Here is a 228,510-nt window from a genome sequence, read left to right as displayed (position 1 = left end):
TATTACAGCCAATCTAAGCCTAATAAACTTATCAAAAAGAGCCAGCACATATGCCACCACAAACTAGCTATATCACCTATAAAAGTAGTTTTGCATTGCAGGGTGGGTACATTTCCACAGCATATGCCTGTAAAATCTCAAATCCTTTGTTCTGGTCACCGTCACACACACAAAGGGTCATTTTTTCACAGCCGTGTTCTCCTATTAGGAAAAGCACGAGTGTTACTATGAACGTTAGCGATGGCTCTGCTCTATTCGAGCATCCTGTAAACTGTGAGTGTGAGTCAGCACAGCGGCATGACCCCGAAACTGAAGCAGTCGTCAGTAATTTCAACAGTTCTACCTGTGCTTTTTCTTTTTCTGTGAGTGATGCATGATATACATTAAACACATACACAAAATAGAGAAACGGTCAGTTCGCCTCAAAGATGAGTAGAGAGAGAGCTTTTTCCTGGAAATAATACTTTTATTGTTGCCATTGACATTTACAGTGTTTCTTTAAACCAGCAGTGTCACAGAATACTGAAAATATTAATTATGATTTTTGTTTATATTTGATAATCATACATTATAAGGGATTTGGATCGGTGAAGAGAAGAGTTGTCGAAGATACGAGCCGTGGAGATGATCTTCCTCTGAAGCGCTTCTTTAGAGTCAGGGTGAGGAGCTCTGTCATTCTGGAAGTACTCTGAGCACAGCCGCTACTCCTCCACATCTAAAGGAGCCTGCTGAGGTGGATCGGTCATCTGAATATGATGCCTCCTAGGTTAAATGTTTTGGACATGTCCTACCAAGAGCAAACCTTGGGTTTGACCCAGAGTATGCTGGAGAAATTAAATCATTATATCCCTCTTTCTCTGGTTTGGGAATGTCTCAGTCTCTCCCTCAGAAGACCTGCAGGAGGTGGATGCATGCATGTATGGAAATGGCCTAAAACTAGTAACTCAAACCATCGCAGAAGACGATTTAATGTAAATGTTTTTAGATTAACAGACTCTTTAGATTGTTACTGTATATGTCCTGCTAACAGCTGTTCACACAGCGCTGTCTTTGCTGGCGTGCTGAGCATCAAGCCCCCTGTGATGGGCCATCTGCCCTGCTGATGTGTTCATGGGTAAAACTCTGCAGATAAATTTGACCTCTGCCCCTCATGCGAGTAACAAATAATAAATAAAAATAAACGATCACAACGCTGAAGGCTCAGACTTTCTGTTTGTATCATAGTGAGTTCACAGTGACGCCGTCCTGTGAACGTCTTTATTTGGAGTCTGTAAACAGCAAAGAGAGCTCAGGATTTTAAAATCTCATCTCTCCAGCTCTCCCGGTCCCGCCTTTGTCGCTTTCGGGCTAGTTCTGGGAAGTATGCGCTGTTGTAAGGCCTCTCCCTCTCGCTCACTTCCCTCCCAGGCTCCTTTCCTTTGCCGCTCCTCTGCTCCAGAAGTGCCTGGGCTCTCCTCCTTTCCTCAGCCTCCCTCTGTAAACGCTCAGCACGTAACCTTTCTATCGAGCTGGAAGAGACCAGACAGACATTTTGTTACCGACCTGCTTTGATATTCACCACAAGATCGCTTTAATTTGACTTGAGCCCCAGTAAAATACTAAGGGGGATAAAACTTCCAGACAATCAATACTGGTATTCTTACCTCTCGCCGCTGCTCCTCTTTTCCCCTTTGTCTCTTTTTTCCTTTTTCTTGCTCTTGTGCTCCTTTCTGTCTTTCTCTCCGAGAGCTTTCTTCATATCTTTCAAAGGATCCAAACTATCCTTCAGTCTACGATCCTTCTTCTCTCTCTCCTCTTCACTTATCCCTTTTCTCTTTTCTTTTTCTTTGCTCTCCTCTTTGTCTTTGCTGCTTTTCAGATACCACGGCGTGACCTCAGACCCCGGCTGGGGTCCCAATGACACCAGTAAGCCAATGGCTCTTTCCTGCTTCTCCTAGAAACCCCCCCCCCCCACAAAAACAACAACAGAAAACAAATATTTTGTGTTATTTTTTTCATTACTGTAGCACACTTTTTGTTTATACATGTGTTTGTTTTGTTTATACAATGCCCAACAGATAGGAGAATGTAAATATCTGAGTAGCTAGACGGGACATTAACCTGTCTTTAACCTTCCACGAGCTCCATAGTACTTGTTCCTAAGTGCAAATAGCAGAGCTAACTGTCTGAGGCATCATGTGTGCCGCATGCTGTGTGCTATTTGAGCAGCTCCCTCACATAAAACCAGCAGTGGGAAGATGTCAAAAGCAAACTATTTCTTGTTGTGTGATAAAGGAAAACAGTGGGAAAAAATGCGACCTGATACTCTCGACCGTATTCCAAGCTAAAGTCGAAAAGGTCTAGAAGAGCAGATGAACTGCTTTTTGATTGGTCTCTATCTTAGCTTCATATTGTTAAAACAGGAAGTTGTTGATGGGGTAGGAAAGTTTGAAAGGTACGAAACTGGTAAAAGTTTTTGTATTTTGTAGGTTTGGCCTGTGGGTGTGGGAAAAATAGTTTCTGGTGCTACATATAAAAAAAACAATAACAAGTTTCACTTACATGTATGAAATTCTGTAGCCTGACTTAAACCTGCAATATTTAGAAAAAAAGCCTCTTGGGGACATGCTCTAAACCCAACAGGAAGTCCAGTGTTTTAAATGTAAAATGCTTTTTTTCAGGCAGTACACTTTATCAAACTCCTCTTAGAGAACTTTAATCTAAAGACCTTGGCAATGCCAAACTAAGAAGTTTTTGAGTTTGTGTTGTCTGGTGCGTCCATGTCAGCTCAGCAAATTTTGATTAGTTGCCACAAAAAGCTCTTATAACTCAAATGTACACTGTCCACTCTGTCCTGAGCTTGACGTCCTGGAAGCGAGTCTGGAGACATCTACACAAAGTCAGCGCGACAGCTAGTGGCAACAGGAAATCAGCATTAGGTGATAAATCGTGGCTGACAATATCCCTTTTGAAATCCAAACACTCAATACAGCAACGTGACATACAATTAGTAGGTGTTCTTGAAAGAAAGAAAGTGCTTATACAAAGTGTTTGGAAGTAGTGCATATACACATATGTATATACATGAAAGGTTACCAAGGAAACCAGAAATGTTTTTGAGAGCGTTTTCAAAATGCTGCGTTTTCCATCAGCAAAAACGCTGTCTCAGTGTGGACAGGAGGCCGAAACAGAGAGAAAACAATGCGTTTTCAAACGACAACGCATTAGTGTGGACGTAGCCTGAGTGTAGCGTATCTCATTATGCACCAAGGTGTTTCCCACCACACCACTTCAAAAATTCTACTTCCTGTTGAGTTCTGAATTTACTGAAGCAAAAAATTTTAATTAACTAAAACACAACAACTGTTATGGATATTCTCTGCTATTAAAACAGGACACACAATAAACTAATATACTTCAGCAAATCATTAAATAAATGTAAATGGTACTAAAGTGCCTCTGCTTTGCCATCAGCAGCATTTTGGCATTTTCTGACCTGTGATTGGAAAGCCTTGATCACATCCACGGGCTTTAACTTGTATTTATATTGTCTGTCTGAATTAATTTCCCACCCGTCTCATGCTGCATCTATTTACGCTGCATGCATACATACTGGCACTGGGCTGCAGAATAGAATAGCAGGTATGATGACAACAAGACAAAAATTTAAACTGATTGCATTGCTTTTTAAAGTGTGGTGATAACAAACCACTCAAATGACATCTGAGAAAACTACACCCACTAATGATGAGATTAGATAAGAATCATCTTTTCTCTGGCAACATTTCAAAAACATACAAAGCATTTAGCATTTTTGTGACTGAGCTGAAAAGCAAGATTTTGCAGATCCACTCCTAACTACTAAAGGTTTTTAATGGAAAAAATGAAAATGTAAATGGTATTCAGCACTGGACCTGCAACCACAGACCATGCAGGACACTGAACCCAGATGTGGTACCAAACTTGCAAAAGCTTTGCTATCATTCAGCTGCTACGTCAGAGCAAAAGAAAAGCATGAAAGAGAAGATTGACAGAAGCAGCAGCACGGACACCTTTTCTTCTTTCTTTTCCCTGAGATACTCCTCATTCCCCTTCTTCTCCGAGGACTCCTCCAGGGGGAAAAGATTGAGATGCTCCAGAGCTCCACTTCCTCCACCCTGTTCCTCATCACCATCATCTCTGCTTCCTCCTGTTGGCTGAAGAGCAGCTCGGGCTTTCCTTCTCAGATACTCTGTACGTGCCTGTAAACAATGAACAACAATTAAAGGACATTCATGGGCACGGCAAAGCTTATTTAACCTTCATAATAAAAAACTAAACTCAAATCATAAATACTTAAGTTTTCTACTGGTGCCAATTTAGAGACGTACAGTACATTTACAGCAATCTGAATAGTAACACACAGGAAATGTTAGCATTGATTTCCAGGTGTTGTTTTTTTTTTTTTTAAATATTAACAAAAGACAGCATACAACAGTAAATGTGTTGTTTTTTACAATTGTAGAGGATAGGCGTGCACTAGTGAGAGATCTATTAGGGATGCAGTGATTGCAAAACTCTGGACCAATACTGATGTTTAAAATAACAACTTGTTTGTTTTTTAATTAGTATATTACATATTTTTACCATTAACTATCCACCCTTTTTTGGCAGGGGAAATAAAGAAAAGATCACTACACCGTTTGAACATTTAGTCAGCACAAAAGTTAGCTGACACATCAGAGAAACAATGCTAATCAGCAGTCAACAAGGACAGTATCTGATGCTTACACTCTACCTATTATAATGCATACGTGGTTGCTAATATTTAGTCTGCTTTCACTCTGTTGTTTCATAAAAACAGGGTGTTTCCTGTCTCAGTGTGGGCCTTTTAAGGGGTTCTGGACATCTGGGTTACTTAACGTATCAAAGGTCTATATGTTTTCCAATACATTTTGTCTATTTGATCAACAAAAATTTATTTTAAGCTTTAATAAGTTAAATAAAATGGTTAAAAATATTTTTAGTGACAGTGGATGGCAAAAAAAACCCTCACTGATGGGCTCAAAGCTTCTTTAAATACAGTAAAACCCTAATAATCTCTGCAATGCAACACATAAGTGTAGCAGAGAACAATCTGTTCTCGCATGATAACATTTTATTCCGGCTCTGCACGGCCCACTACATTTTACCCCCTGTGATACTGAGCTACTTCAATGTCATCTCACAGGACGTTTCCTGTCCTTTACTTTAATGTACAGTACTGACATTATTGTTTTTGGGTAACTTTTCTGTAATACATTTGATTTCAAAATAATTCTGCCTTTTTAATATATTTATTTTTTAGATTTCCATCCCATTATAAAAAGCTTTAATATTCTACATATTTATTTATTGTGCAAAATGTAGATTAAAAAGAGAATGCCTTAATTTGCATTTTGCAATTTTTATTCACAACTGTTATTGTTGTTTATAACCAATGTTTTAAATGATTTTGTTGGCAGCAACAGATCTCAAAAAGTTGGGACAGTGGTAACAAAAGGCTGGAAAAGTAAGCTTAACTAAAAGGAAACAGCTAGAGGAATATTTTGCAACTAAGTTAACTGCCAACCGCTCAGTAACATGACTGGATATGCAAAAACTGTGTCTACAAGTTGTGTACCAATTTCAGCATAAAGCTCCTAAATGTAAAGTTACAAAGACTTTGAATATCAATACTAGATGCCTGTGATTTTTGGCAACACAGGAAACAGTGCAGTAAAAATAGGCAGGATTCTGTCATGGAGTCACTGCATGGGTTCAGGAACACTTTCAGAAATTACTGTTACACTTCAAAGTAGCCATATGTGAACATGATACAAAAACGCTGCCTTCTCTGGGCCAAAGCCTATTCAAAATGGACTGAGGCACAGTAGAAACTGTTTCTCAAGGTACAACGTGTGCATTAGTGCCTATGGAACTGGCAGCTTGCAAATCTGGAAAGGTACCATCAGTGCTTCAAGGTATATTTAGGTTTACTTAATTTAAAAATCCTCACTGTTTTCAGCAACACTTTACACAGTATTCTAACTTTTTTGTAACTAGGGTTGGACTAAGAGCATCTCAGGTAGGCCCTACTGAAAAAGGACATTTACTGTATACTTTTATTATAAATGAGTACTTTTTTTTATGTTGTTCAAGTTAGTAACCTTGCTTCTGATCATATCTGGTTTGAATTTGAGGTATCCTGCTCAAACTACATGGGAAACAGAGCAAAAAGTATGTACAGTAACAGCACGCCACGGTCATCCACCCGGAGTCACCTCTTGCTCCGCGCGTTCCACGCGACGCTTGGCCTCGCGCTCCTCCTCTGCTGCCTGGGCCTCGTCCCTCCGCACTCGAGCGACGTTGTCTTTGTTGCGGACATGCCAGCTCTTCTTCGGAAGGATGTTCATTGTTCCCTTGGCGACTGTTACTACTATAGGTTAGCAGTCGGCTAGCAGCGGCAAAAGTGGAAGGAAAACGTGAATAAGTTCCCCCAAATAAAGCCGCTAGTTGTGGAAGGAAATGCGTCAATGCCCCAAAGCGGAAAATAGAATAAAAATATATAAATATACAAAAACAAACTTTATATTTGCAGCTTTGACCTCCCAAGAGGCAGAGCTAACGAGATAATGTTAGCCGATGTTTGCTACTTTCCACATCTACTTTACCTTAAGGACTCAGCACCACGCATAGATATCACATTTCCGCCAATTTAGCAATATTTTTTTAACATTTTACTCTCTAAAACAGGGCCCAGGCACTGTCACCAACTTGTTGAGTGAAGAATTGTTCTTGTTGGACAGGTAGCAGGACCTCACAGGAACAGGCAGACCCAAACAGGAAGTAAACAGTAGCTCCATGTTGAAGCAATAACACAATGGCGACAGCAGAGGGGGCTGTTATGTTTCTCATTTTATTTTATTATGTAAAGAAAAGAATATCTGCTTTGAAGGACAGACAGAAAAGGCACTAATCTATTTACATAGTGGAAATGTTATACTCTAATAACGATAAAGTTTTAATTCTCCGTCTTTATGTATTCCTTTAAAAAAAATCACAACTTTTAATACAGTTATCTTCGTGCAGACGTGTGTGGTAAAACCTAGCCTGCATTAAATTATAAACATAAAAACAAGTCTTATTATGTTGTTTTCAAGACGGTAGATCCTTGCCCATATGTCGTGTTCAATCTTGTACTCCTGCATGATGTGTCGGTATATGAGCTTGCCGATTCAGGCTCTCAATCTGCTTGATCAGGAACTGTTTGTCACGGCTCTCCTGTAAACCAAAAACTCATAAGTCCATGTGAGAATCAGGAAACCATTTAACTTACTGTTTCAAAGTGAAGCCTAATGACGTATATAAAAGATCACCATTTAATTTCGGGACTGTAGGGTCATTATAAACTGTAAGGTAATTAACGCAGATAGGTTTGTATATTTGGACTGGACTGTGTGTAGTTGTTGTAAAGTGCCTGTGAATGCATCCTCTTTGAATTCCAAGATTTTACCTATCAACACATGATATTAATCCTCGGCAGGTTTTAAAATGAAGTTAATGTAAATACACACAAGCAGAAAGTTATTATATATTAGACTGTTTCATTTTGTAACAAATACTGAAACATGATGCAGAAGCAGTTGTAGAAAACTGACAGTACAGTTTAAAAAGACTGGCTCGTTTGGAAAGGTTGCCAGGAGAAAGCCTATTTACTGTAAATCATGGCAACACAGCTTAAGTCTAAACAAACCTTAAGACTTCTGAAACAATGTCCTTTGTTCAGTTTAGACCAAAGTGGCGATCCTTGACCATAATGTGTAGCATCATGTTTGGTGAAAACCAGGCACAGCATATCAGCACAAACATTTCAAACCAACTGTCCAGCACGGTGCTGGAGGGGTAATGATTTGTGCTTGTTATTTGCACCCACTGGACCTGAGCACTTTGCAGTGATTGAGTCAACCTTAAACTCCTCTGTATACCAAAGTATTCTAGAGTCAACTATGAGACCATCTGTCTGACAGCTAAAGCTTGGCTGAATTTGGGTCATGCAGCAGGACAGTGATCCCAAGAACAGCAGCAAATCTATAACTGAATGGTTGACAAAGAAAAGAGTCAAGGTGCTGCAATTGTCCAGTCAAATTCCTAACCATAAACATATTGAAAAGCTGTGGTGGGCCAAAATTCCTTCATAACAATGTGAGAGACTAATAAAGTCATACAGTTCTAACAGCTACTGAATCAGGAAGTGTACCTAGTTGTACCTAGTTTGTCACACAGCGCTTCTGCATTTTGGCATAATTTTTGTTAAGTAATCACATGGTGTAATACATCATGTTAGAGTCTGATAAGGACCAGATGATTTTTTTTGTTACTATGTCCTGAACAATTGAAAGAGGGTGTATTTACTTTCCTTCTTTGGCTTTTTCCTTAAGTACATGACTTTATCTAATAATAATAATAGTAATAATAATAAAGCAGTTTACCAGTTTAAGCTGAGCTTTTAGCAGTGCAATGCTTCTCCCATAGACAGTTGCTAAAGCTACGACATAGCACATCACCACACTGCCAGGGAGAAGAGAGACATAATATTACTCCATGAAATGCACAGTAAGGACTATTTAATATGCAGGTCATCATTACACAAATAGCATACTGAGAGTTCACGCACATTGCTAATGCAAAAAGAGGGATGGAGAACGCCTGGGAGCCGACGAAGAAGAGAAACTCCTGTGTGACGTTAGAGAGATTGTTGAATGAGTCTGGAACAGTTGACCACATGGTACTGGATGAGTGGAAAGGACCACAACCGTAAGAGGGACGGATCCTGTTTGAGGAAGAGGGACACACTTGTCCTCAGCAATGTTAAATAACATGAAAAATGTTTTCATGCAAAGTTTATAGCAAGTATAGCAAGACAGCAAGTTTTCTTACAGTGATGCAGAAAAAGCAGTTGTGTTGCACAACTGTTACAGGTAAGTATGAAACACTCACTCAGAAAGACTGTAAATCAAGACAACTGTTGCCAAACCCCATCCAAACAGGAGCACCACCAGAAAAAAGAAGGTGGAGGTGGTAGAACGAAACGTCCTCAGCGCTGGCCGACAGTTTTGGAAGAGTGTTATCTGCGGGGGGAAAGTGGCAATTTAATAGTGGATTAGGGACACAATCACCAAGCAATGTGTGACGTGTTGGCGGTGTTAAAGCTAGAGCCTCACCTTCTTGCAGTAAAACAGGATGACAAACTTCAAGGTGTTGATGGCGGGCAGCAGAGGGCAAAAAAGAGCTCCCACCCAGACCACAGTCTGACCATAAACCAGGCCAAGCACATTGGAGGGAACCACAAACTCCTGCCGCCCCACCCACTGAACAGGCTTACAGGAACAGTTATCCACCACAAGCCTACCACATACACAAAAAAACACTACATAGCTGAACACAAGACTGATTGACCAGTATTCAAATATACAGCATGCATTTGCATGATGTGCATTAATACGACTCATATCTTTATGCTATAAAAAGTACCTGCGTGGAAATTCAACCAGCAGAAAAACAGCAACGGTGATGAGGAGGTCAAACATTGTGAGCTTGTACATTTCCTGCCCCACACGTGTTTCCCAGCACTACCAATAAGAAAAGATAAGATTGTCTTTCAGTGTGGACATGCTGAATATATTCAAAGCTGATGTTACTGTTGTGTTAACCTCTTTGTCTGCACACACAGGCTGTTATAGCAGCTGTTAAAGAGCGCGTTTTGTATTTTACTCAAGCCTCCGTCAGCGGAACGAGGCAGTCGCAGAGCTGCTACTGTTCTCCCCAAGAGATCAAAAAATATTTACTGAAAAACCTGACATGCTTTACCATTATTGTTTATGACTTTTTAAAATACAAACGGAGTGTAAATGAGTTTCCAGTTCAATTATTCTGTCAGTTTTTCTTTTGCACGTCGAAGCCTTCAAGGGATCCTGTTTAATTTACCCAGCAAAGTCTTGATCCAGCAACAAACTGAAAGCACTGCTTTTTCTCATGACAGACAACTTAAACACAAACAACAGAAGGTCTGTCATATAGGACCCCCTCCGCGCTGTTACACTCTGAAAATGAAGATCAGTAATATAATTACTTGGAATTCTTTGTAGTTGTACCCGCACAGTGTACAGTTTCCTTTGAGCTCGTTAGGGTAGCAGGTGATCTGACTCCACAGGGTGTAGAGGAGGACGCCCAGACTCACCAGACGCAGAAACACTGCCCTGGGTGTGGAAGAGAAATGGGTCATTTTCATTCATCTAATTTTAATTTCACACTAATCTTACTTGATAACTCAACACAGATAAGGATACACTACCATATTTACAAGTTTGTTACATAAAACTAATGACCAGGTTTAAAGCAGGGAAGGTTTTAAGCTGTTTTTTGTGTTTATTTTACCTTAAGGGCCCCATGAACAACGTTTTAGCTGATGTAAGTTGTGTGGGAGCCAGGGTGAGCTAGTATTTTTTTTAAAACTGAAGGACGTGCCACACGAAGTAACCTGAGCTGAAATTGAATTGTAGAACAGGTAAGGTGGTGATTGCAGCATAATTTCCTTCGTATTGCACACTATATTGGAGAATCATGGCAAAAGCATTATAGCAGCTTGTGTATAGCCATAGTGGCCAGATAATAAAACATGTGGGTTAGATCATATTTATCATCAGGCATTTAACATTTTGCTGTTTGTTTGATCCATGGCTTGTGACTAGACCCATTATTGTCTGCTCTGTTAGAGCCAGTCGTTAAGGATGAACCTGGCAAGCTAGGCAGTCTTGATAATTATGGGCCTAGTTATAGTACTATGATTAAAGTGAGTAAAATATTTATTGTGTTTAATATTCTGGTCAATTTTTAAAATAGGTGCAGCAGCATCATTATTATCAATAGTTGTTATAGTGTTATAATTCTGCATTTACTCTCTTATTTACAATAAAAATTTCCACATTTGCTGGAGTTTGTCATATCTCATTGTGTATTTGTGATAAGAAGATATGGGCTTGGAGCGACTGATCAGATTTTTTTTTTTCAAGCATTACAAACACAAACAAATTAAATGCATGTGACATAATCTCTTTCTCACAAACCTTAAGAGAGCCAATATGATAGTAGTGCTGGGGGAGTATTGCTCTACTAAGGCGATCTTGTCACACAGCAGAGGCACCACAAAGTTTCCAGCAGTGATGACCATGGACGGGAGATACTGAATAATAAAGCCAAGGATCCCTTGCTCATCAGCCCTATTCTGTTTAGCAGAAATGGGAGATGGTCACCCAGAGCTTCAAGAAGATCATGTTGGCATCATTATTTTTACATCGTTTACCTGGCTGAACTGTGTGGTCACATAGATGCCGTAGAAAGCTCCTCCAATGAACCCAAGTGAAAGAAAAGTCATTAAAACACGCAGAGAGTATAAAATCACTTTTTTTGATGTTGACAGATCAGCCTTGTGTCTCTTTCGACTCTCCTCCTCCAGATCCACCTGGCCGAGGGAGAGAAGAGAAATGAGGGGTCACCTGAAGGCACATCGTGTATACGAAACTGTGGAGCAAAGCTGCCACGTGTGGGTCACGTTTCTCTTTTCCAGCACTTCATCCTGTTAAGTAGGATAGATCCCTTCTGACCTGTAGCTGGTAGAGGATGTTTTTCTGCTTCAGTTTGGTAGCTCTGTCTCCCAGGCAACTATAGTCCCATCCGGTGAACATGATCATGCTGTAACTGCTTACTCCAGTGCTGCTTCCCGTTGCCACAGCAACTCGAGCTGCAGTCCCCATCCTGTGTGTGAACAGCCAGTGAAAAGGATACAGACAGAAGTCAGGCTGACTGAACTCAGGACTCTAAGCTAAACATGCAAACACACAGCCTTTATTTACATAATGCATCCGTTTAACACGAACTATAGTGTCTCCAGACCCCAGGAATTCAGTAAAACAAACCCAATTTTGCTGTCTAAGCAAGAACCTGGCCGTTACAGTCGTGGGACTGACCGTGTTATCATGCAGATGAGACAAAAGGCAAAGTAGAAGACAGCAGTGAGGATGTAGGCAAGAGGGATGTTGTAGAAGAAGTCCCTGTTCGGCATCTCTGTGATGTTGTAGTAGCCATAAAACAGGTATGAATACTCCATAAAACCCTGTAAAGGAGAGAAGAATATCCAGCTCAAGATGCAATTACATTTTGCCGGCTGAGAATAAAAGCAGGAGAATTGTGCAATTTCTTCACTACAATATATCGCTAGATTTATTATTTAGGCCTATATTGTAGGCTTCAGCTCCAACGTGAAGCCTAAAAGCATAAATGAACCAGTGTCATTCACATAAAACACTTTGACAAGGTGCAGCAGAAAAGCACAGGTGTAAAGCCTGAAATGAGTCACAGCTCATTCAAACTAGCTGCTTTAGTTTCAGTGTTGTGGTTCTGCGTGTGCTGCCTTACTTTCATACTCATGCCAACATAGTGTCAGTAACACCCGTGACTTTCTATTTTCAAACCACCACACACAAAAAGACATTATTACTCCAGCTGTACCTTATATGTGTTCTCGGTGTCACCTTTTTGCAGAATGAAAGTGGAATGACAATTCTATGAAAGTCTAAAGTGCCTCAAACTAAAGTGCAGGTCTATATACATTCTGCAAGTCTCTCAACGTCTCACCGTTCCCGAAAGGAAGTCGAGCAGGTACTGATAGATCTCCGTTGTGCTCTTAACTTCATACACCTTGCATTTAGCTGGATTTGAAAAAATAAAACACAGTAAACAAAAAGCTTCCTCTGAACATAAAGGTCATGCTGTTGCCTCAAGAATTTATGATATTTGTAAATAAATTAAATACACAGAAAGAGACCGGGAGATTCAATGCAGCTGCAGTGGAAACTATTTAACGTCTAAATAAGATCTGTTTCTTATGTGGCTTTAAAATAATCAAAGGATTTGGAAAAGTCATACATCATCCTGTAAAGCTATTTCAGGTCTGGAGATGATAAATTATATTAGGGATAAACTCATTTTTGTATATATTTGAATGTCACAGATGTGGAATTTTGTATAAATATTCTGCTCATCCACAGGTGAGCAGCCCACATTTTATTTCTGAAGGGAAAACAGAAGGGGTACCACTCTCTCTACTCTTACTCCTACAAATGCAGGGCTGTTGCCTGGAAACTGTTGCAGCAAAGTGCAAGAAGGCTTCCTGTTGTAATTACGAAGAAATGTGATAAAAGATGAGTAACAAGGAAAAAAGGAGGAAATGAAGAAACAGGACGCACCGGTGCAATTTGTTTCACTCAAGTTATTGCTAACAGTGAGGATATCTGTGCTGTTGGTGGTTGGTTGGTGGTGGTTGGTGGATCTGAAGACAACACTGGGAATGAGGACAAACCCAGCAATCAGAAAGAAGGACACAAAATTCAGAACCACCAAGAAGCGAAGGAACACGAAGTAAGACTGGACACCACCTCCAAAGTTCCCTGTGAGGGCAAAGAAACATGGTTTGTTTCAAATGTAAACTTAACGCGTGGGACTGAGCTGCTTCCTTTATTGTCCTTTTATATTAATTTACTGCATGTGTACCTCCAATCATTTGCACTGACTTCCTCCACAATGAGAAAAAGTAAAGAAATTCTTTGCATTTGTTTCTGAGTTTACGCAGCATCTGTCTCCCTCTCCAGGACACATCTCTGGAAAACGCGGGCGACCGCATTTGCTGCACTTCCCTGTGAAGGACAAATAATAAAGAAATTATATTACAACAACTCAAAATTCCCTCACAATTACCAAGTAATTTAAAATAAACTATATATAGGAGAATTATTAAATAAACATGAATTAGATAGCACTTACACAGTATATACATACATTAACAAGCAGTTTTTGTCATTCTGCCTCTGCACATCACCACAGAGGATTTTAAATCAATCAAGATGTGACTGAAGTGCAGGCTTTCAGCTTTAGGGGCTGTATCAAAAATGTTTTCATTGACAGTTTGTGAATTTAAAGCCATTTTGATAAATAGAGACGTATTTTCAGAGACGTATTGCATAATCATAATTTTAAATGTAAGTATCGCTTTTTAATTCTCCTTTAAATCCTTTACAGTCAACGACTGCGTGAAGTGTATTTGGACATCACCAAATGCTGTGTTTCTTCCCTTGAGGAGTCACATCAGGATCCCCTTCAATTTGCTTACCAGCCCCGTCTCGGAACTGATGACGCCATCATCTCTCTGCTCAATCATGTCTACACCCACCTGGACCAGCCGGCGAGCACTGTGAGGGTCATGTTTTTTGACTTTTCCAGTGCTTTCAACACCATCAGGCCGACCCTCCTGGGTGATAAGCTAACAGTGATGCAGGTGGATGCTTCTCTGGTGTCCTGGATTGTTGATTACCTAACAGGAAGACCACAAGGTAATCAGCAATACAGGGGCACCACAAGGAACTGTCTTCTCCCTCTTCCTCTTCACCCTCTACACCACAGACTTCAGCCACTGCACAGAGACCTGCCATCTTCAGAAGTTTTCTGATGACTCTGTGGTGGTTGGATGCATCGGCAGGGATGATAAGACAGAGTACCGGGCTGTGGTTAACCGATTTGTCACGTGGTATGAGCAGAATCATCTGAGGCTCAACCTGGCAAAGACCGAAGACTATAAATACCTCGGAGTATACATTGACAATAAACTGAACTGGGCTAAAAACACCACAGCACTTTACAGGAAAGGCCAGAGCCGACTCTATTTTCTGAGGCGGCTGAGGTCCTTCAACATCTGTCGGACAATGCTCCGAATTTTCTATGAGTCTGTTGTGGCCAGTGCAATCCTCTACGCGGTTGCATGCTGGGGCAGTAGGTTGAGGGTTGCTGATGCTATATAATAATAAAGTGATCCGCAAGGCCAGTAATGTTGTGGGGATGGAGCTGGGCTCTCTTAGGGTGGTGATGGAGAGGCGAATGTTGTCCAGGATAAAGACAATGTTGGATAACTCCTCCCACCCACTCCATGCTAGCTAGCCACAGGAGCACGTTCAGCGAAAGACTGAGATTACCAAAAAGCACCACTGAACGACACATGAAATCATTCCTGCCTGTTGCCATCTCCCTGTACAACTCATCCACCTGATACACTGTGTACTGCAATAGCTACACCCTTTTTGCTCTTCTGCTCTTCTTTCTTATTCAGATATTTATTAGTAAGTGACTTATATATATATATATATATATATATATATGTATATATTGTACATATTGTGCTATTTCTTACTTTTTGTATTGCCTGATTTTGTTATTGTTTGTACTGGAGCGCTGTAACCAACATAATTTCCCCAAGGGATCAATAAAGTATTTTGATTCTGATTGCCAGGCTTTTACTGCAGCCTCCTCCAGCTGCTGCTGGTTTGAGGGGTTTTTCTCAATCCACTTTGTCTTTAGTATCTGAAAAGCTGATCTGTTGGGTTGAGATCAGCCCATTGAAGGGCTGATCTCAACCCAACAGAAGGATATCCAATTTCTCTGCCTTGAGAAAACCTTTGGGTACTTTTACAGTTTGCTTTGGAGGATTATCCTTTTGTTCTGTGAAACACAGTCTGATCAGTTTTGCAGTACTTTGTTGAATTTGAGCAGAGAGTACAGTTTTGTACTTCACAGTTGGTCCTGCTACTTTCTATCTGAGGTCCCATCATAAATAAACACCAGTGAACTGGTTCCACTGGCAGCAATACCTGTGCATGCTACATTTCCTCCACCATGTGTGACAGATAATGTGGTTTGTCTCCAAACATGACCTGTTTTTCTCCTTCTCCAAACCTTTTTCTTCCCATCATTCTGATACGTCTCAGTTTCATCTGTCCAAACAGTTTTTTCCCATAGATGGCCACCGCCTTCTTCTTCCTTGTGACCAGTGGTGTGAACCCTGTAGTAAACCCTGTGCATTTACACTCATGAAGAAGTTTCACGATTGTGGACTTTGACAATGATACACCTCCTCAAAAGTTGTTTTTACTAGAGCTGATATTATAAAGGTGTTTTCTTCTTAACCACAATAATAAAAGCTGGCCTATATTTTCTTTCAGGCCTTTTTGGTTTTACTGAGCTGCTCAATGCAATCCTTCTTTTTAGGAATGAACCAGTTTACTGACTTCTAAAGTATATTTCATTTTTCTGAAAGGTTATTTTGAATTTTCAGCCTAATTATTGCCTCCTTCGCCTGTATCAACATCTCTTAGAACATTATATATATTCAATTAAAAGACTACTGAATACAAGGTGAACACTGGAAATCAACTCTAACTATCATTCATCTGCTTAATTTGTAATCAAACAGTGAGTGAACAGGCCTCACCTGGCCATGAAACTGCTCATCAATCAACTGTGCAATTACTGTGACTGTGTATACAAATGGCTGTAATTACTAAACAGTTAGTGCAACTCTTTTGTTAAGTCCACTTGATTAAAGCTGGAAGTCTGCACTTCAATCATGTCTTGATTGTTTGATTTGAAATCACTGTGAGGGTGTAGAAACCTATGAAACCTACACAAACTGTGTCCATGTCCTTAGGTTTCTAGATGTAACTGTAGGCAGACACGTACAGTTTAATATACATGAACAACCAGCTGTCTATAACAACTAGCTAATGAAATTGATTGGGTTTAAATGAAGCTATGCGTTGAATGATTTTTCTTCCAGAAATCTACTTGGAAATTATGTTGTGTGTGTTTTGCAGATCCACATTATCCCAGCTCCATTACAAGACTCATGTTATTTAGATGACTTAAGTTTTTATCATATACTGCTAAAAGTTAAAACCCAAGCACAAGTGAAGTTATAAAGTCCAATATATACTATTGTAACAGAACACAGTGAGATAAGTCACAGTGTATGATGAAGGGTGATTATGTTTTTCATTTGTAAGAGGATGAATGTTCTGCTTCATATCGGCCACATACTCATTCTTTAAGACCGCGTTTAAATTTGGGAACATGCTATCATTTACGAGCAATACACTGCTGACTCCCTGACCTTTAAACTCTAGTCATTAATTTACTCGCATTAATTTAGTCCATGACCTCAAATCTGGGCTCTCCATTAACTTTCTCTTTATTTCTCTGTTTTTCCACTGAATTACTGAAACGTCACCACCAAACATTCAGTAGAAAGTTTCATACCTTATAGTTCTTCTCAGGTGCATGGGCAGGGGAATACACCTGATGTCCCGTTTGGGTCCACCATCGCTGTCTTCATCTTCATCCTCGGGGGTTGAGTCCCAGTTGAAGTGAGGATAACTCTGATCAGGAGCTGGAGACGAAACCTGCCGACGCCTGAGTGACTGCTGCTCACCGTCATAACCATTTCCTGTGAGCGAAAGGCATTCAGACATCGTCTAAGAGTTTAAAACAAAACAACAAATACGAGCAGGTAAATCTGATCACCTCCAATGTAATTGTAAATATGAGAGTTTTGTCTCTGTATTTCACCAGCCATCTCTCTGACGAATGTTAACAGTTTTCCTCTACGATCACATCTAATAGCTGACCGACAACAAATCCAGACTCAAACAAATAAGTGAAACACTTCCTTGTGAGGATAATCTGCGTATCCATGACCTGCTTCCTTGTTGTCCCCTTTCACGGACTTTACTCCCTTTGTAAATGACTGCACATACACTTCCTTATTGGTTTCAACCTAATGAGTTAGCTTTACCCAGCCAGAAGGGAAAAGCACACTGAAAACAAGGATGTCAGATATTTTGTCTTGAAGTGCGAAAATCATAAATGTCTTTGACTTTACAGGAGAGGGGAGGAAATTAATGCATTTTAACAGCGGACAGGGATGCCAGGAAATGAAATACAACACGCTGCTGTGTACAACAAAAGCAACAAAAGGTTTTTAATAACAGGATGTCGTTAACAAACATTTACCTAGAGAAAGCACTGCGTCCCAATGCTTTGCAGAGGCTTTAATATGACCTTTATAACAAACTAAATCTTCACAGAGGAAATGCTGAAATGTATTGCACTTTCAACACTGTTACAAATCAGGGAACGTTACAGCCGGCGCAAAAACAAAAAACCCCCACAAATAATAACCTCAAGACCATACAGTGCGAACTAACAGTGAGGGAATGGCAATAACTCAATAACATCATGTATTAACTTTCTGCTGAAGTGCACTGAGGAGATCAAACAGTTTTACATTAATGTTACAGAAATGTTTGTATCACAAAAAATGAAAATATGGCCTCTCTAAAACATCATCGCTGCCTTAAAGAGAATTAACAGTTGAGACATGCTCAGGGTGTTCCCCACCTCTTGCAGTCAGCTGAGATTGGCTCCTGAATTTATTTTAGGAGCTTTATTGACAATATCCCCCAATCCTAGCTGTGCTGTTTTCAATGACAAACACTGGCAGCTTATAGAAAATTGTAAGTCTTCACATTAAATGTTTGGTCCCTACCCAGAATGTTACACGATGGCAGTACAGACATTTTGGCAGTGAACGGACTATTGTTATCATTTACATGGCACACCTTTCCCTGGATACAACAGCATGCAGTGGAGATGCTCCTGATATGATCTAAACTGCTTACATCTATAAGCAGAACAGTGAGGGGAACTAATGCAAAAAAGATAAAAGAAAAAAAAGGAATTTAGAGGATTAAAATTTAGGACACAGTAATGTTTGGCATACAAAAATAACAGAACATACAGTGTGTGCATGTGTGTGTATATAACATATATATACACATAACAGGAATACAAAAGGTCAATTCTTATCAAACAGACCAAAATAGCTGAACTAATGACACACTCATTAGGTTATCTCCATCATAAAACTAGTCATTCATCATTCTAATATAGGCTGTAGCCAGGATCTCAACATGACATGCACCTCGTTTGATTAGAAATACAATTCAAGACTGCTTATACCTCATGAAATACTATCAAGACCACCATACAGGTGACAGGAGTGGATTACTAGTGCAGCAGGTAATGGTAAGAATCTTTCAGATGTGAATACAAGCACTGAAATCTGGGTGTTTGCTCCTTTTAGTGCCCTTAACTTAAAAAAACCCCATGCACCACTGGTATTATCCATCACTTCCAGGTGAGGAAACGGCCGTCTTTTTTTCTTTTTCTTTTTAAAACCACACATTTTCAACATTTTACTTGAAAGATAATTGCAGTAACACACTTATAACAACAACATATGGATACTAAGGGGACTGAAACCACTCCCATGTCTTACAGACACAGTTAGTAAGTATGAATATTTACCTACGTTAGTTTTGCTACATACAGAAACAGATTTAGTCAATCATCTGTGTCCGAGGTACTCGTTGCTCTTATAGTAATAGGTTTAACTGCAAGAGGTAAAGGTAACCTTGTAAGCATTTCACGTTTAGATCTGGAATCGTAGATGGATGCATCTATGCTCAGTATCTTGTCAACGTGTGGACTGGAGGAGCTGGAGATCGAGTCTCCAGACATTTCTAATACTAGACGACCTACTTTACACCTGGCCCAGCCAGGGTCGTGGACTCATAGATGGTGGTTGTGTAAGTGAGGAGTGCAAGGAGTCCACCCAGAATCTACCTCTACTGCAATCCTATACACCTGTTGGTACAATATTTTGAAGAACAAGAAAAACAAAGGATGTATGGTACAAATTGTGGTTTGGTTGCATCAGAAAGGCAACCCGGTATAAAAAAAACAAAACACCAATCAGACACCTGCTGTGGTGACCTCTCACGAATAAGGGAGTAGCCAAAAGTAGCTTTCCTTATATGATACTACTACTGGGATCCTGCACTTTCAAAGTCGAGTTCTACGCCAGCAAAAAGGGTTTCTCAGATTGATTTCATGTCAAAAAATAATGTTGAAACTGCTAACAGGCTTTATCAAAAGAGAAACAGAAGGAGTTTGTGAAGTTTAGGCGTTTGTATCCACGTGTGAAAGATTCCTCAGTAATGTTAAGATATCTGCTGCACTGTAACCGTTTACAGACCAGCTGCCACTCACACTCTAAAAGCCTTCACGGCGCTCGAGGATTCCTCTTCCGCTGTTCACAGCATTTGTATGAATATGTTTATATGAAATGCACTTTTATTTTTGTTTTTTAACTAAACAAGATTTGAACTTTTCTCTTGGACCTGTGTGAGCTTTCTTGTTAGGAAGATAAGTGTTGGTGAAACCAGCGTTTGAAATTCTGCTCTTGCAGCAACCTCCTCCTCCTCTCCCAAAAATGATCTAACCAGTTTTTATTTCCTTGCACCTCCTTTCAGTCTGTTTTTTCTCCACTTTTGTTTTTATCATTATCTATCTTCTCGCCCTCTCTTTTCTCTTCTTTGTCCCCTCTCCTCCCTTCCTTCTTCCCTCCCTTTAAGACCCTGCCCACTAGTATACAGCAAACAGCAATGACATGCATGATGAAGTAGATCGACATCCAGTAGTTGATGGTGTCAGTGGCGTTCAGCAACACGAAGCCCATGCACATGTAGTCGTAGGCCCTCATTTTCAAGAACCAGTGAACCCAGTCGAAGATGTTCTGCCCACGTGGACCCAGTTTAGCTCGGACAGAAGCCTCCATGGCAGACTCTGCTGCGATGCAAAGGGGGATGGTGAGGAAAGAGAGGTAGTAGCCAGGGTGCAGTCCGTGCCAGTAAGCACTGATGAACATGGTCCAGCCAGCCCTGAGAGGTACAGACACAGGAGAGAGGCACACCAAACACGAGGTGAGTTTCTGTCCTCAGTTGTTAGAGGTGTTAAGATCGTGAGGCGGGATAAGGGTGGTTTAAGTGCAAAAAAGGAAGAATTGTAAAAGGTTTGACCCACACATTTACATAAATGGGATATTTAAAGTCTGCGGTAAGTGTATTTGTAAGAAAACAAAACACAAACCTGCTTTTTTTTTTTTTTTTTTACCCACATTATTAATATGCATCAGAATATTCATGATTCTGTGTGCTATAAACTTCCACAAAAACATGTGAGCTGCGTCGTGGCACTGGCTGACATGTTCTTTTATCACAATGAACACTGTGTACTCTCTTTGTAGCAGGCAGTGTAGTTTATTTTTGACACACACACACACACACACACACACACACACACACACACACACACACACACACACACACACACACACACACACACACGGAGAACAGAACGCTTTGCTGAGAAGAGGCTATTTAAATAAATAAATAAATAAAAAGAATCCACTACTGAGTGAGTCATGTTTGCTACAAACTGAAGTGTCAAGCTTTTCTTTTCTGTTATGTCTCATCATTGTGCAAATGAGACACATTTTTTTTAAAAATGTGCATGTGCGGCAGCGACAGAGACACTTGGAAACATAAGCCAGTTAAGAAAGAAGATAGTAAGAGAAAAGATGGGACATTTGTTATTAATAATAAAATGGGGGGGGGAGACACTCAATCATCTTTTGGACGACGTTTAGCTTTCATATTTTCATGCATGTACGTGATGTCATAACATTTATGATTTCCAGACAAAGTTGCATCAACTTTTCACCAACATCTTGTTTTGATGATAAGAGACTCAGACTCACTCCCATGAGTGGAAATGAAGCCTCATGCTCCCTTAAACACTCTTTCACATTTGAGCCTGATCGGGTCACCTGACCTCATTGTTTCTGGCCACCTAATGTTGCTGAGCCTAGATCTGGCTTACTGAAGCAACCCCAGATCATAACACTGCCCTCACGGGGTTGCACAGTACATAATAGGCATGATAGGTGCATCGCTTCATTCACCTCACCCCGATGCTTTCATCACTCTGGAGCAGGTTAAATCTGCACTTGGACCACATGATCTTTTTCCATCACCCCAGAATCCAATCTTGGATGCTCCTTACTAAACATTTCCTTCCCAATTAGCCTCACTCATAAATGAAAAGAGGAAAAAAAAAAGTGTTTTTTTTTATTCTTTCCTCCATAAAGACAACATTTGACAGTCTCCCTAGCACACTTATTGACAGGTTTTGACACCTCAGTACATATAAATAAACATGTGTTTTGGCACCAGTTAAAACTGGTTCTGGGATTTTACTAATCTGTACACCCAGCTATTTTTTTATATAAGCATGTCTGAAATATGACCTATGACTCAGTTGAGCTTTGAGGGTTACCCCTAGTCAGTTTTCAGTGGGTAAAGCTTTTGGGTAAAAAGTTTAAGTGGTTTCTGACCACATTTCCTCTTTGAGGAAGATGAGACACCACTTTCCTTCCAGGTTTCACTAATGCGTTGGACAGTTTTTAATAGTTTCAGTAATCTCCTTAGTAGTTTTCTTTGCTTGATGCCGGCCAATAATTTGACACCTCTGTAAATGAATAATATCATTTACACAGCATGAGATATGTCTTCTGATGTGGTTGTTTAAAAAAAAAAAAAAAAAAAGAGAGAGAGAGAGAAGCTACTCATGTCGTCAGTTAGGTTTCAATACCCTGAAGCAGTTATTCAGTGCATGGCTGTTACTTATTTGCTTATTTAAATCCAGGTAGTTACGTTTTTCCCCACGTACTGAGTTTGGAATTTTACTGTTGCCTTGTAATGTTTATTAGCCAACAACAGCACTGCATTTAGGACTTATTACTTCTGTATAAGATATGAAGCTTCACTGGCATCCCTGCTGAATATAAACAGAATATTAAAGAAGACTGCTGCCACCTCTCACATGTACCTCCTAACATTAGAACTTATTGCACAGGTCCCATATACACCACACAGGGATCTCTTACTGTAGAATAAGTAGAACCTGCTTCACATACCTGAGTGTGTAGGCTTTGAAGGGGGCGTTGGGGTAGATGTAGTGATGCAGCCACCACTGCACTGTCATATTCCAGTAACGCATGCCATGTCGGACCTTCACACAGAAGTCAGTGTTGTAACAGTCGATGTTCTGGATGGTTTTGAAGTCATATTTCTCCTCCGTGGTGGGATCAGGACTGGAGAGAAGGAAAAGAAACCAGCATTTAACACCAAAAATATGAAACCCCTACACTTTTAGAATATTCGTTTATGTACACAGATGCATCCTCTTTTTATATGCTTGCTATTCCTGTGATTATGTACCTGTAGTCGACAGTAGGTCCTCCTCCAGGTTTAGAAAGAGCCTTTTCTGGATAGCAGCCCAGGCCAGCACTGATACAGCCAGCCTCAGCGCCGCACCACGCTGAATAGAAACGCATTCTAAATACGAAGAATATCGCTACCATGTAGAACATCCTGAGGATGAAAGCAAAGACAAAGTGTATCATGCACCTTTGTCCTAAGAAACAAATAAGATGTGACAAATCTATTCAGTGCCCTTTACTGAAGAGTTAATTACGTTTTGATATATATACAGTTACTTTATTAAGTACACCTGTTCAGCTGCTTGTTAATATCAAATCAGACAATCACACGGTGGCAACTCATTGCATTTAAACCCGTAGACATGATCAAGACGACCTGCTCAAGTTCAAACAGAGCATCAGAATGAGGAAGAACAGTGGTCCAAGTGACTCTTGGACAAACTTCACAAACTTCTGATCTGTTGGCATTTTCTCCACACACCCTTCTCCAGAGTTTACAGAGAATGGTCTGAAGAAGAGAAAATATCAAGCAAGCATCAGTTCTCTGTGTGAAAATGGCCAATTCAATTTGAGCTGATAGGAAGTCAACAGTAACTCAAATAACCATTGTTACAAGCAAGGTATGCACAAGGGCATCGCTAAACACACAACACATTTAACTTCGAAGCAGATGGGCTACAGCAGTGGAAGACCACACTGGGTGCCACTGGTTTCAGACTGGCAGGGGTGGTGTAATGGTGTGGCACACGTTGGGCCCTTTAGTACCAACAGAGCATCATTTAAAAATCACCGTCTACCAGAGTATTGTTCCTGACCATGTGTATCCCTTCATGACAACAGTGTACCCATTTTCTGATGGCTGCTTCCACCACGTCAAAAAGCTAAAATCAACTGAAACTGGTGTCTTGAACATGACGACTTCACGATACACTGTAGATGTACCTAATAAAGTGGCAACTGAGTATAAATGTTATTTTTGAGTAAAATCATTCTAATGAATTCTTCTAATAGAATTTTTTAAAAATTGCTTTGTTTACAGTTGTCTTACTTTAGTCTACTTTTAATCACTGATAAAAAAAAAACTTAAACAACTCTCCAGTGATAATATGACAAAATATAATTAATCTATAACTCCTATTAATTTCCAAAAGCGTATTGCTGTTGTGCTGATTCTTTGTCACAATACCTATAGAAAACGTTTTGATCCAAGAAGTCCTCGGTACGAACGTAGGCCAGCGGAAAGACAGAGTTGACAGCCAGGAACAGAGCGCCATACACAGGAACCGGCTTCAAGCGCTGCAGGCATGGCGTCAAACCGGGGAGGGCCAGCGGGCTCGGCTGCCTCACCCAGTCAATGTATGTTTGGAAGCGGAAGAAAGGGCCTTTAAGGACATGAAGAGATGAGACAGAGGGATAAATGCAGGATTGAGAAGACAGTGACAGACAAAAATTGGGCAATCAGGATGATGCAAGGTATAGAGAGGAACATTAGAGGGCAGTGTGGTTCAAAAAAAACAAAACAACACAGGGTGCAGTTGAGTAGGAAAAGGAAGTGAGAGAACAAAAATAGAGTAGAGATTTATGAAAACTGTTAGAAATAGAAATAATACTAAAAAAAAAGCATGGACTCACAATATTGGACAAGTAGCAGAAAGCGAGACAAAGAGAGACAACAGTTAAAATTCATGCAAAAGCAAATGAACACCAACACTTAATTACAATTTACAGCTAAAAACAGTTCATGTAAGATCAGAATTTCCTTTTTTCTGAACATTTAAGACAAGTTATTTACCCGTCATTATACCGACATAACAGTAACTATATGACAAAATGTCGTAGATGGAAGGCTCCTGCGACAGACCGCCAACGACGGGGGACTTTGCAAAGGAGCTCACGTCTTTCTTCTTCTCCACGTGGAAGCTGCGCACCTCATTGGCCAGACTCACCATCTACATAAACAGTAAGATAAGGATGCATGAATTTGAAATACACTGCAGTATAATTTTAAACTGATTTCTCCACTTGAGTGTTTTTAACTTTCCATACCTTGAGCGTGAGAAGTAGCTGGACGGCGTTGGCGAAAGGTGTTGGTGATGGCAGACCAAACTTAGTGACCAGGCGGAAGAAGAGGAGGTAGAGAAAGGTCCAGCTGAGGCTCAGCGCTGGGGCGTGCCTTGTAAACAGACATATATAGTTAGGAGTGAGACTACATGTACATGGAGTCCTGTTGCATGCTGTGATCTTCACTTTCTGGCTGAAATTAAAGCTTACAGGTTTTTATTTCTATTTATTTTTTTAACCATTTCTACACTCTAGATCAGCTGCTATATTTGAGAAATTTACAGGTGAATTCACAGACAACAGTTTGTGTGATACAAAGTAAAATAAGTCTGAAATGCATGGATGTTCGTTCCTCACCTCCAACTGCTCTTGATAATAATCCATGTTCCGATCACGGTCACCAGGGAGTGGAGTGTGTGGATGTGGCAGGTGGCGATAGTGATGGACAGGCCGAGAAGAAGAGCTGCACCCTGCTTCACAGGTGGACCTGAAGTGACAGAAAAATTGCAGAGTGGAAGCCACCTACAAGTGTCTACCGTGGGGCAGGAAAAGTGCCTGACACAGCAGGAAAAATATAATGTTATATAAGTCTGTTGATTCCCACCCACTGCTGTCAGCCCCCGTTGATAAAAGGTGGAGAAATGTAATTTTTTTTATGCAAATTGAAAATAAAAATAAAATCATCAGTTAATTAGTGAAAACCTTTAAAGAGAAAGCCATGCAAAATATAAACATGAGCATTTTTTGTGATTTCCATGTGTTTATCCTGAATATGTGGTCGTCCTTTCACATATTCAAGCTAAGGTAAAGATTGCCTTTGGGGCAAACATCATTTATTGATTCCAGGAGACGTGAAAGTCCCTTCACTTTATTATTCAACTTATACTGATTGATCAATATCCTTGCTGATAAACGGTCTACAAATTTAACTGATCACACACCAGCAGTGTAAAGCAGACTCTGCAGCAGAATACAACCAAAAATAAAATCATTAAAATGTTTTCTGCAGCACCAGCTGAATGCATACGATTTCCTGTTACAAAGTGTCACACACTTCTGTGCTGCTGTAACTTCAGTGCTGTTTGTTAACATGGACTTTTGGTGTGACTTTGAATCCAGTCTTCAAAGGACTGACTCCCCCCCCCACTAACTGTTGTTATGTTGTTTTGTTTCCAATGAATTGCACAATGTGCATCACTGAAGATTTTTAGCTTCATGATTTTATTCATCAAGATCCGATGTGCCAGTATTTTTTCCCCGAGCACTTACAGAGCACTGAAAATCAACATAATTCGTCCCATTTTAACCCTTTACTAACCAAGTATCGTGTATGCAATCTGGACTTATTTGAATAATCACAACTCTCAAAATAAGACTTTTTTTCCCCTTTTGCATTTAAATAGTAAATTATGGTTGTGTCAGTTTTTCATCTCATAGTATAACAATCACCAGCAAACAGCATTAGATAAAAATAAATATATAAATTATGTATGAATGTGTTCATAATTTGATCGAAATACTCACTGAGGTACCGGAAGAGGAATCCAACAGGGATGGAAGCAGCAAGGACTCCCAGGTACACCAGCTCATCAGGAGACATTGCTCTGCTGACACACACACACACACACACACACACACACACACACACACACACACTTTTATAATGCAACCCACATGCAAAGTAAAGCATGAGAGAAACACTCCATGCAAATACTCAGAAATAAAGTTTGTGTGCTGAGAGTGAGGGATATTTCTAAGGGCCGCCACAGTGCAGTGAATTACACAAACAGACCACTGAGGCCAGAGTGGCTAGCAACAGGAAGTCTAAACAAGTGTTGTTTAGCTGTAGATGCAGGTGTAGGAAAGGAGCCTAAAGTACACAAGAAATACTACAACCTCCTCTAAACACCATTTGAAGGACAGATTTATTTTCTGCATTTTAGTAACAACAAATCACTTGTGCTTGTGTAAAATTATCTCGCCAGCAATTATTAGGTTTGCTGAATTTGAACTTCAGCGGTTGTGGTGCCATATGCACTGGTATACTTTGCGTCAGCTCAAAATGTAATCCTAACAGCCCTTCTAGTCTCCCATAGTTTATATCGAAATTCAGCACAGTAATAGTTTATCCATTTGAATAAAAATGAATAGTTACAAACATTGAGCCCACACTTATCCAGCCTGAATGCCTGAATCTTTATATCCCAGCTTTTTCATTTTTTATATACTTTTTATATTCTCCACAAATGTGCTGCACAGGAACACACTAGGGTCTAAAATAATAATAACGATAAAAAGCCATTTTAACATCATCTGTACACATCCGCGAACCCTTGTGAGAACACAGAGTCGTCTGTAACACCCCTCACATGGTTAGAAAAAACCAAAGAAAATCTGCTCTACGTGAAGGAGAAATTATCCATGTTAAGGTAACTTCCGGTGACAAGACAAGAAGAGCCCCTTGTGCAAGAGCACACTTCTCTTTTTATTAGTGTGGAAACCACTGTCGATTATATTCCGGGGTTAAAACGTGGCTGCTGTCAGTTACCATCAGTATGCACACCTTCAACAAGATAGGTGCAGTGTTGTAGTGAGTAGTAACAGCACTGTGTGTGCGGTGCTGCTTGACTGAATAAACTGGGTTAAAAACACAAGATTACGCATAAAACCCACGTAACAGGAGTTTAAGCCACGGCTCCACAACCGTTAACAGGCAGGAAGGAGACAGAAAGCAAAACTATCAGTCCACATTAATGTTTCATATTGGATTGAACACCGTTAGAGCAGTAGACACTGTTACTTACATTTATACAGCGGGATACCTGTCCGTTTGAAGACTGGTAACACACCTAACTAGCCATTCACACTTTAACACCGGATCAGTTTTCACTTCCTGGTTGACGAGCGATGCGTCAGAGATAGATTATACCATTTTTTTAAATTATATTTTAAATTATATTATTTTATTAGCGACAGAAATGAAAATGGAAGAAGACGGGGAATAAACAGCCTCGACTGGGGACTCGAACCTGCACCTTTACAGTCAGCCTTTTCAACAACTGAGCTAAACAAGCGCTCGGATTGTACCATTATCACTTTAACGGCAGGGGTGCGGATTGGATGTCAGTCTAAAACGATTCATTTCCATATTATCTGCATTTAACGCTGTGGCTCACTGTATTTTACTGAAAACTGTCGAGCAATGGACGTGAACCTTGAAATGCATATTTTTATACCCCAGTTAATGGTTGTCATTTCCAAATTGTCCAAATAGACTTTGAAACATTAAAAGAAGCTTTAGAGTATTTTTTTTCAGAAATTAAAAGTACAGTAATTACAGTATGCAGTGTAGTACGGTGTGTGCGATATTGAAAATAAAAACAAACCCACAGCTTTGTGTCATTCAGTTACAATAACTCATACTGCGTACTAGCTAGCATGACGGAGTTTCTATACAGCTGGGTAGGTGCTATGAAGTTACTGATAGTGAACTTTTATTTTATTCACAAGGTTAGTTAGTAGAGAAAAACGGAATCGTCTCGTATTCAGAGAAAATATTACTCAATATTTGGTATTGAGCTGAATATGAATACAGTTTGTCCCGGACTTCAGCTACAATGAAAAAGACACAAAGCTGGAGTTTTTCTGTGTCTTTACGGTGCACAGCTGCCTCTTCTTCTCTCATTCTCTCTCCCTCCCTCTCCTGTTGCTACTTCAATCATGAAACTGATCAATGATCAGCTGATCGGCTTTTCTCTCTCGTTTGTTTATCGCCCACTTTGCGCCAGAAAGAAGAAACCAGCGGATGTCGCGTTAAACAACAGCATCACGTTTAAGCTTGATCAGCTGTTGTTAGAATGTATTTAATATTATTTTCTTTACGGTGGCCCCTAGAGACAAAGCATGTACAAACTCCAAAACACATGCAAATTCCAAAACACATGCAAATTCCAAAACACGTACAAATTCCAAAACACTTGCAAAATCCAAAACACTTGCAAAATCCAAAACACGTACAAATTCCAAAACACTTGCAAAATCCAAAACACGTACAAATTCCAAAACACTTGCAAAATCCAAAACACGTACAAATTCCAAAACACTTGCAAAATCCAAAACACTTGCAAACTGCCAACATAACAATCAAAGAAAGGATTTGTTGCCCGGACACTGAACTGTGTGCTGTTGGACTCAGGCCGTATTATTTACCCAGGGAATTCTCTCACGTCATCTTGGTGGCTGTTTATGTTCCCCCCTCTGCTAACCCCACAGCTGCATGTGACACTATCCACTCTGCCATAGCTCGGCTACAGACTCAGCACCCGAGTGCCTTTATTGTGATCTCGGGTGACTTCAACCATGTATCACTGGACAATACACTACCAACATTCAAACAATATGTGGACTGTCCCACCAGGGGAGTGAAAACTTTAGACTTACTGTATGCTAACGTCAAGGATGCATACAGCTCCTCCTCCCTCCCCCCACTTGGTAGGTCAGATCATAACCTGATTCACCTCACCCCCCGCTATGTGCCAATTGTGAGGAGGGAACCTGTGACCACCAGGACTGTTAGGAGGTGGTCAGAGGAGGCAATAGCGGAACTACAGGGCTGTTTCGAGGTGACCGACTGGGAAACACTCTGTGAGCCTCACGCCGAGGACATCAATGGGCTTACTGAGTGTATCACAGACTACATAACTTTCTGCACCGACTCCATTGTTCCAGCTCAGACTGTTCATTGTTACACAAATAACAAGCCGTGGGTGACTAAGGACATCAAAGCCCTCCTCAACAACAAGAAGAGGGCTTTCAGAGGGGGCAACAAAGAGGAGGTGAGGAAGGTCCAGGTGTTACTAAAGGACAAGATCAGAGAGGCTAAGGACAATTACAGGAGGAAGCTGGAGTGGAAACTCCAGCAGAACAGCATGAGAGAGGTGTGGAGGGGCATGAAGACCATCACTGGATTCAGGCCAACCAACAGCAGGGGAGCTGAGGGAGGTGAGAATAGAGCCGACGAGTTGAATCTGTTTTTCAATAGATTCGACACCACAGTGTCTGCTCCCACCCCCACAACCTCACCTGTAGTCAGCCTGGAATCCAGAGCCACACCACTGTGCCAGCCTCTCTCTTCACATGTTGCCTCCTGTGAGATTCCTGACACCCCTCCCCCGCCCATCACCTTCACTCAATACCAGGTTGAGATGCAAATGAGGAGACTTCACTCAGGCAAGTCTGCTGGACCAGACGGAGTGAGTCCCCTTGTCCTCAAGGCCTGTGCCCCCCAGCTGTGTGGAGTCTTTCATAAACTGTTTATGCTGAGTCTGAGTCTGCAGAGGGTCCCGGTGATGTGGAAGACATCATGCCTCGTCCCTGTACCAAAAACGCCTCGTCCCAGTGGCCCCCAGGATTACAGGCCCGTGGCACTGACCTCCCACATCATGAAGACCCTGGAAAGGCTCATCCTGGACCAGCTGCGACCCATAGTAAGACCACATCTGGATCCCCTTCAGTTCGCTTATCAGCCTCGTCTCGGAACAGAGGACGCCATCATCTACCTGCTCAATCGTGTCTACACCCATCTGGACCAGCCGGCGAGCACTGTGAGGGTCATGTTTTTTGACTTTTCCAGTGCTTTCAACACCATCAGGCCGACCCTCCTGGGTGATAAGTTAGCAGCGATGCAGGTGGATGCTTCTCTGGTGTCCTGGATTGTTGATTACCTGACAGGAAGACCACAATATGTACGTCTCCCACAGTGTGTGTCTGACAAGGTGATTAGCAACACAGGGGCACCACAGGGGACTGTCCTCTCCCCCTTCCTCTTCACCCTCTACACCACAGACTTCAGCCACTGCACAGAGACCTGCCATCTTCAGAAGTTTTCTGATGACTCTGCGGTGGTTGGATGCATCAGCAGGGATGATGAGACAGAGTACCGGGCTGTGGTCGACTCCTTTGTCACGTGGTGTGAGCAGAATCATCTGCAGCTCAACGTGGCAAAGACCAAGGAACTGATCGTGGACTTCAGGAAGACCAGGAAACACTTGACCCCTGTTTCAATCCAGGGGGTCAGTGTTGACATTGTGGAGGACTATAAATACCTTGGAGTACACATTGACAATAAACTGGACTGGGCTAAAAACACCACAGCACTTTACAGGAAGGGCCAGAGTCGTCTCTATTTTTTGAGGCGACTGAGGTCCTTCAACATCTGCCAGAAAATGCTGAGGATTTTCTATGAGTCTGTGGTGGCCAGTGCGATCCTCTATGCTGTTGCATGCTGGGGGAGCAGGCTGAGGGTCGCAGATGCCAACAGACTTAATAAACTGATCCGTAAGGCCAGCAATGTTGTGGGGATGGAGCTGGACTCCCTCAAGGTGGTGTCGGAGAGGCGGATGCTGTCCAAGATAAAGACAATGTTGGATAACACCTCCCACCCACTCCATGACATGTTGGTCAGTCACAGGAGCTCGTTCAGTGAGAGACTGAGATTACCGAAAAGCACCACTGAACGACACAGGAAATCATTCCTGCCTGTGGCCATCTCCCTGTACAACGCATCCACTTAACACACTGTTTGCTGCTACAACTACATATGTTTCTTTTCCAACTATTTATTTATGAGTGACTTATGTATGTATGTATGTATATATATGTATATATTGTACTATTCTTAGTTAGCGTATTGTCTGTCTTGTCTTAATGTTGGTTTAAAATGGAGCACTGTAACAAAAAATAATTTCCCCCAGGGATCAATAAAGTATTCTGATTCTGATTCTGAAACTAAAAAACACATGCAAATTCCAAAACACGTACAAATTCCAAAACACTTGCAAAATCCAAAACACGTACAAATTCCAAAACACTTGCAAAATCCAAAACACGTACAAATTCCAAAACACTTGCAAACTCAAAAACACATGCAAATTCCAAAACACAACGGAAGTGCTCCAGGACGCTAGGGGCAGTGTTGAGCTTTTGTTACCTAGTAACTACACAAGCCAGGAAGTACCAATGACCGGATTTGGGGTTTGCAGCCTTAAAGGCCGCATTTTAAGGCCGATTACGTCACAGCGACAAGAGAAGGCTTTCCCAATTCAAAGGCTGCTCGAAATGCGGCCCTCAAATGCGTCCATAATTTCCCTGAATTTTAAGGATGGGTCGGTGTAGCCTTCATGGCCCAACATATCCCAGACTTCATAGTGCGGTGGTGGTGTGGATAATTTTGCCGAAAAAAAACGGTGGAAGCGGAGCGGAGGAAGTGTAAACTTTCAGAAGTAAGTACTGAATATTATGTCACTTATTTATGCGCAAATATTTTTTTAATGAAGAACATTAAACCATTATTGTTGGCCACATGTCGGGAAAGTTATGTGACATTAGTCATGTCTGTACTTTCAGAATTAACTTGGTTTTAAAGCCTTTACTTTAAAAATATATATATAGTCGACCTTAATCTTACAGAGATTGTGATGATTTTGTGGATAATTAAAGTCAGTCATATATCCACAAACACAACAAGCTGAAAGTCAGTGATGCTGCTCGGTTTGCAGTCCTGAATATCACAGCACAAGCAGGATTCACTGCACTGTTAATGTTAGCTGTGTTATATTGCTGCCTCTGTTCGGTGGTGTCGAGCCAAACGGACTTTAACGTGTGTTTGAACGAGCTGAAGGTTCACTCGTTAAGCTGAAAGAAAGATGCTTTAATCACAGGAGTCACACATGTGTGTCCACTGTACCATCTGGGAACTCCTCTTGTTTCGTAATAACACAAACACTAAATCCTCCTTCTTTTGTGCTGTTTTGTAGCAGTGTATACACCTGAGACTGTCACCTGTCTGTCTGTCCTGCACTCTCTCTGTTTCTTTCTCTCTGATTGTGTAATAAAAATATGAACATGTGTTTATAAGTCACACTTGTGTTTGAATCCTGCAGCTTATCACACATTTGATTTCCATGTGTGACGACTGCAAGTGTCCAGAGTGAGGACAGACTGAGGGACCCACTGCTGCACATCATCTGTGAGGCTTTGCACCCCTGATGATCCACCAGGACAAACTCAACAGTGTGTGAGGAAGAGGAGGAGGAAGAGCCAGCAGCAGCTGACAGATGGAGAGAATAGACAGACTGTTCCCTGTTTGTGAAGGACTGCTAGAAAAGTTTAAAATAACTAATTGTCTGTCCTGAATCAGTCTTATTAGGTAATGTTCAAATAATTTTATCATTCCAGTGTTTTCAGTGTGGGAGAAAGTACTCAGGGCCTTCAAGTTACACACTATGAAAGGCAGCAACAAGTGTAATATTCAGAAACCTAAAGTATGTATCAGCAGCAGAATGGAGCTAAAAACAAATGTTTGTTTCAGTTCTATGAAGCTTTGAGTATTTTGGATTAGTAGCACTGCTGTGTTTGTTGCATCATATTGCTGTAATTGTTTAAATGCTTTATATATTCTGAGCTAAGTTGATCTATAGTGTTACATCATATTCTGTAAGGATGTTATGTGTTTGTTTACTTTCTGCCCAGTTTGACCCATTTAGCAGAAGCCAGCCTGTTTAAGGCTCTGATATCTATTCTGTATGACTTAAAGCAGTTATGACATGGTCTGATTTTCTCACCCAATAAAGGAATATTTCATATATCAGTCTACTCTTCATTTTATCAGAAACAGTTATCACAGCTTGTACATTTTCTTTTTATAAATATATGTAAGCAATGAGCCAAATTTAGTAATGCCAGCATGAAGGAACAACATTTGTCTCTTATATATGATACACCTATATATGCACTGTCAAAGATACTTGTCTTTGAGTGAAGATTTAAGGTGATAAGACATATAAATAACTGCAACTTGAATCTGTACTGAAGCTCAGTATTTGACACAGAGTTCATGTTCACTGCTGTAATAGCTAATAATGATTAATATAATAACTAGAATATTGGCCATATTATATTTACATTACCAAAGTGATATGACTTTAGTCTCATGAACAACATCAGCTAATTCTTATTTACTAATTAATCTTGAAATGACTGTTCAGTACAGAAATGAAGCCCAAAAATCATGTTTTACTGTCCTGTGGTCTCAGCCTCAGATACTTATCAAATCACACAAAGCTCATGTAGAAACAAACAAACAAATGAACAAAATATGTTCTCCCTCATTTCTGTCAAACCAAGTTGTATGACACGTTTCCAGCGGTTAGTATCACGGTTGCTAGGCAACCTGGGAAGCGCGACGGAGACTAGACCGTCCCATACAGACAAACTTGCCGTTTATTTTGCAAATCGAGCTCAACACTGCCCCTAGCGTCCTGGAGCACTTCCGTTGTGTTTTGGAATTTGCATGTGTTTTTGAGTTTGCAAGTGTTTTGGAATTTGTACGTGTTTTGGAATTTGTACGTGTTTTGGATTTTGCAAGTGTTTTGGAGTTTGTACGTGTTTTGAGTTTGCAAGTGTTTTGGAATTTGTACGTGTTTTGGAATTTGTACGTGTTTTGGAATTTGTACGTGTTTTGGATTTTGCAAGTGTTTTGGAGTTTGTACGTGTTTTGGGTTTTGCAAGTGTTTTGGAGTTTGTACGTGTTTTGGAGTTTGTACGTGTTTTGGAATTTGCATGTGTTTTTTAGTTTGCAAGTGTTTTGGATTTTGTACGTGTTTTGGAATTTGCATGTGTTTTTTAGTTTGCAAGTGTTTTGGAATTTGCATGTGTTTTTTAGTTTGCAAGTGTTTTGGAGTTTGTACGTGTTTTGGAATTTGCATGTGTTTTTTAGTTTGCAAGTGTTTTGGAATTTGTACGTGTTTTGGAATTTGCATGTGTTTTGGAATTTGTACGTGTTTTGGAATTTGTACGTGTTTTGGATTTTGCAAGTGTTTTGGAGTTTGTACGTGTTTTGGAATTTGTACGTGTTTTGGAATTTGTACGTGTTTTGGATTTTGCAAGTGTTTTGGAATTTGTACGTGTTTTGGAATTTGTATGTGTTTTGGAATTTGTACGTGTTTTGGATTTTGCAAGTGTTTTGGAGTTTGTACGTGTTTTGGGTTTTGCAAGTGTTTTGGAGTTTGTACGTGTTTTGGAGTTTGTACGTGTTTTGGAGTTTGTACGTGTTTTGGAATTTGCATGTGTTTTTTAGTTTGCAAGTGTTTTGGATTTTGTACGTGTTTTGGAATTTGCATGTGTTTTTTAGTTTGCAAGTGTTTTGGAATTTGCATGTGTTTTTTAGTTTGCAAGTGTTTTGGAGTTTGTACGTGTTTTGGAATTTGCATGTGTTTTTTAGTTTGCAAGTGTTTTGGAATTTGTACGTGTTTTGGAATTTGCATGTGTTTTTTAGTTTGCAAGTGTTTTGGGTTTTGCAAGTGTTTTGGAGTTTGTACGTGTTTTGGAATTTGCAAGTGTTTTGGAGTTTGTACGTGTTTTGGGTTTTGCAAGTGTTTTGGAGTTTGTACGTGTTTTGGAGTTTGTACGTGTTTTGGAATTTGCATGTGTTTTTTAGTTTGCAAGTGTTTTGGATTTTGTACGTGTTTTGGAATTTGCATGTGTTTTTTAGTTTGCAAGTGTTTTGGAATTTGCATGTGTTTTTTAGTTTGCAAGTGTTTTGGAGTTTGTACGTGTTTTGGAATTTGCATGTGTTTTTTAGTTTGCAAGTGTTTTGGATTTTGCAAGTGTTTTGGAATTTGTACGTGTTTTGGAATTTGCATGTGTTTTTTAGTTTGCAAGTGTTTTGGGTTTTGCAAGTGTTTTGGAGTTTGTACGTGTTTTGGGTTTTGCAAGTGTTTTGGATTTTGCAAGTGTTTTGGAGTTTGTACGTGTTTTGGAGTTTGCGTGTGTTCTTTAGTTTGCAAGTGTTTTGGATTTTGCATGTGTTTTGGAATTTGCATGTGTTTTGGAGTTTGTACGTGCTTTGTCTCTAGGGGCCACCGTACATCAGTCACATGATCACATTTAACCAATGATCGCCCTTGACGGCAGAACGCGCTGGTTACGAGCCGGGAACGAGCTCACAAAGAGCACGCGCATTTTTTGCGGTCCGGAGCTGCAGGAGAAACACAAGTTAACTCAGAGACACAGACTTACTATATTTCTTCCATACAGACTGATGCCACAAAACCAGTAAGTAGGTGTACAGCGTACACTGTAGTGTGTAGCACCCAGGAGTATTATCTTATTACGTACACGTTGGTAAGCTGTCTTGTTGCAACTGACAAACGAGCGTGCTGTGTGTGCAACAGCGCGACAAACATTACCTGTCCTTTTATTAACTGCACAAGTAGTGCTGGTCATAGCTGCTGGCTACCTGTGTAAGGCTGTCATGGGTCTGTAGCTCTGTCACCGTTTTAGGGAACATATTTAGTTTTAAAGTATTTAGAACATATTTAGTTTTAAAGTAAGTTTCCGGGCTTTTCCTGCCTTTCTGGAGGGATTATATTTCACTAAAAAACGATCTAATATTCATGTCCACATAATAATTATTATAATTATAATATATTAAAAAACACACGCTGTATTTTAAAGAACATACATTAAGAAGCAGATTATATTAGATTTATATTTTAAATAAGACAAAAGTTGGATTTTACAGCAGTAAAATGATTGTATCTCTACAGTTTAAAAATGTAATAAGCTTTGCCCTGCACAGAGTGGATAGTGAAACAAATGGAATCATCATAAATACATTATTTTATATTTATTACTCCCCCTCCTCTTTGCTTTATTATTGTAGCTCTAGTAATAAATAATAATGTAAGGATTCTGGATCAGCACCATAGTATATACAGTATTCTGAAGAAGGTCTAAAATGTCACTTTGTGTGTGTGCATGTGTGTGTTTTATTTAGATGGATTTTTAAAAAAAATATTACTCATGATATAACATTGTCCAGACATGCCTGGTAAGGACATGAGGAGGAAACAGAGCTGTGTGAGGCTACTAAAGGCAGTGCTATAACATTTTTCTCTCATCATTTTATTGTAGATTAAGTGCTGGAGTTGTTAGGTGTGGATGATTAAATTATAGTTTATTGCAATAGCAAGTTGTGCCTTGTTCTCACATAGCAAGTGGAGAGTGATATATGAAAAGATGGGATGGAAGGAAGAAGAGAAGCAAAGAGTGATTCACAGGCAGAGCCTAAGCGCTGTCACCAATCTTTGCATTTAGTTATTATCTCATGACACTTGTTTAATCAGCTACCATCTCTCCTATGGACTTTTTAATGTCTACAGTCTCAGATCAACACAGCCCTGCCCTCCAGCACTATCCACAGCAACCCCTCAACAGCAACATTGTACCCATCAGGTAAAACATCGGCTACATTTGCTTTGCCTTGTTGCCCATATTAGATTCTTGATGAATGTGTGTTGTTGTTATTCAGCCTGGCTCAATGTGCCCCTTTTTAGCTTTAAGCACCCGCCCCTTTAAACCTCTCTGCACGGCCCTGGCTCAGAGCACTGGGCTGTGCAGTTCGGGATCGCTGTCCCGATGTCTCTTCTTTTTCTTTTTCTTCTTCATTTCCGCAGCTCTGTCTGAATCTCCGTCAGAACTTCTACGGGATGACAGAGAACCAATCACATTGTTTAACAAAACCAAGATCTCAAGCTTTACGGCCAGCCTAAGACAGAAAAAGTGACCCATTATCAATAAAATGATGAAAATTCTTTCCGTTTTTAAGAAAATATTAATACTGATAGTGAGCTTTAACCCCATATTATTTTCAAAAAAAATCTAGCTTAAAACAAACAAACACATTTCCTTCTGTTTTCATTAAAGGATCGAGAGAAAGATGGCAATACTCACCCACTCTCACGGTGTCTGTCTTTATCCTTTGATTTCTTCTTTTTCTTACTCTTTTTGTGTTTTTTAGTGTGGCGGGCCTCAGAGCTGTCGTCCCTGTCTTTGCTGAGAGTCCTCTTGCGATTTTGAACCTCTTTGTCTGGAGAGGAAAGGCGAGCTCTTGAACTTGTTTGTTTCTGGTGCTGTAGAAGGTGAGAAATTTCCTTCCTTTGAGGAGTAATTTTCTCTCTCTTTGCCATTACTCTTATCCTCAATTGTCCAGGAGTCTTTACTATCCTGCAACCACCTCCGACTGCCACGAGACTCCTCTCGGTGGGAGTAACCATATCCCCTTCGCTCATGGTCAATGTCCTCTCTTGACCGGTAGCGGTAGTAATGGTTAGAGCATTTTTTTTTTTTTTTTTTTTTTTTTTAAAAATAAATAGGACAGGGGGAGTGAATGAGAGAAAGAGGGGGAGAGAAAGAAAGAAACCCAAAGGGGAGAAGAGACGGTGAGAAGGGGGGGGAAGAGAGAGAGAAAAAAAAAAAAAGAACTCCTGGGTCACCTGTATGGAGAAAAAGAAAAAAAACAAACAAACAAAAAAAACAAACAGAGGAGACAGCAAACAACAAAGAGCAACATAATAATAGAGAAAACAAAGCACCATCACAATAAACTAGCTAGTCATAGATATCAATATTTACTAAATAATAAACGATATTGTGCAGCACGCAAGATAGACAGCGCACAGTGTGCTTTGAGGCAGCAGCCAAGAAAGCTTTAGTCCGCGTCTGTGAATACCCATGTGTGCATACCTGTGTGGATCAGCATGCTTGCATTCCAAAGGTTTCTCCATGTAATGATCTGCTAGGGAGTGTGGGGGGGCCACAGCCCCGTCCTCCAGGGTGTGAAGCGGGTATGGAGGAGATCAAAACTCCAGACATCCAGAGGCCCCCAGAACACAAGAGACCATGGAAGACCAACAGATGACAAAGGATGAACTGAAGCTCTGCCATCACGTAATGTCGCATACTGCTGTTTCTGATGTCATTTAAAAAAAAAAAAAAGTATGGTTAGAGCACCTGTCGCGATCACGCTCCCGAGGGTGCTGGAAGGTTCGCTCCCGGTGACGATCGGCCTCCCATTCCCTGTAGTAACGTCCAGAAAGGGGGAAACAATCCCTGTACTGGCGGTGGTGACTGTCTTTGTAGTCCCGTCTGTACCGGTGACGATCAACGTCGCTTTCTCGTTCGTGACTCCTATCCCTGTAGTGTTTTTCTCTATCTCTGCCAGAGCTAGAGTACAGTCTTTTCCTGTCTCGGGAAGATCGTTTTTCATTGCAACTAGAACTAGGCTTGGACTGATACTTGGACTGATACTGCTCCTTTAGTATTTAGTCCTTCAGTCCCTGTTGTTGCACATTTTGCGACAACACTGCCTTTTTGTCCAGCTTCTTTCTCTGTCTGGAATATGAGCATAGGCAACACAACCAAATACTTTCATATGGCTAATGTCTGGGTTTTTTTTCATACCATCTCTGATAGGGTGTTTCGTTCTTTAAAGCAGATGTTGGGAGCTTATTCTGTATGTAAGCTGCAGTAGCAACAGCTTCTGCCCAGAATGTGTTTGGCAACTTTGCATGTGACAGCATGCTTCTAGCTGATTCCACTAGAGTTCTGTTTTTTCTCTCTGCAACACCATTTTGCTGTGGTGTGTGTGGTACAGTCATTTCATGGTGGATGCCTTGAGCTTTCAAATATTCTTGAAACTCTTTAGATGTGTATTCCCCACCATTGTCAGTTCTGAGTCTTATTACTCCCTGTCCACATTCATTTGAGAAGGTTCTTTCAAGCTCTTTGAACTTGCTCAGGACTTCTGTTTTTTCTCTTATGAAATACACTTTACAACATCTGGAGTAGTCATCAATGAAAGTCACAAAGTACTTTTTTCCTCCTACCCAGATAGCAAGGAAACATTGAAACAATGTTGAGTCAATATCAGGTGATGTCATTGAATCAACGTTGAAGTGTGACGTTGACCTAACGTCACTCTTGCACCCTTTTTTAACGTTGAAACGTCAGGTTTTGATGTTGAATCAATGTTGAAACCTGACATTGATTCAACGTTATATTTTCTAATACTGTTGACATTGAAACAATGTCAGATTCTGATATTGAAACACTGTTGAGCTATGGTGTTGATTTTCCACCTCTTTCGCACAGTTGCTTTTTATTAAAACAACAGTTAAATCATGACTGGAAATCTACCTCTCTTTATAGGTATTTTAACCAATACTAAACTACTGCATGTTTCCATCAATACTTAAACCACCTAAACACATAATTGTACTTATTCCTCAAATTGGACACCCTTTTAAAAAAAAAAAAAAAAAACCAAATGTCTCACAATGTATCATGTCAATATTAATATCCTAAAATAAGAAAGCATTGCATGTGATGTAACAGAGAAAAAACTAAACAAAAAAAGGTCAATAGGCATGTTTCGTTTGCTAAATACTTTATTAAAAGACAGTTTCCTATTTACATTTATATGTTTCACAGAAGTTTGTAATTTTTTACTCTGGGATGGGGATGCATGATGTGCGTCCTGCACCACCCAAACGATCTGGGGCGTATCGGAGCCATTTCTGCACTGCTTGTGCAAAGACAAACTCGGACATAGAGTTTGCCCCTAACTGCTGCGTCAGGCCATCTAGGACAAAAATACACACACACACACACACACACACACACACACACACACACACACACACACAAACAAAAAAAGTGAATTAGAGCACATGAATAAGCTCTTGTTAACTGTCTTTAAAACAAAATAAACATGGGGTCCTCGGGCTGTACAAACTACAACCCGAGGACTAAACAAGCCAAAGACCAAAGACTCCATCTCCAGATTAACCGGACATGAAAGTCTTGTTATTAAGAAGGACAAAGTAATATAGCAAAAAAACAGTAAAACTTACCAAATATGCATTTGCAGAGCGCTGTATCTTTAAATGCCCTTTTTTGCTTTGTCTGGTCCTTGGTTTTTTTCCCTGCCCAGTTTAGTACCGAGGCCAGCTCGTTTGTAATGGCATAAGCCATTACACGGCGGACTCGCACCTCCAGTGTGGTCCCTCCAATCAAGGTAAAGCGTCTCACCTATAGACACATTTTAAGAGATGGAATTAGCGTGTCTCATGTCTTTAATGTGTATGCAAGTGCTTGTGTGTTTAATCAACAGGCCGTTGTTTTGTATTTAAATCACATCTGACAGCTATTACACTTTATAGTTACAAAGTGTACATAACCTTTATATACTTACCATTGCCTTATTTGCCTCTTGTGATTGAAGAGGTGCCTCTGCATTGTTTAGCTCCTCAATGTTGTGCAAGGGCAAATCCAGAGGCAGTACCCCAGCATCTACCGATTCATTGCAGCCGGTATTGCGGATGGCTCTGACCTCCTCACGGAGTTCGTTAACAGCTCTTGTCAGGTCTGACAGAAAAAGATAATTTTTTTTAAGTATTTAAGAATACAGACAACTTGTCAAAAGTTTCCTTGTGTCACACACAGATATGTACAAAGACACCAGACAGTATTTTATTACCTGGTATTGTCACTCGAGGCGCCTGGGGAAACCGTTTTTTTGTGGGCTGCTCATCCTCTGAGTCACTATATGTGTACAGGGGATTTGGTCTAAAGAAAAAAAGTTGAAAACGGTCATAAGTAATTACAAATGTGCTTTTGGAATATTAATTCCTAAAGTTACAGTTTGATTTATAACAACACACACAGGAAACGGAGATGTGCAAGAAGGTACAGTATACAAGGAATTTTTGAAGTGCACAAGTGTACACGGCTTTGCATCTATAAAAAGTTTACAAGCTTCCACTTTTTGGACTATATTATGTGGTGATATTGCAGTAAGGAAGCACCACAGATATGTATAAAAGACAAGATCATAAATTCTTAGCAATCAAAGATATGTTTGTGAAATAAAAAAAGTTTTACTTGTGCTTTCTTTTATGACTGGCCTGAGTTTCAGCTTCGGACTGAAGGTCAGACGTATCACAGTGTTCACTTAGATATTTCTGAAGACTGCGTTCTGCTTCGTGAAATGTGTCTGGAAGTACAAACACAATGTATGGCCAGACATAAATTAGGACACGAAAAACTTGTTATTGTTACATTTATACAACACCAATCCAGATGATACCCACCATGGCTTATTAGAAGTCGGACTGGTGCATAGGTGAGCCATGTTGCACCAGGATGAACTCTCCTCTTTACTGTGGCGTGGATCCTGAATGTGTCTCACGAGGATATGGAGGCTATGACAATTTCTCCCCATTTATCCATGAACTAGGGACTATTTCTGTACCACCAGTGCTGAACTGCACAATGCACCAGTCTTTCATTTTTATCTTTTTTTAAAATTTGGAGTCCTTTTTTGCCCTGTCTAGGATAAACAGGAAACAGATAATTACAATATATTTCATAGTCACTACAAAACTTGATCTATTGATTGAACTAAATAATAAATAATAGCTTAAAATGTATATAGGCAACAATTACAAGCAAACCCGATAAGACAAACTTTTTTTTTTTTTAAACATACAACTGCGTGTGTATATGTAAGCATTTAAACACTGAAGATAATAAAATTAACAGTATTTTGTCTAAGTCTGCCATTGTAGGAATTCATGGCACCGAGACAAAAACTTGGCGCACAGTGTGGCATCAAAATAGGCGCACACCTTTGACGCTGCGTTTTCTCAGTCTTCCTTTGTCCACACGTAAATGCTAAAACGGAGTTTTCGAAAATATCCGCCCTGGCAGGCATCTTTAAAAAAATCTCAGTTTTCAGTTGATGAAAACGCAGTTTACGTGTGGACAAAAGGTGCAAACGCAAGGTAGGTGAGCGTGCAGCGTAGAGTTTGAATTGAGTGCGAATCGAAGTGGGTGCTCTCCAATCATTAAAAGTAACAAAGTCATTGAACACATTTATACAGTTACTTTTACGTTTATCAATCATATATCACAGATTTACAATTTTTTGTAGTACTATTCTAAAAAGCAACTACAGAGCGAAAGTCTGGGTCAAGCGCCGAGGCGACGGCAAGAACAAAGGAACCCTCGAAGCGTTAAAGCTAGCTTTGTAAGGGAATATAACGGAAAAGTATGAAACGAAAATGTTTTCTTTGTTGATAGACTTTGTTTGCAGTGCAATTTATTTGTTGCCGGATTGTAAGCTGAAAGTAGACAAAATTTCGGGCTCCCACATTTTATCCGAAACTTTACATTAACAAGTTTGTTTGTTTGTTTTTTACTGTTATTCAAATGCAACCATGGAAATAACGAATAGAACAAAAGTCATTCATTCTTACCTTATACTAATCGTGGTGCAGGCCAGTGCAGTGCATGAACTGATGCCTTCTCCGGTCAATTCCGCTGAGAGTAAATCTAATGTCCCGCTCTACTGTACAAGACAATGGTTACCTGGAGGGACGTACCAATGTGATAGGGGTGCTGCGGAATAGTCCAAGTGGTAGCAGCTTTAATTTCCCGCTCAACCATAAATTGATGATTTTTCAACGTGATTGTTGTCACCTTGTCAACTATAAATAGATCAACAATCAACGATGACAGAACAACAGTGAATCAATGTTATTTCAATGTCAGTGTCAGGTTTCATCAGTATTTCAAATCAAATCAAATCAAATCACTTTTATTGTCACATCACATGTGCAGGCACACTGGCACAGCACATGCGAGTGAAATTCTTGTGTGCGAGCCCCACAAGCAACAGAGATGTGCAAACACAACAACACAAACGAGCAAAATACAAGAATGGCTAATCTGAAACTAATAAATATATGTACAATATATAATAGTGTATGCATTTCTGGATGTGTATACTAAATATTTTCCTACGTGTGTGTGTGTGTGTATACACATTTTTACAAATTAAATAGTAAAAAAAAAATATATATATATATATATATATATATAAAATATACAGAGGTTTGTAGTTGGATATTGTGCAAAACAAGTGGCATTTATATACAGTATGTAGTGCATAATGTTGAAGTTCCAGTAGTGAAGCTGAGGTGTCTATGAAGTGTTCAGCAGTCTGATGGCCTGGTGGAAAAAGCTGTCTCTCAGTCTGCTGGTACGGGACCGGATGCTGCAGAACCTCCTTCCTGATGGAAGCAGTCTGAACAGTTTATGGCTGGGGTGACTGGAGTCCTTGATGATCCTCCCCGCTTTCCTCAGGCAGCGCTTCCTGTAGATGTCTTGGAGGGAGGGAAGCTCACCTCCAATTATCCGTTCAGAGCACCGCACTACTCGCTGGAGAGCTTTGCAGTTGTAGGCGGTGCTGTTGCCATACCAGGTGGTGATGCATCCAGTGAGGATGCTCTCAATGGCACAGTGATAGAAGGTCCTGAGGATGCGGGGGCTCATGCCGAATCTTTTCAGTCTCCTGAGAAAGAAGAGGCGCTGCTGCGCCTTCTTCACTGTTTTGTTTGTGTGTACTGACCACGTAAGATCCTCAGCCAGATGTACTCCAAGGAACCGGAAGCTGCTCACTCTCTCCACAGCAGCGCCGTTGATGGTGATGGGGGTGTGTACTTCTCTGCACCTCCGGAAGTCCACTATCAACTCCTTTGTCTTTGCGACGTTGAGGGTGAGATGGTTGTCTTGACACCAGTGGGTCAGGGCGCTGACCTCCTCCCTGTAAGCCGTCTCATCACCGTTGGTGATAAGACCCACCACTGTAGTGTCATCCGCAAACTTCACAATGATGTTGGAGTTGCTAGTGGCTGTGCAGTCGTAGGTGTAGAGTGAGTACAGGAGAGGGCTCAGTACACACCCCGGTGGAGCACCAGTGTTCAGTGTGATGGGGGATGAGGTGATGCTGCCCAGTCTGACCACCTGGCGTCTGTCAGACAGGAAGCTAAGGATCCAGCTGCAGAGGGAGCTGCTCAGTCCTAGATCCTGCAGTTTCCTGTCCAGCTTCGAGGGAACGATGGTGTTGAATGCTGAGCTGTAATCTACAAACAGCATTCTCACATACGTGTCTCTCTTCTCCAGGTGTGACAGGGCAGTATGTAGTGTCAGGGCTATGGCATCATCAGTGGACCTGTTGTGGTGGTATGCGAACTGTAGAGGGTCCAGTGAGTCTGGTAGTGCAGAGCAGATGAAGTCCCTGACCAGCTTCTCGAAGCATTTGCTCACGATGGGGGTCAGGGCTACAGGTCGCCAGTCGTTCAATGAGGAGATGGTGGAGGATTTGGGTACAGGGACGATGGTGGCCATTTTGAAGCAGGCTGGGACTACAGACAGAGAGAGGGAAAGGTTGAAGATGTGTGTGAACACTCCAGCCAGCTGAGCCGCGCATGACTTGAGGACGCGGCCGGGAATCCCGTCCGGACCAGTAGCTTTGCGCGCGTTCACCTTCCTGAAGCACTTCCGCACATCCTCCTCAGACACAGTGTGCACACTGACGTCATCCGCGGTGCGCACACTGTCCGGTCTCATGGTGTTTGCTGTGTCGAATCTAGCGTAGAATACGTTTTCAATGTTGTTTCAACATTGGTTTTGTGTTGATATTTCAATCCTGACGATTCTGATGGTTCAGATGGAAAATCAACATCTGTTCAATGTCTCCTTGCTATCTGGGTAGTGACTCAGTTTAAAAACGACCACAAACGTCACTATGCACTAATTGCAACTTGCGTTTTGTTCGTATTTCTCCCACTGATTTGTAAGGTTTTCTTGATAATTTGCCCTCAACACAAGCTTCACAAAAAATGTCCTCCTCTTCATTTGTAAGGCTAACTCCTTTTACCAAGTTTTTTACTCTTTTCAGATTTGTAGTGTGACCTAGGCGCTGATGCCACATACTTGCTGGAACTGAAGCAGTTGACGCTCCATGACAGGTTGTGCAGTTTCCCTCAATATCCAGCTGATACAAGCCGTCAGATCTTTGTGTTCCCATTCTATGGAGAGCTCCATTCTTTCCTCTTATGTAGCAATGAGTCCTTTTGAACTTCACTGTGTTTCCCTTCTTGGCAGCAGCTCCCACTGAGAAAAGGTTCATTGATAACTTGGGAACATACAGCACATCATACATTGTGGCATCTTTTCCATTACTAACTCTGAATGACATTTTCATTGTTATGTTGCCCAGACCTAAAGCCTCAACTACTCTGCCATCACTGAGTTTTACTGTTTGTGGTTCTGAAAACTCTTGGTAGTTCTGTAGAGCTTCTTTATTCCATGTCATGTGTTTTGACACTCCTGAATCAATTAACCATTCTTCTTGTTGTGCATCACTTTTACATGACTCATTTACAACAAAAGCTCCCTCAAATGAGTCCTCTTTGTCCTTATACACCACGCTTTTAGCCTTGTGGGCCTTGTATTTCTTTTTAATGCTTGGACAATCACGCTTGATATGTCCTTCCTTCCCATATTTGTAACATCTCCATGAGTCGGAGCTGTTTGCTCCCACTGTTTTTGATCCACTCTGTTCATTTCTATGCATCTGAGATGATATCGCTGATACACTACTGGACACAGTGGTGTTGTCAGTAAGCACTCGCTTTTGTTCCTCATTTATCAAGGCTTGTTGAACAAACTGTAGTGTCAGACTGTCCATCTTTGTCTCCAAAGCAGTAACAACAGTTGCATAGCTGGGTGGCAAACTACCTAGTAGTGATGGGTCGTTCGCGAACGAAATGGCTCTTAGAGCCGGCTCTTTGACGTGAACGACGCGAGCCGGCTCCTTATCGCGAGCCGTCACGTGGGTTTTTTTTTTTTTTTTCTTTCTCTCAGCCTCTCTCTCGCACTTTTTTTCCCGCTTCACTCTGCACGCGAGCCTTGTGCTTTACGCTGGGCAGAGGGGGGAGGGGCGGTAGTTACACTCAGTAGCACAGGAACAGAGCCAGAGAGAGAGAAAGAGAGGCAGGGACAACAACATTAGAAAGGTATAGTAATCATCCACAACTATTTTCGGTTGCAGATGATAAAGGATTGAGAAAGTTTATTCATGCAGGTCCATATGACAGAGAATATGCATGTTCTTTTAGTTTTCATATTATAATTTATATTTAATTGTGTTGTGGTTTGCAGTGTTTTGTGTTCTTTTCACTTTAAATTTGTGAAAGGAAAAAGCTGAAAATTTAAATAGTTAAAACTTGAAATGTGAATAGTTGATTTTTGTATTATATGATTTATTTATTACATTTTATGTGGAGTGAATAAATAAAAGTATATTTACGGTGGCCCCTAGAGACAAAGCACATACAAACTTCAAATCACGTACGAACTCTGAAGTAGAGCAGGGCGATATGGCCAAAAATATTTATCACGATATATATTTGAAAATTTGCGATAACGATATAATTGATGCGAGACAAAATACAACTCCACAACATTACTAGCGCAAAAAGACAACCTTACATTTATATTCACTTAAACAAGAAGCTGGTTTTTATGTACATTAAAGCTTTATAAAAATGTAACAGTACAAATGCAAATTCCTTGCTGAAAGTTTAACCAAAAGGCATTTCCACTAGAAATGGGCTGACATGTCCTGAGCATAACCATGTATAATATCCACTTAAGTTAAAAAGAGGTGCTTTGCAACATTAAACTGCAGTGTGCAGTACGCATTTTTCGGACCATAAGGTGCACGGGATTATAAGGCACATTAAGCGAAACAAAGCAGTCAGATAAATCAAACTTTATTAAACTCATTCTTCTTGCTTCCTCCATTTCTGTACCATTGATTCCTTAATGTTGAATTCTCTGGCAGCTGCTCTATTCCCATGTTGTTGCAGTATATTAATGACTAACCTCGTATTGTGGATGGATTATCTCAGTTGTTCTCCTGACTGAAGTTTGGTCCGTTTACAGCATCCTGCCATGCGATTGCATTTGTCTCTAACCATGAAGAACCTTCACGTTAACTTTTATAAGTGGAAAAGTGTTAGTGTTCGTCCTCCAGCTTCACTGTTTATGTTATGCTAACATAGCTGTGTCGCTAGCGATCACGTAGCACATCATTATATACCAGCTAGCCCAACTTCAGTAGCCCTACAAACGTCACTGCTGTTTAGTTTCCTGTCTTCATTTATGTTGCAAGTGATAGCAGAGGTGTACGTTTGATTTTTTTCAGAAATCTCTCAGTCAGAACATGCAATATCATGCTTAGGTAACTAGCGAAACTAGCGAGCTAACTTCCGCTAGCTTCCTGCTAACTTCTAACTCCGTTAAATGTAATAACTTTTGTTTTCATGGATGCCTGGAAGTTAAACTTCATAGTTACACCTGGTAAAGCAGCAATGCTGATCGTTTTATTAAAGATGAAAGAATTTAGACAGTTTTTAACTCTAAGTGATGCTGCAGTGTTGTTTGACCTGAAGAATACGGAGTTTAGGACCCAGATTACTCCCAGATTTAAGAGCATCTTAGTCCGACAAATACGACAATAACAACGGCCGCTTGCATGTTCTGCAAAAAAATGTGCTTTGTTGTGTATCTGACGGACAAACACCAAGCCAGTTCCACATCACGGAAGTTGCACCATTTTTACAAACCAATTCTGGATCATCTGTTTCACTCAACAATCGGCCATGTGTGTATGAAAACAAAGGCACTGCGCATGCGCGTTTTACTCCCATTCTATCGCGATATTTCATTTTCCTATCGTTGCCTAACATTATACCGGTATTACCGTGAACGGTATAATATGGCCCAGCCCTACTCTGAAGCATGTACAAACTCCAAAACACGTAAAAACACGTACAAACTCCAAAACACGTAAAAACTCCAAAACACGTAAAAACACGTACAAACTCCGAAGCACGTAAAAACTCAGAAGCATATAAAAACTCAGAAGCACATAAAAACTCAAAACACGTACAAAAGACAACAGAAGTGCTCCAGGATGCTGGGCGCAGTGTTGAGCCTTTGTTATCTTGTGGCTACACAAGCCAGCAAGTACCAACGACCGGATTTGGTGTGTGGTAATAACAGGTAAATTAACTTTTTTTTAAATTATTTGAATATATATATGAGTGCCTGTGTATAAATACACAAACAATACACACATGCTTTCAATTGTGTAATTTAAGTGATCTAGTAGCTCTGCTTTGGAAGTTCAGTTCATGCTAGAAATGTGTTTTGGAGTTTGTACGTGTTTTGTCTCTAGGGGCCACCGCATATATTTATATATAAACATATATATAAATAAAACCACTTTTTACGTTAGTAATTCCTTTTGTGCATAATTTTATATTATTGTTAATAATAAATTAATTAAAGCAACAAAACAACCTGAAGAGCCGGTTCGGAGCCGAAAGAGCCGGCTCTTTTTAGTGAGCCGAACCGAAAGAGCCGGATCTCTAAAAAGAGCCGGAAATCCCATCACTACTACCTAGAAGGGTGACAATTAGGGCTGGGACAACGCGTCGACGTAATCGATTACGTCGACGCAAAAAATACGTCGACGTAAAAAAATCTGCGTCGATGCGTCGTCACTTTCAAAAAAAGACATGGCGGCAGCGAGTAGCGGAATCATGAGTGAGGCAGTTGCAGTCAACTTAAATCACTCCACCCGAACACGCAGTTCTACAGTATGGGGATATTTTAACAGAAAAGGAAGTGATTCAGTCGTTTGCCGGCTTTGTGAGGTGGAAATGGCCTATCATAAAAGCACGACGGCTATGCACCAGCACCTCAAACGACGGCATCCAGGAGCAGCTTCTGCAAAGGACAAACCACCGTAAGTTTTCAACTTTTTTACTAACGCTAGTTTTTACCCGTTAATTCATCCAGACCCCCCCCCCCCCCCGTAGACGTACACTCACTCATACACACAGATAAACACCCAACCTCCGTAAATGCAAAACTCATTTAAGCTGCTGAGCAGTAACATATAGCAGCTGCTGTTGTTATTGGTTTTTTTTTTTGTGGCCCATGCTGGCAAAATGAGTCTGAATGCACGCAGGCTGATTATCAGAATCGGCGAAAGACAAAAATGTGAGACAGCGAATTGGCCGCAGGAGAAATGTTAACAAGGATAATGCACCACCTGCTAAACGTAGCCGTCGTGGACACTGTTACAACATTGTTAAAGTGCTTGAAAAAGCAAAATGACAATGAACTCTTGATTTGTCAAATTTAATGTGTTTCATCCTATTTGAATGCTGTTTTTATACATTATGCTTCTCCAGCTTGATCTTATAAGTCAAAGTTATGCCATCTAATGACTAGAAAGCAGTGCACCAGTAAAGGTGCCATCAGCTATGGCTGTTTAAACATTATCTTTTCCAGCCATCATGATTACTGCATATCATATGTTCAACATTGGGGATTATTATTAACCTCTTACTGTTATGCTATGAAAGCACATGGCATAACAGTGTGTGTGTATCTATCTATCTAGCTCAACCAGATCCTTATCAAATTATTTTGATATTATGCTTTCCATATAATTATTTTGTAATTATTCGAATTCATCTGTGTGCTGTGTGTGATTTATGATTTCAGGAATAAACAGAAAAGTCTGGAGGACTACTGTCAGAGAAGAAGTACACCATGCACCCCCCAGGAGGTGGCTGTACTTACTGAGAGCGTCTTAGCTATGATTTTAAAAGACAAGAGACCACTTGCTGTGGGTGAGGGATTCAAAGAAATGCTGACCACTTTCCAACCAGGTTACACTCTGCCGTCTAGGCGTCATTTTACAAGCATGATGGAGAGAAAGTATGAAACTTCAGTGGAGAAACTAAGGAATGAACTAAAAAAAGCCACATCCAAAATCTCCCTTACCACTGATGCTTGGACAAGTCTGGTCACAGAGTCCTACTTAGGGGAAACTTGTCATTTCATTATTTGTTCAAAGATGCCATTGCTGCTGTTTGTATATTATAAATTTTTTGCTATGATTTCCTTTGTTATATTTGTTTTGCAAAACATTTAATTTTTTGTTAAAAACAGAAGATTGTAGTACAATGTTATTGTGGATTTTGTTTTGTGAAGGAAGAGCACTTTTTGGCAGAAAGCAAAGTGAATATTACATTTTGTTTGTTTAAAGACACCATTGTTGCTATTTATTTGAAATGTTTTGTTAACTTTTCCTTAATTTTATATATGTTTGCACATTTCATTTCTTGTTAAATGCTATCTCTATTGTATTGATTGTATGACCTCTACAACTTTATTTTGCAATTTTTTAATTTTTTATTAAAAGGTCTTCAAATGAATAGATTTGTGTTTTTCATTTATATACATAAATTAATAAATGTGAAATTGCTATACAAGTCAAATAATGGGGAAAAAAATCGTTAATCGAATCGAATCGGATTGAAAAATGAATCGTTAGATTAATCGATGCATCGAAAAATTAATCGCTAGATTCATCGATTAGGAAAATAATCGTTTTGCCCAGCCCTAGTGACAATTTGATCTTCCTCTTCAATTACAGAACCTATTGCCCCTAGCTGATCAGTAAGTTCCTTCATCCTCTTTAAATGATCATTGAGATGTTCTCCTTCCTTCATTTCACACCGGAAGTACTTCTTCAGAAATAGCTTGTTAGCAACAGTATCTCTTTCAAACTGTGCTTTTAGCATCTCCCATGCTTCTTTGGGGGTCTTACAGTTTGTTATCAAGTACAATTGGGGTGTACTTACATTCAGTACCAGCACTGAAAATGCCTTTTCTTTCTTCCGTTCAAATTCAGCTCGTGCTTGGGCATTAGCATCCGCAGCTAACTGCTCCGTCTCCTGTACCATACCCCACAGTCCTTTTGCCTTCAACAGGTGCTCCAGTTGAAATTTCCACGTTGCCCAATTCTCCGGTCCGCTCAGCTTGTCAATAAACAGTCTATCTTCCATTGTGAATCCCACAATTCTGTTTATGACTCCCAAAAGAAACGTGTTAGCAGCTTCCCTTGGCGACCTCTGGGCCCATAACCTGATGTTTTTAACGAACACCTTTTGAGTGTAATGCACAGACACACCAACAGAGGGCAGTAATATCCCTTCAACATACATTGTAAAATTACTATTACAACACATTTATCTTGTGGTAGATCCTTGGCTTCATCCTTGCTTACGCTAACTTTCTGTCGAGCTGCAGAGGCCCCACTGGTGCTTTGAGAGCAGCCCGGCTGAGGGGGTAAGGCTGCAGGGTTGCCATCTTGCCCAGAAGAAGAATGAGCGGAAGCAGATTCTTTAGCTGCAACAGAAGGGGTAGTTGTAGCAGTAGCTGAGGGTGAAGCGCTAACGGCAGAGGATTCTGTACAGTGAGGCAGGGGTTCAGATGGAGTTTTACCCCTTGTGACAGGAGTGGAGAAATCCTGGCTTTCATTAGCAGCAGGATGAATGCTCTGAGAAGAACTAGCCTGGGATGAGGCATCTTTGCTGGAAAAATAAAATACAAAAGCAATATGAGCAATGCTTTGTCACACTGGCAGAGAGGAAAGTCTGCACAGTTTTAAGATCACTCCTCTAAACTTAAAAATTTAAATGCATAAAATGGACAGCAGAGCAATAATTTTTTTTTAGTTCAGTGTTAGGCTTACTTTGGTTGGCTATGGTCATTGCCTATTCCATTAGCAACAGGAGCCGTAGACGTCAAACTGCCATGATTACTGCCAGAGATCTGATGTGGCCAAAATAAATAAAAGAAATATTAATATAATATAATATTAACCATGACAAAGCATCAACATTATAACATTAGGTTATAATAATACATTTTCTACAAGAAAAGTGGGAATAAACATGTCTACATTATTAAATAATGATGGGAAAAGTTCTACTGAAGGAATAAGCCTAGAATGTTTAAAAATACCGATGTTTACTCACTTGATGTAGAAGAGGACATATGCCTGCTGGTTGAGAACGGTCCTAATGTCACTGACTGACACGGACGAGTCATTCATCTGAAACCACTGCAAATTGCTGGCCTGTGAGACAGAATGAGAGAGATGTGACACAGCAGATTCAGTTTCTGAATTGAATTTGAGCTAAAAAGAAGAATCTTATGGTTATATAGGGGTCTTTTTTTTTTTTTTCTTTCTTTCAATGCATACAAAGTATTTTTCTCTGTTTGCATTCAGTTTTCTGCTTAAATGTGTTGTTTATGGTGTGTGTTTGTTTGTACTAAGCAACAGCAGCATTCAAACAGATTCGGGCACAGCCAGTACCTTAATATAGCAGAAATAGTGTCCAGCATGACAACTCAATCCAGAGTGAACCAGCACAGCATACAGCCTGTAGAGCTGGGGCTCCCCGTGGGACTGAGACATGAAGGGCCGCAGATCCAGATGCTCCAAATACTTCACATCCTGATGACCACCACACAAAGAATTTCAAACATTACATGCAAATATCCTGTTTTATAATAAAACAAAGCATCTGTCATGTATCTTTATGACTTAAGCAGACACTATTGGCCATTTGACTTTGTGATTTTGCCTCCACTGAAGTCTGCAAAGCGTTTGAGTGAGAGGGTGAGCACATTGGCGCTGCGATGGATTGTGAATCTTTTTGAGGCCGTTACCATTTTTTTGCACCTGAAGGAAACAAACATTCATCATGGTTTGGCATCTCTTTGACTTACTTGGTGCATTTGTAAGCATTTTCGCCATCCAGCTGTTCTGGCTTGACAAACTGCTTCAGAGCTTTGGAGACATTTGGAGCAGTCTATATGAACAGAGAGAGAGAGGAAAAACCTCACACTCCATAATGCAGAGAATACATAGTAGCAACGTCACTTTGAATGTTGTCCAATTACCTTAATTTCCAGAGTGATATCCAGAAAAGGGTCAAATGTATCTGAGACAGCTTTGCAGTTTAAACGTTTAACAGAAACAGAAATCAGTGCTATGAGTATCACACAAGCTGTAAGACATAAAAAGACAAATAAAAGAAAAATAAATCAAACCTTAAAAAACAGTGACTTACCTCTGGATCTTAGGTACCCGCCAAACACTTGATGGATGAAAGAGGTTGCCTGCGTTTGCCTGTCCAATCTATAATAAAAAGATAAAGCACAAAAGTTAACTAATAAGGACAGTGCAACAATTAACTGATTGACCATTTATTTTTTAGCATTTTGGAACCAGACGATCACTTTACAGTATTCAAGTAGCAGAAAAGACAATAGGAGGAATTGGAGCACGATTAATTACTTAAGAGGCCATCTGCTGCTACACGGGAAGAATTGATTTGATGAGAATTGACACTTTAGGTTCTTAAAAAAATAAATTAATTAATAAATTATTTTTAGGAGTCTAACAAGAAGCACAACACTCAGCCCAGTGCATCTGTTAAACGTGTAGTTTTGGTTAAATGTGCACATAGACTTCGAAGCTCTATAGTAACACATAGAAAAACCTGGATTTTCTGAATTTTGCTGCTGCAATAATAGCACGAATGCCATTAGGGTGAATAAGAGATGACCTGAGGGGTTGAGTGCTCCTGCTCAAACTGCTTACCCTGTTGGCTCAGAAGAAATCTATCTGATTGTTAAGTAATGACGTGACGAGTCCTACTTCCGGGCCTAAAGTAGTCTGCGTTTAATATGGCTTTTGTATTGTTAACATGTTTAATGTTTTGTATTTTCTTCTATTTGATCTCAAAAAGCTCCTAAAACAGTCAGTGATCCCCGTTGACCTCCCTCGGCTTTTATTACCGCTAATCATTTATTTAAGCTCAGTTTTTAAAACCTTAGGATGTAACTACAGCCCAGCCCATGCAGCAGTATATGAATGACTAACCTCGTATTGTGGATGGATTATCTCAGTTGTTCTCCTGGCTGAAGTTTGGTCCTTTTACAGCATCCTGCCATGCGATTACATTTGTTCCTGACCACCGAGAACACTCACGTTAACTTTTATCGAGTGGAAAAAAAGTTAGCTTGTTTATATTATGCTAACATAGCTGTGTCGCTAGCGGTCACGTAGCACATCATTATATACCAGCTAGCCCAACTTCAGTAACCCTACAAACGTCACTGCTGTTTAGTTTTCTGTCTTCATTTATGTTGGAAGTGATAGCAGAGCTGTACGTTTTAATTTGTTTCCAAAACCAAATTTGTGTTTTGGAATTTGCATGTGTTTTTTAGTTTGCAAGTGTTTTGGATTTTGCAAGTGTTTTGGAATTTGTACGTGTTTTGGAGTTTGTACGTGTTTTTTAGTTTGCAAGTGTTTTGGATTTTGCAAGTGTTTTGGAGTCTGTACGTGTTTTGGAGTTTGCATGTGTTTTTTAGTTTGCAAGTGTTTTGGATTTTGCAAGTGTTTTGGAGTCTGTACGTGTTTTGGAGTTTGCATGTGTTTTTTAGTTTGCAAGTGTTTTGGATTTTGCATGTGTTTTGGAGTTTGTACGTGTTTTGGAGTTTGCATGTGTTTTTTAGTTTGCAAGTGTTTTGGAGTTTGCATGTGTTTTGGAATTTGCAAGTGTTTTGGAGTTTGCAAGTGTTTTGGAGTTTGTACGTGCTTTGTCTCTAGGGGCCACCGTACTTTCTAGTATCAGCTGATGTTTGAAACATGAAGATGAAACCAGGAGATGTCCTTACTGAATCATCAGAGCTGAACAGATGATGGAGAAACAGGTTTACCTTTTAGGTGACATGAATGAGTTGAAGGGAAGTTATGAACTGTTTCTGAGAGACAAATAACACCAGGATCCTTTTCTACAGCTGACAGCTGGCAACTGTGCAGGGGCGGGTCTAGCAAAACTTTGTCAGGGGGGCCAGGTAGGGCATTAACAGGGAATCTTACAACCAAAGTTTTCATCTGATGTAAAATGTATAGAAATCATACATATACTAACAAGACAGTGTACATCACTGTTACAACAGCGTTTGTTTTCATTCAAAGGCTTTATGGCTTTTCCTATAATACCTGGCCAATTTTATGTTTCTTTAAGCAAGTTCTTCATGACTGAGCCAAGTGTCCTCTTTTTTGGAAATCAAAATATGGTCACCCTACTTTAGATGCCACTAAAAGCGAAAACATTTAAAGCAGGGGTCCCCAATCCCAGTCCACAAGGGCCGGTGTCCCTGCAGGTTTTAGATCTCACCCTGGGTCAACACACCTGAATCACATTGATTAGTTCATTACCAGGCCTCTGGAGAACTTCAAGAGGTCATTTAGCCATTTACATCAGCTGTGATGGATCAAGCACACATCTAAAACCTGCAGGGACACCGGCCCTTGCGGACTGGGATTGGGGACCCCGATTTAAAGTGTCGGCTTTTTAAAAATGAAACCTTAATAAAATATATGAGAGACATGGTGCCCGAACATATAGTTTGAACCTCGATAAGCTAGTTTTCTTTATCACAATATCATTCTGTGACATTATTGTGGAGAAATTTTGATCCACTCTTCTACACTCCACAATATTGCTTCAGTTCACCAAGGACCTGTACAGTTTGAGATGTAGACATCAGGTGTTTTGCCGTTTTTTCTGAACATTGCACCATTTGGCGTTGGGATAAATTTGCTGGGAAATCCTCTCCTGAGAGGTGTAGCATTTTGTTAACACACACCTGAGTGCTCTATGCTGACGCTCAGTCATATATCAGGCCCGGGATAAAGACAACATATGTTCTGTTTTTAATTATTAGTCTCTTCTAAGTCTAAAAAGGGAAACCCTTCTTAAACAGGAAGAGTAGTGGAGGTACCAAGGAAATATAAAATATAGGGTTCTAAAATATAATTTATTTCACATAAAAACCGTCGAGCTGCTCAGTCCCTCCCGACATAGTCCTTAAGTCTGTGACGTACCGCCGCTGCCACCTGACGTCTCTCCCCAAAGCGTTTCTCCCCATCCACAAATCCACAAATCAGTGGAAGTGTGGGAGGTGTTCTAACAAAAGTTTTCTGAGACGTGACCAGAGGGAAGAAAACTATTTAGAAATTGTGGAAAAGTTTGAAGTCAGTATGTATGTATGTATGACCCATGGCTATTGAGCGCTGAAAATCAGAAGCCTTTGTCACATAAGCAAGAATGAAAAAGAAACACTGAAAGTAGTAAGAAGGGTGAGGAACAAGTCCACTGTATGTGATCTGTTTCAGCGAGGGAGTTCATGTTAACATTTAACATGCTAACTGAGCAAGAGGAACTGACCTGAAAGATAGGATCATCGCCAACCTGGAAACTTGGACCCTCGGTAGCCGGTTACCAAGATTATGTGAAGTAATCTTGTAGAAGTAACCACCACCCTCTGAGGGTCTACTAGAGGAGGTCAATACAGCACTACAGACAATCGAGGAATCCAGTATGGAGGCACTAATCATGGCAACACAGAAACAAGCTCTAAGGACAAGATCCACAGAGGCTGGGGTCTATCACACCAGGCAAGACCCCAGGTGCAGGCTGTGTTAAGATGCCTCTGAGACAATCCAGCACATAACAGGAGGGTGTAAGATGCTAGCAGGCAGGGCATACATGTAAAGCTATAACCAAGTGGTCAGCGTAGTACACAGGACCATCTGTGGAGTGTATGGCCTGGAAGTCCTGAGGTCAAAATGGGTGGTCAAGAATGACTGAGCTAAGATTCTGTGGGACTCCTAGATACAGACGGACAAAATGTTGGTGGCTAACCAATCGGACATAGTGGTGGTAGACAAGCGAAGAAGAGCCCAGGAACAACACCTGAGATCTCTGTCCAGAAGACTGCAGTCCTAGGAACAGCTAAGATTCTGTGCAGGACCCGTAAGCTCCTGAGCTTGAAGGATAGATCGAATATATATTTAAAACTTGGTATATAAGGCTTTGATAGATGTCTTATTGAGACGTTGGATGTCTACAAGACTGAGTCAACTGCTTTTAAAATAAAGTTGTGTTTTTACTGTATTACCTGTACTGTGTTTCTGAAATCTGGCCCCTGACATATTCCCTTCATGAAATAATAATTAATAAAATCTAAAACTAATAGAAACTGAACTAAAACGAAACATTTTCAAAAAAAAAGAAAAAAGAAGCTAAACTGAAATGAGAAAACTCACTCTAAAAACTAACTGAAACTAAACTCAATAAAAGCGAGTCTAGAGAAAATAAAAACAAATTTATTACAAATACAGACGTCCTGTATAAGAAGGGCCAGAGTCGACCCCACCTGCTGAGGAGACTGAGGTCCTTCGGAGTCTGCTGGACTCTGTTAAGACCATTCTATGATACTCTGGTAGCATCTGCCTTTTTCTTTGCAGTGGCCTGCTGAGGGAGCGGATGCACGGACAGGGACAGGAGCAGGATTGACAAACTGGTGCAGAGGTCTAGCTCTGTGCTGGGATGTGCTCTGGAGTCTGTGGAGGTGGCGAGAGGAGGATGTTAGTAAAGCTGACATCCATCATGAACAACCCACATCACCCTCTGCATGAATCTGTGAGTGTGCTGAGCAGTTCCTTTAGTGAGAGACTGAAATACCCTTGCTGCAGGAAGGAGCGCTTTCACAGATCATTCATCCCAACAGCAACTCCTCAATCACAATGTCATGAGTCACTGGACATTGTTGACATCCACGGTCACACTTCATGCATGTGTATCATCCATATGTATATTTATTGTGTACATGTGTGTGTGCGTGTACATGTTTATACTTTTAGATATCTATTACTTACATAGTAATAGTAACAACTCTCTATCCATAATCACGTACAGTGTATGCTACTGTTGGATATAGTGTTTACTTATTTTGTATTTTTTGTACTTTTCTTCTGCCATCTGTACCTGAGCTGAGGTAACACAAATTTCCTCACCGTAGGATCATTAAAGTCTTATGTTAAGATTACAAAACTATAAGACCTAAGACCTTGAGCTTGTCATCCACAGGCCTAGTTTGAGTTTTCAATCCTATGGAGATGACACAAGCTTTACAGCTCTTTAACCTCAGTAACAATCTTAAACTCAACTTCCTGTGTTTCTATGTTGCTAAATATGAATAAGAGTGACGTAATAGTTGTCAGCTTAATCTGGCATCTAGCACACTCACAGCTACATACCTGAGCTCTATGTCTATAAAGCTGTATAGTTTTAAAAACCTCAGTATAAATAAGCATGTCAGTTCAGGTGTCAAGTTTTGTTTCACACAGTTAAAGAGACTTAGTAAAATTAACTCAAACGAAAAGAAATCTAGAGTCAGTACATACTATTGAATCTCATACACCATCTTGATTGAAAAATCCAGCAGCCACACATAGTAACATTGTGTGGTTTTTCTAAAATGTTTTGTTATATTAATTATGTTTCTCTTTCTTTGAGTTACCTGGGTTTGGGCGGTGGCTGTTTCCTGTCTGGGCAAAAGGCGTGGCTGAGGACTCTGGGGACAAAATGCCTGCTCAGCAGGACCAACCATGGGCTTACCAGGAGCAGGGGTGTTTAGGGTTTAGTTAGGTTATTCTGTGCTTAGTGTGTGTTTTTGTTTTCCCCCCTATTGTGTTCAAATGGTTTGGCCAAATCATTATAAAAGCTACCCTCATTAGGTCAGTTTGTGAGTTAAGTTGTGTCTCACTTTGTTTTTTAAGTTTTTGGAAATTACTTTTTGTAGAGTTATATTTAGTTGACCTGTTTTATGGGCCTGCTAAGTATGGTTTTGAATTTTGTTAATTTTGGACTTTTTGAGGGTTAAAATAAAGAAAACCCTTTTTGAAGATATTTTTTTGCCTGTGTCCTCTTTGCTTTGGCAGGGTACAGGGTACACTATATCACTGCCTGTGGAAATGTGAAGAGATCCAAAAATTTTGGAGCTCTGTGTTAAAATATATCTCTCAGATCACAACTTCTCCTGTACCTAGGGTTGCCAACTCCCTGAAAAATAAATAAGGGACACCTCGTGGCCAGGGCCGGGCGACCCAGTTGTCTTCACCCTTCCCAGTGTGGTGAATTTTCTAGCTCTTTTTTTGTGTGTGAAATTATTTTTTTAACCATTTGACTTGAAGTTGATTTAAGTAGATGCATATTCTTTGTGATATGAACACATGTGAAACAAATGATCATTTAGCCATTTATTTTTAGCTCAAAATGACAACATTAACACAGTAAAACAGGTCTCTTTCTTAAACAGAAGCCTGTCATGCTTAACTTTTGAGAATATAAGTAAATCTTTCTTTAAAAGCACTCTGTCCTGCTTAACTTAAAATAATAGAAAACAATAGAAAGAAAAATATTCTTGTAACAGTGCACATTTAGTGCATTTAGTACAATTGGCTTCAGTTGAGGTATTATTTCAGCTTTTCTAATGCTAATCAGCTGCTCCTGTTTGTAAACCCGCTTGTTCCCATGATTACGCATCATAACTCATCATCATTATTCATCTATGTATTACTTTTATGTATTAGTCATCAATTTGTTGTAATCATCTATCCTTGCAGTTGTTTATTACACAAAATAAATTATATTATCACACTTCTGGCCACATAGCGCTGATATTCACTGCACATGCCCATATTAACTTTTTCCAGCCAGGTGTTTTCCTTTTCCCATTCTTCCCTTTCTCTGAGGGGAACAAACATTGCTGCTCTAATGCTGGGCTCACACTGTGCGATTTTTGGCCCATTTTGAGCCGATTTTTGAGTGATCGGACCGATTTTGGCCTTCATCGTGCGTCGTGTAGTATACGTGGGGTAACGAGAAGTGATTAACACCTCACGACCAGCTCCCGATCATCAATCGCTCGTGAGCCGCTCACACTGCTCGCGCGCAAACGTAAACGTTGGTGAAAAAGATGGAGCAGCACGGCTGTGCAGCGTGTGATCTGGACACAAGCGATGGAGGCACAACTTGTAGAACTTTGGAAAGCTCATCCGAGCCTTTTCGATGTGGCATCACAAAATTATCACGACCACAACAACCGTGAAAATAGTTGGATTTACACTACTGCTCAATCACAGCTGCCTGATCAATGTTTTTCATTAGCAATTTAGCAAAGTTGATGGTAGTGGTGGTGTGTCTGTGTGAGTGAAAGACAGAGAGAGAGAGCGACAGATTTTCTGTTATAACCTTCATGTTATGGAGGCACAGTGTGAGCACTCAGGTCGCATCAGAGCATCGGGCGGTATAGTGTGAGAGTACATCGTGACCTACCAACTTCTAACCCCTGCGAGTCAATCGTGCAGTTTGAGCAGGAGCTGAATAACGTGACTGAAAAAAATCGCACAGTGTTTGCCCAGCTTTAGGTGTACTGTCATCCGAGACTTGCACCGCAGAGTCGGCGTTTGTTCCCCTGTTGGCCATGCTTCTTGTTGTGGTCATCTGTTGTCTTCCGGTATTTTCTCCGCAAGCGACCTTTCCTCGACCAATGAGATGAGCGGTAATCTGAATTGTCATACTCGAATTGTCATAAGTGTGCTGTCAGCTCATTGGTCACAAAGCAGGAGAGGGGCTGGGAATTATGTTTTCAAACAAAGTGTTAATTCCATAAACATTTATAGACTACTTTTGATTCTCACTGTATTACGGGACAAAGTGCGTCCCTTATTAGCTCAATACGGGACGTGTACTTTTGTTTCGAAATACGGGACAATTCCGTATTTTAAGGGACGGTTGGCAACCCTACCTGTACCGCTTTGCCCCAAGTTATGCATTTTAGGCTTGTATCCAGATGACTGTACCCTGTCTTGTGAGGAAAGAAAAATGGTCGATCTTTGTTTGTTACAGGCCAAACGCTGTATCGCCTTATGCTGGAAGAATGTTGGTTGCCCCTCTTTTAACCACTGGTTAAATAACTTAACATCGAGTTTAGCTCTTGAGAAACTGACCTATATTGTTAGAAAGAAGGCTTCTGAATTTTACAACATCTGGAAGATATTTTTGGATCTACTGAGGAGTGGGGATGTGGGGGGGGGGGGGGGGGGGGCGTGGGGATGTGGGGGCGGTGAGTGAATAAGACAACTAGATAATGGATAATGTCTGACTTGCTGTTGGGAATATACTATGTAACCTATATTATGATTTTTTTTTTTTTTTTAAATTGTATTTATTTGTATGGTTTAATTTATTTAACTATGCATTTATTTGGAACCTTTTAGGATTAACACTTCAATTATCGTTATTACTATTATTATTATTATTAGTGTTGTTATTATTATTTTAATGACTGCCATACGTTCATTTTATGTTGGTGTTGATACTGTTGAAAAAACAAAAACATACGTTTAAAAAAAAAAAACAAAAAAAAAAACTGCATAGAGTCAGCTACTTTTTTTTTGGATAAACCAAACATTTTATTGAGAATTGTCACAACGGGAAGTATCAAGAAACACTCCTGTACAACATCCTTCTTAATCCTCCTCCTCATCGTCAGCTCCTCCAGCTCCACCCTGGCCCTTCTTGGCGTTCTTTCTCTTGACGCGGCCTGGGCGTCCACCGCCGTACGGAGACCTAAGGGAAAAGTCGATGTGCTTCTGGCTGTCCAGGCGAACCACAAAAGAGGGGATATTCACCACCTGCTTGCGCACACTGCCAAGACAGACAATAAAGGGAGGACTTTAGAAAATGTTGATGCATCTTCCAGCTGCACTTAAGAGTTGTCTTTGCAGTTTAAAAGCTGAAAAAGCTTTCAGGGTGGGAAAAGTGTGAATCTTTAATATTTTACATGTATAATTTACTGCAGGCTTCATTGACGAGGAATTCTTGACACCACAGGAAATCTGAACTTATGACTTAAATCATCAGCCTGAGTACTTCATATCCAATGCTGTAGTGAATACTACAATTGCCCGAGGTGCAATCCCCCATACCTTACCTGACGGCCACAACACCGTGGCACTGTCTGCGCCCTCGGCGGCAGGATTGGCTCTGGGCAATGTCTACTGACAAGGTATACGGTTTTGATACCGAATTGACCTTGATGAAAATCTTAACTGTTGTCAACAGGGTGTGTTACAGGTTGGTGGTCCTCTGATGGAAGAGGAAGCATCGACAGGTTCTCATGAGTCCATCAAAAAAACCAAAACAAAACAAAAAAAACCCCACTGAGCCCGTTATGTGTTGCTTTGAGCTTACCGAATGTGCCTCTGGCGGATAAGGACACGAGCGTGGTGGATGCTCTTGGCAAGTCCAAGCTTGAAGACCTGTGTCTGAAGCCTCCTCTCCAAGAAATCCTCGACCTTCAGGCCCAGGATATAATCGAGCTTCATCTTACCCTCATCGAGCACACCGATTCTCACCAGACGCCTGAGCAAAGCGTTACCTGGAAAACCACACGTATACACAAAACGTCATTTAAACATACAACCACAGAGACGTACTCAAAAATCTATGCAGAGCAGAAATATTGGCCTCATTGACGAGGAATTCGTGACACCATGGTGAAGTCTGACACTTTATATATTTAAATCATCGGCCAACACAAACCAGCTTCAACTCATCCTACCCACCTTCAAACAGACGCTTTGGGTCCTTCTCATCCAGAGTGAGCAGCTCTCTGGCAGCCTTGCGGATCTTGGCAAGGGTGAACTTGACCCTCCACACCTCACGCTTGTTCCTCAGCCCATACTCGCCTTAAAGGGAGATGAAACGCCGTAATCAGTTTAGTATACCTCATTAAAGGGTATGCCTTGAAATATATATATGGACGGAAGTTATGAAAATGAAAACATACCAATGAGTTTCAACTCCTGGTCGAGACGGGACTTCTCGAAGGGGCGGCGGGGGGTGACATATGTCTTACGACAAACCCAGCTTCTGGCAACGGGCATGATGGCTTATAAGTGCCTGCAAAACCAAGAAATTACAATGAGGGGGACGCTACATATAAGATTTATACCATTTTACACTTTTAATAGGTTATTCAAGGTTGACATGTTATTTGAATCTTGTGCACAGAAGACATTTTAAAGGCAAACATTATGCACGTTCAGCAATAACTCGTTACAATTTACAACTAAGACAATCAAGTCAACCTCAAAAAGTAGAGTCAGTTTAATTAAGCCAAATAGGCTCTCCATCTGTCAGTCTAGTTCCGTTTTTCAAAGCGTTTACTGAATAATTAAAAAAAAAGACATTAACTTTTTACCAGGCTAAAGGGACCTACAACCGTCACTATTACTTCCATGCTTCAACTGTATCGGTCAGATTTGCCACACGATCGTACGGTTTATGAAGACAAGGGTAATGTGTAAGGACCGAATTGACTAGAAACACTGATACATCGGATGCGCTTCATTAAATGTTTCTGAAACTACAATAAATCGCGTATAAACGTTTAACAGACCGGGCATCCGTAAGACTAGGCCGCAGCTACACCGCACCACGTTGTTTAATGTTAGCAGCTAGCATTAGCTTAAGCGCTTTTCGTTTAAAAACGCTTTAAAAAAAACATGCAGGTCTTCAATCGGCACAGGCATAAGTTTAGTTTCATGTCCTATGACTGTTTTTCAACGTGGAGGTCCAAATACACTCGGTTTGTATTGCTGGTAAGGATGAGGATGGTAACCGTACCTGTCTCGCTCAGGCTCGCGCAGTAAAGAGGAAGTTAAAGGAAGTCCATAATCATTTATAGGGCCTGCGAGCACACTACATATCCCATGATGCCTCTCACCGCCCAAACGGAAGTCGGGCCCGCTGGGTTTGTCGCTCTCTGTTGGTCAAAGCGAAGAGCACAACCTGAACACATGGAAGAAGTTAAGATGAAGTTTGTTTATGCGCTTGAATCACGAACAGGCCTCATGTTATTACATAGATGGTATAACACACAGCTTCAATGTGCACAGAGAGGCGGGAAAGGCCTGCTTCTTTCACTCTGCACAGAGGTTTGACTGAGTGGTCACAGATCTCCTCTTACAAAGTGAGAGTGAGGGAGGTAAGGTGGTAAACTCAGAGAGAAGGACATGGGTGACTATTTATATAACTCTGAAATGGGACCCTGACCATGTGTTTCTGTCTGTCAGGCTGCATGATCAACTGATGGACACACAGAAGCTCACTGGCTTTCTCTTTCACTGCTCTAAATCCCATCTTTTCCGGGTGTTTTGGGGGTTTCCCTTGTGTTTTCTTGCTTGACTTCATTTTCGAGGTGAAGCAAAAGTCTTAAGCGTGGTCTTTTTTTCCCACCTCCCTCACTTTCTTGGAGTTTCTGTTTCCTTCATTTGGGATTTTTCCTCCCTTTTTAAAAAAAAATTCCAGCCTGATCGCCTGCTCTTCTGTGTGTACATCAACCCTTCCTTTCCCCCTGCTCTCCTTTTCCTCCCATTTTCCTCCGTTCCTCATCTCCTCGTGTGTCGTTTTTGGGCTATGCTCTCCTCACCCACTGTGATCCTCCAGCCTTATGGACTCCCCGTCTACCCACAGGCAACCACATGCTACCCCAGCATAGTTCAGGTAAACTTCTTGATTTACACTGTGGCCAGACATTATCACATAAATACTGAGATTTTCCCCCCTAGGGAACATCCCTGAAATCATCTACTGGGGAACTATAACTTTATGCAACAAAATAATATTATTTATTATTACAATTCTTAATCTCAATGTCAGTTATTTTGCATTTCTAGAGCTCTGGTTGTTATTTATTCTTTTATTCACCCAAATACTCACATTAAGAAATATAATCAAATAATTGGACATTTAAATCAGCACCTTTGTATGATTTTGCTTAATGATTAAACTAAAAAGATCTTATTCCTATTACCAGACAAAATCCCTGTATTTTGTAAAACTTAAAACATTTTCCAGTGAGCAGAAGAAGCCAAAAGGCCCTAAGTCACAGTTTAATCTAATTCAGTCTATCGATGCATTGCTTAATATGCAACAGGATCTGTGTGAAGTGTGCTAGTTGTGAAATGTCTTATTTATTCACTAGTAAGGACATATTAGTGGTTATCTTTAGTCCACCAGCAAGTGTCCCTGACATGCCACTAATGCCACAGCTCATTTAGTATCTCTCTACCTTGTCTCTGTGCTTCACACCAGCTGTATTTTTAGCCCTCCTCTCCTGAGCAGATAATCACAGGAAGAGGGTCTGTCACCTGTCTTTTGTCCTGTAGTGAGCTGTGCTTAAGATAAATGTGTGAAACCAGCCTGTTGTGCATTTAAATGTTGAATATTAGGCTCCTCCGGGGTAACCTTGACTTATTTCATAAGATTCAGAGAGCTGTTTATGGAAAACAGATGCAGAGAGAATTGTTATTTGAAGGTGACTGGCACTGAAGTAAATAGTCTGAAGCCCCAGCTAGATCTTCCAAGATTCAAGAACTTTATTGTCAGTGCAACAATATACACAGTATACAGCGTACCGAAATGCTCGAATCCTTCACTTCAATCCAGCAATTGTTCCCTTTTTAAAAGTGTCATATTTCCAAGTGCTGGGGAAATTCCTTTATGACTGATGTGGAGCATCTGTTTTAACACAACATTTGGCAGCTTGTAAAACTCCTCTCTCCTCATTATCAGCAATCTTTTCTTCTTCTTTTTTTTTTTATCAGCAATATAAACAAAAAGGCTGTCGTGTCGCTCAATAGGAGGAACCGGGATGTGCAGAATGTGCAGATGGATGGATGAAAAAAAGGAATATTGTGTTACACTTTAATAAGCTACATGTTGCTAACATTTGTAACTCAGCCAGCACCAAAAGGCCACATCTGCAGTCAGCTTCGTCTTGTGTAAATCCCATGGCAACTGTCCCAGCAAGCACCTGGCTCCGAGCCGTCGACCTCTGACCGGAAGCCAGCAGCTGAGGAAGGAGACGAGCGAGAGAGGGGGAACAAATGGCAATGATAATAAAAAACAAGCCCGTGAGGAGTCTCATGTTGAGACTGTGGTGCTGAATCAGACACAGTGGCTGGTTAGTTAGTTAGTCTGTAAGGTGGGGGGAGAGTTGACAGTGATATCTAACAGATGCATTTTCTTCGCTCAACATCGCTTTTATATCTCGGAGGAGGGTCGGAGCAGCTAGATCGTCGTTTCTTCTGATAAGTAGGACAGAGTGCAGGTGCAAGTTGTGTCAACATATTTGGAAACATGTTCCAGCTCCAGTGCGAGAGTTAAGAACGGCCTCAGAGTTGGACGGCGCCTCAATACCTATCTTTCAGCTCTGGTTCAAACTTAAATATTTCTCTTGAATAATGAGTAAGAGCTGCAGATGAATCATCTCCATCAACTTTTCCTCATTCAGTAATTATCAGGGTGAAGCCTGCTTGAATGTCAAATCTGGTTTGTTGAGAGTGCACACTTTATTAAAAATCCTCCTCCAAACCAACAGAGAGTGGTCAAATGAAATCCTCCAAGCCAACAAGAGTCTGCCTGACAACCATTTCCTTGCTTATACAACCAGTTTAACAGCCAGCAGAGCTATGCCAGCCATTATGAGCTGGCGTGGGATAGAGTTTTTTTTAATCGTGACTCCTTTAAATCCTGAAGGCAGCTGACACACTTGTGGCATTTTGCTTGTAAGGTAACTCAGGGTATCCTCTGATCCAGTGATTAAGTGAAAGTATCAGTGCTCTAATAGAAATATTCCCAGTTACTGTGGGGGAATCCTCACAAATGTGAGGATTTTCCAGGATTGTCTTCCAGAATAAATGTTCTTAGATTTGTGAAGTCGTATCCGGAAGCCAAGACAAAATAATTTCATCTGAACATTGTGCTGCAGCATTATTGTACATCTTTAAATGAGGACTGTCCACCATCAGAATGAACATACGGGCTCTATACATTATCTTCATGATCAGCACAAACCTTCATGTGGTTGAAACATATCATGTCACATGTGTCTGAAGTATTAAGATGGAAAAGTTTAGAGTACGAACAGCTCCAATAGTAAGAATCTGCCACTCAGTGTTACTGTTGCGATGAAGTCCTTGGAAAGTTTTCCCTCCTGTAAGAACTCCCTGTCTCCTGAAAGTCTGAGAAGGCCCGTCACAGATATCTCATCTGTTTATACAAGAACTGTTGTGTTAAATGCTTCAGCTGGAAGTCCTAACACAAGATATAAAGCAATAAATCAGAAAGTTTAAATACACATATAACAGTACAGAAGGCGGCATATATACAACATATATGTAGACAGTCAGTGTGAAGAGGTGAGGCTGCACAGACTGTGTTTCTTAGTCTCCTGGTGTGTGACACGTGGACTCATATCTCCTGCCAGACGTTGTCAGGGAGTGCAGACTGTCATGTTGATGTGGTGGGATCTTTAACACTATTGAATCACTGATGCATCTCGGCCTTCCTGAAGCATGGCTGGGTCCAAAACGAGGCGGCGGTAGGTTTATAGTATAAAGCAAGCTCAACATCAGAAATTCAAGTGTAAGCAGTATAAGTATGCTGTAGTCTGACAGCTGGGTAAATGTGTTCACTTTGTTGTTTTTTCTGTTGTGTGGTCATGTTGTAGTAAGATCAGCGAAGCACTTCACTCGCACCCAACCCAAACATTGATGTCATTATTGTGCTTGTGAAGTCCTCTGTTTCTTAAAAGGCAACTGAGCCACTCCACACAACACAAAGAGAAGTAGATGTTCATGAAAATGTCTCTGAGGTAATAAAACCGTGTCTGTCAGGGCCGATATTCTCGGAGGCGACATTTAGCACGATGCACCCTCAGCAGGAGCACACACATTCATAAATACTTAATCCTGGGGGGGAAGCTCCGTACGCTTTCTGTGTTCATGAGTAGGTTAGAGGGGCCCTCTGGGCTCTTTGTGGGAGCAACAAGGTGACTGAAAGTTACAGATGTCCACAGCTGGTGTGGAACACCTCCCCCACCCACAGCCACCCCCCACCCCCGGTCACTTTTCCTCTAGCAATCATTTGATGATTGGTGGATGGGTAGAACTTATGGTGCGGTGGGCGGGTGGTCAGCTGGCATTAAAAATGCGGCAGTTGTTAGACAATGCATCAGAGATCGAGGAATGCAGTAAGGGGGTAAGACCGCTTTTATTTCTCTGCTTTTTACCTCACTTGAATGGAAACTGCGCAGGAGTTTCCTCCAAACCACTGCTTACACTTGGTTTGGAGGAGGTCCTGTTTTCCTGTTTAATCTTGTTTTTCTCATTAAAGGTAGTTTGTTACGCATTTAAAAAAAAAAAAAGTTTTTAAGTAAACAGTTGTTTAATTAAAATGGATATTAGAGATTCTAAAGTCTATGAGACTTAAAACATACCTGTGGCTGTTGAATCTGATGAGATTCCAATAATTTTACATGACATTGTACTACATAAAGTCAACATTTTGGACATAAATATTGTTTTCAAGTGCCAAATCTGTCATTTGTAATGGGAAAAACAGAAAGAGTTAAATTTAACAATGAGCTCCACGTTTGGCATTAAGAATGAATCAGTTATTACAATTGTGAGAAATGTCTTAATATTAGAGATGTTTTTAATTATATCTATACTTGGATGTTGCTTTGGATAAGCAAAAAGAAATGTAGTGTTTAGGACTGGTCATCAGATGTATTTTTCAAGGATAATTTACTATTTCTTTATTACCACACACAAAAAACAAACTCACAAAAGGCAGTTATTTAAAAAAGAATAGGTAAATATATAAGGTAATTTATAGTGACCTCTTCCAAACACTGCAACCTACCAGTAAGCTTATTTAGCTTTGTATTTTGTCTTACTATTACTGTTAAAAACATCTTTTGCTATGGTTATTATTATCAGATTATTTAAGAGATTTCACAGCATTTTACTCCTTCTGACAGTTAAACTGATGTGTAAAATTGGGTGGAACAATCATTTATTGTGGTATTTGTGTATCTGTCATCTTCATTAAAGATCACAGTGTCACTGCAGCGTGTTTATGCAGTTTGTTTTATTGTAAAAACAGAAGATCAACAACAACATCTTGTGTTTCGTTTGTTTACATCTACGCTGTCATATTCTGGCATGAGTGGCTCATTCGTCTCCCTCTTCCTCTTTTCCTCAGGGGGCCCCCACTCAGGAGGCTGCCCCAGGCAGCGCAGACCCTGCCCTGCCTCAGGTCTATGCCCCGCCTCCCTCTTACCCCCCACCAGGTCAAGGTCCCCCAACATCCGCCAGCAGACTGGCAACTCTCGACTTTAGCTCTGCACATCCGAGCTCAGAGTACCAGGAACATCCCCAGCTCAGAGTCTATCAGGGCCCTCAGCACGATGGGGGCGACTCTCTGACATCTGGCAACACGGTAAGAGCGGTCTGTGACAAATGTTGATGTTCCAGGCCAATAAAACATGATCGTCAGTAAGTCGACAGGTAGCACTTTCACATGTTCTGCAGAGCAACAGGCCCAGATAGGGTTTCCTTCTATATTTAGAGCCCCATGTCCACCGCGGTGTCCTTGTATGGAAATGCCTGTCACCCTCTGTGGAGCAAAATGTCGAGGCAGCTGATAAGGGATTTATTGATGAAAATAAATGCCCACTTTTCCTTTCTCCCTCCCCCAGGTCTCATTTAAGTGTCAATAAAACTGATCACCTTTCCAGATCGCCGCTCGAACTTTGTGCTGATACTTACAGTTTACAGTTTAAGCTATCTGAAGGATGTTTATAAAGTCCATGTCAGGCTTTTGTGATTTGTCTGATGAAATCATTTCTGGTACAGGATAAACAATGATTACATCTTTAAAAATGTATCAACAAATGGTTTTTGAAACTAAAGAGAATTTTTAATAGATAATTTGTGTCTTCATTCTGCTACTGCGATAAGATTATTTCAACCTGTTTACCATCAAATTTGCTTTACATATTCTTTTAAAAACCAAATTAATCTTTTATTAAATCAACGGAAGAAACCTGCATTATAATTTTATCCTCAGTTGAATCTAAAGTCATTGCTCTGCAGCTGTTCCTGGCTGGTTGCGTAGATAACCCTCGTGTTTATTACCTCAAATGTTTCAGTGTAATCTTGCCGGTGGTGTGGCAGCAGTGTCCTTTACTCATACTGGCAGTTACCACACTGATGAATTTCACTGACACCCTGTGGTCTCTGGTTGCTGCTGATCTCTTTCTGTGTGTGGCCTGCACCACTTCAGCATCGGTGCACTGTGGGAGCGTCTTTAATTTCCATTTATATTGTAAGATAAAGACCCTACAATAACAGAGAACACATTAATGCACAAACAGGTCACACTGGCCTCAGTCTTTATGAGCTGCCTGATGTTTCCTCTTGATTTTGAATGAAATAACTTGATAAAACGATGAGGAATTGTTGTTACAACAGGCTACTAATCTGCTGGAATCTTATGGAAATTGTAATAAACTATATTATACAATTACACAGTTCAGAACTTGAGGGACTCTCTAGAATTTCCATCTTGTGCTGCCATCAGGTTAAAATCAAAGTGATTTTTTTGTTAGCCTACTTGCAGAATAATGACCACCAGTAAGCTGTAGGCTACTTGCATTATTCCTAATTAGCAATTTGAATTCAATTTCAAGCTCATTTACAATAACAAATTCACAATAACAGTTGCCTCAAGGGCCTTAATACTGTAAGCTAAAAACCCTGCAATATGAGAGGGAAAAAACCTTTTTAGCAGGAAGAGACAGCCAGCAGAACCAGGCTTTACAGTTTAAAAGCAAAATTTACCATGCCACTCTCACTGAATTGATTAAAAAAACAGCAACACACACGAGAGAAAGTTTGTCTTTTTTAAATAATGTAATATTTTGACTCACACTGCCTGCAGAGACCTATTGTCACTTCCCAGGTCTGTAATTGAAAAAAACGTATTTATTATTTTATTTTGAAAAAACTTATCTTAACCATGTAAAGCCTGAAATAAATATTACCCTTAAAATTAGAAGCCATCTATGTCCACTGTAAGCGACCATCTTTGAACAGGGGCAATGGTTTACGACACCATCTATAATCCAGTTTTGAGTTCCCTCCCCAGAAGCCTTAGCGCCCACTCACACCCTGGGCCATCTGACCTCAGGAAATCGCATGATAAGGTGGGGCCAGGTTTCACAATGAGCTCACCTGAAACTCTGGCTGATTGGGACCCACACCCGTTTTCACACCTTGGTTCATGTGATTAGAGGATCATCAGGGGGTCCTTTTGTCCCTCTTTGGGGGTCACTCCCACTGGGTTTAAATCTGGGACTCTCCACCATTTGACCTTAGAACTGAAGAAGCTTCTCGGATGAGAGGTGAAACGTCTTCAAGCAACTTAAAGAAGTCCAGACGCTTTTCTTTGCAAGCTCCTTTGACTACCCTTAAAATTCTATTTTCTAAAAACTGGATTGTTTAGTAAACATCCTGACAAAATATAAAAAATATATTTTATTTTTTTAGTGCATCAGTGTTTGATTCATCGGGCTGTGATTGCAGCCATTCCCCAACTCTGTGAATGGTACTCATGACCATTGATCATTCGTCCTTGATCAGTGGTTGTTGATCAATGACAATTTGCATATTAATGCTCAAGGAACTGACATCACAGCCCACTGTTTATTCAGTGGTGCTAGTTTCAGTCATTATACAAATGTACTGTTTATAAGGTTGGGGAAACCTGCAGTCAGCTGAGACTGAAGAAGTCACCTGGATGAGTGACGAAACGTTTCTCCCACTGAAAACGGTTCATCCAGATGAACAGAACCAACCTTTTGGGACCTTGCAGAAGTGGTTACTTGAAGATGTGATTTCACCTTGGAACAGGTTTAAATATTCTTAACGGATTAGCAGATTTTTTTTTTCTTATTCATGAAGACATGAGTTATGTGGTCAGAGATGTGTGTGACTGTTTTGTTTTTGCAGTGCAGAAGTCTCCTTCAGACATGGAAACATCTACTCTGACACACGCAGAGCCGTCTGATCTGTGTGGCAGGTCAGCTCTGTGTCCTGCTTCTCCCTTCCTCCTCTCATAAATGGTGTTTTATGGCCCCGTTTATATATTTTATCACTAGAGTCCCAGACATACTCGGGTCCGTGATGATTTTCGGGGAAAGTTGAGACGTCGCCACGGAGGGAGGGGGTCAAAAAGGGGGGGGCGGGGTGAGGCTGACCGGATGATTCCCCCCCCTTTCCCCCGTCTGAAATATCGCTCAGGTCCAGAACTCAATCCTGCATCGTGACAATGACACCACCACCCAACTCAACCCTCTGTACCTCTGTCCCCCCCCCCCTCCACTCTGGCCTGTATGTGCGTGTGTGTGGGTCTGCTGTCTACAGTTGAAGCCACATCGAGCCAGTGTAGTGTACACCAGTAGTAGCCTGTGTGCATTTATATGTCTGTATGAATGTGTTTCTGTACCTCTCTCTGTCTGTCTCCTTCTTATTAATGATGCCCCCTGACGAACGACTTTAACCTTTGGCAAAAAAGCAGCACCGTGACCCCCCACCCCACCCGTCCCCCACTGACCCTTCAGTTTTAAACTCTGTCCCCTTTCTGTGCACCTTCTTTGCCTTGTTTACTGAAGCCTTTTTCACTCCTTATCTGCCTCGTGGTACTAGACTGCTAATACTCAGGGCTTGGGAGTGTAATCTTATTTCCATTAGAGTAGCACATCTCCCAGTAATTTTTCTTTTTCGCGTTAATTTTTGTGCTCCCTGCTCCTCCTCTTCCTTTTGTTTCTTGCTGCTGAAGCTCACTGGTTTTAGTTTGTTGCCCTTTTTTGCAGATTTTCTTTCAAATCTATATATTTTTAACCACTTTTCTTGCAATGGTTGAACAATGCTGGTTGGCCAACACACCTGCACACACATATATATATATATGCACATACATGCACACACACTAGCATCGTGGTGCATTGTGGGATAGTGAATGTTTTGGTTTTGGCACATTAGTTCTTGAATTTTTCTGCATGGGGCAGTTTATATAAGTTAATCTAGCACAGGTATGTCTTTAATACTAAGGTAAAACAAGTAGTTGTTAGAGCCACTGTGGGAAACTTTGAGTTAGAGTCTGAAAACAGCTTAAAACAACTTCTCACTCTTCACGACGGCTGGAATGAGCAGTTTTAATACCAGACATTTGGCGTTTATTGTTAGCGTCACTGTCCTAATCTCCTACAGGCATGTATTCAACGACGCCTCACTAAACTGGAGCCCCTTCCACGCCTCCTTACATTTGCTTGAGAAGGTTCACTGGTTGCTGAATGCTGGTTGAACTTGGTTTGGTTCACTTGATCTCATGAAAGTGATCTTTGAGCTTTAATGCCATGTGATGCTTACGCAACTGGAGTTTTTACCTAAACATGAAATTCTCTGGAACATGTTGAATTTGTTGAATTTACTTTGTTGTTTGTTTGTTTTTCTCTTTTCCTTCTTTGCTTTTCTACTGATGCCCTCTCCCAATTTTTCTTCACATCTGTCCCACCTCATTCACACCCTCTCCATCTTTTGTTTTCCATCTTTTTTTGTTCTTCCCGTCCATTCTTCCTCTATCCACTTGCTTGCCTCCTCCTCTTCCTCTGCCTCCTTGTCCTGTTTCGTGCTTTCTCACTGTCAGGAGGACTCTTTGGTCCCCGTGACCTCTGACCCCCAGTCTCTCAGTGTGTCCGTGTCATCGGGGGGCGGGGCAGGAAGCGGTAGCGAGGAAGAGGGGTCAGGTAAAACCCAACCGAAACGCCTCCATGTCTCGAACATCCCCTTTCGCTTTAGAGACCCAGACCTCCGCCAGATGTTTGGGGTATGACAGTCACCTCGTTTCTGAGCTTCACACATACACAGAGCCCATGTTTTCATGTTGAATCCAACAATTTCCACTCTGTGAAAATTGCTCTGACACTTTCAGCAATTTGGCAAGATCCTCGATGTAGAGATTATCTTCAATGAGAGGGGGTCAAAGGTGAGCAGCTCAGAAATATGATCAGTGCTTTTAAACCAACGTGGGAATCATTCATCAGTAAACATATAACCGTGCAAACACACAGGGCTTTGGATTCGTCACTTTCGAGAATGCTACCGAGGCTGACAGAGCAAGAGAAAAGCTGAACGGGACAATTGTGGAAGGGAGGAAGATCGAGGTAAAGCGAGATTTCCCCATTTCTTTTTTAAAACTAGAAAACAAACATGCAGTTTTGTTTTACCCAGAGAGAGAAAAAAAATGGCCACCTCACTATAAATGTATTTATGACCCTGTAACTTCCCTTGGACATTATACCTAAGTGATATTTATTGATCACATGGCTGGAAATCACGCAGCTTTTGTGTTGTAGGTTTAACTTTCTGATTCCATGATTATCCTTATTATTTTATCCCCAGGTTAATAATGCCACTGCACGAGTAGTTACCAAGAAACCCCAAGCGCCTCTCGTGAACGGTGAAATCTCAAGTAAGAAACTTCTCATTAATATTTGGGTCCTGACTAATCTTTGGAGCTTGTTTTTAATAGAGGCCTTGTTTTTGCAGCTTCCGGTTGGAAGATCAACCCAGTCATGGGGGCCATGTACGCACCTGAGCTCTATACAGGTAACTAAAGGTTTCCCTCTTTCATGCTGACATATTGCTCTGAAGAGATGATCAGCACTGCCATTTCACTCCTCCTGCTACTTTTTTTCCTCTCCTCTATTTTAGTTGCCAGTTTTCCGTACCCTGTAGCGACTCCTACGCTGGCCTACCGCGGTTCAGCGCTGCGTGGTCGGGGTCGAGCTGTCTACAACACAATTCGCTCCACTGCAACCACACCTGCTGCTGTCCCCACCTACCCTGGGTAAGACTCTGAGCACCGGTGTCGGCTTTATATCCAATTACTTTCATTTTGATAATGTTTTATTCTTTTTTTTTCAGGGTTGTGTATCAGGATGGACTGTATGGAGCAGAAGTCTATGTACGCAGCTGAACTCTACTCATATCTTTACTTTTTTAATCAGTCAATCAGTTGCTGCTGCTTTATTGTTGCTTCATCTTTCCCATGCAGGGCGGATACCCTGCAGCATACAGAGTGGCTCAGTCAGCATCTGCTGCCACAGCGACCTACAGTGATGGGTAAACAGACAAACAATGTACACAAAGATGAATGTTCTTGCTCATTCTGATGCTGTGTTTGAGCTTCAGCAGTACCACTGAGCAGCTGTGTGCCTAATAGTATATACCGCTTTTACCTGAGCAGAAACACAAAACCTATTTGGAGCATTTCGGCTATTCCCATGAAAATGTCTTCCTACCTACACAGAGCTCACTCTTTGAACTCAAACTTGGCTTTTGTAACTTTTATCAAGATAAACACAGCTTTTGAAAATATTCTGCCTTGTGCCAGGAAGTAAAGATCTGGATTTTCTCAAACAGTCAGGAATTTATCTTGTAACATTTACTGTGAGTGGACACAGTATGTAAAATAAAAAACCTCATTTTTTTGTTCCTGTGTAGCTCAAAGATCCCACCTGAGATTACGTTCTTGTTTTTATCTCAAGGATTTTATGGGCCTGGTTAAGCAGCTTTAAATTAACCAATAACACACAAACTGCTAGTAGAAGAAGAAGCTTTCAACTGCTCCCTTAGTCACAAGGGGTCGTCACAGTGGGCAGATCCACATGTTTGTTTTGGCAGATTTTTATGCCGGATGGCCTTCCAAACACAACCTCAAAGGGATGTGTGGCTCTTCCAAGGATAACAATATCATAATAACACCCAAAGTACTGTTTTTGTAAGATACTTCAGATATTATTCAGTACCAAATGTGCTTTTGATTGGTTTCCATCACATAACTTATTACAGTGCTGGATGCTCACATTAATCATGGCAGAATATTCACATAATGTAAAAAAATTCACATATATGCCTGACTTCAGTTGGCTTTCATTAATCATAAAGAATTTGCAGAATTTCATTTGCAGATAAATTAATAAGAAACAAAGTTTAATTGGAGTCGTGATATTATTATTTTTTTAAACAGATATGGACGGGTTTACGCTCCAGAGGCCTATCACCACTCAGTCGGACCAACAACGTATGGGGTCGGTACAATGGTGAGCAGCTATCAGAGTAAACAGAGCTTAATCTGAGAAATACATCACGGTGGTTAACTTGCACCTTTCACCCTACTACTGTCAACAGGCCAGTTTGTACAGAGGAGGATACAACCGCTTCACCCCCTACTGAGGCCCGGTGAAGGGCGGGGTCGTCGGGCATCTCTGTTGAACTTTGGGACACTGCAGGGCAGATTACAATAATCCTTAAAAACAACCTCGGAAATGTGGCACACGTGGTGTCACCTCCTGTCTCCATCACAACCTCTCTTCGGGAGACTAAACAGACTGAAGGTTAAAATACTGTAGGACCCACTTACCATCCGCTCTGCTGGAGAATACGTAGGAGACGCTGTCGCTTGAAACCTTTTAATGCTTTGCTTTTTTTTTTTTTTTTGGATAAGTGGTTAAAAAAATACTGTGAGATTCTTGTGTTTAATAATTTGGGATTTTTTTTTCAGGGGTCAAACTGTGCAAAAAACATTTTGTACAATTTTAAATGATTTATTTTTGTTGGCATTTATCTACTGAGTGTGTGTGTGTGTGTGTGTGTGTGTGTGTGTGTGTGTGTGTGTGTGTGTGTGTGTGTGCGGGAATGTCTGTGAGTTTCAACATCAAGAGAGCGATTTGGCTGCGACACTGATATTGCAACTAAAAGCACAGAAATAATGTTTATCAGCTGGACTTATTTTTATTTCTAACAATCTACCTCTAAATCTACATGTTTAGCTTTTCATACAGCCGTTACATTTAATCCTTGTTTGCAGTTTCTTGAGTCCTTTCCTACCTTTCTGTTCATAAATACTAACACAGTGTAGTTTCTGTTTTCTGGCTTCACTCCTTGCTACCTTGCTTGAGCTTTGATGACCGGAGGGTCACTGTCCTGTATTTTCTCCCTCTTTTCTCCTTCATTACTGCTAAATGACTTCTTTTCTTGTATCAGTTAGTTCTTCTTGGCTTTGTTTTACTCTATTCTGCTTTGTTTGATGTTTACCTCTGAATAAATCAGACTTTTTTCTCCTCTATCTCTTCTGTTCTTTATTCTGCTTCTCCTCACTCCCTGGGTTTCTGGTTTTTCTTCTGTGGCAACGCAACATTACATCGACAAGGCTATAGAAAAAAAAACCCCAAACAAACCCTTCTTTTATTTTCTTTGTGTGATTTCACTGCTTACTGTTTAGTTGCATCATTCTCATATTTTTCCCTCCTCCTTCTAACACTCAGTGCCAGTATTCATGCTCTACATGTATGAAAACCATCCTGGGCCTGTTTTCTATTTTCTGCACATTCTAAACTTCCAGATTATTGGCCTTTGTTTCATTTCCTTTGTAAGTTTCACCTCATGTGATAGATCAGCAATGCATTTTAATCTTTTCTTATTAAGTCTTATAAGTGTTTTATGCAACAACTTCTTTACTCCACGTTTGTTTCCTCGTGTGAATTTCTTCTGTACCGTTTCGCTGCTCTGCTTCTGCCTTTTTTCTTCTTAGTAGTATTTCTTTTAGCGTTTAGTCTTTTTCGTTTGCCAGCTTTCTTGCTATTTTTAAACTGAACTGTCCTTTGCCATTATATGCCTTTTGCTGTTTGCATGACAAAATGATTTTTTTTCCTGCTGCACTTTCTACATCTTTAACCTTCCACACTAACTTTTTTCCAGCTGCTCTCAAGGATTTTTAATCTGTGTTGGTTAAAGTAAAAACTATCACCATATGAATGAACATTAAACCATCGTGCTTCGTCTGCTAGCTGATCTGCTTTATCACAGATGCCATCATTCAACATCTTCATAATAAACTGTTTGCAAGCAACTCTGTGCTCCACTGAACTGCTAGATTTCAATCAACTCCAGCAAAAACAAAAGACAGTATGTGCTCTCTGTATTTTTTTTTTTTTTATTAGAAGTCTTTCCAAAAGATATGTACACAATATTTACAAAATGGCAGTTTATCCTATCAGATCTATGTAGCCATGGGAATGAGGGATAGGGAGGGCACATTACAGATAGACCTTCAGCTTCAGTTGTTAAAGTGCTGCAACACAAACTATTAAAAGCACTGCAGACAGGATACAATACTTACTAGTGAGAGTTGCACACGGCAGTCACAAACATACCCAACATAAGAGGAAAAAAAAGGGTAAGAATGACAAAAGAGAAATACTGGTTAGAGAGTCAGGGGAGAGGAGAGAGGTTGAAACATCATGCAGGGAGGAGTGAAGAAGAGAAAGTGAGAAGATTCTACAAAAAACTAGTTAAAAAAAGAAAAAAAAAAGAAAAAGAAATGAACAAAGGTGGAGGGAAAGAGGGAGATGGGAGTTCTTCAAGGGTCAAAAAAGCAGTTACAAAGACTGATGGAGGTATACACCAACATAGGAGCAAAATACACAAAAATTGGGAGGGGTGGGGTATTAAATGAAAATGTGTACATTAGTTATCTGGATGATTTTTCTATGTAAAGACAAACATCCTGGGCTGTTTCAGTGCTGAAAATCTGAGACATCAGATGTATAGAATACAAGCCTGCATTAAATTAAAAAAAAAAAAAAAATTCTTACATCATTTCAGAAGAGTCACTGCTTAGCATGTGAACACAAACCTATAAACTTTATACTTGAAAAAAAAAAAGAAAAGGTGTTGGTGAGTTTTAGGTCACTATGTTCTGCATGTCCAGACATTTTATTCAATGCCAATTCAACTCTCAAGCAGCCTGCCAGTATAACAAACAAAAGCTAAAACATTTCTAATCAGTGGAGAGAAAAAAAATCCAACCTAACTAAATATGAAAAGTCTTATCAACAAACAACTATGCAAATGCATCTGGACACGCAGAACCCCACAGCACAAGGAAAACACGACTCGAGAGCTTTGTTTTTAAAAACTAGAACAGGTACGATGTTGCACACAAAACCATTTTAAATAAGGGCTAGCAGCAAATCCCATTAGCAGCATTTCAACATTTTCAACTTTTCATTATGCGATGCTCCCCTGTGTTTTATGAGCTGTATGGCTTCAACTCAGGCGGGTCAAACCGAGACAGTGCTCACAATTCACTCTCTCCGGCAGGCATCTGGAGGAGTTTCGCCCACTTATCCCTCCGTGTGCTCCTGCAATGCAGCAGCCTTGCAAGCTGAAGGACGAGAAGTCTGGCGGCATGTGGGAGGAGGGTTTAAGGAGTGAGGGGAGGGGGGGCAGTAAGGAGGATAGGGGAGTAAGGTAAATGAAGGGAGGGGGGGGGGGGAAGAAAGGAAACATGTTGAGATCTTTGTCATTACAAAACATATGCTGAAATCAAAGGTCAACAACGAACACATCTAAAATATATATATGATCCAGGGTCACACGTGATTCATCGACATGATTGGTCAGGAGGCAAGGTTTTAGCCACATTGGTCTGATTTGTCACTGAATATATACGAAACCAGCAGGAACCAATCAGAGAGCACAAAACAGGAAAATGTGGCACAAAACCTAAAGGGAAAAATTTCAACAACTTATTTTTCCTTCTTTTTTGGACCAATGGAGTCTGAGCATCGAGCCAAAATTGGATTTGACAACCTGTGCAACTGTGTTCAGGCTGCACTTGGAAACAGCGCTAACTGACATTTCTCCGATATAGCCACACTGAGATCACTGCATACAATCAAATTCTACTTTTTTTTTTTTTTTAACATATTCACAAATTTGTTCAATAGTTGTATGAACAAAGAAAAAACAAACAAAAAACATTCACACTTACCCATGTGTGAACAAAAAACAAAAACAAAAAACCTACACGGTGTACTAAAAAGAAATCACATCAATTATCATACAGTATTTACAAAGTATACTCTGTTAATAAGTAAACGTGGAGGTTTTACATTAAGCCTGAATCCATTCCTGTTCTTATCAATCAAAACAGGATTAAATACTCAATGTCAGACTCAATGTTCCTACAGCGGTTAATACTGATATTAATTTAGAAGAAAAAAAAAAGAAAAGAAAAAAAAAAAAGGAGGAACAATGTTGACCACCTACACGTTTTCAGCACAACTCAATTAGGACCAGATGCTTTGCTGGTGAAAAGCAACACATGGATTATTTTCCTCACACTTAGGAGCTGATCAATCACCATTTTCAGCGTAACTGAATTTCCCCACTCATTGTCTAAAGGGTTGTTAATATACCATCAATATTACTAAACTGGGTCCTAAAAAGCACAAAGTACAGAGAATCAACTCCACGGCCACTTAGAGAGCTTGTTTTTATCTTGTTTTGTTTTTTTAAATACTAAACTGAGGCTCCCATTTCAAACCTTTTGTTAAAAATTTCATATCTTCTGGGGAAAAAAATGGACATAAAAGCACTTCTCTGGACTCAAACTACTTCTTTATTTCACTGCTGTCTGTACCACTTTAAATTCATGTTTTGATTGCAATACTCAGAGACAGCAGCTTCCATCTGTGTAGTAAAAATTCTGGGATTTTAGGATATTGTTTAATTTTTTAATGACACGTGGACTGTCCAAAAATCATTACGAAGTATATAATTTAAAAAATAAAATTCTGATTCCACCGCCATAATTTTTTTTCCTTTTGCACAAGAGAATGCCAAATACTGATAAGTGATAAACCCACAAGATGTAAAACAAGTTGGGAAAAAACAAAAAAACAAACAAAAACTTGAGGCAACATCTCTGTTGTGCGGTCATCCACCTCCTTCCAGAAGAGTCCCTTTCTCTTACCAGCCTTGCGTGTAGTATACAAACCACTTTTTAAGCCTTCCTGAAGAAGCTGCAGGTCTTCCTTTGATGCTCCACCTCAAAAAAAAAAAACCCAACTAACTTTCAGCTACATCCAAGGTGTCAGCTGTGACGTCACCATTATTTTCTGAGGAACAGCTGGTGAGGATACAGAGGTGCACTGCTGCATTTGACAGGGTGAGCTGGACACCAGGTGCTGGTAGGAACTTCTACCTGAGGGTGATGGAAGCAGAACTGCACTCTGCCTGGGGCTACTCTGGAACATGAAGCTCAGCTTCCAGGTCATGGAACTTGATCTTGATGAGGAACACTTATCCGTTACAAAGTCAATGCGTATCCGAGACTTGTTTAAGTGCTGATCGACCAATTCATAAACATGAGCAGTGGATGAATAATACTAAATCAGGAACGGGACTTTAGACTTCAGTTTCTTTCACAGACCTTGTAGAGACAAATGGGAGGAACAGCCAGCTGTAGATTTGAGGAGGAAACTAGATGCGGGAAGGGCATACAAACCACCTCTTCTTTCAGGTAAATTGCTGGCATCTCTGAGTCTGTAAGAATAAAGCTAGACTTGACTTGATTTTGCAGGTCTGACTTCAGACAGTGAAGAGCTGGATGCATGACTTGAAAAGCCGTTTCCCTTTTGGTAAAAGTTGAATCTTCTGGTCTTTGAGCTGCTGACTTGGGAAGGAAAAGACATAACAACACTGTTAGCGTTGAAATCTGAAGGTGGTAACGGAACAGGAACCGTGATCTGGTTCTGTGACTTCTCAGTCACTAAGACTACTTGATCTCAGGTCTAATCTGTTCCCTCACTTATGTGGCATCATAAATGTAATGAGATGGGCTAAACTTAGAATATGTGAGTGACAGTATGTGCAGTTCTGTGCATTTTCAGAACAGTTCTTAGTGTCAGAAAAACAGATCTGCATTTTTTGGCCTGACAGAGTAATACACTAGCCAGCATCTTTCTATATGGGTGTTAGTCTGCCACTGCTCTTATCTGAACTCGCTGTGGTATCTGAAGTGCAGTGCATTGAATATGTAAGGATCCATGATGGTCCCTTAGCCACTCCTTTCACTGTGCTACCCTTCCACCCCTCTCAGGAGGCAGCCAAAGAGGCTGTGCTGGTTTTGCAGTCTATTTTTTGGGGATCAGAAGGCGTGAATGTGACTCCTAGCCCGGTTAAAAAGGCCATACAGGAGTCTAAACAAGAGAAGGCTAAGGTGGACTGCACACACTGCACTGGCAAGTCGGGTCTGAACCTGTGGACAGAGAAAATAGGCAAACGGGTCAGGAAACTGGTCAGCAATGAAGCAGCTAAAATTTACAATTAGCATGTTACTGGAGCATAACTTACGTTTTGACCATGGCCCTAAGTGCTGCCTTTCTTTCACGCTCTACAAACTTGTCAATGAGATATGAAGCCATACGCGGGGCTTCCAGGTAGAGCTTAAAGAACCGGTGATAGTTTCCTAATGCCCAAGCTGCACGAAGTGAGAGGGCATGAGCCACACAATCATCTGCCCGTAGTGCTGCGGTCAAATACACCAACTCAGTGGTTAGATCTGCAGGGGGAAGATGAATAAATGGCCAGTGTCAGAAACTGAGACAGAGAAACTTGTAAATATAGTTAAAACAAAACAACAACAAAAAAAATCCCACAATGTTCAGTGCAGTGGTGAAGACTTCCAAAAAGATCTGAGCATACCTCCAGAGTTTTTAGTAAAGATGTAATACAGCAATCTATATGCTGTAAATTCTCCAATGTTCTCTGAGGGATTGTCCTTATACAGGGCCTTCAGCTGGGTCTGGCACTGGTTGAACTCTTCATGGTCTCCCTAAAATAAATAAATAAACAGATAAGCATTCAACCAGTTTAAAACAAAAACACTTTATTACTTTTAAGTAGTCTGTAATTACTGAGGAACAACAGATTCACCTTTTCTAGAGCTATCCGTGCATGACACTCGTACACTTCCACTGTGAATTCAGTACGAATTCCTTGAACCTAGGTGCAGGTAAGAGGAATAAAATCAATGAATGAACGAATAAAATAACAAAGACATCAATTAACTTTGAAAAAATAAATAGCATTTCAGGACAACCAACCGTTAGGTCCTGTCGTATGGACTTCATCTGCTCACAGGCATATGTATAGTCCTGGTTTGTTTTCCAGTGGGCTTTCACAGCCTGCAAAGATTTTCTCAGCACCTAGAATGACAGTTAAACCATTTAAAGCCTGAATCTTGATGCCCTGTGATGCAGGGATTTAGGAGTATGTACATGTAGTGCACAGATTCAGTTCCCCTTCCTCTGTCCTTGGGAGATTTTCCTTCAATATTGTAAGAAAAAAAAATCCTTATTCAAGAATATATTTCAAAAGAATTCCTTGTTCTCTTGACAAAATGATTTTATAATGCAAGTGGACATTGTATCTGAATTTAAAAGCAAAATGCACAAGTAGAATGAGATTAAAAAAAAACCAAAAAAAAAAAACCTTGACACTTACATGCACTGGGCGCACAGTGGAGGGGTCAGGGGCACAGGTGAGCCTCAGGTAGTGCTTGGTGATGTCCTGACATGTTCCCACAATGGGGCAGTCCTCCCAACTAAGGCCCTCTTGTGTTCCATCAGGCAGGTCCAGGGCATTGATGGAGAGAACCAGAGGCTCTGAGCGAAGCTGTTTTTGGAAACGGGCTGCTCGGCTCTGCTTCTTAGCTTCTCTGTTGGGATCGTGGAAATCCAAACCAGCACTGCCACCTTTCCTCTTCTTTCCAACAGCTGAATCCTCCATGTTTCTGGGGAAAAGGTGGTATACTAACTATCAGCACCATAAAGCAACTTAAAAAGACAAAACAAAAATGTTTTCTTTCTGCTAAACAACGATACAAGACTTTATAAATTTACCGTCTTCCTCTTCCTTTTCCACCTCTTCCTCGTCCTCTCTCACCACCTCCACGCCCTCTATCCCGATCATTGCCACGACCACGCCCTCCTTTCTGACCTCGCCTTGAAAGCTGAGGTCGGAGGTCACTGCAGATGCTGCTATCTGACTGCGAGTCAGAATCACTGGCAGGAAACAAACAGGAGAACATTTGAGCTGGGAGCATGCAGGAAAACTACAATAACCAAAGAGAGGAGGAGAAATGGTTCCATACCTGCGTCTGTGCCTTTGGTTGCTGCGGTCCCTGTGCCGGCTGTGCGAAGGTGATGGTGAGCGGGAGGAGGAATTGGATGAACTAGAAGTTGGACTCCTTTGAGAAAAGATATTCCTGTAGTTGCCCAATCTGTGTCCAATACCTCTGCCTCTTGAAGCTCCAGCCACTGTGCTTCCACCACAGCCAACTGAGGTATCGGTTGTCCTCTGAGGTGCAATGCTTTCCCAACGAGACTGCTTAACCTTTAACCTAAAAAAGGAGAAGAGAAAGATGAATACAGTTTGAATGCAAAACAAAAAACAAAAGCAGAACTCCAATGCCTAAAGTAGTTACAACCACAACCTACTACTGAACTCACTCTGGCAGTGGCTCACGGGTCCAATCAATGGTGTAAGCAGAGCCATCTTTTAAGCGGTCCTGTAGAACTTCTTTCAGCACCTTCTCCGTACGATCTTTGTCTTCCTCTGTCTCACAAGCTGTGAAACAACGCTGCACATATTCCTTCATGGCTTGCGGCCAGTCCTGCGGTCTGGAGGAGAAGCATTTACATTTAAAGTCATCAAGTCATTCCCACATCAAGAATTACTGTAGACAGAGCAGTTTTCTCACCGTGCCTGAGGACCTCCAGGTGCAGCACTGGCAGTAGCAGGAGATGAAGGTGCTGGATTCAACCCCGGGGGCTGTTCGCCTGGAGGGAAAGCCTGATTGGAAACTGGGGATACCTGATAGGTCCTCTTGGGAATATTGAACTTCACAGAAGTTGTGCCAGGTGCCTCTACAAGATGTAAAAATCATAGAATTGTAACTGAAACTCACTCTCATAATAGCAATAGCAACTTATTCCTTTACATATTTTTGAATTTGGATGAACACTGCTAGACTGATCACCACAAACACTTAGTCTCCTACTCTATTTCTGCATTTAATGGCCTAACAAGTTTTTAACTTGTTTGAATATGGTGCATCTACACACTGCACTTGAATACAATGAAAAGAGGGGGATAGAATGAAAACAAAAGCAGCAACACATCCATTAAACTCTGTAATAAATCAATAAAGTTAACATTAGGAATGTAAGCTTCCCAGCAAGACAATAAACCTTACGTTTCATGCGGTGCCAGAGTTGCTGTCCTTGCTTCTGGTTTTTGTTCTTGTTGGCTTCTCCTCTGCCCAGTCCAGCTGCATACTGAGCAGGCTGTTGTTGCTGCTGGGAATTATTCTGAGATGCCTGATAGGCATTCTGAGCCTGGAAGTTTTGTCCATAGTTAGGCCTTCCCTGTGAATGATTGTAGACTTGCATCTGGTTGGGGTCTCCAGGTGGGTATGTCATACTGTTGTTGGTATTGTAAGAAGTTTGTGATGGGGGAGGGGGGTACTGGGAGTTGGGTGGTGGGGGAATGGGAGGGGGTGGTGGAGGAGGGGGGTTTTCTGAGGTGGTTGGGCTCTGGGGTGGTTGAGGAGTAGCAGGGGGAGGTGGTTGAGGTTGAGTTGGGGAGGTGTAGCTGGGGGACTGATCTTCCATTCCAGGCACTGGGGGAGGCTGTAAAAAGACAGAAAAACCTGTTTCAGCACTACAACAAAAATGAAACTTTGCAAGCATAAGCAAGCTACACATGCATCTGGAGAATAAACGCAATACTTCAAAAAAACCATATAACCTGTAACACTACTACAGCTTCAGTGGTGCCTGAATATGTGCTTATTTTTCAGGTTTCTTAATCCCAGATAAGTATCATGAATCATATTAATCATTTCTACATATAAATATTCTGCTTTACTAAGAAAATGTAGATTTTGTACCTGTCCATTAGACGTAGGAGTTCCTGGGTAAGGCCCTGGGGGTACACCATACTGATTTGGAGGATAGGCACCACCATACTGGAAATTCAGAAAAGGACATTTTATAATATTTCTCACTTTAAATTCAGTTTTTGTAAAAAGTGTAACTGTACAAAACTTCTCCAAATGAAAGCAGCAGTGCTCATATCTTTACTTACTGGCCCCATGGGGTAGTAGTAGTTATAAGAGTATGTATATCCAGGATAGTGTTGCTGAGTTTGCTGGTACCACGGATAGTACTGCTGCTGCTGCATAGCAGCAGAGTCAGTTGCTGCTGGTTGGAATTGGCCAGCCTGAAATAACAGACAAACGCAACATAGCTTCAGTGTTACCACCAGGAACTGAGAAAACATAGTCCAACACAGACAGCAATTATAGTGCAGTGTGAACATAAAACTTCACCTTTGTGAAACCAATAAAACAGTTGATAAGACACTTTAAAAAGGTTAATACCTGGGGTCTGTACTACAAGAAAGCTTCATCATACATAAGACATCTTTATGTTGTCTAGTTTTAATAAGACCATTATTCAAGTAGGATTGTGCTACTGGATGAATACTGTGGCCATTACTGTTTCTAGGGAGCAATATTTTTATTTAATTTTGGGAATTTAACAGCCTGCATCTTTGAGAATTCTTTCTGTAAATAATTAATCCGAAGAGCAATAAAAGAAGGTACTAAAAGGAACTGGCAGCAGGAGTTGAGCCAGCTATGATTTTGTTAGTTGGTGCAGTCAAGCCCCAAGGAAAGCTGTAAAACATCTGCAAATGCAGAAGCCAACAATATATTCTAATATATCATTAACAACACATAAGTCAGACTAGAACTACAATCTAGTATTGCTTATCTCATGTTTTTGCTATGTGTAGAAAGTATTTCTATATATACACACAACATAAACACAAACTCACAGTTAAATCTGATTAGGTCAGTAAGTAGGAGGTTTCAGTGCTTTAACTGCTGTGAACAATATAATTAGGTCATTATCAGTGATCACCACTGTAACCCTAAAAACCTAGGACATCCTTGCTAGTATTCAAGCTAATCCCCCATTCTTCTTCACAGAATCCCCCCCCCCCCCCTTCAATTGGCACTCTAGACTTACTTTTCAATCATTTTATTTACACAAGGATTGTCCTGCATATGAAGAAAAAACCCCCAAAAAAAACAAAAAAAAAAAAACATGGAAGGTTTTGGCCTCCCCCCAATGGAGGATCAATAAGACTGACAAAAACTAAAATGCTAAAATGGATTTTACTTTACTCATCCTTACATACATTTCTGGTTTTTGAAACAGCCACAAATTACATGATAATAGTCTCAAGTGACAAACTCATGTTAAGTCTGAATGGTACTTGTGGCCATTGACCAATGATCATGAAACTGAACTCACAGCCTATTGTTAGGCACTAGATTTGGTCATTATGCAAATGTGCTGTTTATAAGGTGGGGGAAACCTGCATTCAGCAGAGACTGAGGAAGTCACTTGGATGAGTGACAAAACATTTGTCCTCATGAAAATGCGACAGAATCAACTTTCCGGATTTTCTTTACATGGATGACTGAGCATGCAACAAGATATAAAATAACTATTAAACACTTTGGTTTAACTAAAATAACAGCCTTGTAACTCTTCAAGAGCTGCACTACACTAAAACTGAAAAATAAAATTGTTTTATTAAGTGAAATCAAGTCACAACAACAGTTGCCTCAAGGCAATTTATATTGCAAGGTGAAGACCATAAAATAATGGGTGTATGGTCCAGCTGCTAGTACATCTTCCTTCGCAGCCTGGTTGAACTCGAACTTGTGATTTTTGTCTAAAGCAATAAAACAAGTTTGTAGCTTTCAAATTCACAAGAAAAAATATCCTTGCATATTTTGCAAATATTAAGCTTGTTGGAGGATGTTCAAGTGGCTCGCTTTGTAGGTGCTAGATCACTGGAGGCTGTCATGCAGCTCAGGCTCTCAAGACGTGCCTGGAGCTTGTCTCACTGATGTTCACTAGGGAATATAACTGCATGAGATTGCTAAGGCAATATCAGAATATGAATATTCTAATATTTTTGTATCATACAGAAATTTATATAGCTATAATGGAGACTATATGATATGGTACAGGTATATTCAGGTGTAACAAACAGACTGCACAAAAAGACAAACCTCTGCAGCGGTCCTGTTAGGTTGTGTAGTCTTAGCAGAGGTCTGACTCTTGCTGATGGATGCTAATGCTTGTCTTGCCTTCTCCCATTCAGGATTTTCATGGACTTGGCCGTCTGCAGCAGCACCATAGGACCTGCCATCAACAAAAGGTCAAGTATCAAGTCTATTCTAGTGATCAGAACACATGATCAAACCCATTTAATCAGCAGAAAAACAGAAGTAAGCCCAATTACCGTCTGCAATAAGATTTATATTCGTTTAGACAACTGCTCGCTTCAGAAAATAGATTGAAGGCCTACTTGACGATTACTATTGTGCTCAAAATGTTGACCATTTAATCATTACCCGTTTACACAACAAGTCTACCCTCCCTCTGTTAACACCGGATATCTATCAGCTAATTAGATCATCTCAAGCAGATGATTAAATCATTACGTTTAAAGCAACAGCTAACAGCCAAAACAGCTGATGAATTAAGGCCTACCCTAAAACTGCAACTGTCGCTTGCTAACATCAACGTACAACATTAGAGTGAGGTGCAACAAACCCTGGCGTTCAATCAAAAATATTACATGTTCACAAATAATGTATAAAAAAAACAAGCATCTTAACAAATCACCTTTCTGCTAACTACTCCAACGGCCTGCTAGTACTTGCCAACACCCTGGCCTAAGCTAACATCCTTCCCACGAATTTAAGATTAGGGTATAAATACCTATTTCAGTCATACATTAAAGCAAGTTAACCTAAAATCACAATCTGTTCAAAGAGTGTTGCCTACCAGTTAGTTGTAGGGGCTGCTTGTGTCGTGTTGGCCGCCATTTCGCTATGTTTAGCGTTAGAAAGCTAACGCAGGGAAAGTTGTCTGCCAGCTAAGCTAGCAGGTTGGCTAACGGCGTTAGCGTTAGCTTTTCCGCTGTAGAATGTAAACAAGATGAAGTCCGAGGCGAGGGCCAACGGTCCGGTTAGAAGAAGAACAGCCGGTCGACCTCGAACAACACTGCCTAACTAAATATATCACACTTAAATATACTTCTGCAAGATGTCCCAATTAAGAAAATAGCATAAATTTCATCTTATTTCGTCCCTCGTTCGTTGACGACCAACTTCATCTGACCGCACAGTGGAGATACAAAATGGCAGCTAGGCGAAACCTGCCAAGTCACGTGACACCTTGCTGTTTTGTTATTGGTTGAATTTTCCAAGAGTAACGCCTTGCAGTGCTGAGCACACGGAACGTTTTTCTCTATCCTCTATCAACTACACCAATCAAACCTTAAACCGGATTATGGTTAGACTCTCATTTTAATTCTTTACGAAACTGTGAATTTTAGTATCGATCCGCCACCACGTAAATACCAATAACAGATACTTTTAGCCCATAAAGGTAGCTTATGTTGGGACGAGCAGTGTGTCAAATTCTGAATACGTTTTAATAATTCACGTAAGGTAGTTAATGCAGCAAAACATATATTTCAGCTTTTCATGTATTTTAAAACGGTTTGTTTGGGGGGGGGGGGCTGAAATATAAATGGGCCTATTTTAAAGCACTTTTTATTAACTTCTATTGATTAAATGTATTAGAGGCTATAAATACAATAGATGTAAGCGTCAACACAAGAAGTTGAGACATTTTTCACAGTATCTGTCCATCTCCACTCCACTCCATACACATCAGTCTGTCACCAGAGTCAGTAGGTCTCAGGGGTCCATTACAGTCACTGACTTCAACAATGAGTTATACTTATTCATATAGTTTGGTAATGAAAACATAAACATCCATTTTACCAACTGGATGTTAGTGTGAGCTCAGTATAATTATTCAGTTAACAGTAGTTTAGTCCTTCTGCAACCATCATGCTGAGGGGAAGTACCCCTCGTGTCGCTTTGAAACTATAAATAGGTCATTCATGAGCTTGCACGCAGGTTTTAAAGCATGAGCCTATCGAAAACTGCAAAACAAATGAAATGGAAACCTGTTGAGGACATTGTGGTGACTTCAGTGATCCCACTTTTGCAGAAAAGTCTCTCCTATTTGTCTCTGTAATCTAACAGATATTTCTGCACTACAACTGTGGCAACATTTTTCTGTGAGTGTACTACAGTCAAAGTCGGTTACCCGTCGAGTTCACATGGCCTGCTGCCACCCTGAGTGGGTGAAGTATGTGAGGGTGGTGCAGGGCATGTATGAGGACAGCAGATTACATTTGCTGATTACAACAGGGATCTGCTCCGAGTTATTGTTTGCAGTGGTGATGGTCAAACCTACTGTGATGTGTGGTTTGGAGGTGGTGTCATTAACACAAAGACAGCTGGAGTTGGCAGAGTTAAAGAACAAGCACATCAGAGGGACAGCTCAGGCAAAACTGGACTGGATGTACCGGACAAAGGATGCTGAATACAGAGCTGCCAGGCAGGAGGAAAAGAGGAAGGCCACAGTGAAGACACGTAATGAAGGAGGACATGCAGGGGGTACGTGTGACCGAGGAGGAGGCAGAGGTGGCGACCCCTAAAGGGAGCATCTGAAAGAAGAAGTCATCGCTAATATCAATCAACAATTACTTATACAGAGCCCCCAAATGAATCCTATTATCAGCACCAGTGTCAGTTTTTATTCACGACATTCAACAAGTTTCACCACAGTTGACCATGTCTGGCAATGAGTAATGAGGGCAGCTCTTATTTTAATCAATGATGGGCAACAGTAGCTATTTTTTTTTACAGTTCTCATGATCCATTTTTCCCCTTTGACTTCCCGTGAAGCACACACAGCTGCAGGATGTGTGTTTGTGCTAGTGTGAGTACTACTGAGGGGAGGCGAGTCATTTCCTGCCTTAGTCGTTTCCAGAAATCCCCCCACCACTACACACACACACACACACACACACACACACACACATTTTTCAGAAATGGTCATTCAAGAGAGTCTTTAGAAGACTCTCTTGAATGACCATTTCTGAAAATCATCATACAAGTCAGCATACAATGAAGTCGTGATGTGTGTTAAAGGAGAAATCATGGGGTTAATCTTGGGGGCATGATGCTATCAAACATTAAACTCTGATAAGGAAAGAAAGACATGCTGCTGCGTTGCTTTTATTGTTGACACATTAAGTAAAAAAAACAGAAGTGCTCCTTTTCATCTTAAATGTAAAGTAAAAAGTAGGCCTTCAACGAGTAATCTCATTTTAAGGGTGTAGCTTTTGAAAACAAATACCTCACTTCTCATTTCTCACGGTGAAGGAAAATGTGCCTAAGGCTGAGTGAGCAGCTCGTTGGCTACATCATCACCAAACTATGTTTGGCATTTGTGACGAGAAATCACTCACAATGACTCAGTAACTGGTCCTATTGTATGAATACCTTGCTGTGGTAATGTTTCTGTTTGCTTTTACCCAGGGGAGGAAGTCTGATACTATCCTAAAAAGCATCTCTGCTCTACTCCCGTTGTCGGCCCAAAGTCAGGGTTTGTCTGGCCTTTTTTTTTATTTTAAAAAGATGAATCCTGACTTAGTGCACATGTAAATGATGTGGTTAGCTATGTGAAGTAATTATAAGGTGGAAACCCTTCAAAAATATGAGTGTGTCAACCGGCCTGTGTGACTGCATTCCTTTGGAAACATAATTGCAGGTATTCTGTCCACCCTACATCATTCAGCATGACATCAAAATTGTTTGCTGCTTGTGTAGCTCAACTGAGTTAAAACAGTGTGCAAGATGTCAACACAGCACAGAGAAGGTAAAACTGAGGTGCTGTTTGTCTAGGAATTGAAGCATTTTAGCAATCTTGGACAAGTTTTTTTTGATAAAGTTGTACAATTTTTAATTGGTCAACAGAGCACTACAGCAGCATATGTCACACTTACATTGATAAATAAGAGCTTTTAATCTTAAATCAGGGAATATGAAGACAGCTCTGTCTATTAATTGGATTGTGTTGTGTTCATGAGTAATTTCTGATTTCTCTAGAAAGAACTGCCACATTTTTTATTAATCCTCATCTTAAAATGAAGCCAAACAAGTGCACTACTTAGATGATGCTTTGTTTCTCTGCTTATCAAACCCAATTAATCCCAAATAGCTAGGAGAAATGAAATATGGAAACAACAAATAAGAGCTGGAGTCTGGTGAGGTTGAGATGGTTGGGGTTGAGTGGTAAAGGTTGGAAAGTTGGACAGTAGAGAGTAAGATGAGAAAAGACTTAAGATGTGCCCAAAGTTGGGAAAATACTGTGCTATAACAGCCAAAAATAAAACACAATCCATAACCCAAGAACTGAAATCAGTAAATATAGAGCTAAATTAGAAAAAATTCAATATGACGAAAAGAATCTCAATAAGGGGAAAAAAATAATAAACTGTTAAAAAATAATAAAGAAATAAATAAAACAAATGACCTTAATCAAATAGAAAAAAAGTGAAATAAAACAAAATAAACAAGCTAATAACTAAAGATCTTTTGTATACAGTGTATATAGTCTTATATAGCACAAAACACAATAAATGTAAAAAAAAAAAAAAAAAAAAGATAAAACGATTATTTCGTTCATATTTTTTATATTATACATTTCTATTTTATTTTAATAGTAAATAAAGCTACAGAAGCAATTTGCTAGCTATTAAAAAGTTAGGTGGTCCTTCAAGTAAAATGAGAAGAAACGAAACCCAATGTGTGGTTAGTGAGCAGGACTCTGTTTTTTTTTTTTTTCTTTAGCAGTATTTACATTTTGGCAACATTCCCTTAAAAAGATCAAACACACGCACACCTCGTGACAGGAGCCATTCGTTACATTTGTAACTAAACTCACTCATTCACAGAAACTCTGAATCAGTTTAACTGTGAACACAAACCGGGCAGCAGACAGGTCACGTTCGTGGGTCTGGTTTATATTTAACACTGTGCGATAGAGTCGTCAGCACTTTGATCCAGCTCGCTCCAATAACTGGCGCGTCACTTCCTCAGCCCGTGCCCATCCCTTTGGAGGAAAAAAAAAGAAAAAGAAAACTCACACAGGCGGACGACGGCGAGAAAAAAGAGCGAGGGAAAAGTTGAGAGGGAAGCGAAAGCGAAAAGCCAGATGAAAAAGCTGGAGAGTGGAGAGGGAGCCAACCAAAGACCAGAGTTCACGCTTTAAAGTAAGTTTTTTTCTAAATACTTTACATGTTTTGGTGGCGCCCACACTCAGTTGATAAGCTGAGTTTTACATTGATCCACACGCTTCTCTGATTGGTTTATCAATAGCCGCATCTCCCTTTACCAATACTTCTTAGAGCTGTATATTTATCTAAAGAACATTTACTTTGAATTGTTATTGGAAAACTTTGAGGGTTGGGCTTACAGGCCTGCAGCCCCCTCCCCTGCTAAACCCATAACTACAGCCAAACGTGGAGACTGGCTTCAGTCAGAGTGTATAACATGTTATAAAGGTGACTCGAGAGATTAACAAATATAATGTGCAGTAATGGCTAGCGCTTATTCCATTAATTAGCCCTTCTTTTTAATTAAATAATGTTATAATGATCTCAGCAGGAGCAGGGTTTAATCTAATGTCCACCGGTTGTTTTTAACTTAGAGATCTACTTTTGTAGAAACTGTTTAACCGTGGTTTTGTCTACAAACACCCCTGAGGGCAGAGAAAAGTATGTGCTAACTTTGCATAGTGTTCTTCAAGTACAAGTCTCAGCATGGCCTTCACAGCTGCACCAGTGCCAAAACGCTCACTGGTTTCCCACAATATTGCACAACATGGTGGATTTTCAGACTGGCCTGTCCTATCACTGGAGCCCTCCATTGTACATGTGCTTTTTTAACTTTTTGTTCATTCACTAGTTGTTGTTCTTTTTGTGTCTTCATTCAGGAAGTGCTGTCATAACAAAACAATTGAATAATTCATCCTTCCTTTTAATTTTTGCCTTCTTCCTTCCTTTACCTGCCTTTCTTCACAGTCATGCCACTCCACAAATCATCCCGGGCCTCTCGCCTGGACCCTACCATGATCTCAGCCCCGCTGGGTGATTTTCGTCACACGATGCACATCGGCAGGGGAGGAGACGCCTTTGGCGATACCTCTTTCCTGTCCACTCTTGGCCCGAGTTCACCCAAACCTGACCCGGCGAGTCCTGGGATTGTTTCTTCTTCCTACCACAGTGATCTTAATGCAGATGCACCAGAAAGCCTGCAGAACAATGAGCTTCGGCACTCTGACTCAGTGTCTTCATTAAACCTGGACCTAGACCTGGACCTGGGTCCATCTATGCTTGGAGATGTACTAGGCGTAATGGATGGTTTGGGGCTCCACTCTAATCAGGAGGTAGTGGAAACAAAGCAGGGGAAAGGGGCTGCGGCGATGTCTGTGAACAGGCAGAGAGAGCTGAATGGGAAGAACTTGGCAGAGCATGACGGAATCCAGGTGGAAGACAGCAGGATACCAGATGTGAACGGGATGAAGCTAAAGGGGTTACGACCAAAGGTGAGATTCAGCGATAAACGGGAGGAGATCATTCGTCAGGCATCGGAAGAGGAAGAAAGTCAAGGGTTTGACTTCCAGGAAGAGGATCAGGATCTGGAAGCATGTAATAGCCCAGTGAGGAGTGAGAGCGAGAAAGGCAAAAGTCCAGCTGATGGAGGTGAAATTGAGTTCACCAATCACAATGCAGATTTGCCGCCCAGTCCTGCCTCGTCACAAAGCTCCGAGTATGAAGGGGTCACCCCATTGGACAGGAGGAGGGTTGGCAGCTGCCATTCAGAGACTGATTCAGAGGAGGAGGAGGAGGTGGATGAAGAAGGACGAGGCTACACATTTGAAGATGAGTTTGATGATGAAATCGGTTTATAGGGGATAAACTACACCAACAAATCTTTGCTGTCAAGTAAATCAAATATACTGTATTTTCCTTATTTCATCATTCCTCCACCAAGGACATACCATGTGTGACCAAAGATGTTGATTTGGCCGTGAACCAGATTACGCAAAAAATACAAAGCTGAATGTTATTAAACTTTGCGGAGAGTTGGAACACGAGCAAAGGACATACCAAATGTGGATCCAGATGACCTCGTTTCAAATTACAGAACAGGATGCTGGCCTTGGTGGAGGACTGCGTTCTCAGAGTACCTTTCTTTTTCGGTAGCTTTTGAATGGGAGGTTTAAATACGATATATCTGACTTCAAACTGGATTTTTCAGAACTTAATGAGACGATGTTGCTCAACTGGAAAAGACATTGTTTTTATCTACCAGGGTAACAGATTTGCAGAAGACTTGATATTTGATCAGAAGAAAAAAAAAAATCAGTGAGCCGTTTTGGTAATGAAAGTGAAAAGTTTGCGACACTTTGATTTCTTTTCATTCTTGGACGTTTTTGCTTTAGAAATCAAAGCTCAGCGGAAAGTTTGATTGAAGCTAAATTAAACTGCATCGTTAATTAATTTCTTTTGTCTTTGATGTCTTTAAAGGGAGCTATACACTTACATTATTGTACCCTGTGATATACGAGTGTCTTACTACATATTCATCATATTGCATGTTTATTAAAGTCTTTGAAAAGGTCTTCAAAGGGTTGCGAGAGACGGCGTCTATAAATAATTACTGTGAATGTGTCACATTCCAAATCTTACAACGGCTCAGACCAAATGCGACTTGATATCAAAGTGCAGTTATTAGCACAGCTGTTCCTTTAAGGCCGTGGGGCTGGGTTAACACTAAAATGCAAAGACAATCATGTGATTTTAAATCAGGAGCAGCAGTGGAATTGCTATTTTTTTGCTTTTTTGTTGTTGTTGTGTTACTTCATAATGCTGTAAAAGGGAAATACCATTCAACTCATGCTGAAAATGCTGGTTAACACATTCGTTAGCCTGTGGTTTCACAAAGATTACAGTGAAAAGAATAAAGCGACTTCAAAAAGATAGAAACCAGCCTCGGCTTTTGTTTCAAGGAAAGTTGCTGAAAAGCTAAATGCCTGAGATCCAACTATACCAGGTAGCTGCTGGTGAGAGTGAAATTTCACACACATTAATACTGAAATAAACCTGTTTCATTTTATCATTTTCATAATGATTCCATTTATATTAAAGGTTAGAGATGTTTGACAGGAAACTCATTTTTTCCTTTAGCAATTCAAAAAGTAAATGACAGAGCAGTCAAGTTATCAAAAATTTATTTTAAGCATGCAAGTGATGCCTTAAAAAGTTCAAAAGTCTGTAAACATACAGGCTGAAAGTTAAACGGGACCATAATGTGGTGCCTTTGTTGGAAAATAAATGTCAAAGAGCTGAATTATTACATACACAGCTTATTTATATACATTACAACCTTCTTAGTGCTTGTTACACATGTATCAGTCATGTAAATGCAAAACTATCCATTTGTCTCTAAAACGCACAAACGCTACACGGATATCGTCCTGAACACGTTGAATCCCGACAGAGCCGTGGAGACCATCATGCCCGGCATCTGCGGGTGCCAGTGGATCTCCTTGATCTCAGACTGACCCTGGTGCAGGAACAGCAGCTGAGGGGGAAGGTCCCTGACCGCCTCCACCCTGGCGCCCACGTCGCACGACTCCACAGACAGATCCCACTGGCTGACGATGTCGTCGGCGCCCGAGGCGGCGAACACGCTCGAGTCCACGGGGTTCCACTCCACCGAGGTGATGGGAGCGCTGTGTTGCTTGAAGTTGGCCACGGGACGCCCGGTCTACAGGAACAGGAGAGCAGTGAGGTGTGACAGCTGTTCATACAGTTTCAGCTCAGTGGGGTTTCACTCTGAAAACATACTAGGAGCAACCACTGAACAGAGCAGTTACTGTCATGCTTCAGGCCTGCTTGAAGAACAAAAGGACTGGGTGTGCATCAGAAGGGTGATCTGTGCTCATGTTTTTACCGATGTACACAGAGGTGTCTAAACTCGTCATTATGGGGGAAAGGGTTAAATATGTCGCTCATACGGTGCAACTAGGACTTTGTGTACTGTGAAAGTCTCATTCAGCTCTCTGTAATAAATCATGTAAATGTTTTTTCACCAAATATATTAAAATAGTTTCCTGATTTAGAAGGGAGGCAACAGCTAAAGCTATTATTGTTACACAACTGTACAACTAATGTTAGGTGGGGCCGGAACACTAAGAGGTGAGACAATCTGACAGCACAAGCCTAAAGATTGTTTTCCATTTAACACTAATCGTGGGTCACAGTGACATGTTGGCACACTGATAATAGCTCTGTTATTGTGAGTGCAATGTGTGTTTAATTAGACTTACATAATTATCTTTAGATGTATTGCCTCCATTTATTCTTTTGTACCTTAAACTGTCGCAGATCCCACACTTTCAGGAGTCCATCGTCCCCTCCTGACAGGAGGAATGGTTCGCTCCTGTTCCAGCTGATTACATTGATGTCCGATGAGTGAGCTTCATTGGCTGAGAGCATTGAATTGGGCGGGGCACGGATGTCCCAGATCCGAATAGACTGATCCACTGAACAAGATGCAAAAACCTGGTGAAAGAGAGTCCAGTTACTTTAAAAGTTTACTTTACAATAACTATTAACACAATAAGATCCAACAGCCTTCACAAACAAGGAACTATTTCCTTTTAAGAATTTACTAGGGGAGGGCTCTGGTGGGCTTTGCATGCTTAATGATCCTTACTGCAGCAAGAAATTTTAGACAAGACTGTACAAGTTGAAAAGCCCTGAGAATCCAAAATAAATAAAGAATACTTTCATAAATGCAAACACCCAGTCTTATAGGACGAACATCGACATGTCACAAACTGGTTTGGTGACTAACTGCTGCGCTAAGACTGGCGTAATTTACATAGTTTGGGCTGTAATTTGTTATGTCACAACTCTGTGGTGCCACACAGCAAGTGTTACCATATTCTATTTTTACCACGTGCCATTTAACAGCAAGTTTCCATAATTCTGCTCCGTGACCGCACCCAATTTTTTCAACGAATTACCCACACATCACCAGGGACTTAACCTTAGTGGAAGATACCTAGAAATGTATAGACATCACAATTCTTAAGATTCAGAACAGACACTCCTACTATTGTTACCGCTGCGGTTAAGGGTGCAACAAGCCAGCAAGCACAATCTGCCAAAGTTTGTGCCACTACGTCACCGTTGGTGTACAAACATACTGTAGCTTCTGTAGGCGACCACTGCAGATCTTCCACAGACTTTGTGTGGGAGCTGAAAGGTCGCTGGTCAATCTGCCAGGAAGTCCCCCCCTCCCGCGGCTCCCACACGTGGATGTTTTTCTTGCAGTCCCCGCTGACAAGCCGACCTGTCAACAAAACACAAAACAATTAACATTTTAATCTTTGACAGACATCTATTCAATTCTTTATCTCAGTCAATCGCAGCTTTCAAAGACATTCAAATACATGCAAATAAAAACAACCCGTTTACATGTTTAAGAGGAATTTGTGTTCTTCTTTGTCGGCACTTTAAGGTGGATTTCCTTCCAGCGTTATTCTTATAAAAGCCCACACTGGCATCTTTTCACTAAAACTACTGCACGTTTTTAATCGTAGCTGATCCCTCTCTGACGTATACACCGGTGTCAGCCCTGCAGTGGACAATACTTTTCTGATTCCCGATGACAGGTTTGCACGGGCAGACACAGTTAAGAACATGGGAACAAAAATATCTTGCACAAGGTGGAGACTGTTTTTATCATGTCAATCAGATAACGAAGTAGTCCAGGTGCAATCAGGGACATGGCTGCTTGCACAAAACAATGTTGCCACACAGGGTGAGCTGTTTTGCTTTTCTTTTGTTTTTTCACATCTGTATAGCAGTCTTACAGGATAAGCCTCACATACCAGGTACTTTAGGCGACCAGTCAATTGCAAAGCCTTCAGTCATGTGCCCTGAGAAACTGAAGAGCGCTGCTGCCTCCTTCTGCTGTTTGATGAATGCAGCCATAGCAGCAGAACTGTGGACGGCCTCCAGCTGGGATCGGAGATCAAAGATTTCCACCTGTCCCTTGTCTGACCACACAGCGGCTAATGACTGCTCTCCAACCTGAGTCACCTGGACGCCAAGAAGCAAAATTAGTCGAATCATCAGAGAATTAAGAAAAACTGATGCACAAGATACTGATTTTATTTACTTATAAACGTCTACATACCCTGACTCTGTTAATCCCCCCATAGTGGGGCATCATGGCCAGTTCCATCTGTGGTTTCTTTTCTTCATCCTCCTCCTCTTCATCACTTTCGTCATCGCTGCTCTCTTCCTCCTCTTTGTCCTTCTCTGTTCCATGAAGGTTATACATGCGCATGACCAAAAGTCTGCCAAAAAAAACAAAACAATTAATTAACAATTAATTTATTAGCATTGATTTCTGGGACATACCCCAGTCCAAACAGAAAAATCAAACTATCCTGCATCAGTGTGCTTCATCTTTGAGTGCTTGAGATTTTCCAATAACCTTTAATTGACCACTGAAGTCTCCACCGAAAGGAGACCTTTCAGGGGAACAGTACGAGAGCTGACATCAGAACAAAACTGAAACTGTGCATCACAGGAAAATCCAAACAACAAACAAATAAAAACAACATTGTGGTGTGGTCTATAGTGAAGAGAGTCAATGCTTTAATGTTAGCATCCAAAAGAATCTTCCTTTAGACATTAAAGAGTTTGCTTTTCTCTGCTATAAACGACACATTTGGTAATGATAACAATAAACATGTACAACAGGAAAAATGGGAAAATAAGGGGAATTTAACATTACTACACATGGAAACGTGGCAATAATGCGATGATTTTGGATGAAAGGACACCTCCTGGGGACACCTGCACAAAGCAGCTTTTTAAATAAGGAATGAAGTTGTTGGAGGTCTTAAATTTAAAGAAATTAAAATCATTTTCAAGTTTTAGTCTTGCCCACTACTCCTGCAATACTGGTCTAATGTAAAAACATCCATCCTCTAATCTAATTAGAGGTCTTGAACCTGAACGAATGTGTTTCTCCTCCTGGCATCCAAGCAGGGATCTTTCACAGGTATTACTTATTGTTACTTATTAAGGTTAATTATGGTTATTTTTGTCTTCTTTCAGCTGCTCCCTTTAGGGGTCGCCACAGCACATCTGCCTCCATCTCTGGCTTCCTCCTCTGTCTCATTAGCCGTCTGCATGTCCTCCTTCACTACATCCGTGAACCTTTTTCTGTGGTCTTCCTCTTTTCCTCCTGCCTGGCAGTTTAGCACCCTCGCTTGTACCTTTCCTTCTTTTTCATTGCCTTCAAGCAGACCTTCCTTACTCCTCCTCCTTTTTCTTTGCCCAGCAGTAGCACAATTTCCTCCAGCTGCCTGTCATTAACCCGGACCTTGACCGGGCCAGTACATAAAAAGCTCTCTTGATAATCTGCATATTTGATTTTCTGAATGCCGTTCCTGATGCAACCCTTAGCCTTTATTCGAGCTTGGGATCAGCACTTGCAGTAACCTGGCTTGTGGCCCACCGTGTCTGGCATTGGTATTCTTTTATTGTTGTATGAATGAGAAAGTGTGAGTGAACAGAGTTTCTACAACATCTACACGTTTGTTTTTATCCCACACTGTGATCAAACTATAGTCAGACTATAGATGACCAACTTAATCTGCTACATAAACTCATTGTCTTAGGACAACTTTGCCATGAATTAGGATAAAAATGCAACTACAAATACCTGTGTTCAGCTCTACTGCTCGGCACATGGCTGCAGCAGAGCTGAGCTGCTGTCGCTTCTAAATGTGGTGAAGCTTAATGCCTGCTTTCAGCTTTTTGAACTCTTTAACTCTCCCTACTCAATACTCCAGAGTAAACAGACCAAGTGCTCACTTTGTGCTACTGATTAGCTGTGTTACAGTGATGTGACTTTTAAAATTAGAGTAAGCCAGCCTTTATTCTGTGAACTGTCCTAGTAATAATAGGGAGAAAAATGGAATATTAATTGTGGCCTCACGGCTAGAAGGTTCAGGGATTTGAACTTCCAACAGACTGGGTGGCGCCGCTCTGTGTTTTCTTTTAGCTCACTTTCTCCTACAGTCGAGCGGCTTACAGTTAACTGGTGACTTAAAGCTGGGTGTGAATATGAGCATGAATAGGTGTCTGTCTCTGTAGCTTACACAGCTAAAAAAACAAAACCACGGAAGTGCCAAAAACTACAGGTGCTCAAACAGTCGCTTCAGGCTAGCCAAAGCATTAAAATGCCCAAATCCAGCCATGAAGCTACCGTGGTTACATCCTGGTCTCTGCAGCCAATCTCTCCCATTATAACAGCTGTACAGGAGTGTGTGTTAATTTAATAACTCACCGACTTGGATTTCATTTGGATGTTTTTCATAACTCTGACTCCCAGCTGTGCCAGGATCAAGCAGCTGCAGCCAGCTGCTGTGTGCCAAACTTGTTCGTGCCCTTTGGCATATTTTTAATAGAACAATCCGCTGTGTGGTATTGAGTGTCCAACAACTGTATGCTTCATTTTTAGGGAGAAAAATTCTAGTATTTGGAACAAATTAGTAGTAAACACATTTAAACCCGCAGGTCTCACAATTCCCCAGCTTGGATAAACTGGAAAGTTACCTCAGGACATCCGGGCTAAAAGCTATACCAAATCAGCATGCATACTCAGACCCCTTGGGAAAAAGGGAGCGGCTCAAAGTACCCAATTAGTAATAATATGGAATTATATTTGTCTGGGAGGGTTGCACACAAATGGATGCAGCTTCCTAACCAAGCTTTTTAGAATTAGTGGAAAACAGTCCAGTCCAACCTCTCACGCAAAAATGAATACGTCCCACTGCAAAAGTGCTTCCCTCTGCTTATGGTTTTTGTACTTGCTCTTGTTAAATTTCAAAAATATCCTTTTGTAATCACTTTACTTAATTAGTCTTGCTCTTAAATAATATTTGCAAGCCATTATTTTATCCTCTGGTGCTGTGTTTGCTCATTTTAACTTTGCCTAAATGTTGTTATGCAACTGCCATCTGAATGCGTCTGCTACGAATAAATATGCATTTAAAAACTGGGGGGATGGGGGGAGTTTATGGGTTTAACTTGCCTCTTGCACAATGTCAGCTGGATAAAATTACTCCAGGCCAAACATGACAGATCACTCTAAAATATATTTGTGAAACTAACCACTGACACCAGTTTAAACGACCAAAATAAACACACGGAGGTGCAGGACATCCGGCGTTATTGAGCAGGACCTTTAAAAATGGTGCTTTCGGATTAAATGCTGAGTGCCGACAGTAATGAAGGTGTGGGTTAAAGGTCAGTGGTCCTGTACCTGTTCTTCAGAGCCGTGTCCGCCTGCGTGCCCGCACAGAGCAGCATGGACAGGGGAAACTGCTCCCTGCTGTCTCCATCTCCATCCCTTAAGATGTCGAAGCTCAGGCATGGAGCACCTGAACATAAACAACAAGGTAACTTAAGCCCAGAGATCCCACATGGTGGAAGCGTGAACTTCATTGGGAGTAATGATGACTTTAACTTGCCTGTCTGGCACTCGTGATACATGCGGTACGCGGAGCGGTCCATCTCCAGCTCCTCCCCGGGCTCAAGCGGCTCGATCCCGGGCACGTACACTTTCTTCTCCTCCTCTCCCTCTGCCCCTTCCTCTTCCATTTCCACCCCTTCGTCCTCATCGCTGCCTGCTTCGTCCATCTCCTCCATCTCGTTTTCCTCCACGGCGTGCTCACCGGGCGCAGACATCTTGGCAGAGGCACGGTGTGGCGTACTTCCGGTGCAGGCAGCGGCCACGTGGTTTAAACGCCGCTCACCCTCCTCACCAGCGGCGCCCCTCTCTCCCTGTTTACGGGAATTCAGCTGACCTCTTTGGCAAAAGAGCCCCTGTTGCCAGGAAAGACCAGGCTTGCAATTGTTTGTCTCACACTGTAAGCCCTGAGGATCACGTGAACATTATTAGCGTGGACACTGTTAGCGTTAGCTACATGGCAAATGTTCTGTCTCCTCCCTGGAAGATAATTAGCCTTTTGCTTAAGAACATTTGGGATCGTGTCCATGCACCGATCAGTAAAGAGTCTTCACCTCTGAGTCATGATTGTGTGATTTAATGAGATTTATTTGAATGTGCTGTATTACATCTTACGCAGCACAGCCTGGTACTGGCAGGGGGCTCAGCAGCCCCTGCACCACTAATGGGAAGTCAGGCTTTGACTCACAGCTACTCACTGGCAATAATTTATAGATAGTTTTGCACTCACTGTATCAGGGTGTTGGGAAACTGCCATAAAAGCTGCTATGCTAAATTCATAAGAATACTTGGGCAATTTCTCTTATACACGTTTGTCTAAGCATGTGTTTCTTTCTTTTACATTTGTGTTTGAATTTCATTATTAAAATTGTGCCAGAGATTCTCTTGAAACCTTCTCTGCTCTTTTAACAAACACTCACATTTAAGAGATTGTGAAACTACTCGGGGGGTTCTGTCAGGACGAAGGTGTTTCTTTCACGTGTAGCTGAGTACAAGTAGAGACAAGTGCTCTTTTATCGAGGTCTTTGACAAGAGCCTTAACATCCCGGGCTGTTCTACCACACATTCCTCTGTCATCTGCAACTGATCTCTTAGACTTTTTAGTTATTTAATTTTTTTTTAAACTAAAGCTGCAGAATATATTTGAAGAGTTTCCAGACAAAGGCTGCCTCTTTACAAGAGAATCTACGGTTGAGTTCACACGAATGCAGACTCTTGCAGTTGGAATGCAAGATTAAACACAAAACGTAATCTCTTAAAAGCAGCAGGGAGAAAACTGTAAACATATAACTCCGACTGATTAAATACTTTGCTGCTGCAAATAGCAGGACCACACTGCAAAGTTACAAATGCAAATTGGGCAAGAATTGTACCTGTGATTGCTCTGCAACTGTAGTTTTATTAATGTCATAAGTTAGTGCTGATCATAGGCTACAGTATCATTATGCAGGCATTACAGCTGTAATTGGCAGTGCACTGATTTTAACAACTTCATAAACTGTTGAGTTTTTCAGTGTGCCACAGTGCATAATCATTTTTTACAAATGTGGAGAGAAATGACAGTATTTACCTCTAAAATGTGGCGTAAAAGTGTATTTAAATGAAAAAAAAAAAGTAAATATGTATATCCCAACACTTAAGCACATTTACTTAAGTAGTCTAACTGCAAATGTACATTCAAAATACTGTAATAAATATAACACAGACTTTGGATACTGGCAAGTTACACCAAAAGCTAACGATGCATATATCTAAATGTCTTTAATTTATTTTTCTGTACAAAAGTAAATACATATACATCCATTTGTAAACAGTGGCAGGCAATGCCCATTAGCAAGAAGAACATAAACCATAGATAGCTTGCTCTAAATAGTGATGCTATTGGATTACATCTGCGATATCACCTCTTACAGAGCACTGTTGGACGGCGAGACTGGTGGTTTGCTCTAATTTTGTGCATCAGATGTAACACTTGAGTTTCACAAAGCTTACCACACCGAAACACAGAGACAAAAACTTAAGAAAACAGTCATCAGTGCCTATAAAGATATATATAAGACCCTTTTTGACAACTATGGTAGCAAACACCAGTAGAGTCTTAATAATAAGGAGCTCCAAACAAATGCAGAATATGATGGGGGAACCCCACTGGACAGTGGCGGTGTGTCTATAATCCTGCCAGATTTCATATTGTCTACCGCTCTAGTGGTTAAAAGTCTGGCCCTTGATGGGCTGTAGTCCTTCCTTTCAACAGACGGTGGCAAGTTGGGCAGGGTGCATGTTTCAATTGAAGGTGGGCACCCAATTTGAATCCACCGGCTAAAAAGTTCTGATGTTAACTTTAGGAGTTCTTCTGGAGAGGAAGACACCAAGGAGAACTGGGATAAGTCTGTCTCCTCCCGAAACATCTGCAGCAAGGAAACAAGGAAGAGAGATCAGTATTATCAAGACAACAAATCTGACTAACAAAGTCATGTTTGAAACAGCTACTTGATACTGAAGCGAGCAATGTCACGACAAGAAAAAGAGAATACGTACTTCCATGTTTCTGTTCTTGCTAATAATTTTATCCAGTGTCCGTGTAAGTTCCACAACAAGAGAGTGATTTAAGTGTTCCTCCCAGAGGTTTGTCAGGAACACTTGCCAAGAATCATGGAGGACATACGCAGCAGGGAACACGCAACACTGCGAGGAAAAACAGAGCAACACAATAACCCCAAAATTAGGACTAGCATGTAAAACACATGACAAATCACCGCAAGAACCACACAAGTAACCGTGTTACGAGAGAGGCTGGAGGCCACTTGGGACAACAGACTGTTATTAAACAGAGCATGTGACTTGTTATAGTGGAAGACGACCAAAGAAAAAAAGCAAGTAATTATTCTCTTTAAAAAAAAACCCAAGTGGGCTTCAGGAGAAGGTTAAAATGAACAGGATATATAAGATCTATATGAGCACTTCCTATATAAACAACTCACCGGATCGGTGTCACAGAGCATGTGTCTTGTATATCGATGTACCACATAGTAATCCTTAGGAAACACTGTGCGCTGAAGGAGGGAGAAAAGAGGCAAAGATGAGAAGCCAGATACCCAGAAGGACCACACAGGTCTATATGGACATAGAAGTAAATATTTAGAAACGAAGTAAAGAGAGTTTCACTTACAAAGCCTGCTGAACTCGAATCGATGGTCCCTTTGATATTTTTCACACCTTCCAGGTCAAACTCACATCCACCACATGGGGCAGTTAGTAATGACAGCAACAGTAGAACTGTTGGAGACATGATAAGAGCGAAAGCCACAGAAAACAAGTCACATAATTGCTGGAAACTTTCTGTGGTTTGTAGCTTGTTCAAAGTGCATAGCTACTAAAAAGAACATGACATCATTTCCTGTGTAAATTAGCCATTTCTTTCTTTTTAAAAAAAAAGAAAACAGCAGGAGACACTGGGCTACGATTGCAACATCTCTAATTTAATTAGGGCACCAGAAATGGCTGTGATGTTTCAAAGTGGCGCAAAAAAACCAACTTTGATTCACCATTTAAATCTCACTATGCATTAACCAGGACTGCTGTTTCACTATAATCCCACAGACATTTAAAAAGGGTGAAAAACAGACAAAAATTTAACATGAAAATAATAGTTTCTCACCTCGCAGTGTCATCGTTTTATCTTGACTGCATGTCCATTTCTCTTGTTGACAGCAGTGACTCTGCAGGCAAGCTTCACTGTCACTCTGTAAAAGGCGAAGCTTCCTCCTGTGGTTTTTTTACAGGTCTTTGAAAGAGCAGGCTTCTGTCTCTTCTTCTTCACTGCTTGATATTTAGTCTTCCTGTTCACATCCCTCAGATCATCCCCTTCTCTTTACTTAGGGTCCTTTGGTACTTTCCATGCACATGCCCCACTTGTCACCTCACATCGACATGCTCTCTCACTTTGGGTTTTCCCACTTGAAGCCAGGGTGGCTGCAGCCTTTCACTTTGAAAGCCTTGTTTTTCTATTTCCCTTTCTAAATCTTTTCTCCTTTCCCTTTCTCACTACTGACCTAGAATTTTCCTGGCCACTCTGTCTCTGTCCCTTAAAAGTGGTTAATGAATAAAGTGCCAGAGCTGACCTCTTCCCCTGGATTTCTCCCTATCCCTCTGTATCCTACTCAGACACAGGCACAGCTCAAAGTGAAAGTGCTCCGCTCAATTCTCCCTTTATGCGTCGGCCACTCCCACAGGCACACGTTTTACCTCACTATTGACTGACCCGTCTCCCTCCCTTCTGCTTCCCACATTCCCCAACACCCCCCCACCCCCATCCTCCCGCTCCCACCCCCATCCTCCCGCTCCCAACCAGGGCCGAAGAGGCTTAGTTATGCAGTCAGAGCATATGCTTTTCATTTGGATTCTTCCCCACACCTCTCTGCCTGTTGATTCTATCAGTCGCTGTCCCGTAAGTCAGTGCGCAGTATCATCCCATTAAGTCATTCATTAACAGTCAGTTTCTTTTAGAAATAAGGATCACATTCATTACATTCCTCGAAGAGCTAACGAGAAAGATTGCAACACTGAATTGCCAGAAGATGCAAGTCATCCCAACATGACTGCTTTCTTTAGTCATTAATGTTAAAATTGGCTTTACAGAGTTGTATGGTATGATTGTGATGATAGCTGTGCACAGCTGTCATCATCCTGTCTGTAAAGCGTTGTTTTGTGGCCTCAGGTTACGCAAAGCATCACGTTGGTTTGGGATATCAGTCAGATGTCAACAGGAGTTGATTAATGATGAAAGGAAGGAAGTCGTTATTCTTCATGTTTGTTGGATCATAAGCCAAACGACAGAGGAAAATTTCCCAGAGAGGTATCTCTACTGACAGGAAAAGGAAACCAGATAGCCGCAGCAAGCGAGGGCTCCATATTCCCCAAGGCATGACTAAATCAAAACCTCTTTACTTATGCTACGTTTATAATGATTGATATAAATATCTAGTCAGAGTGCCGTCTTCCTGGTTCATACTGCATTTAAAATTCAGAGGGAAGTAAATACGCAGAAAATTTGTGAAGCTGCTGCAGATGAAGTCCACACATGTCGGAGCCTAACTCAACAAATGAAATCCAGATTTAATAAAAACAAAAGAAGTGCATTCCTTTAAATAGGAAAAAAAACCTAGTCACTCCAATATATGCAAACTCACTTTTTCCTTCATAATTAGGACTAAAACACAAGTTTGAAACTTAAAATTTTGGGGTCATGAAATTTTTTTTCAAAAACATCCTCCAACTTAAATAAAGCCACATTTTACTGAGTAAAGTCTGCGAGCTTCAGCACATCAACAGGCTCATATAACTGGCATGGAAAAAACAAAAGCAGATCAGAGTGACTGGTTCATTAAAAACCCCAAATCCTGCCGATGTGGTCATCTGTCCCGGGTCCTTGTTAGGCAACACTTTTTGTATGTTTCAGGACTTGGGGGAAAATTTTTTCTTTAAAAGTGCTGTCTTACACCACTTAAAGCTTGCTCGCAGGAAGACCTTCAAACGAGTGGGAGGTGATGGAGAAACAAAAGGTCTCCACCTCCGCTTCACTTTCCCTCCCATTTTCTTTCTATTCACCACAAGGTGGAGCCAACCATGGGTCGAGAAAGGATGTCAGGCTCAAAGTTTACATTGGTTTTATTTTATTTTAAAACACCAGCAGGAGTAAACAAAGTGCAAAGTCTTTTTTTGTAATAAGCTAAGCTTTACATATCTGTATAAAAAGGTCTCCTATAAGAGTTCCCTTTGACAAATAAAAGCCCTCATGCATTATCCAAACTGATTCTACTTGTTTAGTGAGCAAGATAATCATCATCGTTAGATACACAACAGTTACTGAAAACAACCATAATTGACGAGCGAAACCCTTTGTGTCATCCGTTCACAGTCCTGTCATTAAATGACAAGAATGTGGGTAAGAAAACCCCCCAAAACTAAACAAATTAATAAAAGAAAACAAAACAAAACAAGGGGAACGTCAAAGAAATGGCATTCCCCCTCATTTCAGCTCCCCTTTCTTTATCCTAATCTCCTCCTCCTCCTCTTCTTTGTCACTGGCTGGGGCTCCTCTCCCCTCCTCGGACAGCTGTCATTAAATGGCTCTTGTATGTTTTGCTAAGTCCAGTCATCCAGTACTTGAGCAGCCTGACGTTGTCCTCTTCCCCGGGCCCCGTAGCACCGAGGAGTGCCAGAACCTTCTGCGTGTCCTCTCTTCCTCGACCGTCCACTTTGGAGAACTTGAACAGCACTTTGACTTTACTGAAAAAACAAATAGATCACACTTAAGACTAATTATGCCTTCCTGAAGAAGACAGAATTCGGAAACACCAAGTTTCCGGTGGGAATCTTTGTGTGGAACGCCCTCTCAATAAGACTTCCCACTTGGAAATATCCTAAGTTAGCAATCCAAGATGGCAGTACTGAATGTAAACAACAGTAAAATTATAAACTTTTAATCTGTACTGCAAGTGTTGTGTGTTTTTGACTCATTAAATAGTGAGCAGTGATCGAGCTCTATCCATTAATGTGTTTTTCCCTGTTTCTCCCTGAATGGCTCTACCTTAATGAGAACCTAAACAAATTCTGTTTTTGCTGGCTTTTTGTAAAATGCGCTGTTCCGACATCCGAGTTCTGAAGTATCTGGAACGTGGCATAAAGGAGCTTTACTCACTTCATCCACTCCTCCTTCAAACACAGCAGGCAGTGAGACACAACATCCACCGACAGGTTCTCATTGCACAGAGCGACCTCCAGCTTGTTCAGTAATGCTGGACCTGGAGAAAGAGGACAAAGATTTAGTCAGTGGAAGAACCATGTGGGAAAGTTGAGGAAAAAAAAAAAAAAAAAGAGTCAAGCAAAAAAAATTAAAAACTCTTAGTAGGTGATTGGTTGAACTATTTGTGTATAACCGTCTGCTGTGAGAAAACGTCAACAAATCAGACTGACGAACCACAGGATGCAGAGAGCGCGAAAAGGAAAAACAGGCCGTGGTCTGAGTAGCTTTATGAGCTTGCAAGCAGTCGCTGCAACCAGCTACGCAGAAAATGTTTTGCTGTTTACTCGAACGGTTACTCATTCTCATGTTTTAGGTTTCTGTAGCTTTGAAGTTTATAATTTGGATTTAGTTTTTGACCCTTTCTCAGGTATGCTGGTATGTTTGTTGCTTTTGTGTATTCTGCTGTGTGTGTGTGTGTTCCTATATAGTCAGAACCCTTTAAAGGAGGGGTGTCAAACTCGTTTCACAATGCAGGCGACATACAGCCTACTTTGATCTTAAACTCCCCTCTCTGTCAGCGCGAAGAAGTTTAACTTCACGTTTAATCCTGGTATATGTTGGTATAAGTTTTATGACATGATCAAGTAATGGGGCCCTATTTTTGTAAAGGAATCGAGTGTTAAGAAAAAAAGGCTAGAAATTTCTATAATAGATAGTGATTAATGGGAACTTTTTTCATTTACGTTTTACTGAATTAATAGGAATTTATTAGTAGGAATTGCTGTAAAAAACTATGTTCGGTGCACCTGTAAAACCTAAAACACACCTGTAGCCGTGACCTTCTGACTCTAAGTTCATCACAGAGCTCTGATTTGCCCAGAACCAGTTTGGTTTGTCTGCTGGCACAAAGTCTGAAGACGTGTGAGATGGATTCTCTGATATATATTCTGTGGGAAACAGCTAGTTTCTGTTTTCGATGCAAATTCTTTATTTTTTTTTAATGGATTCCTTAATGCTCTTGCTGTGCTTGAGCATTTTTCTACTTTCACTTTAACAGCTGCTCTGACTTAAACAAGGGTTAATGAATCAGGAGGGGAAAAAAATCTGTCCTTTTCACTGATACAGAGTCAGATGATGATAAATGTAAATTTGTAATCTCTATAAATAGATTCTACATATAAAGACGTCTATTTGTAATCTGCTTTTAGTCCATGTGGTATCGATCAATTAGGCTAGAGCAGGCTGGGGTTACATGGCTGTAAGCTTTCTGTGTGAAGAGCAAAGGAAGGATGGCATTTGTCAAGATGGAAACCTGAAAACATCGGCTGCCGTAGAAAATGAAGCTTTTTATTATCGGTCTTTTAATTTACCTGACTTTTTGTAAAGAATGAGCAAAAAGCACAGAAAGAAAGCAACGAACAGAAAAACGCCGACTACACAGGAAGCCGTGAAAAAAACCTTTGGCCTCAGAGGATTAATCAGCAGACAAGCCGATGGGTTCCCAGACTGTAAATTGTGTAACGCTAACAGAGGCAACAAACATGCAGCAAATTAAATCAAGACTGATGTACTCACCCCTGTCTATAGGTTGCGTGTTGGCACTGGTGATGGTGAACTGATAAAGCGAGCTGATGTCGTCTTCTCTTACAGCTGGGATGTGACAGCTTCTCTCTGAGGTGACGTCCACGAGCACTGTAAACTCTGAAGAGCAAATCGAAGCAAAATTATTACAGTTTAATCTGCAAATACACATCTACAGTTTTTGACAGAGAATCTCACACAGCGATCTACAAATCTCAAAGAGCTTCTTGCACCTGAGGAGCTGACGTGAGCTGGAATAGGCACATCGGGGCAGAGACCCAGAAAGTTGCACTTGTAGGCCTCCTCGTACTGAGAGCTGTATGGCACGGAGCGCACACAGCCTACCGGGAGCAAAGACTAATGGGAAAATAGAGAAGTGAGTTAATGGCCGTGATGATACACTGTTTGATCTGGCTAACATTCACACAGCCTCGCTGTCTCTGCTTACTCATTAATGCTATAAGTGATGCTTTTCTGACAACTACTAAAGAACTGTGGTAAAGTAACACAAACATTACAGTATGAACTTGTCTTAAAATTATATACTGATAACATTAAAAATTTATCTTTCAAGTATTCAAATGGAAAATAACCACAAAGAAAACCCCAGGAGAGCATGTAGTCGCAAAAGAAAAGGTCAAAACTGTGCAATAACAACAGCATTACACCCTCACACAAATAGTAGGTGCGCTCCCCTGCCCCAAAAGTTCATGTTTACCCATATTATAATACAACGCTCTATCTACAAAGGCCACACCACTGGAGCAGAGTACCTTTAGCACTGTAAAAGCTGACTGGATGAGAACTGGATCTGCACCTCTCCATATGACCTGATTTCCCATGAGCACGTGCCAGGCTAGCTGTCGAAAGTCAGGAGCCCCGAGGACCTGCCGAACGAACCACAATGTTTACCAAGCAACAGCTCACAGACATAGTGTAGGAGCTATTTTTTTAACCAATATGCATCACTTTACCATATAAATGATTGTAAAAACACGTATTTTTCTTTATTCAATCTCAGTTTTCTATCGCTGTTCATGATTAAGTTGGGTATACATTAGCAAACTACAAATGTGCTTAAGTTCACCTGTCTCAAATGCCTCAGTGACCTAAATTTTGGACCAGGTAATTCATCCAGTTTTGTATCATCGCTCAGGAAGTTGTGGGCCAGCTCGGTCTCTGACAGGTGTCTCTGCGTCTTTGAAGCACCTCCTTCTGCTCCCTCCCAGCAGCTCATTTCCTCCTCTTGCTCTTTAAAACACATGACATTAAAAAACAGAAAAAGCAAATGCTTTCAAGCAAAGGTTCATTACAAATGTGGGGAATTTCCGTAGGAAACTGTGATAAACGGCGGTTCATACACCACACGAGTCATACCTACACAACTATCATCATAGTGCACACATGAGGATAGCTACCCACTGTTTCCAAAACAAAAAAAACAGACTCTGTTAGTAACACCTATGACCTGCACTGCATAGCGACCACATTACTAAGTACAGTGTTTCAACTACTTGGTAACACAAATATCCGGCCAACTCACATGATAGCAACCCTGTTCATTTATTCATGTAGTCATGGTCAACATGACCTGCTGACGTTTAAAGTGATCATCATAATGGGGAAGAAAGGTGATTTATGAGACTTTCAATGTTGCATGGTGGGCTGTGGCCTGATCTTAGCAGTTCAGAAACTGCTGATGTTCCCACACAACCACACAGAGTTTACAGAGAATGGAAAAAAAAGAAGAAAATACCCAGTAAAGAAAAAAGAAAAAAAAAAGAGAAAAGAAAATATACAGTAAGGAGCAGTTCTCTAGGTGAAAATGCCTTGTTGACATCAGAGGAGAATCACCAAAACTGGACAACTTCCAATTGGAAACTTGGAAAAATACTGCCTAGTGATGAGTCTCACTTTCCGCTGCAATATTCAGATAGTAGGGTCAGAATAAATAACATGAATCCATCCTGTCTTTCATCAACAGTTCAGGCAGCTGCTTGTGGTTTGGCCCACATTTTTTGGATTCTTAGTACCAATAAAGAACCATTTAATTGCCACAGCTAAGATCGGTATTGTTTACTTATTGTTATAAATGCATTGTCATAAATCTGAAGATACTGTGTGATGTTGTCATGTCATTATGAACCAAAATCTCTGAGGAATGATTCCAGCACCTTGATGAATCTTTGTCACAAATAATTAAAGCACTTCTAAAGGTAAAACAGGACTCAACCATCTCCTAGCAAAGTCTATGTAATGAGTGTCCATTTGGTGTATAAATGAACAGATTCTTGGTCAAATGACCCAGAATAGGATTTAAAATTACAGAGCTAATACTGTCAGAGAAAGTTTCACTGTAAATGTTGGGTTTCTTTTTTTGTACATGATATTACTGAATACTGACTGGAATTGTGTAAACTCTCTGGAAAGTTGGGATGCTTTAGTGAATCACTGTTTTTCTGGCGTCTCTCCACAGACTTGTCTGGTGATTCACACTTTCACCAGAGCTTTCTCAGTCAGATGATAACAACCATAAGCATGTTGTTCAAACTAAGGACATGCTGTCATGAGTTTAGGTTAATTTAGGAACAAAATGAACCTTACCACATCTAAAAGAAGTGGTTTTTAAACTTTTTCACACACGTTCCACTTCAGAAGCTGAGTCAAGGTGACACTGCACATTTTTTTAAACCAATCATCAACAAGAAAAAAAGATGCACGTTGAATTTTGTTTAAAAGCTTCAGCAATTTACATCAGAAATCTCCTTTTCGCCTATTTTCCTTTTAAATGCATTTTTTTCAACTTCATATTTTTCAACTGGTTTTCTGAGCCCCACCTGTGGGACCTCAGAGAACCACAAGAATTTGCTGGTTAGATTATCCTTCTGCACTGGAACACAGTTCATGTTCCAGGGTAGAATAATTGCACAGCCAACATCTTTAATGACTTTAAAAAATAAGAATTGGGTGCACCAGTTTGGCTATAACTGGTGCACCCAATTCTTATTTGGCTATTCACTGTTGCGCTGAAGGTTCTACAAAGTCTTTACTTGCCAAGCCCTATTAATTTTCTCTCGTTGCCAGCATAAAGAGATTTGTTTGACAGCACTCATTGGATGAACCACTACTCAGAACAATGGGAAAGTCAAAGGAACTCAGGGAAGATCTAAGAAGAAGAACTGCAGATTTACACAAGCTGGGACGGTCTCTTGGATCCATTCTAACCAACAGATCAGAAAATACACAGATTCGAAGGTTATCAGTTAAAACCATTGTACGCAAGTACAAATTATTCAGATATGTCACCACTTTACCAGGTTCTGTAAGAAGACCCATACTGTCACCGTCAGTTGATACTGGAAGACTTGAGCCAGGAAGCACCAAGGCTCAAGTCTGCCTTGAAATGTCAAGCATTGTGCTGTAAGACCTTTTGACTGACAGTCAAATAATAAGTTGTACAAAGTGGATAGGATAATGAAGAAGGATGACTAACTCCACACAGTTGGTATTCCCACAGGATAAACACATCAAACCTGGTTTTGGAAGGGATAAAGCAGGCTAACACTAAGCATCTGAAATGACCTTCCCAAAGCCCTGACCTCACTCAGAAAATCTGTGGACTATGCTTATAAGCTGAGCTGATTCAACAAACCAACAAATCTAAATGAACTCTGCCAAGAAGATGGGTCAACTACCCAGCCCCCAAAATATGCCAGATACTTATTGAGCAATTAAGGTGCAACTTCCTAAGGAACATTAAACCAAATTTTAGAGGGAGTGTATGTATACTTTTGACACTGTGTGGATTCGAGAAAATCCCAAATAAATTCAATCTTGTACATTCAGTTCTTGCTTTTTAAAGTCATTAAAGATGTCATTCCACTGTGGAAAAAATAACAGTTCAAACGAATCATTTAAAGCCCAAAATTACTATGAGATTCATGTTCATGATGAGTGTATGCAAACTTCTGATCACAACTGTATATGCATAAATAAATATCACGCCTCTTAATCGAGGTCAATGCATCTACCCGTTTGTCTCTCTATGAGCACCAGAGTGTCCTCGGTGGGGGCTCCTTCCAGGAGCTTCTCCGTCAGACGGCTACCACAAGCTTTAAGTAACCTGGAAGTGAGGTGAGACCACTCATTAGCCGGGTGAGAGACTGACTGGAAAAAGAAGAACAGTTTCTTTGAACCTAATGACTCACCAGCTAAAGGAGGAGTGCAGGCTGGCCCAGAGGTTAGGATGCTGGGTGAGCGAAGTCAGCGATCGGGCTGCATTGCCGCTCCTTTGGTGTGGAAAAACTGCAGGTGAAAATGCACTGTTCATCCTCACAGCTCGCTGGGGACAAACTCCCTGTTCATTGTCAAACACCTAATGGAAAGGACAGTCCAAAGACATCAGAAGCACTAATAAGTCTGCTGAGTTTATTATGTTTATATACGTGCTCTACCTTTAGAGCTGTGCTCTGCAGACTCTGTATAGTAAGCTTCAGGTGACGCAGCAGGAAAGGCCAGGAGTTTATAAGGTAGATTCTGTCCATGGCTACCATAACAATACTGTACCAACGCTGGAAGCCTCTAGCGAGACTGTCTTTGATAAAGAAGGTGTGTGAGAACACAAATCCATGTTGCTCGTCTCCAAAAAAAATGGGCCCTTCACGTCCGGGACACACCTGACACCAAAACAAACAGAAAACATAACGAAGTATATCAGTAATCAGCCGATTAAAGCCCACAGACAACACCCACATAAACATGTCACTAATTACCTCACAGCTGAGACTGCGTACGCAAGCCTGTCGGACCACGCTGAAAAGCTGGGGCTGTCTGGGGTGCTGGTGACTAAGGAAGCGGATGCCTGTTTCATCATCAATGCTAACAAAGCCCGGGTGAGATGCAGGCAAGGATCGGCAACCCTACGAGACAAAGAAAAAAGGAAATCAGTACTTTAAGGCTGAAAATTAATGAAGGAACAAATAAAGCGAGGGATCCAAGCATCTGATAAAGTCACAGTCAGGCCCCTTCTACTCACCTCACACATTTCTTTCTGTGTGGCTGAGCTGTTGGCCTTCATGGTTAGACCTTCACCATCACGGTCACCATCTCGGTCCCCTGGCATTTGGGCACCTACCTGGGATGAAGGGGATGGGGAAGGCGGGTGTAGTGCCTCAGTGCAGAACAGGGTTCGAGGGCCATGGAGCTCACAGAAGTGACAGAGAGCCACCAGAGCATTCATCTGAAAGAACAAGACAAGTTTTCATATGTTTACTGTGCTAAAGATGTCTGATTTAGATCAGGACACCTACATCTAGTTCTGGTTAATCACTGACGTTACCAGATTACACTGGGGTTAAAATACGGGTACAAGTGGCAGTATGAGACGGTCTTACCTTCAGTGCAGAACCACGTTCAACAAATGACTGGTGACACTTCACAAAGAGGTATTCATTGGACGTAGTGTTCAAAAAGCCGTGCCGTTAAAAAAATAACAGCGCCGTGAAACAAAATCAAATCTTCATCGAGCCTGTATTTTAAAAAGCCATCGTTCCTAACATTTTAATTGAGGCTTTCTACACTTTTTTGTCCTTTGTGTAGCTGTCAGCAGGCAACAAAAACAGACCTCGTCACATGATGCAGAGTCACGCGCTCCGGCACAAGTGACGCGTGGCTGCCAACTGCTGCTCATTTTCTCAGTTTTATCCGTCGAATCAAAAACATCTTTAATGCTTTACCAGTGACGCGAAAGCACGCGAACATATTTAAGAGTTTTTCGACTTTTCTGTGTTCCAATATCAGGCTTTATGTACGACAAACGAGCCATTCCTCGGCAAACGAAAAAGTGGAACTACATTACCCATAACCCAATCTGGTATAACAAACATGGGGTTAAAGGGCAATAAAAAAAAAGTCGGAACTGTTTTCATTGAAGGTTTGTGTACTACAAGGTATGTTCCGGTTGATTTATAAGCGTATATATGGTTTGATTATGCTATCTTAGCAGACTAGCTGGTTTATTAGCTTTTCTTTTAACACTGTACAACGTTAATCCGTCACTTCCGCATTAAAACATGAAATTTTTATAGGTGTGTCACTCTTAAGTAGTCAACAAAGAGATAACTTGCACACAGTGAGTGACACGGCAGATTTTTCTGACTTTTAAATCTCAGATCTTAGGATGGCTTCAGGTGGATCAGGAGTTCCCCCCACCGACCCGACTGACACACCGAGTCCACAGGCAGGGGTCCCCGCTGACTCTCAGAGTGGCAAAGACACCCCAAAAGCCAAAGGAGGTAAATCAGTTTCGCACATTTACTATATGTAATCTAAAGTGAGTCTGTGAAAGCTTCTAAGGTGGTTTGAAACACATCTTGTTATTAGACATGTACAGTAAAACCCTGCTGGTTGACTCATATGATTACACCAGCTTATTATTTTCCTAGTAATCCACTTATAAATCATATTGTTCAGCCTGTGGTGTGAGTTCTGGCCAGGTCTTAGTTTTGTAATCGCGTGGCCGGATCCTCTTATCATCAGAAGGGGGGCTGAAGGATGGAGTCCAGTACTGTATTGAACTGTTTCCTACATTTTTCACGTCCTGCTGGGCCACTCTGCTTAGCTGGAAATGTTTCAGGATTGACTGACTCTGATCTGCCCGCTTCTGCTCCCACTCGGAACTCAGCGGACTAATCTGTGGATTAACTTTATTTATACTAAAGAATTTCAAAGTTGTAATGTTTAATTTTATGCTTAGACATTTACTTATAGGCATTCAATTTAAGAGAGTTGAAAACTCTCCCAAAACTTGTGGCTGATCCAGACAACCATCTCCCTTTCTAATAAATAACTCAGAGCTAATAAGTAAAGTATTTGTGTCATGAGTCACGTCCATTTCTCCTGTCTCTAAATAGTATTGCAGGATGCGTGTTATTTGGGTGTAAAGGCAACTTCGTCATGTACAGCATACTTGGCTGACATTTGAGTCCTCTGAGTTGAGTCACTGCCACCTGTCATATGATAATACTCAGTGGAAGTGGACTGGAGATGGACTGTACACATCATTTTCTCCATGCCTCTTTCTCACTCATTTATTTATGACACAGCATGGTAACGGGAATGATAAGAGGGTTTTCTAATAAATGGACAGACGATAAGGAATCCTTTTTCCAGATGTCTGTGTGAGTGACACAGATTGATGCGGAAGCTCATATAAGGCATCAGCCAAAATGTAAACACACGCAGAAGCAAACGGTGAAAATCTACATGAACAAAAATCAGAAAGAAAAGTACTGCACAGCTCTCATGGCTGATCTGACAGGTGCTCATCGGTGGTAGCAGTAGAAAAAACAAAATCCAAGAGAACTTGCTCAGTATTATGTGGTGCAAGGATAATCATATACAGTAAAAGCCCTGTGGTACTTCATCAGGATCTCAGATTTCTTTCTTCCATTTTACTTTAAGAATGAACTTAAAACTTGTAATTTTACCAGAGGCCAAAGTGGCTCATTTGTTTTCTATGGTTACAATTACACCACATAATTTTACAAATTTTTCATGGATTTTGTTCTAAGTAGAAACATACTACATCTTCTGAAAGTATGGTATAAGTAGCACATGTGTGATCTGATATTGTTCATTTATCAATCATATCGCTTTGCTGAACACTTTAACTTAACAGCGACTACAGTCTAATAGATGAAGATAGTTTCACTGATAGTGAAAACTACTATAAACTAACAGGGTGTAAATTTCCTCTGTTTTACAGCTGGGATCAATGTGAAGAAATACAATCTTAGAACTCGCAGTTTTTGGAAGTTGGACTTTTTGTAGGATTCAGCGTAGCCCATGACCCAGTCACACAGGGTCAGCAAGGAAGTACATTTGGGTAGTGATGTTGTTTCTTATGAAACTCACTTGTTTTAACTTTAAAATACCATCACCTCTGTGGCAAATTTGGCAGAATTCTTGTGAACTTGCAGACTGACACCAGCCACACTGTCTTTTTTTAGAGATCTAAAGAGGGGCACAGCATTTTTTACAGCTACAATTTAAAAAAAAAAAAAAAAAGATTCATAACATAAATCTAAGTCAGTTATGCTAATAAATTATGCAGCAATCTTAGCAGAAGATTACAAGTTTCTCACATTGACTTTTTTGGCCTGTGAAAATGAACAAGGGGCCTGGGTAAAAGTCAGCTCTACGGTTCTAGTGGTCCAATGGCGAAAAACATTATTTTGAGTACTGCCTTATTGTAGCAAAGATGGGTACCTAAAATTACGAGTGACCATAAAAGATGTAACATGCCTTGGGACTGCTTTAAACAAAACCTGTTGATCTCTGCTGCCATTACATTGTTTTTTTCTGACATAGTTTGAATGCAGAAGAAAGGATGAAATGCTGCATGACTTCTGTTCAGTGTTATTAAACGTTGGCTCTTTTTATTTTTAACCTTTTGTTCTGTCTCTCCCTCTGGTGCCCTGTCTTTCAGAGTCAGCAGAATGTTGCAAGGATGGAGCCAAAGTGTGCCAGTTTTTCCGGATAGGAAAATGTCATTTTGGCCTCAGATGCCGTTTAGCTCACAGGTTTGCTCTCCTTACTTTATTCAGAAAAGTCATCAGAAGCATAAATGAGGATTTATAGTTTTTTCCAGATCATTTCTTGGCATCTTGTGGATTTATTTTCAAAATTAACACAAAAGACTTTGGAAATTATTGTAGAATAGCTGCTGTTTATCTTCAGATCACAGATGTTAGAAGCTTGGTTTGGAGACAGAGAGACATGGATGTAAATATCTTTGGAATGACCTTTTGTCTGCATTTTTTTTTTTTATCTGCAGGACAGTTGGCTAGATATGATGAATACTCTCACTGATGAAATTTCTGTCTCAATCTCCTTGTCTCTGCATTTTTTCCACTGCCGCTCTCTTTCTTAGTGACCCATTACAGGATGATTCAGGGGCTCTGTGTCCTGGTGTGGATGAAAAACAGGAAGAAGAAAAACACAAGAACAAGAAGGGCAGTGTGAATAAAGTGCCAAAGCCAAAACACAACGAGAGAAGAGGTGACTCCGCATTTATTTAACTTTCTGTGAGATCATACTTCCATGAGACCAATTACGCTTTATACTCTTGGAACTTGTCCGTTCACTTTTTTTTAACTGTTTCTCTTCAGCAGAGGTGAACAAAAAGCCTCGTATGCGCACAGCAGATGAAGTGATCTCCCGGATCCTGTGGGACCCATCGGTGGATGCATCAGAATTTGTAGTGGGCTATGTGGATCGATTCCTCGGCGTGCTGGAGCGCCCCTTCTGTGACTTCAACTGGGAGACCAACCCATGTGACTGTGATTACACTGTTGAGCTGGCCCTGCCCAGACACAGGATCCAGTACTTCACTTACAGAGGGCACCGTGTCTGGGACCGCCACACCAGGACTGACCGAGTTTTCGGTTCCACAGGTCAATCTCTGGCTCCCCCCTTTGGAGGGGAAGAGGAAGTAAGAGGTAGGAGAAGCAGCTTTGGTGCTGCCAGACCTTACATGTGACCACATGCATTCTGCAAGATGACTGAATGTTACGTTTTGTTTTAGAAGAAAATACAGCAGCGCTTGAAACAACTAACGAGCAGCCACCTGCAGAGGAAGAGAAGCCGAATGAGACAAATATTCACACCCCTGAGTCTGCACCACCACCACCACCAGAGTGTACAGGAAACACTTCTCAGGAACAACAGGAGTCACGAGGACCATGTGTTGTGGAGGAGGCTGCAGATAGGTCTGGTGTTCGTGTTGCTCGTTTAAATATAACTCAGAACAGATCTTAAGTAAAAGAACCCCCACCCCCCCCCCCCCCACCCCCCCCAAAATCATTGTTAGCATCTACACATTGTTTTCCCAAATCACTTTGTGCTAAATGTTAAAACACTTAAAATGAGAAAGATGCTTGAGGATCTTCAGCATCAGTGATTTGAGGCAGAATATAAGGGTGGGGGTATATTATAGTAAGAAATTTAAATCAGACCGTTTCTGATTGGAGCATTCAAATGGCATGTTACTATCTAGAGGTCTGAGGACCTCCACCCACATCTCTTTCACTCACACCTCTGCATCAGGAAGACGAGAATAAGAGAAAAGCTGTGTGTGTGTGTATGTGTTAGTCCCCATAGGGAAATAGTTCCTCTGCATTTAACCCATTTACCCAGTGAAGCAGTGGGCAGCCACCAATGCAGCGCCCGGGGAGCAGTGTGTAGGGACGGTACCTTGCTCAGGGGTACCTCAGGGTAGCCGTTCAGTGGAGTCGAACCCCCGACCTTCCGATCATGGGGCCACCACTCTACCTACTGAGCTATCCCTGCTGAGAAATGCACTCCAGTTATAGCTTGCCTTCCTCAAATAACAACCTCATTCAGGCTTTTGTGACACATGTTAGGTATGTAACAAGCTGTAAGAGAATGAAAAGAACTTGCAATTAGAAGTTAGAGAATGGATTTTTCAAAATGTGTGTTTACAGCTGGCTCTTTATTGATTTTGCTCACCTGCTTTGATTCCAGACATCAGGTTTCAGCAGATCAGAGTTCCTCAACCGAAGAGGAGGCACCGGGTGTAAAAGAGGAGGGTGAGGGGGAGATTCTGCCAGAATGGGAGGAAAGCTGGGAAGGCCATGAAGACTGTATAGTGAGTACAGCACATCTCACCGTGAAATCTTGCTTTTACACTGTATGTTATGTTATTTGAATGTTCCCTTTCTACTACAGAGTTATCCTGCAGCCCAACAAGTTAGCAAGAATCCATCTGTACCTCTGGAGCAGAGAGAAGAGAAGCGTGGTGGTCGCCCCCCTAAGAAGAGACCCACACACTTCATCACCTTCCGGGCCAACACTCCTGCCATCCTCTCCTGTTTCCAGCAGTTGCAGAAGGAGCTCACCTCCCTCATACCTTCCTCTGCTCCTCACTGGCAAACCGCCTCCAGCCTTCACGTCACCCTGTGCCTCCTGGTGCTGCACAGCCCCGCTGAGGTGGCGGCTGCTGGGGAGATCCTCCAACGGTTTGCACAACTGGACCGAAACCCGCCGGTAGCTGTGACCTTTCCTGTGAAGCTGAAACATTTCAATGGGAAGGTGCTGTACGTGAGTCCTCAGCCTCAGCTCCACCTACAGCAGCTCAACAGCGGTCTGCAGGAGGCCTACAGGAAAGAGGGTTTTCTTCACAGGGACTCCTACAACCCACGCTACCACCTCAGCCTGGCCAGGGTACTGGACAGGGAGGCCGAGAGGATATTTGAAGGTGTGGGGGACCTGAGGGTGGGGAAGGGCTTAAACTTTGGGCGTCTGCCAGTTAACACCTTACACCTTTGTGCCATGGGCGGCTCTAAAGTAGACGGTTTTTATGAGAGGGTGTGCACGGTAACACTTCGATGATAAAGAAGTCTGATTTGCAGACATTACTGGGTGCAATAAGCCACGCCTTTAAGGTGTCGCGGATAAATACAACAAAATAAAACTAGTACCGGTACCGAAAAAAAGAAGATTTATTCATAACACACGTGAAAAGACCCAGGAAAACCGAGTTAACGATAAAAACGATAACAAAATAACGCTGAAAACCGATTAAAAACCCTCAAAACCATACATTTCATACCTGAGCCTCAACTCTCGCGGCCCGGTACCAAACGACTCACGGACCGGTACCGGTCCGAGGCCCGGGGGTTGGGGACCGCTGTGTTAAGGTACTAAATCTCATGTTTCATATTTCTAGATGAGATATAGAGGAAAGAAAAGGGCGGGGATGGGCTGTAAACATCACTAAAGCTTAAAACAACATCCTGGCTACAATACAACATATAAATAATTAATCCACAATTTAAAAAAAAAACTGCTTAAGGTGCTGAAGTTTTTAGAGCAGCAGTCCATTTTAAAAATGTTAGCTCCGGTTCTTTTAGCCATGGATCTTTACTGCACAGTTTTCATGTTATAGTGTCCTCAGTGTCATCAGCCTGCTTAAATTCTGGTTCACTGGTGAATTCAGTGGTTGTGATGTTTTATTTGTTACAGCTAATCATATTTGGGGAAAATCCAGAAACGAATCCATAATTGTTTAATAATCAATAAGCCAAATAATGTTTTGCTTGGAGAGCCTTTTTTATGTAGAGACAGTAAAAACCATGAAGAACTGTTTGTGCAAACATGAGCTGGAGCTCAATAATATTTATGTCTAATTGACTCGGGACCATGAGTTTGATAATATCAATATTGTTTTTATTTCTATGAAGAACTTTAAGAATGTTTTAATTGGTCATCTGTGTTTCTTGGTGCAGAAATGCTTGTTATACTTTATATCTGATGGGCCTAATGATTGGGGTTAACTTTGACCTGTAAGCATGCTTAATTTACACTGTTTTACTACTGCACAGACAATAAATTTGAAGCTGATTATGGACACATAAAGTGTTCTTTTTATAGGCCTGAATAATTGCTGTTCATAATTCAGGGACTTGTACAATGGGTTTTATATGAATGTTGCATGGACTGCACTCCAACAGAATGATCCCTTTGTACTCTTTTTACAAATGATTATGACCACTAGATTATCATGTGGATTAAATAATGAATTGGTTATTTTAAAGTCGTGTGAGTGGTGAGGTGCCAGCGCCGTTATAAATGCCTTCATTGTGGTGCCGAGGATGTGGAAACGCTCCCTGAGCTGAAATCTTACATGCATCCCTTTCTGCTCCCCCTTCTTCTTCCTCCCAGATACATAAACACTATACATAGACTATATGAGTCAGTGAGTATGCTCTCTGGCTCTCAATCGTGTCTGCACTCCCTCCCTTGCATTATCTCCCTTCCCCCACTCTTTTTCAGTGACACAGAAAAACTAACGCCGCCCCCTCCCTCTTTGCTCGCCTGCTTCTGCCCCCCTTACTCCAGTGGCAGACAACACCGTACTCTTTTTTTTTTTTTTTTTTTTTTTTTTAACTCGTTCTCGCTGCAACATTATGTCGTCAATTTGCATTTTCTCAGTCCAATCCCCCCCACCCGCGACCCAACTGAACATCTCCATCCGTGCACTCCCATCACTTGTGTCACGTTGTTGCACATTCTCCGCTGCCTCCCAGTCTCTGAATCACTGTTGATGTTGTCCTGCAGCCTCCGCTGAAAACTGGTTTTGCCTACAAATCCATTGCATGCCGCTTTGCCCCTCTCTGTTCATTGTTCACTCCATCTCTGGCTCCCTCCCTCTTTCTCTCAGCATCACTCCCTGGGAACCCACTTTTTTTTTTCTTCTACTCAGTATTTCATGTTGCCTTTCTCTGCATCTCCCACTCCCCGTTTTCTTCTCAGTGTGCCTCTCTTCCCCCATTTTTCTGTGCATCTCTTCCTCTCATTAGCCCTCATCAGACTGAGAGAGGAGTTCACTATTGTGTATCCAGCGTGTGAGTGGATTTCTAAAAATCTCTTTTTCCTGATTTGTTTAGTGCACACAGTTGGCCGGCAGCTTTGCATTTTTACTCTTTCTCTTGTTAATCTGGTCAGGGTTCAGTCTGGTGCTCTGGAGAGAGATTGGTCAGGTTGATGTTGGGGGTGGTCGGCATTAGAAGTGCGCCCCAGCTATGAAGTCAGCGAGGGGTTAGACTCCGCTAATCCGCGTTAACAGATTAATTATCTTTGGGTAATATCGTGTCACTGCGGTGTTGTGAAGTCGCTCGGGTGTTAGGCTATGAAGGGCTACAGTGCAACGATAAAGAGTCCCTTAGGGGTGTCTCCTCAATCTTAATCCCCCTTTCTCTCTCTCCCCCTCTCTCTCTCTCTCTCCCTCTCTCCATCTATCTCACTCTCTCCCACTCTCACTCACTCGCGCTCACTCAGAGATCCTCTCCCATCCATCAACACAAGCACCTCTCTACTGTCATCAGACGACCAGACACTTCTCGGCCATTTAATATTTAAATAACTACCAGAATTGCCGTCTTCATTTTTGTGCTTTTTGTCATATTTTTGGCATGTCTCCAAGCCATTTTTTCAGGATGATGTTTTCTCAAGAGCATCAGGCGGTGATGGCTGGCAGTATACCTCTCTGAGTGGTTAAATATTTCACGGACGCCGGCAGAGAGAAGAGACAGAAGGAGAGAGAAACCTCCCAACACAACCGACAGAGGTAAGAGACTGACCCCTCTCTTTGCCGATTACTGGCTTAATTGCTGATGTACATGCAGAGATTGGCCAATTAAAAATGTACATTATGCCAAATCACAGTGTTTTCCCAATTTGGGCTCACGCTTATCTTGGCAAATATGATTAATGGATGATCATGACACCATTAGACTGTGTTGCCAAAGGAGATCCATGCTTATCTTTTCCAACCATGACACTTAATATGGGTCTGCTGCCTATCAGAGTAATGTGAAAATGCTGTAATGAGTTTTATTGCAGTTTCTCAGGGAAATCCAATGTTTTTTCCACCTAATTGGAGTTTCATATGACTTGGAGCTTATCTTTTTTCATGATTTTCACCATCTGCAGGATGATTTACTGTCATCAGTGGGAACAAACTGTCTCACCCTCAACTTCATGCCATGCTGGACCCCTCGCACACATCACAGCTTTGATTTGCACTGACTTTCTGAGTACGAGCTGCACTCGCTTACCTTCGGTCAGCTGACTTTGAAGGTTCATTGTTGCAGCTGAACATTAATTTTGAACATAGATGTGAGGTAGAAATTTATTTTGAGGTTTGACTGTCCCTCGGCTTTTACATGGGCGAGAGATTCAACTATACAGAGATGTTACTGAATTTCTTCTGGCTGATGAAGTGTCAAGAGGGGGTTTTTTTTAATGTTGTCTCATAAATTCTGGTTATCAAGGTTGGTTTTAAGAAGCTCCACGCACAGGCTGTTATGTGAACGATAACAGGTTTTATGAGCCCAGACTGCAAACGAGCATAGTTCCAGCAGCAAGCCAACAGCATTATTTATATCTTGTGATTCAAAGAGATGTAGCCTCATAAAAAAAAGAAAAGGTGCAGAATGATTTTCCTCGTGCTAAAGATGATCCTAAATTCAGCTGACAGAAGATGCTTCAGCCTTATTCCCATTAGCTGCCTCACAAAATGGCCCTTTTTAAAAAAAATTCAGACATCATGGAGTCTTGTATAAACCAACTGACTACATCATCTGTGTTTTCTGAGCTCTGCACAGACAGAAGACAACACATTTGTTCTCCTGCTTTGTTTTCTTTTTATTTATTTAGTTAGTTAGTTAGTTATCTCTCAGAGCTCAGAGCCATGGTGAGAATCTGTGGTTTTCCTCCATCTCTTTCATTGTCTTTCGTGTTCTTTCCTTCTCCTTTTTTCATCTTTTCTCTCCACCAACTGTGCCTAAAATCACATTTATTTGCCTTCAGTTACGCAATGGTAGCTGGCATAATAACAAGCTGGCAGGAAACATCATGTCAACTTGAGGGTTTTTATCTATGACAACTGCTGAGTAACTGGAGCTCCTCCTGGACTGTAACCACCCCCCACCCCTTCCCGTTAAACTTCCATCAGCGCCTCGTTAGGTGTTCCTCTACTTTTTGGGTTGCAGCAGAATCCTACCTGAACTTTGACCAGACATCTATCATAACTGTGCATTTCCTCTTTCTCTCACCCTGACCGGCTTAATTTTGTGCATGAATTGATCCAGATAGCTGCGCTCTCAGGCTATTGACTCATATCTCTTTACCATTAACTATTCAGCAATGGCATTTATGTGAGGTTTTCTGCTTCTGTTACCACTGATGGGCCTCACAGTGACATTCACTGCATTGTTGTTCGTCAAAGGAAGTGCTTTTCCACGCTGACCCACTTCTCATCAGGTTCTCCTTTGATGTTGAATTAGTCCTTTACTTGTTATGGATCTCAAAGAGCTTTTACCCTCAAAGTCTGATAAATGCATCTCATAGACATGCTTCAATATAGATAACCTAATAAACACACTTAAGATAAATGGTACAGTAGGAAACGTAATACTGGATGACTTACTACAGAAGTCTGTTTACACTGCTGATTTGTGTTGGATGGATGTAGTTCTCACAGTGTGTGAACCATTATGTTCAGCACAGTTTTAATAAGGGAAATGGAGTGTTGGCTGTGATTTGATTTGTGACAGTTGGGCTGCTGGAACCATTAAGGTGAACAGGCTTATTGTAATGGGCTTAGAGAAGCCCTGTCTGCCCCGTGGGTGAGCCGTTAACTCGTTCTGGGCCGCAAAAATCTGAATGGCCAAACTGTTCGGGCTTTGAATGTGACATGTGGCAAAATCCAAACTTTTATCACGCACAGTATTTAGTACAGTTATGTGCAGTGGCTTGTAAGAACCAGAGCCACTGTGTGGGTGACTCAATAGGGAGAGTGAAAAAAGTCTCTCTTAAGTAGAACATTGTGCTAGCTGAAGCTACTGGACAAATCACAGTGGCTTTAAAACATAGAAATCCAACACAGGCCATCAGTTCAGGGTCTCTTTTGTTATTGAATAGTGATTAGAGGCAGAGTTGTATCGGTCTGTGATATCAGCATTGAGCTGCTCTGTATAGCCTCTATATTTAAGTGACAGTGCTGTTGTTGTGAATGGTTGTCTCTCCTGCCGCCTAAAAATGCTCCTTTGTCGAACAGTAAAGCTCTGACGGTCTCTTAATCTGGGCAGCCGGTATCAGAAGCCTACCAGACTCTGTCTTGCCCTCTGTTCCATCTCTGCTCCTTTATTGTAATGAGTATTCCAGTGTGTGTTTTAGCTAACCGGATTTGCCCTTTGTATTTACCCTACTTTCACCCCCTCCCCTTGACCAGCTTTAGTAAGATGCGCTGAACAGTGGGGGAGATGGTCAAGAATTGTGCAGCCTTTTCTCTTTCATAGCCTTCACTGTACCTTGTCTGCGGTTTTTCTTTACTTTGTACTCCAGAAAACACACTTTAGAGACCCCGAACTATACGTTCCCTGCATGCAGAGGCTTGTCACATACTACTATTCATTATATTAGAGAAAGGAATGGCATAAATAACAATGTTATCTATATTTCTTTAAGTCAGTGCATTTAAATCTAATTGTATTTGCTTTTTGATCGTATTTTATACTTTATTCAATATTACAAGTGGAGAGAGACAAAATAAATGTGAGGAAAGAGAGTCAGTATGCATGAAAGTCTAGTCTGCCAGATATTGAACCAGGGAGTCAGCGCTGACCGAATTTATGCCCATGTGGTCTGTGGCTAACCAAACAACTGCCAGTTGGCCCTATGAAAGATCTCTTTCTTTGCAACTAGGCAAAAAAATTAAGAAAATTTGATTTCATCTCTAAATATTTTTGTCACAAAACTCCACATATTTTAAGTTTTTTTTTTTTTCTTAATTTATTTCGATCATGTAAACAATATTCAAAGTTTATTTAGCAAAGAAAAGAAGAGAAAAAAATGCTATACATATTAAAGCTAATGCATTTCAATATTGCTTCAACTGTTACAGATCAAAAAAACTAGTGGGAGGAAGTACACATTTATTTAATCCCACCAGTTTAAGATGTTATAAAACACAGAAAGATCTCCTGATCATGTATTAATGGAATTATTTAACATTTAATTTGATCAATAGACCAGTGAAACTAACAAAACAATGTTTTAAACTTAAAGATAAAAGGTAAAAAAGGGAAAGTTGCCAACAAAATAGTAACATTTTAAAAATCTTTAGCAAAGCTTAAAAACTAATCAACAAAATTATAAAAGTGTAATAAAACTGCAACAATTAAAAACCAATAAGAGCAATGGTTAGGAGGTAATTAAGAGCAACACAAATGATGAGGCACCTTAAGCAAAAGCAACACCAGAAACATACGTTTCTTTAAAAAAAGTAGAATATCTCGGATGCTGAGACTGATTGTGTCACAGCTTGGAATCACAGCTGCTTTGGACTGATCGAGTTTTCTACTCATCTCAGGCAATTGTTTGTCATGAAGTCTAGTTATCACCTGCAAATGATGCTTGAAGACATTAATAGTAACCTCTCTTTCCTCTCAGCTTCACCTTGTGCTCAGGAAGACCTTCATCCCTCCTGAACCTCTTTCCTCTCTTCCATTCTTCACATCCTGGTTATTCTGACCCCTCTTTCTTGCCTCCTATAGGGTGGAGGAGGGGACTGGTGGCACCAGAAAACGGCTACCATGACTACGGTACCCAGCTATAACCCTTCGCTGTGGGTGAGAATATGTCACGCCCTGCCCCGGCTGGACTTCTCCATGCAGATGAGGGACAACGTCTTTGTCCCTGTCAGCTGGGAGTACCAGCAGGTAACCGACACCTGCCACATGCTGTGCTGTGGCTGTCCAGCCTGAGGTGCCAGATCGCATAATAATTACAGCCCTGTTACTCAATTTGCAGTTGCAGATACAATTGATATTTTACTACAACTTGTGGCACATTGGGCTATAAATTGTTCCACAAATTTCTACATGTCAGAGCAACCTGTAGCAATATGATAATGGCATTTACAGGCCTTTAAAAGCATAATTATTGGTGCAGTATGTCAGATCTTGTCATTCCTCATTTCTATACCTTGATTTTGATGCTTTAATCCTCCTTTTGAACCATACCGATTGGAGCTATTTTATGCAATTTGGTATCAGGTAGTGCAAGATATTCAACATGGCGGGAACCCGCTGGAAGGTTTCCACAGCTGCTATTGTGCTCATGGTCCTGTTTGTGCTGTAAAATGCAAGGTTCATCCCTCTCTTCCAGCAAGCGCTCATGCAAGCGCTCCAGCTAGCCATGTCTCACAGTGTTTGTGACTTCTCTGCGGTACAAAGAGGAGGTGGAGGGGGGGACTCAAATTATCCTGCAGAACAGAAAGACAAAAGAAACTGAAAGTGCTCAGAGAGAGGGAATGAGTAATGCAAGGAGGTTTTCCGAATAGAAAGCCGGGCAGAGAGAGAGAGCGAGAGAGACAGAGAGAGGGAAGGCAAAGTGAGTGAGTGAGAGTGGGAACGAGAGAGACTGGCAGTGAATGTATTTAAGTAGGTCACAGATTATTAATAGAGATTCAGTGGTGTGGATAGAAAGAAAGAGAGGGGGGAGAGAAAGAGAGTGGGAACGAGTGAGAACGTGGGGAAAGAGGGATTGGGGGAGTGGAGCGAAGGGGACGGGCTTCAGAGGACATGAGGTGAGAATGGAGGGAAGGTGGAGGAATGGGGCAGATGGATGGAGGATAATACTGTAGATATGTGGCTGATATGTGGCTTCAGCTGTGTTGATTTCATGACGTGAAGCCTGATGAAAAGCAAAAGGCTGAAATGGCTCAGTGACATTAGAATCCAGCAGGGTGCACAGACTGATGGGCATTCAGGGGTAAAAATCTTTGAAACAAGTTGCATTAATCCTGTGGGGTATGCATTATATGTGTCTGTATCCTTGATTTATATCCTCACACCTTTTTTATAACCATCTCCTGCTGTTAGTGGAGGCAGGACAATCTGACAAGCACTGAAATTTAACAGGATTAGTCAGTATTCTTGTAAAAATGGAATCAAAGTGCCATTTTTCTTTTCTTTTTTTTATATTCACTGACTCATCCTCTGATATTTTCCCCCTCCTCTTCCTTTTTTCAGACTTTGCTGGTTTTGTCCAGTTTATCAGCCATCGCTCTTGTTATCTCCCTATTGGTGGTTCTCTCCTTCCTCATACACTACTGCTGCTGTCACCGTGGTGACCGGAACGAAGGATCAGAAGAAGAGGAGGAGGATGAGGATGGCAGCACGGGTCACGGTTACAGTGGGAAGAAGGGGCGGGGAATCTGCTGTGTCACGTGGGTGGCGGTGGCGGCTGTCACGCTCTGCTGGTGAGAAAGAGTTTTTAGACGTTACTGTACTTCCTGGCAAATGTACACACGACGCCTTTTGGCAGTAGTTGAAGAAGTATTCAGATGTTTTTCTCAAACAGAACCAATCACACTCATTTCTGGCTCATTATTTTTTATCTATAGACTCCTCTAGAGTCAGTTTGCATCAGTCACAGCTCAAACCAATATCTATCAAAAACTGGGCCTTGGTGCAGCCCTCCAGTTCATCCTCTCATTGAAAAAGTAATTTTATCTCAGGGCACCTTCCCTTTAGCTCTTTACCTCCTGAATGCTTCAGAGTAACCCTTGAAGCTCTTTTCGAACTAAACAGTTTCTGTCAGAGTGAGGGTGGTCTCTGCCTTTGCAGCTACCTTTGAAAAACCCAGAAACTATTTTAATGGATATCAAACCACATCTTTATTGATATGGGTTAGTCATCATCCATGCACCTGTCTGCCTATCCCTCTTCTTTCATCTATACCCATCCATCCATCCATCCATCCATCCATCCATCCATCCATCCATCCATCCATCCATCCATCCATCCATCCAATATTTAATTTACATCAAATAATTGCACAGAGCCAAGTTGCATACCTACATAGTCATTCATTCATTTTTGATGCATCATAATTTTTCATTAACTACATTTTAGAGAGAAATAATTCACAACAGTTAACTCTACTTTTTAATTATAATTGGAGATAAAAACACATAACTGCTTTGTACGTTTCATCGATACGTTTATGGAGTCTAAAACATGTTTTTCAACCATCTAAAAATACAGCAGGATGGAAATTATACTTGAAGTTAAATTTGTGTTGATAGTATATAGATCAGCACACTTGGGTCAAACCAGAATTAATCTGTAATATTTCTTTTGGTTTTTAAACCATAATGTTTTAACCATCATGAACCCAAAGCTTTTTAAGACTAAAGAATGCAAAAAACAATTTCACAGCTATTTAATTATAAACACACGCTAGGATATCCTATCAGCCACTCCAACAGTAAACCACTCTCTGATTCATTGCCTATTTAACTGTGAATTTGACCATAATTTGTAATCATGCTCTATTAAAGAAGACTTGAAAATATCTATTGAGACCATAAAGTTGTCAGGAAAGTTCCTGAGGTGTTAAATTAATTTAGGATTAGGGTAATATTCTCACAGTCTTAAATAATATTGGGCTGCTGCCACGTAGATCGCCTCCTGCAGGCCATCAGAAACAATGCAGATTTATAGTGCTTGTGCATTGGCCTCAATTTGTAGGGAAAACATCCACTTCTATGCAGTATATCAAATTGCCTTAAATATGATAAAATAAACTAGAAAACTGCAATGAAGCTCCCCGTGGAATTAAACTTATTGTATTAAATGTACTTTGCTTTCCAACAGCAGTGAAGCTGTGAATCACAAGCTGTCACCTCCATCATCTCCATCGTCATGTGTTCTTTCCGTCTCTCACTCAGTCACTGATGTGTTTATAATAAAGACTGGCCCAGACAGCAGCTGACAGTCATGTGACGTTGCTGTTTCCCAACCACAGGGCAACAATTGCACTGTTAGCTGTGTGTGTTTTGGCATTAAAGTGTGTTTGTGGATGATCTCAGCTCTCCCACCTACGGTACAGCAGTCATTTACCCACCGGTGTTCCCTGCAGCTCCGGTGACCATGCAGTCATCAAGTCAGTACATTGTGTTCACTGTATATTGCACAAAATTGCTGCCTGACATCTGTCCAAAGCACTGCAGTTTAACGGAAGTGTGAGTCACTCAGAGTAAGCTCTGCTCCCCATCAGACATTTTAAGTCTGAAGCTCCATCCCAGCTGCATAAGAAAATTATAGTGCCATTTAAAGCTTCAGCAGCACTTGTTATTATATTCCAGTCCATTGCCTGCCTAGTTATATACACTGAGACTACATCACAGGAAATAATGTGCTGCCGATTTGATTTCGGCTGCTTTAATGATTTCAGCACATGCAGACTGTAGGTGTTTGAGTTGGTTCGTGTCTCCCCCTTATGGAGCATAATGTGATGTCATAGTCATCGTCTCCTCTGATGCTCAATAAGGCTCTCTGTGCTGGACTGAATGAAGAAATTGTGCTGCGGTTTACTGTTAACAAATATTTATTGTCCTCCTGTTTTCTCCAGATGGTAACCTTTAGCCTCCAGTATGAAACAAGCGTGTGTCATTTTTAAAATGCAGCTGCATTAGACAGCATTTAGGTTTGACAGTTTGAAATGCAAAGCACACACAGACACAGGCGCACATTCCTTCTCCCCCCCCCCCCCCTCCGCTTTCTAATCTGGGTCACATACTTTGTGGGAGATTGGGTCATACCATTCCTCTTGGGTTTGAGGGGATTTGATGAACATCTGGCCTGGGCCTTAATCTGAATATTTGAATAACAGAGAAATGTGTAAACACGTCGCTATGTTTTACATTTTGAATATTTTCCTTGCCGATGCTGTGAGTCATCTTTTTTCTCCCATCAACTGTTTATTCCATCCCCTGCTCACCACTGATGGTATGCTCACCCAGAGCGCACATATGACATCCTCACCAGCTCTATCTCCTCCTGTCACATTCATTTAAAATGTACATCCACGCTGAATTAAACATTACATTTATGCCTCTGCTATCTGTTCTCCTGTCCCCCTCTTTCTCTCTCCCTGTCACCCTCCCACAATGTTTTCATGTTCCCCCCCCTCCCTCTCTCACGCAGTGTTGCCATAGGCATCGGTTTCTATGGCAACAGTGAGGCTAATGATGGGATGTATCAGTTGACCTCGTCTCTTCTCACAGCCAATTATACGCTAGCTTCCATCGATTTGCTGGTGAGTGGTGCTCTCTGCAAGTAAAATGTCATGCAAAGTATCTACCCTGTATGACTGTGTGTGTGTGTGAGAGAGAGAGACAGAGTGTGAGAGAGAGGAAGACAGATGGGCTGAATTTGTTCATCAGGTCTGCAGAGAGGGAAAGAAAATCAGATACAAACTTCTGCTTCATTGATCTCTGTGGTCAGACAGTGGTTTATGTGTCAAACTACTAAATGGCACAGGCCAGCAAATCTGTGCATATTACACATGAATTAGAGAAGATATACTCTATTCATTGTAAATGTTGGCTCAATTGAAAGCCTATAACAAAATTACTTTAATAAGTACATTAAATTGCATTTTATAGTTCAATACAACACAGCATGGCTAACTGCATAAAAGAAAGAAACTCAACAAAGCTGAAAAAATAAGGTCAATTGAAACAAGGAGTTAAATACTTAAATAAACTATTACATTAAAAAAAAGCAATCCATTTAAATGAATAGTGTAGTGCACAGTGCAATAACGTGGTGTGAGAGTGCAGATTTATGTTTACATGAGAGAACGGATTACTCTCTGTAAAGCAGATTTGCTGCATTGCATGAGAAATACCACTGCATGATGCAAAGAATATACATGAAGAGTTACATCAGCTCTTAAACTAACACCTGAGAAACTGTAGGAAGATATGGAAAAAATATACATACAATATGTGGTACAAAAAATGAGACAATCGACCACACTTCTAATAATTACACACTTGAAATTGTTTAGAGAAGTAGTGAAAAAAGTTAAGAGAAAGATACTTTATTCAATCTACTCCTAACCTTCAACGAATTATTCTTTATAAGCAGTGTTTCTAGTGATGATTGATATGATCAGTGGAATAATATTTGGCCATATTTTACTACTGAAAAAAAGAAACCCTGAATTGAACCTCAAAATTAAAACGTTTTGCAAAAGTGAAGCGAAGTTTCAAGGCTTACAAAATCTGTTGATTTTGGTTAAAAAATAAAACTGAGTTTTCCTCAAATTGGAGAATTCAGGTTTGTTTATGAATTCAGGTTTGTTTCCCAAATTACCTCCAGGCTCAGAATCACTGCATGATCAGAGAAACTACAACACCCCCAAAGAGCTATATCTCAGACTCTACAGGCATCAGATAGCATGTTAAATGTTGAAGTTGGTGGTAGTACAATTAGAAAAAGACTGCACAGGTGTGGCTTGTTTGGAGGGTTGCAGTAGAAAGTCTTTTCATGAGGTTAGGTTTGCAAAGTTGAATCTCAACAAACCACAAGACTCGTGGAACAATGTCCTTTGGATGAGACCAAAGTGGGGATGTTAGAGAATACAAAGTAATTGATTCAATAATTAATAAAAAAAAAAATCAAATTTCTGCAGTAACTTTAAAAACTCTTTTTTGCGAATCACTAACATGACAGCTTTCCTCCACCACTAGAAACATAATGCAAACTATTCCTACAGTTGCCTCAACCTTTGCACAAAGACTTTTAGGGATAAACTATGTTGATGTGATGTTTCATTCTTTATTAGGGCAGTACTGTACTGCAGGAAGTAGTGCTTTTGTAAAGTAAGGCTGGGGCATCAGTTCACCCTACAGCAAGATGACGTCCCAAAAACATTAGGTAAGGATAAGGATGATGAAAGAGCAGCACGGTCTCCAAATTAAACTCCAACTTCTGCAGCGTATCACTGCTAACGGGATGAAAACCACAACCGTCCCGAAAAGACCTTAAAATATGGAGACAGAGACATAAAGATAGCAAACACATATGAGAAGTAGTGAAGTATTCAGAAGTTTGATAAGTGTAAATTTGCATTATAGACTATGAGAGCCATTCTGAGGCGCCGAGGATGTCCAACATCTTTAGCTCTCTGTTTCCTACACCAGGATTTTATGACCCTATGAGCATCATCAAGCTCACTTTGTGGTTTCAGTCCTACTTTACTCCCCTCACATTCCTCCTTCCTCCCTCAAGATTTCAGACACAATTACTGGACTTCAGCTGTCTATCTCTGGACCACTGGCCTCGATGGAGGAGTTATTTACTGGCAGCAAACCCTTCCTGGTTTCGACGCGGAACTGCCGGAGGTTATCTGAGAACGTCATCAACCTCCTCTCCTCCATCTCCCTGGCTCGGTCCAGCATTGACACTGGGCTGGGGAATGACAGCGGTATCAGCGGGGCGTCCATCACGCCTCTGACCCCGGTACCGCCCTCTGTGGCGCCTACAGTGGTGCCTAACAGCGGCTTAATGGCCAGCCCCTTCTCACCTGGCTGGGCGGCCAACACACTGATGGTCAATGAGGACTACAGGTAAGGCTGGACAGTTCAGGATAATATAAATTAATAATACAGTTTATCAGTTTGAATGACTGATCTATTATTCATGCAGCATTTTCACGCGGTGAAAAGAAGCAGTTCTTACACCAGTTCAAATACCAAACTAGTGCTTTTACAGCCTGAGATAATGTGACAATGTGAGCTTTTGTTTTTTTTTTACTTGTTTATGAGAGAATTATTTGTTACAGTTAGAAAAGCCCATGAGATTTATACCCAGTGCTTTAAAAATAGAAATTAACAGCTACCTTTCAGGTTACCTTGTCAGGGTCGGAAGGTGTTTATGTATTTCTGCAAAAACCTCTTTGCCTTACAAACTTCCACATGTACAAGCTGTCTGCAAACACAGCCACACTCTTATTCCTACGATGCTGTGAGAGGCTGCCAGACGTCCTGCCCCAGCCCCTCATAAATGTTGCATGTTTATTAAGATGTGCTTGTTGATGTAATGCCATTTCCCCCCCAGTTATGTTATGTTGACGGGCTGCTTTTATATTCCATATTGGAAACATTTCAGTTGATAAATAAAAGCTAACAAGTATATCCTAGCTTAGATAAATAACGTCAGTCAAGTAATAATAATGTCCTCATAAACAAAGCAGATTGTTCCCTTGTTGCAGGGAGAGGGGAAGGAAAGTTCAAGCTCTATGGGCTCAAAATGTGGTCATAAATATTTTGTACTTGTAAAAAAGATTTGTATGTGTAAAAAAGATTTGTGTGTGCGTAAAAAAGATTTGTATGTGTAAAAAAGATTTGTATGTGTAAAAAGAATTTGTGTGTGCGTAAAAAAGATTTGTATGTGTAAAAAAGATTTGTGTGTGCGTAAAAAAGATTTGTGTGTGCGTAAAAAAGATTTGTGTGTGCGTAAAAAAGATTTGTGTGTGCGTAAAAAAGATTTGTGTGTGCGTAAAAAAGATTTGTATGTGTAAAAAAGATTTGTGTGTGGACTTAGAAAAAAAACCCCTGCAAGTTACAAGTACGGATTTTTGACCCTATTTTTCTACCCTTCATCTGATTGGTCAATGTCATGTCAATCACACATGTAACAATCCAATCAGAGAACAGATGGGTTAGGCTGTCAGAGGGGCGCTTTTTTTGAACTGCAGGTCCTTGAAGGGTGATACCGTTTGAAGCTGGAGGATCGCTATATAAATATCCGATAGCAGCTAGGTCCCCTAACTTTCAGTAGCTGTTGAAAGGAAAAAGTTGTGGTATATCAGTGGTTAGAAATAACATTATTACTTTAGGATTAGTTTAACACAAAGTCAGGGCTGACCCAGGACCATTGCTGTGAGTCACAGTGCGCAGCATAAAAGTCCTTTCACATCGGATGCAGGATACGCTGCTAATGCTAACTAAAAGCAAAGGATCCAGAATTTGTTACGCTGGCTGCTGGGCTCTGTGGGTTTTTGCAGCTGCTCTACCTGTACTAGATGCACCTGCTCCTTGTCTTTTCTATCTCTGACTTTATGTCCTCTACAAGAGTTTGTTTTTTTTGCTAGTTCTTCAAATGTTCAATAAAAACATGTATGCTAATTCATAACGAAGAAAGCTTTGTAATGAAGACTGTCATTTCCAAAACACTGCCCGCCCCCACCCCGCGGTCCGCAGCGCTGTTGAAAAGGCTGTGGAAGTCCCTGTATTAAACACGTAGACCTGTGACATAAAAATCACCAAACTCGGACAACCACAGACTGTTTTCCTTCGTGGTGATGAAGGAAAACGCTGGGTTGGCATGTAAAAGGGCATTTATTCCCTTCAAAGACCTGCAGTTCAAAAAAAGCGCCCCTCGACAGCCAAACCCATCTGTTCTCTGATTGGATTGTTACATTTGTGATTGACATGACATTGACCAATCAGATGAAGGGAAGAAAAATAGGGTCAAAAATCCATACTTGTAACTTGCAGGGGTTTTTTTTCTAAGTCCACACACAAATCTTTTTTACGCACACACAAATCTTTTTTACACATACAAATCTTTTTTACGCACACACAAATCTTTTTTACGCACACACAAATCTTTTTTACGCACACGCAAATCTTTTTTACGCACACGCAAATCTTTTTTACGCACACACAAATCTTTTTTACACATACAAATCTTTTTTACGCACACGCAAATTCTTTTTACACATACAAATCTTTTTTACGCACACACAAATCTTTTTTACACATACAAATCTTTTTTACAAGTACAAAATATTTATGACCACATTTTGAGCCCATAAAGCTCCTCCTGACTCATTTTACACAGGCAGCAGTTTTGATTCTGGGAACAATTGCTGGTGACTGAATGTTTATCCAAGATCAGGCGGAAGAATCAAAATGTGATCAGATCTGCCCGTTGGTGATTTGGGGAAAAGACACATACATTGGTTAAATTATTATATTTTATTTTTCAAAGAGCATTTTTCTTTCGCCCTCAAAAATTGGTCAAATAAAAGTGAAAATCACTTTTATTTATTTCTTGATCAACTTATAATTCATGTCCCCAGTAAAACCAGGACTTTTAAATTAAAAACTAGATATTAAATGCAACTAGCTCCATCGCAAGTAAACAAGTTCATAAAGCATAATTACTTTACCAGGAAGATAAAAAAACATTTCCACATGGTTTTTTCTAGTTGTAAACACTATTGTAAACACTGCTGCCGCATTTACCCCCCCATTGTTGAGGCAAACTCATCATGGCCAGAGGATTCAAAATCCATAAAAACATTGCAATTGCTACTAAAAAAAAAAACCTAAGAAAACAGAAATTTGCTTTCAGAAACTGTGGGATTAATGGGCACAACATAGCAGTTGTGCTATGATAGTAAGATGTGATGTTTTCTATTAAGTAGCTTGTATGCAAGTATGGATTGATGATAAATGGTGATGGATATGTACAGACATGTAGAAAGGTATAGAGATGGATAGAAAATAGATGGGTGGATCATGGGTAGATAGGTAGGGTGTGAATCTATGGATGGATGGATGGAAAGATGATAGATTGATATATATAAATAGACAGATGTAGGTACATGAATGTATAAATGGGTAGATATGGGTGGATGGATAGATGGATATCCCATATTAGAAAAATGTTGATTGGACTTTAAGTAAAATTTTGGTCAAGTTGCTGTTAAGCAAGGATTGATATTGTAATTAACACACAGTAATATGTGTGTGTGTTGTAGGTGGCTGTCTTATGTGTTGCTGCTGCTCCTTGACCTCATAGTTTGTCTGTTCATCCTGCTGGGACTCGCCAAACAAGCCCGTTGGCTGCTCATCCTGTGAGTACACACACATTTGTATCTTTAGACACATACCACACAAAAACTGGATTGATGGCAATGGGTGTCCTCTTGGTTGAAGAGTTTCTGTCCCCCCCCCCATCCACAGGATGACAGTGCTGGCTTGGCTGGCCCTCTTCCTAAGCTGGGGCTCCCTGGGTTTGGAGACAGCCACTGTGGTGGTGAGTAGACTCAGTAAAACTGCGATACAGGCTGGCTATAGCGGAGAGAAGAGAGCTTTAGGAGGCCGACCCCTGATGGCAAGCCAAAGTAATGTGCATATATGTGCTTATGTGTGAATTCTGTGCCTATTGTGCTAAACTGTGAAAAGACCTGCCTCCTAGGGAACGCTGCAGTCATTGCAGAGGACCAAGGAGGCAGGAAAATGGGGCAGAGATTAAAGATTCAATGTGCGTGTGCACAAGTGCGTTTGCGAACAAAGTGTGTTTATGCAGCAAAGTGCGTGTTTTACATGCAAGTGTGTTTGCAAGTGTGTGGGTTGTTGGCTTCAAGAAGTAAAGATAGAGAAGTGCTTTCAACAAGAGTGAGGAGGGGAGAGGAGGAGCAGGAGAGTGCATCTTGAGATCACTTTTAGAGCGAGAGCAAGCCGAAGTAAGTGATAGAGAGAGACAGAGAGTGGGGAAACCGTCAACTTGCGAAGGCATTTGGCTCCACAAGTCTTTACAGTGAGCATACAAAAAAATTTGTACTGTAAAATAAAGTTTTAAATGGACAGTGTTTGCCTGAAGGTCTACTTTCCACTTGTATAGAAAATGCATCAATGTGCCATTTGTTATCATCAGCAGTCGAGCCACAGTTTTAGATGGTGACATTTACCAGCAACAAAGAGCATAAAGAGCATTTTTATGTCCAAAACAGAGGGCTGTCCATATGAACTATTTCTCTTTTAAAAGTGCCCATTCTCTTTGAAGAGGAGACTTTGTTGGTGTGCGTGTGAAAAAAGAGTAAAGGGTGGGTGTTTTTCTGCATGGCTGCTCAGTTTAAGAGTCTCAGTGTCATGTGGGGCTGCTGGGAGATGTCCCAAGGCCTGTGGGTCCACACAGGGCTGCTCTGTCCCTGGTCACTGACAGGGAAACAATAGGCCAGCTGTGGGCCTCTCAACCTTATTCTGGCCAACATCGTCGCTTTCTCATTCCGTCAGCAGACTCCCTGTGTGGCTCTTGCACCCTCTTCTGGTCGGGCGATCTCAGGCTGAGAGAGTTTGTGGGAGTACACTCTCTGAACCGAAGTGCGCCAACCTCAAAAACACAGATGATATTAAAAAAGAAGCTAAATGAAAGAGTGATCTAACAGCAGAAGAGGAGCGCGTGGGAGGAGGGGGGTGTCGATATTTGCTGCTGTGTTGTCCAATGCTGTCAGTTATCTGTAGAGACAAGTATGTCAGTTGGTCACTGTGTCTACAAATGTTTTCCTATCTGATCATTTCTCTTCCACCTCACCTCTTCCTCACTCTCGCTATCCTCCTGTCATCCTCTCTCACTCTCCCCGTCACTCTCGCCAGGCTCTCAGTGACTTCTGCTCAGATCCAAACGCGTTTGTCCTTAACTCCACCCACTTCAACAGTGGGACCAGCTCAGGTACAGATTCCCTCTCTGAGCAACACTTTCTGGAAAATCTAGTTGTTTTCCATGCCTGCCATGCACTTGATTTACCCCCTGCCCCAAATGTGCTTTTGCTAGCAGAATCCAATATAATGACAGATGACTGTTTCCGCATTTTTTCCTATTGTGCATTGATCTTTTGTACACTGCTGTTTTGTTGGCCACCCAGACGTGTTGGATTATTACCTGACCTGCAACAGGCGCATGAACAGTCCATTCCAGCAGGTAATGCCACCTCTGCCAGTCAGCGTATTACATTTGTAGGCATTTGCTGATTCTCTTACCCAGAGTGATTCAAAGGGAGTGAGCAGATAGTATGTCAAAGTTTCTGAAGGGCAGTTGGAGGGGAAAAATAAAACTGAGGACAGGATGCACAGCTGTTGCTACGTGTCCTGTCCTTAAATTATTTAGTCCCTCGACAAGTAGCTACACTCTCAGCACATTAATGTTATGTTTGAGAAACAATGCCAAATAAAACCTCTGATTTCCACTGACTATATTGACTTGTTGGCTTTAGCTGCTGACCCAGTCACAGAGGGCACTCTCAAACATTCACACACATCTCTCCAGTCTGGACAGAAATGCTCTCACACAGTTCCCCAAAGCTGAGGTATGTGCACTACTTACTTTTATGAAATACTACATTTTCTGCACGTGGACCGCCTCCTCGGTGGTTTTCTCACATTCTGGAATTTCTATGTCGTTGCAGAAATCACTCAGGGATGTTCAACAGATACTCAACTCAACAGAGGGCAACTTTCATCAGCTGGTGGCACTACTGAACTGCCGGGGTCTGAATAAGGTGATCAGAAGAACTCGGCACTGCTCGCTACTGTGCTGCTCTGTTCTCATTTATTCATTTCTGTATTTTTCTGCCATTTTATTTTAGGACTACATTGACTCACTGAAAGGCCTGTGCTATGATGGGATGGAGGGATTGCTCTACCTCTCCCTTTACTCTTTTCTCTCTGCTCTGGCCTTCACTGCCATCCTCTGCTCTCTACCTGGTGCCTGGAGGAGCTTCCCCAGGTGAGAAAAAAAATCAGTAAAGTGCACGTCTCCAGTGTAACACAATAGAAATGTGGGGTATAAATACTGACACTGAAAGCACAAGTAAAAGTAGGACATTGTTGTTATGTCTTTAAGAACTGGTCTTTAGTAGAAGTTATTTACATTTGTCTGATTCACAGTGTTGTCATTCAGTTTTGCCTATTTTGCCTAGTAATGCATTTCCTCTAGAAGTGTTTCTCTGTAGCAGATATTGCTGTTTAATATTTGAAGCATGAAACATCTTGCAGTTTATTCTCCTGCTAAATAAAACCTGATTTTTATTTATTTACTTTTGTGCAGATAGGTTCAGTTTAGTATTTTTGTGCTTAGCAAGCCTACAGGAGCAGGGGTGGGTGGATGGTGGAAGTGGTAGCTGGTTTTCTCTGAATACATGAAATCCATTTGGAGCATTACCTATTACAATTCCATTCAGTTCAGTTTTATTTATATAGCACCGAATCACAGCATCAGTTGCCTCGAGGTGCTTTATAATGTAAGGTAAAGAACAATGATACAGAGAAAACCCCAGCAGTCACACAACCCCCTGCTAGAAAGGACTTGGCGACAGTGGGAAGGAAAAACTCCCTTTTAAGAACCATAAAAGTAGACAGGGTCTGTCTCCTGAATCCCAACTGAGAGCTGGTTCCACAGAACAGGGGTCTGAAAGCTGAAGGCTCTGCCTCCCATTGAACTTTTAAATACTCCAGGAACCACAAGTAAACCTGCATGCTGAGAGCGAAGTGCTCTAATAGAGTGACACGGTACTATGAAGTCTTTAAGATGAGATGGGGCCTGATTATTCAAGATCTTGTATGTGAGAGAAATATTTTAAATTCCTTTCTAGATTTAACAGAGAGTCAATGAGGAGAAGCCAATATGGGAGAAATATGCTCTCTCTTTCTAGTCCCTGTCAGTACTGTCGCTGCAGCATTTTTGGATCAACTAAAGGCTTTTCAGGGAGTTTGTAGGACATCCTGCTAATAACGAATCACAGTAGTCCAGCCTAGAAGACATAAATGCTTCTAAAGTTCTTCAGGATCGCAAGATGAGAGAATTAGATGTCTTTTTAAATTCAAAACAGAATCCAGTAGCTTGGTATCGTCATATTTTTGCTCTTTTTCTCTCTTTCATGGTCGCCGACAGTGAATCAGAGGAGTACGAAGACTCAGACAGCGAGAGTGAGGACCCCTTCACTTCCCATCAGGCACGTAGACAGACGTCCTCGGGGTCTCAGCGAGGGGCCATGGCCCCCTTCTATAATTACCCAGGGGCAGGGTGGACACCCCCCTTTTCTAGCGCGCCGCCCCTCCCGTGAGTAACACAGACACACAGACACACAGACAGACAGACAGAGAGAACGCACACGCGCACACACACACACCCTAAAATTATTATTTTTTAAATACAAGAGGAGGAAGTTGCTGAAACAGATGTTTCTGTTTCAACATCTGGATCCATGAAAAGCTTTTTACACTGGTGTCTCCCCCCGAGCCCCAGACTGTAAAAGTCCAAGAAAATATAAAACAAAAGAGTAAATTCAGAGACTGGCGGAGCACTGTTTTTGTTTTTGTGCAGACACATAGTCTTTTTGCTGAAGTGTGAAATCCTTCAGAACATTATTACAGCACAGTTATAGCTATACTGATGAGTGCAGGACAGTCAGCCAGGTTCAAACTCTCCTGCCTTACACACATGCACACACAGGATTAGGCTGAATCCACAGAGCTGTCAGGTTAAGCACATGCATTGCAGACAGACACACAGACAGGTCATTATGGACTACAGCGTAGGCAGAGAAACAGACACAACTCCAGAGGTCTGTCTGTCTGTGTGTCTGTCTATTCGTCTGTCGAGTGTTTCGGGACAGACGACGTAGGCCACTCGGTCATTTCACAGATCTCGTCTCAAATGGCGTCCTGTCTCCTAAACAGCAGTGCGCTGCTGCTGTGTTGGGTGGGGGGCAGGGTGTCATTGACGAGGATGCGCTCGTAAAAACTCCGGCGGTGTGAGGCTCAGGTTGACTATAGGTAACCCCTCCCACACACACCCTCCTGCATCACTCTCATCTCTCACCTCATTGTGGTGTCCAAACCCCTCAGATTATTATCTCTCTCTCTCTGTCCTGCTCCTTTTTTTTCTTCATAATTCCTCCTGCTTCCCGATTAGTTCTCTCTATATGGAGGACCAAAGCAGCCAAAATAAAATAAGCATAAAGAAGTAAATAAACTACTCGGAAAATCAATGATTATACAAAAGGAATATTTAAGAGAAATGTAGGCATGAACAAATGTATAAATGCAAGAGAAATTCATGTTTTTTTAAATTGGTTAAATAAATGAAAAGTACATAATAGAAATATGAACATCAATTTGTGTCGCATTTTGTAAATTAATCGGTGTCTACATTTCTTTTTCTTTTTTTTTATTATTATACTCATATATTTACTTCCTTATTTATATTTGTTTTTGGCTGTTTTAGTCCTCTGCATATCTTCAATTTTCTCATCTTACTTTGTTTTGACCCCCCTCCCTTTACTCCTTTATGCAAAAATCAAAGTATAGTTAGTGCTACTAATTTTACTTACTATCCTAATGCAGTGGATCGTCTTGACTCCATATGTGATATTAACACACAAATACAAAGATACATAGAAACTCAGCTAAATACAGTCCACTCCTCTTAAATGGAAGCTCAGGACTGCTTTAAAAGCTTTCTGGGTTTTATCGTGCAGATAAACAAATTCATTAGCAAAGCAACATAACGGCTGAAATGCAGCTGGCGATTCATACCCAGTCCTAAATGCCTGTAATTGCAGATTATTGTGCAAATCCTGTTGTGCACCAGTCATCAGGAGTGGACTGTACAGCTGCTGCTGGTGCTCACAGTGTCCTGCCTGAGTGCCAGTAGTACTAATAGCTCTGCTGAGTGCTGTGTTGTCTGCACTATTTCTCTAAACGTTCTTTCTCCTTTTTTCCTTTTACCTGTCCGTGGGTCTCGTCATCCTGCGGTCCTCTCCCCACCCCCCTTCTGTCTGTCTCAATGTGTCTCACCCCTTCTTTCCCTCTCTTCTTTATCCTCTATTCGTCTTCTCCCGCTCTCTTCTGTCCTTGTCTCTTTCTATCTCTATACAGGACTCCAAACGTTTCCTCCAATGGCAACCCTGGCTATGAGAGCCTACCCTTGACTGACAGGCAGTCCCCACCCCCCTCTGTGAGTTCCTCTGTACCTGTGACACCATCGCACTCTGTGCCATTTTTTTCATTGCTGTTAGTGCTCACGCTCGCTTTGATAACGAGTAGCAAACGGACTAACGTGATTCACTTTTACTTCAACAGTTTAAAACCTTTAAAAAGTGCAAAGCATATCAGGAAGAACATTTGTCCATTTTGACAACAAAAACTATCAACACTGGGAAAGGAAATGAACTAAAACCAATTTACAAGTTTTTTCTGGTTATTTTAAAGCACATAGGAAAGTTTCAGGTTATGATACTGTCAGAGACACTGCATGACTTTAATAGCGTCTCCCCCTCATATGTGACCTCCTGAACACCTTTATCTGTCAAGGAAGACCAGGAGATGCAGATCAAGGTGCCACAAAAATCTACTAAGTGACCTTGATCACGACAAGTTAGTCATGCTCAGCAGTTTTACAATGTTTTAACAAGGTTTCAGCTTAAGTTATAGAGCGCACAGAGTACAGACTTGCAATCTCTACCATCATATAACCTTGCTCTAACAGGTGAACAGACTTTCAATTTTATGACAGCAAAAGTAATTCTTTGAAAATTCAAATCAGACTCCATCTTCCTGGCAAAAGCTGTAAGATAGGGTTGAAAGTCCAGGTGGCATGATACGGGCTTATTTTGCAGCTACAGGACCTGGACACCTTCCAAACACAGAGTCAACCATTGAACTCTGTGTAACAATGTACTCCAGAGTCAAATGTGAGGCCATCTGTCAGGCAGCTAAAGCTTGGCCCAAATTCTGTCATGCAACAGGACAATGATCCCAAGCACAGCAGCACATCTGAATGAACAGAAAAAAACGAAAGAATCTGGGTGGTGCATGGTCAAAATCCAGACCTAGGCCTGACTGAAATTATGTGGAGAAGAGTGGGGCAAAATGGCTCCATAATGATGTGAGGGAACAATAAAGTCATGCAGAAAGAGCTGTTAAAAGTGCTTCTACAAGCTGCTTTATTATTACTTGACTGACGTTTATCATGGTACTTGAACGCTTTCCTTTGTACATGACTGTATGACTCGATTTCAACAAGTGAGCAAGCTTTCACTTTCATAATGACAGCTTGAGCAATTCTTTGATGTTTCGGCAGACTTCAGCTTCTGAGAAATGCTGTAAAATGCACCGGGAACAATGCCAGTCAAGATTTTGCTAAATAAAAAAGAACATATTTGGATTTATAGTCTAGTTTGCTTCTGAGGAAAGAATGAAGTAAAACAGCAACATTTACTTTAGACCATCAGTTTGAGGGCCAGCCAATCTGCCACACGTATATATACCAGAGGACAAAATCAGCTGCCTAAAGGCTAAAAGAGCTGAAAATAAAACGGTGATGCTTTAAATGAGCGTAATAGGTGCCGTGTTCTGCTTTGGATGAGCCAATGTTCACATGAATGAATAACAAACTATTTTTTTTTCTCTTTTACTTTCTCTCCCTGAAACTTCGGACCATCTTGACCTCTCGTCTGTTGAACCCCGTCCTGTTCTCTGGAAGCGCAGTACTCTCCCAGCATGCTGACTGGTTACGGGGGAAATCAATCACACCCCAACCCCGCCCATTCGAGGAACCTGTATTCACGTTGATTATTATTATTTTTTGTTAGGAAATGTATAGAAAAAAAATGTTTAGTTTTCTTATGAATGGACACTTTAATGAAATGAAAAAGAAACTAATCTAAATAAAATGAATGCTAGGTGTCAAAGTGCGTAACGTCAGTACCACTGAGTATTATCATTATTACTAGTATTATTATTATTAAAAGCAAAAGATACAACCGACAGTGATTCTGCTGCTTGGTTATGCTTTAAACCAAGTGTGCTTGGCCTAAATTCCTCCCTCCCTTTTGTCCAAACTGTGTAAACTGTGGTGAGCCAAGTCAGAATGGTATTGACGTTACTACGTTGTAGTTTTATATTCTTAAATGTATCTGTACCACCACTTTATTTTCGAGTTTTTATATAAATATTGTTGTAGAAAAGCACTGGCACGTAGCAACAAGACACATTTTTTTCTGTGAATGGTTATGCAGTTCCTTCACTTGGTATGATTTTTTTTTTTTTTAATTACTTTTTATAGGTGGCGATTCTGTATTTTCCTCGTATTACCTTATGGTACTCTGTATATCTCTCACTGTCTGTAATATCTGAATAATCATGAATCTTTGCTCTTTAAAAAAAAACAAAAAAAATCAAAAAAACTTGAGGGCTGCCGTGACTCTGTTTTAATGACGGAACGGAGAACCGCCACTCAATCGCTGAGGGTGGAGAACTAGAAATCCCATGCCATGACAGCAGGTACATAGCAATATGATTCTTGCTACTGGTGCTGCAGTAGCCCTACCATAACTAGCAATAATAACTATGTATAGCGTTGGATTTCTGAGATCTCTCCAAGAAGTTTTTGTGTATATATGGTACCGGTGTGAGATTTCATCGAATCCCTCCCTCTCTGACCCCGTTAACCCTTGAATTGAGTTTGTATGGTTATCAATGCTCCTTTTGAATGGCATCCTTTTACACTCGAGAGTCTAATATAAATAAAAATAACTTCAATAACCCGACACTGGTCCTCATCTTCATGTCAACACAATGCCAAGAAAACACACACACACACAGACTTGTACTTAAAACAAAAGGTCAATGTTTAATATAAATTTAAATATTATTCACCTCTGAGCTTAGGTTTATGTGTAAGTTATTCACTAGTGTGTATCAGAGACAGCGCTCCTATTCTTTCAGATATGCATAGATCACTAGGGGAGACAAAACACAAGTGTAGCGCCTACATACAGTCATGTGTCCAGTGTTTTTGCAGGTTTTCAAGATTAGTGAACTTAACACTGCTCTGTACCCCAAACCTGGATTCACTCACTAACTCTTCGTGATATCAGCTACTTTACTCTTCGCATCATCTCCCTGGGTCCTGTGGCTTCCTCACAAAGTCCAAAAACATGCATAGGGTTAAGTTATTTGACTCTAAATGTACTGTCAGTGTAAATGGTCGTGTTTCTCTGTCTTGGCCATGCAACATACTGGCAACATGACCAAGGTGTACCCTGCCTCTCACCCTGTGACCACCCTAACTACCCCAACCTTGAACTGGATAAACAGAAGAAAAATGGACTGATGGAGCTTCTTCAGCGTGTGGCTTGTACAACTTTACCACACAACTATAACACAGCTGTGGTCAGAGGTTTACATCCACTAATGGAAAGGCCTTCCCAAAACCTACTGAAAATTTATGGACTATGCTTAAACACTGTCTCTGTGCCTGATTTAAATTAACTCCATATCTGCCAGGATGAGTGGTCAACTATTCAGCCAGAAGCTTCCAAAAGAGTCTGGCTGAGGTGCAAAATGCCAGGAGAAATTTAACCAAATATTAGTGTGGGTGTATGCAGATATTTAACCCTGTGTGGTTTAGAGAAAATCCAGTTTCAAACCTGCACAGCCAATTCTTGTTTTTAAAAAAAGTCATTAAAGACGTATGCTGTACAATCATTCCACCCTGGAAAAAAAATGTTCAAAGAAAGCATTAAAAGCCCCAAATTGTCATAACATTCGTGCCCACGAAGAGTGTGTGTAAACTTCTGATCACAACTGTGTAACTAGACTAAAAAGAACGCAAGAAGTCAAGTAAATGGATGAACACATGCAAAGACACTGGCGCAGTCTTCTGGTGCCTCTTTAAGGCGATGCATTCAAGGCTCCTGTGCCTGCATGAGTGCTAACAAAGACAAACAGTGCAAATAACTCAAACGCTGCAGTGCATAGAAGGTTAATAACAAGGGTGAAGGAAGAGATGGCGCTCCTTCACAATCAACGCATTCTGGCATAACCATAACGCATGAAGGACATAACAAACTGGATCTAAGACAACAGTATCCTAAGTGGCGAATTCATCCTGATAGCATTTTAAGTAATCAAATTTTTCCAGTTACCAAAAACACAGTAACATTTCACAATCAGGGCCGTTTCAGAAAGCCGGTTTAGTGCAAACTCTGAGTAAGTATACCCTGAGTTAACGAAAACTCTGGGTTTTCGGTTTCACAAAGCGAGTTTAGATTAATTCTGAGTGAGTTACTATGACGACACACTCCGTGAAGCTAACCTGCCCCCTAGCAGGTTTACTTCAACTAACCCTGACTTTCTCCGCCTCTTTGTCGGAAACCTGACTGTAGGAAGTGTCAGACATGGCGTGCCCCTTCCTTGAAGAGCCAGTAGATGTTGAAGCCCAAATTCTCCGCAGAGCTCTCCGCCGGGAGAGAGTGATTAGAGCGCATTCGGACATTTTATCATTTCCTGATGATTTTCTGTGTGAACGTTACCGTTTTTCAGCACAATCTATAATTTATTTGAATAACATCCTCAGGCCTAATATTGCTCATGTGACACATCGCGGACATTCTCTCAGTTCTGTACATATTATTTGTATTGCACTTCGGTTTTTTGCAAACGCGAGCTTTCTGTATAATATTGGTGACGCTGAGCACGTTTCCAAGGCTACCGTCTGTCGGGCAGTCAGGAATGTTACAGTTGCACTGAAACGTCTCCTGTACTCGTCTGTGGTGTTCCCCGGTCATAGACCCACAAGATTTATCAAAGAGGGATGCCACAAAATTGCAGGTAGCAGGATGAACAAAACTTAATACATGATGTGGTGATACTTGAACTACTACTTAAATTTTACATTTATTTCCAGGGTTCCCAGGCGTGATTGGCTGTATAGATGGCACTCACATTCCAATCATTGCTCCTTCAGTAAATGAAGGAGACTATGTGAACAGGAAGTCTTTCCACAGCATTAATGTGCAGGTACATAGTTCCCTGTAGCATGTCAAACTAACAAATTATTTCATTATAGTAGGGGAGACCGGGGATAGTTGTAACGTGGGTCAGTTGTAACACTTCCAATTTCTCCAATCAGGGCTAAGTTTCAAATGATGTGACTCATCCTGTGCATGCCCAACTCAGTTCTGCTATCACATGTGAAAAGTCAGCACATTTTGTCAAACACAGACAATTTAACATGAAAAAAAGTAATTTGTATGCCAAAAAGTAAGTTTTTCTACTTTATTTCAATGTTTAATAGCATTATCTGCTTTGCAGTTAAACTCATCAAATTTAAATTGTATGTCTATGGGGATATATTCTGTGTAGGTCTTTAGAGCTAGTGTTTTAGCCGTTGGCTGTAATGTTAGCTAGTTCATGGCTATAGGAGTCTGGGTCAGTTGTAACAATAATGCAGATGTTACAACTTACCACACTATTACTTTAACTTATATTAAACAAGTTGGGGCAGCGACATCAGCAGAGAGAGGTTCACTGGTCACATTTGTATATGCGGTTAATGCCATTGGCAACACAATTACTTCACTGTTTGTGTTCCCCACACATACTGTACATTATGCAGACCACTGTGTCAGAGATGGACCAGTAGGAAGTACTGGTAGTGGAAATAAGTCAGGATGGATGCACGAAACAGATTTCCTCATCTTTCTGAAGCACTTTGCAAACCACACCAAGGTAAGCCAGGATAAAAAGTAATGGAATTGCGATGCTGGTGAACAACTACATTTTTTCAGCTTCATTGTTATGTTTAAAATTGGTGCAAGAGTTGTAGGTTATAATGCCCACTGAGCCAATGGGACCAAACTCAAGGAAGACCAACCAAAATTAATGAAATATTCAGCTGCAGAAAATTCCATAATTTGTCTTTTTTGGGGGGTTGGAATATGTTCAAAAGTTAGATTTCTGCATTCTGTCACACACACACATAGCTACATAAATGGATGTAAGTGCATTCATGTGTTGAATAAACAAAGATTACATGTTAATGTTTTGTTAGTACCCTTATTTCATTGTGTTACATTTTACCCCAGGATATGTTACAACTAACCCAGACTATGGGGTTAATTGTAACATTTCACTCCTTGTGTTTGAGGCCATACCATGCAATGGGTAATTGTGCTGCAGAGAAAATAGCTGCACTATTTAATAGCCGACACATGTAAATACTTTGCATTAAATTTTGAATCCACTACCTTAAAAGAGCTCCAATTTACAGACAGAAATGTCAAAAATGTTACAACTATCCCCGGTCTCCCCTAATGGATGCTAATTTGTGTTCTCTGCACTGTGAAGATCATATGTGATGCTTCCAACATTATCACAAATGTGGAAGCCAACTGCTCAGCCTCTGTGAGTGGTGGTGGTGGAGGACCCCCACCTGTTTTTCGGGCCTCTGCTTTTTTTTCTGTTGGCTATAACGGGTCACATTTGAGCATACAGAATAAGCAAATATGTACTTGTAATGTGCTCAGATAATTTCAATAAGTGCTTACAGAGGGGAAATTAATGTAGCCTCTAACTGCAATTGATTTACATCGGACAAACAGACCAAGCACTATGGCTCATAATACAATTCCAAGCATGACATCCCAGTGTATTTCAGACCCAGCAACACGCTCAGACAGAAACTGGTTCACCCGAAAGACAAAACGCCAAAACACAAACTTAACAATGTGGTGTATGCTGTACAGTGCAGCGAGGAATGCTCAGACCTCTACATTGGAGAAACCAAACAGCCACTTCACAAGCGCATGGCACAACACAGAAGAGCCACCTCCACAGGACAAGACTCAGCAGTCCATCTGCATCTTAAGGATAAAGGACACTCTTTCAAGGATGCCAATGTTCACATTTTGGACAGATGGTTTGAAAGAGGAGTGAAAGAAGCCATCTTTGTCCACTGTGAGCGACCATCTTTGAACAGAGGCGGGGGTTTACGACACCAACTCTCTGCCATCTATAATCCAGTTTTGAGATCCCTTCCCAGACGCCTTAACGCCCACTCACATCCTGGGCCATCTGACCTCAGGAATTCGCATGATAAGGTGGGGCCAGGTTTCACAATGAACACACCCGAAACTCTGGCTGATTGGGACCCACGCCCAGTTTCCCACCTCGGCTCAGGCGATTAGAGGATCATCAGGGGGTCCTTTTGTCCCTCTGTGGGGGGTCACTCCCACTAGGTTTATATCTGGGACTCTCCACCATTTGACCTTAGAACTGAAGAAGCTTCTCGGATGAGAGGTGAAACGTCTTCAAGCAACTTAAAGAAGTCCAGACGCTTTTCTTTGCAAGCTCCTTTGAATACAATTACACCTTACCTGTTTGGACTATATTTTTATATTTCATTTTTACTTGCTGCCAGGAACGTTTGGGGCCTGTTGGGTTGCACCTGCGCTCAAATCACATCACAAAATAAAATGTATGAAATAAAAAATAAAATGAAATATAATAAAATAACGTGTTAAATGGGTGGAAATCCCTAGATCAATGTTTAAATTAACACTCACGCATTGACTCTGTCGGCTTTGTTTTGCCATGCATGCTCCCTTTGTTTTGCAGCTGAGGCTGTGTTACTTTTTTCCGCGGAATTTGCATGTTATCGGCATATGCTGCCATCAGAATTTCGGCCTCAAGCGCTGTAAAATACATTGACCGCGCCTTCTTTCCTTCCGTCTCCATGGTGACTCGCTTAATCTGTGCTCCACTAATCAGGGCTTTATGTATCCTCGTGCGCGCGCTTAACTTGGGGTTAAAGCAACTCCGCGTTGACTGAACTAATTGTTATCAGCCTTTCTGAAACCGAATATTCCGAGTTGGACAGTTCGGGGTTACTCAACCCTGAGTATCGTTTTTCACTCTGAGTTTTCTAAACCGGCTTCCTGAAATAGGGCCCAGGTCACAACAAAAGTGTCATAAACTAGCACACGTTTGCCTCTAACCTGCAACTTTGTCAACTCAAAGAGTTAAAACAAAAAGTACAAGAGTATAGTTGACGTTGCAGATAGATGGGTCATACCAGAGCAATGGTTTTCTTTTTTAAGCCGTTACAATGAAGCAGTTCTTCATTTCAGGATTAAATGCCCACCTATACTTCTCTTTGGAATTTGTATGTTTGTGTAGATATTAAATGTATTTTAGTGCATTCCCTGAAGATATTTTTTAACGAGGTGTTTGCTTCTCTCTTTCAAAATGTCTTTCATTTCCCCAGAGGAGGGTTCCCCCCCCCACGCTTTGCAAAGTTATATTCTGTCCCAAGGCATCACTTCTTGCTGTCAGCGTTCAGCCACGAGCCGTCCTCCTCCACCTCCCGTCGGACAACGAGCAGCATCTCTGCCACGTCCTGAGAAAGCTGTTCAGTGAGAAATGTGCTGAAACAGAAGCGAAGAGAGAGAAGGTTAGAAGAACAGACAGTGGGGATTTTAATAGAGCACAGTGTCCTAACACAAAACAAACAATGAGCTAACCCCCACTCCCATGTGACCAGTCACATGGTATGACTCACTCAATGAGTTCAAACAGCACACCAAAGCCAAGTTTAGATCGAAGTCAGAGCAGAATCACTCACACAGAGATTACGTCTCTGCTCCTGAGAGTCCGGGAAACATTGGACGTATACGTGCGCAATTCTTACCGCAGCTCTGCTTCTCCGCCGATGCAGACCGGACTCTTCAGCTTAGAGTCCAGGTTGTAGTACTGTCCGCTAACTTGCCGAACTGCGAGCCAATGCCGCCGCCGGAGCGGGAGGGACACAATCCCCAAAGATACTCGTGATGGGACATTCAGAATAAAGCCTTGGACCTTTGACATACAGAGGTTCTCAACTTCCCTGCAGTTTGAAAGAGGGGAGAAAGAAATCACTAAATCAGCCACTTTGAGATAGTCTTACTTAACCAGTTATTACGCGCAGTGCATCTCAGGGCGTTTTTCATTATGAATGACCTCGACCCGGATAGCCTACTTCTGCAGCACTTACTGAGTCTGTAAATCTATCAAAGCACAAAATTCATTTTCACATGTAGCTGCGGTTTGGTAAGACTGCCAATATGCTTTTTATGTGTAATCCAACAACGCCTCAGGGTTACATCACAAGTGGTTTAAAATTAAGATGTTGTTTTAAGGGAAAAAAAAAAACACCATCTGTGTCTGAAAATAGTCTCAAGAATTCCCTTTTATTACAACAGCCTGGCACTAAGAGCTGATCTCAATATTCTGGATCCCGTTGCAGTATACAGTCCCAGCCACTTTATTAGGTACACCTTGCTAAAACTAGGTTGGTTGGTTGTAATCTCAGTTCCCTTTGTGGCCCCCGGTCTAGTCTTCTGATACTGTATCCCATCTGCTTCAAGGTTTGACATGTTGCACATTCAGAAATGGTGTTCTGCCCTGGAGATGGTTTCTTGGGAAAATCCCAGAAGATCAGCAGTTTCGGAAATAAACAGACCCGTCCATCTGGCACCAACAACCGTGCTACGTTCAAAATCACTTTAAATCATCTTTCTTCCCCATTCTGATGCCCAGTTTAAACTTTAGCAGGTCATCCTGACTGTGTTTTGATGGCTAAATTCCTAAACGAAATGAGTTGCTTCCATGTAATTGTCTAATTGGATATTTTTATTAACAACCAGCTGTATAGGTATGGCTTAAAAAAAGCGACTGTGAGATTAAGTAAAGGAGAAAGGTAGAACAAACAGCCTGGAGACATAGTGTAAATGAAAAAGTAAATTTCAAATTTAACACCAACATTATGAGCACAGAGGCGGGACCTCTACACAAAATGACTTTCTCATTTCACAGACTTCAGTGTGACTCACTTACCTGCGTTTGTCCCACCACACCGCAGCCAACTCCCGGCTCTGTAGTGCCGCCATGATGACGTTGACATCATAGTTTCCCGTCCCTAACACCGACCGATGTGGGTTCACAACACACTGTGGAGCCAGCCTGCCACAAGAGAAAAAAGGCAGAGTTTTAAAAAACCAAATGTTATACTGCATCTTCTTTACAAAACTGTTTAGATTTGTTTTACTTTCTTGCATATAAATATCATCACAATGCATAACTGTTGTCCCAAAACAACCACACCGATATGAAAAAGCTGTGTTTTTGTGGGGTTGGGGTTGAGCTGCTCTGCATTCAAATAAATGTTGTTTGTCAAAAGCCACAGAGATCATGACTCATCTGGCCTCATGTTCAATTAAGCTAATGGCTGCTGACATACATGCCAGCCTCACTGAAAAACAATGGTTTCTGCTACACGGACAGCACCCACTGCTCAGTCTTTCCCCACAAAAACTTAATGTTAAATTTTCCCAACAGTGAATGTAAAAACAACAACAAACACCCACACACTTCTGATCAAATTAAAGCTTTTGTTAAGAATAAATGTTTGGCATTTTTCACTTTTAGGTGGAAGACATGATGGCTGAATGAGGGAATTCAGTAATTTCTGCTTGAGTCTTGGAGTTCCCAGTAAAAGCCTTGCTCGGCACTGCCAAAACTGAAGCTAAACATGAAAACCTGTCATGTTCAGCATCTCACACACGCCTTAGAAGATAAAAGCAGCTGCTGCATTGCAGAAAAATGGTAGTCTGTTCACAGGGTAAACAAATGATGGAGTATTGTCTGGAATGTTGAGGTTATAAACTGGTCAAATCATTGGTGAGTTTAGCAGATGGATCGTTTGAATGCTGTCGCTGGTTTGTGTACAGATTTCCGTACACCGTCACGTCACCCAGAGGCTCCCCTACCTTTTGCATATATCGTCGGCTGTCTCTTTGGTAAACACCCGCTCCTGGAGCACGTTGTTGAGTGCGTGAATTGCGCACAGCTCCAATCGTTGCTTCTCATGAAACACCTCTCCTTCGCTCATACTAAAGCTTCACAGACAAACGAGAAGTCTCGTTAATTAACTGTCATGTTACATCTGCTAGCTAGCAGTTTGTAGCCCATTCAGGCTAGCGGCTGCTCGCTGTAAAAGAAGCTGAAAAATCTGAGTATACACTGTGTTTATGACTGCTGGCAGTTTGGAAAAACATCGCCCCGATAAACTATTATTAATCAACAATAGCTAAACGAAGCTACCAACCTGCTGATAAAGCGATGCCCCGTTTAAATGATGATGGAGCCTGACAGCTACATCCAGAAACCGGAAGCTGAGCCTTTGTTGTTGAGGTGGTGTTGGGGTTTTTTTGTCGTCCGTATGCGTCCCTCACAGCAGGGCTGGAAACCCCGCCAGTTTAACAGTCTAATTATGCTGAATAGAGGAAAGTAATAATAATGGCAGGATTAACTCATCTTTAACTCACCAATGGTGTCACACACACACACACTTCTTCCCCGCGTCTAATCACTGAGCTGATGCTGCAGCGCCCCCTAGTGACGAGCCTGATTACTGCTGACTGCGGTGATACAGACTGAAGTTGATGAAGTGAGCTAAGCCTCGAATAAAAATAAAAAACTATATTCTAGGAAAAATATAACTAAACTAAATGAAATTAAGTTGTACAACCACCAAACTGAAATAAACGAAATAAATAAATAAATAAAAATATGTAGGAAATAAGATAAGATAAGATAAGATAAGATAAGATAAGATAAGATAAGATAAGATAAGATAAGATAAGAAAATTTTTTATTAATCCCTCGGGTGGGTTCCTCTGGGAAATTCGGTTTCCAAAAGCACAGCACCGACAGAAGTTACAGTTACAGAATATTATATATATATATATATATATATATATACACACACACACACACACACATATATAAATACAGAGACATATATAAATAAAATATACGAAGGGGATAAATAGGAATAAAAATAAAAATACAAGTGAATTGCACATTTCAAGTATTGAGGTCTATTGAACCATTGACTATTAACAAAAGTATTGCACAAGGTATTGCACAGTGAGGTGAAGAGGCACTACAGCTTAGTTGTTCCCCCCTCCTTTGTCCACCTGTTTCCCCTCCCTCTCCCCTCCAGAGAGGAGTTAAACATTTTGATGGCGTGTGGGACAAAGGAAATGTTGTTTTCAAAGCCTGCCCGACTAAGGCTTTGATGCATTGTTTGGTGAGACTTGAGATTTCTACATGACTGCCTTATTCTATTCTGAAATAGTGGACAATGATGTTTGCAGACGACATTGTGATTTGTAGTAAAAACCAGGAGTAGGGCGAAGAGCTGAAGAAAGTCAGTAGAAGCATGACTAAACTAGACTAGACTAGACAGGTGAAAAGGTAAAGTTTCAAGGAGCAGAGGTTGCAACGTTGGATGAGTTTAAATACCTGGAGTCACATCCAAGACAACAAACAGTGCATAAGAGAGGTTAAGAACAGGCAGGGTTAAGTGGTTGGAAACAAGTGTGGGGGGTGATTTGTGACAGAAGGATAGCAGCAAGAGTGAAAAAAATGGCTTACAAGATGGTTGTGACACCTGCTGTGATGTCTAGTTTGGAGACGGTGCCACCGACAAAAAAACAGGAGCCTGAGCTGGAGAGAGAAGGCTCAAATGGTTTGGGGATGTGCTGTGGAAAGATGGTGGATGCATTGGACAAAGGATGTTGAATGTGCAGCTGCCAGGCAGAAGGAAAAGAGGAAGTCCACCAAGAAGATTCATGGATGTCGTGAAGGAGGGCATGCAGGGTTGGTGTGTCACAGGAGGATGTTAGGGGCAGGGTAAAATGGAGGCAGATGATCTGATGTGGCGACCCCTAAAGGAAGGAGTCGAAAAATGTATATATTCTGAAATTATTAGCAAATTATTATTAGCTCTTAATAAATATTCTCCATAGTATAATAATAAAGTTAGAACTTAAAACAATTAAAACAGAAGCAAGTAAATCCATAAACTGAAAACTGTAAATTTTCAAATTTACATTATTACAGAAAAATGTTAAATCTGTCTGTTTTTTTATTGAGATAAATGTAATTATTTGCATTCCTGAACAGGAAAAGATTTAATGGATAGATATTGCACTTGAATAATTTCTTAAAGAAGTCCAGTGTGGGAAAACTAATTCTGTTTAATGTGTGTCTAATAGATAACAAAATATTTTTTAGTTTTAAACAGATTTTATGACAAGTAATCTAATAGATTTGTTAATTACTGTAACGGTTAGGGTGACAAAGCTTTGTCTTACTGTAGAGGCTAAGCCTACGCTTGAAGCCACTGAGGTATTTGTTGACAGGGATGACGCGCGATTTCACTGGTATGCATGAATATATTAAACTTGATACAGTCCAATAACTCCAGCCTTACTCATCTTGTCCTTTAGATTCTTTATTTCCACAATTTAACATAGCAGCACAGCGGTCACAAACTGTTTGCCTTCTTCCGATCAACAACACACCTGCTGCTAATTACCTGTGTCTACCTTAAATACATTCACCATACCAAAAAACTCAAAAAGTGACCTCTAGCGGCATACATAAGGTATCAACCCCAAAATTTCATAAATTATGGCAGTGTTTTGGAATCACTTAAAAGATCTCTCTAAACTTGATTATAAACAGTGGGACAATTTTGGCAAAAAGGTCAAGATTTGGTCACGATGACCTGTCTGATCGAGCATCAGTATGCGGAAAAATACGGTGGCCCCTAGAGACAAAGCACGTACAAACTCCAAAACACTTGCGAACTCCAAAACACTTGCAAATTCCAAACACTTTGGATTTTGCATGTGTTTTGGAGTTTGTACGTGTTTTGGAGTTTGCAAGTGTTTTTTAGTTTGCAAGTGTTTTGGAGTTTGCAAGTGTTTTGGAGTTTGCAAGTGTTTTTTAGTTTGCAAGTGTTTTGGAGTTTGCAAGTGTTTTTTAGTTTGGAAGTGTTTTGGAGTTTGCAAGTGTTTTTTAGTTTGGAAGTGTTTTGGAGTTTGCAAGTGTTTTTTAGTTTGCAAGTGTTTTGGAGTTTGCAAGTGTTTTTTAGTTTGGAAGTGTTTTGGAGTTTGCAAGTGTTTTTTAGTTTGGAAGTGTTTTGGAGTTTGCAAGTGTTTTTTAGTTTGGAAGTGTTTTGGAGTTTGCATGTGTTTTGGAGTTTGCAAGTGCTTTTTAGTTTGCAAGTGTTTTGGATTTTGCAAGTGTTTTGGAGTTTGCAAATGTTTTTTAGTTTGCAAGTGTTTTGGAGTTTGTACGTGCTTTGTCTCTAGGGGCCACCGTAGAAAAAGGGTGATTTAAGTGACTTTGAACATGGTATTGAACATTGATTGGTGGTGTGGTGTCAGACAGACTGGTCTGAGTATTTCAGAAACTGCTGATCTACTGGGATTTTCCCACACAACCATCTGTAGGGTTACAGAGGATCCTAAAAAAGAGAAAATATCTAGTGATCGACACTTCTCAAATGCTCAAATGTCAGGGGTCAGAGGAGAACGGCCAGACTTTTTCAAGCACATGGGAAAGCAATAGCAACTCAACAAAAGCATGCAGAAGAGCATTTCTGAAAGCACAACATGCTTAAAGCTACAGGGCTACAATCATACTGGGTGCCACTCCTGCCAGGTAAGAACGGGAAACCAAGGCTATGTCCACACGTACACGGGTATTTTTGAAAACGGAGATTTTCTGTTTTCGTTTTAAAAAATAATCCCGTCCACACGTAAACGCAGAAATGAAGGAAAATGCTGCTAGGAACATGCCAAAGCAACAGGTGGCGATATATTCCTAACCGTGTAGAAATGTTGGCCAATCAGAAGTCTAGAAGCCTCGGTGGGAAATAGTAAACAAGGATGGGGCATAGAAGCAGAACCCAGTCATATGTGTGGAGGGACAGTAACTGTGTGTGTATATGTAAGCATTTAAACACTGCAGAGAGTACAATTAACAGTAACAGTATGGTAGAAATTAATTTCACCGAAACAATAACGTGGCGCACAGTGTGACGTCAAAAAAGGCGCACACCTTTGACGCTGCGCTTTCTGTCCACACGTAAATGCAAAAACGGAGTTTTCAAAAATATCCACCCTGGCAGGAGTTTTTAAAAATCTCCGTTTTCAGTGACCAAAAACGCCGTTTACGTGTGGAGGAAAGGTGCAAACGCAGAGAAAAATCTGCGTTTTCAAAAATACCCGTGTACGTACGTCCACATGTTCAGTGACTGAAAACGTTTCGGTCACTGAAAACGGAGATTTTTAAAAACTTCTGCCAGGGTGGATATTTTCAAAAACTCAGTTTTTGCATTTACGTGTGGACGGAGAAAACGCAGCGTCAAAGATGTGCGCATTTTTTGACGTCACACTGTGCGCCACGTTATTGTTTCGGTGTAATGAATTTCTATAATAGCGGATGTAGACAAAATACTGTTACTGTTAATTTTACTCTCTGCAGTGTTTAAATGCTTACATATACACATACAGTTACTGTCCCTCCACACATACGACTCAGTTCTGCTTCTATGCGCCATCTTTGTTTACTCTTTCCCACCCAGGCTTATTGACTTCTGATTGGCCAACATTTCTACACGGATAGGAATATAGCGCCACCTGCTGCTTTGGCATGTTCCTAGCAGCGTTTTCCTTCGTTTTTGGCTTTTATGTGTGGACGGAATTTTTTTTATAAACGAAAACGTTTTCAAAAGGAGAGGCTATGCGTTTTCGTTTGAAAACGCATGGTTTTCTCTCCCGTCCACACTGAGACGGCGTTTTCGCTCATGGAAAATGCAGCGTTTTGAAAACGCTCTCGAAAACACCTACATTTGAAAACGGTGTTTTGGTGTGGCAGTGCGGACAGCCAAAACTGAGACTTTCTAAAACGATGATGCATGTTAGTCATATGATGCAGTCGTGTGACCAATTAAACTAAGATAGCGGAGGGAATTCTACAGCAATTGTTTTGTTTGCTCTCAATTTTGACAGCCCTATTAAAGATTAATATGAGGCTGTATATGCTCCAGATAGCTTTTCTTCAAATTCTTTAACTCTCACTCGCGTTTTGCAACTTTGCACCTTTGTGTTACTTACAGCAACAACTCCACCTCATTGTTAGTCCATTTAAAAAACGCTGTGCTTTTCCTCAACATTTTGTAGCAATGTTTCAAAGAGCTGGAAAGTAAATAAGCAGCAGACAGAAATAAGGCAGGTCAATCTTCTTGCGCTTCACGTATGCGCAGTACTGGAACGTAAGCGTTTTCAGTCGTTTCAATGTGGACGTGCAACGCTGTGAAAACGACTGAAAAACGCATGGACGCAGAGCGTTTTCAGATGAAAACGCCGTTTTCAGATCTATCCGGCCTAGTGTGGACGTAGCAGGCTCACAATGATTGGACAATCAAATACTGGAAAATGTTGCCCAGTTTGTGAGTCTTGATTTCTGCTATAACATTAAACATGAAAGTACACATCCATCCTGCCTTGTCCCAGTGGTTAGGGCTACTGCTGGTGTTGTAATAGTGTGAGGATATTTTCTTGGCCAATTTTGGGTAACAACTGAGCCTACCTGTGATTATGTCCATCCCCTCATGACCACGGTGTGCATATTTTTTGATGGCTGCTTCCAACAGGATAATACACCATGTCACAAACCTCAAATCATCTCAAACTGGTGTCTTGAACAAGAAAATTAGTTTACTGTCCTCAAATGTCCTCCACAGCCAGTTTACCTCCAGTTTACCTCAGTCTAATAGAGCACCTTTGGGCTGTGGTGGAAAGGCATATTCACATCATGGATGTGCAGCCAACAAATCTGTTTCTACTGTGTGATGCTATCGTGTCAATCTGAACCAAAATTTCTGAGGAATGTTTCCAGCACCTTGTTGAATGTCATAAAGAATTAAAATAGTTCTGAAACCAAAAACGGCTCCAGAGCAGTACTAACAAGGCGTAGGTCACCTAAAAGAGGGTCTGATGAATAAATGTTAATTGTGTTGTTATTTTTGGTGGTGTGTTGCTCAGGCACGTTTCTGTACTACACGAATACGAAAAAAAATGAGTGTAATTTAATCCAGTTATTGTTATTGCCAATTAGAGTGAACTTAATTAACCAACATTAAAATAAATCTATCATACAACGTAACAAAAGTGACCCCGCTTATCAAGTTAAGTATTTATCTATTGAATAAATTAGGCTGGCTGGTTTAAACAGTAGGCGTTTCTTAATTTTGGTGTTCAATGTAGCTGGTGCTGATCTTTCAGTATCGATTAGATTTGTGAGTTTTTCAAATGGACCTATCGCTGGCGTGTATCAGATGTACTTTTCACTCTATGTGGCTGATAGGGCTTTTTGATGTGACGCAGCTCTATCGATGCATTTCGATTGGTCTGTCTCTTCTGACGTTTCACACCACTGTGCCGGTCATTGGTCTGTGCTTTAAGGTTCAATTGAGGATCGTATTTTTGTTCCTGTGTCAACGTAGAGAAGAAAAGAAGAACGGCGATCATCAGCCAGTCGGCTAAGTTTTCATCGAATATAGTTTTTCACTCCTCTAAGCTCTATTAGAAACGGTTCTTTATATCTGACACCAGCCAGACACCCACCACCCAAGCAGAGCTCCTTTTTGAAGATGGTAAGATCAACCTCTTAGCTAACAGCTAATGGGAGACACTGCTAGCTCTAACCGATTTTAGCTGTCGATTTTTTTTCTTTCGATTTTTATGGGCGGTTGTGTCTATTTGTTGAAAGTTAATGCGTTTATTAAAGTCTTCAGATGTATATTGGTGTAATTAATAAGTACCTTTATACACAATAGAAACTATTACCACTAAACCAAAAGCTTCTTTAACACGAAATCTAATCGAGGCATTTGCTAGGCTAGGTATGCTAACGGTAACATAAAGTTAACATTGCCCGTCGACTGTTTAACTGGTATTAATTATCTACTGCTGTGCCTTTAAAGCATACTTCAAGTTGATCAAGTTATAACTCATCTGACTTCTCTGAGGATGCTTAACGTGGTGCGGGGACCGCTGGCTCGATGATGAAACCGTAGCTCCCCCAGAGGAGCTCCAGCTCATGTTCATTACGTAAATACGTGTTAAAATTAGGAAGATAATGACTGGCAAGCGCAGATTACAGAGAAAAGCTTGTGTAAAATGACAGCAGATCCGCAGCGGAAAATGTAGATGGTCTCAGGTGGTGCCGATGATAGATTTTTTTTCTTCTGCCATATGGCCGATCGACACATTATTAAAATGTGTGGAACGAAATCATCAAAGCCATACAAAAAAATATGTTTTAGTGTGTAATGAGTCGATACCTACCTACATAATAAACATTTTGATAATATGTTAAATTTACTTCACTCACACTCGCTGTATATTAAAGAAAAGGTGTCCAGTGTGCTAACAGACCAACATGTTGAGGCAGTGTCATATTTATTTGTTAGTCAAAGTTTAGGAAAGTAAACACGTGGTTGTAAAATGTGTACATCTACAGAGACAAAGGTTTTTGCAGCAAGCCAAAAACGAAGTGTGAAATAAATATTTGAGTAGACTGAAATACAAAAAAAAAAGTGAAAATCAGAATGTAGAGGAAATAGCCTTAGGTTTAGCCACTTTGGTTGTCAACATAAACTGCCTAATGCTGAAACTAAATATTTTCAAAGATTAAAAATGAACTAAAATGAGCGAACCCATTCTGGAAATTAAATGAATGCTTAGAAATAAAAAGTCAAAACATGTGAAAAATATAAACTAGTGGGCTTTTTTTTAAAGTCCCAAAGTCAGCTGAAATAACACTGAATAATATGGGACAGTTGTTGCTATAGAAAAGGAAAATAAATTTACATTGTACAAACTATCACATAACAAATGGGGAGGGGGGGGATGTAATGAAATGTGCTTCATTTTTTTTCTGGACTTCTTGATGTCAAAACTGCATAATTTGTTTAAGTCTAGTTCTCAGCATTAGTAACATGTCCCAGTGTCCTACACAAAGATATTCTTTTCTTTTTTTCTGAATCTGGTGATCCTATATTTGTTGATTTTTTTTTTTTTTTTTTTTTTTTTTTTTTTTTTTTTTTCCTTTCTCTTCTCTTTTTCAGCTGCTTTGGCTTACATGCTTTAAATGTAAAACTTTATCTTAACAGTACCTGAGGTGAAGTTACAGCCTTCATTTTTCCTCATTCTTAGTAAGAGTACAGCTTGGTCATTCCTGTTAGCGCTGTGGCTAAACTATTGTTATGTCTCTCCAGAACTCCAATGTGGAGAATTTGCCCCCTCATGTTCTTCGCTTGGTCTACAAAGAAGTTTCAGCTTTAGCAGCAGATCCACCCGAGGGCATTAAGATTTATCCCAGCGAAGAAGACATAACAGAGCTTCACACAGCAATAGAGGGACCAGGTAAGGATTATGATATAGTGTCATCACTTCACACTTAGAGCAGGACCGACACAACTCTTGGGAGTAAACTCACCAAGTGAGTATTTGCAGTATGGTCTTTTCATAATTTAGGGCTTTAGATTTGCAAAAGTTTCTTTAAGATCTCTAGTTTGAACCAGATTTGTTGAGTTTGTCCTGACTCAAAATATTTTATCATAGAAGATCAGTACAGAGCATTTCGTATTTCATTAAATAGACAAATTGTCAGAGACTGATGAGTAAAATAAACTTAATGAAATCCATACTAATTGTATTACTTCTGTCCTTGAATAACTAATGTGGAAATTTATTTTCAAAACCAGCGATAAAATATCCTAGTTTAGTCACCTTGCAGCTTGTATTTTCAAGGGTTTTTTGTGTATTCTTAAATATATTATCTCTCAGGGTTTTTCCTGCATGCAAACATTTCTAGGTTTCTAACAAAAATATTTTAGCCCATTTTCTTTTTAGGCTGTATTTTATTTCCTTCAACATTACATGCATTCTTGTTTTTGAAAATGTCCAGAAATAAATTCAGATTTCTGTTAAGTAAGGTGACAGACACTCGCCGCCTTCACTGTGTGCCAGTCAGTTGTGCCAGTGTGTTATAGTCATTAATCAAAGGGTCACCAGTGTCCAGGAAAAACCCCGAGTTCTGCGTCATGTTCGCAGCAAACTGTGCATTTACAGTGTGTTAGTTACTTCACCACTTCACATCCAGAAAAACAGCTTCAAACAATAATATTTAAAGGCTGAGAGTTTCTTATTGATAGCCAACTTTGTATTATCAGCTCAAGGTAATAACATGACTGGTGATGACTGAGCTGAGTCAGCTGTCTGCTCCATGATTTTTAGGTATTATTGAAGCTTAAATGGAAGCCATCAGCTTTGATGGAATCTTTTACTATCTGTACATAATTTAGTCTTTGTGCTGTTAATTTGTAGAATAATAAATCCTCAAGGCCTGTTTTACATTTCTATTCCCCCCTTCGTGGAGCTTTCAAAATTTATGCTGTTGTGTAATCACTTAAATTATGGGTTTTGTGGGTGTTGTTAATATCATGAGACACATAAGTCACTTTAAACTATCATGATATCTTGCCACTATGCACTCATTGCTTCAGATGTTATTTTTAAGTAGGTCTTGAAGAGCCAGACACTTGTCCACATTTTCTACTCCTCCACAGAGCTCCGTCGCGGCATCAGTTTCATTTATTGGGCACTGACATTTATATCTGATTTCAGATCAGGTAATTCATTATGTTAAAGCAGCAGTACAGTGTGTTTCATAATGTCAAATTTTTGTTGTTGCTACTTGGCATACCTGGTTAAAAGCTGAAGCGTACACAGACAGATGGTGATGATGGTCAAACAAGAAATATCAGATCAAATATCAGATTATTTCATTGGAAACTGATAGAAGTTAAATGCAGGAAATTGACTTAAGAGCAAGTGACAAGGATTTGAAATGGCCTCGTAAACTTCCTTACTCTTCTCTCGCGAAAGAATATTGTGTTTATTTCACTTTGTTACCACTGATGACAGGATAATATTCGATTATTTTTGTACACAAATCTCCTGTTCCCTAAAAAGTCTCCTCGCTTTAAGAAACCTGTCTAACAGATGGTAAGATTAAATCTTCGATGCTGGCGCAGTTTTCATTCTGGAACCTTTTATTTTATTTTTTTTAAAACCAAGACTAGGTGTCAAGGAAAAGTGTCAGGTGGTATTTCTTCGGCTTTGAAATATTTGCTGTTATGTGGCAGATTTGAAATGATAGTTAATGTGCTCTGTGACTGACTGACTTGTATGCGCTGAATGTGTTGTCAGAGGACTCGGTTGCAGCTCTGTGACCCTCTTTTTCTGGATGAAGTTTGGCAGAGTCAGGACATAATGTTCATGTGATGAATTCTTTATACTTCAACAGAGGGAACTCCATTTGCTGGTGGCATTTTCCGAATGCGTCTGGTCCTCGGGAAGGACTTCCCTGCGGTTCCACCCAAAGGGTATTTCCTGACCAAGATTTTTCACCCCAACGTGGGTCATAAGGGAGAGATCTGTGTCAACGTGCTGAAGAGGGACTGGAAGGCAGAACTCGGCCTCAAACATGTCTTACTGGTAAGAAGGATGATCTGTGTGTTTGTTTCAGTATCGCTTGTGTTGAGGCCACTAATTTCACATCTCTTTCCTTCACTTTCCTACAGACAATCAAGTGTCTTCTAATCCATCCGAACCCAGAATCGGCTCTGAACGAAGAGGCCGGCCGCTTGCTGTTAGAGGACTATGCTGAGTACGAGTCCCGGGCCCGCCTGCTCACAGAGATCCACGCCATGGGCGGCACTTCTGGGGCACCTCAGGATCCTAATGACGGCCCCCAGCCAAAGAAGCATGCAGGTGACCCGATGAAGAGAGCGGGACCCAGTGCGGCGTCTGTGCCAGCAGCTTTGGGTAATGGAGCCAATGGAGCCAGCACCACCACCAGCAATAGCAACAGTAGTAGTAGCACTAATAATGTAGCAGGGAAGAAGAAAGCAGATAAAAAGCGTGCGTTGAGGCGACTTTAATACCTCCATAGAAATTCTCAGTGGGTGTGTGTGTGTGTGTGTGTGCGCGCGCGTGTGTTTGTGTGAATGTGGGAGAGTAAATTTAAATATTGAAGTATACTGATGATGTTTTTGTTCCCTTTGACTCTTTATACCCTGAAAATCCAGACTTCTCACTTTGTACTTATACCTTATTCTTTGTCTTTCCATCACTCTGTCTTGTCCAGTTGGTGTCACGGGTTTAATTCTTCCCATACCTGAAGACGGTGACAAATTGTTGCTTTTCTGAAATGAAAGAATACACTTTCAGTCTAAAAAAAAAAACAAAAAAAAACATCATGCCATCAGTTGTGATTTTCCTTTGGCCTACTGTGAATGAATGATACTTAATGCGATTCACTGTGCAAACCACGGCCTCTGATGTCTGTCCATTAATGAGATATAGCTCCTGTCGTCTCAGACTTAATAGCAGCCATTTTTTTTTTTTAAAGCATTTCTTGGTAAAAGCAACTGTGATGGTACTGTGTACTGCACAGCCTGACTCATTGTCGAGTCTGAACCACGATGCTACCTTAAAGTCAGGTTTTTAAATTCAGCTCAAAGGAAATGATGGAAGAAGGCGCTAAAATTATGCAACGTCCAAATTGTATTCTTCGTTTTGTGATCCAATTTAGGTAAAGGTGTAAAGGTATGGATTGTTTCAAGTAAAGGAAGTCTGCTGTTTTTTGTTTTGTTTTTCTGACTTTTTAAAACTGTTTCACTGACCAGTATTTTCAAAAGCTGTTTTTAATCGACACGTCCATATTCAGCTGTCTTGTGGTTGTGTGTGAAGATGTAGCTCAGTGGCTGTAAGGGAACAGGGTAGATGGCATGCGCATGCCACCTCAACTGTTCTCTGTATTTAGGCATACTGTGGTGTGACTCGCTTCAACTACCCCTGCCTCCTAACAAAAGCAGCATGTCCTCTCAGATGCACCGCACGCCGACCAGCCGCGTGGAGTACCAGAGATGACAAGTGCCTAGTTTGAACCAACTTGCCCCTCCATCCGTGGCAACTGCAGGGTTTCTCGGGCAAATTTTCTTTCCGTTCTTAAATGCATGCGGGGCCTACATTTCCCAAGGAAACACACTGAAGCGCTGTTTTAATTTGGATGGAAAAGGTGCCTCTGAAACTCCTGTTACTGTGCACACTGTCTGGCTGGATATCTTGTGTCCATTTTAAATTATTTAAATTAATAAAATGTTGAAATACCAGAAGTGAAATGGAAAATCAACTCCTGTTTGTGTTTTTTCTTTGGTCCTCTTCTGTCAAGCGATGTTGAAATTAATGCTAAGAACAAATGCAAATGAGGCTTTTCTAGTGACGCGTATTAGCACATTTTGTTTAGTGGTCTCCTGTTCTGCAGTGATGGAATAACCATTATGAGGAAAAACGAGTAATTGCATCCACCCCAGCAAACCAGTGAGTTGAAGTGCACCCGATAGAGCGTCTTTGGGCCATCTAATGAAGGGCTCCACTGGCCTCTGCTGCCAACATGCAGCAGCCCACCCACCTGTGTAGAAATAGCAGCCTGCCATGCAGGTAATTATCAGACCCTTCATAGACACCTGGGGCTCCGTGTAACCCTTTACACCTTCCTCAAGACCCGTTTTGGAAGTGCTTACCTCCTTCAACACCTGGTATAAACATCCATGCAGTGAAAACCCACACCGTGCTATTAATCATAAACACAGTTTCACTGAAGATTTTGACGTGTGTGAGATATAAGATAAGATAAGATAGAACTTTATTAATCCCTCGGGTGGGTTCCTCTGGGAAATTCGACTTCCAAAAAAAAGCACAGCAACGACCGAAGTTACAGTTACAGAATTGTTATATATATACACACACACACACACATATATATAAATACAGAGACAAATATAAATATACAAAGGGGATAAATAGAATAAATAGGAATAAAAAATAAAAATACAAGTGAATTGCACATTTCAAGTATTGAGGTTGTTAAAGGTTCAAAATTGAGGAGGGAGAGTACAAACCACCCTTGGTCCAGAAGCTCTTGGTCAAACAATGATTTTAATGACTACACACGTGTGGGAAGAACACTCTGTGCACAGACAGCAAGTGATCTTCGACTTAATCAAAGCACAAACAATTATTTTATAACATCAGGGTTTGTTTACTGACGCCCCTTCATGCGTCACAGATACATTTTATACATACGTCAAATCAACACCACAATGACTTTTAAGACAGAACATCATCTTCTATTTTCATGGCCGGCACTTCCTTTCTACCTTTCAGTTCCTCTTTCTTGCCGAGACGGCAAGGACGGTTCCTCTTTTACCGAGACACTTTCGCAGTTCCAATCCAGACATGACTAATCTCTCTCTCCTCTAAATAAATCTAACTCATGTGTGTGTGTCACGACCTCACATGCTCTCTGTGTCACCTCTTCACCTGTTGCACTTCTGACCTTTCACTAGACCAGAGGCTCACTGAGACTATGTGTATGTCTTCTACTAAATAAATGTTTTAACCAAGAACCTCTACTAAAACCTTAATATGAAATGACCTGATATATAAGTGTTTTGTAAGCATGTATTGCAATTCCTTCTATGTTCTAGTTTTCCCTCAGCATGTATCACCTGAACAGTCACGTCAGTGAAGCTTAAGACCTTTAAAGAACCTGAACATCAACTCAAATAAGCACAGATATGCATTGTGTACACAATAGTTATAACTGCATCTGAAATACAAAATTAACATCACCATAAACATCTTAAGGCCATCTTAAAGCTATCTGTTACATTGTCAAAGCAATGATCATTTTGAATAACCTAGTAATTCAAATGGCCTCGTCTGGCCTGCTCCTCAAAATAACTGTCTGCTTTCACTTCTGCAAACAACTTCCTGTCAGCCTGCAACTCAGTCTTTCTGAAAGAGACACTGTTTAAACCTCTGAATGCAATATCCATGCTGCAGATTATATTCTTAATGCAATGGTACTGTTGATAATTATTTAACAATAGCAGTAAAATAATTTCCCTGCTCCACAAGGTCTATTGAACCATTGACTATTTACAAAAAGTATTGCACAAAAGGTATTGCACAGTGAGGTGAAGAGGCACTACAGCTTAGTTGTTCCCCCCTCCTTTGTCCTCCTGTTTCCCCTCCCTCTCCCCTCCAGAGAGGAGTTAAACAGTCTGATGGCGTGTGGGACAAAGGAGTTTTTAAGTCTGTTAGTTCTTGTCTTGGGGAGAAGCAACCTGTCACTGAACAGACTCTTCTGATTGTTTATGGCCGTGTGCAGAGGATGCCCAGCATTGTCCATAATGTCCAGCAGTTTCTTTGATGTCCTTTTCTCTGCCACTGTCACCAGAGTGTCCAGCTTCATGCCGACCACAGAGCCAGCCTTCCTGATCAGTTTCTCCAGCCTGGGTGAGTCCTCCTTTGCTGTGCTGCTCCCCCAGCACACCACAGCATAGAAAAGTACTCCAGCAACCACCATATGTAGTCTGGGTCAGATGTAATATGAATGCATGCTGGTGTTTCTGTCACATAAGTGCGTGACTCATCCTGTAGGCCTGATGTGCAGTCAGTGATTTCATTTATTTGGAGGATAATCGTCGGGGGATCAACCCTAAACCCGGTTTCATTCATGCGTGGTGGTGATCTCAGAGGATCGCGAGGTTTGTAAGACGGCGCAAACACTTGCAAACCTACCGTTACCTCTCATCCAACTATCCTCTTTTTCTTCTCTGGATTTCCACCTGCCCGGCTCGTCCTACACTCACAGAAATCAAGACTTGTCAGTGTAGGTTTGAGTCTAATTGACAGTTTCGTTCACGCTTCAGTGTTAAGGCTTTTGCGCCAATCCTCTCCCCTTCCCCGTTTTCATCGCTTTCATAATTGCCACCAACATAATGACACAGTTGCTGTGGCAACCATGTCTGTGTCTCTCTTCTCTCTCTCTCTCTTTCTCTCACACACACGTACACAAACACACTTTGGATCTTCCCCTCACTTTACCGGCTGCTTTAAATTTTGCAAGTTTTCTTCCGTTTTTTCGGAGAGGCTTTTATACATTCTTTTTTTCATTCGTTATATTTTTTTTTACTTCTTCGGGAAGAACATCAGTCAAATCCCTGGTCGACATTTTTTTCCCCGTTTATGTTTATTTATTATTTTTATCAGAGCCAGTAAAACGTATGCAGGCCTTCAGGGGCGCGCAACTAAAGATGGAAATTAAATGGAGGAGAGTAAAGATGAACGCCACCAGTTGAATGGGCCTATTGACCATCAGCGCCGAGCGGAGCGCGGAGTCTCATCAGCGCCTGTCTGACCGGCCAATCACAGCGTCCCCCCCCCCCACTGGTGGACCTCCGTGAGGCCAGTCGCAGTTTAGGCGGTGTAACCTATAGGCTATCGCGTGGAGACGATTAACTGAACCAGTCTTAGTCAGTTTCTAGATGGAGAAAGTGAGCCTGGCGGATATTTTGTTGGTGAAAAGCTTCACATTTTTGCGCACCTGACATGCGAATCCGGCTACTTTGCGTGCTGTCCGGGATAGTTACTCTGCAGGCTAACTTGTGCCGCACACCAGGCGGAAATTTCCGACGTAGTGTGTAGATGAAGTGCTTTGTCACATGTATCAGAAAATCTCAGAACATCTCGTTGTTCACCGACTCTCTCTCCCCTCCTCTCCCGCTCGCGTCCCCCCCCCCCCCCCCCCCCTTCGTCTTTCCGCCGTCATGATGGATTATCAATAGCCTGATGGAGACACAACAAGCGCGATCGAGATTTGCTGCACTTCTAAAACACACGGGCAATTAAAATAAGTGGCGCATCCAGCAACAGTTCACCATCTTCTGCTACAATAACAGGCTGCCATCTGAGAAACCGCTGAGATACAGTGCGCAGGCTCTTCCAGCGCTCCTCTTCAGCATCAAACCCCCCAGAGCAGCGCACAGGTAAGGCACGACATTATGCACCTTTTATTAATGCAACGCCAATTACGGAATTGCAATCAAAGCTGATTGATAAGTGCTCTGTGTGTTTGTGCGTGCATGAAAATTGAGTTTGGCATCAGTTTAGACGCATCCGCTGACCTGGAGGCTGTCAAACAAAAACATTTGAATGAAATCTGCGCCACACAAAACATCTGCGGGCTTTATTCCGCGAACACCTCTTTTCCCCCACCTCTTAATCACTTTAATCGACAAGTGGCAGCAAACTGCGACATTATAACCATATTGGTATTAAGAACACTGATATCACACGCACACACCGACTCATCCAGCCGGACTACACACACACCGGCACGGATACACCCACGCACTCTTAGCCTACTGATAGATGCAAGTCATGTCCATAACCCGCATGCTTGTTTGTTGCAAGTTGCAACTTATTAACACAATGAAGGATGTAGTGTAGTCTGAGGAGTCTGTCCACATCCGTTCGTCTGATGCAAAGTAAATGCGCAGCATATATTCGCCGGTGAGACCAAAAGCAGCCGCTGCTCCGCGCGGCTTTCGCTGCAATTAGACGTCTTTTTGCGCACACGCAACACACGACTTGTTTGCGCGATTTCTCCCCCCTCCCCCTAAAGGATTCACACCACAGTGCGTTTTGCAACAGCACGTCTAGAGGAAAAAAAAGGGGCCATTTTGTTTGATTTTTTTCAACAAACACCTGTTGAAATGATTGCATGCCCAGCCGTTTGCACAGCTCCTGCAGTGAAAGAGGCCCCAAGGTTCGTTTGCTTTGACACACTGACAAATCTAGGAATTTGGAGTTGTAAGTGATTGAGTTGTCCTCCCTCCTGTGGCCATGCAAGTCAGGGCTGCTTCCTCACACATGTGAATGTGTGCCTTTCACCCCTTTGGTACAGTTCTTCCTCTCTCCCTCCCTCTCTGCTGCATTGCTTCAGCACCACACTATACAGACATCTAGAGGACCAGATTTATGAATAATAGCAGGGGGGGATTGTTTTTGTTTTTTTGCCATGGATCAGTCTTCTGTAGTTTAAATACATTCAGGGTGAAAATTTCAATGTTGGGCATCTGCATATGCACGTTTAGCAGGAGCGGTTTAAGGATTTGGTCAAAAAATCCTCATGAAGTGGAATGATTGAGAGCAGAGCACAGACATTACGGTGACGGGAGAGTTGGGCAGCGTTGGCGGATGACGGTGCGAGGCATCAGGTGTCATCGTGTTGAGAAGGAGACGTGCAGATGTGACTTTGAAATCTGGTTTGGCTAATGGGTGTAGATTGGATTCTACCTCCCTTCTCTTTCACTGCCTCTTTCACTCACACACAGACAGAGCTGCAGTGCTATTCTGAGAGAGTTAGCTGCCTCAACCCACGCACAGAATCTGAGAAAGAGAGAAAGGCAGAAAGAGGAAAAGGAGGGGAGCAAGAGGAATAAAGGAGAGAGGCAGAGACCGACTACGAGGGGGTTTACAGAATGCCAGCTTTATTCTCTCACATGCATGCATGTACACACTCGCACAGTAAAGGCTTTCTTTACTGTTTCACATTCTTTCCCTCTTACTCTTCCAACAGCGGTTGATTTGCAGTTCTGATTAGCACTTCTCTTCTCCTCTTGCGTGTGGCATGGACTGTGTTTGCAGATCTGTTTGGTGGTGCTGTTTGTGTGATGTGTTGTATTGGTAAGTGCTGGGAGAAATGTACTTGATTCTGTGCCACCCACACACCGCCCTCCCACTCATGGTCGTCTCTGCATCTATACCTCTGGCTCTTCCCGCTCGCCACAGTCTCTTTGCTCATTTAAATCCCTACCCTGCATTTATCCCTCTGCTCCCGTTCTCTATCACTGGCTTTTCAGGAGAGTGTTCCTCCTGCAACCAAACAGGCACACTAAAACACACGCACACACACTTGCAGCTTTCCACGATGCACATAGCGCATTTAATAAAAATAACTGTGGTGTGCGTGTGTGTACCCAAAATGATCACACACACTCACAAAGAGGGTCAGTAAGTGTGGAGAAGAGGTTGCAGAGCTGCTTTCTAATCTAATGTCTCTCATTTGTATTGCAGTGGACATTTGGCCAACGATTTTCCAGATTTGTCCGTACGTAAACCCGAAGACAGTTGTGGAAATCAAGCAGAACGCTTAGAAACGACAAGAAGGGGGGGGGAAAAAATCACCCGGAGAACTCCTTTGGAACATTAGTCAGTGGGAGAGCTGCTGTGCTTCGTGTTTCTCATTTTTCCTCCACTGAACTCTCCTCACAAGGTTAGAGGAGCATGTAACTGAAACAAGTGGAGCCCTCGGTGATTTCAGCATTCTGTCTCCCCCATCTGTGCCTACATTCTCTGCTACAGATAGGGACATTTTGATAATTACATATAATTATAATTTCTGTGGGAGACAGATCTGCCTCTGTCTATTATTGCCAACACCTCCAACACAATAACTTCACACATTTACATATTTCTCCACAAAAGTGATATTCTTTCAACATCGGAGACAAATCAGGAATAATTTTACTTAGAGAGACATGTCACACGGAGAAGCAATGTGCCATTCACTTCATATCTAATTAGCGACACAGTTGAGTGACACGGGCAACATTTTGTGCCTACAAGCTGAAGGCAGAGCACTTAAAATCATGACATTTGCCTCATTTGTGCAATGTATTTTACAGGCTGGGAGTCGTTTCTTTGCTTTATGATTACTCCCAATTTTCAGTGCTTGCGGTCTTCTAGCACTTAACCAGAGCCATTCTCATTATCACCCACAGCCCAGTCACAGTAACGGTCCGTGCCAGGCGAGTACTGAGCACAATAATCCAGCCATAGAAAAGACTGAGATAAAGTACACAGTGTATCTATAGATGTGATGGGTGCCGAGAACAGGCTAACGTGGAGATAATGCGGTACTCTATAGAAACTAGGCCACACTAATGGACAGTATTTATCAGTGGTGCAGTCATTTATTTCCATTTAATTGTTTACTATGGCAAAAAGTGCCGAATATATAAAAACAAAATAGATTTAATATCTTTTTCCTTTTTTTTCCCCCCCAGAAAGGATTTGCTTACAGGTTAAACAAGTGCCATTTCTGAATGTACGTAGTGCCAGGCTGTAAAAGGAATGAAGAGAACAGATAAACTTGTTTACATTTAACAAAAAACTGGCCATAGTCTATTCTTTAAGTGCCATCAGCGCAGGAATGTACAGGAATGCCATATTCTATTAAAAATACTTGCTCCTAACTTTGTGGTTGCAAAGCGTAATTTCACCCCTGGTAGTAAATGAGATGTTTGTTCTTTTGTTCAGTAGGGCATGTAGGATGAGGCATTAAGGACTAAAAGCATGAAGATTGTTTTCAATCTGTGCTTTTTACAAAACTGCATCCATTTGAGTGTTCTCGAATCGAGAGGGGTTTTTAGAGGGCAAGAGATGAAGTCATTACACTTTCAGAGCTCCCTTCTAACAGGAAATTAAAAACATTTTAATACCATTATCACCAATTATTGAAACTTACAAAAACATTTTGATACTGTTTGTACAGTTTTTTTATTTTTATTGTTCCCGACCTTTTCTATTATTATAACACCTTATAAATACGAACAACACAAAAAATTTCAGATTTCATCAGCCAGCATTAGTGAATGAAACTCCAGTACCCAGTACATGCTGAATGCATCACATGCCATTTTAGTGGGTTAAACTGCAGAAGCGGATACACCGTTGCAACTGCATTGACTCAATAAAAAAAAAATAGATGTCTTAGTCATGTAAAAATGCCGCCCACCACCAATCTCCGAGTCCTCGCTGTCTCCCTCCTCTCCCTCCTCACTGCCCCTCTTGCTACCGTCGTGGAGGCCTCTCCGTCCCCACCTCCTCAGCACCTAGACCGATCAGGGAGACCGTTCACGGAGGAGCCCGACACTGGTTCCAGCTCCTCGCTCATACTCCTCGCCATCCAGGCCAACCTCAGGCCAGCTGCTCTCCAAGGAAGGACAAAAACTCCAGAAACGCTCCCAGAAACCGCAGAGGAAGTTCTAGAGACTCCTCCGAGACCCCTGCCCCAGGTAATGTTCCCCAAGAATGTAACTTCAGCAGAGGCCCTCGCACCTCCTTTTCTAGGTGCAGCCAAGGGGCCACCTGTAATGGATGTATGGGTGGATGGATGCAGAGGATATTACGATGTAATGGGACACTTTGACAGCGCTTTCAACTGTTCCAAGGACACATTCATCTATTGCTGCGGAACCTGCCACTACCGCTTCTGCTGTCCAGACCGAAGTCGCCAACTGGACCAGGACAACTGTAAAAACTACGACTCTCCGGACTGGGCCAAGCCACAGACGGAGCCCATGATTACACCAGATGACTTAGGTGACCCAGACTTTGATCCACTGAAGCAGCAGAGCCACAACACGGGCTTTGTCATCGGTGGCGTGGTTGTGTTTATGGTGGCTGTCGCAGTAGGCATCAAGGTGGTCTTCAACAAGGTGCAACAGGAAGCCAACCAAAGGGACCTGAACATGCCCAGGTGAGGCTTACACGTTTTTTTTTTGTTTTTTTTTTAATTTCATCACACCTCATTGCTGAATTCAGTACTTCATTTTGATGTATGAATATTGTAATGAAATTAGGTTTTCAGGACTCCATAAATGGCCTACATTCATCATTCTGGGCCCAGAAAAATGTTATTAGTCATCAGCTGAAACATATTTGATCTTCATCGAGTGACTGCTGCGGAAATCGTGGCTGTTTTGATTTCCTCTTGGCTTTCTTATCTCATATATGGGCCGTCGTCTTGGCAATAAAGATGGGTCTTTTGGTGTTTTTACTAGTTGCATCAGTCATGGAAGATGACAGTTGTAGACCAAAACGAAGTGTTGGTTGATCCCCTCAGGGAAGCCCTGCATGTTATTTTGGTTTCACATTTTCCATATTTATTCATCATTGTACTTAAATTAACCGCACAGTTAACTGGTGATTATAACCGGTGTAAACCCTAATGTCCGACCACAAGATTAACATTCACATTTATTTATATTTAAGCATTCATCCTCACATAGATGGCTGATATGTTGCTTATTTGCAATCCAAAAACAGCATTCATGGGAGGAAGAATTTAGTGCCTATACCCTGTTGCCATTTTTATCTCATGTTTCCTTTATTGCTTTTTTTATGGCATCTTTAGAGCTCTGGTGGACATGTTGCGGCACCAGTCGAGCCCAGTCCAGCAGGATGAGAGAAACAACAGCGTGGCTCTGGCTGTAGGAGATGGCCAGGGGACACTGGGGAGACCGCCGAAAAATCTCTACGCCCCCGGGCTGCCCAGCAAAGACAACAGATGTGAGAGTCTAGGGCTCGTAGCGCGTTAGTGAATAGCACGATCAGAGGTGCACTTTTGTAACAGCATCCTCTCTTTATGCAGAGGCACTTTGTGCTCGTCACGTCTGTAAATGGATGCAGCTTTTTTTTTCTGTGTTCCTCCATCAAGATGTCTTTATGAGAGAGAATAAATTAAGAATTTTCAGTAGTGATGTGCTAAAAAATGAATCTTTAACCTCGGTAATTTCTCTGCGAGGGCCATGGTCATTTATAAATGATTCTTTTGGGGTCCTCTGTGTCTCTAATTCTCCACTTCAATATTAAAGTAGTTAATTGCACAAGAATGTGGAGATGGGTGCTTATGTGATCATGTGAAAATGAATTGATTTAGGTAGATACGCACGTAAAGTTTCCTTATTCCTTTTAGTTGAAGACACCGCTCAACTGCCTGACATCCATTTTGTGAGCTGATTACTTCATGTTCTTTTCACTTACAGTGGGCAATTTGCAACACAATTTCATCCACTCATCAGGCTCCAGTCCCAAGCACACTGCAACTATCGGTAAGGCAGCTGATGAAAGCCGGGCTCCCATGTAAATTGCATGTAATCACTTGGATGCTTCATTTACTTCATTCAGCTTCGTTTGGAGCTCAAAAGTAGACTCATTCATTTCAACAATAATAATGATTATCATATTTTTGGTTGCTTGTGTTAGTGCTGAAAGCAAGTTCAAATCTGTCGCTTTCAGTGAATGTTAGAAGATTCACACTCTGCTATGTGCATCGCGCTATATCCAGAGGAGCAAATCTCATTTAACACACCGTCGTCTTCTCCCTTTGGTCTCTGCAGAACGCACACCTCGGATGAACAATGCTCAGCTGGCAGCTGGAGGCACCCTGCTCTCCAGTAAGCACAACAACACCAAATCGCAGCCTTCCTTCCACCACTCCCTGCACAACCTGGCCCAGCTGCCGCCCTCGTACGAGAGCGCCACCAAGCCTGAGCTCAACAGATACTCCTCACTCAAACGGCTCGGTGAGTATCGCGCTTTTCCAGGAATGAGACATGTTCCGTCTAAGCTGCGCTCCCCTTATGCTGCTTTTTCTGCAGCTGTTTCGTAAGTGCTGAAGCAGAGCGACACTCTTGACACGGGTGCTGTGAAATGCACGATGCATCATTATGTGCTCATGCTATTTACTGTGGTGATAAACAATTCAGAGAACTTTTGTTTGGCTTGCAGAGAAAGGTCTTGACGAGTACTCATCTGGGTACTGCACCACCAAGCGCCGGCCTCACACAGCCCAGCCGGCCCTGCAGTCGTCTCAGCACCACCTCCACTGGGGTGGAGACTACACCCTCAGCGGGCGAGGGACCCTCCCCAGACATGCGGCTCGGCCCTGGATCCCACCGCCACCTTCTGGCATGCCTGCTTCACCCACTCCCAATCCTTACCCTTTGGATCCCCCAGAGCCCCAGCACAACCCCAACTACGACACTCTCTCCAAGCCTCCGAGAAAAGTTAAGTCCACCGACCAGCTGCTCAACATGGGTGATGTCCCTGGAAACACCGGGACTCTGTCCCGGCTCTCCAAGAACCAGCAACACCAGTACTACAAAGCCATGGCTGCCTCCAATAAGAACTCCAACACGCAGACGCTCACCAGGAAGACCCAGGACAGACAGGACAGGCAGGACAGGCAGGAGAGACAGGAACGGCTGCTCATGTCCCCAGACCATTTGGAGGAGAGGATGGGCGTTGGTGGGATGGGTGTTGTAGATCCGTACGCCCACACGGGAAGCGGGATCGTCCCCACCCTGCCTCGCCAGCAGAAGGCCCAGTCCCAGCAGAACGTCTGTGCAACGCCTTCCCTCGACCGGCACCACATGATCAAGATGAACTCTCATCCCACGTCCGGACGGGAGCAGGAGAGGACCACGCCTATGACGGGGCACATGAGCGGGGGCATGGGCTGGGCTGGGGAGGGGCCCGGAACCGGAGTAGTCATGGGAACGGGAACACTAGGAGGCCACAGCGCCCGGAGGATGGCTTTCGCAGCAAAACGGCAGAACACAATTGAGCAGCTACATTTCATTCCCGGAGGGGGCGGTGGGGGGTCAGCAGGGAGCGGGGGAGGAGGCAGTCAGGGGATCAGGACGGGGAGTAAAAATGAGGTGACGGTGTGAGGTCAGTGCCTAATGTAGAGTTTAGATTAAAGGGACAGGAATATATCACCCTTCTGCATTTAACTATTAGACATTCAGCTACAAGAAATACAACTAGAAGTATAAAGTATTGTAACAGTATAATGTGTTTAGGCTATTCAAATTAGTGTTATCTTGTAATTAAATAGCTTAAATATGACTTACTTATAAAAACTAAAAATTAGGTAGGGGACATCTGTTCCAGTTATGTGATAGCCTACATCAGCCATATTTTGTATCTGAATTTGCCGCATTGCCATATACAGAGGTGCCATTACTTGTAGAAGGACTGACTGGGAGGGTGAAATAAAACCAACAGAAATGCCGTTCATACTTTAGTTTTTATATATTTTTTTCAAAAAGTACTCAGGAGCCATATTAGATAGGAAACCAGATGATATTAATGAAAAAACAGGGTAAAGGAAGCGGAGGCCTGTGTGGAATATCCTGTCACAGAATTTCAAAGAACTGAGCCAACTACCTGGACTGCCACTCCGCTCGGTCCTCACCGACGAAGATTTATTAAACTGACTCTCAGACGAGGAGCCCGGTGGACCGGACGAGGCTGAATGATGAACTGTGCGCCTGTTGAACTCTTCTGCACCGACCTCGTGCTGACTTAGTGAGACAGAACTGATTTTTTCTTTCTTGCTTCCTGTATAACCTAGAGGACAAGACGGGCTCTGTTTCTGAGCGACACGCAGCAGTCTGACACAACGCCACCACCCGACAGGAACTGAGGACGTATCCACATTACTGATCTGATTCCATGGGTTGCCTACTTTTCCATGTGACCTTAGATTAAACCTCCAGAGGAACTCACAATCTCATTACTGTTACACTACGGGAGCGTAAGCTGATATAAGATTATGGGTGAGTTTTTCTCAATGTTTTCATCTATAGATCAGGACCTACCTGTTTGAAAAAAATAAAAACAACGGGCTACCAAATATTATAGAGCCATCAGTCACGGCGTTCCAAAAATTCTTGACATACACATACAAAATCAAGAGATAAAAGAACAGACGTATGTGTTCAGTTTACCAATAAAGAGGCAACTCGCTCTAACGAAGAGCAGAGGCTTCTCCACAGAGCACAAACGATAGACCATGACGCAGAGGTTGCACTTACACAACTGTCCTTACAAGCCATTTATGGAGATACAAAGAAAATCCCACACAGGAAGCTGGTCTGACAATCACCATTTAATTATTATCACCAGGTGACAAGTTATTAAAAAGTCAGCAACATTTTGTACAGACAGAAGGATTGGCTTCAGAGCAAGCCGAAACCCTCAGAGTCAAGAGCGAGGGCGACCTGAGGTCCTCTCCTGAGCGGCTCCAGTGTGCCATACAAGAGACTCGGATGGTTAGGAAGCCCTTCCCATCTTCAAGACAAAGACCTTGCTGTATCATAACGCACTTCAGCCAGTATGAAAAAAAAAAACAGAAACGGAAAAAAAAAATCTTCATCAATAACAACGCTTTTCAATACTAAGGGCTATCCTATATACTGTAGTATGTGATATCTGTGGTCCATATAAAATGCTATCTCTTTCTATTGATTTTGTGTTGATATTGTCATGATGTATTAAGTATTAATGTGTACAAAAAAACAAGAGAAATTTAAGCACAGTTCAACGAGAATCAGAGACTAAACTTTGCACAAATCTAGCCCCTGATATTTGCACCAGATACAAGCACACTTTGTATCGTGTCCTCAAGGTTTACATTCTGTACAAGCACGGCTGAACGTGTGACCAATCAATGGAAGGTATTATACTGAGAGAGGATTTTCTTTTTTCTTTTGCTTTTTTTAAACAGAAATCGTCGGTAATAACGCCGATCAAAGAACGAACTTGCACCGGCTTTCTTTTCTTTTTTCTTTTTCTTTGTGTTCAGTCATGTGGAAAAGCTACAGAGATGAAATGCTGATAAACAGAAACACATTTGGACAATCTTCCTACACACAGTGCTAAATGTAGTTGTTATGAATATGATGGAGTGTTATTATTAATAATTATTATAACTGTTATGGTTATTATTAACAATTATCTTACGATGTGATGTTCTTTTACTTGGTGGGATTTAAGTGTTTATTGTTTTTAGATAACTAGCATTCTCGCGACTAGTTGGTTTTTCATACATCTGGTCATAAACTCGAGTTTTTAAGACATTCCAAATCTTGATGCATGCCAGCTCCATTTCATTGAGAGGCATTTTTACAGGATGCCTGGATTTTAGGGTCATTGATGCCTTTATGGCCATTTTTCCAGCTGTATGTACTGTGCCTAGACATCGGCCTTATGACTTCTTGATCTTAAGTGATTACTTAGGTTTCCACTCTGGTATTGAATAATCTGCAGCCTTCTAAACGTACGCGTAGATGACGGCGAGGGATAGATGAGTTTGGGATGGGCCAGAAGTGATTTTAACATCACACGCAGTCTGCTGTCTCCTCTGCGGCAGCCTGCCCCAGTAACTTAAAAATGGGTTGTACACGCTGAACCCATGATGCCATAATGTATGTATGTATCGAATGAATGTTTATTACACAGGTTGGAGACAAAACAGGCGTCTAATGGAAACCTGATTGCTTTGAGTGCAGTGTCTTTTTCAGGGAAATAGGACAGGTGACATACAGTAGTGTTAGACTTTTTTAATAGAGCCACAAAAGGTCTGTAGCAAAGTCTGTAATATCTCACAAGCCATATCCATCGAAGCTCATTATCACAATTTTATAAATGGTTAATCTAATTTGTGCAAGTATTGTATTTTGTATAGCTAGTACAATCAGAATATTTTAAGTGATCTCTTCGGCATTAATTTGAAGATTCAGAAAAATTCTGTGTTAGTATTTAATGATCTGTACAGTGCCAAACTCATAACATTTTGTTGTCTTTTTATCGTCACACCCTCCTAGATGGCCACAGGGGTTATTTACTTTTTTCACAGAGGAGAGCGAATAGACAGCCGAGTGAAGCTGAAAAGCTCCTTTTCAGAAGGAAATGAATGAATATGGTGTGTGTTTTTAGCCATTATGAATTCATTTAGAGTGCGGATTCTTTAATGGCCATCTGAAGCGGACAGGGACAGTGTCCAGTATTGGGGGAAAAAAAACAATTCATGGATTAATTTTGACGCCTATAAATTTCGAAACGACCCTTTTGTTATTGTTTAATGCATTGATCCCCTTGGATACGACAGTGACTTACAAAGAATTTGTATAATAAAGTTGGTGGGAAAAAAAACTGTGATTCTTTTCTTGCGTTAATGCTCGTCTTTTCAACTCTTCTGTCTGGGTGAATTCAGGACTTCACCTGCACCATACTTTAAAGTGCTTCCCAACTTTTTCTTTTGTCATTAAATCATAAGAAAAAAAAAACTCCATTCCCAGTCATCTCAGCATGGGACATGTTAAAGATGAGCAGCATTCAGTTTCCTTGTAAATACATTAACACCGTAAACCGAGTTATCAGCATCGCACTTGGGTTTCAAATGATACTTTATTAATCCCCGAGGTAAACATTGTTCCTCTGCATTTCAAAGCACTTCATAATACCTACAAACACCCTCGAGTGCCTGTTTTCTCAAACCTATTTAAGACTTGGCAATATATCACATTGACGTGTGTGCTCACTGGGTGCACAATGAAATCATATCTAAGCCAAGGTGTGAATAATGAGCTCTGTAGTTTAGATAAACGAGCTACTTTTCAGTTGTTTTCAGAGCTCTTACCTGCACGAACGTCTTAATAGTGCAATATAAAAACAGTCTCCGACGATGAAAATGTCAAGTGTGTTATTATCATAAACAATATCTGCTCTGACATATTTACAGTATTGCACTATATATTATATAACTGCGACAGATTATTGTTTCTCACGTAAAATCTTCATGTAACTAGTAACCTGATCAAATCTAGTGGAGTAGAAATAAAACACTGCTATGGAAGCTTGCTTCTGTCACTGAAGTGTATTTATTTATTGATTTGTAACAATCTGTGAGTCAAACTTTTAGGATAATAACCAGATCTGACACCAGTGGCTTGCTCAGCATCAGTATGTTAATAAATATGGGTTATCGTAACAGTAATCATAAGGCAAACTGGTGTTTTATAAGGAGTCAAACTAAAAGCGCCTCCTATATTTGGAAAAAAAAGGCCCTTTTAGTGTTCAGTAGGTTAGTGAGCACACAGACTGGTTGTATAATAAAATCCCATATCATCTGCCTGTGAGATGTTATATAAGTTGCAGTATGGCTATGCAGTGCTACTGGGAGCGGACAACTGCACTTTTAAATAAAATGAAAAAGGTGGAATTGTTTTCGTATAATTTACAGCTCGAGATCGTCTGGGCTGCAAAGTTATATCACTGCTGGACGTGCTGGATTCCTATGGTGAAACAAGGGCTCCGCAGCTCATATTTAAAACCTCCTGTGAATACATTTATTGCACTGAGATGTATGAAGGGGCAGATAACAGCCACCGTGCTGACACAGAAATAATTCTTGCAGGGGCTACACAAGAGGGCACAAAAATGATTATGTTTGATTTAAGCACTATCTGCCTCTGATGCGTCAGAGTCGTAGTTTGCACATTTCACCACCAGGAGGTTCAGTGGCTCCAGGATGAGCTGTGCAAGAAGGCTTTGCTCAGACTGTAACTCACCCTTAAAGCTATTTCTGTTGCTTTACACGGGACTGACAAAAACAAAACACAGAACATAATATCATCTGACTGTTTGTAGATATCAGTAAATGCACTGCCCAAAATGTCCAACGCCTCTCAAAACTCATATTAACACACCATAAACAAGTACCTGTGAAAAGGTTTGAACACTGTGACTCACTCATTTTTCTTCCTTTATTTTTACTGTTTCCAAAAACAGTTACATGTGCATATTAGGTATGCAGGAATGAAAAGAAACAAAAATATGTTTCATATTTTGTTTACATCTTCAAAGTTTCAAAGTCACTACTGTTTGTCTTTATCAGTTTTTTCACATTTGGCTATGTCTGCTTCAGATCATCACCTGGAGGCTTTGCAGGTGTTGAAAGCATTCCCACTGGTGGCTTTTCAGGTGCCATTCAATTAATTCCAAAGCATCTCAGCTAGTTTTAGGTCACATGACTGTAGAGGTCATCTCATGGGCCACCCAATCACTGTTCATGGTCAAACAGACCTTGTAGAGCCTGCACGTGTGATCTGAATCACTCTATTTAAAAGATATTTAAATTATAGTTCCACTCCTTCAAAATTTAGTGAGAAAACTACTCATACAGATATTTTCTGTTTCCATTGTTCTTTATGTCCAGTCCTCTTGTTGCTTGTCCCAAGCAATTCTCTTAATTGCTCTCCTTCAGCAGTAGTTTCTGTGGAGCAATTTATCTCTAATTCACGCAAAGAGTTGATGCTGATGTGGTTTTCCTACTTCAGCACTGGGAACCATTGATGTGGGATCTAATCTGAGGTGGTGTTAATTGGTGACTTCTCAGGTTGGTAACTCTAATGAGCTTTGCTGCTCCAACAGACTCAACAGCTCTTGCTCTTCTTCCTCTTTGATGGGGAGATTCACATAAAAGACAGTTTCTTCACAGCGGTTGATGGTTTTTGCAACTGCGATCGAAACTTGCAGAGTTAAAAAATAGATTCTCTTTACTAAGCTGAGTCATAATACGGACTTCTACAGTACTCACATGACGACATTTGCTGTATATGAGCTCTATCTCAGCACAGCACACCTGATGATCTCGAATACACAAAGATGGCAAGAAAAAGATAACCTGAAAACACATCCAATAATGTCTGAAGCTAACTACAGTGCATTTTGTAGCACTATGTACTGTAGTGTATTCTGTGACATATGTCAACCTGAGTCATTTCAGTTTTAATCTGCACTGCAACAGCAAACATTGTAAAAACAGTAAAAAATATATATTGTTTCCTATAAATGATGAGAAGTTAACGAGGAGCTAGATAAATTTACATTAATATCTAAACTGCAAACACTGATCATAAGAGATTCTTTGCTCAGTTTTAACAGAGAGGCGTGAAATTACTCACCCCTCTTGTGACTTGGATAACTGAATCAATTGAAAAGAATAATAAAATGATTATTTAGTCTGAGGATGTGCTTCCTAAGTCACTGTTTTGCACAGATTTGGTAACTACTAAACATTATTAAATAGCTTAGTTACCCCCGACCTATTGTTGGCAATCAAACACTGAACTGTGTTGTGCAGATTTGTTGTTGAGATAGAGGGAAAAAATGCCTTTAAGACGTATTTACTCAGTATACAGTCAGTTATTTGACTCTGCCAAGCTTACAGCTGCAGATCTATTAAACTGCAAGCTGACTGTATTGAATTACATTACATTTTAATTATATAGTGCCAAATCACAACAACAATTAACTCAAAATGCTTTATATTTTTAAGGTAAAGATGGTACAATAATACAATAAAATACAGAGACAACCCCAACAATCACATAATTCCCTATGAGCAAGTGCTTTGGCGACAATGGGATGGAAAAACTCACTTTTAACAGGAAGAAACCTCCAGCAGAGGAGTGTGTAAACACATAGTGAGTGAAGAAAGTGACTGAAGGAGAAACACTCATGGTGCATCATGGAAATCCCCCAGCAGCCTAGACCTATTTCAGCGTAACTAATGGAGGATTCAGGATCCAGCCCTAAATATATGCTTCATTAAAGAGGAAAGCTTTAAGCCTGATCTTAATAGTAGCAATAGTGTGGGGCCTGAAAGCTGAAGCTGAGTTCTACTTTTAAACACCCTAAGAATCACAAATAAGCCTGGAATCTGAGAGCAAAGTATTTAAAGAACCACCTCTTGCAGGTATTAATCATCAGCAGCAGTACAGCTTTTATACACCTTAATACACATCCAGACAAATTAGGTAAAACACTGGACTGCTCCTGTTAGGGGTCGCCACTTCAGTTCACCTCCCTCCATCTTACCCTAACCCTAGCATCCCCTTCTGTCACCCTCTACATTTGTATAGAAATATAGAAAATTAAAAGCATTTCTAAATCCTGACAAATGATTTTAAATACAGCTTAGTCCAAAAAACTAAATGTGTGAATGTTTAGCGTTTCTGTAGAGTCACTCTAATCTGTAATCCACATGTTTTTGAGACTGCACTTAAGTTTTCTATATATTTGTGTGTTTTTTTTAATGGTTCATTAATGTGAATGTGCACTCGTTTTAAAAAAAATTTTCAAAAAAGATACATGCCAAGATTTATACCGTTAACAAAAAGTAAGCAGAAAAATAAAATGATGTGGGAACAAACGTTTTAGTTTCATCCATCCACCTGTGGCTGTAGATCTTGAGATGGAGTACATCATCTACCAATCAGAGGGCTGTTGGTTTGACAGCTCTCCCACTCTGCAGGTTAGTTGATGTTAAAAGTGCTTTGGTGTAGAAAAAGCCTGTGTGTGAATGAGGCTTGCAGTAAGATAATGCTTTGAGTGCTCAAATAGAGCAGAAAAGCATTACATAAGTACCGGCTCATTTACCATCTTCTTAACCGCTCATCCAATTTTAAGGTTGCAGGACAGCTGGAGAAAAATCCACAAAATCATAGCAGCTTAAATCACCAGTGGGAAAATATTTTTTTTAATTTCACTTAATTTTATATATTTTCAATGCCCTGTGTAGCATAACATAATAACTATTTCTAGGCCTCCAAGGCATGCATATTGGAGCTTGGGGGGGGGGGGGGGTAAAGTGCTTCACGGATACTGATAACTTGTAATACAATGACACAGGGTCTGTACCCTGATGTAGCAGGCAATGTGAAAATGCTCATCTTTTAGCCCAGCATGCAACCAAAGGTGCTGAATCCGCTGTGAGCCCTAAACCGCCGTCTGTGAGCCCCGCTGCTGCTACCCGGAAATATTACAAGGGCCGGAAAGGACCAATGTTAAGGGAGCACACGTCACTCACTTTTACCCAAAAATATTATCACCGAGCATCCTAATTTTTCTCGGCCGCCGAAACATCAAGCAAAAGCTCACTGACAGCGCAACATGTCGTAATCAAATGGCGAGGAGGCGGCTGCGGTACCCGTCGGCGTCGATTTCTTGGGGGGAACTGTGCAAGCGTTCACCCAGCTCAGCATCAGTGAAAATGGCTCTGGCTAACGACTGGAAAACAGCACGCAGAAATGGAAGCGGACGATAGCTAGCTAGGCGGTTAGAAGAAGGCGTGACAGGCCTCATCCGTCTGCAACTGTGCCCTGCAACTGGATGCGTAGGTAAACATTTGCCGATTATAGGTTACGCAGATGTATATGCTAACGCTAGCATCACAGTGTTAACGGCAGTCGGCGTGCCTGTATTTTTGTGGTTTAAAATGACGGCTAACATTAGCGGTCGGTCGGTTATGTGGTTTTGTAGACTGCGTGTGTGTGGCAGCAAACAGCTAAACACGCCGAGCCAGTGTAAAATACGATGCTAAGGAGAACCGTGAAGTTTTGCATGCAAGCGCTTCCAATGTTTTCTCTCTGTGTGTGTGTGTGTGTGTGTGTGTGTGTTTTTTTTCTTCTTCCCCGCACTTTCCTCCAAATGTTAGCCAATACTATTTCAGGATGCCACCTCAAGTGCATCCGTTATAACTGGCGCCTGTAACGGACTGCTAATGTTTACACTGTACAGCGTCACTGTGTTAATTTGAGCATTTTCTGCCCTTCTTTACAGGATTGCCGAGGTGCATTATAAAATGAGAGGCAGTCAAATGTGCGATAGATTATCTTCCTCATCTGCCCGGGGAGCTCACTCCCCTCTAGCTTCATCGCATCAATTAGAGGAAACGGTAAGATTTTTTTAAGAGGTGAGCAAAGTGAGTGAATCTGCCGTAGACAGTTCATGTTAAGCCATCCAAGTATTCGGATAAATTGGAACAACTTCATACTATTTTTTTTATTGCAACGTCCATTTATGCCTACTTGTTTTAATAAGCCATGCAGATTGTGCCCATGCTTGTTGGTAGTGGAGGTTAGATTGGTTTAAGTTTATTGCTGCCCGAGGCACAAGAAAATCACATAAAGCGTAAAGAAGTAAAAATAAAAGTGCTAATAAGAAATATATGTATGTATCTGCAGATCAGCCACCCTGTTGATCTGTATTAAGGTACTATACACCTACTGTTGCTGTGTAATTACATCCATCATACCTGCTCAGGTAATTGATCATTACTATTAATCTTTTTAAAAACATTCCTTATGTATATTATAACCTGCTCATGGACCTTTAAGATTAAAACTAACATTTGAATTGTGTGATAATTGACACAATAACATTAAAATATCTAAGTCAGCATTGTTGGTTTTGTACATTTTGGGGCTAAAACGTGCATGACTTATTGCCAAATTTGAATGAAAATTTTATTTTTTTGCAAGGCAGTTTTATTTGCATTTAAATGATGGAATAGTTTAATGTTGGAAAGTGAAGTCTTGATAATTGGCTAACAGGCTCCCATGTGTCTAATGATTCAAGTTATACAGAAACTTATCTTTAAAAGGATTCTTAAGAGTGAATAACCTCATTAAATTAATTTGTATCTAATTTGCATCTTTGAAGTTTCTCTTATCACAAGGATTGAGTTCTACTGAAAACCCTGAAACCTTCTGAAATGCAGCCATGAGAACAAGAGCGATTTAATGAGTCGTACTAGTCCTGTGAAAAACTAAGTACACCCTTACTGTATCCATAGGAATTAAGAGGGTAAGAAGCTGTAAAAGCAGACATTTTGGCAGTTTTCTGGTCTGTCATTCAGGTGTGTGTTTACACATTGCCTGGTGGAAAACAAACACAGAGTATCAGCACAGACACCTCATACCAGCTGTCACGCACAGTGGTGAAGGGTTGAAGATTTGGGTTTGTTTTTCATGTACAAAACTTGGAGACCTTGCAGCCATTCAGTTGATGAACTCCTCCTCTGTATACCAAAGTATTCTAGAGTCACACGTGAGGCCACCTGTCCTTGGCTGAAATTGGGTCTTGCAGCACGATGATGATCCCAAGCACACCAGCTTAAAAAGGAAGGAATCAAGGCGTTGCAATTAGGGCTGCCACAAACGATTATTTTGATAGTCGACTAGTCACCGATTATTTTTGCGATTAGTCGACTATTAAACATTTATTTTGTGACCCAGAAAGAATAATAAGAGTAATATTAAAACTAACTAGCTGCCGCCATTGATGGAAACTGAGCAAGGCCACGCTATGAATTCTGGGATAGGTTGGGCTACGAAGTATACACCGACCCATCCTTCAAATCTGGGGAAATGAAGGGCGCATTTGTCAGCCGCATTTGTTGGAGTCTTCGAATTTGTACAGTCTTCGTCGTGTCGCTGTAACGTAATTGGCCTACAAATGCGGGCACAGGAGGATGCAGTTCCTAAATTTGGACACAGCTACGTTACCGGACACTGCGTCTTCTTCTTCGGGGTTTAATGGCAGCTGGCATCCTAGTACATGCAGTGCTGCCATCTTCTGTTTCAGTCTGTTATTACACTCTTAAATCCTACTACTTATTCCTGCGTCTTTTGGAATCTTACAAAGCTTCAAACGACGCGTCAGTGATTTTGATAGCCGACATAATCGTGACTAGTCGACTAATCGTGGCAGCCCTAGTTGCAATTGCCCAAAGTCCAGAGCTCAACATGATTGAAATGCTGTGGCACAACTTCAAGAGAGCTGTGCTTAAATGAATGCCCACAAACCTTAAATAAACCGAAGCCATATTGTAATAAAGATTGTGCTGAAATTTCTCCACAATAATGTGAGAGACTGATGAGCGCATACTGATGATTACTTAAAGTTATTACTGTTAAAGGTGGCACCACAAGCTACTGAATCATGTTGTGTACTCAGTTTTACATTTGACTGTACGTTTACAATAAACGCCGTCTCGTGTTTTCTTGCACTATGTAAAAGAGATTGCAATGCGAAAACTGTTACTGAAGTTGTAAATTCTTACAGAACACATGGTAAAATATAGCAAGAAGTGGCTAGTGTCTAAGTAGTGTAGGTTAAAAGTAATGCAAAATGTCTTTCTTGTTTCACCACTGGTGGAGAGAAGTCACTTTACTCAAGTAGTCAGTAAAAATAACATATAATCCGTGTCATGTAAGGCTTTAAGAAGTCAAAACAACCAGTTTTTACACACAGACACACCTGCTCTTAACCAGAACCAAGAAATCTGCTGTGTGATGTGGTTTTTCGTGGAACACTGCCACATGTCTCTCTCTCTCTCTACATCTTCCTGAGTAACTGTTGTTATTAGAGAGACGCAAATGCTGCATTCATAATGTAAAACACACGAGATTCTTCACAAACTGCTGCAGCATGTTAGGGTTAAAGGGTTAGATAAAAATCTGCCTAGTTTCATACCGTGCACCTGTAAGCATAGACACTAAAAATGCTTAAAAAATAACTTTGTCTTCTGTAGCAATTATGAGTCTAATAATAAAGGAATTGGCCTTTATGCAGCAATTCTAGTTGTGCTGCAGTCCACAAGAACTACATACCGGTAAGTCATTACAAATTGTAAAATGTTTAATGTATTTAATAGTTTGCTCAGTAGCTGTGAAATGCTAAGCTTGATTTGTTAATTGATTCTTTTCCTAATACCAGTAGAAACCTTCACTTTTCCAGCCTAACAGCAGTAGTTGTATATTGGTCACATCTCAACTAAATGTTTCCATTTATAAGAAGTATTCACTTTAGGTATAAATGCCATATTTATTAAAAGTAAAGGCTACTTAAAGTCAGGTTGGTGGGTTGTGTCATCCTCACTATAGTCTGTGTATTGCTGCAGTTTAATTTGAGGCTGAGATTTAAGCATGTACAAATTCACCTCAATAAATTAAAGGACTGTTATAGAAGGGGCATAAGTGAATTTTAAATACATTTATAGACTGTGTAGTAATGCTATGACTTTCACTCCTGTTTGATTTTGTGTTTTCAGCTGTAGGAACTTCTTGGCTGAACACCGATGAGGAATCTTGCTTAGGTGAAGGAGCGCAGTAAAGGAAACAAGAAGTCGTCATTTGAACTGCTTCTCAATAAAAACTATTCTAAGCAAGTTTTAAAATTAGGTGGATCTTATCTACCTGCCAAAAGACACGTTTTACCGTCTGATCATCAGATTGTCGTCTCGGCTACCCCTCTCAGTTTGGAAGTAGTGCGTGGGCAGTGGATGATCAACAGAGAGTAGCAGCACCAGACCTAAACAATCTGGAGAGACGAACTTTTAGTTTTAAGCTATCATTTAAGTATTTCTTGAAAAAGAAGTTGTAGGTTAGTTTCACCCTTAGGGTTAAGTTTGTCTTTCACCAGTCAGTGGTGGGATCATTTTCGCCGCCCCTAGTGCTGGAGGTTTGGCACCTGCATCCCCATGTGCCAGTGAGTGGGAAATGTTCCAATTTGGAAAATACAATCTGGACATTATAGAGATGTTAAGTGGGCACCAGGCCCACCAATTCAAAGGCCTTGGTTTAGATCGGCAACTACAGCATCAGCAGCAAGTGCAGCTTCACCAGCATCAACTCCAGCAGCAGCAGCAGCAGCAGGCTGAGTCCCCTGGAGCTCTTCTGTCTGGACTTGGCTTGGGCCCCCTGCAGGGGTCTAGAGGTAACGCCTTTTCTGATTCTGCCTCCATTTTTGCCAAGATGAGTGCCCCTCCTCCCCCACCTTTACAACAACAGCCTTCCTCATCTCAGAGCTCTCGTTCAAAGTCAAGCAAGATGAGCAGCAGCAGCTCAAGCCATTCTTCAGGCTATCCACAGTTCCTGCGCTCTTTCCACCCGTCTGAGGCAGCACTAGCACAGGAGCAGTTACACCCAGGTGTAGGCCGCTTTGAGCACTTTGCTGGGGGAAGTAGCAGTAGTGGGAGCGCTGGGGGATTAGGAGGATTAGTAACATCAGCACCTCCACCCCCCCCTCCTCTGCATCCCGGCCTCTCTGTCCCCCAGGCATCACCTGGCCCCTCCTCTTCTTCTCCTTCCCCTTCAACCTCTGTGGCAACCTCTAATAACCCTTCTAGCAGCAGTGCAGTCAGCTCATTGGGACACCAGTTGGTTGGGGCCCAGTCTGATGCACGGAGCCTTCATCAACAGTTTAGTTGCATGTTAGCCGCTAATCAGTATTTTCTTTCTGGGGTGCCTGCTAATGCTAGTTTAGAACAGTTTCTTGTTCAACAGGGAACTCATAACCATTTAGGCATTGGCTTAAGTCAGACAGGCGGGGAGCCTAGTACTAGCCTTGCTCCGCCTCCTGCTTTGCACTCTTCTCACACTCATGGCCACTCTACTCCCCAGCCACAGCAGACTCCACAGCAACCACCCCAGCAGCACCAGCTTCCACCGCACACCCTTTCTCATCCTCACTCTCATTCTCATCCTCATCACCCTCTCCACCCAGGCTCTCAGCCCTCATCGCTGGGCGGCTTTGACTTCCAGGGCATTCCTGTACTATCGTCAAATCAGATAGCTTCTCTGATGCAGCAGGAAGCAGGTTTGCCCCTACCTTTGCCGCTTCATTTATCTTTGTCTAAGGATGACGGTAAAGGGGAAAGCAGCGGAGGTGGAAGTAGTAATAGCAGCAGCAGTAGCAGTAGGAGGAAGAAAGCTATGGCCGGCTATTTGCCACAGAGAAAATCTGACAACAGTAGTAGCAGTAGCAACCATGGGCACAGTAGCCACAGTGGTAATCCCAGCACTAGTAGTAACGGGGGGCTAAATCATGGTCAGCCGCCAGCTTTAATTGGGAGCGGGGTGGGTATGTCAAACATGGGTGGAGAACCGTCATCCCTGCTTGCCTCATCATCTTCATCCTCATCAGTAGTTTCTTCTTCCTCCTCCTCTGCTCCGTCTTCCACTGCTGCCTCAGTACTGGTTACTAATGATTCTCACCTTTCTAAATCTGATAACCAGAGCTCAATGCAACCCAACACCACAGAGTCTGACACAGAGCCAGTTTATAGCTGTGGAGAGTGTGGCAAAAGCTTCCCTCAACTTTCAAGCCTTCGCAGGCATATGCGCATGCATGAGCCAACCGCAGCAGGTACTAGCAATACTGCCACTACTGGCCCAAACCCTGTTCACATAAAAACACAGTCTGATCCAAGCCTTCCCCATTCGACCCAAGAACCTCCCCAACCCTCTTCCAATTCTTGTTCTAGCCCAAACAAAATATTTCATTGCCCTGATTGTGGCAAAGGCTTTAAGAAAAAAGGGCATCTCCTGCAACATGGTGTTATACACTCGTCAGCCCGCCCATATGGCTGCTCCACCTGCTCTCGGGCTTTTAATCGTAGAGAGTCACTGACACGGCATGAGAAGATACATGAGGAAAAGCCATTCCGATGTCCCGCCTGTGGTCGTGCCTTCCGTGAGAGCACCTCTCTACTCAACCATGCTGCCTCAGGCACCTGCGGCAAGCCAGGTAGGGGACCCAAACAACGGGGCAGCAAGACAGGAACTGATGGTGAGGACAGAGTCGAGGGAGGGGGTGGAGGAGGTAATGGAGGAGGGGGAACTTATCAAAGCAATAGAGGGGTTATTTATGGGAAAACTGAGGAAGAGGATGGTGTAATCATTGTGAGGGAAGGAGAACCAAAATCAGGTTTAGGATGTGATGGTCTGTTTCATTCTGGAAGGGGAGGGAATTCAAATGACAGGGACAGAGCAGATGGTAAATACCCCACTGACTACTCTCGGAATCGTTACACAGGCTACCATGATGACCACCGTTCTCAAGGTAATCCATCTCCATGCTACTCTGGTGCCTCCCCATGTGGAAGTGGGATGGCGGGCCCAGCTCTGAGAAAGGCACCCCTGGCGCCAACACTGCATCCACATTCACAGACCCACAACCAGCACCACCATCCGCAGCAACAGCCCCACCTGCCCCTCTCTTCTCTACTGGATGACTCAGAAGATGATGTCACTAGCTCTGTGAATAATGCAATCTCTGCTATAACAGCAGCTAGTAACAGTGGAAATAGAGGGGATGACAGGGGAGACATCATAGGAGGTCTGCTAGGTGGTCTTGGTTTAGGACCTCTGGGCTCACCTTCATCCACATCTGGTATGGATAAGAATTTCAGAGGTGGTGGGAGTCAAGAGGCTATGACCAGCAACCCGCAGAATCCTACTGCCAAACCAAAACGTCCCCGCAAACCAAGAGCTAAGAAAGATCCTGCAGCTGGCGGACAGCCCCCCAAACGTAGGCAGTACACCCCCAGAATGGGCCCCAGTGGGCTCCCACGCACTCACCTCTGTAGTGTCTGTGGTAAGGGATTTGCACGCCGCGAGACCCTGCGCAGGCACGATCGCATCCACACAGGAGAGAAGCCCCATCACTGCACTGTTTGTGGGAAGTATTTCAGAGAAGCTTTCCACCTCAGCAAGCATCAAACAGTCCACTCCGGGGCAAAGAATTACAAATGCAGCATCTGTGGGAAAGAGTTTGGTTACTCCCAGAGCCTCAGGAGGCACAGTAAACTCCACCAGAAAGGGGAGATGGAAGAGGTGCCCACCACACCGGCTCCAGAGAACCTTAACAGCTTTAACCCAAATCCTCAATGTAGCGTGGCCCAAGACCGGAGCCAGAACCAAGCACCAAGCACCTCCTCCTATTATCCCTACTCCCAAGACGTCAAGCCTCAAGACACCAACCCCCAGCCGCAGCCTCCTCCCCCACCCCAACCACAGCCCCCGCCGCCACCTCGACTCTACACCTGCGCTATATGCTGGAAGTCGTTCCGTCACCACTTTCACTTGACTGCCCATCACCAGACGGTCCATGAAGGTGGGGGTGAAAAGCTCTTCTGCTGTGAGGTGTGTGGGAAGGCGTTTGCTTACTCTAACAGCCTCACTCGACACAAGCAGTCTCAGCATGGCATGACCCGCCCTGAACAGTCTAACCCACAAGAAAGCAACAGTGGGTCTGGAGACAACCGAGGTGGGAGTGATGTTAATCAGTCAACCTCTGAGAGTGAGGCTGCCACGAATGCACTGCTTCAGATGGCACCTTCCAACGAAGGCCACGGAGGGCAAAGTCTAAGTGTTGTCACTCATAGCCACCAACAAGCACCCCCACAGCCACCAGTTGGTTATTCTCCCCTCTTTTATGATGCTGCAGCTACTCAGTCTTCTGCCTCTGCGGCACCAGCTTACTCTCAGCCACTTCCTCCCAACTCTACAGTCATGCCCCCGCAACACCCGCATTCTCCAGCCGGAGTTAAAGGAGAACACATATATCCAGCTGGATCCCGTAGCCGAACTCTTCACACCACGGCCCCGTTCCAGCCCCTCACGGAACTGCCCTCCACTGAACATCATCATCTGCATCACCATCATCATCACTCCCACCATCATCCCCATCATCAGTCAGGCACCCAGCCCCACCAAACCCTCGACTGCGACGTCCAGTCGTCACACGATGACATGAGACGACACAAGAAGAAGAAAAAAAAGTCCAACAGGAGAGATTGGAAGGGAAATAAATGGGAATCTCAAGATTTAGTCAGATTTGATGAAATCAAACGAAAGAGAAAGATCAGTTGTACAATAAGAGGGCAGTTGAATAAAAAACAAGGCTCTCTTCGTTTGACAATTAGGCGAGGAGGAGGATCAGGTGGTGGTGGGTATAAGCTTGTCAACACTGGTGGAATGAAAGTGCAGATCCTGTCATCTCTCAAAGTTCCTGTGAAACGTTTTGGCTGTCCAATATGCCCCAATTCTGTGTTTTCCCGTAAAGCGGGGCTGCTTGTCCACATGGCAGTTAAACACCCACAAAAAGCCTTGAGCACTCAGGAGCGACTTAGGTGCAGTGTGTGTGGGAAGCAGTCTTACAGGCCTTTGGCAGTCTTCATTCATCGGGCTTCCCACCGTGCCAGAGGGACTTTCTCCTGCCGACGCTGCTCAGCTCGCTTTTGGAACGCTACCCTTCTTCACAGGCACAAAGTGTCCTGCCGCCGCAGGGCTAAAGGACTGCAGAGGGGAGATGCTAAGAGGCTGAAGCTTTCAAAAAGACCGGGAGAAAGACAGACCCGTGAGGGTCATGAGGAGATGCCATTCCTACAGGGACCATACAGATACTGAGCTTCCTGGTTTCTGAAGAGAGTGGCATACAAGAGGGATGTTTCAGTTCTAAAATAGGAAGTGAGAGAAAAAAAAGGGACTTGAAAAGGCATCTGCTGCCTTAAGGAAAATTTGCCTCGTGTCTCTGTTGCATCTACTCTGCTGACTATTAGAATGAGTGTGTTAACAACTACTGTAGAGTGTCCTATAAAATATCTCCAGAAATTCTTCCAGATTATGTTGGAAGGTGTTTTCAAAGACGTGACTGTTTCCATAGGATCATTAATTAACCCCTTAAGTGCATTGACACTATGCTTGGCTGACACTGTGCAGTTACTAGAGCAGTTTAGGTGAAATGACCTGCTAATGTATCTCTTACCCATAACTAGAAGCCCCGCTACACCTCTTGCTGTATGATAAACGTCTCTGCTGTGTATTTTGTCTTGTTGTTGTTCAATTAGAGGCTCTGAGGATTTTTTAAAAATGTAAAGTGCATTTATTAGGAGTAGGGACACGGGGACAAAGACCTTTGTTGATAGTTTGTCAGTGCATGTTTGTTCTCTGGTCAAGTTTTTTGCTGAGGTTGTGAAATCACTCCTACAGTATGTGATGGTTTATTCAGTATATCCCCAGAAGTTTGTAGTGTAAACCTGATTTGAAAGTTGCTCTATATTCCCTAGTGATTTAATCACACATAGATAAAATGTCAACGTTGCTGGTAATTAGCATTACAAGGACCCCTCTCCTGCCAAAATGACGAAAAACTTACAAGAAGCCTTGCTTATGATGTTCACTTTACTTCATTTATTTGAGATCTTCCTAGCTTTTATACCAAGAGATTGAAAACAGGTTAAACAAGTGGACTGTAACACATGTTTATCTCATGTTATTTGTATGCTCTTTTTAGCAGTGATTATTTCTACAGTACTTCACGGTGTGTTAAAACAAGGACCTATCATGATAGAAACAAATGTAATATTCCATGTATTTATGTGTGTAACCCAATCAGTCTTCATGCCAATCTTATACTTACCCCTTCTACCTTTTTACTTTTTGCTGAGCTGCAATCATATTCTTACTGTTAAGCCTTGTTTTTTTTTCTTTTAAAGAAAAATAAGTTCAAAATACATCTTGTCACTTTATTCACACATATGAAATGTTCATACCCCTGTCAAGCCTTGTTTTTTTTCTTCTTCTAAAGAAAAATAATAGTTTTAGTAGATTTCTATCACATTATTTACTGAGAAGTCAGTAGTTGATTATATTTCAGCAATGAATAAACCTTAAGTGTAATTATTTGTTTTCCTTTCATTTCTGATTCAGAGTTACTCACTGCAATATCCAGGAAATGGTAAAAACTGCTAGTTATCGAACATGAGCGAGTTGTTTCTGAAAGGGCATGTAAAGTGCATTTATGACTTGATGTGAAAGTCAAGGATGACGTTCACATGAATCTTTGGATTAAGTGGTTATCAGCATGTAGGTACACTAATAAAGCTCATTGAAGTGCTTAGACTTACTAATGTTATCAGCCAAGTTCCTCCAGGATGAAGAATGTTTTTTACTGATCAAAGCTTGCACATATGACTGTTGTGGGGAGAAAAAAACAAAAAGAAAACTCACTTCTGGCTCCACAAGATGGCAGTAAGCAACTCATTTATGGTGTGCTCTTGGCCTGGTGGGGATGAGTGTGGCAGTCACATGGATTTTACAGCGATAGGGGGTGGACTGGAGACGCTGGTGCTGTGTAGCTGTCTGCTCCAGATTAATGAAACAAAAAAGATTGTTGTAGCGACCAGATTCAGTAACCCATAGTTAATTTAAAAGCACCTTTTCCCCTCTGGAAATTAATGTGGTTTATAAGCAGATTTCTGTGCATTCTGTGCATTTAATTTTGCATAAATTGTCCCCAGAGATATATATATATATATATTTTAATTTAAGAACTCTTTAAGTGTTGTGAGGTTTAATTCATGCTGATGATCTGGCTTGCTTGCAGACACAAAAAATGATGATTCATCCACTCTGATATTTTTTATGTGGGGGTGACACGTGGTTATAATCTTGGGAGAACACAGCTGGACAAGACTGGAGTCTGATAGGTTAATTCGGAAAAATAATCATTAAAAAAAAGGGACTCTCGGGACAGGGCTGAACACAGGGCTGCCTCCTCCTCCTCCAGTGCTCCTGCCTCCAGTTGCATTCACTTATTTATTTTCAGGGCATATTGTTCAAATGCAATTACTCAATGCGTCTTTTGTATGCTGGTCTGTCTGTAATCTATTTACGTCAACTTCTGCATGTCTAACTCTGGAGGAAAAAAATCAAAGGGGATGAATTCCTGCTGCACGCATTGTTTTGCATGTGCTTTTCAACTTGTACAGTAGACAAGACAACCCTCGCGCTTTTTTTGTATTTCGAGCTGCTCGGTCTCACGCGGCAGTAGCATGCACCGGGAGGGAATCCGAGCGGGCGGGCTTGTCCGACCTATTTCTGCCCAATCGGCTCCGGCGCAAGGGCGGAGCAGCAGCTCTCCGCGGGCCTATCAGTGCCCGAGCTGTGAGCAGACGGGCCTAGTCTCCGCGTGCCTCATACACGTGAGCCTGAGCTGCTATTGTACGCCGGCAGGCAACGTGCAGAAGCGTTCCTCTCGCCTGAAAAAACGGCGCACTCACGTTTTCCGTGGATTACAAGGAAGCTGGAAAAGTCATGCAGCAGTGCCTGAATATTAGAGAAAGCCAAATTATGCTCCAACGGAGAGCGCGAGCCTAAGCGCCATTAACCCCCAGCTTACAGCACAGTTAGCTGTTTCTCATGGTTTCTTTCCCATCACCATGGTGACGCTGAGACTAATTTACATATTTCCTGCTTCTTGTTTGATTTTTATTTTTTTTTACAAAAATAATTGTGGTTGTACCTGTCGGGAAAAACAACACAACCTGCTGCTCCCCTCGATGTGTGGCACGAGGGGTAGGTGTGTCCTCATAAATAATTTAGGCGAAAATTGAGAGATCGGTTAAAGCCGGGCCCCGCCCCTCTCTCGAGGTGTGACGTCACGTGAACTGCCCGTGTCCATTCCAGCTGAGAGAAAGAGAAACGGGAGGAGGAGGAGTACGTCGCGCGGCCCAAACACAGATCCGAGCCCGTGCGCCCGTGACTGGATCCACCGGATGGAAAAAAAAAAGTACAGACAGAAAGAGGAAACGACCCCCTCCAGCCTCTCCAACCACCCCCTCCCCACCGAGGGACAGCAGAGCGCGACAGCAGAGAAGCAGCAATACAACTTGTCATCTGACCACGTACAGCTCGCGTCGCTGGCTGTTTTTTTTTAATGCTCCTCTTTCTCCACGACAGTTTTGTTTTGACGGAGGAAGTCTCTCTCTGCGATCTTCTTTCATTATTATAAGTATTTCTTTTTAAATTACCGCACCACTAACTCGGGATATCGCTCTTCAAGTTTTTACTGTAATATTTTTTCTTGTGCGTGCAAAGTGTGTGTGCGGAATTTTCACGCCTTTGCAGTTTTATTATGGACAGTATTCCTAATCAGATGGTCTGACTGTCCCTCCCACACTGTTCTCCGAGAATAACAGCTTCATCTACAACATCCAAAGGCAATGGAGTACTTCGAGGAAAATATTTTTGCAGGGAAATAAAGAACTCTTTATATCTACAAGTGAAAGGTAAGAGTTTGCGTGTGTAATTTAAACTTTCTGACATAATGCCATGCCAATGTCATGACTGTAATTACAATATAACAGATGCTCTATTCTGCATAGATAAGTCTCAAAACTACCTTTTTGTATTTGCCCACCACCCCACCCCTCCTGTGCTCACAGCCACAGTCATCCAGCCTGCTTGTCCCATTGGTAGGTACTCCTGTCAGCTCGCCTAGCCCTTTCAAGTGCCCCAGGTGTGTTTCTGCGACCCGTCTGGTCCAGGATGTCCAGGCAACTCTCCCAGCTTCCGACCCCAGACCTCCCAGCTGGGGCAAGCCCACAGTTTGGAAGCTGTACTCAACCTGGAGGCTCCCTGACAGGGGGGCACCTCAACTCTATGGCAGGTCTGAAATCCCTCCTGCAGCACCCCATGAAAGGAGACCAGCGTTTAAAGAACTCATGCGATTCGAAAGGTGAGACCCTTCTGTGAATTTAATTAATAAAAGGTCAAAGTGTTGCTTTATCAGCATAATCTGCCTTCTTCTCTACGCAGTGGAAAAGCATGGATAAATCTTTTCCATCCACTATTACTGTTGTATAAAAATATGTACCACTATTAGTAATTTTTCATATGTAAAGGCCACAAAGGTTTCATGCCCCAGGACATGTGCTCAGGATGACTCCTCAGTGACCATGGCCAGATGAGCTGAATTATAATCCCTGATGCAACTTCAAATTAGGATCTAGATTACACTGGGTGATAACATGCTTTGGTTTAGCTGTAAATCTAAACCCATACAAGCATGCGTTCTGGGTGCGTTTTCTCTGCCATATGTATCCCTGGCTATTGTGAGATTTGTTCTGGAGTTTGTGTATACGTTATGACAGCAAATCGGTTTTGGCTGTTGGTTAATGCTGCAATTCAGCTACCATCTGGGCCCATCTGTGTTTCTGTGTGTGATTGTATGAGAGATAGGCGGAGAAGGGGATTTTGTAGAAGTGCCATTTAGTTCTGTGCAAATATGAAGAGCTGATTTTTAGCATAAAGCAGCCGAAGCGTGAACTATCCCAAGGCCACCTTCTTGTCCACTGAAACCTGTTAAAGTGACACCAAAAGTAAGCATCGTCATCTTTATATTCCACTAATAAGTCTGCTTTTTATTCCCATCTGGCAGACAAAGACAGACTGGACCTCGATGAGGACTCCTTGGGAGTGTGCCCAATGAGGAATGGAAGTGGAATAGTCAACAGTAATAGCAGTAATGGCTGTGGAGGAGGTGGAAATGGAGGAGGAAACTTCAACCAGTTCCTGGGGCCTCTTTTGTGGGATCGCACTGTGCCTGCGGATGGGGGCCTCTTCCAGCTTCAGTATATGGACTTGGAGGAGTTTCTAACTGAAAATGGAATGGGCAGCATGCACAACAACAATAACAACAACAGCTCCTGTTCAGCCCAGATTCCCTCACAGAGCCCGCAGTCAGCTGTGCCCAACCAGAGCTCCCAGTGCCTACCACCCTCATCCCCACCTGGATCTTCATCCTCACCACCTTCTACCTCTTCTTCTCCATCTCTCATCGGTCTGGAGGTGGCTCAGCCACAGAATCTTCCAGGAGGAACTGACTGCCTGCATGGTGAGTTGACTAATATCGACTAGTTTGTTATGGCCAGTGCAGAGACTGGTTATTATCTAGGGATTGTCAAGATCACCTCACAGCAACAGTCGTGGAAAATGGTTTCCAAGCTTTTCAGAGTTGACAAAGTTTCACCTGCTGCTGGTCGACTAGCAGACCTTTCGGTTTAATAACAATAGTTGTGATGTAAACAGGGTTATGTGGAGTGTGGGCTAATGATTCAGGACTTCAACTGTTCTTGCTTCACAGTGACTATCATGGCAATCAAACATTTCGCTGTCCTGTGGGGTCAAGCTGAGGCCGTGAGATCACATGGTTATGTAAACAAAGTAAGCTTTAAAAAGAAAACAGAGTTTAAAATTTGCACCTTAACCATGAAACCATGACCATTTGGTTGCATGGCTGCAAGGTAAAAACTGATTGGGAGAAAAACAAAAAGCTGAAGAGCAGTGAAGAACTTGAAAAAAAAATAGGTAAAGCAAAATAAGGAGTCCTGAGCTATTTGATGAATCAACTTCATAGCTATGACAAGAGAGTTTGGTGTAGTTTGGCATGTGATCTGTGCACTGCAGTGTACAACACAATCAGCATTCACTCCCGGCCAATAATGATTGTGAAGCAGGGTCAAAACAGTACACAGAGAGAGAGAGAGAGAGAGAGAGAGAGAGAGAGACAGCAGTGTGTGTGGAGTGTTTGCGGTTGCGTGTCTTTAAATCTCTCCCCACTTCACACGCCACAGCCATGTGCACGCGTCATTACACGTGCAGAGGCTGGGAGTACTGGAGTGAGAGAACTAGAGGCAGGGCCAGCAGACGTGTAGGAGGAGTCCACAGAGGAGAAGGAGGGGGGGGGGGGGACAACAGGAAGAGTTTCCCTGTGCCTGCTGGACTTCACACCGAACATATGATCACCAATGAATGACAATAAGTGCACTGATATCAAGAGGGGAGCTTTATACTTTATGGGATCTTGACTGAAGACCTTTAATTCACTCCTTCAGTTACAAAGCACTCGTTCATAAACTCCGATAAGACATTTATACTGCATGATAAAGGCTTGTGCATTTTGATCAATGTCCCTTTGTTTAAAGTCTTATAATTACGTCTAGATGCTATTTGCCTCCTTTTAATGCTAAACTGCAACATCACAAATGTACTCACAAAATATCAGACGGCCTAACGATGAACAATTATTAGGTAACCAAGGAGAATGACCCCTGTTTACCTTCGCAACGGTTTTGGGCTTTCTTGGAATGCTGTTGTACAAGTTCTGGAAAGTGTGAGGGCACATGTCGGGCCATGTAATCAAAAATGAAATCCTGCTGTTATTTAACGGTGGAAACATGTGAACGAAAAATGCACCAAATCTCCTTGGCAAATCTGCGTTCCAGAGCTGCCCGAAAGTCAGAGGTGAGAGGTAGCAGTAAACTGCAGGGTCTTTAGGTTTTCACTCCAACAAAGCACCACAACAGGTGGTGGCACTACCTAGTTCCTGCTGTTGGGTTTAAGCAGCACGACACTCGGTTAACCATATCCACAAGAGCTTTCAGCAATACGTAGATCTGACTGCTGATTGTGCCCCGGTGCATCTACCACTTTAAATAGTTTTATTATAGTACGGAGGCATTGCCAAGGGAGTGTGAGTGAACAGTGTTCACCTGGTGTCAAAATATGGCCTCACATTACCTGTCTATTATATAGCCATTACTCATGCTGTAGGTTCTGTTATACTACAGATCCACAGGTAATATAGTTAGCAGCTGGCAGCACATACAGACCAACAACCTGCTGGCTTGTTTTTTTTATTAAACTACATTAAATATTCATTATATTCACCCTGGGTTTGATATTTGTCCATATTTGGGAGGCTGCAGTGCTGTGTTAAGTAGATACCTTGTTAGGTATCCAGCTAACACATAGAGGAGCTTTGAGTCAAGTTGACATCTCTGTTAAATTGCCTCACTTGCATGTGGACAGGCTTATACATTCACAACAAGGATGATGACTGAGCTGTCTGGATTCACATAGAAGTTTAATGGAGGCTTGTGCTCTTTGAAAGAAAAGCCAGTCGAGTAAGGTGCATTGGCCCTACAGGGGGGTGGGCTGGCACATCACCCTATACCGGCCCCACTTAAAGAAACTGGATTGGAGAGGAGGGAGAACACATTATATAACATTTCCGCTTATAGATTTTTCTATCTGCATTTGTTCTGGTTGTGAGCTTTGGTCCACAAGTACATTTTCAGCAGTTCATGTGATAAAACTTGTCAAGGTTATGCTTTGGGCCAAGAGGTTTTGTGTAGTGGTGATTGTGTGTTATATATTCTTAAAGCCTGTGGACCAGAGGATTCACATCAAGACTGTGGTTATGTCTTTATTTTATCAGTAGCACACTCAGTGGGACATATAAAGAACTAATTTAATGTTAGTTTCCCATTATCGACAGATGCATAATAAATTATACAGATGGGTAAGAAATGAAGAGGAAATCTGCACCCATTTCTGACATGGCACAGCTTTTCTGAGAGGTTACCTTTATCTCATGATGAAGTCTTTCCACCCTGATAAAAAGATAGATAGTACCTCCATCCATAGAGGTTAAAAGATCAGTAATCAGATCTCAACAAAGTGAACACTTGTTTAAAAATAATGAAATGCTTTCCTCCATTACTGACAAAACAAATAAGGGTAAATATTGAAGAAAAAAAAGTTTCCACTCCCCCATTAGTGTATTAAAGATGTGGGTAATCTGTGCCAAGGTGCATTGAAGCTATGTTTTTGGCACAAGATGGCTAAAATCTTACTGAGACAGCTAGCATTGGCTTTCAATTAATTAATTTAGGTATTGCTTTAAACAGCTTGTTGCTTAGTTACATCCACAAATCTGTGCACTAAATATTTGTAGATTACATGATTGAATTATATTGCATTTGCTATTGTAGTATACTTTAAACATTACCTTGACTATGAAATCTTTTATCTGCCAGTGAAAGCTCACTGAATACCAGCCAACTCTTGGTTAAGGCCAAAGCAATGTTTGTTTTTATTAACAATGTAGCTCTCTGCTGCCATCTGGTGGTTATCATGGAGTGCTGCATATTGTTTTTTTTATTTTTGTGGCTGATCTGTCAAAAAGTGTCAAAACGTCTTCCACTAAAACTGTCAAAGTGTTTAGTGTACTTAGGTTTATCTTCTTTTTAATTCTAGGGAGTCAAAGGAGAATGAATGACTCCTGTGAGTCACCCTCTTCTTCCTCTTCATCCTCCTGTCCGCCTCTGCTCACACCCACTGGGAATGGGCCAGATGTGATTGGAATGTTTGACATGGATTCTTCAGACATGGCTATGTCCAACACGTCGGAAGAGCAGAACTATGATCCGCGAAGGCACTCCTTCAGCGAGGATGAGCTCAAGCCCCAGCCAATGATCAAGAAGGCACGCAAGATCCTGGTACCCGATAACATGAAGGTGAGGCTGCTGAGGTATTCACAGCATTGATGCAAGTGGCTTACATGCAGTTTATGCCCTGAGACTGAAGTAGTTTGAAAGCAGATAAATAGTAATTAAATCGGTTATTTTAAAAATTTGTATCGAATGATTTTAATGTCATAAAATAGTGAAAATGCCATCTAGATTTACCAGAGATAAAGCCTTGAGAGTCTCAAATGGTTAATACACTGTCCACATTGTTTGAGATTCATTTATCCGATGACTAATGGGGCAATTATCCAGCTATGATCATGGAAAATGATCAGTTGAGGAAAATACTGGCGAGAGCTAAGCTGTTTACCTGATATATTTATTTTTATCAGAAATGAGCACACGCCTGGGTCTGCATTTATATTTTACATTGTTAGCGCTTCAGTTTAATGAAAACGGTGTAAAAGGCAGAACAGTTTCACAATGAGGGCATCCGATAATGGACAAGCAACAAACACAGGAGCTGCAAAATAAAAACAGAGATTACATAAACAAAAAGCCCAGTATAAGTTATAAGATTGATGACTTGTAACTGAGTATAAAGAATCATAAACTGTGCAAATCCTCACTCTGTAGTTTATGGAAGTCCATAAAATATTCTACAGCCAGAAAAAAGACAGCAATTCAGTTTTTAGCAGCTGTGTGTGGCACATGCAGGTTGTTTGCTTACTTTATTTGCTGTCAGACAGTAACCAGTAACCAAATTCTGAGGATGTGGTATGCAAATAAACAACAACGACAAAGAAGTGTCTTTTCATTGCCAAACACCCACATAGCTGTAGAAGTTAAGCTAGAAAAAACACTACACACTTCTTAAGAAACAAATCAGAACATTCACTGATTCTTTTCTTTATACATTTTATACCTAATAATCGTGAAATTCCCCAATAAAAATAAGTGGATTGCATTGGTGGATGCTGAATAATCCATATGTGCTGTTTTTTTTCTTCGGTCCTTTTGTAGGATGAGAAGTACTGGAGCAGGAGGCACAAAAACAATGAAGCGGCAAAGCGCTCCCGGGACGCCCGCCGTCTCAAGGAGAACCAGATATCAGTGCGCGCCGCCTACCTGGAGCGAGAGAACGCCGCCCTCCGACAGGAAGTGGCCGAGATGAGGAAGGAACTGGGCCGGTGTCGTAACATACTTAGTAAATACGAAAACCGTCTCGCTGACCAGTGATGGCAGCGCGGAGAAGAATTAGGACGAGGAGAAATATAAGCTGGATTCAATCTAAGACTCTGAATTTCTGGGGTAACCTGATGGACATAAAGGGGGTCAAGCTGATTATGATTATAATGATGATGATGATGATGTTGATGATGAATGTATAAGACGAGGAGAAGGTTTGTGCATTGAAGCTCAGGTGTCTTGTTTCGTTGAGGTGTCGGCTCTTAAAAGTGGCGGACAGAGAGAATAATTTAACAGATGAAAGATGTGACTTTTAAGAGTTTTGTTATTGGAGAATTGTATATTTTTATAATACTTCAGAAAAATTAGAGGGAGAGCAAATTACAGAATAATTTTGTATATTTTCTACATGATGGGGACACAGAGATGGGGGAAAGCTGCGGTAAATATCTTTTTATCATAGTTGAGTCAGGAGATGCTTAACAGGTTGTCAGCCATCGATGATTTTGTTTTTGTTTTTTTGTGTTTATAATTATAGCCAGGATGCAGCAGCAGGGTTGAGAAGGCATGTAACAATTGTAATATAGAGAGCAAAATTATCTTAAAGACGTGTAGTTCGACATTTTGTGGATTTTATTCAAGCACTTAATTTGTTTCCTTTTATGTTTCTGTCACTGGGGATGCTTGAGGGAGACAGAATGAGAGACACTATGTATACAGCCCAGCTCTATCCTCTTGGCCAGTCTCGTATATTATTTTCTATTAGAACAACGTCACCCCCCTTCCCCCTTCTAACAATATTAGCTCTTTTTACCTTGGTTTTAACTTTATGAGACTGGTACATCTTCCTCTAGCCCATATTTCTGTGTATTGCTCTTTTACTTTTTCACTATCCCAGTGGAAGTGCTTTCAATCTGCTCTGGTGTTTTTAGATATTTCCCGAGCCTGTGGAAGCCTGTTGTGATGCCCTGGGTAACTCTGCTCCTCTTCATCCTCTCTTTGAATTGCTCCCCTGTTTCTATATCCGATGTCTCTATTTCTGTCTGCTCCCACTTGCAGGCAGTCCTTTGACAGTTATGTGCAAACTCTTCCCAATGCATTTTGTCTTTGTGACTCTCTTGCACCTGAAAGGTGCACAGAGCAGTTCAATCTCAGTGTTGTAACATATTCTGCAGTAGTAATCAATCGTCCCTGTAAAAACACACGTTGTTACTTTACTGAACACACTTTAATTAGCATTATTACAGGGGTGTGGTGGGGGGAAGGGAGGGGAATTGTTGTGTATATTGGATAGGCCTCTACTATTTTGTGTATTTGATGTATTCCAGGAGATGGGTTGAGTACCCCCATTGAGTGGAATGTGTTAATTTCTCAGATTTCTGGGAGAAATAAAAGCCAAAATGTTGATCCTATGTCGATCCACGAAACTTGTTGCTATTTAGTGCTTTTTCAATCCTGTTATTGCTCCTTCCTTTTTACTGTATCTATGAACTTCTCTGTGTACCCAACAACACCTACACAGGGGCATGGTACACTATGTTATGTTCCCTGGGGGAGGGACGACTAGTAATAGTGTGATTTTAATCCTCCAATGACCATGATGAGTAGTTACCATTACAACTATTATTATTGTTATGATTATTATGATTATCCCTCTTATTGTTGTTGTTCTGTATTATTGAATGTTTTTTTTTCTTTCTTTGGATGATCTGTTGCACCTTGAAACATCTTTGATCTTCAGTGTTCCTCAGAAAGACTTTTCAAATGGAAAAACAAAACAAAACAACCCCAGTCTCGGCTATTTGCACCTGTCTTCGGACCCACATCTATCCACTTCTTCTACAGAGACTTCTGTTTTCTTTGACCGGGGATTTCACAAACGTGGCTCAGTAACTTGAACATGATGTTCACTCAGACCAACTTGACCTTTCATCATGACCGTTTTCTCACCTGTGCATGGACTGTGCACACTACTGATGCGCTCCTTGTTGGTTTATCTGCCTTTATCACCTCATTCAGTGATTGTTTGCTCTCCTAACAGGATTTTAGTCTCCTGTATCTTCACCGATGTGGTTGATAACTCTTATAGTGACTCTTAACTGATCAACTGCCCTGCTGCATCAGTAGTGTCGATGATGCCCAGCCCACCAGTCAGTGCTGGTTGTTTGGATGTAGTATGAGATTTCCTCCCCCCCCCCCCCCCCCCCCCAAAAAAAAAAAAAAAAACACAAATAAAAGATTGTTCTCATTAATCACTGCGCTGTTTGTGGTTGCTTCCAAGTAATCCAGAATTGAATCAAAGCCCAGTTTTGAAGGCAAGACGACAAAGGTTAAAAATTCAGGGTTTTTTTTACTTAAGCTGATAACCAGACTGTGATACGTGGTGAAATGCACCATGTTGTTTTGATATCCTCCCTGTTTGTTCACATTGTGTACATTCCTTAATTGGCAAAACAGTTCAAATACCAAGTCTTGCCCAACTGAGGCAGTTCTGGTTCCTGTAAATAAATTTAAAGAGTGTTTTATGCATTTTATAATTAAATGCACACTACGTTTAAGAGACTGAGTTAGAGTATATAAGGTAAGATAATGTAAAAAAGTTTATATGATGGGCTATGCGTAAGATAAAGCATTAAAAAAGCCACACTGACCTACTTTGGTGCTCACACACACACACACATATATATTGCATTCAATATATAAAGTCAAATCTATCAGTTTCTTCCTTTTATAGCATTTCCTGTTTGTTAATTCTCTGTGTGGACAGTAGTTATGCATATGTCACCCCCTTTATCTGTTGTCTCAACAGAAATGGGTGAAAGGTCCTTCAGAGTGGAATTTTCCTCACTTTTCTCCTCCTCAACACGAACCAGATGTGTGCTCCTGGGCTGTACCCTCTCTCTCTCCACTTCTCCCTCTCTTTCTCTTTGGACCTCTCCCTCTTTCTCCCCCTCTCCCACCCTTTGTTCCCCCCTTCCTTAAAAATGCTGCATCTGCGTGTCCCTTGCTCATATCCTCGCTCCAAAGATGGACCGTGCACTGCTGCTGCTGTCCATGTGGGCTCTGACTGGAACCGTATCCCTGCAGGATTCAGGTAAGCCCTCCATCACTTTCACCTGGAAGAGCACTGATCCCTGCATACACAGTTAACGCAGCTGGACTGAATGCTCTTTAGTGATGCCATTAGGATTTTCCCTGAAATGCTTCATCTTTCTCTAAGTTGTAGTTTGAAATTTAGGTGAGCACATAGCTCGGATACAGACGTACGCAATTAGTCAGTTGGAAAGTGGCAAATGTTGGTCATAGTGTACTAATTAAGAAACTAAGATTTTATTTTAATGTTTATTTTGTATGTATATTTTGCACATAGCCTACATCATAAATGTATGGCTTTCTAGTCAGTAGTTAATGATTGCAAAGCTGTTTTGGATCATTGTTTACCTTCACATGAACAGTTCCAAGTCTTCCATAATACTGGCCTGCATTTCATAGTGACTAATTAGTTATATAATATCATAGGTGCTAAATATGTATGCCATGTCTGGAACGATCATGTGCTGCGCATTCATGTTTTTTGTGTGCACATGTGCTTTTGAGCAGAGTGAATACAGCAGCGCACACATTTTCATTCTGAGAATCGAAAAATGGGGCACCGAGTTTGTTTCCCCCACATCCCCTCCCCTTTCCGTCTCAAATGACAAGGTCATGTTGATGTTTATGTACAGTAATTCACTGTGGTTTTTATGATGTATGACACGGAATTGCATGAATTGCATTTTAGATAAAGTTTCTCACACAAACACACTCACTTTTCAGTGAAGAACAAGATTGATAGCTGAAAGGCACAGAGCAGCAAAGCCCGCCATCGAAAAACCTCTTCGTTCTGCAACCTGGGTGGCAAGTGTTTGCCCGGCCACCCACACTGAATTTGCTTTCCTTCACAGAGAAAACAGAGCAGAATTGGCAAACAAAATCTCTTTACGACACAGCGTTTGTCTTTTTTTCCCTTTTTTTTATGGGGGGCCATGAATGAAATAGGAGTAAACAAAGGGGCAATTACTGTGTAACAGTGTGTGGGTATCACAACAGGGTCATGTCCGGAGAGGCTTGTGGGAGAGGAGGGAAGGAGGATGTGTCCACGACCCTGCAAAGCTGACAGTGACTGTGGCAGCAAACGCCAGTGTCTGTGTGACGGCCAGTGTGGTCTCAGCTGTGTGGCTCCAGGTAACTATTTGTATGCATGTGTGCTGTCAGTTCTCACTTTGAAAAGCATTGTGGGCTCAGCTATTAAAAAGGTGTGTGTGTGTGTGTGTGTGTGTGTGTGTGTGTGTGTGTGTGTGTGTGTGTGTGTGTGTGCGTGCAAATGCGTACGCATACGCAGCTGTGCCAACATACATCAGTGTGTGTGTGTTTCTTGATGGAAAATAAAATAAAAGCCTTATGCCAGTGCTGAACAGAAGCTTTTTATTATGCTTCTGTGCTGTAAAAGGGAGCACTGTGCGTGTATCCAGACTCATTATACAGCCTCATTTGTGCTCTTTTCATTTGTCTCCTGCACATTCTCTGAATTGTTTTGTTCCCTGCCTCTTGTTTTCTCTCCTCTCTCTGGACCATCTCTTTCATCCTCAGGTCGTACTTGTCCCTGGCCTCTACCCCACAGCGAAAATGCAGAAGCTCGCCTCCTCTCTCCCACTCACTCCTTTTCTGCCCTGCTTGAAGTGCGCTGCAAGCCAGGATTCACATTGCCCAGCGGCATGGATGCCACTATTCGCCGTTGTCAGGGTGACCGACAGTGGAGTGGCGATGAGCCCATCTGCACAGGTAGGTTTGAGGTCACGGGAAAATGTTCTTTGGTTCGGGTTTCTTCCTGACAGGTAGTGGTCAGCTGGAGGTCTATGCAGTGAACACACACAGCTGTTTGTGGGTGTATATGTGAGACGAGAAATCCAGAAACCCCTCTGTGATTTGTGTCAACGTAGACATTACACAACTGGGACCTATTCTCCCCATCACCATAGCAACCAGAGCCTCGGTTATTCAGAGCGGGTCTGAAGATTTTACCATTGAACTGTCGAGAACTTTAAAAAGGAGACAAAAGCTGAATACACAGCTGTGTCTGTGCATGCATACAGTATGTCTTACATGTTTCTTATCTTAAATACAAAGAATATGCATTTCAAAAAATATGTGTGCAAGAACATATACGTGTGCAACATTTAGAGGTAAACAAGTTCAACACAAAGATACACAAGCATGTTTTATTTGTTTTTTAGAAAACAAAAATGTAGAACGTCCCAGAGCATCGCAAGCTGCCTTTTTTACTTCATGGGTCATGTTGAATAATCCCAACATTTGGATTCTTTCGTAAGATTCATAAATGCCACGTTACATGTAAGGGCAAATAATCTGGAATTTATGGACCAACTCAGAAAGTGGAAGAATTACAACTGTTTACTTACTGACATTTGAATTAGTGGCAAAACATAGTGTTACAGAAAAACAGTGTGAGCGAGTCATTAAAGCAGATGAGAAAACACCAGAGAAAGAATTCAAGCTAGATAGAGATAATATTGCTAATCAGCTAGTGAGCCTTCTAGATGGATCATACATTTCTTATCACTCATTAGTTATTGTGTTACTGTGTTAGATGATGGTACAAAACACACCCGCATGTTCTGCAGGGTTCTCTGGCTTCCTCCCACAGTCCAAAGACACACAGTTCGTGGGGTTAGGTTAATGGAAAAACTCTAAATTGCCCAACGTGAGTGCAAATGGTTGTCTGTGTCTATGTGTTAGCCCTGCAACAGACTGGCAACCTGTCTAGGTTGTACCCTGCCTTTTGCCCTAAGACAGCTGGGATAGGCTCCAGACCCCCACGACCCTGAAAAGGATAAGTGGAAGATAATGGATGGATAAATAAAACTAATGGCAGCCTCTGTAGGAATCTTGCATTTATATAGCCTTCTAAACTAAATCAGAAACACTTAATGTCAAAATATTACATCAGCAATGTTGAACTGCCATGACAGAAATGGAGAAGCACACAACTGCCAACAAAGAAACATTTTATTTTTAATAAAAGAAACATAAAGAAAGAATAAAAACTAGCTATGGTGTATGAAGTCAGTCCTGTTGGGGGTGGAGGCAACATTATTTAGTGCAAGAAAACAAACTAAGGAGCAATTACAACCAAAAACAGCCTCTTACAAAGGAGAGACACAGTAATTGAGCTCTGAGGGCTTTTACAGATCATTGGCACACTGGGCTCAGGTGTTTCCAGTGATGCTAATTGGGAACAAACCACACCTCCTCTCCAGTACCTGCTGGAAGGATCTGCCACACAGAAAGCAGAAAGGTAGGCAGTGTATTTGGTGCTATAAACAGATGATTCCCTGTTTCCTCCGCTGAGATTTATCTTTTATTTATTTATTTTTTTGCCACGCAGAGCTGAGTCAAAATTTAAAGTTATTATCTCAAAAATGTCTATTTCCTCAGTGGTGAGTCAATACGTCACAAATTTGAGATAATAACCTGAAATTTTAACTTATAGATGACAATTTATTTATTACAGTGGCTTCCATAGCAACAGGACTACCATACACAAGAGCTGAGATGAAAATGTGCTCACTATAGCAGACTTGCTTCTTGTCTGCAGCTCATGTGTGTGTTTTTGGAAACTGTGTTTGTAACATTATTTGCTTGTTTCAGTTGTATTTATGCTGCTGCTGAACTAGAGGGCAAGATGCAGTCTACATATGGTCAAAATTATAATGTAAGGCTAGACAAAATAAACCTACCACAAAAACCAACAAGGCAAAAAAGACTAATTACGGCCTGAAAGTGTAATCACGCATAAACACAGGTTCAACTAAAACTTTGCTCATGCTGTGTTTAAAGATATAGGTTGGTACTAGATCTATAATAAACATGTGACCAGCGTATTGGAAACAGAAAGGCATTTATATAGTACTCTTCTGGTCTTACTGACCACTTAAAGCGTTTTAGACTGCAAGCCACATTTAACCATACATTTGAAACCTAACATGCCTGTCTTTGCTCTGTGGGAGGAAGACAGCGTCCTTGGAGGGAACCCACGCAGACACACAGAGAACATGCAAACTCTGCACAGAAAAGCCTCGGGAAGGTTTGAACCCAGAACCTTCTTGTGCTAAGGCGAGCGTGCTAACAACAGAGAAAGAGCGAGAGGGAAGAACAAATGTCAATTCAAAGAGAGCAAGTTCAAAGGCCTTCGATTTGTGTTAATTTACAACCAAAGTGCTTCTCTGCCCCAAGGTAACCGTGTTGTTCGAATCAGGCTTGTGAGCGGCAATGTAAACTGACAACAGACTCCAGAGTTTATAAAAAATACATTGCTTATTTAAATTATTACATATCCAAAGTTAAAACCCAGAAGACAGGGTGTTAAAAAGCAAACCCACTTGAAGACTACTGCACTGCCACTGCAAGCACTGTGGGCTGCAGATATTTTATGTTTCTGTCTCATGAAATATAGAAAAATAAGCGTTGATTCTGAATTGAATTCAAACAAAAGGCATCCTCACTACTTCACCTCTATAAAGTTGCAGCGTGCAACATAAGGTTCTTCTTAGTATCTCCCCAGACCTGATCAGTACTATTGCTTAGGTCAACCTGTCAACGCTCATGATAACAATGTAATTCAGCTTTAAAGGTCTGAGGCCTGTTACATTCATCGCCCACCTGCAGCTACATGCTTTCCTAGAAATCCTCAACCCTGCTGCGTTTCAGTCTCACCCTCAGGATTTTTTCACCAATTCAGAGATGAAATAAGGATACAATTCTCAGCTCGCTCGTAGAGTATCCTCCTTCTGAGAGACAGGCAGAAGGTAGGTGGGTTTAGAGCGTGTGAGAGTGTTTGTATTGTGTGTCCTTTGCATGTGTGTTAGAGTGTGAGCCGAGCTCCTTCGTGCCTGCTGAGAGGCAGTGGGCGGCAGATCACTGTCAAAGTGGCACGGAGCTGCGTGCACGCTGCGCCAGCGAGAGCGAGTGTGAATGCGGGTCTGATGTGAGTGAGGGTGTGCGTTTAACAACACGTAGAGAGGTAGATGTGTGTGTGTGTGTCCAAGCATTACTCATGCTGGGGACATGCCTTCCTTATGGGGACAAAAATCAAATCAATGCATTTGAAATCAATCTAGTTTAACATATAAATGTGAGGGGTAGAGTAAGGTTGGGTTTAGGTCAGGATTAGGCAAATAGTAGTCATAGTTGAGGTTGAAATAAGTCTCCAGGAAATTAATGTGTCAATGCGCTGTGAAGTCAGATACACGACTGTGTTTGTGTGTGCTTGTGTGTGTGGGCGACAGATTACAGTCTGAAAGCTCTCTTGCTCACGCTGCTCGAGGCCTTTCTGTTCCCAGTTCTCTTCTCCTCTGCTCTTTCTTCTCATCCTCTTTTCCTCTCATCTCTTTCTCCTCTCATCCGCTTCCATCCGAGGCCTCTGATAAGGTCTCTCTCTACAATAGGAGCCAAGGACAAGTGTGCAGCTCTAGGCTTTTCAGCTTGTGTTGTGTGGATATGTCTCTGTGTATATTTTTATTGGAAAAAAACCCCATAGTATAAAGAGGTCTAAAGTATATGGGAACCGTGGTGTACCGTTACATCTTTCATCTCGGTCTAATTGGTGCATATTTAGCGCTGTTTCGTTGAATAAAAAATAAAAAAAAACATCACAGTTTTACAGTTTTTAGAAGATGAATTTGGTATACCTGCTTTATAGCACTTTGGTGCTGCAGCCTGTGTGGGTGGCAGCGGTACAAGGTAGGAGCAGGGCGGTATGTGAAAACAGAACTCTGCTTCGGGCTCTCAACTGCAGCCAAACAGAGTCGTAACTCTCCCTCTCCCATAGGTCCCTTTACATTCTCACATTAACGTTTCTCGGTTTCAGATACCAAGATAGCCCTCGGGCGAGCGCTGTCTCTACCTTTCAAAGCCGTGTTCAGTTTTGAAACCCCGCGCTTGATGCAGCTCAGGTCACTCCAGCCTCTCTCCAAGCACCACTCTTGATATTTATATTTCCACAAGCGTGAGGCACTCAAACATCTAGGAATGAACAATGCCAGGTGTTATACAATCACAGTTAGAGCTGTGAGCTCGGGGACGTGCGGGGCGGCGTTTCACCTGCTTGTCGAACTTTGATTTATTATCTAAGAAGGCCTGTTTCAACTTGAATAAAACAAGACACTGTGTCAAACGCCTCTGTGGGTCACAAACTATATGGAAACCTTGGTTAACACAAGTCAAATGAGATGACATGATGGCTGGTCCTGCTCTCTGTTTTTCTTCCTGTTTCATTTCCTTCAGGTTTTTTCTTGATTTTCTTCACACATGGGACGAGTTTGCATTCAGGGCTTTTTGTCACAGCGGCTCCTTAAGACGCAGATATTTTAACCCAAACTACCATCTTTTCCTAAAACTAGCTATTAGGTCGTCATTGCCCAAAACTAACCAAACTATACTCTGATAGCAAACTCTGATAGTAGATTTTACCTTTCTTATCACATCTATGTCACTCAATCGAGGGCTTTTTTGGGGTCATTGTGAGTCATTATTATCATTCACTTAATATACTTAATGTCTTGGAAACAAATGCATGAGGACATGTATGCTATTGAATGCTTTACTCTTGCAATGACTGCAGTTTTGTGCACTTTTGTGCAGTCTGATCTTTAGATGTTTATATGTACTCCTGCAGTCTGTAATGCCTGTGATTATAGTTAGTTAGCAGATGAATGGAGTAGAGTAGACTGGGTCTTTTCTGCCACTGAAAAATCCTGCAACAACAACACAATAATAATATTAATGTTTTTCCTAAAAAGTGCAATATTTGCCAATGAAGTGTAGTTCAGAGTCAGCGTACCAGTAGATACAGAAAAGAAACTGCATTTGGAGAATGACAAAGGTGACTGTGTGTATTTTGACTTTGTACACTGACTTACCATTTTGTGGTTACATCTTGCTAGTACTGAGCTGGACCCCCTTTAACCTTCAAAGCTGCCTTAATCCTTCGTGGCATAGATTTATCAAGGTGCTGGAAAGATTCCTCAGAGATTTTGGTCCATATTGACGTGACAGCATCCCACTGTTGCTGCAGCAATAAAGGGATGGACATGGTTAGCAACAATACTTTGGTATACTTTGGCATTTAAAGGATATCCCTCTGGAACATCATACCCCCACCACCAGCCCGAACTGCTGATACAAGGCAAGAAATGTTGCGGCAAGAATCGAGACTCATCAGATCAGGCAACATTTTTTTTCCAGTCTTCTACAGTCCAGCGTTGGTGAGCCTGAGTGAACTGAAGGCACAGTTTCCTCTTCTTAGGTAACAGGAGCAGTATATGTTATGGCTGCTGTAGCTCAACGCTGTGCGTTGAGAGAGGCTCTTCTGCATATCTTAGTTGTAACACGTGGTTATTTGAGTTACTGTTGTTCTACAATCAGCTTGAACTATTCTCCTCTGACCGTTGGCATCAACAAGACATTTTCACCCAGAGAACTGGCTACGAGTGGATATTTTCTCTTTTTCAGATCATTCTCTGTAAACTCTAGAGATGGTTATGGTGGAAAATCACAGTAGATCAGCAGTTTCTGAAATAAACAGACCAGATACAGAGTCACTTGAGACACCTTTCATATTCTGATGCTCCATTTCAACTTCAGGAGGTCGACACGATCATGTCTATATGATCAAATGCACTGGCTTACTGCCATGTGATTGGCTGATTACATATTTGCATTATCAAACCGGTGAACTGATGTACCTAATGAAGTGGCCAGTGAGTGTATTTTATAGATAGCATGTTTAACCTGCCATTCACTGCCTCTTGTCTTCTTTGACTATCAGAGTCACCTGAACTTGCTGCTGTCCAGACTTGCCCTCTGCCCGAGGAAGTGACCAACACCTTCAGCATTCAGGGAGACGCTGCTGTAGGAACATCCATCCGCTACAGCTGCCTGTCTGGGTGAGGGCAGGGTTAACGTTGAGTGTGAATGTGCGGGGGTCTCAAAACTTGAAATGCCACAGAGATGGAAATGGAGGAAGTGAGAGAACGGAGACGGAGTGTGAAGAAGAGGGAGGGAGTGAAGGGAAGGCTTGAATACAGCAGAGGTGTGATGAGCAATGAATGGCAGGGAATTCATTTTGATCTCCCAGCTGACGATCTCTCCATTGAGCTAACTAGGTCATTACAGTCTAATCTTGTATTGACTCCCCTTTACGCACTGACTCATCTCACAGGATAAGATGAGCCTGAGTGGATGTGTCAGCCAGAGAACTGTGCACACAAAATTTAGTCACTCTCACAGAGAGACGGTGGAAAAAGGAAACATTTACACCTTTTTCTCCATCACATTTAGTCAGTACTGTACATGTCGCACCACCGTCTGTCTCCATCACTCTTTCCTTTTTCTCCTGCAGGGCGGATATAGTGGGGAGCAGGGAAAATTTCTGCCAGGAGAATCAGACCTGGCAGTATCCTCACCCGATCTGTAAAAGTAAGTGTACAGGGCGTCCTGTGCTGACTAACCATCATGTGTGAACATGCATGTGTGCTACGTTTTCTTCACTCTTAGTGTAACTTCATCCATTTTTTTAGCAGGTTAGCAGAAAATGCTTGGGTAGCGAATGATCAAACTGAGTCTAAATATAACATCAGCTCAGAAATGGTTTGTTTTTCCATCATTTGTAGCATGCATGCATTTCTGAGAGCTGATATTTAAGAAATACTGAATCAGAGAAGCCAGACAGAAACACACAGACACTCTCAGGCATGCATCTTTCAGGAGCTACTGCTCCGTTTTGCAGTGCTTCTCTGCCATCGTGTGGTCAAACCTGGGATTTCATGGCCTGTTTAACAGAAATGGAAAATTCTTTGAGGATAGTTCTCGAATCAGGCCAACGGGAGTACGGCTGGGCCTGTCATTTATTAAAACATGTTAAAGATAAGAGCGAGGTTACTTCAGTGGAGTTTCAAGGTTTTAAACAATGATGAAAAATTGAGCAACTGTGCATTTGTCCTGTGAAATAGTAACTCTGCTCCTGTGTTTTAAATGTCAGCAAACCTTCTGATTAAGTTTACTGATAAACCTGCTTTCTTCAATAGAAGTGTACTGCCAGCCTCCTACAGAGGTGGAGCAGGGCTATGTAGTGGCTGTCCAAAAGACTGAGTATGAAGTGGGCTTTGACATCCACTACCTGTGCAAAAAGAACTTCCTCCTGGATGGACCCCAGATGATCACCTGTCTGTCCAATGGCAGCTGGAGTGCGCCGCCCCCGCACTGTAGAGGTGAGGAACGATCCAATCTAATATCCGGACTATTTAACAAAGCTGAAGTAAAATGTAGAGAGACACCTTTGCATAAAGTCCTAGAAACTCAAATAAATGTGCACCTACACACGGCAATTAATAAACACAGCATTATGTGTCTGATACTTTCATACCTTGTTGGTCACCCTCACAGCTCGTTGTCTCATTCCTGCCGAGCGAAGCCGCGTGATGATTGGTGGCGTGAAACGCTGGCCGTTTGATGTTACAGATGCCATGGTTCCCCACGGGGAAAACGTGACGTTCTTCTGCAAACATTCTCGTAAGCAATGCAGCTTCACCGCAACCCAGACCTGCTTTAATGGAAAGCTGCAGACACCAGCCTGCTACCTTGGTAAACCTGCACCAGCCGCCGTGCCCGGTTCTTTGTCACGTGTAACTAACATCTGTAACGCCATGAAGTGTTTCTAATAGTTGTGCAATCTTATCGTTCTTCAGAGCCAACGTGGCTGCAGTATAAACTCTTTCCTCATCGGCTGGTCTCGGAAATTGAAGCATGCGAGCCCGGCGACGTGGAGTAATGACCTGCACGTCTGATCTCGACCCACCCAGCGCTCATGACAGACACTGTGCCACAATTCGAGCACTTCCAAAACACACGCCCTCCGTACACCTCCTCCCTGACCGCTCTGCAGCTTCTCTGTAACCATCAGAGCTACAGTTAGTTAGATGCAGGGACTATTTTTTTTGATTTCACAGCTTTTGTGGATCAGCAGCCTAAGATGTCTTTCTTTTGGCCTCACGGGGTTTCACCACTGCTCTCAACTTTCCTCTCTTTGCCCTGAATACTATTCAACTGCAGGCATAACTGTGAAGTAATTCAACCAAATTGTGCCATAGATGCAATCTATATGTAATCATGACTGTGTGTGTGTATAATACAGTAGTACCAGCTATACCCCTGACGATACCTTCATGTAGCCTAATTCATAATGACTCGACTCTGTGATGTTTCACTGTGTGATCTTTTTTCTTCTGTTGAGCCCGACGCATCAAGTCTCAAAGCTTGTAAGTTTTTAACATGAGAGATTTGAAATAAAATATTGTCAAAATGCTTTGCTCTCCAGCTCTTTGATGGCAAATAAAACCCTCCTGTGTGATTCCACTTTACCTCTCCTGCTTTGCCCCCTTCTCTTTGATTCTTGGGAGCACAGAGAGCCTTTCTTTGCAGGCTGCAGGTTCAACAGTACTCATAGGCTGAACATGGCTACTGGTCGGACCCGGTAGGCTGCGACACCATAGCAACTCCCCTTGACCCCTCCCTCCCACAGCATTCGCAGCATCACCCTTTACACTGCACAGTCATATTTGGTCCTCCGGAAATATCCACAGCTTGGGTAAGCCAGTCCCTATGCAGCGAGAGTATGGGTGGAGTATAGTTTAAAATCCAGTTTTTAAATGTATCGAAAGCGTGTCCGGCACAACACCGGCTCTGACAGCACGGCTGGAATAAATGACAGCTCACCGGGAAAGTTTGTCCTAAAGCTGCGCTCGCGGTATCTCGGACCCTCGGCTCTAAAATGGCTGGCTGTGGGTCCGAGGAAGCTCCGGTGCAAGGGGAAGGATCCGCTCCACGCCACGACTGTGTGTAAATATACATGGGGGGGTTTTTCTACTCCGACGCGCGCGTTTGCGACAGCGTTGTCCCAGGTCCGAGAGCCGTCAGGGCGCACACGCGGAATAATAATAACGTTGGCATTTCGGACCTAGGACTGTGCGTAATGGCGTCCTCCGCGGATAGTTCTTCTCGGTTTATAAGCAGAAAGGGGGTAGAACAGGCTGGTTCTTGCGAGCTTAACCGGGTATGAATAATGTTCTGATGCGAATTTTATAATGGAAGGTTTCATCATGTATGATGAATGTGGACGGAAGAAGTGTAAGCCAGGAAATGAAATTTCACTCGCATCATTCGGACCCTTCTGTACTCCGGTGCGTTTTTTTTTCATTATCGGTGATCCGTCGTTAGGAATTGTGAGCTAAGATTTGGGATCATGTAAAGTGACAGCACGTTTGCTGTTGAGGAAGAGGGTCATACGAGTCGTTCATCGTTTCGGCCCGAGGATTTAGGTTGAATAGTCTGCACGCTGCTTATAATATCACAGCACTAGTGGGTTTGGGCATTTCGCACTAAAGTTGACCCCAATAATCCCCAGACTTCCTTCTTCTTCTTCTCCCATCCAGCCAACTAAGGATATTTATTTAATAATCTTCCTCTCCTGGTATAAGCAAAAGGCTATAATTAAAATGCACATTTTCTTTATTATAATTGTCCTTATTTTAGTGTCTAATCTATTATTTTACTTTTATTTAAAAGAAATATAACTAGGTATGCCCCAAAATGGATTCTCAGTTGGCTTCAGTCCTGACCAGTGGCAGCCTGGATGTCCAAAATGGCAGCCAGTGTGGAGAGGGATCAGGGCCAGTGACAGAGACTTTATTGGACCCAAAGGACGAAACTGCATACAGTACTGTACCAGGTAACCTCCAGCCATGCCCTGTCATGGCAGCAGTGACCATCAGGCAAGATGCTCTATCAATCAATGGGAAAAAGCCAGAGGTGGGCGGGACTTATGAGCCAGCCTCTCAGGAAACAACTAAGATTGGTGGGCTCAGACAGCCAATTACAGTAAAGTCTGGAGTGCCTGTTTTGCACAGCCAGCCAATAAGAATCAAAATTGTTGTCCCTCCACGGTGCAAGAAGCCAATCACAAACTCTGCTATCAGCCTGACCAAAGACTTTGCTCTCTCAGAATTTCAGGGACCCGTGTTGGTCTCTGCTGAATCACAGAAGAAACGTGAAATCTGTGTGCCAGCTGTTAAAAATGAAGGAGAAATCATGGAAGTTACTTACCAGAAGACTGAAGAAGAAGCCGAAGCATTTCCTGAGACAGAAGCAGAGAAACGGGATAAATTGTGTAAAGACCGAGACATTTTGGATGTTAAAATTGTCCACATTGATGGGTCGGAAACTCCTTTTACTGCTAATACAGTTAAGTTTTTAAGTCAGCCGAGGATTAAAGAGGAAACTACAGAGAAGGAAATTCAGAAAAATGTTCCTTTAATTTTGCGAGAAATGGACTTGAAGTGTTGCAAAACATTCAATGAGGTTGAAACGGAGGAGCAGACAGAACCTCTGGACCTGAGTTTGCCCAAGAAAAGGGAGAGCCGAGAGAGGCGATATGGGCGTTTCTTGGATGACTCGGGCTGTGAGAGCTCTCTGATCATGGAGGTGGATGAATATGAGGGAGAAGGAGACAGAGACATAGTAGAAGAGGACGATGAGGGATGCGGCACAGATACTCTTGAAGATGCTCTTCTGTCTCCCTCTTTCTTTTCTACCTCTGTTTTGACCTCTCTCTCTTCGATAGACTGTGACACTGAAAATCTTCTTCTCATCGATGACCAGGGAATTCCGTATATGCTCAATCCGGATGGACTCAAAGTGCCACAAGTCAATGCTTCCAGGGTGGAGGATTCTCAGTCTGATCATGCTAATTCAGAAGAAGCAGAAGGAAAGGAGTCGTCGCTTTTGGCACCGTTAGCAGGTCCCAGCCAAAGTACAGATAATGCCCTAAATGCACCTTCTGGTGATTTTTACCCCTCGCCACCCCCTATCAGTGATTCTTCATCACTAGGTGATGATCAGGATAAAGCTCCAGAAGTCTTCACAAGTTTGATTACAAACGCAAACCCTTCAGTGGCTGCAGAGCCGAGCGTTAAAGCTGTTCAGGATGCCAGCTCTGTTTTGTCCCCTTCCTCTGGGATATCAGTCCCCACCCAACCCATTCAACTTGTCGCAAATCCTGCAGGCAATGCTCCTGTTCTCCTCCTGTCCTCCTCTTCTCACCTCTCCTCGGCTTCACTCGGTCTCTCTCTTCCCCTTTCAGTTACTCAGACTTCACATGGTGCTTCCACTCCCGTGTTTCTTCTCCTTTCCTCTGTACCTTCTTCCTCTGGTGAGTCCACCGCTACCTCCACCCCTATTGCTGTCCTCGACTCCTCGACCGGCCAGCTGTCCCAGATTACGGCCGCAGCTCCGGTCTCCCTTCCTCTGTCCTCTGGTCAGGTTAGCACATTGGGATCGCCTCTTCCTACACTGTCTCACCCTGTCATCAGACTCAGCCCCAATAACCCCCCTGTCATCCTGTCTGGCGTGAATAACATAAATTCTGGCTCCGTTCTTACGTCTCTCACTGTCCCTTCATCCACTATTGCTCTTCAGGATGACCACAGCTCAGTTCCTCTTATTCAAACTCAGATCACTTACTCTGAATCAAACCCTGGAAATGAAGCCATATCTGCTCAAGAGGTCTCCAATGAAAACAACAAGCCATCAAATTTTACAGCATCGTCTCCGAGACCGCCGTCTGCTAGTTTGACCTATGACTCTTTATCTCAGCCCGCCTCAGAATTAGACGCCCAATCACCTGACTCCAAATCAGACCTTCACTCTGAACATTTACCTCTGGATGACCATCTTTATTTCTCTAACACGGCTGCTCCTACCTCCCCTTCTATCGGACCTATCCTACCCCCTGGTAAACTTGACCCGCTAGATCCACTCTCTCCAGAGCAGTCACCCAACACCGCGGGCTCCCGAAGGGTGCTGTACTGCCAGCTGTGCCCGAGGGTCTTCTTTTACCTCTCCGACCTTGAGCGCCATGCCATTACCCATTCGCAGAAGAAGCCTCATGTTTGCCAGCAATGCGGCAAAGCCTTCAAACGCTCCAGCCATCTGCAGGTCAGCACAAGCTAATCATAACCATCATTTCATCCTAAAGACAAGTAATAACAAATGAATATGTTGGCCACTTGGGAGCAGCAAAAACAAACTTTAATATGTGTGTAAATGTGCAAATATTGTTCATGAACAATTAGCTGATTTATTCGAAAAGTACCAGCCACACTCCTGGAGACAAACCTGACATTGGTGCATTGACCTGCTTGGTACTAAACCACAGATGAAAGCTAGTCAGTTTAATAATATCAATACAGTACACCACAAAACTCTGGAGCCACTCCTCATTTCTTTATGTTATGCTAGGAAAATGGGTACAGAGATTTACTGAAACATGTGCAAACATGCAGCATATAAGGAAAAACAAAAAATTATTATTTGGTATCACTACCTTTATTCTTCAAAGTTTTCCAGGCTTCTTTAAGGACATTCAAAGCTTTTTGGGGGGATGTTGGCTGCCCTTGTTCTGTTCTCTGTAACAACAACAACAATAACTTTATTTGTATAGAACCTTTTAAAACACACAGTTCCAAAGTGCTTCATAGTTTGAATAAAACCAAGTATACATGTTCCAGCATATGGACACACAGTCAAACACACTCATTCTTACAAAAACACATCAAATGTGAACTATGGCCAAAAATAATGGGACGATAATTAAGGGGAAACTAACTATAATAATGACTTCTCCTGATTGGCTGATGAAGGGCGTTCCAACAACCTTAAAAGCTTGATCTTCTCCGGATTTAACATAAGTGTACGGAACAGGTAAGAAACCCTGATCATGTGATCGGAGAGGCCAACTGCTGTTAAAAGGTCTCAGTAGTTCTGCTGCAGGAGCGCAGCCACGCAGGGCGTTATATGTTACTGATAAACGTTTAGAATTCATTTGATTTTCCGTGAAGGGAAGCAAGAGTAGGGGTGATGTGTGAGTGGCAGCACACTTTTGAAAGCAGAATGCACTCCTTTCATTATGTTTAGTCCCCAGCACCTTCATTACTGTGGGCTGCCCACACTAAGCCAAGGGGGGCCCACAGTGGGGCTTATTGTAGGTCTGCAGCCTACCCACAGTATGCACACACTCCAGATGTGAGATGCCCCACTGGGACATTGCCGCCACCAACTTGTATGGCGTGTCGACCTGAATGCATCTCTCTCACACACATGCACAAAAGCTACAAGCCCACTGTCCGGCTCTTTGAGGTAACATCAGTAAAATCTGCAAACAAAATATCTGACATTCTCACTTAAAAAATAATTAGAAGTTATAGTTAAGTCTCAAAATAGCTGGCAGTCAGTTTTATTGTCCAAGCAGTTGTTTTAGCTCCTCTGTCATCAAACACCTGACATCTTACCCTCTTTCTAGGTGAAATATCAAACTTAGTCAAGCTGCTGCTCATCTACACACTTATGTAGAAGTTAAGCAGTAGCTATGGAGTTGATATTTAGAGATTTCTGCTTCAAATACCAGCGCCTGCTGAGGCAGACATTATCAGATATACTAAAAACTCACACAGTGAGCTAAAAGAGCCAACGAAGCACTACGAAGATGAGAGCAAACACCGAAGGAACAGCTCACCTCTAAATCAAATACACATACGTTCCTCTGGACCTGTACTGCTTTTTATTTATCTAGATCGTTTTGGTGTGACTTACCGAGTTGTATTCCACTGAATATAATGGAACTACAGTAAATAGACTTTGCCTTGTGGGGCTCAAAGCACCAAAGATGTATAAAAACCTCAGCAGTCATGCTTCTTTTTCAAAATTATGGGCTGATTATTCCAAAATGCTTGTTATGAGCATTTTCATGAAGGAACTGTTATAATTCCTGCTCGTGTCAGCATGACAGACTGTAAACATTAATGGCTTCACCCCCCACCAGCTGAGATATAATTTTAGTCAGCTGTTTGCTTCTTTTGGTTGGCAGATGTAGACAGCAGAAAGAAAATAGTTTTACATGAAATTTCTCATGTATTTTTTTTTTCAGTTTGATGGTTTGAGAACCACAAGGCCCTTTAGTTCGTTATTGGTAAAAAGAAAGCAGACATCTCTACAGAGGATAGCTCCAGAATACAGCAAAATAAAAATAAACAACATTACAGACCAGAGGAAAAGATTCTTGGGCTGTGATAGTTCATTTTTGCTTCACCGCCTCCCACAAGCCCTTTTACTTGCATATAAATGTCACTTAAAATGTTGTTTATATGCCTTTGAGTAATCATTTGGATGTTCGTCTCTCGTTTTAAACAGAGACACAAGCACATCCACACAGGCCAGAGGAACTTTGTGTGCCCCATCTGTGCCAAGCGCTTCAGGGAGGCAGGTGAGCTCCAGCGCCATCAAAGGGTGCACACCGGAGAGAAGCCCTACCAATGCCAGCTTTGCCACACGCGCTTTGCCGAGCGCAACACCCTCCGGCGGCACACCAAACGCAAGCACCCCTACCACCAAGTAGCCATGGAAATGCTTAACGAGAGAAGAGACAGAGGAGGCAGCCGAGGAGACGGAGGAGGCGGTGGTGTGTCAGGAGTCCAGGAGGAAGAGGAGAGTGCTGAATGGTACAGCTCCACTGTGTCTAATTTGGATAACTCAGAGTCTGAGGTGGAAACGTAACACTTTAAAGTAAAGGGAGTTAGGGGAGAAGTGCTGTTGATGATATCTAACTACAGTTAGACTCTGATCTTTTCTTTTTATTGACTAAGAATCAAAGAAGGGAGCACTTTCATATTTATTGTTTTTAATGTTAATTTATTTATATGAATGTATATTATTCCCATTCCATTTAAAGGGCCAAAACACAGCCTTCAAAGTCAGATGTGACTTTGAATTAAGGGAAAACTCATTCTTGAAGTCATGTTTTCTTTGTGTGTGTGTGTGTGTGTGTGTGTGTGTGTGTGTGTGTGTGTGTGTGTGTGTGTGTGGGAATTCATAACATTAATTAAAACGCTAACAAGTCCTCATGAAGTTGCGTTCCCATGCAATCCACGATGAAACCCTAAAGTGCTCGAAAAAGAAAGATAGCTTATGAACTAAACAATCCTCTGCTCTAGTCGTGTATATAAAGAGTACTACTTGTAAGAGCTGCACTTCTGCACTATCTCATATGAAAGATATAATCTTTCCTACCGTCAGACACACTGTGAGGAATTTGCACTCGTTTTCTTTGAACTCAAAAGTTATTTTTTTTACATTGTGTATGAAAACGCTTACTTTTAATTTCGTTGCCGCTGTTGATCTTCTGTATTTAATCCACATCCTGTAAGAGTTTGACCAAATGTTTTTTGAGTTATTCTAATATAAACTCTATATTCAATTTTGTTTTTGTTTAAATTTTGAATATTGTTAATTTATTGGTATTAAATTTTCACAAAGCTAACTCTCTGTTTCTGCTCTTTCTTTTCCTCCACTTTAAATAGTATAAACAGACTGTATTTACATATCGCTCCCACTGTTTTGAGCTGCTGTATAGAGTGTGTTTCTGTGTAAGGACACTGTGACCTGCAGGCTGGAGGAGCTGGAGATCAAACCACAGTTCTGCTTGCTGAGCTCCAGCTGCCCCGTTTTTCAAAAACAAAAAAAAGCAACAACAAAAAAAAATCCTTTTTATGTGTGAAGCTACAACACAAAACCAAAATACACCCATTAAATTATAATCTGCTAACACAATTTTAATATATAAACTATTACAATTGAGCGTTACATGCAGACTTTTGCCAAAAACGAAACAAAAAAACTCTACATTGTATTAATTTCTCTAATATTTTACTAATTATAATACATTATAGCAGAAAGACATAACCCCATCCTCTCTCTGTGCTTGTTGCGATTTAGATACAAGTTTCAAGCGTCACAGTTTTCATCACAGTGATAATAAAACTGTCGCTTCCAGTTAAACTAAGTCTGGTTGAAGTCGGGTGATAAATGCAATCCATTTTGATCACAGTTCCATGAACTTATCCTGCTGCGCTTTTAGGGAAAAGGAGAATATTCCCATTAAGTTTGAACTAATCCTCAGTTCGTGTCTGATCACTTTTTTGTCAGAGAAGAACGGCTTTTACCCTCCTACAGGTAGTACTCTCATTCAGTATTTGCCTTCTTTAGTTTGGATCTTTGTGCCGAGGCGCTTAAATTCACTGTCAGAACATCAAATGGATTTCACTCTAAAATAGCCTGAGTTTTGAACACTCCCAGAATAAATGGCAATGATTACCCACTGATGAGCCACATATCCTCCAACAATTCCTTCCTACACCTTGGTGCTTTCTCGGGGCAGCGCTAATAAAAAAAATCTTAGAATGTTTTTCCACTCAAATGGCCTCCAGGGATATGAAAAGCATAATTCCCCAATAGTTTCCCATTCTTCTGCAGATACAACTATTTCCACTTCACTTTTCCATTCGTCTGTATGACTTTGGATGCTTACTTCTAAGAATTGCAAAGC

At 41.5% G+C, this 228,510-nt stretch overlaps 22 protein-coding genes across 45 annotated transcripts; 10 read left to right on the top strand and 12 right to left on the bottom strand.

The window, feature by feature from the left end:
* Positions 1–456: 456 nt before the first annotated feature.
* On the bottom strand, positions 457–6,855 carry leng1 (leukocyte receptor cluster (LRC) member 1). 3 transcript variants are annotated; one of them, XM_086311598.1, is made up of 5 exons: positions 6,651–6,855; positions 6,261–6,488; positions 4,032–4,220; positions 1,644–1,933; positions 457–1,508 (listed from the first exon to the last, which is right to left on the bottom strand). In XM_086311598.1, the coding sequence occupies exons 2-5, from the start codon at positions 6,390–6,392 to the stop codon at positions 1,289–1,291; spliced, it is 831 nt and encodes a 276-aa protein (XP_086167724.1). In that variant the 5' UTR covers positions 6,393–6,488; positions 6,651–6,855; the 3' UTR covers positions 457–1,288. The 3 variants fall into 3 exon arrangements, with proteins under 3 accessions (XP_086167724.1, XP_086167725.1, XP_086167727.1); XM_086311599.1 differs by having other exon boundaries at positions 6,261–6,433; XM_086311601.1 differs by having other exon boundaries at positions 6,261–6,433; positions 6,754–6,843.
* Positions 6,856–6,879: 24 nt separating this feature from the next.
* On the bottom strand, positions 6,880–17,594 carry tmc4 (transmembrane channel-like 4). The gene is made up of 16 exons (XM_086311595.1): positions 17,437–17,594; positions 17,173–17,359; positions 13,585–13,727; positions 13,281–13,481; positions 12,670–12,743; positions 12,003–12,148; positions 11,640–11,790; positions 11,339–11,497; positions 11,103–11,260; positions 10,109–10,235; positions 9,511–9,608; positions 9,201–9,384; positions 8,977–9,107; positions 8,654–8,809; positions 8,469–8,547; positions 6,880–7,260 (listed from the first exon to the last, which is right to left on the bottom strand). The coding sequence occupies exons 1-16, from the start codon at positions 17,486–17,488 to the stop codon at positions 7,168–7,170; spliced, it is 2,139 nt and encodes a 712-aa protein (XP_086167721.1). The 5' UTR covers positions 17,489–17,594; the 3' UTR covers positions 6,880–7,167.
* A 268-nt stretch (positions 17,595–17,862) lies between these two features.
* On the bottom strand, positions 17,863–28,445 carry mboat7 (membrane bound O-acyltransferase domain containing 7). Of its 2 annotated transcripts, none has more exons than XM_086311596.1 (9): positions 27,964–28,445; positions 26,684–26,766; positions 25,517–25,646; positions 25,145–25,271; positions 24,891–25,047; positions 24,285–24,480; positions 23,097–23,249; positions 22,793–22,969; positions 17,863–20,696 (listed from the first exon to the last, which is right to left on the bottom strand). In XM_086311596.1, the coding sequence occupies exons 2-9, from the start codon at positions 26,757–26,759 to the stop codon at positions 20,285–20,287; spliced, it is 1,428 nt and encodes a 475-aa protein (XP_086167722.1). In that variant the 5' UTR covers positions 26,760–26,766; positions 27,964–28,445; the 3' UTR covers positions 17,863–20,284. The 2 variants fall into 2 exon arrangements, with proteins under 2 accessions (XP_086167722.1, XP_086167723.1); XM_086311597.1 differs by having other exon boundaries at positions 26,684–26,763.
* Positions 28,446–35,779: 7,334 nt separating this feature from the next.
* Positions 35,780–39,326, bottom strand: LOC147319190 (uncharacterized). 2 transcript variants are annotated; one of them, XM_086311593.1, is made up of 3 exons: positions 39,010–39,326; positions 37,952–38,335; positions 35,780–37,700 (listed from the first exon to the last, which is right to left on the bottom strand). In XM_086311593.1, the coding sequence occupies exons 1-3, from the start codon at positions 39,264–39,266 to the stop codon at positions 37,598–37,600; spliced, it is 744 nt and encodes a 247-aa protein (XP_086167719.1). In that variant the 5' UTR covers positions 39,267–39,326; the 3' UTR covers positions 35,780–37,597. The 2 variants fall into 2 exon arrangements, with proteins under 2 accessions (XP_086167719.1, XP_086167718.1); XM_086311592.1 differs by lacking the exon at positions 39,010–39,326 and having other exon boundaries at positions 37,952–38,971.
* A 720-nt stretch (positions 39,327–40,046) lies between these two features.
* Positions 40,047–42,153, bottom strand: LOC147319189 (uncharacterized). The gene is made up of 6 exons (XM_086309796.1): positions 42,147–42,153; positions 41,942–42,053; positions 41,538–41,626; positions 41,253–41,425; positions 40,912–41,089; positions 40,047–40,640 (listed from the first exon to the last, which is right to left on the bottom strand). Exons 1-6 carry the CDS (start codon positions 42,151–42,153, stop codon positions 40,504–40,506), a joined length of 696 nt encoding a protein of 231 aa, XP_086165922.1. The 3' UTR covers positions 40,047–40,503.
* Positions 42,154–52,239: 10,086 nt separating this feature from the next.
* LOC147319188 (ubiquitin carboxyl-terminal hydrolase 17-like protein 6) lies at positions 52,240–54,888 on the bottom strand. The gene is made up of 8 exons (XM_086311594.1): positions 54,732–54,888; positions 53,917–53,984; positions 53,747–53,796; positions 53,573–53,655; positions 53,157–53,297; positions 52,816–52,916; positions 52,530–52,609; positions 52,240–52,368 (listed from the first exon to the last, which is right to left on the bottom strand). Exons 4-7 carry the CDS (start codon positions 53,579–53,581, stop codon positions 52,582–52,584), a joined length of 279 nt encoding a protein of 92 aa, XP_086167720.1. The 5' UTR covers positions 53,582–53,655; positions 53,747–53,796; positions 53,917–53,984; positions 54,732–54,888; the 3' UTR covers positions 52,240–52,368; positions 52,530–52,581.
* Positions 54,889–62,155: 7,267 nt separating this feature from the next.
* Positions 62,156–64,449, bottom strand: rps9 (ribosomal protein S9). The gene is made up of 5 exons (XM_086311591.1): positions 64,399–64,449; positions 63,560–63,672; positions 63,336–63,458; positions 62,962–63,148; positions 62,156–62,415 (listed from the first exon to the last, which is right to left on the bottom strand). Exons 2-5 carry the CDS (start codon positions 63,654–63,656, stop codon positions 62,238–62,240), a joined length of 585 nt encoding a protein of 194 aa, XP_086167717.1. The 5' UTR covers positions 63,657–63,672; positions 64,399–64,449; the 3' UTR covers positions 62,156–62,237.
* A 383-nt stretch (positions 64,450–64,832) lies between these two features.
* rbfox1l (RNA binding fox-1 homolog 1, like) lies at positions 64,833–79,077 on the top strand. 2 transcript variants are annotated; one of them, XM_086311590.1, is made up of 12 exons: positions 64,833–65,277; positions 69,826–70,062; positions 74,332–74,511; positions 74,617–74,670; positions 74,756–74,848; positions 75,087–75,156; positions 75,234–75,293; positions 75,399–75,534; positions 75,612–75,651; positions 75,742–75,809; positions 76,717–76,789; positions 76,878–79,077. In XM_086311590.1, the coding sequence occupies exons 1-12, from the start codon at positions 65,191–65,193 to the stop codon at positions 76,920–76,922; spliced, it is 1,143 nt and encodes a 380-aa protein (XP_086167716.1). In that variant the 5' UTR covers positions 64,833–65,190; the 3' UTR covers positions 76,923–79,077. The 2 variants fall into 2 exon arrangements, with proteins under 2 accessions (XP_086167716.1, XP_086167715.1); XM_086311589.1 differs by lacking the exon at positions 64,833–65,277 and adding an exon at positions 68,692–68,817.
* Positions 78,664–89,850, bottom strand: leng8 (leukocyte receptor cluster (LRC) member 8). The gene is made up of 15 exons (XM_086311587.1): positions 89,474–89,850; positions 88,693–88,825; positions 86,688–86,822; positions 86,491–86,568; positions 85,795–86,230; positions 85,300–85,465; positions 85,049–85,219; positions 84,691–84,939; positions 84,440–84,601; positions 84,042–84,330; positions 83,642–83,743; positions 83,472–83,540; positions 83,241–83,370; positions 82,890–83,097; positions 78,664–82,794 (listed from the first exon to the last, which is right to left on the bottom strand). Exons 1-15 carry the CDS (start codon positions 89,512–89,514, stop codon positions 82,632–82,634), a joined length of 2,532 nt encoding a protein of 843 aa, XP_086167713.1. The 5' UTR covers positions 89,515–89,850; the 3' UTR covers positions 78,664–82,631.
* Positions 89,851–93,542: 3,692 nt separating this feature from the next.
* On the top strand, positions 93,543–96,605 carry cdc42ep5 (CDC42 effector protein (Rho GTPase binding) 5). Its single transcript, XM_086311586.1, has 2 exons — positions 93,543–93,827; positions 94,638–96,605. The coding sequence occupies exon 2, from the start codon at positions 94,640–94,642 to the stop codon at positions 95,525–95,527; it is 888 nt and encodes a 295-aa protein (XP_086167712.1). The 5' UTR covers positions 93,543–93,827; positions 94,638–94,639; the 3' UTR covers positions 95,528–96,605.
* A 228-nt stretch (positions 96,606–96,833) lies between these two features.
* Positions 96,834–103,465, bottom strand: grwd1 (glutamate-rich WD repeat containing 1). The gene is made up of 7 exons (XM_086311585.1): positions 103,187–103,465; positions 102,979–103,096; positions 99,832–99,994; positions 99,524–99,734; positions 98,837–98,982; positions 97,995–98,186; positions 96,834–97,389 (listed from the first exon to the last, which is right to left on the bottom strand). The coding sequence occupies exons 1-7, from the start codon at positions 103,401–103,403 to the stop codon at positions 97,081–97,083; spliced, it is 1,356 nt and encodes a 451-aa protein (XP_086167711.1). The 5' UTR covers positions 103,404–103,465; the 3' UTR covers positions 96,834–97,080.
* Positions 103,466–104,763: 1,298 nt separating this feature from the next.
* On the bottom strand, positions 104,764–107,391 carry LOC147319182 (uncharacterized). Its single transcript, XM_086309981.1, has 5 exons — positions 106,844–107,391; positions 106,355–106,461; positions 106,167–106,238; positions 105,724–105,870; positions 104,764–105,593 (listed from the first exon to the last, which is right to left on the bottom strand). Exons 1-5 carry the CDS (start codon positions 106,854–106,856, stop codon positions 105,258–105,260), a joined length of 675 nt encoding a protein of 224 aa, XP_086166107.1. The 5' UTR covers positions 106,857–107,391; the 3' UTR covers positions 104,764–105,257.
* A 1,443-nt stretch (positions 107,392–108,834) lies between these two features.
* On the bottom strand, positions 108,835–117,273 carry flcn (folliculin). Of its 2 annotated transcripts, XM_086311574.1 has the most exons (12): positions 116,905–117,265; positions 116,547–116,750; positions 116,284–116,430; positions 115,966–116,187; positions 115,720–115,886; positions 115,543–115,634; positions 112,599–112,762; positions 112,285–112,398; positions 111,745–111,868; positions 111,506–111,631; positions 109,886–109,988; positions 108,835–109,473 (listed from the first exon to the last, which is right to left on the bottom strand). In XM_086311574.1, exons 2-12 carry the CDS (start codon positions 116,748–116,750, stop codon positions 109,266–109,268), a joined length of 1,671 nt encoding a protein of 556 aa, XP_086167700.1. In that variant the 5' UTR covers positions 116,905–117,265; the 3' UTR covers positions 108,835–109,265. The 2 variants fall into 2 exon arrangements, with proteins under 2 accessions (XP_086167700.1, XP_086167699.1); XM_086311573.1 differs by having other exon boundaries at positions 115,966–116,430; positions 116,905–117,273.
* Positions 117,272–123,935, top strand: leng9 (leukocyte receptor cluster (LRC) member 9). 3 transcript variants are annotated; one of them, XM_086311583.1, is made up of 8 exons: positions 117,272–117,459; positions 117,682–117,804; positions 120,000–120,093; positions 120,444–120,571; positions 120,682–121,011; positions 121,101–121,281; positions 122,057–122,180; positions 122,261–123,935. In XM_086311583.1, exons 2-8 carry the CDS (start codon positions 117,690–117,692, stop codon positions 122,921–122,923), a joined length of 1,635 nt encoding a protein of 544 aa, XP_086167709.1. In that variant the 5' UTR covers positions 117,272–117,459; positions 117,682–117,689; the 3' UTR covers positions 122,924–123,935. The 3 variants fall into 3 exon arrangements, with proteins under 3 accessions (XP_086167709.1, XP_086167708.1, XP_086167707.1); XM_086311582.1 differs by having other exon boundaries at positions 117,276–117,459; positions 120,685–121,011; positions 121,098–121,281; XM_086311581.1 differs by having other exon boundaries at positions 117,278–117,459; positions 121,098–121,281.
* A 153-nt stretch (positions 123,936–124,088) lies between these two features.
* ttyh1 (tweety family member 1) lies at positions 124,089–148,297 on the top strand. 5 transcript variants are annotated; one of them, XM_086311579.1, is made up of 15 exons: positions 124,089–125,660; positions 129,652–129,816; positions 131,131–131,360; positions 134,092–134,203; positions 136,186–136,523; positions 139,727–139,822; positions 139,932–140,004; positions 141,345–141,420; positions 141,614–141,669; positions 141,962–142,054; positions 142,154–142,246; positions 142,334–142,473; positions 143,638–143,698; positions 145,626–145,704; positions 147,237–148,297. In XM_086311579.1, exons 2-14 carry the CDS (start codon positions 129,691–129,693, stop codon positions 145,662–145,664), a joined length of 1,533 nt encoding a protein of 510 aa, XP_086167705.1. In that variant the 5' UTR covers positions 124,089–125,660; positions 129,652–129,690; the 3' UTR covers positions 145,665–145,704; positions 147,237–148,297. The 5 variants fall into 5 exon arrangements, with proteins under 5 accessions (XP_086167705.1, XP_086167701.1, XP_086167702.1 ...); XM_086311575.1 differs by having other exon boundaries at positions 143,638–143,805; XM_086311576.1 differs by lacking the exon at positions 141,962–142,054 and having other exon boundaries at positions 143,638–143,805.
* Positions 148,271–157,129, bottom strand: josd2 (Josephin domain containing 2). The gene is made up of 5 exons (XM_086311584.1): positions 156,676–157,129; positions 156,338–156,466; positions 155,406–155,531; positions 154,222–154,416; positions 148,271–153,958 (listed from the first exon to the last, which is right to left on the bottom strand). Exons 2-5 carry the CDS (start codon positions 156,457–156,459, stop codon positions 153,850–153,852), a joined length of 552 nt encoding a protein of 183 aa, XP_086167710.1. The 5' UTR covers positions 156,460–156,466; positions 156,676–157,129; the 3' UTR covers positions 148,271–153,849.
* A 5,726-nt stretch (positions 157,130–162,855) lies between these two features.
* ube2s (ubiquitin-conjugating enzyme E2S) lies at positions 162,856–168,688 on the top strand. The gene is made up of 4 exons (XM_086311572.1): positions 162,856–163,086; positions 164,713–164,860; positions 166,806–166,996; positions 167,083–168,688. The coding sequence occupies exons 1-4, from the start codon at positions 163,084–163,086 to the stop codon at positions 167,440–167,442; spliced, it is 702 nt and encodes a 233-aa protein (XP_086167698.1). The 5' UTR covers positions 162,856–163,083; the 3' UTR covers positions 167,443–168,688.
* Positions 168,689–170,506: 1,818 nt separating this feature from the next.
* shisa7a (shisa family member 7a) lies at positions 170,507–183,331 on the top strand. Its single transcript, XM_086311571.1, has 6 exons — positions 170,507–172,398; positions 174,491–176,957; positions 177,615–177,769; positions 178,246–178,311; positions 178,600–178,785; positions 178,991–183,331. Exons 2-6 carry the CDS (start codon positions 176,203–176,205, stop codon positions 179,932–179,934), a joined length of 2,106 nt encoding a protein of 701 aa, XP_086167697.1. The 5' UTR covers positions 170,507–172,398; positions 174,491–176,202; the 3' UTR covers positions 179,935–183,331.
* Positions 183,332–187,807: 4,476 nt separating this feature from the next.
* LOC147319175 (uncharacterized) lies at positions 187,808–198,363 on the top strand. Of its 9 annotated transcripts, XM_086311563.1 has the most exons (4): positions 187,808–188,232; positions 188,675–188,789; positions 189,079–189,157; positions 191,949–198,363. In XM_086311563.1, exon 4 carries the CDS (start codon positions 192,397–192,399, stop codon positions 197,086–197,088), a length of 4,692 nt encoding a protein of 1,563 aa, XP_086167689.1. In that variant the 5' UTR covers positions 187,808–188,232; positions 188,675–188,789; positions 189,079–189,157; positions 191,949–192,396; the 3' UTR covers positions 197,089–198,363. The 9 variants fall into 9 exon arrangements, with proteins under 9 accessions (XP_086167689.1, XP_086167692.1, XP_086167691.1 ...); XM_086311566.1 differs by lacking the exon at positions 189,079–189,157 and having other exon boundaries at positions 187,808–188,228; XM_086311565.1 differs by having other exon boundaries at positions 187,808–188,228; positions 189,079–198,363.
* Positions 198,364–198,505: 142 nt separating this feature from the next.
* Positions 198,506–209,154, top strand: dbpb (D site albumin promoter binding protein b). Of its 2 annotated transcripts, none has more exons than XM_086311570.1 (5): positions 198,506–200,750; positions 200,941–201,199; positions 201,902–202,357; positions 205,564–205,823; positions 206,799–209,154. In XM_086311570.1, the coding sequence occupies exons 2-5, from the start codon at positions 201,010–201,012 to the stop codon at positions 207,012–207,014; spliced, it is 1,122 nt and encodes a 373-aa protein (XP_086167696.1). In that variant the 5' UTR covers positions 198,506–200,750; positions 200,941–201,009; the 3' UTR covers positions 207,015–209,154. The 2 variants fall into 2 exon arrangements, with proteins under 2 accessions (XP_086167696.1, XP_086167695.1); XM_086311569.1 differs by having other exon boundaries at positions 200,907–201,199.
* A 751-nt stretch (positions 209,155–209,905) lies between these two features.
* Positions 209,906–220,409, top strand: ntd5 (ntl-dependent gene 5). The gene is made up of 8 exons (XM_086311558.1): positions 209,906–210,057; positions 211,053–211,187; positions 211,593–211,784; positions 217,849–217,966; positions 218,422–218,498; positions 219,107–219,289; positions 219,465–219,662; positions 219,767–220,409. Exons 1-8 carry the CDS (start codon positions 209,991–209,993, stop codon positions 219,847–219,849), a joined length of 1,053 nt encoding a protein of 350 aa, XP_086167684.1. The 5' UTR covers positions 209,906–209,990; the 3' UTR covers positions 219,850–220,409.
* A 181-nt stretch (positions 220,410–220,590) lies between these two features.
* Positions 220,591–227,457, top strand: LOC147319172 (uncharacterized). 3 transcript variants are annotated; one of them, XM_086311556.1, is made up of 4 exons: positions 220,676–220,912; positions 221,510–221,547; positions 221,643–224,069; positions 226,320–227,457. In XM_086311556.1, the coding sequence occupies exons 3-4, from the start codon at positions 221,667–221,669 to the stop codon at positions 226,680–226,682; spliced, it is 2,766 nt and encodes a 921-aa protein (XP_086167682.1). In that variant the 5' UTR covers positions 220,676–220,912; positions 221,510–221,547; positions 221,643–221,666; the 3' UTR covers positions 226,683–227,457. The 3 variants fall into 3 exon arrangements, with proteins under 3 accessions (XP_086167681.1, XP_086167682.1, XP_086167683.1); XM_086311555.1 differs by lacking the exons at positions 220,676–220,912; positions 221,510–221,547 and adding an exon at positions 220,591–220,665; XM_086311557.1 differs by lacking the exon at positions 221,510–221,547.
* Positions 227,458–228,510: the final 1,053 nt, after the last annotated feature.

The sequence above is a fragment of the Aulonocara sp. 'chitande type north' Nkhata Bay genome, linkage group LG11 (assembly GCF_057382095.1).
Source record: "Aulonocara sp. 'chitande type north' Nkhata Bay isolate Kocher_YH1m ecotype deep benthic linkage group LG11, A_spYH_male_GT1.1, whole genome shotgun sequence".
Lineage (NCBI taxonomy): Eukaryota > Metazoa > Chordata > Actinopteri > Cichliformes > Cichlidae > Aulonocara > Aulonocara sp. 'chitande type north' Nkhata Bay.
The sequence above is the reverse complement of the archived record's forward strand: the minus strand, read 5'-3'. Positions and strand labels throughout refer to the sequence as shown.

Coding starts and splice junctions, on each gene's coding strand:
- leng1 (XM_086311598.1), bottom strand. CDS start 6,392: ATGAACATCCTTCCGAAGAAGAGCTGGCATGTCCGCAACAAAGACAAC. Junction 1,934..4,031: donor GGGAAAAGAAAGAAGAAAAG/GTGTCCGTGCTG, acceptor GGGGGTTTCTAG/GAGAAGCAGGAAAGAGCCAT. Junction 1,509..1,643: donor AAGAGGAGCAGCGGCGAGAG/GTAAGAATACCA, acceptor GGTCTCTTCCAG/CTCGATAGAAAGGTTACGTG.
- tmc4 (XM_086311595.1), bottom strand. CDS start 17,488: ATGGCTGGTGAAATACAGAGACAAAACTCTCATATTTACAATTACATT. Junction 11,261..11,338: donor TGACCACACAGTTCAGCCAG/GTAAACGATGTA, acceptor TCTGCTAAACAG/AATAGGGCTGATGAGCAAGG. Junction 8,548..8,653: donor CCTCTTTTTGCATTAGCAAT/GTGCGTGAACTC, acceptor TCTCCCTGGCAG/TGTGGTGATGTGCTATGTCG.
- mboat7 (XM_086311596.1), bottom strand. CDS start 26,759: ATGTCTCCTGATGAGCTGGTGTACCTGGGAGTCCTTGCTGCTTCCATC. Junction 25,048..25,144: donor AGCTACTTCTCACGCTCAAG/GTATGGAAAGTT, acceptor CTGTTTATGTAG/ATGGTGAGTCTGGCCAATGA. Junction 20,697..22,792: donor TTCAAAGCCTACACACTCAG/GTATGTGAAGCA, acceptor TGTACCTCTCAG/GGCTGGCTGGACCATGTTCA.
- LOC147319190 (XM_086311592.1), bottom strand. CDS start 38,595: ATGGTGCTTTGTTTTCTCTATTATTATGTTGCTCTTTGTTGTTTGCTG. Junction 37,701..37,951: donor GACAGACACCGTGAGAGTGG/GTGAGTATTGCC, acceptor GTCATCCCGTAG/AAGTTCTGACGGAGATTCAG.
- LOC147319189 (XM_086309796.1), bottom strand. Junction 41,426..41,537: donor GCCTCGAGTGACAATACCAG/GTAATAAAATAC, acceptor TTTTTCTGTCAG/ACCTGACAAGAGCTGTTAAC. Junction 40,641..40,911: donor GCTCTGCAAATGCATATTTG/GTAAGTTTTACT, acceptor TTTTTGTCCTAG/ATGGCCTGACGCAGCAGTTA.
- LOC147319188 (XM_086311594.1), bottom strand. Junction 52,917..53,156: donor ACTATTTCTGCTATATTAAG/GTACTGGCTGTG, acceptor TCTGTCTCACAG/GCCAGCAATTTGCAGTGGTT. Junction 52,610..52,815: donor TATGTCCTCTTCTACATCAA/GTGAGTAAACAT, acceptor TGGCCACATCAG/ATCTCTGGCAGTAATCATGG.
- rps9 (XM_086311591.1), bottom strand. CDS start 63,656: ATGCCCGTTGCCAGAAGCTGGGTTTGTCGTAAGACATATGTCACCCCC. Junction 63,149..63,335: donor CCCAAAGCGTCTGTTTGAAG/GTGGGTAGGATG, acceptor GTGGTTTTCCAG/GTAACGCTTTGCTCAGGCGT. Junction 62,416..62,961: donor ATCCGCCAGAGGCACATTCG/GTAAGCTCAAAG, acceptor CTGTCTTGGCAG/TGTGCGCAAGCAGGTGGTGA.
- rbfox1l (XM_086311589.1), top strand. CDS start 68,707: ATGATTGGTGGATGGGTAGAACTTATGGTGCGGTGGGCGGGTGGTCAG. Junction 74,671..74,755: donor TCAATGAGAGGGGGTCAAAG/GTGAGCAGCTCA, acceptor GCAAACACACAG/GGCTTTGGATTCGTCACTTT. Junction 75,157..75,233: donor CGTGAACGGTGAAATCTCAA/GTAAGAAACTTC, acceptor TTGTTTTTGCAG/CTTCCGGTTGGAAGATCAAC.
- leng8 (XM_086311587.1), bottom strand. CDS start 89,514: ATGGCGGCCAACACGACACAAGCAGCCCCTACAACTAACTG. Junction 88,826..89,473: donor GCAGCCCCTACAACTAACTG/GTAGGCAACACT, acceptor TGTTGATGGCAG/GTCCTATGGTGCTGCTGCAG. Junction 86,569..86,687: donor ACTACTACCCCATGGGGCCA/GTAAGTAAAGAT, acceptor CTGAATTTCCAG/TATGGTGGTGCCTATCCTCC.
- cdc42ep5 (XM_086311586.1), top strand. CDS start 94,640: ATGCCACTCCACAAATCATCCCGGGCCTCTCGCCTGGACCCTACCATG.
- grwd1 (XM_086311585.1), bottom strand. CDS start 103,403: ATGTCTGCGCCCGGTGAGCACGCCGTGGAGGAAAACGAGATGGAGGAG. Junction 99,995..102,978: donor GACACGGCTCTGAAGAACAG/GTACAGGACCAC, acceptor TTTTTTTGGCAG/ACTTTTGGTCATGCGCATGT. Junction 97,390..97,994: donor GGGATCTGCGACAGTTTAAG/GTACAAAAGAAT, acceptor CTGTTCCTGTAG/ACCGGGCGTCCCGTGGCCAA.
- LOC147319182 (XM_086309981.1), bottom strand. Junction 105,871..106,166: donor TGCTCTGTGACACCGATCCG/GTGAGTTGTTTA, acceptor TTTTCCTCGCAG/TGTTGCGTGTTCCCTGCTGC. Junction 105,594..105,723: donor GCAAGAACAGAAACATGGAA/GTACGTATTCTC, acceptor TCCTTGCTGCAG/ATGTTTCGGGAGGAGACAGA.
- flcn (XM_086311573.1), bottom strand. CDS start 116,750: ATGAATGCTCTGGTGGCTCTCTGTCACTTCTGTGAGCTCCATGGCCCT. Junction 112,399..112,598: donor CACTGAGGCATTTGAGACAG/GTGAACTTAAGC, acceptor TTCGTTCGGCAG/GTCCTCGGGGCTCCTGACTT. Junction 111,869..112,284: donor CAGCTTTTACAGTGCTAAAG/GTACTCTGCTCC, acceptor TTTTCCCATTAG/TCTTTGCTCCCGGTAGGCTG.
- leng9 (XM_086311581.1), top strand. CDS start 117,690: ATGGCTTCAGGTGGATCAGGAGTTCCCCCCACCGACCCGACTGACACA. Junction 117,805..119,999: donor CACCCCAAAAGCCAAAGGAG/GTAAATCAGTTT, acceptor CCTGTCTTTCAG/AGTCAGCAGAATGTTGCAAG. Junction 120,094..120,443: donor AGATGCCGTTTAGCTCACAG/GTTTGCTCTCCT, acceptor TCTCTTTCTTAG/TGACCCATTACAGGATGATT.
- ttyh1 (XM_086311575.1), top strand. CDS start 129,691: ATGACTACGGTACCCAGCTATAACCCTTCGCTGTGGGTGAGAATATGT. Junction 131,361..134,091: donor GCGGCTGTCACGCTCTGCTG/GTGAGAAAGAGT, acceptor TCTCTCACGCAG/TGTTGCCATAGGCATCGGTT. Junction 141,421..141,613: donor CAACAGTGGGACCAGCTCAG/GTACAGATTCCC, acceptor TTGGCCACCCAG/ACGTGTTGGATTATTACCTG.
- josd2 (XM_086311584.1), bottom strand. CDS start 156,459: ATGAGCGAAGGAGAGGTGTTTCATGAGAAGCAACGATTGGAGCTGTGC. Junction 155,532..156,337: donor GCCGACGATATATGCAAAAG/GTAGGGGAGCCT, acceptor CTCTTGTGGCAG/GCTGGCTCCACAGTGTGTTG. Junction 153,959..154,221: donor GGCGGAGAAGCAGAGCTGCG/GTAAGAATTGCG, acceptor CTTCTGTTTCAG/CACATTTCTCACTGAACAGC.
- ube2s (XM_086311572.1), top strand. Junction 164,861..166,805: donor CACAGCAATAGAGGGACCAG/GTAAGGATTATG, acceptor ATACTTCAACAG/AGGGAACTCCATTTGCTGGT. Junction 166,997..167,082: donor GCCTCAAACATGTCTTACTG/GTAAGAAGGATG, acceptor ACTTTCCTACAG/ACAATCAAGTGTCTTCTAAT.
- shisa7a (XM_086311571.1), top strand. CDS start 176,203: ATGCCGCCCACCACCAATCTCCGAGTCCTCGCTGTCTCCCTCCTCTCC. Junction 178,312..178,599: donor CAAGCACACTGCAACTATCG/GTAAGGCAGCTG, acceptor TGGTCTCTGCAG/AACGCACACCTCGGATGAAC. Junction 178,786..178,990: donor CTCCTCACTCAAACGGCTCG/GTGAGTATCGCG, acceptor TTTGGCTTGCAG/AGAAAGGTCTTGACGAGTAC.
- LOC147319175 (XM_086311566.1), top strand. CDS start 192,397: ATGTTCCAATTTGGAAAATACAATCTGGACATTATAGAGATGTTAAGT.
- dbpb (XM_086311570.1), top strand. CDS start 201,010: ATGTCCAGGCAACTCTCCCAGCTTCCGACCCCAGACCTCCCAGCTGGG. Junction 201,200..201,901: donor GAACTCATGCGATTCGAAAG/GTGAGACCCTTC, acceptor CCCATCTGGCAG/ACAAAGACAGACTGGACCTC. Junction 205,824..206,798: donor TGGTACCCGATAACATGAAG/GTGAGGCTGCTG, acceptor GTCCTTTTGTAG/GATGAGAAGTACTGGAGCAG.
- ntd5 (XM_086311558.1), top strand. CDS start 209,991: ATGGACCGTGCACTGCTGCTGCTGTCCATGTGGGCTCTGACTGGAACC. Junction 217,967..218,421: donor CGCTACAGCTGCCTGTCTGG/GTGAGGGCAGGG, acceptor TTTCTCCTGCAG/GGCGGATATAGTGGGGAGCA. Junction 219,290..219,464: donor GCCGCCCCCGCACTGTAGAG/GTGAGGAACGAT, acceptor TCACCCTCACAG/CTCGTTGTCTCATTCCTGCC.
- LOC147319172 (XM_086311555.1), top strand. CDS start 221,667: ATGGATTCTCAGTTGGCTTCAGTCCTGACCAGTGGCAGCCTGGATGTC. Junction 224,070..226,319: donor AACGCTCCAGCCATCTGCAG/GTCAGCACAAGC, acceptor CGTTTTAAACAG/AGACACAAGCACATCCACAC.